Source organism: Nycticebus coucang, chromosome 18, assembly GCF_027406575.1.
Source record: "Nycticebus coucang isolate mNycCou1 chromosome 18, mNycCou1.pri, whole genome shotgun sequence".
Classification (NCBI taxonomy): Eukaryota; Metazoa; Chordata; class Mammalia; order Primates; family Lorisidae; genus Nycticebus; species Nycticebus coucang.
This window is the reverse complement of record NC_069797.1, coordinates 64,942,110-65,185,902: the sequence shown is the minus strand read 5'-3', so window position 1 is coordinate 65,185,902 and position 243,793 is coordinate 64,942,110. Positions and strand designations below refer to the sequence as shown.

Genomic DNA, 243,793 nt, shown 5'->3' with positions numbered 1-243,793 from the left:
ACCCCATGCCTGGCTAATTTTTCTCTTTTATAACAGACTGGATCTGGTTCTTGCTAAGGCTGTCTCCAACTCCTAACCACAAGCAATCCTCCCACCTTAGCCTCCCAGTGTTAGGATTACAAGCATGAGCCACCACACCCAAACCAATCAGCTCTTTTTTTTTTAATTGACTTAGTTGCAACATTTAAAAATCAAAAGATTTGACGTGAAATCCACATTTCCACCCTCTCTTAGAATTCTGAAGATCTGGCAATTTTAGCCATGCATTTCCATAGCTGCCCTCTTTAAACAAAACATGGGCACTTGGGTTTCCCAAAGTCCTTACCTTGTACACTGCATTTCATTACTTTTCTGGTCACTGTAGACATACACAAGTTTATATATGTAGACATATACAAGTTTGCCATCCTTGGTGCTCAACCAAATTGTATTGAATAAATCAATTGGGCAATTAGTGCTTGAATTTTCATTTTTATTTCACATGTTCTATTTCCCTAACAAGATTGTAATAAGTCATTTGGCAGACGGAATCCTGTTAGTTTCTCTTTAAATTACTTTTTGGTTGTCACATATTTCAATAAATGTTCATATATAGAGTCTGCCAAAAAAAAGCATACACACTTTAAGAAAGGAAAAAAGTGTATTAAAATTGTAATACTCCTGCAATTACAAGAGACACAAGATAACAAATGTTATCAGTATATGAGTATTACAATTCTAATACAGTTTTTACCTTTTTTGGGGCAGCCTTTGTATGTTTATAAAACCTTATCCACAGAGCTTGACTTGCCCACCCTGGGTTGAGCCCCTCTGATTTGGTTTGGGTGTGCCTGAAATTTCATCATCACGACTCGTTCCCTGGGTTGAGACCTGGTGATTTATCAGGTAAAGAAATTAAGATTATTTCCGGATAATAAAAACATATAGCACTATGAAGGAGGTTTTAGGCGGGATGCCATCTTTTCTACTGCAAAGGAGAGATAGGCAAATTCTTGCCGAGGTGGTCGAGTTCCCAGCTGGGACTTTGGGCAAGGTGATGGGAGATTAGAACGTAGGGTGGTTGCGTTCTGGAGTTATCCAAAGCTTTCTGGGTGGAGATTCTATGCAATAGGCCTCAGAATGACCCTCCCTCCGGGTTTGGCGGCCCAGGGCGTGGTTCCTGGCACAATCTTCCAGCAGTTGCATTCGGGTCAGTTTCAGGACTCCAGAACCAAGCTTCGGAGTTTCCTAATCCTGGGGGCTCATCTCCCGGCTCCCCCCAGTTAATTTCTGTCTGTAGCTGGCGCTGCCCAGTGCCCTCAGTCGCTGGGGTCGCCCCCGTGCGCGACACCTTTTCGGGCCCTTTCTGCCTCAGTTTCTCTAAAGGGGCAGGAGGAGGATCATATGGGGGGGGTCCCCTATCCTCCCAAAGCCGAAGCAGTGGAGACGCAGGGAGGAGGTCCGGCCGAGTTCGGGCTCCAGCCGAGGCTCCGCGGAGGCTCTAGTTTCCGGCCGCAGCTGACGCTGGGCACTTAGCGAACTGCGCGCCCCTCTGCCCGGAGCCCCCGGCACCCGCGATTCAGCCGCACAGAGCAGCGCTGAGCCCAGGCGCCCCCAGACTCGGCGCTCCCGCGCGCCCCCTAGCGGCCGCCGCGCCGCCTCGCTCTGTCCCAGGCTCGTCGGCGGCGCAGCTCACGTGACCGCGCTCCGGGCCTGCGGCCGCTGTCGGTTCCCCCAGTCACCGAGCGAGAGGGAAGAAACAAGATGGCGGCTGAAGGCGATCCGGAGTGGGGCCCCAGCAATTCGGATTGAGCCTTCTCCCTCCACCCGCTTCCGCCGGTCGGGCCCCTCCCGCCCGGCTCCGCCGGCCTCCCCACCCGGCCCCGGCGCCCCCCACCGCCCCCCTGCGCCCGTCCCTCCCTCCTTCGCCTTTCCTTCTCCCCCCGCCTCGTCTCCGACATGAGGGGCCGGCGGGGCAGGCCGCCCAAGCAGCCCGCAGCTCCCGCTGCGGAGCGCTGCGCCCCGGCCCCGCCGCCGCCGCCGCCGCCGCCGCCGCCGCCGCCCACGTCTGGACCCATCGGGGGGCTGCGCTCGCGGCACCGCGGCAGCAGCCGGGGCAGGTGGGCCGCCGCCCAGGCTGAGGTGGCGCCCAAGACGCGGCTGAGCTCACCCAGGGGGGGCAGCAGTAGCCGGAGGAAGCCGCCGCCGCCGCCGCCGCCGCCACCGGCCCCCCCCAGCACCAGCGCCCCGGGCCGGGGGGGGCGAGGAGGCGGGGGCGGCAGGACGGGGGGCGGGGGCGGCGGCGGCCACCTGGCCCGGACCACCCCGGCCCGCAGGGCAGTCAACAAAGTGGTGTACGATGACCACGAGAGCGAGGAGGAGGAGGAAGAGGAGGACATGGTCTCTGAGGAGGAGGAGGAGGACGACGGCGACGCTGAGGAGACCCAGGATTCTGAGGACGACGAGGAAGATGAGATGGAGGAGGACGACGATGATTCCGATTATCCGGAGGAGATGGAAGACGATGACGACGACGCCAGTTACTGCACGGAAAGCAGCTTCAGGAGCCATAGCACCTACAGCAGCACTCCAGGTACCCACCCAGCCCAGTTGCTGCAGACTCCTTCCCCACCTCCTCTGCCCTCCCCCCTTGCTCACTCCCTCTTGAGTGCTGTGCATCCTGCTCGGATCTCCCCCCATTCCGCCACCCCCTCCAAACAGAAGGGAAATGCGACGGCACTTCAAGTGGCAAAAAACTAGATTTACAAGAGGAAAGAGGCGCATTGTTCAAAATGGAGATTTCATTGTTGCAGTTCGCAGGCCATACACTCTCCCCCCCCCCCCCTTTTTTCTCTTCCAAATTTGTGCCAGTGCAGTGTCTCCATCGGGCAGGGTTGAAACTTTGGCACACACATATCCATTGCATTCATTTTTCTCCCCTTGTTTTGGTGTGGATTTTTGGAATGAAAGAAGCCCCTTGTTTTGCAAACCTCTTTTGCATTTCTAATGTGGTTTCTTTTGGATTTTTGTTATGTATCTCTTATTTAAAAGGGAATTAAAGATTTAGACAGACTGTGGCACACAAACACACCTAAAACATGCTTCTTTCTCTTCACCCTTCTAGCTGTGTGGTTTAAAAATTGTGTTAAGGAAATGGATCAGTTGAGTTAGTAGGGTAGCCTTATCAGGTCCTGTGTTTTTGTTTTTATCTTTACGTGCTAGTGGGCTTGTGCAACAGTTGCTGGTAAATGGCTGATTTAAAAGCAAAGCAGAAAACCAAACAAAACCAAATTTGGTAATTCATCCGATTCAAAATCATTTTGGTTAAATCCAAAATAAAAGTACAAAACCACAGGAACGTGCGTCTTAACTAATTTGATCCCTTTGCTTTGCTTTGGAACTGCAGTTTCATGTCACCTGTTGCAGAAGATGTGTAGTTGATTATCCATACGTAATTGTATGAAGATGAACTTCTGGACCAACTTCCAAGTCACACAGAAGTATCAGATTTGTTATAAAATGACTTTTTCTTTTCATTCTATTTCTGAGGAAAAAAGCCTCCCTGAATCTGTAATGAATTTCTCCATGGTAACTCCTCTCCTGTCTTCTCATAGAAAGTTTCTCTAGGCTGAGACAGAGATGCATTTTGTTAAAAACATACCCACAGTTGCTGCTTTGTATTAAATACGTAGTTGCGGTTTACTAAATTGTGAAAATAACGTAACTGTAGCAACAACCTATAAGACTTTTCCTTTATATTTTTATCTGGATTAGCTAAATTAGAATATGGTTTTGCCTGTGGCTCAGTGAGCAGGGCGCCGGCCCCATATACCTAGGGTGGCGGGTTCAAACCCAGCCCCGGCCAAACTGCAACAACAAAAAAAAATAGCCGGGCGTTGTAGCGGGCGCCTGTAGTCCCAGCTACTCGGGAGGCTGAGGCAGGAGAATCGCCTAAGCCCAGGAGCTGGAGGTTGCTGTGAGCTGTGTGACGCCACGGCACTCTACCGAGGGCAATAAAGTGAAACTCCGTCTCTACAAAAAATAAATAAATAAATAAATAAAAGCATTTACAAAGGAAAGTTTATGAGGAAATATTTATAAGGACATACTGTTTTTTTTTTCCTTAAAAAGTTAAGATGTCATGTCATTTTTTAGAGAGACTAGTAAAATTACTTGAATTTACAAGTTTCCATTTTTTTAGTAAATGGTTAAATATTTACTTGAATAGTGTAGGTATTAAGCCAGGGGGAAACCCATTTAGATCGTCCTAACATCAGGTGAAAAAAAGTGCTATCTTTTACCTGATGGTAAGATTAGTTGTCTGTCTTTTCTGGGGAAGGCTGTCAGGAGAATGAAGGGGTGAATCAAGTGTCAAGTGTTGTATTTTGTATGTAGAAGGGACCACACGTGAGTTCTTGCCAACTTAGTTTTAGGACATATTTTATAGTAACAGTTTTTACCATGGGATCACATGTTGGGCTTCTTTGTACCAAAAGCTGGGGATTGAAACATGGAGCCTGAATTATTTACACTGTTGGAGGAAGTTTTGTCTGATTAGACAGAGCTAAGACATTTTGGCATGATAGTTCAGCTAATTTTATGTTCCATTTAAAGGCCTAGCAAATAATATTTAGGATTGATGGCTGGTGCATGTGCTGAATTAAATTACAGTTTGTGGCTAGGTTTCTTTTTTTGAAAAACACCTTATTTTTGATATTTCAGTGACTTTTTTTTTTTCTTGATGGTCCTCGTGTCTATTTGACCTGGTCTTATGTGAATTTATTGACTCTGTAGGGATAGGTGTTGATCTTCCTCTCCCTGCAGCTCCTGCATAGCAGGTGCTCCTCAAAGAATGGCTGGATAAATTATTGTTAGTAGGTGAGAACTTGTAATAAATGAAGTTTTAGTAATTCTTACAGTGGGTGGCAAGTATTTTGGATTTAGGAAGATAAAAATTGGTCTGATTAGGTTTGAAAGGCAGTTTGACCAGTGAATGTTACTCTGTTTTGAGCTGCTATTTCATATTGCTTACCAGGCATGTTCCTTTCTTTAGTGGCTGTGGTGTTAACTTGGAGGTTATACCTTAAGGGTATAGCGAAATGGATGCGACATTTTGTGTTCTGAACTTTTAGAATATGTCCACTTGCCTGGAATGAGTAACAATGCATGACAGTGAGTTGCTCAGGCTGAGTATTAGTTTCATTAATTTTATAGTCTGTACTTCCTGCGAGGAAGGCTGTCAGGTGAATGTTGTATATGTGTATGCTTTGGAAGAAAAAAAGTTTTAGGACTTGGTTTAACATATCCCAAGAACACATAAAGAAATATGATTGGCGGCATTGAATCCTGTTGTACTGTCAAGGCAAAAAGAGGAATTCCCTTTATTGATAATTTAGAATAATTTGATTAATTTTTGTAGTTTAGAATGTTGTAAGTGTTGACATGATAAATTTATAGTGTAAGGAAAACACCCAGGCATCTATTCACATCTTGAGTACTTTGTAGGTAATATACCTGTTGATGCAAAGACATTGGTTGTGACATTGTGAAGTCATGGATTTTTACAAGTTTATTCATTGGAGATTAAGTGTTTTCCTTTTATGGAAAAAATTTTAAATGGGTACCTAAGGTAGTCACATGGTAAATACTACTGTAGGGATGGCAACTTATTAATACAATATTGAAATCATCTACTTTTGCTTAAGTTGGAAGCATTTGTCTAATGAAAACTTTCATGAATTTATTTTTATTTTTTAAATTTAGGATTATTTCAGCCTATAAGTTTTATGACACAGCCAATGCATTGAGAAAGATTGTATAGAAAATTCATTTTGAATTTGGCATTTGGTAAAGTTCTGACACACACTTAGAAATTAATCATTTGGTGGGCGGTGCCTGTGGCTCAGTCGGCCGGCCCCATATACCGAGGGTGGCGGGTTCAAACCCAGCCCCGGCCAAACTGCAACCAAAAAATAGCCGCGTTGTGGCGGGCGCCTGTAGTCCCAGCTGCTCGGGAGGCTGAGGCAAGAGAATCGCTTAAGCCCAGGAGTTGGAGGTTGCTGTGAGCTGTGTGAGGCCACGGCACTCTACCAAGGGCCATAAAGTGAGACTCTGTCTCTACAAAAAAAAAAAAAAGAAATTAATCATTTGGTAATTTCAATTATACCTAGTACTTGAAACAGAATGGCTCTTGTATTTCAGTCTTAGTCTTGTGTGAGACGTCTTGAGAATATTTACCTGGAATTTTGAATTTTGATTTTTGAAACCTATGATGATTTTAGGAAGTAAAAACCCTGGTGTTATCCTGGAGAGTTACTGATTTATGTACTCAAAGGATTACAACAGTGAAGATCAGTGGGAGAGATGCCATGAATAAACTATAGATTTACCTGAACCAGAATTTGTTACTGGTTTGACAATGTTTATTCCCACCAATGTCAACCAAATATCTATTCAGTATGCGTGTAATTCCTGATTGCTATAAGTGAGGTACAAAGTATAGTGGAGATTTAAAAGAAGGCAAGATTGGGGGGGTTGGTGTGGGCGTACGCTTCGCTTCCCGGATGGGCATGTGCAGAGTGAGGACAGACAGATTGAGGGAGGAGAGAGGAAGGGAGCAGCAGAGACTGATAGTAAAGCGTGGGCAGTCTCAACATGGTTTAGTAAGAGCCTGAGTACGTGAAGGAAATAAACTGAACTCCATTGTGTGCTGTGTTTGGCAGTACTTAAGAGAATCAGCTGATATTCCTTCCTCATCTATAGGATAAGGATTGGGCTAAGTTGGTGATCCTCAGGCATTTTTCGCTCCTCGAACATCCACAGGGAGATGCTGTATTCCCACCAGCACCATGCATAAGCATGAAACAAAATCAAATCAAGGAGATACTGTTAAGCCACTGGTGTAGTCCTTTCCCCCAAATTGAGCTAATTATGTTTGAGATGCTCTGAGGTGCTCTCTCTCTCTATCCAAGCTGTGTCAAATCGGTTTTTTTTGATATTAGAGATCAGTCAGAAGATCTGCAAAGACTGGGATATGATTCCAGTGGGATGCTAGGAATTTTTTTTTTTTTTTAGACAGAGTCTCACTTTGTCGACCTGGATAGAGTGCTGTAGCGTCATAGCTCACAGCAACCTTAAACTCTTTGGGCTCAAGTGATCCTCTTGCCTCAGCCTCCTGACTAGCTGAGACTACAGGCATTCACTAGGATGCCCAGCTAGTTTTTCTATTTTTAGTAGAGATGGGGTCTCCATCTTGCTGAGACTGGTCTCAAATTTCCAATATCAAGCAATCCACCTGCCTCAGCCTCCCAGAGAGCTGGGATTACAGGCATGTGCCACTTCGCCTGGCCTGGATGCTAGGAACTTTAGCAGAGCCTCTGTTCTGCAGGATGGATTGGAAGAAGATGAGGTAGCTGGTGAGATCCTATTGGGTTTTGTAGCCCTTGGATGGAAGATATATAGGAGGTACAGTTTTTGGCCAGGGCTGGGTTTGAACCCGTCACCTCCTGCATATGGGACTGGCGCCCTACTCCTTTGAGCCACAGGCACTGCCCAATTTTTTTTATTATTATTTGGAGTTCATTGAGGGTACAAAGAATTAGGTTACACTGATTGCATTTGTTAAAGTCCCTCTTACAGGGCGGTGCCCATAAGGAGTAGGGTGCTGGCCCCATATACGGAAGGTAGTGGGTTCAAACCCAACCCAGGCCAAAAAAAAGAAAAAAAGTCCCTCTTACACTTGTATCCTGCCCCCAAATTCCCCTTGTACTTGTCCCACTCCAAAAGGTGTGCCATACACCATGACCCTCCATAATTTTTGGATTGCCCTAGGTCAGCTTGGAGAATTTATTCCAGAAGGAATTTGCCAGATAAGGATCAGTGGAAGTGGAATTATCAAGTGATTTCCACACTGGCAGTAAAGACTATGGTAGGCATTGGGGGCACCTGTACACATGAGCTTGCTACAGTTAAGATACATGAGAATTTGAGGATTCTAGGGGAATCTTTTTATGATTGTCAGAGATCGAGAGAGGTGGCATGTTGCATAGAGATACAAAGAGGGAAGAATCTGGAATCAAACTTCGTGGGTTTGAATCTGAGCTTCTCAATGAAGAGCAGTGTGCTCAATTTTCTGTGCCATACTTACCCTATTTGGAAAATGGAGGTGATACAGTACTTAATTTTGGTTTCTGTAAGGGTTAAATAGGTTAATATGTGAAAAGCCTACAATGGTGTCTGGAACATGGTAAAGATTTAATACATGTTAGCTATTCTTTTCTTTCTTTTTGTGACAGAGTCTCACTTTGTCACCCTTTGTAGAGTGCTGTGGTGTCTGCTCACAGCAACCTCAAACTCTGAGGCTTGCCTCAGCCTCCTGAGTAGCTGGGACTACAGGTGCCCGCCACAACGCCCAGCTATTTTTTTGGTTGCAGTTGTTGTTTAGCAGGCCTGAGCTGTGCTCAAACCCGCCAGCCTCGGTCCAGTGCCCTACTCACTGAGCTACGGGTGCCGATCCAGCTATTCTTACCTATTGATTTTTTTTCCCCCTGAACTGAAGATGGTGACTCTGTGAAGATATGGAGACTTCACTTACTGTGTAGTTGGAATTTTTTTTCCCAGAGTCTCACTTTGTTGCCCTTGGTAGAATGCTGTGGCATCATAGCTCACAGCAATCTCAAACTCTTAGACTCAAGAGATCCTCTTGTCTCAGCCTCCTGAGTAGCTGGGACTATAGGCACCTGCCACAGTACCTAGCTAGTTTTTTATTTTATTTTTATTTTTTATTTTTTGTAGAGACAGAGTCTCACTTTATGGCCCTCACACAGCTCACAGCAACCTCCAACTCCTGGGCTTAAGCGATTCTCTTGCCTCAGCCTCCCGAGTAGCTGGGACTACAGGCGCCCGCCACAACGCCTGGCTATTGGCTAGTTTTTTAGAGATGAGGTCTCACTTTTGCTCAGACTGGTCTTGGGGTCTTGCTCTTGCTCAGGCTGATCTCGAACTCGTGAGCTAGAGCAATCCATCTGCCTCGGCCTCACAGAGTGCTGGGATTACAGCTGTGAGCCACTGGGCCTGGCTGTGTTGTGGGGTATTATTTTATTTTACCCAAAGCTGTCCATGGAGTCACAAGACATAAAAATATTTTAAAGGCTTGGTGCCTGTAGCTCAGCAGCTAGGGTGCCAGCCACATACACTAGAGCTGGTGGGTTCGAATCCAGCCTGGGCCTGCCAAACAGCAATGACAACTACAACCAAAAAATAGCTGGGCATCGTGTGGCAGGTGCCTTGTAGTCCCAGCTGAAGGCTGAAATAAGAGAATTGCTTAAGCCCGAGAGTTTGAGGTTGCTGTGAGTTGAGATTCCACGGCCTTCTATCGAGCACAACATAGTGAGACTGTCTCAAAAAAAAAGAAAAAAATTAAAGATTCTATTTAAGTAAAAATGTAGATTTAAGTAGTTTTATTTCTCCCCCCTTAGTAGAAACATTAAATGTTAATTTACCTATTTAAATAATTTAGTTCACCAAAAATTAGATTTATTCTTGAACTGTAAGTAATAGATTTACTTCAGGTATTTACAATGGCCAGTTTAAGTAGAGAAAGCATTCTTGGTATTTCTGGCTCTTTGGTAGTTCCACCATGAGCTCTTGCTCTGCCTTTTCCTTAAATACATTTTTTTGCAGGATTTCAAGCTAGCCTGTGGCCCTCTCACTATTCCCTTCTTCCCTTGAGGTCTTATTTATTCTCAAATTTTCAAAAATTGTAAGGAAATATTATAAAAATAGTGTACATTTACTCTTTTTGGAAGATATACATAGTACAAAAATGACAATGAAAATCATCTGTAATATGTGTGTATATATATTTCCATTTTCTATAACATGTTTTTATCTACCTTTTTTTTTTTTTTTTTTTTGTAGAGACAGAGTCTCACTTTATCACCCTCAGTAGAGTGCCATAGCATCACACAGCTCACAGCAACCTCCAACTCCTGGGCTTAGGTGATTCTCTTGCCTCAGCTTCCTAAGTAGCTGGGATTAAGGGCACCCGCCACAAAGCCCGGCTATTTTTTTGTTGCAGTTTGGCCGGGGCCGGGTTTGAACCCGCCACTCTCGGTATGGGGCCAGTGCCCTACCCACTCACTGAGCCACAGGCGCTGCCCCTAATCTACATATTTTTAAAAAGATGTAACTGGGAGCATATTAAACTGCTTGTTCTTACGTGATATACAGCAAAGTTTTCTCTGTATCCTTGTGTCTTTTCAAAGTAGTACATGATCATAGGTAAAATAAAACAGTATTAAAAGCTCAGAGTGAGGGGGCAACCCCTAGGCTCAAAGGAGTAGGGCACCGGCCCCATATGCCAAAGGTGGCAGGTTCAAACCCAGCTCCTGCCAAGCTCATAGTGAATAAAAGCATTTGCCTTCTGTATCTCTTCCCACCCCAAGATCTCTCCATAGACAGTGGCTTTTAACTCTCATAGCTTTTGTTTTGTTTTGTTTTGTTTACTACAGTATGTATTTTATTTCATTTTATTTATTTTTAGAGATAAGATCTTGGTCTTTTTTTTTTTTTGAGACAAAGTCTCACTTTGTTGCCCTTAATAGAGTGCTGTGGCATCACAGCTCACAGAACCTCAAACTCCTGGGCTCAAGTGATTCTCTTGCCTCAACCTCCCAAGTAACTGGGACTATAGTCGCCTGCTACAATGCCCGGCTATTTTTTAGAGACGAGGGTCTCACTCTTACTCAGGCTGGTCTCGAACTCATGAGCTCATCCATCCGCTTTGGCCTCCCAGAGTGCTAGGATTACAGATGAAGGTCTTGGTCTTTTGTCTAGGGTGGAGTGTAGCAGTGTGATCACATGGCTCACTTTAAACTCCTGGGCTCAAGTGATTATCCTGACTCAGCCTCCTGAGTAGCTGGGCTACATATGCCTTACACTACACCCAACTAGTTTTCAAATTTTTACTTTTGTAATGTTGCCCAGATTGTACTAGTGTTTTTAAAAAATAAGATGCTTATATTTGATTTATCAACTTTAGACATTTCTTGACTTTGTTGTGATAGATAAGGATTTAGCCCTATTATAATTCTGTTTACCCTCTCTGTCTCCTCCCATTATAGAGATAGCATACTTTTTAGATAAATTGTTAGGGATTGATTACACTGTTAGGACTGGAAATATCATTTACCATTAAGTATTGTCTTATGGTTATGGGATGGGGTTTTTTTTTTTTGTTTGTTATAATTTTCCTGGAGTTACTGTGTCATTTTTTCATTTGCTTTAGCCCAGATCACTATTTTGTCTGTAAAATATCTGTTATTTTCTAAACTCTAACAATTCTAAATTTCAACATTAATCTTCCTTCTACAGCCCCCAGCATTCCTGTTCTTGCCTGAACTGGTTGCTCTTTTTTTGAACATCGCCCTGGAACTTTTATTTGCTGTCTTTTTCATGTTGATCCCGTTTTTTGGGTCCTGTGTCTTTGGTTTACTTCTCTTTTTCTCACAACCTTTAATTACTTCCTAAAAACTGGGTGTGTGAAAAGTAAACTTTTTATCATCACTCACATTTGAAAATGCCTCTTCAACTTTAATATTGGATGGATGGTTTGGCTGGTATAGGATCCTAAATTAAATCAATTTTACTTGAAGGATTTGCTTTATTGTGTTCCAGCATTTAGTATTGCTGTTGAGAAATTTAGTGCTATTTACTTCCTTCATGTCTTACCTGTTTTTTCTCTACCTTTCTAAAGCTTTTAGGCTCTTCAAGGTAGTTTTGCAGTGATATATTCTGTAGTGTGGCTTTTTAATTTATTTTTTTATTTTTTTACCCTTAAGAAACAGGTTCTCTTGGCTGGGCATGGTGGCTCACAACTGTAATCCTTGCCCTCTGGAAGGTTGAGGTGGGTGGATCCCCTGAGCTCAGGATTTTGAGACCATCCTGAGCAAGAGTGAGACCTCTAAAAAATAGCTGGACATTGTGGTGCACACCTGTAATCCCAGCTACTGGGGAGACTGAGATAAGAGGATCACTACAGTCCAAGTTTGAGGTTGCTGTGAGCTATGACAAAAGTGAGATTCTGTCTCAAAAAAAAAAAAGAAAGAAAGAAAAAAAGAAACAGGTTCTCACTTCGTTGTTCAGGCTGACTCAAACTTCTGGGATCCAGAGATACTCCCTCCTCAGCCTCTTGAGTAGTGGTGGGTGCCATTGTGTCAGCTAGGTTTGTGGGTTTTTTTTTTTTTTTTTTTAGAGACAGAGTCTCACTTTGTCACCCTCGGTAGAGTGCCATGGCGTCACAGCTCACAGGAACCTCTAGTTCTAGGTCTTAGGCAATTCTCCTGCCTCAGCCCCCCGAGTAGCTAGGACTGCAGGCGCCCGCCACAACACCCAGCTATTTTTTTTTTGTTGCAGTTTGGCCGGGGCAGGGTTCAAACCTGCCACCCTTGGTATATGGGGCTGGTGCCCTACTCACTGAGCCACAGGCGCCGCCCTGTTTTTGTTTTTTTTTTTGAGACAGAGTCTCAAGCTGTCACCCTATGATGCCGCTGGTTAGAGTACTGTGGCATCATAACTCACAGGAACCTCCAACTCTTAGGCTCAAGTGATCCTCTTGCCTCGGTTTTTCTATTTTTAGTAGAGAACAGGGGTCTTGCTTTTGTTCAGGCTGGTCTGGAACTTGTGAGCTCAAACAGTCCACCCCACCTCCGCCTCCCAGAGTGCTAGGATTATAGGAGTGAGCCACTGAGCCAGGCTGTGTGGTTTGTTTTTTTTTTAAGAAGTCTCTCTGGCTATAGACTAGAGAATGAATTGGAGTGGGTTAAGAATGAAGGGAGTTAGATTGTTGAAGTAGACCAGATGACTGATCTTGTGCTAGGTTGCTATCAGTGGGAGTGGAGAAAAGTCATGCAGAAGTTAAAGTGAATCCTTACTGATAGATTGGTTAGGCTAGGGTGTGCTTAGGAGAAGAAAAGGGGGTCAAGGATGAACTGACTTCCTAATCTCCCTTATTTCTCTTCACCTTAAATTTGATCTTCTAGTAATAGTGAAGTTTTTGTAGTTCTCACCCACCTAATAGTTTTTCACCTGTGTGATGGCTAATCCCTAGTCATCCATCCGTCTCCAGCTTGCCTTCTCTGATATCATTCCATTTGCCGCCAGGTGGAGCAGAGTTCCTTTACACCAGTGGTTCTCAACCTTCCTAATGCCTCAAACCTTTAATACAGTTAAAAGGGGTTGCGACCCACAGGTTGAGAACTACTGCTTTACACCCTACCCCTTTAACCTCCAGGACCTTGTGCATTTATGTTTCAGTTTCCAAATATCTAGAGGTTTTCTAGGTATCTTTCTGTTACTGATTTCTAATTTAATTCCATTATGTTTAGAGTGCATAATGGAATTTGTTCATAAATTTATAATTCATACATAAATTTAATTTTGTACAACAGTTTTAGAGGTTTGTTTTGCACCCTGAAATATTGTCAAAGTGCATATTCTGTACGTATTTAGAAGGTGTATTCTTCTTTAGAATGTTCCATAAATAGCAATTAGGTCAAGTTGGCTGATAATGTTATTAAGACCTTCTATATCTTTTACAATGATTACTAAGTGGAGTGTTGAAGTCCATGACTATTGTTAAGGATTTATCTGTTTTTCCTTGGAGTTTTGTCAGTTTTCTTGTAGTTAAGACTGTGTTATCAAGTTCATAAACCTTTAGGAAGGATTGTTTTATCCTTGTGATTATTTGACCCCTTTATCTATCTTTGTTTCTTTCCTGTCTTTTCTTTCTTCACAGAGTCTCACTTGTCGCCTGCTGTAGAGTGCTGTGGCATCACAAACTCTTTGGCTCAAGCAATTCTCTTGTCTCAGTCTCCTGGTAGGTAGGAGTACAGGCGCCGGCCACAAGGCCTGGCTATTTTTAGAGACAGGTCTCGCTGTGCTCACCCACCTTGGCCTCTCAGAGTGCTAGGATTACAGGCGAGAGCCAGTGTGCCCGGCCTATTTATTTATGAGAGAGAGTCTTGCTCTGTTACCCAGACTGGAGTGAAGTGGCACCATCATAATTTCATTGAAACCTCAAACTTCTGAGGTCATAGGATTCTCCTGTCTCAGCCTCTGGAGTAGTTAGGACTACAGATGCCTGTCTAATTTTTTTATTTTAATTTTGTTTTATAGATGGGCTTCACTATGTTTCTTTGGCTGGTCTTGAACTCTTGGCCTTAAGGGATCCTTCTGTGTTAGCCTCCCAGAGTGCTGAGGTTAACAGGGTGATCCACCTCACAGGTGATCATTCTATTTTTTATTTTTTTGAGACAGAGTCTCACTTTTTTTTTTATTAAATCATAACTGTATACATTGATATGATCATGGGACATCATGCTTTTTTTTTTTTTTTTTTTTTCTGCAGTTTTGGGCCAGGGCCAGGCTCGAACCTGCCACCCCCGGTGTATGGGGCCAGTGCCCTACTCCTTGAATCACAGGTGCCGCCCAGAGTCTCACTTTTTCACCTTGGGTAGAGTGCTATTGGCATCATAGCTCACAGCAACCTTCAACTCTTGGGCTCAAGCAATCCTCTTGCTTCAGTTTTTCTATTTTAGTAGAGATAGGGTCTTGCTTTTTGCTCAGGCTGGTTTCTTGAGCTCAAGCAATCCAGTCCACCCACCTGCGCCTCCCAGAGGAGTGGAATTCTTTAGTTACTTAAGTGATGGTTAAATTGCAGCTGTGGAAGCTCCTGAGGTTTGCTAAGAAAGTGAATTCTTAGACCAGGGGTTCTCAAGGTGTGGCCTGTGGGCCACATGAGGTGGTGTGATTGTGTTTGTTCCTGTTTTGTTTTTTTACTTCAAAATAAGATACGTGCAGTGTGCATAGGAATTTGTTCATAGTTTTTTCTTTTAAACTATAGTCCAGCCCTCCACCGGTCTGAGGGACAGTGAATTGGCCCCCTGTTTAAGAAGTTTGAGGACGCCTGGCTTAGACTTTTCTTGATTTGTTCGGTAATTGACATAGTTGAGAGAGTGTGCAGCATTGTGTTCAGTAGGTGCAGTTTCTGTATTTTATTAGAAATATGGCTTCTTTCTTGTTTTTAGTATGTTTACATTGCCTCTTCTGAGGTCTCTGTATAGTAAATTCTATTTATGGAAGTTAAAAAATATTTCAGAAATGCATACATTAATCTGTGGAATTTGTCTTCATGTTCTGTTTCCTTTCTAATTCTTGTATAGCTACATCAAGACTTGTCTCGGGCAGGGCTGGTGGCTCATGTCTATAATTCTAGCACTCTGGGAGGTCGAGGTGGGCTGATTCAGGAGTTCAAGAACAGTCTGAGTAAGAATGAGACCTTGTGTTTACTAAAAATAGAAAACTAGGCCAGGTCCAGTGGCTCATACCTGTAATCCTAGCACTCTGAGGCTGAAGCAGGTAGATTGCCTGAACTCTAGAGTTCGAGACCAGCCTGTGCCAGAGGGAGACCTTATCTGTAAAAAAAAAATAGCTGGGTGCTGCGGCAGGTGCCTACAGTTCCAGCTACTGGGAGGCTGAGGCCAGTAAATTGCTTAAACCGGAGAGTTTGAGGCTTGCTGTGATCTGTGATGCTACAGCACTCTACTGAGGGTGACAAAGTGAGACTCTCTTAAAGAAACAAAATAGAAAACTAGCCAGCATTTGTGGTGGGCACCTGTAGACCCAGCTGCTGGGAGGCTGAGGCAAGAGGATTGCTTGAGCCTAAGAATTTGAGGTTGCTATAGCTATGACACCATGGCACTATAGCCTGGAGCAACAAAGTGAGCCTCTATTTCCTAAAGGGGGGGGGGAGACTTGCCTGAGGAAATAATCCAACATTTAATTTAAAATAGCTAATGAAATTATCAGTGCATTTTTCCCAGGTTTTGTAGACATCGAAATTATTTTATGTATTAGAAATCTTTTTTTTTTTTTTAGTTTAGACAGAGTCTTACTATGTCAACTTTGGTAGAGTGCTGTGGCATCACAGCTCACAGCAACCTTCAACTCCTGGGATTAAGCGATTCTCTGCCACAGCCTCCCAAGTAGCTGGGACTACAGGTACCTGCCACAACTCTTGGCTATTTTTTTGTTGTAGTTGTCATTGTTGTTTTTAGCAGGCCCAGGCTGAGTTTGAACCCGCCATCCCTGTGTATGTGGCCGGTTCCCTAATGACTGAGCTATAGATTTCAAACCCTGTACTTGAAATCTTATTCAGTAAATTATTTTTTTCTCCAATTTATGCTTTCAAAATATTAAAAATGTAAAAAGTGGTTTTACTGTAATTTCATACATATTTGAACTTTCGAGTCTAAATTAGCTAAGTGAGATGCCTTGGATTTCTGATTCTATGTAAACTTGGAAGATTGCCTTCTTGCTGTGTGTATTGTCCTTAATTGCCGTAATAGCTTGAGCTGTGAATCTTCTCAGTGTCTCAGAAAAAAATCTAACGGTGGAGGTTATTCTGGCAGAAGTCACAAACTCATATGCTCACAGGGTCCAAGCAGGATAGGTAAAGACAGGAACTGCTCCTTTTTTCTTTATTAATACATATGCTGTTAATATTTATTTGCTTATTGAGTTGTCAGGCCCTTTTTGCTTTGTGCTGTCCTAATGTGCTAGAGCTGTTAGCATTGGTCCCTGAATGCAGGTGTTTCCATAGGGTAACATAGGAACATAGGTTCCTAGGAGTGGGATTGGATCATTGGGTTGCAGTGTATGCCAATAGGCTGAACCAGTTTATACGTCCATCACCTGTTTGTTTTTTAACCTTCCCTGTTCTGTGCTTAGGTGGTTTTAAAAGTTTACGCAGACCTTTACCACGTGTTCTGGGGTAGCGATTAGGCCCAAAGTCCTCGCCTCATCAATTTATTGGCAAATACACTTAGTTTTAATGTGATGTGAGCACCTGAGTTTACTCTCCAAATGGGGGTGAGAGCTGCTTGGCTAAGAGGAAAGCACCAAGGAAATGGAGTTCTTATTTGCTGCTTAGCCAAAGTCTGGACTTCAGGGAAGTCATTCTTTTATGGACCTCAATTTACTCGCCAGTAAAGTATAGGCTGGACTAGATAATCTTTTTTTTTTTGTAGAGACAGAGTCTCACTTTATGGCCCTCGGTAGAGTGCCGTGGCCTCACACAGCTCACAGCAACCTTCAACTCCTGGGCTTACGCGATTCTCTTGCCTCAGCCTCCCGAGCAGCTGGGACTACAGGCGCCCGCCACAACGCCCGGCTATTTTTTTGTTGCAGTTCGGCCGGGGCCGGGTTTGAACTCGCCACCCTCGGTATATGGGGCTGGCACCTTACCGACTGAGCCACAGGCGCCGCCCCGCCCCCCTGTTTGAGTTTTTAAAAGTCAAATATGGCTATGTTGTCAAATGATGTCTTGGCATCTTTTTTTTTTTGGCCGGGGTCAAGTTTGAACCCGCCACCTCCAGTATATGGGGCTGGCGCCTTACTCCTTGAGCCACAGGTGCTGCCCAGTCTTAGCATCTTTTAAGATGATCACATAGTTTTTGTCTTACGTGCCACATTTAGTATAATATATGTATGTTAATAGAATTAATTAGACCTCAAAATATTGCCCCATTCTTAGATTCCTGCAGTGAACTTCTCTCATGATATATTTTTACATATACTGCTAGATTATTTATTTATTTATTTTTTTACTGCTTTTTAAGAGATATTTTAAGTTTTCTTTTTTTTTTTTTTTGTAGAGACAGAGTCTCACTGTACCGCCCTCGGTAGAGTGCCGTGGCGTCACACGGCTCACAGCAACCTCTAACTCTTGGGCTTACACGATTCTCTTGCCTCAGCCTCCCTAGCAGCTGGGACTATAGGCGCCCGCCACAACGCCCGACTATTTTTTTGTTGCAGTTTGGCTGGGGCCGGGTTTGAACCCGCCACCCTCGGCATATGGGGCCGGCGCCCTACTCACTGAGCCACAGGCGCCACCCTGATATTTTAAGTTTTCAATAGTTCATACATGCACAATGTGTAATGTATTTGAGATTAATTTATATTTTATCAGTAGTTTATTGCTGAGTAGCAATCATTATATGAATATACCACAGCTCCTTTCATTTTTCCATTCAAGAGTTGGGCATTTGTAATTTTTGGCAATTATGAATAAAGCTGCCATAAACATTTTCATAATGTTTTTTGTAGAAACACAAATTTTTGTAGCTTTTGGGTAAATACGTAGGGATATAATTTCTGGATTATAGTTTATAAAACTGCCAAAACTGGTTTTCAAAAAGTGGTTATGCCATTTTGCATTCTTAGCTGCAAATGTATGAGAGTTCTAGTTACCCCATATCCTCTCTACTACTTGACAGTATCAGTTTAAAAAAAAATTTTAGTTACCTTAATCGGTATGTATAGTGGTATCTCATTGTGGTTTTAATTTGCTTGACCCTAATGACTAATGGTGCTGAACATCTTTTTTTTTTTTTCTTTCTGACAAAGTCTCACTCTGTTGTCCCTGCTAGAGTGCCATGGAATCAGGCTAGCACACAGAAACCTTAAACTCTTAGGTTCAAGTGATCCTCTTACCTTAGCCTCCCAAGTAGCTGGGACTCAGGTGCCCACCACAGTGCCTGGCTAATTTTTCTATTTTAGTAAAGACGATGTCTTGCCCTTGCTCAGGCTGGTCTTGAACTCCTGAGCTCAAGCAGTCCACCTGCCTTGACCTCCCAGAGTGCCAATGTTACAGGCATGAGCCACTGCACCCAGCTGACCTTTTTTTTTTGGCCGGGGCTGGTTTTGAACCCGCCACCTCCGGCATATGGGACCGGCGCCCTACCAGCTGAGCCACAGGCGCCGCCCCAGCTGACCTTTTTATTGAGCATACTTTTTTCTCCTGGTGTCATATACCACTTTAGTTTGCAGATAATGAGAGTAAGCCAGAGCTGAGGAGGATGGGGGGACACAGTTAACAGGTTACCAAGCAATGCAAAATCATGGTTAATGTAACTTAATTGTACAAAAATGAATTTAATGTCAATTGATCTCATTAAAATTATTTCAAAAATTATGGCGGCGCCTGTGGCTCAGTGAGTAGGGCGCCGGCCCCATATGCCGAGGGTGGCGGGTTCAAACCCAGCCCCGGCCAAACCGCAACAAAAAAATAGCCGGGCGTTGTGGCGGGCGCCTGTAGTCCCAGCTACTCGGGAGGCTGAGGCAGGAGAATCGCGTAAGCCCGAGAGTTAGAGGTTGCTGTGACTCCACGGCACCTACCCGAGGGTGGTACAGTGAGACTCTGTCTCTAAAAAAAAAAAAAAAAAAAAAATTATTTCAAAAATTAGAAACATGTTTACCATTCTACAGATAACAATTGGAATGCGTAATAATAACAGTTTTTGGAAAAACTTGTTACTTTCAACAGGTGTTCTTATTTGTAAAGCAGAGTTCGTACTTCATAGATTTGTTCAAGGGATTAAATGACATATGTTTGCTCGTTACAAACTAAACTGTGAAATATTATATAGAGAGATATGTTATATACTTACATATGCTTGCTATATGTATGGTTGGACATCACATTTCATAGATTGGGAAATAGGCATCTAAAAGTTGCTTAACTATGAAGAAATGTAGGCTGTTGTCTTTTCCTAGGTGAGCCACTTTTTTTCCCTCCCAGTATTAGAGCTCCTCTTCTTTCTTCCTTTCACTGCTTTTCTTTGTCTTTACCCTAAACCTGTGCTTCACTATGGAACTCCTCAGGAAAAGTGGTCTGTCTACTCTGGCAACTTCCCTCTGGTTCTTGAGAGGCATTTCTGGTTAAGACAACCACCTCATGCTGGTTATCTTACATGTAGATGTTTTTTCTCATTATATTCTTGTCAGATCAGTCATGATTATCTATAAACCACTTAATCTGGGTAACTGAGAGCTGATTATAATTCACATTTCTTTATTTATGGTTTGGAATCTAAATGGGAAAACTTAACAGACTTCTCACTCTGTTGCCCTGGGTAGAGTGCTGTGGTGTCACAGATCACAGTAACCTCCAACTCTTGGGCTGAAGCAATTCTCTTGTCTCAGCCTTCCGAGTAGCTGGGACTATAGGCGCCCATCACAACACCCAGCTACTTTTTGGTTGCAGTTGTCATTGTTGTTTAGCAGGCCTGGGCCAGGCTTGAATCCACCAGCTTTGTGTATGTGTGTAAGTGGCTGGCATCCTACTCGCTGAGCCACAGGCAACAAGCCAACTTTTTTTTTTTTTTAAATAGGGAAGTGATTTAGTTTTTATAAAGTAAATTTATTTCAGGTTAAGTTGAGGGTACAACCAGGTCAAAAAATTTGATTTTGTTAGCTAAAGTCCTTCTTGTGGTTATGTCCCATACACAAAGGTGTGCCAAACACCCCCATCCATGCCCATTCAGTGAGAGAACCCCAATCCCCCCTACCCAATTTGAATTCAAATGATTTTTTCTCCTATGTGGGCATGCATCAGATCATGTATTGGCTTCATACTAGTTTTGAGTACATTGGATAATTGCTTTTTCATTTTTCTTTTTTTTTTTGGAGACAGAATATTACGTTTTTGCCCACCTCCATAGAGTACCATGGCGTCATAGCTCGTATCAACCTCAACTCTCAGGCCTAAGTGATCCTCTTTTCTCAGCCTCCTGAGTAGCTCGGACTACAGCTGCTCACCACAATGCAATACCCAGCTAAGCTTTTCCATTCTTGTGATAATGGGAAACTTTGAATTTAGATTTTTCTATAGACTTAATTTGACAATTATTTTTTTTGTTGTTGTTGTTTGTTTTGTTTTGTTTTGTTTTTTGCAGTTTTGGCTGGGGCTGGGCTTGAACCCACCACCCCTGGCTTATGGGGCCAGCACCCTACTCATTGAGCCACAGGCACTGCCCTAATTTGACAATTATTAAAGAAATTTGTGGCTGGGCGCCTGTGGCTCAAGCGGCTAAGGCGCCAGCCACATACACCTGAGCTGGCGGGTTCGAATCCAGCCTGGGCCCACCAAACAACAATGATGGCTGCAACCAAAAAATAGCTGGGCATCGTGGTGGGCACCTGTAGTCCCAGCTACTTGGGAGGCGGAGGCAGGAGAATTGCTTGAGCCCAGGAGTTGGAGGTTGCTGTGAGCTGTGATGCCACGGCATTCTACCTAGGGTGACAGCTTGAGGCTCTGTCTTAAAAAAAAAAAAAAAAAAGAAAAAGAAATTTGCTTCTTTGTTTATTGAGGTATGTGTTTAAATAGGAAAAGACCTGAGAACCCTTAGTTTGTAGAAATGATGTATGGATTTGTAATAATATTTCCTTTATTTATAGGTAGGCGAAAACCGAGAGTACATCGGCCTCGTTCTCCAATATTGGAAGAAAAAGACATCCCACCCCTTGAATTTCCCAAGTCCTCTGAGGATTTAATGGTGCCTAATGAGCATATAATGAATGTTATTGCCATTTATGAAGTACTGCGGAACTTTGGCACTGTTTTAAGATTGTCTCCTTTTCGCTTTGAGGACTTTTGTGCAGCTCTGGTGAGCCAAGAGCAGTGCACACTCATGGCAGAGATGCACGTTGTACTTTTGAAAGCAGTTCTACGTGAAGAAGACACTTCCAATACTACCTTTGGACCTGCTGATTTGAAAGATAGCGTTAACTCCACGCTGTATTTCATAGATGGGATGACGTGGCCAGAGGTGCTGCGGGTGTACTGTGAGAGTGATAAGGAGTACCATCACGTCCTTCCTTACCAAGAGGCAGAGGACTATCCGTATGGACCAGTAGAGAACAAGATCAAAGTGCTGCAGTTTTTAGTTGATCAGTTTCTTACAACAAATATTGCTCGGGAGGAATTGATGTCTGAAGGGGTGATACAATATGATGACCATTGTAGGGTTTGTCACAAACTTGGGGATTTGCTTTGCTGTGAGACTTGTTCAGCAGTATACCATTTGGAATGTGTGAAGCCGCCTCTTGAGGAGGTGCCAGAGGACGAATGGCAGTGTGAAGTCTGTGTAGCACACAAGGTGCCTGGTGTGACTGACTGTGTTGCTGAAATCCAAAAAAATAAACCTTATATTCGACATGAACCTATTGGATATGACAGAAGTCGGAGGAAATACTGGTTCTTAAACCGAAGACTCATAATGTAAGTACATCTGGTATTAATTTTTATATGAATTTAAAATTAAACCAGTAACCTTTATGATTGATACAGAGGAGCTGTGCTCCTGATGTGATATAAACCTTTGTCATTTAATAATGAGTGTTACAGGTAAATAATTTCTAACTTGAAGGAATATGTACATTAAGACAGTGTTTAAAATTGTAAAGAGTAGCCGGGCGTTGTGGCAGGCGCCTGTAGTCCCAGCTGCTCGGGAGGCTGAGGCAAGAGAATCGTGTAAGCCCAAGAGTTAGAGGTTGCTGTGAGCTGTGTGAGGCCACGGCACTCTACCCGAGGGCGGTACAGTGAGACTCTGTCTCTACAAAAAAAAAAAAAAAAAATTGTAAAGAGTGTATGAAAGAAGTAAAACATACACTATTTTGAGCCTAGGATAGGAAATAGAACGTTATAGGTAGAATGCTGCTATAGGCCCATCTTCGGTTATATTCCCCCAACCTGCCTCTAACTTTGCTGTTAGGATTTTTTTTCTCTTTTCCTTTTTAGTTTTATCATATCTGTATATAAAATGGAGTCACAGGACAACCTAGTTGTCAAAGGAAAGATCAGTTATGCTATTACTGGTTGTAGTCCCCCAGGAGGAAGATAGTCCCAGCAGACTCAAGGTCACAGTCTGGCTTCAGTGTTCCTGAGGGTTTTATTTTTGTTGTTGTTGTTTGTTTTTTTTGTCTCCTTGGGTAGAGTGCTGTTGTATGATAACTCATAGCAACCTCAAACTCTTGGCTCTAGGAATCCTCTTGCCTCAGCCTCCCATGTAGCTGGGACTACAGGCACTGCCATACCCCCCAGCTAGTGTTCCTGAGGGCTTTTGAGAATCTCTTTTGGGCAAGTCAGCAGGCTAGGTCATGAGGCAGTCTGGAAAACAAGGTTACCTCAGGGCATCAGGCAGGATTGTACTTTGGACTAAGTATTGGACATCTTATAGAAATATGGTCAAAGGGAGTGGGCTACTTTGTATTTTCAGTTTTTGAAGTCTTCAGAGCTTCTTCTAGTTCTCAGATTTAGGGTAAAATTAGAAAATCTGGTAAGTTGAAATGAATGTCAGAATAGGGCATGGAGGGGAGAGCAGAAACTTTTATCAGTGTACTGTCAGGAAATTCAATCCATTCTGATTCTTGGTTCTTTGTGTATGTCTGGTTTGGACTTAGCTGGAAGCTTACGGACAGCATTCTGCAGTTTTTTTTTTTTTTTTTTTTGTAGAGACAGAGTCTCACTTTATGGCCCTCGGTAGAGTGCCGTGGCCTCACACAGCTCACAGCAACCTCCAACTCCTGGGCTTAAGCGATTCTCTTGCCTCAGCCTCCCGAGTAGCTGGGACTACAGGCGCCCGCCACAACGCCCGGCTAAGCATTCTGCAGTTTTATAGTGATACCCCTTGTGTGGGTCTGTTTTCACCTATTGGTTATTTGGTGGGCACTTTCAATCTGGCAGTTGTGTTCTGGTAACAAGAACTTCTCTTGAAAACTTCCTCTTTTCCTTTCCCTGTTGGATTTATCTTGAGCTATTGCTTTATTGAATGTTGGACTTCCTAATTTGGTCTTCTGATTTTCTTATCTTTTCTCTCCAGTTTTCCTCTGTCTTTTTTCCTCTTTGAGCATGTAGCTCAAGTTTCCTTATCAGAGTTGTCCAACCCTACCATCTGGTTTTTCTTTTCTCTTAACCATATTTTTATTTTCTGAGAGCTCTTTTGTTTTTAAAATCTTCCTTTAAAAAAATCTTGTTTTTGTTTCATGCATATAGTATTTTATTTTCCCTTTCTGGGGATATTAGTGATAGGGTTTTTTTCCTCTCTGTGCGTAGTCTGTTTCTTCCAAGTTGCCTCTTCGAATTATTTGTTTTTGTTTTCCTCTTCCATCCTCAGATGCCTGTTAATCTTTAATTTTCAGCTCTTGATTGACACTGTAGAATTATGTAGCTAATTGGGAGCTCTGAACAAATGGGTAGGCCTTATTAATTTCAAGTTTAACTGTTGGTTTTTCATAGTCTCTCTCTTTTTTTTTTTGAGTCTCACTTTGTTGCCCTGGGTACAGTGCCGTGGTGTCACAGCTCACAGCAACCTCCAGCTCTTGGGCTTAAGCGATTCTCTTGCCTCAGCCTCCCAAGTAGTCTGGGACCACAGGCACCCACCACAATGCCCGTCTATTTTTTTTTTTGTTGTAGTTGTCATTGTTGTTTTAGCTGGCCTGGGCCAGGTTCAAACCCGCCAGCCTCAGTGTATGTGGCCGACGCCCTACCCACTGAGCTGTGGGCACCGCCTTACAGTCTGTTTTATTAGAGAATCCCTGATGTCCATATTTTTAGCTCTTTTCTCTACAGCTGGTTAGATGGCCCACAGAGGCCTTTTCTGGTCTTCCTTGGAGCATGAAAATCTAGCTGATGGTATTCTGGTAGCTGGGTGGTGAAAGCGGGCTGCAGGTAGTATGCATTCAGTATTTATTGTGTCTATGTTTTTTTGTTTGTTTTTTTGTTTTAGGGATAGTCTCAAGCTGTTGCCAACTCTTGGGCTCAAGCCATCCTCTTGCCTCAGTTTTTCTTTTTTCTTCTTTATTTTTTGAGACAGAGTCTCACTTTGTCGCCTTCGGTAGAGTGCTGTGTTGTCACAGCTCACAGCAACCTCCAGCTCTTGGGCATAGGCGATGTCACAGCTCACAGCAACTTCCAGCTCTTGGGCATAGGCGATTCTCTTACCTCAGCCTCCTGACTACCTGGGACTACAGGCGCCTGCCACAATGCCTGGCTATTTTTTTTCTTGCATTTTGGCCGGGGCCAGGTTTGAACCCGCTGCCCTTGGTATATGGGGCCAGTGCCCTACTCACTAAGCCACAGGCGCCGCCCAGCTGGGTTTTATTATATCTGTACTGGATACTTCTGAGATCTTTTAAAATTTGAAATAAAGGAATTTTTAGAAAATATGAAATCAAGTGGCATTTCAGAAAAATTCTACTTCCTGATATATCAGTATGTAAAACAACACTGTGCTACTTTGTAGTTAAATAAATGCAAACATTTGCAATTACTTGACTCAAAGGACTTTTTAAGCACCTGTGGGAGAGTTTTTTTCCTTTCCCCTGCCCCTTCCTCTTTCCTTTTTTTTTGAGACAGGTTCTCACTCTGTTCCTTGTCAGAGTGCAGTGTTGTCCTCATAGCTTGCCTCAGCCTCCTAGTAGCTGGGACTACAGGTGCATGCTTGGAAAATTTTTGTCTTTTTTTTTCTTTTGTAGAAGACAGAGGTCTCCTGTGTTGTGTAGGCTGACTTGAACTTCTGGTGTCAAGTAGCCCTTCCACCTCAGCCTCCCAAAGTACTAGGATTACAAGCATGGCCAGCATGTCTCACTGTGAATTTTTGATGCATTATTGATCAAGTCAAATATTCTACTTTTCTAAGTTGAATAGTAAAATTTGTTATGTTGAGAAATAAACTATTCATTTAAATGTATTTGCTTTAAAAGTGCTAGTTGTCCCTTAAATCGTCTTTTTTGATGCATAATACAAAGTACAGAGAATTTAATGATGACTTCAGGCAAATAGGATTTATTTTTTATGCTGTGATATTTTGAGTATTTTCTGTTTAAAACCAAATGGGAAACTTAGTGATAATTAAGTGTTCTGTGTCAACTATTTTAGTAAATTTAAAAGATTTTGTATCTTTAATGAAAATGAGATTAAAATAATTTTAATTTGTCCCCTTGTGGTAGATTATATGTAGAGTTTGGTGAAAGTTTTAAAGCCGTGTAATATTTTCTGGCAGTTTATAGTATGTAGAGGTTCAGTATATGCTTTCCCTGGAAGTAAAACCTTAAAATGATGAGTCTCAGTGTCCTCATTGTCCAAAGGTGGGAGGAAGGCCTGCCCAAAACAAAGTCTGTGTCAGCAGTTTTTCAATTATAATTTAACAGTTTATAGAAATTAACTTTTCCTATTTATTTTCTTTGTTTAATAAGTGCTTAAAATATTGTATAGGTTAGTGAAGTGTATAACATGCATAGTCACGTATACATGAATTTATAGACTACCTGAGGACTGCAGATAGACACTCAGCAAACAACTGAGAGGTCAGTTTTAATTCATTAAGTTAAGCAGGTTAATCCTTCTTAAATATTGCCTTTATCCTGTCCTTTGCTCTGAAATTAGACTTTTAGTAAAATAGAAATCGCCAGATTAGATTAGCACCTCTCCATCACTCCATGAATAAAATTACCTTGAAAGAAGAATTAAAAAAAAAAATTTTTTTTTTTTTTTAAGAGATAGAGTGTCACTTTTGTTGCCCTCAGTAGAGTGCTGTGGTGTCACAGCTCACAGCAACCTCCAGCTCTTGGGCTTAGGCGATTCTCTTGCCTCAGCCTCCCAAGTAGCTGGGACTACAGGTGCCCACCACAATGCCTGGCTATTTTTTTTTTGTTGTTGTTGCAGTTATATGGGGCTGGCGCCCTGCCCACTGAGCTACAGGTGCTGCCCCCCATTTTTTTTTTAATTGAAACAGGGCCCATTCTGTTATCTAGACCAGGTGCAAAAGTGTCATCAAAGCTCACTATAGCCCCAAATTCTTGGGTTCAAGCCTTAGCTTTTTGATTAGCTGGGACTATAGGTACATACCACTACACTTTGCTAAATTAAAAAAAAAATTATTTGTAGGGCCAGGCAAGGTGGCTCATGTCTATAATCCTAGCACTCTAGGAGGCCAAGGCAGGTAGATTGCCTGAGCTCACAGGTTCAAGACCAGCCTGAGCAAGAGCAAGACCTCATCTCTTAAAAATAACTGGGCTTTGGGGTGGGCGCCTTTAGTCCCAGCTATTCGGGAGGCTGAGACAAGAGAATCGCTTGAGCCCAAGAGTTTGAGGTTGCGGTGAGCTATGATGCCATGGTACTCTACCAAGTATGACAAGTGAGACTTTATCTCAAAAAAAAAAAAAAAAAATTTTTATTTTATTTTATTTTTTTTTTAAAAATTATGTTACCCAGGGTGGTCGTGAGCTCCTGGCCTCAAGTGATCCTCTGCCTCAACCTCCCTAAGTGCTGGGAATATAGGCATAAGCCATTACGCCTGGCTAAACAGCATTTAAAAACTGTGGCCAGTGCCTGTGGCTCAGTGGGTAGAGCGCTGGCCCCACTGAGTGGGTGGTGGTTTCAAACCTGGCCCTGGCCAAACTGCAGCAAAAAATAGCCAGGCATTGTGGTAGGCGCCTGTGATCCCAGCTACTCGGGAGGCTGAGGCAAGAGAATTGCCTAAGCCCAGGAGTTGGAGGTTGCTGTGAGGTGTGATGCCACGGCACTCTACCAAGGGCGACAGTGAGACTGTCTTTAAAAAAAAAAAAAACAAAACTCTGTTCATCAGCTGGGCTCTGTGGCTCACACCTTTAATCCTAGCACTCTGGGAGGCCGAGTTGAGTGGATTGTCTTGCCTGAGCTCACAGGTTGGAGACCAACCTGAGCAAGAGCAAGACTCTGTCTCTAAAAATAGCCGGCATTATGCCGGGGCTACGGGAGGCTGTAGTCCCACTACCTGGAAGGCTGAGGCAAGAGAATCACTTGAGCCCAAGAGTTTGAGGTTGCTGTGAGTTTTGATGCCATGGCACTCTACTGAGAGCAACAAACTGAGACTCTGTCTTATACTCAGATTTTTGGCTTTGCAGGTTTTCTTTTTTTTTTTTTTTTTTTTTTTTTGGCCGAGGCTGGGTTTGAACCCGCCACCTCTGGCATATGGGGTTGGTGCCCTACCCCCCTTGAGCCACAGGTGCCGCCCGAGACTCTGTCTTAAAAAACAAACAAACAAACTCCCTATTTTTTAATTTTTCAGATTAGTTAAATTATACTTTTAAACCTATACAACTTTCTATCCCTGCCTCCACATTGTAGCTGTAAGCTACCTATAATTTACTGACTTTAGTTGCCATTAGACCTGTGTCTGAATTCCTTCTGTCTACATCCAGTTCTGAATACCCAGCAGCTTCCTGGACATGTCCACATAGTGGACACCTCAAACATAACATATCTGAGACTGAAGTCATCATTTCCCCTGTTACCTACTCTTTCCTGTGTTCTCATCTTGGTAAGTGGGATTACTTTCCCAGTAGCTGCTCAAGGTAGATAGAAACTTGGGGATAAACTTTTTTTTTTTTTTTTAGAGACAGAGTCTCATTTTATTGCCCTTGGTAGATTGTGGTGGCGTCACAGCTCACAGCAACCTCCAACTCCTGGGCTTAAGAGAATTGAAAAAGGCTTAGATGATTCTCTTGCCTCAGCCTCCCAAGTAACTGGGATTACAGGCGTCCACTACAACTCCCGGCTATTGAGCCACACACGCCATCAGGGATAAACTTTTGTCCTTTATTGTTTGCTATTCATTCATTCGTTTGAGTCACAGTCTCTTACTCTGTTGCCCTGGGTAGAGTGCTATGGTGTCACAGCTCACAGAACCTCAAACTCTTTGATTAAAGTGCCAAAGCCTCCTGAGTAGTTGGGATTATAGCCTTCTGTCACAATGCCCAGCTAGTTTTTCTACTTTTTAGTAGAGATGGGGGTCTCACTTTTGCTCAGGATGGTCTTGAACTCCTGAGTTTGAGCAGTTCACCTGCCTCAGACTCTGAGAGTGCTCGATTATAGGCATGAGCCACCACGCCCAGCCTGTTATACCTTTAAAATACCTTTTAAATATTGAATCATTTTCTCTCCATTCTTACTTTTCCTACCTTAATACAAACCATTATCTTTTCTTTCTTTTTTTTTTTTTTTTGTAGAGACAGAGTCTCACTTTATTGCCCTCAGTAGAGTGCCACGGCGTCACACAGCTCACAGCAATCTCCAGCTCTTGGGCTTACATGATTCTCTTGCCTCAGCCTCCCGAGTAGTTGGGACTACAGGCACCCGCCACAACGCCCGGCTATTTTTTTGTTGCAGTTCGGCCGGGGCTGGGTTTGAACCCGCCACCCTCGGCATATGGGGCCAGCGCCCTACTCACTGAGCCACAGGCGCTGCCCCCATTATCTTTTCAATTAGACTAGTTTAGTGTCTTCAAAACTTGTCTATATGTAACCTCCCTGCCTCCAACCCTCCAATTCTGTTCTTTATTCCATAGCTGTATGTTTGTTTTTTTTTTTTTTTTGTAGAGACAGAGTCTCACTTTACTGCCCTCGGTAGAGTGCCATGGCGTCACACGGCTCACAGCAACCTCCAGCTTTTGGGCTTAGGCAATTCTCTTGCCTCAGCCTCCTGAGCAGCTGGGACTACAGGTGCCTGCCACAACGCCCGGCTATTTTTTTTTGTTGCAGTTTGGCCGGGGCTGGGTTTGAACCCACCACCCTCGGTATATGGGGCCGGCTCCCTACTCACTGAGCCACAGGCGCTGCCCGCTGCATGGTTTTTAAAACAGTTTTGATCAAATCTCCTTTCCGTCAAGTTGAAAAACCTTCTATTTTCTTTTTTTGTAGAAACAGAGTCCCACTTTATCATCCTTGGTAGAGTGCCGTGGCATCACGTAGCTCACAGCAACCTCCAACTCCTGGACTTAGGCGATTCTTTTGCCTCAGCCTCCCGAGTAGCTGGGACTACAGGTACCCACCACAATGCCCAGCTATGTTTTTGTTGCAGTTTGGCCGGGGCCGGGTTTGAACCCTCCACCCTCCACCACTGACTCACAGGCGCCGCCCAAAACCTTCTATTTTCATTTTTAAATTATTATTTTTTTCCACACATGGAGTCCTCGCTTCCCTGACTCAGAAACCTTCTACTTATATCTGTTTGCTCTTAACAGAAAATTCAAACTCTTTAGCACAGTTCCCTAAGTTTGTAAGTTTAATTCTCTTGCTTCTCACCACCTAAAACAAAATAAGCAAACTAAAACATCTAAAAGTCTCTTGACTAACTCATTCTTCCAAGTCTCAGCCTATTCATGCCATTTCCTAGGGCTTTCTTTCCCTGCACCCTTTCCCCTCTTGCATCTTGAAATGCTTCTGCTTTTTATTTTTTTATTTTCATTTTATTATCATTATTTTTTTTTGTAGAGACAGAGTCTTACTTTATCGCCCTCGGTAGAGTGCTGTGGTGTCACACAGCTCACAGCAACCTCCAACTCCTGGGCTTAGGTGATTCTCCTGCTTCAGCCTCCCGAGCAGCTGGGACCACAGGTGCCCGCCACAACGCCTGGCTATTTTTTTGTTGCAGTTTGGCCAGGGCTGGGTTCAAACCTGCCACCCTCAGTATATGGGGCTGGTGCCCTACCCACAGGTGCCACCCTATTTTTTAATTTTTTTAATGGCTTAATAATATTCCATAGTATACCTATACCACTGTTTAGCATTGAATATTTTATAATTTTTTTTTTTTTTAGAGACAGAGTCTCACTATGTCACCCTCAGTAGAGTGCTGTAATGTCACAGCTCACAGCAACCTCAAACTTCTGGGCTTAAGGGATTGTCTTGCCTCAATCTCCAAAGTAACTGGGAGGCACCCACCATAACACTTGGCTATTTTTTGGTTGCAGTTGTCATTGTTTTTAGCAGGCCCCAGCCAGCTTCTAACCCGCTAGCCTCGGTGTATGTGGCCGGTGCCCTAACCACTGAATACAGGCACCAAGCCAACTTCTAGTTTTTAAAACACCCATCCTACATATAACCATTTGTTTTGAGATAGATACCACATATTTAATAAGGTGAGGACAATAATAGTAACTTAGGTCATTAAATATGAGATGTCTAAGGGTGGCGCCTGTGGCTCAAAGGGGTAGGGCGCCGGCCCCATGTGCCGAAGGTGGCAGGTTCAAGCCCAGCCCCAGCCAAAAACCGTAAATATGAAATGTCTGATTTTGAACCACAAGGTTAGTTTAGTATATCTCAAACAAGAAGCAGTACAATTAACCAAAGTATGCACTTAAACTATTAACCCAGTTTTACCATCTTAATAGTAGCTTATGGACGCCAACAGCAAGGAAGCGTGGAGAGTGAGTGGTAATGAAATTGCAAAAGGACTTTTTCACAGCTTATTGAGAATTGAATGATGTATTTATTTATCTATCTATTTATTTAGTTTTTGAGACAGAGTCTCACTTTGTTGCTCTGGGTAGAGTGTCATGGCATCATAGCTCACAGCAAACTCAAACTCTTGGGCTCAAGTGATTGTCTTGCCTCAGCCTTCTGAGCCTCCTCTTGCCTGCACTTTCCAAGTATCTGGGACTACAGGTACCTGCCACAATATCCAGTGATTTTTGTTTGTTTCAGAAGCAGGGTCTTGCTGTTGCTCAGACTGATCTCAAACTCCTGACCTCAGGTGACCCCACCCCCACCTTGGCTAGGTTTACAGGTGTGAGTCACCATGCTCAGCCCTCATTTTTAAGATTAAAATCACCAAAACGAAATTTCTCAAGCGAGTGACGTAGTGTTCATTCATTAGCCACATCCCTCCCAACAAAGTGGCTAATGAATCCCAGCACTCTGGTAGGGCGCTGGCCTCATATACTGAGGGGGGCGGGTTCAAACCCGGTTCTGGCCAAACTGCAACAAAAAATAGTTGGGTATTGTGGCAGGCGCCTGTGGTCCCAGCTACTGGGGGGAGGCTGAGACAAGAAAATCGCCTAAGCCCAAGAGCTGGAGGTTGCTGTGAGCTGTGACACCAAGGCACTCTACCGAGGACAACAAAGTGAGACTGTGTCTCTAAAAAAAAAAAAAAAAACTGAAAGATAATCACAAGCCAAAATGTGTGTTTGAAAGAATGAGGATTTACCTTCACAATAAAGTAAAACATAAAATGTCCATGCGAAATGTCAAGATAACAACTGTCAAACTTAGTACCGAAGGAAATTAGACATTTCATACTTAATAACCTAATATATCACATCCATTTAGTGCTGGCATTATTGTAAGCACTGTATATATTTTCACTAATTGAATCTAACAGCATCTTGCTGTAAATTTTTTTTTTTTTTTGGTAGCGACAGAGGCTCACTTTATCGCCCCCTGTAAGGTGCTGTGGCGTCACAGCTCACCACAACCTCCAACTCCTGGGCTTCGGCGATTCTCTTGCCTCAGCCTCCTGAGTAACTGGTACTATAGGCACCCACCACAATGCCCGGCTATTTTTTTTGTTGCAGTTTGGCCAGGGCCAGGTTTGAACCCCCCACCCTCAGTATATGGGGCCGGCGCCCTACCCTCTGAGCCGCAGGTGCTGCCCCCTTGCTGTACGTTTTATCACCCATTTTTCAGATGGGGAAGTTGAAACATAGGTTAAGTAATTTATCCAGGATGAAACAGCTAGTAAGTTGGGGCATCAGGATCCAAACCCAGGTATCTAGCTCCAGAATGTGTGCTCCCACCCACTGCTTGGGGTGCTTGATCTTGCTGTTGTCTTTGATTGCTGAATTGCTAGTTGTGCTGTAGTTTCCTTGGGCTGTTGTGTCAAAGTACCACAAAACTAAGTGTCTTAAAATAGAAATTTAGTCTCTTAATAGTTCTGGAAACTTGAAGTCTGAACTCAAGGTGTCCTCAGGGCCATCCTCCCTCTGCAGGGTCTAGGAAAGAATCCTTTCTTGCCTTTTCCAGCTTCTAATGCCCCAAATATTCCCTGGTTTATTGGCAACATAGATCAAATCTGCTTACCTCTGCCCCTCGGAGACCAATCTAGCCTTTTTCTATCAAGTGCCTGAAAATTCTTCCAGCCTCTTCTCATTACTTAGTTCCAACGACATTTTTAGGTGTATGTTACAGCAGCCTTCCACTTCTTGGTACCAACAGTTGAGAGTTTCCTAATACTGCCATTACAAAGTACTATACATTGTCTGAGTGGTGGCTCACACCTGGTAATCTTAGCACTTTGGGAGGCCAAGGCAGGGAGCAGGCTGGAGCAGGCCGGGGCAGGCAGGGGTGGAGGGGTATCACCTGAGCTCAGGAGTTCAAGACCAGCCTTAGCAAAAGGGAGACTCCATCTCTTAAAAACAAACAAAAAAAACACTGGATGTTGTGGTGGGTGCCTGTAGCCCAAGCTATTTGGGAGGATGAAGCAAGAGGAGGAATCCTTTGAGCCCAGGAATTTGAGGTTGCTATGAGCTATGACACCACGGCACTACCCAGGGCTAGAGAAGGATTCATTGTTTCAAAAATAAATAAATAAATAAATAAAATAGAATGAGAAAAAAAGAAAACAAAGTACCACAAACTGAGTGTCTTAAAATAATAAAAACTTACTGTCTCTTAGTCCTGGGGGCCAGAAATCTAAATCACTAATCAGCAGGGTTGGTTCTTTTTGCAGGCTGTCAAGGAGAATCTGTCCCATGCCGTTTTTTGTCTTTTTTGGCTTGTAGAGAGACATACGACTCTAGTCTCTGCCTCCATCTTCACACTACCTTATTTCTTATGCATCACTGTGTGTCCTATCCTCTTATAAGGATATCAGTCAATAGGGCCTAGTGTGGCAGCTCAGCTCTGTAATCCCAGCACTTTGAGAAGCCAGGAGTTTGAGGCCACTCTGGGCAACATAGTAAGACCCTATAGTGCATGCCAGTAGTTCCAGCTACTTGGAAGGCAGAGGAGGAGGATAGCTTGAGCCTTAGAAGTTTGAGGCTGTAGTCAGCTGCGACCTCGGTGCTGCACTCCAGCCTGGGTGACAGAGTAAGACATCATCTCAAAAAAAAAAAAAAAAAAAGATGGCCAGTTACTGGATTTTAGAGATAACCTTACTCCAGAATGATTTTATCTCTAAATTTATAAGTAGTTATATTTGTAAAACCCAGTTTCCAAATAAGGCCATACTGTGAAGTTTCAGGTAAATCTGAATTTTGGGGGACACTTTGCTCTTTTCTCTTAATTTGTATGTATTTGTATATAAATGAAACTTGAAACACTGTTAGTCATTAACCTTCTGTTTGTCTAGCCTGGGTAAAAGCCAAAGAAGCTTTAAAATGTAGACATATAGAGTGGTACCTGTGGCTCAGGGAGTAGGGGGCCAGCCCCATATATCCAGGGTGGCTAGTTTGAATCTGGCCCCTGCCAAACTACAACAACAACAAAAAAAAAAAATAAACATTTTTAAAAATGTAGACATACATATGTTTGCTTTTAATTACACTTTGGGCAAATCTTTCCTTTCCAAACTGTCTTCTTCCTGCCACCCTTGTGAGTGCCTTGAGAAGGTGTGCTAATTAGTATCATTAGGAAAGCCTGACCAGTTTGGGTGAACCTAAGGTAGGCTTTGTAGAAACAGAGCTTCTGTGCAAACTCCAGAACCAAACATAAATACAAATCAATGTATTGATACAGGAAAGCTATTGTCACTTCTATTAAGACAAACAATTTTGATTGTATAAGCCAGCAGTTCTCAACATGTGGGTCACAACCCCTTTGGGGGTCAACAACCCTTTCACAGGGTTTGCCTAAGACCATCCTGCATATTAGATATTTATATTCCGATACATAACAGTGGCAAAATTACAGTTATGGGGGGAGGTTAGGGTGGAGGGAGGGTAATGGGTGGGGCCACACCTATGATGCATCTTAGAATGGGTACAGGCGAAACTTACTAAATGCAGAATACAAATGCCTACATACAGTAACTAAGAAAATGCCATGAAGGCTACGTTGAACAGTTTGATGAGAATATTTCAGATTGTATATGAAACCCGCACATTGTACCCCTTGATTGCACTAAGTACACAGCTATGATTTAACAATAAAAATAAATAAATTTAAAAAAATTACAGTTATGAAGTAGCAACGAAAATAATTTTATGGTTGGGGGTCACCACAACATGAGGAACTGTATTAAAGGGTTGCGGCATTAGGAAAGTTGAGAACCACTGGTATAAACTATGTAAGTAAGCCCAAGCGCTTATTTAAAAAACAACTTTCAGTCTGGACTTGGTGGCTCCTAACACTTTGGGAGGCCAAAGCAGGTTTGCCTGAGCTCAGGAATTTGCGACCAGGTTGAGCAAGAGTGAGACCTCATCTCTAAAAAAATAGCCAGGCGTTGTGGCAGGTGCCTGTAGTCCCGCCTACTCAGGAGGCTGAGTAAAGGGGATCACTTGAGCCTGAGAGTTTGAGGATGCTTTGATCTATGAAGCCATGGCACTCTGCCAAGGGCTACAGAGTGAGACTCTGTCTCAAAAAAAAAAAAAAACAACCTTTTCTTTGAAAGCAATGTTCACCTTTTTGCTACTTCCTGCTGATAACAAATTCATTCTTCTACAACTTCAAGAAGAAAAATACTGAACTTTACCCTTAGAGTGGAAAACAATGTAACCTAAAAATTTGAAGGAAAAAAACCCATTACCTATTAAATGTAAGAAAAAAGAAGAAGAGAAGTGTGAATACTGTATTATATTAGTGTGAATACTGTATTAGTTGATATTTTTCAGATTTTGGAATATTTGTGTTAAACTTACCAGTTGGGTATTCCTAATCCAAAATATCTGAACTCCAGTGATCATTTTCTTTTTTCTTTTTTTTTTTTTTTTGTAGAGGCAGAGTCTCACTTTATTGCCCTCAGTAGAGTACGTGGTGTCACACAGCTCACAGCAACCTCCAACTCCTGGGCTTAGGTGATTCTCTTGCCTCAGCCTCCCGAGTAGCTGGGACTACAGGCATCCGCCACAATACCCGGCTATTTTTTGTTGCAGTTTGGCCGGGGCTGGGCTTGAACCCATGACCCTCGGCATATGGGGCTAGCGCCCTACCCACTGAGCAACAGGCGCCACTTCAGTGATCATTTTCTTTGAGCATCATGTTGGTGCTCAAACATTTCAGATCTTGGAGCACTTTGGATTTCAGATGGTCAGATTAGGGATACAACCTGTATCTGTAGCTATGATTTAATATATCTTTTCTTTTTTTAGAATTACTGAATGATTGATTCTTGGATTTCTGCTAAATTTTTATTTACTGTTAATACTTTAGTAATAATATTCAGTATCAATTGTTAATGATGTACCCAGGCACTATGATAGATGCTTTATCATAAATCCTTTTTTTTAAAGATATTTTTATTTGACAGCTTTTTCTTTTTTGCAGTTTCAAAAGTGGCCCTGAGGCAGGTACTGCTATATCCCCGTTTTATAAGTGAGATAAAATAAGATGGCCCAGAGACTCAGCATGTCTTGCTCATATCTGCTTATCTCATAAGTAACCGAGCCCATTTTGAGCCAGATCTTTCCTAATGCCCAATGTCTCAGTTCCATCAGTTTGCCATTGATTAAATAAGAAAATCATACTCACTCTCGTGGGGTACCTTACATGTACTCCTGAGTTCCTTTTGAGTGGGAGAAGAAATACCATTACATATATTCCCCTAAGTCTTGTCCTAGATATTAACTTGGCATGGTTTTTAAAGTTCGTGACCACCTCTGTTGGTGTCTTCAACCCCATTAGAAGAGAATGGAACTTTAGGACAGTTTTAGGCAGGAAAGGAAACTATTCTTCTTTACTCCAGTTTGAGTTTTGATTGTCCATAAGAAAGGAAAAGGGATAAGACATTATTGCTCAGTTGAGATGACTCCTCCAAGGACCAGAACAGAGCAAAGCATTTATACCATTTTTTTTTGGACAGAGTCTCACTATGTTGCCCTTGGCAGAGTGCCTAGGTGCCACAGCTCACAGCAACCTCAAACTCTGGACTTAAGCAATTCTCTTGTCTCAGCCTCCCAAGTAGCTGGGACTACAGATGCCTACCACAACGCCTGGCTACTTTTTTTTTGTTGCTGCAGTTGTCATTGTTGTTTAGCTGGCCCGGGCCAGATTCAAACCCATCAGCCTGTATGTGGCTGGTGCCATAACCACTGTGCTATAAGCACTGAGCCAGCATTTATACCATTTTGATAGAAGTATTTTTAAGGGCAGCGCCTGTGGCTCAAAGGAGTAGGGCGCCAGCCCCATATGCCAAAGGTGGCGGGTTCAAACCCAGCCCTGGCCAAAAATTGCAAAAAAAAAAAAAGAAGTATTTTTAAATATATTATAATGTGAACCTACTCTCTACCTGTCATGTACTGAATATAGTTTAAACATTTCTGGTGGCTCAGGGGTTAAAATTCCGCTCATCATATTGTTACTTTCATGATCTTAAAGTTGATTAATAGATAACTGAAATTGGGCGGCACCTGTGGCTCAGTCGGTAAGGCACAGGCCCCATATACCGAGGGTGGCGGGTTCAAACCCAGCCCCGGCCAAACTGCAACCAAAAAATAGCCAGGCGTTGTGGCGAGCGCCTGTAGTCCCAGCTACTCGGGAGGCTGAGGCAAGAGAATCGCTTAAGCCCAGGAGTTGGAGGTTGCTGTGAGCTGTGTGAGGCCACGGCACTCTACCGAGGGCCATAAAGTGAGACTCTGTCTCTACAAAAAAAAAAAAAAAAAATAGATAACTGAAATTGCCCTCTACCAAGTCATCTTTCTGTGTGTCCTGTTTTTTGGATGTCTTTTTTTGCTGCTATACTGATGTATTTTTTTCTGCTACTATTCCCAAATTATTTTATTCTAAGCTTCTGTAAGCTAGGACATCAAAATAATTAGAGGTTGTACAAATGAAATAAGAGTAAATCAAGACTGAACATGCAGTGAGGGGATTGCTTGTGAGCAATATTTACATACTTTACTTTTCACTGTGTAGATGAAATTGTGCCATTATGTTTAACCTATAAAGTCTGTTTTCCTTTTTATAAACAGAGAAGAAGATACAGAAAATGAAAATGAAAAGAAAATTTGGTACTACAGCACAAAGGTTCAGCTTGCAGAATTAATTGACTGTCTAGACAAAGATTATTGGGAAGCAGAACTTTGTAAAACTCTAGAAGAAATGCGTGAAGAAATTCACCGACACATGGACATAACTGAAGACCTGACCAATAAGGCTCGGGGCAGTAACAAATCCTTTTTGGCGGCAGCTAATGGTGAGAGGGATATTTTTTGATTTTATTTTTGTTAAATCTGAGCTAAATGCTTTGTATGAAATCATTATAAAATTTGAAAATGTAGTAGAACCTCTGTAAGATAATCACTCAAGGGACTGTAACAAACTGGTCAACATGAGGACTTGAGACTAAAAGTAATATACTGATACATACATGTGCTGCATGTCTGATCTGTGAGATTAGGTCACCTACAGAAGAGGTCAGGGTAGGGAGGGAGGTGGTTAACTCGAGGTTCTACCATATATAAAAATTTCCAAGGATAGTCATACAGTGCTTAACGACAGGGATAAAATTAAGTGTAATTTTGTCATCGTAGAGTGTACTTACACAAACCTTTAATTTCAAGTATCTTACTAAATGTTTTTGGCAGTCCTGTTTTTAATTATAAGAAATAATATCGTTTTTAAACTTTCTGCTTTTTTTTTTTTTTTTGGAGACAGAGCCTCAAGCTGTTGCCCTAGGTAGAGTGTTGTGGCATCACAGCTCACAAAAACCTCCAACTCCTGGGCTTGAGTGATTCTCCTGCCTCCGCCTCCCAGGTAGCTGGGACCACAGGCACCCGCCGAAATGCCTGGCTATTTTTTGGTTGTAGTTGTCATTGTTGTTTGGTGGGCCCGGGCTGGATTCGAACCCACCAGCTCAGGTGTATGTGGCTGGCGCCTTAGCCGCTTGAGCCACAGGTGCCAAGCCTCTGCTTTCTTTTTTTAAAAATAAAACTTTTAATTTTAGAATAGCTTTAGATTTATATCGTGCTATTGGTTACCCCAACTAATGAACCAATATGGATACACTTTTTCAAGCTCTAGCCCATACTTTACTCAGATATCCTTAGTTTTTACCTAATGTCCTTTTTCTGTCTTATGGTTCCGTCCAGTCATTGTGTCTTCCTTTAGGCTGTTTCTCAGACTTGCCTTGTTTTGATGACCTTGACAGTTTGGAGGAGTACTGATCAAGTATCTTGTAGAATGTACTTGTTATGGGTTTTTCTCATAATCTTCTTGGGGTTAGCCTGGGTTGATAGATTTTATGGAGGAAGACTACAGAGGTGAAATGTAATTCCCATCATGATATCAAGGTTGTATGGTATCACCATACTTATCACTGATGATGTTAACCTTGATCACCTCGTTGAGGTAGCGTTTGTCAGGTTTTTCCACCATAAAGTTAGTCCCCCTTTAGTCCCCTCAATACTGTGTTTTTTGCAAGTAAGTCACTAGACATAGCCCACTTTTAGGGAGTGGGGAGTTAGGCTGTATTGCCTTGAAGGACGAATAGATACATAAATTATTTTGGAATTTTGTTGTTGTTGTTGTTAAGATGAATTTATTTTATTATTTTATTTTCTGCACAAGAGATATATCTATTCACCACTTATTTTTTCAGGCCACTTATTTTTTCAGGCATTTATTTCTATCAGTTATACTGATGAATATTTTATACTTAAACTTTGTTGCTTCATTCTCAGCGCAGCTGCTTTAAAAAAAAACTTAGTTGCTCACCTCTTTTTTTTTTCTAAGTAATAAATATGTATGCTATTTCCTAAAAGTTTAAATAATACAAAAGCATATATGGTGAGAGTCTTTTTCCTTCATAATTCTCAGTCGCACCTTCCTTTTTACAGAGGCAACCATAATTGCTATTGTTTTTTCATCCTGCCAGGTAGACTCTGTGCATGTTTAATAAATATCATTTATATCTATATCTATATATCTATATCTATATATATTTATTTAATTTATTTTTTTTGAGACAGAGCCTCACTATGTCACCCTTGGTAGAGTGCTGTGGCATCACAGCTCACAGCAACCTCAAACCCTTGGGCTTATGCAATTCTCTTCCCTCAGCCTCCCAAGTAGCTGGGACTATAGTTGCCCACCACAATACCTGGCTATTTTTTGTTGCACTTGTCATTGTTGTTTTAGCTGGCCTGGGCCAGGTTGGAGCCCACTAACCTCGGTGTATGTGGCTGGTGCCGTAACCACTGTGCTATGGGCGCCGAGCCGAGAATACTGTATTTTGTATTTTCATTACAAGGTTGGTTGAATCCATGGACACATAGGGCCAACTGTCGTGCCTTTTAATTTTAATTTACATATAAAAATGATTTAGGTAAGATTCTGCAAGTATAGTTTTTTATTTTTTGAGACAAAGTCTCAACTTTCCTACCCTTGGTAGAGTGCCATGTTGTCACATCTCACAGCAACCTCAAACTCTTGGGCTCCAGTGATCCTCTTGCCTCAGCCTCCCAAGTAGCTGGGACTATTGCCACTTGCCATAACAGCCTGGCTATTTTTTGAGATGGGGTTTTGCTCTGGCTCAGGCTGATCTCGAACTGCCGAGCTCAAGTGATCTACTGACCTTGGCCTTCCGGAGTGCAAGTATACTTTTAGTTGCCTGGTTCTGTTCTTCTGTTCTTCTGTGTACATTATCTGCCATACATATAATCCTCTTAATTGTTCCCTCTCTCATTTTCTTAAAAATAGAATGTGTATATTTAATAAATATATTTAGTTCAGCTATATCCAAACTTGTTTGCACATACTCTGCACCTGTGTTCTTTTGAACTCATGGACACACACACACACACATATTTTTGAGACAGAGTCTCATGTTTCCTCGGTAGAGTGCTCTGGCGTCACAGCTCACAGCAACCTCAAACTCTTGGGCTTAAGTGATTTTCTTGCCTCAGTCTCCCAAGTCCAAGTAGCTGGGACTTACGGCGCCCGCCACAATGCCCGGCTATTTTTTGTTGTTGTTGTTTTTTTGGTTGTAGTTTGGCCGGGGCTGGGTTTGAACCTGCCACCCTCAGTATATGGGGCCGGCACCCTGCCCACTGAGCCACAGGCGCTGCCCAGAAAACTAATATTTTTGAGTGCCTGTTGTACGCCAGTTGCTAAACAAGGTGTTTTGTTAAGTCTTTAATCCTCTCAACAACTTTGTAAGGAGTGCACTGGCAATTGAACATTTAGATAGAAGACTTCTCTGTTAAGATACCAGTCCATGACTGCTACTTTTATTTACTGTCTTTGGTAGCCAAAATCTTGGGTATAATAGTCAGTTTAGGACCACCCAGTCCCAATTAATACCCCAAATAATATTTAATGATGTTTTTGACTTTGAGATTTTATGAGATGAAAACAACAGAAACTACTTGGGTTTGGTAATAGCCCAGAATAATTTATAGCATGCTAACGGAATTTTGAGACTCATAGCCAGTTGTGATGACTTTAACTCAACGTTAACCTCTCAAATATATAAATCTTCTCAAATTTATAGCTCTCCGATTTTGATATACATGTATGTCTACTTTAGGAGAGTTTAATTCTATTTTTTGTAGTTAAGTTTTTATTTTCCCTTTCCCCCTGCAATATTTTATGAAAATCCAAATATACAGAAAGATTGAAAGAATTATGTGATGAACACCTAATAACCGTTGTCTAGATTTTATAATTTACTATGTATTTGTAACCTTAAGTACACAATTTACTAAGTTTGCCTTATTATATGCCTTTATGACAATTATGGTTTATAGTGCTTATTTGAAGGAAGTTTTTTGGAATAAATTTTCCTAAATAGAGATGGTTTTTAAAACTTTGTAGGTTAATTCTATCTATTTAGTTTTTTTTTTTTTTTTTTTGTAGAGACAGAGTCTCACTTTATGGCCCTCGGTAGAGTGCCGTGGCCTCACACAGCTCACAGCAACCTCCAACTCCTGGGCTTAAGTGATTCTCTTGCCTCAGCCTCCCGAGTAGCTGGGACTACAGGCGCCCGCCACAATGCCCGGCTACTATATATTTAGTTTTGAAATGTTCATGCAAATATAGAATACATATGTTTGAAGAATATGCATATTTATTACAGATACAATATCTGTTCATTATTTTTGCTTTCACTCTTTTTTTAACTTAATTTTTATTAAATTCTTTCACTCTTTGATGAATTTCTCGCCCCTTAACTTTTTTGGTGTTTTTGTTTTCTTTCTTTCTTTTTTTCTTTCTTTGAGACAGAGTCTAAAGCTATGTCACCCTTGGTAGAGCGCCATGGTGTCAAGCTCACAGCAACCTTAAACTTTTGGGCTTAAGCAGTTCTCTTGCCTCAGCCACCCAAGTAGCTGGGACTATAGGTGCCTGCCATAATGCCTGGTTATTTTTTGTTGCAGTTGTCATTATTGTCTAGCAGGCCCGGGCCAGATTCGAACCCGCCAGCCTCTGCATGTGGCCAGCACCATAACCACTGTGCTACAGGTGCCGAGCCCTCATGTCTTTTTTTTTTTAATGGCTATAATTGCCATAATTTTTTGGACATAGAACCAGCACAGATAAACTTATGTATACTTGATAAAGTGGGTAGCAAGATAGGACATTTGGAAATTAGAACATTCATAGAAAGGTGCTCTTCATCTAACTTACATGATGTAAACTTAGAAGGCTATTTTAAAATTGTTTTTGTTTGATTCTCATTAAATGGTGGTAGGAAAGTGGGGAGGATATACAATGGTTTGGTTTCTTAGAAAAGCTGACAATTGAAAATCAGGATGTAGCTGTTTTTGAAAGTGAGAAATCTGTGCCTGTAAGAAAAAGGTAATTGGTAACTAGGTTTTCTTTTCCCAAAATAAAAAGTTCATTGAAAAATAGTGATTAAGATACTCTCATTGATAGGGCGGCGCCTGTGGCTCAGTCGGTAAGGCGCTGGCCCCATATACCGAGGGTGGTGGGTTCAAACCCAGCCCCAGCTGAACTGCAACCAAAAAATAGCTGGGCGTTGTGGTGGGCACCTGTAGTCCCAGCTACTCGGGAGGCTGAGGCAAGAGAATCACTTAAGCCCAGGAGTTGGAGGTTGCTGTGAGCTGTGTGAGGCCACGGCACTCTACCGAGGGCCATAAAGTGAGACTCTGTCTCTACAAAAAAAAAATAATAATAAATAAAATAAATAAGATACTCTCATTGATAAAATTTAGTGTACTTATTCAAGCGTAAATGAAGCTAGGGTAAATCAGAATGTATAGATCAGTATAAGGGTGCTAGGAAATAGTTTACAAAGGGATGCTGGGAGTATTTGGATGGTAAAGAGAACAGAAAATATGCGAGTTGCAGTTCCAGTTGTTGTGTAGCTGTATTACATGTTCACATAATCATTGACACTGTATTCTTATAAGAATTGGGAATAGAGAAGGTGAGAGAGTGGGGAATTAAGTCCAACTTGTGCAGACATCATCACTTTACTATAAAGGTCATTATTTTCTGGTGATGACTTCACAAGGTTTTACTAATTCTGGGCAACAAAACAAAGAGAACATTTAAACAAAGGAAACATAAATAAAGAAATCCAAAAAGGAATACCACATGTGTGCCTCGTATAAACAATGTTTCTTCTTATTCACATTGTACTCTAATTGGTAAACTTCTCATTGGGGTATAGTTTAGCAATTCTGAAACTACTTTACCATGTGTACTAGGATTGAACAAATAACTAGATATACTGCAGATTGTGAACGCCAGGTTTCTGGCTTACAGGGAAAGAAGTTACAAATAAGCAAGGGAGTAACACTTGATGGAACCCACACTGACACACATGTATGTAACACAGACCCACATGGATACATACTCCCGCATACAGATGGATACAGAAATAACATAGATGTGTATATTTATGAGTTAGTTCTTCCGGCTAAGAGAGCAAAGATGCAGCAACCTCTCAGTGGTAGGAAGTACACCTAGAACCCAGATGAAGTCTTCTAAACACTATCCCAGCCCCCACCCCCAAAAGCAGGGCTCCTTGGAGAGATGGCAGCTTCTAGGTAGGGCTGGGGCATCTTGTAATGCTGGAATGGAGGGAAGTGCTGAGTGATGTATGAAATGAATAGAAGTATCAAAAGGACTTAGGAGTCTGAAAATATCCCAAAAGGCCAAAGCTGAACAATCTGTGCAATAAGATTTTAAATGATACTATTGGATTGTAACCCAAAGAATAGAATTAATATCCATGAGTTCATGCAGATTTACCTTGCGTTCTGTACCCTCTGGTTCTTTCTGTACCTGTGGCCTGAACCGTGCTCTAGTATCACACTGTCCAAGTTGAAAGAAGGTTAGCATCTTTAGGGACTTAGTGACTTTCAGAACAGTTGTGGGACTTCAGAGAGAAAAGTTGTTTTCACATGGGCCTCTATCTTCTGATTTTACAGTTGAGGAAATAGAGGCCTAGAGAAATTAGGTAGCTTGCCCAGGGTCACACAGCTATTTCAAATCAGATCTGCACTCTAGATTTTGATCATTCCACAGTGCTGCCTGGAATGTGAGTCTGCATCACTTTGCATTGTTTTTTTGTTTGCTTGTTTGTTTTGAGACAGAGTCTCGCTCTGTGTTGCCCCAGGGTAGAGTGCCTTGGGGTTCTAGCTCACAGCAACTTCAAAGTCTTGGGTTCAAGCCCATCCTTTCACTTCAGCCTCCTGAGTAGCTGGGACTGGCTCCCACCACAACATCCATCCACTTCTTCTATTTTTGGTAGAGGTGGAGTCTCTCTCTTGTTCAGGCTTGTCTTGAACTCCTAAGCTCAGGCGATCCACCCACTTCAGCCTCCCAGAGTGCTAGGATTATGAGTGTTAGGATTACAGGCATGAGCCACCTCGCCTGGCCCCAGTTTGCAGTTTTTGTCACGTGGAAAAGGATGTGACAGTAGTTAATCTCTATCAATTGTCAATGTCAAAGACTAATTGTACATTTTTTAAAACAAGTAGAGTCTGAATCAGCATGTGTTTTCTTTCTTTCTTTTTTTTTTTTTTTGAGACAGTGTCTTACCCAGTTTCCCCAGGCTTAGAGTGCTGTAGTGTCATAGCTCATAGCAACCTCAGACTCCTGAGGTTTTTTTTTTTTTTTTTGTAGAGACAGAGTTTCACTTTATTGCCCTCGGTGGAGTGCCGTGGCGTCACACAGCTCACAGCAACCTCCAACTCCTGGGCTTAGGCGATTCTCCTGCCTCAGCCTCCCGAGTAGCTGGGACTACAGGCGCCTGCCACAACGCCCGCCTATTTCAATTGATCCTCTTATCTCAGCTTCCCAAGTATCTGGACTACAGGCATCTGGCTAGTTTTTCTATTTTAGTAGAGGCAGCATCTTCCTCTTGCTCAGTCTGGTCTTAAACTCCTGAGCTCAAATAGTCCACCTGCCTCAGCTTCCCAGAGTGCTAGGATTACAGGTGTGAGCCGCACCCAGCTGCATGTGTTTTTTAGAAGTGAAGGTATCCCAAATTGGTTGAGTTCTCTAAAGAAAATGTTGTTAGTAATCTTGATTTTTATTTCATAATTCTAATGCTTTTAAAATATTTAGTTTTTTGCTTTAATAATTTATTTGGTGGCATTTGTGTACTTCTGTATTTGGTTATACACAGAAATAAACATTTTTATTTGTTTTCATTATAGAAGAAATTTTGGAATCCATAAGAGCCAAAAAGGGAGAAATTGATTCTGTTAAAAGCCCAGAAGAAATAGAAAAAGAAAAGAATGAGACTGAGAATGATGACTCAAAAGATGTGGAGAAAAGCAGAGAGGAGTTTGAAGACCAGTCCCTTGAAAAAGACAATGATGACAAAATACCAGATGATGATCCCGAGCAAGGAAAATCTGAGGGTAAAAAAATTACTTGGTTAAAAGTATTTTGTCAGTTGTTATTTATGAAATTTTACTTGCAAATGAAAATTGTATTTTTTTATTACAAACAAGTTTTTATATTTCTAAGGAGGTTAGGGTACCCTCCCCCTGTAATATGCATAAGAATTGTAATGAATTTTATATATTAGCGGATTTGCTATAATGTTCTATCTCTTTTTATACTTCCTAATAAGTTGCCATTTCCTTATGAGATTTGTTATGAAAACTTATTTTTATACCAGTATACTTCTGTATGTGATAAAATGTTCATTATTTTATAAATCACTTAAATATTTTTAATAAATTAAATATTCTTAAATGGATATTTCTGTAATCGTGGATAACTGATTACAGAAATATCCCAGAAACAAATTGCTTTAAAATGGTCATCCAACACAGAAGCGGGTTTTTTGGTGATTGATCATTTTTAGTAGTTGACTGAATGTGGCCATTTGACCGAAAGCAATTTTAAAGAATTATCTATAAAGTTTTGTTGTGCATTTTACTGTAGAGCCAACAGAAGTTGGGGATAAAGGTAACTCTGTATCAGCAAATCTTGGCGACAACACAACAATTGCTTCTTCAGAAGAGACTAGTCCCTCTGAAGGGAGGAGCCCTGTGGGGTATCTCTCAGAAACCCATGATAGCAGCAACATGGCAGAGAAGAAGGTGGCATCTGAGCTCCCCCAGGATGTGCCAGGTACAGAGGGCAGTGTATCAATGCCTCTGTAATGGGGGGAATCCTTCCATTTTATAGTAAAAGCAGAATGTCACCTAAACTTTAAAGTATGTGTTCATTCATGCTGCTTGCTTACAGTGCCATCCCTGATTGCTAAATTTTGTCACCTAACATTTGGAGTTTGATAAATGTCCTTGCAGTTAGTGCTTGAAACTCATCATAATTTTCATGCTTCCTAAATTTCATTTAGCCATTTTTGTTTAATAGATTTATTTGTACTTATCATCAGACCATAGTGGCAGATAACATTGGTTTTATTTACATACTAATGGCTCAATGTTGAATAATTTGACCCTTCCAGTTCTGTGTATACTAACAAATTAATTTTATGTTTGCATGTGCTCATGTAGATTTTACGTTTTTACAACGTTTCAAACCATAGTATTATAATATAAAATCATCATCACAAAATATTTGTGCAAGGTATACTTTGACATAAAAATGTAAGCTAACCAGTGATTCATATTTCATGTCTTTTTTTTTTTTTTTTTGAGACAGTCTTACTCTGTAGCCCAGGCTAGAGTGCCATGGCATGGCATTATCATAGCTCATAGCAACCTCAAACTCTTGGGCTTACGTGATCCTCCTGTCTCAGCTTCCCTAGTAGCTGGTACTACAGGCGCCTGCCATAACACCCAGCTAGTTTTTCTATTCTTATTAGAGATGAAGTCTCATTCTTCTTTAGGCTGGTCTTGAACTCCTGAGCTCAAGCCATCTTCCCATCTTGCCTCCCAGAGTGCTAGGATTACATGCATGAGCCACGACGCCTTGCCTCAGTTTTAAGCTTTTTTTTTGCAGTTTTTGGCCGAGACTGGGTTTGAACCCACCACCTCTGGCATATGGGGCTGACGCCCTACTCCTTTGAGCCACAGGTGCCGCCCTAGTTTTAAGCTTTTTTTTTTTTTTTTTTTTTTGTAGAGACAGAGTCTCACTTTATAGCCCTCGGTAGAGTGCCGTGGCATCACACAGCTCACAGCAACCTCCAACTCTTGGGCTTCAGCGATTCTCCTGCCTCAGCCTCTCAAGTAGCTGGTACTACAGGCACCTGCCACAACGCCCAGCTATTTTTTTTTGCAGTTCAGCCGGGGCCGGGTTTTAACCCACCACCCTCGGTATATGGGGCCGGCGCCTTTACCGACTGAGCCACAGGTGCCGCCCTAGTTTTAAGCTTTTTAAGATTAAAATTATACATAAAGTATAATACAGAATGTCATTATACTTTTCTTTTTGCTTTCTAAAAAAAGTAAGAGAATTTGAAAAATTGAAAGGAGCAAAATAAGTCAGTGAATATTGGCAATCCTACCCAAAACCAAGAATCATAGTTAATATCTTGATGGAACTCCTTAAAGATTTTTTTGTTTGTTTTGTTTTGAGACAGGATGTTGCTCTGTTGCCCAGGCTAAAGTCCAGGGGCATCATCGTAGTTCCCAGCAACCTCAAATTCCTGGGCTCAAGTAATCCTCTTGTCTCAGCCCCTGGGTAACTGGGAGTATGGGTGTGTGTCACCATGGCAGTCTAATTTTTGCAGTTTTAGAGAGACAAGGTCTTACTATGTTGCCTAGGCAATCCTCCCGCCTTGGCCTCCCAAAGTGCTGGGATCACAGACATGAGCTGCCGTGCCTGGCCTTAAAGATCCTTTCTCTGTATACCTGGGACACTACAAAAGACAGTGTTATGATCTTTTATTTCACCTTCAATAAACATAGTCGAAAGCATTCTTTCTTTCGTTTTGAGACAGAGTCTCAAGTTGTCACCCTCAGTAGAGTGCTATGATGTCACAGCTCACAGCAACCTCAAACTCTTGGGCTTAAGTGATCCTCTTACCTCAGCCTCTCAGGTAGCTGGGTCTACAGGCGCCCACCACAGCGCCTTTTTTTTTTTCCTTCGGTTATAGTTGTCATTGTTTGGCGGGCCCAGGCTGGATTCGAACCCGCCAGCTCCGGTACATGTGGCTGGCGCCCTAGTCACTTGAGCTATTGGCACTGAGCCAACAGCATTCTTTCTGATTCACCTCTGCAAGTTTCAACTTGCTTGGCTTATTGGTGTTGCTGGGAGGACTTCATTTGTTTCTTTCTTTGCAGATTATGCGTTTCTTGATTTTTGTGTATCTCAAAACTTTTGTAATGATCCATGTATAAGACTGTCGCCTATTTTCCAACTTCCATAACTTTCATTGCTGCGTATTGTACTGGGATGTGATTGTGATATATTGGGAAGAAGACAGCACTAGTATTTGAAAGACTTATATTGTAGGTTCTTTTCTGCCATTAAGTTGATGTCATTTGATCTTTTAAGACAGTGGTTCTCAACCTTCCTAATGCTGCGGCCCTTTGATACAGTTCCAGTGGGTCATGATCCACAGGTTGAGAGCTGCTGTTTTAAGACTTAGGAGGTAACAGCTACTGTTCTTGTGAGGACTACTTCCAGTTGAGTATTTGTCAACAGTGAATAAACAATGTTGATGGAAACACCAGTGTAACATTAGGTCACCTGTAGGGATACTAATGTTGTAAGCTTCAGAAGAATCACAGCAGTCAGTCCACTGTATTTTATACTGATGAAAGACTGGTTATTAGGATGGAAAAAAAGTCTCGAAACTGTCATCTGGTGAAAGGAATAAAGACACAATTTTTTTGGTCTAGGAAAGAATAGGCTTGGCATTGCGGGCTAGTGGTGGAAATAACGTAATTGTCCTCAAATACTTCAGGGGCTATTGGGGGAAAGGGGATATGATACTTGTTCTTCGAAGTCATATAGGATTATAGTAAAGAGTATTTTGATTAAATATTAACAACTTTCTTAGAATTAGAGCAGTTTAGAAAATAGAGATCATAAATTCCCTTTCACTAGTGGTATTCAATAAATGCATATCAGAGATGATTTTAGTAGGAGTACTTTATCTGAATAGAGTGGAGAAACTCAGATCTATGATTTGATTCTATAATTTTAGGGTTAGATTGTTAAGTCCTATCCAGTTTAAGAAATTGCATTATTCTAAGTTTCACATATTCAGAGTTAAAAGTTTGAAACTAAATTACTATCCCAAGATAATGTGGAGAAAATTTCATTTTTATTGGAATCATGATTATATTCTCTTTTTTTTTTTTTGTAGAGACAGAGTCTCACTGTACCGCCCTTGGGTAGAGTGCCGTGGAGTCACACGGCTCACAGCAACCTCTAACTCTTGGGCTTACGCGATTCTCTTGCCTCAGCCTCCCGAGCAGCTGGGAGTACAGGCGCGCGCCACAACGCCCGGCTATTTTTTTGTTGCAGTTTGGCCGGGGCTGGGTTTGAACCCACCACCCTCGGCATATGGGGCCGGCGCCCTACTCACTGAGCCACAGGTGCCGCCCGATTACATTCTTAGTAAATATTTTTTTAAGGTATTCTTTCTTTGTTCTTATAGATTGATCAATACTTAATCTAAATCTCAGTCTTACTAGTGGGTTTACATATGAATTTTAAACCAAACTCAATTTGAGGAACAACTATGCTTAGATTTTATCATTCACTTTGTAAGCTGTTTGTTGCCAGTTTATTCATTTCTCTGAAATATATATATTTTTGTTACTAGAATGGTTAAGGAGAAAATATTATTCTGGTATCTGACTTACATTTTTATTTTTATATTTTTTAGAGACAGAGTCTCACTTTGTCGCCCTTGGTAGAGTGCTGTGGCGTCACAGCTCACAGTAATCTTCAGCTCTTGGGCGTAGGCAATTCTCTTGCCTCAGCCTCCCAAGGAGCTGGGACTACAGGTGTCTGCTACAATGCCCAGCAATTTTTTTTGTGTGTGTGTGTGGTAGTTTGGCTGGGGCTGGGTTTGAACCCACGACCCTCGGTATATGGGGCCAGCGCCCTACTGGCTGAGCCACAGTCGCCGCCCTGACTTACATTTTTAAAGAATGCTAAATGAGTAATACATATAATACACTTAGGATTGTCCCTGACACATATTAACTGCTCTGTAAATGCTGGGTGTCACTATTACTGCCATATACAATCAACTCTTTTAAGGAATGAGGAGGAAACCTAGTGAGAAAAGAATAATAAAGTAAGTGAATTGAATGATACATTTACTGATTCAGTAATTATTAACATAATTCTTTTTTTTTTTGAGACCGAGTCTCATTGTCACCCTGGGTAGTGTGCCGTAGTGTCACAGCTCACAGCAACCTCAAATTCTTGGTCTTAAGTGATTCTCTTGCCTCAGCCTCCCAAGTAGCTGGGACTACAGGCGCCCGCCACAACACCCGGCTATTTTTTGGTTGTAGTTGTCATTGTTGTTTGGCAGGCCTGGGCTGAATTTGAACCTGCCATACACCTCTGGTGTATGTGGCTGACACCTTAGCCACTAAACTACTGGTGCTGAGCCAACATAACTTATGAGTGAAATCCTGTTACACTGTGCAGTTCAAGTAGTACTTCCATGTATAAGTCATGAGAAATGTATTTATATGAGAACTTAAACAAGAAATTTTAAAGAAACTAGAGTGAGAGCAAATGGCAATTATCAATAGCTGGCATCAGAGAGGATTTGGTGTCTTAGTAGGATGATAGTGCTATACAGCTGAAGGTGCTTTCCTACAACAGATTCAAAACCTGACCATGTAATAATTCCTTGCTCTCACGACTAGACTAAAAAAAGGTTTAGTAATTTTTCCGTAAAAAAACCTATAAAAAAAAAACCTGTAAAACTGACACTCTCATATTCCTAAAACATGAAAAACTTTTTTTTTTTTTTTTTGAGACAGAGTCTCACTGTGTCGCCCTTAGTAGAGTGCTATGGTGTCACAGGTCACAGCAACCTCAAACTCTTGGGCTTAAGAGATTCTCTTGCCTCAGCCTCCCAAGTAGCTGGGACTACAGGTGCCCACCACAACGCCCGGCTGTATTTTTATTGTGGTTGTCATTGTTGTTTAGTAGGCCCAGGCCAGGTTCGAATCTGCCGGCCTTGGTGTATGTAGCTGGCACCCTAGGCACTGAGCTGTGGGCGCCGAACCTGAGAAACATTTTTAAAAACTTATTAAATATATCGCACCAGATTTTAAAGAGAAATTTGGCACATTTATAAAGTAGATCAACATTTTAATAGGTCCCTGACTTAATATAGTGGGGAGGTATTGGGGACCAGAGTACATGAAGACTGGGCCCTTGACAACTTTCCAGAGGGTGGTTGACAGACCTATCAATAGAGTTCTGACTTCCAAAGAAGATTCTCTGCTTCCTTCTGTTTCTTTCACTCTCTACGCATTCTTTTTTTTTTTTTTCCAGCAATTACTAAGTGTCTACAATGTTCCTGGCAGTATTCTATGTACTTTGTTAAATTCCTGGACTGATGTCTATTACCACCGTTTACCATCCCATGGTCAGTGGATGAGTTACGTTAGAAGAATTGCGGTGGCAGAATTATATTAGTCAGATAAAAATAATAACTGATAGACATCTCATTTGGTTTCCTTTTCTGAACTTTCAGAGTATATTTAGACAACTATTTTAATGATTAAAACTTATCAATGAAAGATACTGTCAGATTCGAAAGCTTTTAGAAGAAAAAATATTTTTCGGTGAACTTTTTTATTGGCGTGTAATGTACAGTAAAGTGAACAGATTGTGGGTTTGCCTTTTTAAAAAAAAAGTAGAATCGTACATTATGTACTCTTTGATATCTTATTTTTTCACCTCAACAATATATTAATGAGCATAATCTAATTGTACAGCAGTTCATTCTTTTTTTCTTGCAGTGTGATATTGCATTATATAGATAGGTCATAATTAATTTTTCCGTGTTCTAGTTGATGGTTTTCAGTTTGGGACCATTACAAATATTGCTATCATGAACATTGTTTTACATGTTTTATGTGCACACACAAGTTATACGTATGTATTCCTAGGGATATAAACCTAGTTGCTGATTTCTGGGTCATTGAGTTTGTGAATGCTAATCTTTGATGGATACTGCTGAACAGTTCTGTAAAGTGGTTGTACAAGTTTACACTTCTCCAACAGTGTGTTTGAGTTCTGGCTTCTCTACATCCTTGCCAATACTTGGTATCTTCATAATCATTCATTCTCTAGCTCTCTCATTTTTTAAAATTTTTTATTTATTATTTTTTTGTTGTTGTTGGGGATACATTCTGGTGGGCATGTAGGGATGTGTTACTGTGTTTTGCACTTGCCAGCTCTCTGGTGACTAAAGATGTGAGCATGTGTGTGTATCTATATATAGGTCATTTGGATATCTTCTTTTGTAAAGAGCCTGTCAGTTCCTTTGTTCATTTTCTGTTAAATGGTCTGTTTTTTGTTTGTAGTTGTTTCATGGGGGTGGGTAAGGTCCTGCATTGATATTTGAGTATTAACCCAATGTCATGTTTCTGGAGTAAATGCAGCTTGGTTATGATGTGTTTTCCCTCTTTCACATTGTTGCATCCAGTTTGCTAATCTCGTGTTTAGGGTTTTTTGCATTTACTTTCATGAGTAAAATTGGCTTGCTTTTCTTTCTCTGATAATACTATGGCAGGTTTTGATACCAAGAATATTTTAGCCAGGCTGGTCTGGTGGGTCACGCCTGTAATCCTAGCACTCTGGGAGGCTAGGTAGGTGGATTGCTTAAGCTCGAGACCAGCCTGAGCAAAAAGCGAGACCCCCGTCTCCACCAAAAATAGAAAAACTGAGGCAAAAGGATTGATCGCTTGAGCCCGAGTTGGAGGTTGCTGTGAGCTGTGGCACTACGAGCTGTGGCACTACGGCACGCTACCCAGGGCGACAACTTGAGACTCTGTTTCCGGGGGTGGGGAGGAAGGAATATTTTTGCCTTATAAAATGAGTTGGAAAGAGTTTGCTTGGGGTTGGTGTTATTTATTCTGTAAATGTTTGCTGAAGCGATCTGGTTCTGGAGTTTTCACTATGGGAAGGTCATTAATTATAGATTTCATTTCTTCAGTAGATAGGGGGCTATTTGTATTTTTCTGTTGCTCTCTTATGTCAGTTTGGTAAGTTGCCTTTTCTTAGGAATCTGCCCATTTGACTTAATTTGAAAAATTTATTGATGTAACAGCCTATCTTTTAAATATCTGTAGGAAGAGGGGAGGTGGGTGGAGGGAAGGGGATTGGTGGGATTACACCAGCCATGCATTTACAAAGGTATATGTGAAACTTGGTAAACGGTCTGTGAAGTTAGTGAATGATGCCCCATGATTATATCAATGTACACAGCTATGATTTAATAAAAAAAAAGAAAAAAATAAATATCTGTAGGATCTGTACTGATGTTCTATTTTTTCAATACAGAAATGGATTATCTGTCCCCTCTTAATCATCTTGCATGGCTGTTAACAATTCTGGTTAGCTTTTTTCTTTTTGGTTAGAGAAACCTCTGGAAGGTTAGCTTTTTAAAAACAAAACTTTGTTGACCTCTATTTTATTTATTTTATTTTTATTTTTGAGACAGGGTCTCATTTTGCCCTCAGTAGAGTGCTGTGGAATCATAGCACACAGCAACCTCAAACTCTTGGGCTCAAGAGATTCTCTTGCTTCAGCCTCCCAAGTAGCAGGGACTACAAGTGCCCACCACAGTGCTGGACTATTTTTAGAGATGGGGTCTCACTCTTGCTCAGGCTAGTCTCAAACCCATGAGCTCAGGCAGTCTGCCCAGCTCAGCCTGCCAGAGGACTGGGATTACAGGTGTGAGCCACAGTGGCTGACCTCTCTGTTTTATTTTTTTCTAGCTTATTGGTTTCTGGTCTTAGTTATTTTCATTTATTTTCTTTACTCTTTTGTGGCTTTTCCCCTTTAGCTTCTGAGGAAGGATGGTTTGATGACTTTTACTCCCCCACCCAACCCCCTCCATGTCTACAGTCAAGGCTATCAGTTTCCCTCGCCTTGGTAGTGCTGTAGCTGTATCCCAAAAACTTTTATTATGTCATGTTGTCTTTATCATTCGGTTTAAAGTATTTTCTAATTTATGTTATGATGTGGGTATTTTTTTTTGAAGTATTGCTTATTTAGAAATACATTGTTTAATATTCAAACATTTGAAGATTTTCTAATTATTTTTTAAATTGATTTCTAATTCTGCCCTCTGTGGTCAGAGAGGAACATTCTCTGAATGATTTATGTTCTTTAAAATTTGTTGAGGCTTGTTTTATGGCCCAACATTTACTTAGTGTTGATAAATGTCTCATGCACACTTGAAGAATTTTCAGTTTGGGGGTTTAATTTAAGTTGGATCAAGGCTTTTTAATTGTATTCTAATCTATATCCTTGCTATGTTTTTGTTTTTCTCTCTACAACATATTTTTAAATTATTTCCAACTACTGTGAATTTGTCTTTTTTCTCTTTTTAGTTTTCGGATTTTATGTTATGCATTTTGAAGCTGTGTTATTAGTGTACCTAAGACTTACTTTTTTTATTATTAAATTAAGTCAGTCATTGTGAAACGTCTTTTATGTTCAATAATATTTCCAAGCTATATCAGCTTTCTTTGGTTAGTATTTGTACTGTATATATAATTTTCTGCAACAGAAGGTTTGTTTTTTGAGACAGAGTCTGACTCTATTGCTGGGGCTACAGTACCATGGCATCACCCTAGCTCACTGCAATGCATTCAGGTGATCCTCCTGCCTCAGCCTGCTAAGGAGCTGGGACTACAGGTGCCTGCCACAACAGCTGGCAATTTATTTACTTTTTATTTTTAGTAGAGATGGGGTCTCACTCTTGCTCAGGCTGGTCTCAAACTCCTGAGCTCAAAGAATCCTCCCACCTCAGCTTCCTAGAGGGCTAGGATTACAGGCATGAGTTACTACACCTGCTGCAATATAAAGATTTTTTTTAAAATCTGAGAATTTAAAATCTCTTTAGAAATACAGGCAGTCCCCAGGTTCTTTAGGTTTGTTCTTAAATTGAATGTGTATGTATAAGAAACAGGTACATTTACCTATTACTATAATAGCCTTCATTGGTAAGTGCAAGTTGTACATCAGATGTTTGAACTTGAGGACTGCCTATACATCTATTTCAGAATTTATTTAGATTTATTAATATACATATTTTATTTCAGGCTTTATTTTGAAATAGAGAGTACTATCATTTTCATGTAATTAGGTAATGTTATGCAAAGGGAAAATGATAAATTTATGGTCTAAAAATAACTAAAGAAGTGAGAATTTTAGAAGAATGGACAGACTTCATGATACCCATTATATTGGGCATGATCAGTGTTCAGAAACCTTTTATGTGTGTTGCTTAGAAAAAAGACTAAACTGAGAAATTGAGCAATATTTGGGGAAAGATTAATAAACATAATTTTAAAAAATCAATCTTTCAATACCTATTTCTTACATTCCTTCTACCCCCTGCGTCTGAGTCCCAAAATGTTTCTTTAGTTCATTTGAGTGGTAATGTTGCCCATATAGTGACCATGCTGTTCAGCATTCAATATACTTCTTGGCAGTTAACAAAAGGCTCAATTTCAGAGCTGTATTTTTTTCTGGATTTTTACATTAGAAACTTTTTGTATCAGTCTTTTTGTATCAAATTTATAAAAGGGGGAGGGGAATGTGTCTTTCTAGCATTTTGAACTCCATTATGTAACTTGAAATCTACTATGTAAATTTATATTGACATACAATGCAAAAAGGATTTGGTTTATTTATAAATTAGGCCTCTAAATTTAATGCCTGAGGTTAGGAAAGTATCGTTAGCAGATAAAATTGCTTCATTTCCATAACTCTTTGTACTTGCCCTGATAATATTTCCTTGAACATTTTCAAACTCTTAACTATAAAGTTGAACAACTGTAAGAACACAGTGATTTGCTCTATATTTTGTTGGGGTAATAGCATCTTGAATGCTAGTACATTGCTTTAGTTTTTTTTTTTTCTTTCTGAGACAGAGTCTCACTGTTTCGCCCTCCATAGAGTGCGATGGCATCATAGCTCACAGCAACCTCAAACTCTTGGGCTTAAGCAATTCTCTTGCCTCAGCCTCCCAAGTAGCTGGGACTACAGGCGCCCACTATAACACCCGGATATTTGTTGTTGTGTTGTTGTTGCAGTTGTCGTCGTTTAGCTGGCCTGGGCCGGTTTGAACCTGTTAATATCAGTGCATGTGGCTGGTGTGGTAACCACTGCTATGGGTGCCGAGCCATAGTTTTAAATTTTAGTACAAGGCAAACTCAGTGGATCTGATGATATTTTAAAAATATTGGATGATGAAGTGAAATACTACCCACAAACTTTTACCTCAGTGCGTTGATTATTAACTGGCTTTTAGAGGTGCTGTCGTTAAATGCTCTTTTGTTTTTTAAGTGTGTTCGTGTTTAGTTTCTATTTTTTTTAAATGTCTGCCCTCATTCCAGCAGATTGTGTTTAGTTTCTAAGTGTACAAATAAATACATTCTGGTTATTTTATTTCATTTTCTTCCTTTAAGAAATCTCCCTTTTATAAAATTCAGATATAAAAGTTACTTTATTCTCTTTGTAGATTTTTGCCTAAATTTTTGTTTTTTGATAGACACTTGGTGTTTTAGATAGAATAGACTTTGGTGTTTGTGTTCAGTAGTTAAAAGATCAAGGTCTATATGTAATTTTGGTTTCAGAGTTAGCTACAGAAATTTCTCTACTACAGGAAAGCTATAGTGTCTGTCATGTCCAGTGAAAACAATATTATAAATTCCAAAACCTATAATATTTGCTACACAGCTGGAATGCTCTGACTGTAAGGATTAAAATGTACATGTTAGTAGGTGTTACCTTCTTTATGATGTTTTAAAGCAAATGCTTGATGCTCAGCGCCCATAGTTCAGTGGTTAGGGCACCGACTACATACACCAGGGCTGGTGGGTTCATACCCAGCCTGGGCTTGCTAAACAAGGACAACTATGACAAAAATACAGCTGGGTGTTTTGGCAGGTGCTTATAGTCCCAGCTACTTGGGAGCTGAGGCAAGAGAATTGTTTAAGCCCAAGAGTTTGAGGTTGCTGTGAGTTGTGATGTCACAGCACTCTAATGAGGGTGACGTAGGGAAACTCTGTCTCAAAAAAAAAGGCAAATACTTGAGATTTCCTTAATCTATAGCCTAATGAAATGAAGAGGTGAAGACATCTAGAATGATCATTTTCAGTGGTTTACACCTGTAATCCTAGTACTTTGATAGGCTGAAGCAGGAGGATGATTTGAGGGCAGGAGACGGAGACAGTTGGGCAGAGTGGCACACACCTTTAGTCCTACCTAGGTACTCAGGAAACCAGCAGCAGGATCTCTTGAACCCAAGAGTTTTGAGGTTGCTGTGAGCTGTGATTATGCCAGAGCATGCCAGCCTATATGATGGGGTGAGACCCTGTCTCCAAAAAAAGGGGGAAAAGCAAATTAAATACTCTAAACAGAAATAGAATTTGCAGTAGCTCTTTAGTTCATTTTAACATCTTGAAAGTTTAAATGGATAGAATCTGGCCTCGGTTGTTTTCAGTAGATTTAACAGTTCTTTTAGATCAGAATATCTAGCAAAGGATTGCTTCTTCCTAATAGCATAGAGGACTTTATGCAACGTACATATTTTAAAATGTGTATGGTTAGAACTTTCTTTTCCTTTTTTTTTTTAAAACAGCATCTTACTATGTCATCCTTGGTAGAGTACCGTGGTGTCACAGCTCACAGCAACCTCCCACTCTTCGGCGTAAGTGATTCCCTTGCCTCAGCCACCCAAGTAGCTGGGACTACAGGCGCCTGCCACAACGCCCAGCTATTTTTGTTGTTGTTGTAGTTGTCATTGTTGTTTAGCTGGCCCAGGCAGGGTACGAACCCACCAGCCTCGGTGAATGTGGCTGGTGCCGTAACCACTGTGCTACAGGTGCTGAGCCTTTTTTTCCCTTTTTTGAGACAGAATTTCATTCTGTCACCCTGGATATGGTGTCATAGCTCACAGCAACCTCAAACTCTTGGGCTTAAGCAATTCTCTTGCCTTAGCCTCCCAAGTAGCTGAGACTACAAGTGGTTGCCACAATGCCCAGCTACTTTTTTTGTTGTTGTTGTTGTTGTCATTGTTGTTTAGCTGGCCTGGGCTGGGTTCGAACCCGCCAGCCTCGTTGCATGTAGTTGGTCCCATAACCACTGTGCTACTGGCACTGAGCCTGGTTTTACATTTTTGAGTCTCTTAAATCTACTTTACCCTTTCCAGACTTTTTTTTTTTTTTTTTTTTTGTCACATATTACCGACTTGTTGAAGAATCTAGTCTGCTTTCTTGTGGAATGTTCCACATTCAGAATTTGTCTATTTTCTTTCTTATGGTGTTGTTTACTTTGTTCTGAAGGCTTGATTAGATTCTGGGTTTCTTTGTGTTTGTTTTTTTGCAGTTTTTGGCTGCGGCTGGGTTTGAACCCGCCACCTCCTGAATATGGGGCCAGTGCCCTACTCCTTGAGCCACAGGTGCTACCTGATTAGATTCTGTTTTAACTGTTTTTGGTGAGAATACTTCATAAGCGATGTGCCGGGTAATTCATACCATATCACGTCCAAAAGTCCTATGACATCTGGTTGTACTACCTTAAGAAATGGTAGGATTGATCAGCGAGTTTAGGTGGTAAAATTGTAAGGTTCTCATTTAAACCTCTTGTTCATTAAAGATCTAAGGTATAATATGGAGATTCTGTCATTTTCTTCTGAATTGTTTCAACTGGAATTGTTCTGTAGCGAATTTTCCGTCATTAACTGAGGTGATTTGAATACCCTGAAAGTTAGAGCAGGAATGGTAGAAGAAATGCTTAATTATGTCTCTTAAATTACAATTCTCAGAATCAGTTGGTGGCCTAGTTGTCTTCTTTTTTTTTGGAGACAGAGCCTCAAGTTGTCACCCTGGGTAGAGTGCCGTGGCATCATAGCTCATAGAAACCTCCAACTCCTGGGCTTAAGCGATTCTCTTGCCTCAGCCTCCCAAGTAGCTGGGACTACAGGTGCCCGCCACAACACCCTGCTATTTTTTGGTTGCAGCCGCCACTGTTGTATGGTGGGCCAGGGCTGGATTCGAACCTGCCAGCTCAGGTATATGTGGCTGGCGCCTTAGCCGCTTGAGCCACAGGCACCGAGCCGTTGTCTTTTTTTTTTTTTTTTTTTTTTTTTTTCTGAAACAGAGTCTCACTTTGATGCCCTTGGTAGAGTGCCATAGCATCATAGCTCACAGCAACCTCAAACTCTTGGGCTTAAGCTGTCCTCTTGTCTCAGCCTCCCGAGTAGCTGGGACTACAGATGCCTGCCATAATGCCTTGGTATTTTTTTAGAGATGGGGTCTCACTCTTGGTCGCCCGGCTATTTTTTGGTTGCAGTTTGGCCGGGGCCGGGTTTGAACCCGCCACCCTCGGCATATGGGGCCGGCGCCTTACCGACTGAACCACAGGCACCGCCCTGGGGTCTCACTCTTGATCAGGCTGGTCTGGAACTCCTGAGCTCAGGCAGTCCACTCAACCTTGGCCTCCCAGAGCGCTAAGATTACAGGTGTGAGCCACCGAGCCCATCCATGGCCTTCTTGTCTTTAATGGTGATTCATGAGTTATGGACTTTTGGAGGAGAATGTGTCTCTCTTTTTTAAAGTATCAGATTGAACTTAGTGATTTATATGTTTAGTTTGTTTCAGTCAGTTGCAGTTATTTATTTTGTTTCTCTTCACCCATCAGAGCCCTTTCATGTTGGCCTTTGAGTCTTTGCCATGATTCCAGTAGTCTATCAAAGACTTCCTTGCTTTTTGTCATAGTAAGGTGCCTGAGGAGGCTCATTTTATACATTTCCTACCCCTAACTTAGAGTCATTCTTTCCTTTAGGAAATACTGGTTCAGGTTCAGCACCTGTAGTCCCAGCTACCGGGGAGGCTGAGGCAAGACAGTCGCTTAAACCCAAGAGTTTGAGGTTGCTGTGAGCTATGACTCCACAACACTCTACCGAGGGCGAAATAGTAAGACTGTCTCAAAAAAAAAAAAAAGAAAGAAAGAAAAGAAAAGGAATTCTCAGATTATTACAGGGAACCCAAAGCTACAGTAATGCATCGAAGAAAGTGTGAGATCTCCAGTCCAGAGACTTAAAAAGAGAACACTTGTCTTGGCGCCTGTAGCTCAGCGGCTAGGGCACTGGCCACATACACCAGGGCTGACTGGTTCTAACCAGCCTGGGCCTGCCAAACAATAGTGACAACTACAACAAGAAAATAGCCAGGCATTGTGGTGGGAGCCTGTAGTCCCAGCTACTGGGAGGCTGAGGCAAGAGAGTCATTTAAGCCCAAGAGTTTGAGGTTGCTGTGAGCTATGACTCCACGGTACTGTACTGAGGGCGACATAGTAAGACTCTGTCTCAAAAAAAAAAGGAAATACAGGTTTTATGCTGGGCTTGGTGTTTTGAGTCTGTAATACTAGCACTCTCACCTGTAATACTAGCACTCTTGGAGGCCAAAATGGGAGGATTTGAGCTTAGGAGTTTGAGACCAGCCTGAGCAAGAGCGAGATGAGACCCTGTCACTACTTAAAATAGAATAAAATAAGCTGGGCATTGTGGTGGGTGCCTGTAGTCTCAGCTACTCAGGAGGCTGAAGCAGGAGGATTGCTTGAGCCCAGGAGTTTGAGATTGCTGTCAGCTAGGCTGATGCCATGGCACTCTAGCCTGGGCTACAGAATCAGACTCTGAGTGTCTCAAAAAAAGAATAAAGGAGGGAAGGTAAGAAGGTAGGAAGGAAGAGAAAGAAAGAAATCCTGGTTCCTTTCAGTGGGGAATGATATTTAGAGATCACAGTCTGGGCTCAAGGGTATTATTTTTGTTCGGCTCTCACTACCTCTAGGCTTTTTTGGTGGGTAATGTTAAGAAATACACATTTTTAAAAAAAAAGGAGATCTGTTTTAATCACCATTTCAAATTCTGATAGTGGATTGCATACTTAGTTTTTTGTTTTTACACTTATATTTCTTTCCCCTTACACCGAAAGTCTTAGTTTCTAGCAACAGTAACTCTGTTACGTATTTGCTTTATATCTTCTTGATAGAGGATATTCATATCCTAATGTGCATTAATAATAAGTAATGGCTTTACATATTGTAATATTTTTATAATACTGTTGGCAGTAAGACTACCGAATAGCATTTAAGTTTTGTTGTTTTTCTTTTCTAGTTCTTTGTCCTAATATTTCTAGTAAGGATCTATAATCAAAATACTATATTTCATAATTCTTTACTGTCTATGATTATACATAATTTGATGCAGTTATTCATTTGTTTCCATTTTTAGGGATTGCATTTCTGACTTTAATGTTGTGAAAATTTAGACCATTTATTTTATTAGAAAACCAAAACTCTGTAAGAGATAGCCATGTCTTGCTCTTCCCTTATAGGCACTCATTTTTATTAGGTTTTGGTTATTCTTCTAGTGTTTTTGTGTGTTTGTTTTTTATAAATAAAAGCAAAATATGTCCATAAATTCGTATTTTCCTCCCCTCTGTCATAAAAGTTAGCACTATAAATACTGTTGTGAGCCTCTTGTTTTTAGTATTTGATCTTGGACGTCGTTTCGTATGTGAACATAGTGATTATCCTCAACCCTTGCTGTGGTGCATAACATTTCATTGTATGTACCACCTTTTATTCAACCAGTGCTTTATTGATGGAAATTTTGTTTCTGGTCTTTTATTATTATTAATAATGTTTGAATAAATAGCTCTGTAGATAAGTAATTCAGTATTTTGGGATGGATTTCTAGACTTGGGTTTTGTTATATTAAATAAATACATATGTGAGTTTCCTAGAGCCTGTCAATTCCTTTTTGTCTATCTTTTACTGTTTTGTATTCCCATGGCATTGTGTGCGACTGCCTGTTAACTCTCTGCCTCTCCACCTTGGCTTATTTGTGAGACTTGGATTTTTACCAATGTGATAGCTGAGTAGTAGTTTCTGGATATAGTTTTACTTTGCATTTTTCCTTAGTTTGAATTGAGCATATTTTTATTTCCATATGTTTAAACACCATTTTTATTTATTTGCAACTACTCACATATTTTCCCATATGTCTATGAGGTTGTTTTTGTTTTGTTTTTTTCTCAAACCCAATATTATACAATAGAAATAGTCATTGTGATAGGCTGGTAACCACTTTTTCTTTAGATGGTTTGAAGAGTATCTTATTAGTGGCAAAAATGAATGGAGAGGGAGATTAATTTCTGGACTACCATAAAAAGACTTAGACTTTTCTTTGATGGTAGTGTTAATTTCAGTATGCCTTTAGGAACTATACTCTTAGTGATACAATTACATTTTCCTTAAAAGTTAATGAGGACATTTGGACATAACCTTTGAGCATAGAATTCAGGCAGAAAACTTTAGATATAAGTAATCCTGTTTAATTTTATTTCTAATACTGTTTGAGTACTTCTGAAAAGTTAGAATATAAACTTTAGATTTTGAGATATTATCTTAGCAAAACCACTTATTCAATATCTGGTGCACCATAAGTTTTCTGAGATAGTTACATCACTTTGTTATTCTTCAGCTTTGGGGTATCTGAAAGATTGTCTGCCTTGTACTATAGGCTAAGATGATAACAGTCATTGAGTTAATAGACTGCGAGACTTGATAAATAACTTGTAGGGTGTTGCTTACCAATATTTTTTCATACATCGCGTTATCCATACATGAACAGCTTTTCTTTTTAAAATAGAGCTTTGTAATGAAATCCTAAATCAATTAAATGTCTTTTCTGACATTTATTTTTGATGTGATTTCCAATTTAAAAATCAGATAATTCTATTTTTCTAGAAGACCCTAACAAGACATGTGACAACAGTAACCCTAGTGCTACTACTACCTCTGTCCAGCCTAATCTGGAAAACAGTAACAGCAGCAGTGAGCTAAATTCTTCCCAGAGCGAATCTGCTAAGGCAGCGGATGATCCTGAAAATGGAGAAAGAGAATCCCATACACCTGTCTCTATTCAAGAAGAGATAGGTAAGAATACACTTCATCCATTAAAGGGAGCTTCATTTTTTTTGTTTTTGTTTTTGTTTTCTTTTTTATTTTTAGTTTTTAATTTTTTTAAATAAAAGTATGGTGGGGTGGGAAGATTCGGATTTTCTGTTTTTTGTTTTTGTTTTTGTTTTTTAAATACACAGGTAGCACTTGTTTTTACTGTTTTTGTTTAAAAAAATACAAACACGTTGGGGGGAATAGATCTTTTTCATACCCCTTCTTCAGAAGGTAACCACCAACAGTTTGGTGTGTTACATTTTAGAGCTTTCTCTCTGTAGTTAATCCATGTATGTACTGTTTATAAAGGTTGCAAAGATTTGTTTGTTTTTTTGTCTTTTTTTTTTTTTTTTTTACATAAATGGGATCATTCTGCATGTATTATTATCCATCTTGTTTTTTTTTCCACATAGTAATACATGTAGGGAAATCTTTTTATGTTATAAACTGAATTCATTCTTTTTAACTGCTGCATGGTACTTCACAATATGGATGAACCATAATTCATTTACTCTTTCTCTATTAATAGACATTTAGGCTGTTAACAGTTTTTTCATTATTACAAATAGTGTGTTTTTTTAACATTCTCAGCATGTATCTTTGTGTACTTGTACAAGTATTTCTGGCAGTATAGAAACACTAAGTGGAACTGCTGGTCAAATGGTAGGTACGTTTAAAAAGTAGTGTTTGCTCCTTACTTGTACATCAAAAGACATTTATACCGATAATTTACATACCTGTCTCCCCATTCTGTCACCTAAATTCAACATCATTGACCTATTACATTTTTGCCAATGGCAAAAAGTAAATATTTCATTTAAAAGTTTGCGTGTCCCTGCTAACTAATGTGGTTGACTTTCTTTTCATGTGTTTGGTAAACTTGCTGTGAAATTGGTTATTCATATGTTTTGTTCCCTTTTTCCTATTGAATTTTGATATTTTTTCTTTTTTTCTTTTTCGTGATTTTTGGCCGCGGCTGGGTTTGAACCCGCCACCTCTGACATATGGGACCGGCGCCCTACTCCTTGAGCCACAGGCACCGCCCTTGATATTTTTTCTTAATGAGTTTTAGGAATATTTTATTTATTATGGCTATTAATCTTTAATTTCACATATATATTTACATAGTATTGCTTGTTTTTAAGTCTCTCTTATACAGAAATTTTTATATTTTATGTAGTTTGTCGATGTTTTTCCTTACGGTTTCTCTGCATATTTGTTTCTTATTAAGAAAGACTATCCCTACCCCAAGAATATGCATGTATTTTATAGTAATTTCTCATAACATTCCTGTAACTTTGTTTTTACTCTAAGTATACGTTTTGTATGGTGTTAGGTGGAGATTGTTTTAATTAGAACCTTTTAATTTGCAAGTGACCAAACCAACTTAAACTAGCTTGTGTGAAGAGGGAATTTAATTAATTCATATAATTGACAAGCCTAGGCCTCATCAGACATGACCGTACCCCCAGGTATCAAAACTTTTTCTGTCTTCTTTTCTCTCTCCTTTTGAGATTTATATATGTTAACTTCATTCTCTTCTAACCCAGATAGGCTTTTTCCAAGTGGCTAGCAATATGGCACCAGGAATTTGTATTCCTGTCTTTCTAAGGTCTTTGACCCAAAGGCAAGGCCTCTAGTCCTGTTCCCAAACAAAAGTTCCTGAGGAAGGAATTTGGTCTATGTTGGATCATACGAGGTCAGATAGTTAAGTTCACAAACTCGTCCTAAAAAAGTGCCACATACCTTGTTGCTGAATATCACTGCAGTCACCTTTGAAATACTTTCCTTGGGAAGCTGTGCCTTGACACCAGTGTTTCACCCTTCAAAGCAATTTTAGAAATCTTTTCCTGGAGTGGCCATCAGCTCTATCATTATAGGCAGTCTGACAGTTAAGTTTATGAACTCATCCTAGAAGTAGTGCTTTGAAGGGTGGTCTAGGCACTGGCATTGGTACATAGCTTCCCGGGGGATTACTTTGAAGGTGACCATAGTGACATTCAGCAGTGAGGTACGTAGCACATCTTCTAGGATGGGTTTGCAAACTTAATTGTCTGACTTTATATTGTTCCTAACTCTGTAGCCACGGGAGGCAAGGTATTTTGATTGATGGCCCCAGCAAAAGTATATGATTAGAATGGGATAGGAATGCTTTCCCAAGGAAAGCGGAGTACTGAAAAGGTATGAACACAGTTAATATCCACAATTCCACCCTTTGGTACTCCAGCACGTGCATGTACTCTCACATTTTTTCCCATACATACAATTTAGAATTCCCTCTAACCTAATGCAAAGATCTCACCCACAAGTGAAAACTTTTTCAAAAACCCCTTTCCCACAATTACATCCAGTAATTTTAACTGTATCGAGACCCCAAATTTAGGATTTCTGGTGTGTTGTTCATTAATTTTGACAGGTCTGGATGTGGCTTATCTTGATGTCACAATTCTAGAGCCAAATTAACTACCTGTAAGTAAAACTCATCATTCTGGTAGTAGAGGGTGTTCTTTGATAAATCTAGATGCCATTGGTTTGCCATGAGGATTTTTGTGAGTAAAAGGTGAGAAGCATATGAGAAGACTCATCCATTAATTAATTAATGGATACAGAGTCTCATTTTGTTGCCCAGGCTACAGTGGCATTAGCTTCGCTGACAGCAACCTCAAACTCCTATGTTCAAGTAATGCACCTGCCTCACCCTGTGGAGTAGCTGGGACTACGGTGCTCACCACAATCTGGTGCTCACCACAGTCCAGCTAATTACATTCCCTTCCCTCCTCTCCCCTCCCCTCCCTTCCTCTTCCCCCTTCCCCCTCCCCTTCTCTTCCTCCCCTCCCCTTCCTTCTCTTTCCTTCTCTTCTCCCCTTCCCTCCCCTCTCCTTTCCTTCCTCCTCTCTCTCCTTTCCTTTCAAGATGGGGGTCTCTTGCTCAGGCTGGTCTCAAACTCCTGAGCTCAAGTAATCCACCTGCCCCGGCCTCCCAGATGCTGGGATTATAGGTGTGAGCTACTGTGCTTAGCCCTAGTTTTTCTATTTTTATTAAAGACAAGGTTTTGCTCTTGCTCAGACTGGGCTCAAACTCCAGAGCTCAAATGATCCACTTGCCTTGGCCTCCCAGAGTGCTAGGATTACAGATGTAAGCCGTGACACCTAGCTAAAGACTCCTCTGTTAGAGACCACTCTGTTTTAGCAGCCTCTGTCCTACTGGCTGTTACTGGTCATGAGTTGTTGGGGACTGCTATAGGATCATACACCCTAAATGGAAGGTTTGACTTTTTTTTTCTGATGGTCTAACCCCTTGCAGATTCCTAGGTACCCAGCTGGTACCTAATGCTCAGTAAATTGCATCAGGGTCCCTGAAATTGAACCCCTCTAGTTTCCCAGTTTGTCTGCTTAGTAGAACAAAAATAGCTCTAACCCTCAGGTGAAGAGTTTGTCTGCCTTGTGCCTCCTGTCATCATTAAACAATGACCTGCAAACGCAGGGTATCTATATATACTCTGCCACCAGGCTGCATCACAGGGATTCATCCTTTATGGGAAATATGGCCTTTAAGCAGAGAGTGTTTAGTAGGAACCTCTACTCTCAACCTAGTTCTCTTTCTCTGCTCCCTAAGGTCTTGCCTCTAGGGTTAAATTTTCTTTTCCTTTCCCTAATTTGCTCTGAAGTTACCAAGTGACCCAGAGAATTGATTCTGAGCAGTATTGGCTTGTTGGCTTTGAATGAGGGGCTTTTTTATAAAACACCTCTGTTATCTTTGTTTTTGGGAAATCCAACCTAGACCAAACAGTGTCTTGTAAAGTCTTTATTATAGAACTTCATAGATGGTCCTGAGACGTAGCCACCATAGTTTAGCGTCTTAGCATAAAACCTCATGAGCTGAGGCCCAAGAGAAAGTTGATGGTCTGAACAAAATATCCAATGCTACTGCTCTATCTTGATTTAGTCAGTGCCTTACCTTGGAGTCAAAATCTTAAAATACTCTGTTGGATTATTTAGAACGTACTAGTTTTGATAGAAATCCATCAAATTTGCTTAAAATAAAAAGGGAATTTTATTAACTCATACAATGAAGAAGTCCAGAATTGGTGACTGCCTCAAGGGCATAACTGGATCCAGGGAGTCAAATGAGCTTGTCAGGGTCTTCTCAGTTTTCCCCTTTCATATACATACACATATATTTTTTTGTTTTTGTTTTTGGTCTGTGATGGCCTGATTGTTTCCTGTTATTGATAGCTTTCTCTGTGTTACGGGAATAAAAGTAGCCAACCCCTAATTTATACCCTTCCTGCTCACTAATAAAAACTGATAAGAACAGATACTACACTTGATCTTAGCCAAAAGGCCAAGAAGCGATGCTCACTAATAAAAAAAAGTAAAGATCTTTTCTCTATTTCCAGATTCAGAAAACTGGAATAGGATGCTCAGAGGACTGGTCCACATAGCCAGTGCTGAGACCATCACTGTGGCCAGCTAATGGTGTGCTTTGTTTGTCCATGCTGAGTCCTGATGTTTACCCCAAAGGGGACAGGATACTTGATTTGCTGGGCCCTGGCAGAAACATATGATTGAGATGTTGGGGAAAAGCATCTCCCCAAAGGAAAGAAGAGCAGAATAGATAAAATTAACAAATGTCTACAAAACTGTTATAATTTTTCCCTGCAAAATGCATAGTCAGTTTTCCCAACTCTTTCCTCTGCTTACTTAAAATGCCATCATTACTATATGATAATATAGTAAATTGTCCTTTCATTTGCCAGTGCCACAGTATCTTAAATTTTTTAAAAGAGAAAACGCAGATCTCATTTTACTGTCTGGTCAGTGAAAATTGAACAGTGATACAGTCACTTTAGAATGTCTAGAAATTTCCAGCCAAAGTTAGATTTGGAATATAAAACAGAAATTGCTCCTGGGCAGTTCAGCCTGTCACTTTAAAAAAATTAAGTTGCTATTAAAATGTTGAGAGATCTTTATTATGTCAAACTAATTTATTGATTTTTACATTAATAAGCACACACCAATAATTATCTAGATTCCCTAGGGGAACATTCACTTGGCATTTATGTTTATAAACTCACAACTATTAGGGGTTTAAACAGAATTTCAGTGAAAATCTTTCTAAAATTAATGATGTCCTTTCTATACAGAAATCTATACTGAATATATAAAGTGACATTTTGTTAGTGTGCATTTTGAATTAATTATGCTTATTACTTGTAAATTTGTAGCAGCCCTTTTTCTTTTCTAGTAGATAAGCTTTGAAACAGATAATCTAGTGTGTATAAATTTTCTGTGAAATGATAGATGACTTGCAGTACCCTTCTGACATTTTCTTTTAAGTAAAAGACTTAAGAATTAAATGACATTTGCTTTGCTATTCAAGGACATTGTTTATTTTCACTTTCTCAGTTTTAGATACACACCAGAATGGTTTTAAAGAAATAAGATGTTGTTATTATAGTTGTTTACTTACTGTTATCAATTACTTTATGGCTTTTTCCTATTATAATAGGTGATTTCAAATCAGAGAAGTCTAATGGGGAGATGTGTGAGTCTCCTGGAGCTGGCAGAGGAGCTTCTGGTTCAACTCGCATTATCACCAGATTGCGGAATCCAGACAGCAAACTTAGTCAGCTTAAGAGCCAGCAGGTGGCAGCTGCAGCCCATGAAGCAAATAAATTATTTAAAGAGGGCAAAGAGGTGTGTTCCTTCTGTTGAAAACAAGAGTCTCTGGAATGTGAAATAATTTTAATTACTACACCTTAAAAATAAGGAGTAGAAGTTTGTAGACCTACTTTTGAATTTTATTTTCTCCATTTCTGAAACTGCATTGGATAATAAGAATAGAAATGTCAGGTTATATTAAGTATACGTATGGACTCAAATTTCATTCCGTGCATAGAATACTATACATGGATGATTTACTTTCTTACTACATGATCTGTCTTATCATCTATAATTTTAAAGAGATAAAACCTTCCACATAGGGGTGGCACCTGTGAATAGGGTGCCAGCTCCATATACTGAGGGTGGCGGGTTTAAACATGGCCCCAGCCAAACGGCAACAAAAAAATAGCCGGGCGTTGTGGCAGGCGCCTATAGTCCCAGCCACCCGGGAGTCTGAGGCAAGAGAATCGCCTAAACCCAGGAGTTGGAGGTTGCTGTGAGGGTGACAAAATGAAACTCTGTCTCTTAAAAAAACAAAACAAAACCTTTCTCATATATGGTAATGAGTAGGCTGCTATGAGCTTAATAAAGAGCTGTTGGTGATTTACTGCTGAGGTCTAGCTATGATCACTTCAGGCAGACCTGCAGCTAAAGGATGAGGCTTACCCCATGTTAACAGAGTTCAGTACAAAGGACAGCACAGCATTCCGGCTCTGATCATGAAAGAACCAGAGCTACAACATAGTATTTCTGCCACCCCCCCACCCGACCCCCCAGCTATGGTGATAGAAGGAGCACAACTATGTCTTCCACATTTGGGAATTATTTGCAGGGTAGATATGCAAGAAAATACCATGTTCCTAGCATCATAGTAGTTGCCTTTAATCAATGGCTTTCATTTTTTGTTTTGTTTTTTTGAGACAAAGCCTCACTCTGTCCCGTGGTTAGCATTGCAAAGGCATTATCACAGCTCACTGCAACCTCAAACTCAGATGGTCCTCCTCACTCAGGCTTCCAAGTATTTGGGACTACAAGTACTTGCTACAATGCTCAGCTGATTTTTCTATTTTTAGTAGAGGCAGGATCTCACTTTTGCTCAAGCTGGTCTTGAACTTATGACTTCAAGTAATCCACCCGCCTTAGCTTCCCAGAATTTTAGGTTTGCAGGCATGAGCTACCACAGCCAGCTCTCATACAGCCTTTTGACTCTCACCCTCATTCATACATACATTTTTTCATAGCAATCCAGTGCACACATTCAAAAGCTGCCTAAAACTGTCTATGTGGGAAGCATTCTGATATTTTTTCTTCTAATCTAGTCTGTTTTATTACATTTAATTTTTTTTAAAAGCTGAGTAAGACACTTCATAGTTCACTAAAGGCTTGGGATTAACTGTTTGAAAACACTGGTTTTTTGTTTTTTTTTTTTTTTGGAGACAGTTTCACTATGTCACCATTGGTAGAGTGCCGTGGCATCACAGCTCATAGCAACCTCAAGCTCTTGGGCGTAAGCGATTCTCTTGCCTCAGCCTCCTAAGTTTAGCTGGGACTACAGGCACCCACCTCAACGCCCAGCTATTTTTTGTTGTTGTTGTTGTAGTTGTGATTGTTGTTCAGCAGGCCCAGACTGAGTTTGAACCCACCATCCCCGGTGTATGTGGCTGGCGCCCTTGCCACTGAGCTATGGGCACCAAGCATGAAAACACTATCTCAACATATTCATGGACTTTTAAAGCTGGAATGGTAAAAGGAGCAGAAGAGAAGGTATTTTTAGGAATTTATTTTTGGAGGGTTAGTACACATGATGCCCTCCTTTGTCCCTGAAGTGTATGTTATAAACTTGAAATTATGATAAGTGAATGATTAATACATATAGTTTCATGTGCATATTTGAGATACATGAATGTAGTCAGTAGTATCTGACATATAGTAGGTAATTGTTAGTTTTCCTTTTACAGGTATATCTTGGTATCCTAATTGGAAACAATCAGATTTAGCTTTTACCTTAGCTTTTAAACTTTAAATGTTCCATCATAAAATGTATCAGTTTATTTGAAATGATTCGTTATAATTATTAGACAAAGTTAAGTCTTTGACATAAATAATGAAGTCTTTTTATTTTCTTGGTCAGGTACTAGTAGTTAACTCTCAAGGAGAAATTTCACGGTTGAGCACCAAAAAGGAAGTGGTCATGAAAGGAAATATCAACAATTATTTTAAATTAGGTCAAGAAGGGAAGTATCGCGTCTACCACAATCAATATTCCACTAATTCATTTGCTTTGAATAAGCACCAGCACAGAGAAGATCATGATAAGAGAAGGCATCTTGCACATAAGTTCTGTTTGACTCCAGCAGGAGAGTTCAAATGGAATGGTTCTGTCCATGGGTCCAAAGTTCTTACCATATCCACTCTGAGACTAACGATCACCCAGCTAGAAAACAACATCCCTTCATCCTTTCTGCATCCTAATTGGGCTTCACACAGGTAAAGGAAACTAAGGTTCATTTATTGCTGTGAATATAATATTTATAAAATGATTATTGTAGTTATACACTTTAAAACATCATTATCAATGAATTGAATGAAGTCAGTTTGATCAGCAGACAGTGAGGAAGTTAGAGGCATGAATGTGTTCTAAGTTACTGAACAAGCACTGCTATTTGAAAGATTTCTAGAAGCAGAGTCTTTTTTTTTTTCCTTTTTCAGAGACATGCAAGAAGCTGGGCGTGGTGGCTCACACCTGTAGTTTTAGCACTCTGGGAGACCGAAGTGGGCAGATTGCTTGAGCTCACAGGTTTAAGACCAGACTGAGCAACAGCAAGATCCCATCCCTAAAAAATTGCTGGGCTTTGTGGCAGACGCCTATAGTCCCAGCTATTTAGGAGGCTGAGGCAAAGGATTGCTTGAGCCCAAGAATTTGAGGTTGCTGTGAGCTATGATGTCACTGCACTCTACCAGGGGTGTCAAAATGAGACTTAGTCTCAAAAAATAAAATAAGATATGTACTGTGTCACTGGGGCTTTAGTTTTTCTAGAGATGGGGTTTCACTATGTTGGCCAGACTGACCTTGAACTCTTCTCAAACTCTTGGCTGCCAAGTGAGCCTCATAAAGTTCTAGGATTACATGTGTGAGCTATTGGGCCTAGTCAGAAATAAGTTGAGGCCAGACAAAGTTTGAGGAGTTGAAGGAATTCCTCAATCTCTGGAATTCCTTTGGTATTTAAAATCTGTGATTCTATGAGGTAGAAACTTACAGTAGTGGTATATTTGTACATGCTTAGCTTAGAAACATATGTGCTATAATGTGGCGTCAGCATAAACTGCAATAATGGTGCTTTTAAGATCAGTCAAGTGAAGTAATTTCTTTACTTTCCTCTGAAAAATAGGGCAAATTGGATCAAGGCAGTACAGATGTGTAGCAAACCCAGAGAATTTGCATTGGCTTTAGCTATTTTGGAGTGTGCAGTAAAACCAGTTGTGATGCTACCTATATGGCGGGAATCTTTAGGGCATACCAGGTAAGTGGACTCTGAGCTTTGTGAAGGATGAATATTAGTCTCCCTTTTGAAATGTTAGTCTATTAAGGATGAAAGCTAATGCATTTAAGAGGCCATATTAAAGACTTTACTTTTGCCCTTATTTTCTTCTTCTATAAGATGTACACATGAATGAACATTAATTTTTATTTTGATAGAGGGTTAAAGAAAGATAAAAAGATCAATTAAGAAATTTTAAACCTTTTCTAAAGTAAATAGCGTAGCATTTTTATTGAATAGAAAGAATACTTAAATTTTTTTGAGTATTTGTTCCAGGTACTATGCTAGGGATCTGAATTATATTCTTTCTTAGAGTTGGGTATCTGTCCAAAGATCAGGCAGCTCCCCAGAGTTCTGTGACTTGAACAGATAGTTAAATAAATTTTGTGATTTGAAACTACTTTTTAGTCTCGATGGTTTGCTTTTTAACTTTAATTAGGCTTAAATAAGTTATTGTTACAAAACTAATATAGCTTATGGTAAAAAATGCAAATATTATGCAGGAATATAAAGTAAAAAGTAAAAATCATTCTACCCTCCTCATACCCTTTTCTCCTAGAGGGCCTATACCAAAGGTATAACCTTATTATTTTAAAAATAAAAATATACTTTACATTTTTTACCACATTTATGTATTATTTTATAATAAATCGTTTTAAGAAAAGTGAAGTTATCCCTACTACACTTTTTCATCTGCTGAAACTTGTTCCCAGTTTTCTTTGGTCTTTCCCCTACGTAAGTCTTACCAATTCTTTTCTCCTTCCCATTTTGAATGTAATTGCTGCTACCAACAGAGGCTTCCTCAAATGGAGTGGACTTAATTCTTCCCACAACTGGAAAAAAAAAAAAAAAAAGCAGGGGGTTAAGCTGCTGTGAAACTGCATACCACTGGAGAGGAGAGGAGAGCTGACTAGGTGCACTCCTATATGCTGCTTCTCCTTGCTGTCTGATCAAGGTAGAGCAAGGACAGAGTCAGGGCAGCTGTGAGGGAGTATTCTGTATCTCTTTGTCCTTCTTGCATTTATCTCCAGACTTGCCCCAAACTGTCCCAACTTTATCCTATTTAAGGGATTATGCTGAAATGTGTGTTGATAGACCAAGCCACTATGCTTCTGGAGATAAAAATAAAGCTAAGCTAAATGTTGCTGAATAAAGCTCTTATAATTAATTAAATGTAACTTAAAATTACTACATCATGCCTTTTGTAGATCTGTTTTTAAGTATTAAACATTCTAGGCTTGACACCCATTGCTCAGTGGTAAGGGCGCCAGCCACATACACGAGGGCTGGCGTGTTTGAACCCGGCCCAAGCCAGCTAAATAGGAATGACAACTGTTACGCCTGTGGCTCAGTGAGTAGGGCGCCGGCCCCATATGCCGAGGGTGGCGGGTTCAAACCCAGCCCCGGCCAGAGTGCAACAAAAAAATAGCTGGGCGTTGTGGCGGGCGCCCGTAGTCCCAGCTACTCGGGAGGCTGAGGCAAGAGAATCGCGTAAGCCCAAGAGTTAGAGGTTGCTGTCAGCCGTGTAACACCACGGCACTCTACCGAGGGCGGTACAATGAGACTCTGTCTCTACAAAAAAATTAAAAAAAAAAATAGCTAGGTAGGTGGTGCCTGTGGCACAGTGGGTAGGGTGCTGGCCCCATATACCGAGGGTGGTGGGTTTGAACCCAGCCCCAGGCAAACTGCCACAAAAAATAGCTGGGCATTGTGGCAGGTGCCTGTAGTCATAGCTAGTCAGGAGGCTGAGGCAAGAGAATCACCTATGTTCAAGAATTGGAGGTTGCTGTGAACTGTGATGCCATGGCACTCTACTGCAGGTGACATAGTGAGACTCTCTGTCTTTAAAAAAAAAAAGTATTATTCTAATGGAAGATAGAATTCTAATTTTTTAAATCCAGGTATTTTTTTTTCTTCTTGATACATTCTTGTCACTAGTCTGCTAAATAGCTTTTTAATTTAATTAATCAATCAATCAAGTATTTTTTGAGATAGAGTTTCACTTTGTCACCCTTGGTAGAGTGCCATAGCATCATAGCTCACAGCAGCCTCAAACTCTTGGGATCAAGTGGTCCTCTTGCCTTAGGTTTTTATTTTTTAGTAGAAACGGGGTCTGACTCTTTCACAGGCTGGTCTTGAACCCATGAGTTCAAACAAACTGCCCGCCTTGGCCTCCCAGAGTGCTAGGATTACAGGCATGAGCCACTGCACCTGGCCCTGAATAGCTTTTATAGACTTATAAAATTATTTTATGAATTGTATCAGTATCACCCACTGGTAAGATATACAAAAGAACTCTTTTTTAATATGATGAAGAGATGCTATAAAATAGAACATTCTGAACTTTTAAAAAATTAGGGACCATGATTCAGAAAAATAAGAAATTAATAGCATTTTCGGTCTGGCAGTATCATGGTCAAATAGATAGGGAACAGACTTCTAATCTAGAAATTCAAACCAAAAAAAAATTTTTTTTTTTTGAGACAGAGTCTCACTATATTGCCCTTGGTAGAGTGCTGTGGCATCACAGCTTACAGTAACCTCAAACTCTTGAGCTTAAGCAGTTCTCTTGTCTCAGCCTCCCAAAGTAGCTGGGTCTACAGGCTCCTGTCACAACACCCAGCTATTATTATTTTTTTTTTTGGTTGCAGTTGTCTTTGTTGCTTAGCAGACCTGAGCTGGATTCGAACTTGCCACCCTAGGTGTATGTGGCTGGCACCCTTGCTGACTGAGCTATGGGCACCATCTACCAAAGTAGTGTATTTAATAAAAGGTGATGGGACAATTAGTTATCCCCACTGGTGGAAAATCGTATTCTCTTCTTTATATCAAACATACAAGTCAATTCCAGGTAATTGACTCTTCCTTCCTTCTTTTCCTCCCTTCCCTCCCTTCTCTCCCTCCTCTTCCTCCCCTCTGTCACTTCCGTCTCATCCTCCTTCTGTCCTTCCCCTCCCTCCCCTCCCCTCTCCTCCCTTCTCTTCCTCTCCTTCCTTCCTATGTATATGCATAATAACTATATTATGTGTAGTTGCTTTAATCATATACTTAGGAAACAAGAAAATTGACTGGAATACTATCAGAAATAACATGAAAAGTAAGGTGGGCAGCATACTGATCAGTAGCTTTCATGTATACAAACAGTAACCCTGTAGAAAATACAATCTGAGGTCTGAGTTAATCCAACAAATTAAGTAAATACATTTAATTTTGTTCCCTGCTGAATTCCACTAAAATTACGGTAAAGTGATTTGTTTAAAAAAGGTTATAGACCCACAGGGAGAGGGACAAAAGTTTTCTTTGAAAGGATACTTTGTGACTAGGATTTTTCTTCCTTTTTTTGTAGAGACAGAGTCTCACTTTACTGCCCTCAGTAGACTAGGATTTTTCATTCTGAAGGCAGAGAAGGCTTAACTAAGCTGATACTAAAATTTCAACTAGAAAAGTTAGTATGCAAGAATAGCCAAAACATGGCTCGACGCCTATAGCTCAGTGAGTAGGGCACCTGCCACATACACTGAGGCTGGCAGGTTCAAGCATGCCCTGGGCCTACTAAACAACATTAACAACTGCAACCAAAAAATTAGCTGGGTTTTGTGGCAGGCACCTGTAGTCCCAGCTACTTGGGAGGATGAGGTAAGAGAATTGCTTAAGCCCAAGAGTTTGAGGTTGCTGTGAGCTGCAACGACACAGCACTCTACCCAGAGAGACAGCTTGAGACTCTGTCTCAAAAAAAAAAAAAAGAATAGCCAAAAAGTGAAATAGGTATTAGGAAAAATGAGAACAGATTTTAGAGCATATTTTGAAGCTATAGTAATAAAAATAATTCGTCTTGCAGAAGAAGCAAAGCAGTGGGATAAAAGAGAGAATCCCAGAAGACCAAAAATCACATCATAACAAAGATATTTGTATCAGAATATTTATTGCAGCCCTATTCATAATTGCTAAGTCATGGAAAAAGCCCAAGTGCCCATCGATCCATGAATGGATTAATAAATTGTGGTATATGTACACCATGGAATATTATGCAGCCTTAAAGAAAGATGGAGACTTTACCTCTTTCATGTTTACATGGATGGAGCTGGAACATATTCTTCTTAGTAAAGTGTCTCAAGAATGGAAGAAAAAGTACCCAATGTACTCACCCTTATTATGAAACTAATGTAGGACCTTCACATGAAAGCTATAACCCAGTTACAACCTAAGAATAGGGAGAAGGGGGAAAGGGAGGGGAGGGAGGGGGGACATAGGAGGAGGGAGGGAGATTAATGGGATTACACCTGCGGTGCATCTTACAAGGGAATATGTGAATCCTAGTAAATGTGGAATGTAAAGGTCTTAGCAAAATAACTAAGAAAATGCCAGGAAAGCTATGTTAACTAGTGTGATGAAAATGTGTCAAACGGTCTATGAACCAAGTGTATGGTGCCCCACGATCATACTAATGTACACAGCTATGATTTAATAAAAAAAATAATAAAAGAAAATATCCAATTTAAAAAAGGGAAAAAGCTTTCATACACAGTTAAAAAAAAAAAAAAAAGAGAGAATCCAGAAGTAGAAGACACTCGCGGGAATTTAGCTGTGCAGGCATTGCACATCAGGAAGGAAAAGAGTGTATGTTTGGGGAAAATATCACTTAGTTCCCTGCTGTAATAAAAATAATCAATTGATAAAGATTTAAAAAGAAAAACTCCTTAAAAGAAAGAAAACTTCAGTAGGAAAGCATGAATTAATTCATGTTTTTGTTGTGATACTTTTTTTTTAAAACAAGTAAAAAACCTAGAAGCCATAGAGGGGGAAAAAGTGGCTACATGTATTTAATATTCTGAGTAGATAATGAAATTCAAAAGACAGATGACAAACTGAGGAAAAATCTTTATACCACACATGGATAATTTTCTTAATTGACTAAGACCTTTTATAATAAATGAAAAGGATTAATAAATAGCCCAGGAGAAAGAAGACAAAGGCTTTTATTTTATTTATTTATTTATTTATTTTGTAGAGACAGAGTTTCACTTTATTGCCCTCGGTAGAGTGTCATGGCATCACACAGCTCACAGCAACCTCCAACTCCTGGGCTTAGGCGATTCTCCTGCCTCAGCCTCCCGAGTAGCTGGGACTACAGGTGCCCGCCACGACGCCCGGCTATTTTTTTGTTGCAGTTTGGCCGGGGCTGGGTTTGAACCTGCCACCCTCGGCATATGGGGCTGGTGCCCTGCTCACTGAGCCACAGGCGCCGCCCCGACAAAGGCTTTTAAAACAGGTGTTTTATAGAAAAGTAAATACAAAAGGCCAATAGCCATAAAAAATGATTACATCTCTAATAAACATTGAGATAAGATTTTTTACCTCTCAGTGGAGCTAACCCCTTAGAATTTTGATATTAACTCAGCATTAGTGAAAGCATGGGGAAGCTGGTGGCTTTATAATTGATGGTAATGTGAAGTGCACAATTCCAAAGAATAGTTTAGCGCTGTATCTGCCAGCATTTTAAGTACAAGAACTTTTGGACTCAGCCATCCCACCACTGGGGAACAGAGAGAGATACTCCCCAGGTTTGCCAAGAAAGACGGTAAATGTTTTTTATTGTAGTGAGTGAAACAGCAAAACAAACAAAACAAACCCTCAAGGTACTTGTCCCAGCTATTTGGGAAGCTCACCTGCGTCCAGGAGTTCCAGCTTGCAGCGAGCTATGGATGGTGCTATTGTACTTCACCCTGGGCAACAGAGAGGCCCTGTCTCTTCACAACAACAACAAAAACAAACACAACCCTGAGCTGAGGGGTGGAGATCAGGAATGGAGTTGAAGCTCAGTCCATTCTTCTGGTTGAACTCTTAGTTGGCAGTAGGGACATGCACCCCCGAGGCTGTGAGATACCAGCCTGGTGGGGCTTCCTTTGTGAGGCCTCCAGGCTACCAGCAGTAGCAGAAGTTTCTTCCCAACAGACAGGACTGGACTCCTACTGAGCTTACCTTGTCACTGCCTGTCCCTTAAGGGATTGTCTTGGTGGTCGTTAGAACAACAGAAATTTACCCTAGGATTGCCAGCATTACAAATTAACCATAGTACCACCCATCTGATCTGGCATCTTCCACAAAGTGAAGCCTTTGTATTTGGTAATGAGAAAAGATCTGTTTGCCTTGTGAACATCAAGGGCATACACTGAGCACGCTGCCTAGCGATGGGCTCCCAGGCCAGCACTGTGCTAGACCTGGTCTTCAGAGGTATCGAAGCCACGCCCACAGAAACTCTTAGAAATGCTGCTTGGTCCTGGCACAGTCACTCCCTCATGGCTGTGGACTGAGACTGTCAGATCATCCAACATGCTCTGCCTACAGAGCTTGCCCACTGCCAGTTCCTAGAGTGATGGCTGATGGATGGAATTTGAGTCAACAAATCAGCTCCCAGTGAAAATCCACCCCCTTTCCCCTCAATTTACAAAAGACCATAAGAGCCTTACGAAGAACATTTGCTATGCTAGTTCTGTGCGATAGGCATGAGCTCTCAACCCGGGGAGGCTGTATTCTGGCGTCTTACAATCACTGGGACACAAAGCCTTCTAAAGTGGGGATGGGGGAAGGAAGGTGGGGAGAGAGAGCGAGAGAGGGATTTTTTGGTGGGGGGAATGGAGATAAAAAGAATTAAATCCCCTGGCCCCCACATCTTTCCACCACCCCTACCCCAAGTTGACAAAAGTTCTCTCTTCTTTCCACATAGCTGTGCATGAGAAATTGGCTGCATCTGGTTAGGATGTGATAAAAGCAGTTCTTCTGCCACTAGAGTTCTGAGACAGAGGAGTTTCTCACTTTGTAGGTTTTGCTTCATGCCTCTGTTTATGAGAAATATTCTTATTCATGAAAATCTAATCACCTAAATATAGCGCCTTACCACAGGCCTGCCCTTTACTGAGAATGAGTGTGGCCTGAGCTTTACATCTAACTATTGAAATCTTCTCACACAGCAATGGAGCCCTGTGTACCACTTTCTCTGTGGATGTAGGAAGCCTGTTTCTATGTTAGTGGATCCTGTGAAGTCTTTAAAATCTCCGGTGGTAGTTAGGCTGGGCAGGGTGGCTCATACCTATAATCCTAGCACTCTGGGAGGCTGAGGTGGTTGGATTGCTTGAGCTCAGGAGTTGGAGACCACCCTGAGCAAGAGTGATGCCCCGTCTCTACTTAAAAGAAAAAAAAAAAAAAAAACTGGGCGGCGCCTGTGGCTCAAAGGGGTAGGGCGCCGGTCCCATATGCCAGAGGTGGTGGGTTCAAACCCAGCCCTGGCCAAAAAAAAAAAAAACTGAGGCAAGATGATCACTTGAGCCTAAGAGTTTGAGGTTGCTATGAGCTATGATGCCACGGCACTCTACCAAGGGTGACAGAGTGAGACCTCGTCTCAAAAAATAGAACTTCAGTGCTAGTGAGAATCAGAAATGTTAGTTGATAAAACAAATGCTTTTGGATATTTTGAGGGGGTGGGGGGAGAGAAAAACTCTGGAAATAAATTATCCTTTAGTAGGGCACTGTTTCAGTCAATTATAGTACTTCCATGTGATGGTATACTTTTTAATTTTTTAAAAAGATCATAGTGGCACCCCTAGCTCAGTGGGTAGGGTGCTGGCCACATATACAGAGGCTGGCGGTTTGAACTTTGGACCAGCTAAAACAACAATGACAACTGCAACAACAACAACAACAAAAATAGCCAGGTGTTGTGGCAGGCGCCTATAGTCCCAGCTTCTTGGCAGGCTGAGGCAAGAGAATCACTTAAGCCCAATAGTTTGAGGTTGCTGTGAGCTGTGACAGTACGCTCTACCCAGGGTGACAGCTTGAGACTCTGTCTCAAAAAAAAAAAAAAGAAAAACAAGAAAAAGATCTGTACATCTTACATGGAAGGATCTTCTTGTGTAATTATCCAGTAATTTATTTTATTTTATTTTTTTTTTTGAGACAGAGTCTGAAGCTGTCACCCTGGGTAGAGTGCTGTGGCATCACAGCTCAACAGCCTCCAACTCCTGGGCTCAAGCGATTCTCCTGCCTCTGCCTCCCAAGTAGTTGGGATTACAGGCACCTGCCACAACGCCAGGCTAATTTTTTGGTTGCAGCCATCATTGTTGTTTGGCGGGGCCGGGCTGGATTCGAACCCGCCAGCTCAGGTGTATGTGGCTGGCGCCTTAACCACTTGAGCCACAGGCACCAAGCCTATCCAGTAATTTAAAACAGTACTTTTTGTGTGTGTGCTATCAATACAGTTTATGTAGCCAAGTAATGGACTATGTAAAGATAGACATAAATGTTGCTGTATTAATGAAATGCTTTAGGAATAATTCATGAGATTTTTTATGGAGAGGCATATGGAAAATGCAGCACTTTTTTGTTTTGCCTTTTTGCACTCTTGATTTTTCCTATTATGTAATCGTACCTCAATTTTTTTGTCAATTGGGCTGTCTGGATTACTGTGTAGGATTACAGTAATCTTTGATTTTGTCTCCCTGATTTTTAGTATTGCATTTTTATCTTTCTCATCTTTCAAACTTAAATGTAATTGTCTTCTGTTTTTGGTAACTGTCTGTGTATTCTTAGGTTACATAGGATGACATCAATTGAAAGAGAAGAAAAAGAGAAAGTGAAAAAAAAAGAGAAAAAACAGGAAGAAGAAGAAACAATGCAGCAAGCTACATGGGTAAAATACACATTTCCAGTTAAACATCAGGTAAGTTTTATCTTAAAATAATGTAGCCATTTCTGAAACTTGTATTCTGCAACTTTGAACATTTAATAATTTTGTTTTACTTTTGACATAATATTGTTGGGATGCAGTACATCTTTCTGGCAATTTGCATACCTTTATCTTAGTAGAATGTTTGAGGGTTATGAGAATAATCTGTTGAAATTGTGGTAAAACTGTAAATCGTGTTAAATTTTATATTACAAAAGACTTGTTTCATAAATCTTTGATTCGCAGTGAAAATTAAATTGACAAATTTAATTAACTTGGCTGACTCTTGATCCTGTTTGGTAAAAAAAAAAAAGTGTAAAACCATATCTGCTAAAAAATAAAACCCATATCTGCTTTATAAAGCATTGCCATTCTTATTGTTTATCAAAATGTTCTCCTTCATACCAGGTTTGGAAACAAAAAGGAGAGGAATACAGAGTGACAGGATATGGTGGTTGGAGCTGGATTAGTAAAACTCATGTTTATAGGTTTGTTCCTAAATTGCCAGGCAATACTAATGTGAATTACAGAAAGCCAGTAGAAGGAAGTAAGTATTTAAAGTTTCTTTCCCTATATAATTGTTTCTGTTTTGTATTTCTTATAAATTTGTATTATATTGACCATGTTTTAGATAAGAGCATTTTCCTGGAGTCTCACTATGACAGTCTCACTATGTCGCCCTGGGTAGAATGCCGTAGCGTCAACAGCTCACAGCAACCTCCAACTCTTGGGCTTTTGTGATTCTCTTGCCTCAGCCTCCCAAGTAGCTGGGACTTTAGGCGCCCACCACAACACCCGGCTATTATTATTTTGTTGTTGTTGTTGTTGTCATCATTGCATCGTTCTTTGGCAGGCTGGGGCTGGATCGAACCCACCAGCTCCGGTATATGTGGCTGGCACCCTAGCTGCTGAGCTATAGGCGCCAAGCCTTTCCTGAAATTTTTTTTTTTTTGTAGAGACAGAGTCTCACTTTATGGCCCTCGGTAGAGTGCCGTGGCCTCACATAGCTCACAGCCACCTCCGACTCCTGGGCTTAAGCGATTCTCTTGCCTCAGCCTCCCGAGTAGCTGGGACCACAGGCGCCCGCCACAACGCCCGGCTATGAAATTTTTAATAGCATATATAGAATTACCAGTATAGTTCAGTAATTATAAGTTTTGAAGTTTTAAAAATTACTTTCATTCATAGGATTTTGTTATCTGGGATAACAGAATAGAGCTTCTTTTTTTAAAAAGGTCTCAGCTACCTAATTATTGCTTTTTAAAATCTCACATTCAGTACTGTTTGATTCTTGCAGAGTCATGTTATCTGGTAACCTCAGCACTTTTGCACACAACAAAACCAGAAAGGAAATGATACAGGCTTCCATAATACTAACATAAATGGATTATTAATTCAGTTAATAATGAAACTACTGGCTAATAAACTTTAGTGTTTTTTTTGTTTTTGTTTTTGCTTTTTTGAGATACAGTCTCACTGTGTCCCTGTGGGTAAAGTGCTCTGGTGCCAAACTCTTGGGCTTAAGCAATCCTCTTGCTTCAGTGTCCTGAGTATCTAGGACTATAGGCACCCACCACTACACTTGGCTAATTTTTGTATTTTTAGTAGATTTGGGGTCTTGCTCTTGCTCAGGCTGGTCTCAAACTCCTGAGTTCAAGCAATCCACCCTGCCTTGGCCTCCCAGAGTGCTAGGATTACAGGCATGGGCCATTGCGCCCAGCCAAACTTTAATATTTAGAATCACAGAACTCCTTTTTGTTGATTATTTATTTATTTATTTGGAAACAGACTCTCACTCTGTCACCCTGGGAAGAGTGCCTCACATCTTAGCTCACAGCAACCTCAAACTCTTGGGCTTGAGCAATCCTCTTGCCTTACCCTCCTGAGTACCTGGGACTACAGGCATGCACCGCTACGACTGGCTTGTTTTTTTGTTTTTAGTAGAGACCGGGGTCTCACTCTTGCTCAGGTTGGTCTTGAACTCTTGAAGTTAAGCTTTCTATCCTCCTTGGCTTCCCAGAGTGCTAGGATTATAGGCATGAGCCACTATGCCCAGCCTAGAATCATGGAACTCTAGAGGTGAACTTTTTTTTTTTTTTGTAGAGACAGAGTCTCACTGTACCGCCCTGGGGTAGAGTGCCGTGGTGTCACACGGCTCACAGCAACTTCTAACTCTTGGGCTTACGCGATTCTCTTGCCTCAGCCTCCCGAGCAGCTGGGACTACAGGCACCCGCCACAACGCCCGGCTATTTTTTTGTTGCAGTTTGGCCGGGGCTGGGCTTGAACCCGCCACCCTTGGCATATGGGGCTGGCGCCCTACTCACTGAGCCACAGGTGAACTTTTTAAAGAAAGCACATATTATTAAACTTGTGTTAAATGAGCAAATTACTTCATGGCAGGGCTAAGTGACATATTGAAGTTAACACAGACGAGGAATGATAGAACTTGGCAGAACCCCTCTCTCCTGCCTTCCATTGCCCATTTTGCTGTCTACCTCAAGGTTTTCCTTTGTTATCTAAGCATTTCTCAAAAGCAGTTGTGTTAGCTCTGCAGTGTAGTTTGCTAATTGATACTTGTGATGTGTTTCCTCCTATGAGGCCCACATGAGATGAGTGCTTAGTGCTGCTCTTACCTAGCTACGTGATGTGGTATCTTGTGAATAGTTCTTGTCAAGCCTGAACTGGTAGATTTGTGAAACTTTTAACAGGAAAGTTATCATTGGTTTATTTATTATTATTATTATTTTTTTTTTTTTTTTATTGTTGGAGATTCATTGAGGGTTCAGTAAGCCAGGTTACACTGATTGCATTATTTATTTATTTTTTTTTTGGGGGAGACAGAGTTTCACTTTGTTGCCCTTGGTAGAGTGCCATGGCATCATAGCTCACAGCAACCTCAAAGTCTTGGGCTTAAGTGATTCTCTTGTCTCAGCCTTCCAAGTAGCTGGGACTACAGGCACCCATCAGTAATGCCCAGCTATATTTTTGTTGCAGTTGTCATTGTTGATCATCGTTTTAGCTGGCTCGGGCCGTGTTCAAACGTGCCAGCCTGGCTGTATGTGGCTGGCACCCTACCTACTAAGGTATAGGCAGCACTGTCATTGGTTTACCTTTTAAGAGGAAAATATGTTTTTTTTTTTTTTTGGTTTTGGTTTTGTTTTGTTTTGTTTTTGCAGTTTTTGGTGGTGGCCCGATTAGAACCCACCACCACCTCTGGTATATGGGGCCAGCGCCCTACTTTTTGAGCCACAAGTGCCCCCAGAAAATATGTTTTTTTATAAAGGCTCACTGGAAATTATTTTTCAGGGTCTAGGAGCATCTTGGACATAGTAGATACTCTAGAAATATTTACTAAATAGAAATATTATTTACTAATTAGAAATATTCTTGAGTCTATTATCTGATTATATTTACATTAAGTGTCATTATAATGATTTTCAAAAGATCAGTATAGTTTCTTATATGTTACCATTTTTTGCTCCAATTATCCGTGTAACACTTAGAATTCAAAAGAACTTTTTGTTTACTTGTATTTGGCCTGGCTGGTCCGTGTGATAAAGTCCAAATGATCAACATACAGAATTGTTTGGCTTTTCCAAACTTAACCTTATATCTACTTTGCTTAGCATAGGATTTTTCACTGTTCAATTCTGGACTTTTATCTGGTTGGGAATCAGATTGGCATTTCTTGAGCCTTTTCTCTCAGTTAGAAGCAGAAAAGAAAGCAGTAGGGCACAATGTCCAAGGCTCTGGGTTCCGCTTAATTACAGAATAGCAATTATAGCGAAGGCATCAGTGACCACCAATTAACAATGCAGAGCTATTTGGCACGTATAATAATGGCTGATCTAGTATGATCACGTGGTGGAGGCACAGATGTCTTGAAAAATAGAAATAATGTAGTTTAGGAACACTTGACTTGGTGTCCGAAGACCACACAGTATTAGACTTGGCTGCTGACTCTGTGAAGCTTTAGGACTATGCATTTGTGTTGCACATCAATTTTTAGGCTTACCTAAAGAATATGTATGGGATATTCTTTATGTCAAAAAGATCTTTAAAGGGGAGAAAAGCTCAAAACATTTTGTAGTTGGCTGTTTTAAATATCAGGTGCCTAATAGCTTGTGGGGAGGTTATTGATATAAAGCTCTTTTTGAGCAGCTTGAAAACTGAAGAAAGTATCACCCAATTGTTTTTAAATAATTAATACATTAAATTAGGAAATACCAGTTTAGTTCTTTATCCTTTTATTGCCCATGGAGTCCAGATATAGCTGGTTATCTTTTTTCATGACTCTTTTCTTCTTTTACTAGTACCCTGCTAGTACTGTTTTTTTAACCTGTCTTCCCTTCCCTCAGCCAGCCCTTTCTTCGAGAAATCATTTACATGAGAAAGATAGGTACATCTTGCTAACTCCTTGGGCTTTAGGTTCAAGGGAAGAAGGAAGTAAAACATGGAAAAAATGTCTCTTTTTATTTTTTATTTTTTCCCCTTTTGAGACAGAGTCTTACTATATCACCCTACTGTGCCGTGATATCACAGCTCACCGCAACCTCAAACTCTTGGGCTTCAGCGATTTCTCTTGCCTCAGCCTCCAAAGTAGCTGGAATTACGGACACCTGCCAAAACGCCTGGCTGTTTTCTTGTTGTAGTTGTCATTGTTGTTTGGCAAGCCTGGGCCAGGTTCAAATCTGCCAGCCCTGGTGTATGTGGCCAGCACTCTAGCCACTGAGCTAGCTACAGGTGCTGAACCGGAAGAAAGTCTCTTAAGACCCAAAGAGAATAGTGAACACTCATGTAGCCAATCATTTAGCTTCAACAGTAATCAAATTGTATCACTCTTGTTTCAGTTGTTGCTGCCTACATTTTTAATTCTGCAAATTTTAAAGCATATCCTAGAAATCATATTATCTCACCAAAAGAAGTTCAGTATGTATCCCTAAATAAAATGGGCATTTACCCCCAAAATCCATCATGCTATTATCACATTCACCATATTAACTATAATTAACAAATGATTCATCTCATTCTCAGTCCGTATTCCAATTGCCCTAATTGTCTTAGAGAGGCCTTTTTACTGTTGGGAATAGATCAGGTCCAAACAAGGTCACATATTGTATTCGATTACTTCTCTTAAATCTTTTATTCTATTATATAAACTTATGTTCTTAACCTAGAGTTCATTGGGTAAATAGACTTCACAGGGTCCAATCTACTGAGATAGATTACAAAAGTTTATACACACTTTTTTTCTGAATAGTGAATCAAGCGTTTTTTTTCTTTTTCCCCCAGTCAGCGAAAGGATAAACTTTATTGAGGCCCTTGGGCCATAGGGCTGGGATAGGAGGCTGCCCTATGGAGAAAGGAGGGGTCTTATTTGTCCTTCTTCCTGGGGTACAGATTGTTGATATGGCCACACTTCTTCTTGCAGCAGTTGACAGCACAGGGGTGTGGGCAAGCATGGCATTTGTGGCAGATCATCTTATTGCAGTTGTACTTCTGAGCAAGCTGCGGAGGGAAGGCTCAATGGTGCCACCTCTCAGACAAAGCACCAGGTGCGGTTGTAGACTCTTTCTGGATGTTGTAATCTGAAAGAGTGTGGCCATCCTCGAGCTGTTTGCCTGCAAATGTCAGATGCTGCTGATTGGGTGGAATGCTCTAGTTATCTTGGATTTTGGCTTTGACATTCTCGGTGGGGTTGCTGGGCTCAACCTCAAGGGTGATGGTCTTGTCCGTCAGAGTCTTCACAAAGATCTGCATCTCTGCGTCAGCCTGATTGCCTTGTTGAACGTTTGTCTAGTTCTGTGACACAAAGTAAATTAGGAACCACTGATGTACACTTTGTGGAATCATTGAACAGATTTATTGATTGATTGATTGATTGATTTATTTTTTTGAGACAGAGTCTCAAGCTGTCGCCCTGGGTAGAGTGCCATGGCATCACAGCTCACAGCAACCTACAATTCTTGGGCTTACGCGATTCTCTTGCCTCAGCCTCCCAAATAGCTGGGACTATAGGCGACTGCCACAACACCTGGTTATTTTTTGGTTGAAGTTGTCATTGTTGTTTTAGCTGGGTTTGAACTCGCCAGCCCGGTGCGTGTGGCCAGTGCCCTACCCACTGAGCTGCAGGTGCTGCCATTGAACAGATTTAGATAATTTTTCACACAAAAAGGTTTCTAAAACACGTCTAAAATTCAGTGATTAATTTTATGCTTTAGGTCAGCCAGACTTACAGGAAAATAAATGCTATCTTTAACTTTGTTCTTGTTTTGTTTTACAAAGTAGTGAACTAGAACTTGTTGGAAAAACCTATTTAATTACTATGTGCATGGTTCTTTCTAGCCAAAAATAATATGGATGAATCAGATAAAAGAAAAATTCCACAAAGTCCAAAAAAAATAAAAACAGAGCTCGATTCTGAGAAAGATGAGGTAAAAGATTCAGATGCTACCAAAGGGGCAGACCAAAATGAAATGGATATCTCAAAGATTACTGAGAAGAAGGATCCAGGTAAGGAGAGTGAGTGTGGAAGGCAGCCTGGGGGTGATAAGAATGCACTGGATCAGGTTCCTACAGCAGGAAAGGTACTGCATTTTATTTGATAACAGCCTTATTGAATCATAGTTCAGATATCATACAGTTCACCCAAAGAAAGTGGAAATTTAGTGGCTTTTAGTGTGTTCACAGAATTTAACCATTATCACAATTTTAGACCATTTTCATAATCCAAAACAAAAGTCTCATACCCAGGAGCAGTTACTTCTAATCCCTCCCTAAGTGGCCCCAGCCCATCAACTTATTCCTATCTCTGTTGATTTGCCTATTTTGGACAGTACATTTAAGTGGAATCAGACAGTGTGGTCCTTTGTGGCTGGCTTCTTTCATTTAGCATGTTTTCAAGGTTCATTCATGTTGTAGCATGTATCAGTTCTTTATTCCTTTTTGTTTTTGAATAATATTTCATTGTGTGGATATGTCACATTTTATTTATTTATTTATTTATTATTTTTATTTTTCTTTTGGTTTTTGGCCAGGCTGGGTTTGAACCCGCCACCTCTGGCATATGGGACCGGCGCCCTACTCCTTGAGCCACAGGCGCCGCCTGTCACATTTTATTTAATCATCAGTTAGTGGACATTGAGCTGTTTTCACTTTTTGGCTATTATGAATAATGCTGCTATGAACATTCATGGAAATGTTTTTTGTGGAGATGTTTTCACTTCTCTTGGAGATTTACCTAGGAGAGGCATTACTAGATCATATGGTAATTCTGTGTTTAACCTCTTGAAGAATTTACATTGTCTTGTGTGGGAGCTAGATAATGTATGTGCCAAAAGATATTTTGTAACTGTAAAAGACTATATATACATAATTGCCCATGAAGGTAAAGGAGTGTACAGTAGCCTGTTATGTACTAAGTAGTTTTTTTATTGTGGCATTCCATCATTTTTAGATAATAACCAGAATATTTAAATATTTGGAGTATGTGCATTTAACCTTTTATGTAAAATTTAGCCCTGTCCATTGACCAATTTTAATCAATTGTCAGGAACCTTGATATATGTAGATAATTATATTTAAGTTCTAGAGTGAAAATGAGAAAAGTAGTTACTTTTTGAAATAAAAATAGTCTCATGGATTCCTCATTTCAGAGTAAAAATTGCATTTTTATAAATGTATTTTTTTCACAGATGGAAAAGAACTTTTAGATTCTGACAATGATAAATCTTTCAAGGAAGAACCAATGGAAATAGATGATGATGTGAAATCAGAGTCACATAAAAATTGCCAGGAAAGTTCTCAAGTAGATGTGGTCAATGTCAGTGAGGGTTTTCACCTAAGGACTACTTACAAAAAGAAAACAAAATCATCCAAACTAGATGGACTTCTTGAAAGGAGAATTAAACAGTTTACACTGGAAGAAAAACAGCGCCTTGAAAAAATGAAGTTGGAAGGTGGAGTTACGGGCACAGGAAAAACTTCTACAGGTTCTTTGAAAAGTCTCTCTGAGTCAACAATAATAACAAAAGCAAAAGAAGGGTGTCAGAATGACTTGCTTAGAGAAGAACAGAGTCTTGATATAAATCGTGATAATTCTGGGGGCTCAGTTGAGGGATGTTCACAAAGTGATTCCTCAGTCCTTGGACTCAGTGGTCCGAGTCATGCTACGAACAAACATTACCCAAAAGACCAGGTGTTAGATGATGGCTCCATTCAGAGCTCTGAAACAAATTGTCAGAAACAAAATTCTGTTGAAAATGACGTAGAAGAGAATCTCTCGGACCCTGCCAGTAAAAGCCAGGAACCCAGTAAGATTAAAACAAAAGGAAATGATTTTTTCATGAATGACTCTAAACCATCCAGTACAGATAATATTGGTACTTTGATCTATAAGAACAAAAAACCACTCACACAGGAGGAAAATGACACCATTCTTTCTTCCAAGAGTACTTTACTTTCATCAGTTTCTAAAAGTATCAGTGACAGAGATGCCCCATCTCTTTCGAAAGCAATGGACTTCGAGGGAAAACTGGGATGTGACTCTGAATATAATAGCACTTTGGAAAATAGTTCTGATACTATGTCTGTCCAAGATAGCAGTGAGGAAGATATGATTGTTCAGAATAGCAATGAAAATATTTCTGAAAAATTCATAAGTCAAGAACAAAGTATTGAAGGTTTGGAGGCATTGAAATGTGAGTTTCTTTCTAAGTCCACTGGAAACTGTGATGGCAGGTTACAGGGTAAGGTAACTGAAGCAAATGGTAAAAAACCAAATCAGCAGCAGAAGTTAGAAGAGAGACCAATTAATAAATTTATTGATCAAATAAATCTGAAAAATAGCACAGACAAAAAGAATAATGAAAATCGAGAGTCTGAAAAGAAAGGACAGAAAACAAGTACATTTCAAATAAATGGAAAAGATAATAAACCTAAAGTATATTCGAAAGGTGAATGCTTGAAGGAAATCTCTGAGAGTAAAATAGTAAGTGGTCATGTTGAACCAAAGGTTAATAATATAAATAAAATAATCCCTGAAAATGATGTTAAATCATTAACTGTTAAAGAACCTGCTGCAAAGCCATTCATTAATGGAGACGTCATCATGGAAGATTTTAATGAAAAAAACAACTCAGAAACAAAATCATGTTTACTGCGTTCTTCAGATGCTGAAGGTGACTACCAAGACAGCCTTGAGACTGTGCCATCAACCAAAGAGTCTGACAGAACACGGACTACCACATCTCCACCGTCTTGTCCAGAAAGCAGTTTGGTCAATCAGGTAGAAGATATGGAAGTTGAAACCTCAGAAGTTAAGAAAGTTACTCCATCACCAATTACTTCTGGAGAGGAATCTAATCTCAGTAACGATTTTATTGATGAAAATGGTCTGCCCACCAACAAAGATGACAATGTCAGTGGAGAATCTAAAAGAAAAACAGTCATCACTGAAGTTACCACGATGACATCCACTGTGGCCACAGAATCAAAAACTGTGATCAAGGTAGAAAAAGGAGATAAGCAAACTGTAGTCTCCTCTACAGAAAACTGTGCCAAATCCACTGTCACCACCACCACCACAACGGTAACAAAGCTTTCCACACCCTCCATGGGCAACAGCGTAGACATCATCTCTGTAAAGGAGCAGAGCAAAACCGTGGTCACCACAACAGTGACAGACTCTCTGACCACCACAGGAGGCACACTGGTAACATCCATGACTGTGAGCAAAGAATATTCCACAAGGGACAAAGTGAAACTGATGAAATTTTCAAGACCAAAGAAGGCTCGTTCAGGTACAGCTTTGCCATCGTATAGAAAGTTTATTACCAAGAGCAGCAAGAAGAGCATATTTGTTTTGCCTAATGATGACTTAAAAAAGTTGGCCAGAAAAGGAGGAATCCGAGAAGTCCCGTATTTTAATTACAATGCAAAACCTGCTTTGGATATATGGCCATATCCTTCTCCTAGACCAACCTTTGGTATCACTTGGAGGTATGTACTTTAAAATGTATTTGGGGCAGGAAGTTTAAAAATAATTATCTCATGAAAGTACTCATTTTTTTAAAATGAGATAATAGAAGACAGGGAGGCATATATTTAATGGCCAAAGTTAACAGTGGAATTAAGATACAGGAAATTTAAAACTCAGCTACCTGGTAGGTACTAAAGTTTACTTAGGGAAAAGTGTTTAAAGACTTAAAATTTAAGGGAATCCTTTAAAATGAAATTCAGTGGTACTTTCACAAGACAAAAGGAACATGTTGGCCTGGGTTGGTGGCTCACACCTCTAATCCTAGCACTCTGGGAGCCTGAGGTGGGAGGATCACTTGAGGTCAGGAGTTTGAGACCAGCCTGAGCAAGAGCGAGACCTCCTATCTCTACTAAAAATACAAAAAGTAACCAGGTGTGGTAGCACGTGTCTATAGTCCCAGCTACTCAGGAGGCTGAGGCAGGAGGATCGCTAGAGCCCAGGAGTTTGAGGTTGTAGTGAGCTATGATGATGCCATTGGACTCTAGCCAGGGTGACAGAGTCTCTCTCTGTCTTCAAAGAAAAAAAAAAGGAATATGTCAAATGTGATTGTTTTTGTGGTCTAACTTTCCAAGTTACTGCCATATTTGCTCTGGAACAAGATAATCACAAATTGGAAAATCACCAGTGTTCTGGAATGTTTGTATTTTATTTCTGTTTGGGTAATTCAGTAAAACATAAGACGTAAGAAAATATACCTGTAAATTTCATGTAGCTCATCATAATGTGGAAACCTTCCTTATATAATTGATGATAACCATTTGGTTTGGAGTTCTCTGTTATTTATATATGAATGGGTAGTGTCTACATTCCTTAGGAATTTTTTAAAATCAGAAATAGTCCTAATTTAAAATTTTCTGGGCATTTTAGGCTGGGGGTAAGTCCTAAGTATATAGCATTGACAGTTATAAAATCATATGGTTTTATATTGCAAAGGGACCTTAGAAATTTGTAGATGTGTGATAATTTGCCTCTGGCTGCACAGTGACAGTTAGGAATAGTGCCCAGTTGTTATAAATCCCAGTGTGGTACTTTATCTGCTATATCACATTTCACATATTTGTCCTTGCTTTTTCCTTTTTCATGTTCCTGTCTTTATCTTTTCACCTTTATGATTGAGAAGGATGGGCCACAAACATTGAAAACACAGGAGTTCTGGGAACATCCTTAGGAGTCAGTATTGATTGTAGTTGCATTTAGATTTTGCTAAGATTCTGAAATTATTTCAGTGAGTTACTGAGCAAACCTCATTTCTTTTTAGGCTTCCATTTCTATGTGTTTTTTAATATGTTTCCGATTTTGTTGAGTTAAAAGTCAAGCTTTTTTGGTTTCCTTTATAATACCATCAGTATTAGATCAAAAAAGAATGTAGATAAGTGATCTCTATAAAAGAATTAATTTATTAATACAACCATAGCTTGTTTGACCAAGTTTTTTATAACTCATCTTTTGATTTGAAATAAAATAATCATCACTCCATTACACATTCAATAGAGACAGCTGAAAAGTACAATTTCTCTGCAGGGCCTGCAATGAAGGATTTGCAGAATCCTGCAGGGAATCAAGGAACTCTTCATTACAGTTCATGGATTTATAGGATTACTCTGCACTTTTCTGCTTTCTTCATTGAGAGTGGTCCCAAAATGTATCCTTGACTGTCCTGCAGGTAACTTCTTTCCCACTGGAAAAGTTACTGTGTACAAATACTTTAATTAAAATGACCTGGCAGTTGTGGAGGCCAACCTTTCTGCTTTTTTTATATTCTGAAATAGAGGGGTAGGCTTATTGGAAAGCACTCTCCTCTGAGCTCTCCAGGAGAATCAGGCCCTGGTCCTAATCAAGTGCTGCTCAGGGCCCTGTTCTGCACGGCTGGGTTTCAGGAGCCCTGAGTAATCGATCAAGTTTTAATGTGCACTGCGGCACAATTTGTATTATTTAATTTCTGATTTTTAATGGAAGGGAATACCTTCCTGTACATTTTAAACAAATACTGTCTTCAAATACATGCTAACATCTTAATTTGCTGAAACTAATTATAGAGAAGCATAATCTCATCTATCTAATGGAGGCATGGGTACATATATAAATTGTTCTTGACTTCAGAATGCGTTTTGAAAATCATATCACTACTAAAAAACATGCATGTGAAATATACTTTTGTACTAATACTTGAATAAAATATATCTGGTGATTAGAGGCTAAGAATGCCAGAGGCATGTGTATGATCTTTATTATCTAATCTTAAGGCTGAGGAATATTGAAAAACTTGTCTCACAAGCTCATTAGGGCCTCCTTCCCCCCACACTGTTCCCTGTTTCCCCAGGCCCTGATCCCATGCTTCATTATCACTTTGGACTGGCAGTTTTCCTCTGCATGGTACTGCCATAGGGGTCCTCCCAAAATGAGGATTGACCTCATAGTTTTATTCTGAAAACTAAGGGGCTTGCAGGGAGGGGAGTGGAGAGGAAGGGAAAGCACTTGTCACATATAGATGACATCTGTGAGAGGTACTTCCCTTTGCAACCTATCCAATACTGAGTACATCTCAGAGGCCTTAATATACATAGCCTTTAATGCTCTTCTTTAATCCTTCAGTTTAGTGCAGCATATTCTGGGTTCTGCCTTCCTCTGTCATGCCAGCTTCATCTCTTTCTGCACCTCCATGCCCCTTCCCTCCAGCTAACACACTGGATACAGTTTCCGAGAAGTGTGTGCTCTAACACACTTGCTCCTTAGCATATGTATGTATACCCCTTGCCTTTGGTCAGCCATCGTAAAACCCTTAATTTGTCCTGTAAGACTCCAGCAAAGTAGGAGGCTGAGGCGGGTGGATTGCTTAAGCTCACAAGTTCAAGATCAGCCTGAGCAAAAAGCAAGACCCCCGTCTGTACTAAAAATAGAAAATCTGAGGCAAGAGGATCGCTTGAGCCCAAGAGTTGGAGGTTGCTGAGCTATAACACCAAGGCACTCTACCCAGGACGATAGCCTGAGGCTTCCGCCCCACCCCAAAAAAAAGACTCCAGCAAAGCTCTGATCCCTTTTCCTGAGGAGAATCACATGCCCCTTCCTTATACTTTTTCTCTTACAGTTCCTTGAGAACAGAGAGACAGACCTAGTTCACTTGTGTGTCCTCAGCTCCTTTAACATAGTCTAACACATAGAAGATACTCAAGTAATTTTTGAATGAATGATTGAATGAGCAGGCCAACATAGATGAAGTGTGTCTCTTCACCCCCCGGCATGTTATTAAATATTTCCATTTTAAAAATAAGGATGATTTAAAGTTAGGATTTGACCACAGAGTGATTGGGGGCAGAAGAGAGAAAATGAGGATGAACTTTTCTTTCCAAATAAATGCTTATTTTCTTTCTCTCATGAAATACAAGTTCCATAGGGATTTCTACTGGTAGTCTAAAAGCACCAGACACTTTGCCTTCTCCAAACACCCCTCTAGTTTAGGAGTTCTGTCCAGGTCAGACAATTTATAGTGTAATAAGTAACACAACCAAAAAATGGTGTCATACAGAGAGAAGAGAAGCTGCAGCAGCTTTTTTGGCTAGAGCTTTCTCTTTTTCACATTGTCTGTTTTTCCAACTGACTGCTAATGACAAAGAATTGCCTTACAAATACAATGTGTTCTAAGGTTTACATTTTACTTCTGTTAAAGGAAGAAATTCTTTTCATTTTACATGCTTTTATCTACACTGTAATCAACAGTATATTCATTTAAGTAGTGTGAAAATGTCAACAAAGTATTTTAATTAACACAGACCCTAATGGAGAATTGACAGTCTATAGCTGCTTTAAAATGTCTTATAGTGAATTCAATTTTATGCCATGATATTCATTATAGTTGAATGAATTCGTTTTGAAATGTGTTCTTAGTGTTATTTTTTAAAAGAATATCAAAAATGTTCAATAATTTTACACATGATGCTTAGAAAAAATATGAACATGGATAGGCAATACAAAGACAAAACAAAACAACCTCCACCCCCAAAGCCGGAGAATTTTTCAGTATAGGATTCCGAACTACACTAATATTAAAGTTTTATTAGTATTAGCAATTTTCATCATTCAGTGGTTCATGTTTTGAAGCCTTCGCCATTTGGATGTATACAAAATTTTTTGTTCATCTGGAAAGTCTTAGATTTTCCAGGTGTTTTTTATTTGCTTTTTGAGAAAATTTAAATATTTCTACGTTTTCCATTTTAACAAAAATAAATCAGTCATAATTTTTCCTTTTTGAAAACTTTATCACATTTAATAGCAATTATTTCTCTGTGTTTGCGCTTCATAATTTTTATAACATTTTAGAATTAGGTTAAATTTATAAAATTTTCATAAATTATTACCGTATCAACCTTACTATGGAACATGGTCACTTTCTAAATTCATTTGGCATTTAAAGTAAATATAGATTATTTTTAAGTGTTAGATGTATGTTATGCCTATGAACAAAAAAGTTCTTTTTTAAGGGACATAATACCAGAATCTTACAAAATTATGTTGTAAATACTGAATTTGTAATAAGGATAAGAAACACAATCCTTTAGTAGAAAGTGTGTGTATATACATGTGTATATAAGTGTATATATGGATTTCTTGTGTTTTTTCTTTCAGGTATAGACTTCAGACCGTGAAGTCCTTGGCTGGAGTGAGCTTGATGTTACGGTTACTGTGGGCAAGTTTGAGATGGGATGACATGGCAGCCAAGGCTCCTCCAGGAGCAGGGACTACACGGACAGGTAATGGGGGGTACATTATAATTTAAGTTTAAGGATAAAAATCACTTGACCATTCACTGACTTTTAAGCACCTTTGTTACTTATTTTTAAAAATGCTCATATCTTAGAAATACAGCTTTGCTAAAGTCTGACAATGCTATGAAATCTGGGGATGGGGAAGTCAGTCACATTATAAGGTGAGTCACTTATTCATGAACCAGTATTCATTTTTATTTTTTTAAGATAGTTTATTATTGGAGAGTGTAAGTCGTAAACTAAGACTTCTAGTACCCTGTGCGTGCTGGTTTTATCCTAGGCTTTTTATTGTTTTGACTGAGTATTGCCACCAGGAGCTAAGATGCACCTAGCATCATTTTGTTCAGTTTAGAAATTTTCAGGGAAGAAGAAACTCAATATTGTTGCAGTCTAATAGTGATCCTTAGTCATTAATTGTTTCTAAAAGTGTTTTCCATGCATGTCTCTTTTAAAACACCAGACGTTGTGCCTTTTTAGTCTCTGAGTATTTAGGTGGTTACTAATACTTTTTGAATTAAATCACCATAGAAACATCTGAAACGGAAATCACAACAACTGAAATAATTAAGAGGAGAGATGTTGGTCCTTATGGCATTCGATCTGAATATTGTATCAGGAAAATCATTTGCCCCATTGGAGTTCCAGAAGCACCAAAAGGTAAGAAGTGGAAGGAATTCTATTCTTCCATTATTGAGCTGTTAGCCACATGAAATTTGATTATAATTACTTCCTTAACTCCATTCAATTTATGAAAAACATTTTTTCAGGCTGGGCTCATGCCTGTAATCCTAGCATTCTGGAAAGCCAAGGCGGGAGGATCACTTGAGCTCAGGAGTTTGAGACCAGCCTGAGCAAGAGCGAGACCAGGTCTCTAAAAATACCCAGGCATTGTGGTGGGCACTTACATAGTCTCAGCTACTTGGGGGATTGAGGCAGAAGGATCACTTGAGCCCAGAAATTTGAGGTTGCTGTAAGCTAGCTGATGCCATGGCATTCTACCCAGGGCAACAGAGACTATGTCTCAAAAAACAAAACCACAACATTTTCCCACAAGTTACTATTTTTAAAAAAAGTGATACTTAAGTAATACACTTACCAGGATTGAATTAAGCACATATTGATGCCTACAGGTATTGTGCCAAACCTGGACCATAATAATACCTTTTATAATTAAAATGTGAGGCATTGATTGATTTTGCAGTTAATTATGCATGTCTGTCTAGAAAATTTCATGAGAACCAAAGGTATTAACACTAAAAGGAACTCATTGTGGTCTCCAAACTGAAAAAATGTAAATAAACAAAAGTTAGTAATTTTATGTAAATAATAAAAATATTTAGGAAAAGTCTAATTAAGAAATAGATAGCAACTTGTTTCATGTTTACATGGATGGAGCTGGAACATAATTCTTCTTAGTAAAGTATCTCAAGAATGGAAGAAAAAGTATCCAATGTACTCAGCCCTACTATGAAACTAATTTATGGCTTTCACATGAAAGCTATAACCCAGTTATAACCTAAGAATAGGGGGAAGGGGGAAAGGGAGAGGAGGGAGGGGGGAAGGGGGCAGAGGAAGGGGATTTGGTGGGATTATACCTGTGGTGCATCTTACAAGGGTGTATGTGAAAATTAGTAAATGTAGAATGTAAATATATTAACACAATAACTAAGAAAATGCCAGGAAGGCTATGTTAACCAGTGTGATGAAAATGTGTCAAACGGTCTATAAAACCAGTGTATGGTGCCCCATGATCGCATTAATGTACAAAGCTATGATTTAATGAAAAAAAAAAAAGAAAGAAAGAAATATATAGCAACTTGAGAGGTTGAGGGAGGAAGATCACTCAAGTCTAGGCACAGGAAGCTATGATCACGTGTCTGCCCTCCAGCCTGGGTGACACAGTGAGACTCCATCTCTTAACAAAAAAAAAAAAAACTAAAAGGCAGAGTAGAGTAGTTGTAAGAGAAACCATTTGGCCTGCATAGTCTTCATACCATCTGAATCTTTAAGAAGAAAAAGTTTGCCAACTGCTGCTTTTCATGATAGAAGATGCCAGAAGTACCTAATTTTTGAAGCAATTTGGCTTTTAAAATACTCCAATTTCTTTTCCAAAGAAACACCTACACCTCAGAGGAAAGGTCTTCGATCAAGTGCATTGCGACCAAAGAGACCAGAAACACCCAAGCAAACTGGCCCTGTTATTATTGAAACCTGGGTAGCAGAAGAAGAGCTGGAATTATGGGAGATCAGGGCATTTGCTGAGAGGTAAGGAAATAGTTAACACTTGCCAGGTATTTGAAGATTTTATCTCTTCAGAACTAAATTATCATTTGAATGGTTTATTCATTACTCCTAATTTTATTCTACCTTTTGATTTTTAATGCTAGCTGTATATAGTTTATTAAGGTCCTACTTGTGATTTTTAATGTTTTATCCATTTGTGATTTGCTAATTAACTTAAATTTTTTTTTTCTTCAGACAGAGTCTTACTTTGTCGCCCTCGGTAGAGTGCTGTGGCATCACAGCTCACAGCAACCTCCAGCTCTTGGGCTTAGGTGATTCTTTTGCCTTAGCCTCCCAAATAACTGGGATTACAGGTGCCTGCCACAACACCCGGCTATTTTTTTTTTTTGTTGTTGTTGTTGCAGTGTGGCCGGGGCCGGGTTTGAACCTGCCTCCCTCAGTATATAGGGCCGTCACCATACTCACTGAGCCACAGGTGCTGCCCTTTTTTCTTTCTTTTTTTTTTTTGCAGTTTTTATCTGGGGCTAGGTCTGAACCCGCCACCTCCGGTATATGGAGCTGGCACCCTACTCCTTTAGGCCGTAGGTGCCACCCAACTTAAATATTTTATTTATTTATTTATTTATTTGCAGTTTTTGGCCGGGGCCAGGTTTGAACCCACCACCTCCAATATATGGGGCCGGTGCCCTATTCTTTTGAGCCACAGGTGCCGCCCAACTTAAATATTTTTATTTTTATTTATTTATTTATTTATTATTTATTTTTTTTTTTTTTTTGAGACAGAACCTCAAGCTGTTGCCCTGGGTAGAGTGCTGTGGCATCACAGCTCACAAAAACCTCCAACTTCTGGGCTTAAGCGATTCTCTTACCTCAGCCTCCCAAGTAGCTGGGACCACAGGCGCCCGCCACAGTGCCTGCCCATTTTTGGTTGTAGTTATCATTGTTGTTTGGCAGGCCCAGGCTGGATTCGAACCCGCCAGCTCTAGTGTATGTGGCTGGTGCCTTAGCCGCTTGAGCTACAGACACCGAGCCTTTTAAATATTTTTAAATTGAAATAATTTCATACCTTTTTTCTATGGTGTGAAAGTCAACCAGATTCCATTTACATTAGATGCCAGATGCTTAACAGGGTAGTTTCTGATAAGTTCCTCCTTTTGTTCCTACAGAGTGGAGAAAGAAAAGGCACAAGCAGTTGAGCAACAGACTAAGGTTAGTAAATAAAAATGAGGGGGGGGGCTTCAAAGCCCAAGTGAGGGGTCCCCTAAAACAGCAGCAATTGGCTATCCAGCAGGTGGGGGAATTGGTACTGGTCCAACCTGACAAATTTACATTGTTAGCCTAATTTCTGCACACCAAGACCACAGTAATTATATATTCATGTGGTGGTTTTTTTTTGTTTGTTTGTTTTGAGATAGAATCTTACTGTGTCGCTCTCAGTAGAGAGCTATGGCATCACAGCTCACAGCAACCTTAAATTCTTTTGCCTCAGCCTCCCAAGTAGCTGGGACTCCAGCCACAATTCTGAGCTATTTTTTGTTGTTATTGCAGTTCTCGTTGTTTAGCTGGCCCAGGGCAGGTTCGAACCCGCCAGTTCCGGTATATGTGGCCGGCACCCTAGCCACTAAGCTACAGGAGCCGAGCCTCATGTGGTTTTTTAAAAATGTTATCTCACATACACCTGATTTATTTATTTATTTATTTATTTTCTTTTTTGAGACAAAGTCTCACTATGTTCCCCTTAGTAGAGTGCCATGGCGTCACAGCTCACAGCAACCTCCAACTCTTGAGCTTAAGCGATTCTCTTGCCTCGGCCTCCCAACTAGCTGGGACTACAGGCACCCACTACAATGCCTGGCTATTTTTCTGTTGTAGTCGTCATTTTTGCTTAGCTGGCCCGGACTGGGTTCGAACCTGCTAGCCTCCATGTATGTGGCAGGCGAGGTAACCACTGTGCTACAGGCGCCCAGCCGTGATTATTATTAATTGAAAATAGCTTTTGTGGATACACCAAACTGTGGTTTTACAAAAAGTAAACCTATTTGGAGGACATTTGAAATAAGATTTCTATTGTTTATTGTCTTTATGATTTCATGGGTAATTCCTGGAAATAATTTTTCCTTATAAAATTTCAATGTAGAAAATCTCTAGTCAATGAAAAAGCAGATTGTACTAAAACTCTGTGAGTTTGTTAATCATAAAGCTGCTGCTGATTTCTTAGCATTTTCATCCTGCATATACTATACCATATGAGCCTGCCTATTTGAGACCCAAATAGAACATCCTTACTCCTGTTTCTAGTGAGAAGCTACCTATAAAACCTTTTAGCCAACTTGAATATATAAACTTCAAATATGTAGGTGAAATAGATTATTTTAAAAATCACATGTAAACCAAATTATTTGTCTCAAACTACTTTTTTTCTTTAGCATTTTATAAAACGTTTTCCCAAATTTTTATGGATAGGCCCTTATCTTCACTTATTATCAAAATTGAAGATAGCGGCACTTTTGGATTCTACGTATGATGCTGTCACTGGAAATTTATCCCCAGGCACACATATTTATTCATGTAATAGCTGGTTAGGTTTTTTCCTTTTTTTTTTTTTTTTTTACTTTTTACTTTTGTCATTTCTACAATACAAATGTTACTTCTTAAAATTTCTTTAAAATGCTTATTTGTGAGGATACCCAGCACTTCAATTTTAAAGGCTTATTTCATCCCCCAATAAATACTAAATATGTGTTTAATTTCTTTACCTCTTTTTTAGCTAGTTTACTCAATGGTATCTCTAAGTATTCAAAACTAAATTTCTTTCCTTCTAGAAATGAGAAATTATGTAAAACTATTCCACACCATATTCATGTATGTCAGGTGTATACAAAAGTAGTACTAAAAATAATTAATGGGTGTGATATCGTAGGTAAGCAGTTTGCCATGACAGGAGATAATAAGCATCGGAAATTGATCTTAGTAATCGTCCCAGCTCCGCCATTAACTAACTAGCTCTATGACTTTGAGCCAGTTATATAACGTCTCTGAGCCTCAGTTTCCTCATTTTATGAGATAATGAAAGTAAAGCACCTGCCACCAGGTTTGCAATAAATCTCACTTGTTTTTCCAGGTCTGTATCATCAGACTACTGTTGATAAGCTGGCAGGAAATTTTAGGAGTCTACAATAAAAGATAATACAGATTATTTTTAATAAGCTATAGCTTAAGGATCAATATTATACCAGTTAATACCACCCTGTATAAAATAGTAAAGTATTTTTCTGTAAAAACGTTTGAATGAATAATATAAGAAGTCTAGAAAATTGTTCTATTATTTTCAACTTTCTTGATCATGGGTTTGCCAACCTTAATAGTGGTATTTACTATTGACGTGCTCTTTCTGATTCGAATTAACCAGCGTTACTAGTAAATAGAAGCATTTTACAGCTCTCTTCAGTTGTTCTGTGCTTTGAAGCTCATCACTGAGCAGCATGGTATTCCTGTCTTCTATTAGATTACCTACATCTATTTTCTTTTCTTTTTTTTTTGCAGTTTTTGGCTGGGGCCAGGTTTGAACCTGCCACTTCTGGTATATGGGGCTTGCGCCCTACTTCCTGAGCCATAGGCGCTGCCCATCTATTTTCTTTTTACCTTTTTTTTGCAGTTTTGGCTGGGGCGGGGCTAGAACCCACCACCCCCGAGATATGGGGTTGGCGCCCTACTCCTTGAGCCACAGGCACCACCCATCTATTTTATTTTCATTCAGAGAGCTTGGATATTTACACAGGCCAGAAAAACTTGATTATTTTAAATTTTCTATTATGAACAACTTAGTACTTTTAATGAAGTATATGTGGTATAGGTACATGAAAACATTGTCCTTGTCAAGAAATTATATTTAGGGGTAAATTATATGGGCACATTTTCTTTTCAGAAGTAAAGTATCTTAAATTTAGTTCAGTTTCTTAGGGTGAGAGAAATTGTGCCTAGACTTCTTACAGAATGGTATTGTTTTTATCTGGAACTATTTTAGTTCATGTTTTCTCTTGATGACTTTTTTAGAAACGATTGGAGCAGCAAAAGCCTACAGTGATTGCAACTTCTACTACTTCCCCAACAAATAGTACAACCACTACCATCTCTCCAGCACAGAAAGTTATGGTGGCCCCGATAAGTGGCTCAGTTACAACTGGAACCAAAATGGTACTAACTACTAAAGTTGGATCTCCAGCTACAGTAACATTCCAGCAAAATAAGAACTTCCATCAAACTTTTGCCACATGGGTTAAGCAAGGCCAGTCAAATTCAGGTACACAACTGATTAAATAGAAGATCAGTTTCATTCAAGAAAAAGAATTTTCAATCCTTTACCTACTGAAATGAAACATCTCTGTAGAAAATTGTTTTTCTTTTGCAGCTGATTGAGCAAACAAGCTGTAACAGTTGGTTCATAATATTACATTAGCAAACTCCTCTCTTACATTATTTCACTTTCAACATTTACATAGTTCACTTTGTATGGAGAGGAATGTTCTTTATTAAATATACAAGATGAACCACATTTCATGCATTGATGCCCTTCCTAGAAGTCACTACGTTGCTGGTTATTTTAAATCTAAAGCTTATTAAATGTCTTATACCCCATTAGCCACCAGCACAGCTGCCACATCTGCTACAACCATTGCCAGCACAGGTCAGACGTTCCAAATTACAGGCAATCCAGTCACTATGGCAGGAAAAGTAATTACCAAACTGCCACTTCCTGCAAACAGCAAGATTGTCGCTGTAAATGTGCCAGCAACACAAGGAGGTAAGGGAAATGTGAAGAGTTTTAATTCACATTTGCCAGATCATACTGTTGCCATTATTTTTCATTTCCTTTTCACTGGTTTCAGTCCTCAGATCTCACATTCTATGTAGTCCACTATAAAACCCTGCCACACGTAGTATCTCCTCAGAAACCAAGCAACACATAATGCTATTCATTAAAGGAATCGTTGTTAATCATTTCTTCATCTTTTTTTAAGGTGTTGTTCAAGTACAGCAGAAAGTCTTGGGCATCATTCCATCAAGTACAGGTACAAGTCAACAGACCTTTACTTCATTCCAGCCCAGGACAGCAACAGTTACAATTAGGCCCAACACCTCAGCCTCTGGAGGAACCACAAGCACTTCACAAGTAAGAATTCTTTCAGACTTACTTTGTTTTGAAGCATTGAGCATATCAAGTTAAAGTTTTTAGCATGGTCTCTTCTGAGATTAATCTAGCTAATTTTGCTTAGTCTGTGACAAGCACAGACTAAGTTTCTTCGGATTTGGAAGAAACTTGTTATGTAAATAAATCCATTTCTTATCAAAGTAAACATGATACATGAAGTATGAATTTTTACCATTATTTAATACTGCAGTAGTACAGTTTGTAAGTAATAACAATTTTTAGGATTTTTTGTTTGTTTTGTTTTGTTTTTTTTTTTTTTGGAGACAGAGCCTCAAGCTGTCACCCTGGGTAGAGTGCTATGGCATCTCAGCTCACAGCAACCTCCAACTCCTGGGCTTAAGTGATTCTCTTGCCTCAGCCTTCCAAGTAGCTGGGACTACAGGCTGAAGTTGGTGTCCTACGACAGGCGCCCGCCACAACACCTGGCCATTTTTTTTTTGTGGGGGGGTGGGGGAGGAGGTGTGTTGCAGTTGTCATTGTTGTTTGGCAGGCCCGGGCTGGATTCAAACCTGTCAGCTCTGGTGTATGTGGCTGGCGCCTTAGCCCCTTGAGCCACAGGCACCGAGCCTGCTTTTTAGGGTTTTATAAACAAAATTCCTTTACATAAAAGAATGGAGAACACTCGACCACTCAAGGAAGCTTGCTGTGCCAGCTTAGTTAAGAAATAGAATAAAAAATATAATCTACAGCACTATACCTAGTTTTTCATTAGCTGATATGTGTACCATCATTTCTTTGGTACTAATATTATGGAAAAGGTTTAAAGTTTATAAACTTGAAAATGTTATGAACCTAACTATAAAACTGAAAATAACATACTCTCTAGTCTCCCCCTTAAAACTATGACAGAACATTTGGTTTCTGATCTGTTATATTCTCTAGGTTATAGGTATAAATTGGAGCTTACAGAAAGTAGAACTCTATTTTTTGTGACAACTTAGTTAAAGAGCAGAGTCTCACTGGGTCTTACTTGTTTCTTTTAGGCTGTAAGCTGTTCTTCATATCGATGACAGAGGATTTTATATGATAGCATTTGAATTAAATTTCTCTCCTCAAAATTCCAGCTTTATTCTGATGCTTAATATAATTTAAATTGTAATATCCAAGAGCCTCTGTCATTTCTGTTGACATTTCTGCCAATATAGAATGTTTAAAGATCTTTGTTCTAAGTCCATAATGCTTTAGTCTTTTAAAAACATTTTAATTCATTGTCCTTTGTGTCATTTGTAGGTAATCACAGGGCCTCAGATCCGCCCTGGTATGACGGTGATTAGAACACCACTCCAACAGTCAACACTAGGAAAGGCAATTATTCGAACACCTGTGATGGTACAGCCAGGTATTCATCCATCCAGCATTATCATTTTAATTAAACAGCCAGTCTAGGGAATCTGTAATACTCTGTGTTTGGCATTCTACATACTATAAAACAGCAATTTGAAATCAGACTAAACTTTTAACCTATTGTGAAATGCATCCAGATACATTCATTTTCAGCATTGCCAATAAGATAAAAAAAGGTTTAAATATGCTTATGAAAAATCTAAAAGAAGTAACTAATAAATGGTATGTGTAGGTTTAAATAATTAAAGTAAAGAAAGTGAGCAAAGAAAGCAGTCTGTATGGCAAAAGATGGAGAGAAAATGAAGGAAATAGCAAATAAACATAATTTTTGCAAAAACAATGCCAGACCTTCTTTTATCACAATTAATAAGAGTAAGTTAAAACTACTATGTTAAAAATTGAAAGCCGAAAAGATTGAAGGGGGAAAACTCTATACATGTATGAGAAACATATCTAAAATCGAATTACTACAAAAGTTGAAAGAAAAAATAAAAAGATGAGCAAAGATACGTGAAATAAAGAAGAAAAGATGAAGATAGTCCTGCTAATACAGGACAGAGTAGAGTTCAGTATTTTATGTATTTATTTATTTGCCAGGAATACTGTGTTAAGAAAGAATTCAGTATTTTTAAAAAGCAGAAAATAATTATGACAATGAGTTTCATTTTATATGGGTTTAAAGACAAAGATTGAATGAAGACATAATCCTGAATCTTTATAAATTAAATAAGATGTCATTAAAGTATATAAAGCAAAACTATTTGAAACCAAGGAATCACGAGGAGCATAGTAAACTTCAATTAAACTGTGTATCAACTTTTGTAATTTCAGAAATACACATTCATTTTAAATATTTATGGGCTATCTGATGAAAAAACGATCCTTGAGGCCTAGATAAAACCTTCATAAATTCTAAGAAGGAGAATGTATATGACATTAAGATATTACATTGATAATCTTCACTTGCTTGGGAAATTTTTTAAATGTAGTTTCTAAGAAACTTTTGATACCTTTTAGGTTAAAGAAACATCCAATATGTAATTACAGACAAATTATCCAATAGCAATGTTAAGTCCTGATGCCATAGCTGAACTCAGAGGCAGATTCAATTCATTCAACAGATCCTAGAGCATCTACTCTCAACAATTTGAAATACATTAGTGAATAAAATAACCTAAGAAACCAATATTCTTAAATCTTAATCAGAAATTAGAAAAAAAAATAAAAACAAGGAGCAGTGCCTGTGGCTCAAAGGTGTAGGGCATCAGCCCCATACACTGGAGATGGTGGGTTCAAACCTGGCCCTGGCCAAAAACTGCCAAAAAAAAAAAAAAAAAGTCTTAAAAAAGGAGGAGGAAATACAAGTATAAGTAGTAATAATAATAATTCCAAAACAGAAAAGGCAAAAATAATGTAAAGAACTATTGTTTTGTAAGTCTATTCTAGAGAACAGGTTGGAAAATGCCAGTTCACATAATTAGGAATGAGAACGTACAATAAAAATAGAATGAGCTTTTTTTAAATCAAAAGATAGTTTTGGGCGGCTCCTGTGGCTCAGCGAGTAGGGCGCCGGCCCCATATACTGAGGGTGGTGGGTTCAAACCTGGCCCCAGCCTAACTGCAACAAAAAAATAGCCAGGCATTGTGGCAGGTGCCTGTAGTGCCAGCTGCTCAGGTGGCTGAGGCAAGAGAATCACCTAAGCCTAAGAGCTGGAGGTTGCTGTGAGCTGTGATGTCACAGCACTCTACTGAGGGTGACAAAGTGAAACTGTCTCTAAAAAAAAAAAGATAGTTTTGTATAGGTGTCCTTGTAGTGAGACTTTGAGAGTTTTTACTATGCATACTTGGGAACTAATCTATTTGACTGTCAAGGCATAATTAAATACTGTGTTTATAAATTGAAAGTCTCAATAGCTCATATCAAAGTAAGAAATTTCAAAAGTTGTTATTCATAAGGCTACCTACAAAAAGAAGTTCTGGATCTTGTGAATTTATGGGTAAAAAAAATTATTTCAGATAGTTGGAAACAAATAATTTCCTTATGGACCATAGTTCCAGATTATGGGGGAAGGATAGATAAAATCCTATCGCAATTATAATAGGAAACATAGCAAAGTCTTTTTCTCTTTAAAGGCAGTCTTCTGTGCCTAAGCACCGTTCAATCCAGAAAAAAAAGGAAGATTGATTATTTCAGTTAATGCTGCAGGTAGTTGATAAAATTCAGTATCTGTTCCTGTTTAAAACTTAACAGCTGTCAGGCAAGTAACTAAAGGGAAAGATATAAATAATGTATAGGAGAAAATTTGTAGATGATAAATGGGTAGTATACCTAAAAAAATTGAAAAGTTTGGTAAATTGCCAGATAAACTATAAGTATTGATAGTACCGTAGTTTAGAGAGACTTGGTTGAGAAATGCCTTATGTAGCTGTAATTATATGTATGTCTATCCATATGTAAATCTATATAGCTTCCAAAGCAATAGGGTTTTGCCACTTCTCTTCCCTAAAGTCTTGAATAACCCAGTAAAAATAGGGCTTGTATAATGAAGTGCCCAACTCTGCCACCTGGCTGTGCAGTGCTTATTTGATGTAATTTATCCAAAGTCTGCCGGCAGTTGGAATGTATTGATTATTTACTCTGTGCCAGGGTATATGCACTTCATACATTGCTTTCATGGGGTCTTCATATAAAGTATCTACAAATAATATCCCCATTTTACAGATGAAGATTTTGGTTTTGTTAGGTTTTGGTTTTTTTGTTTTGTTTTGTTTTTGCTAATTGAAACTCAGAATGTTGAGTTTTTCTCATGCTGTATTATTACTCTGGGTCTCAAACTAGATTTGTCTGATTCTCAAATCTAGATATTTATTTATTCATTCAGTAGATACTCAGTACTACGTATGTACCAGACATTGTTCCAGGCCCAGATGACTGTAGTTTTGAACTAATCAGACAAAATAACTTCCCTCATGAATCTTATAGTCTGGTGGAAAAGATAGACAATGACCAGATGAATTAAGAGTGTGTGTGTATTTCTTTAAATATATTATTACACATAATAGTATGTGAATTTTACATATATATATTATGTTAAATAATGATAACTGCTTAGAAAAACAGGGGAAGGGGATAAAAATGTTGAAGAATTAAGAGTTTGAGAACGATTTTCAGGGCGGGTTGAAAGTTTAGAAATCATGGCCAGAGAAGGACTCCCTAAGAAGGTGAAATTCTTAAAAGACCTGAAGGAAATGAAAGAGCTGTGTAGATACCTGGGGAAAGAGTTTTCATGAAGAGGGAACAGCAAATACAAAGGCCCTGAGGTGGGAGTGGGCCTGGTATATTGAAGGAAAAGGAAGGTAACCAGTGGGTGGGGTGATTAGAGAAGTTATGATCAGACAGTGAGTTAGGTGTCGGGTGTTTCCACGTGTATACAGATCAGACTGGAACTAAACCTTCTTCCTGCCACCGCACTAGCCTTTTGTTTTTTTTTTTTTTAGAGACAGTCTCTCACTCCGTCACCCTCAGTAGAGTGCCATGGCGCACAGCTCACGGCAACCTCCAGCTCTTGGGCTTAGGCAATTCTCTTGCCTCAGCCTCCCAGGTAGCTGGGACAACAGGCGCCCGCCACAACGCCTGGCTGTTATTTGTTTCAGTTTGGCCAGAGCCAGGTTTGAACCTGCAACCCTCCATATATGAAGCCGGCATCCTACTCACTGAGCCACAGGCACTGCCCACACTAGCCTTTCTTAAGATGTACTTCACACACCTGAGAATGTAATCAGAAATTATTAAATTTTTGAATTTGCATTTTGACCTAAACATAAATTAACATATGGATATTGGGGATCTTCTCGGTGACTACCAGAAAATCAGTTCTTTTCTCTGTGTTTATGATGCAGTGTATCAGAGTGTTTGTCATGTTTTATTTCTCAAATGCAGTGCAAGGACCTAGTGTTGCGGTACAGTATTCTCAAATTAAAGCACTTGATCACACTGTGCTGTATTGTCTGTCAGTTAATCTTGAATAAATAGATGAGAGTAACCAAGAAAAGTTTCAAAGGAGGAGCAATAATGGAAAAGAGGCACTTCCGAGTGCTTATAATATGTTAAAGCATGTTACAAAGCCACCAAAATTAAGAGCATGATACCAAAGGAAGAAACACAGGTGCAATTAAAGAGGCATTATATATGAGAATTAGCTGTATGCCAGAGGCCTCATTTTGAATCAGTAAATTATACAAGAATAATTGGTTTATAGTGGGGGGGTCAATTAGACTTCTGACTTACAACATATACCATGACTTAGAACATACCTGGGAGGATATATCTAATGAGAGAATGCAAGAGACCTTTCTAAGCAGTAATCAGAGCCTTCCCTCCTCAAAAAAAAGATTGGTTTATTTGACCCTATCATACTTCAGTGGTGATACCTGGGTTGGCAGAGTTCAATGAGATGAGCGTGCATGGTGGGAGTGTGATTTGGTGTAACCTTTCTATTTTAGAGTTCAGTTCAGTACTGTTTTCCTACTGTGAACCCAGTAACATTTGGAGGAGTTTATTTTAAAGAAATCATCAGAAGCGGGTGGCGCCTGTGGCTCAACAGAGTAAGGCGCTGGCCCCATATGCCAGAGGTGGTGGGTTCAAACCCAGCCCCGGCCAAAAACTGCAAAAAGAAAAAGAAAAAAAGAAATCATCAGAAGCATATTAAAGCATATAAGTAAGGATTTCACTGTGGTGGTGTTTTACAAAAAGGAGAACTATTTTGAATGTCAAAATGCGTTCAATTTTATACATATACAGTAATAGAAAACATCAGTCATAGAGAGAAACAGAGAAAGGTTTATGTGCAGAAAGAGGCAGGAAGTAAATATAAAAACCTGAGGAATTTAATGTTATTCATTGTTTTTTATTTGTATTTATTTACTTATTTTTGAGATAGTATCTCAGTCTGTTGCCCGTGCTGGAATGAGGTGGCCTCTTCATAGCTTACTGCAACCTTAAACTCCTGGGCTCAGCTGATCCTCCTGCCTCAGCCTCCCAAGTAACTGGGACTATAGAGACCTGCTACCATAACCAGCTCATTTTTTTAACTGTTTATAAAGAGAGGGGTCTCACTGGGTTGCTCAGGCTGATCTCAAACTCCTGGCCTCAAGGGATCCTCCGGGTTCAGCCTCCCAAAGTGCCCAGGATTACAGGAATAATGCGGATGGGGGTATTAATAATTAATAATTAGTAATGAGTCTGTAAATGTCAAATTAGTTATCAAATAATTACTCTCAGCAACTATTGCACAAGGGATTTCTACTTGCTTTTTGTCTAGTTTCAGGAAAAACTGAAGTTTTTGGAAGACTAAAGCCATTCAAGTTTAACTTCATTTATTCAGTAGATATCTGTTGAACAATTACTGTGAAAGCATTTTTTGAACACTTTGCCCTAGTTTTAAGGATACAGTAGTTCTTGCCCTCATAGTTCTCCTGAACAGTCTATCAAATAGCTGTAAAAGAATTATATTTATAAATGCACCTGGTCCAGATACTCCAGATTCTTTATTTTATTTAAAATTCTTTATTTATTTAAAATTCATATGAATTTGAGGGAGGATTGAATGAGTTTTAAGAGTTTGAGACCAGCCTGAGCAAGAGCAAGAGTTCGAGACCAGCCTATCTCTACTAAAAATAGAAAAAATTAGCCAGGCATTGTGGTGGGGGCCTGTAGTCTCAGCTACTCAGGAGACTGAGGCAGGCAGATCCCTTGAACCCAGGAGTTACAGGCTGTTGTTAGCTAGGCTAGAGCTAGCACTTTACCCTAGGCAACAGAGTGAGACTCAAATTCCATTAAAAAAAGTTTTTTCATATGTATTATATACTAAATTATCTTATTTTCAATATTCCTAACAAAGGGCAACCTTGTAAATGACATTCTACACATTCTTTTTTGTCTTTCTGATTATCATGTTGGCTTTTATAGGAAGAGTATTGATTGCTTTTTCATTCTACTACAGAAAGCAAAGGGCTGAATAATGGTTTTCAGTGAGCTGAATGAAAATAGGCTCACTGCCTACCAGGCTGGTCTTTGGGTGTGACCATATGTCTGAATGTATCCTTGAGCTATTGGCATCCTAGTGTCTTTTTGAAAATTGAAAAGAATACATTCATCTGAAGCACTGAATAATTGTGATTCAAAATAATGCTAAGGATAAGACTTCATAATGTTTTGCTATTTGTATAGGTACTCCTCAGCAAGTGGTAACTCAGATCATCAGAGGGCAGCCAGTTTCCACTGCAATCTCTGCCCCTAACACAGTTTCCTCAACACCTGTGCAGAAAAGCTTACCTCCAGCAACATCCACTGCAAATCTACAGTCCTCAACGTCACAGGCCCCTCGCCCTCAACAAGGACAGGTGAAGCTTACCATGGCTCAACTCACTCAATTAACTCAGGGCCACGTAAGTAATGTAGCCTTATTTTAATGTCATAATTATGTAATGTATTTTAATGTAATTAAAAGGCAGTCTTTTTTATTCTTGCTATAAGTTTAAAAACACACTTATTTTGGTGAGTTCATAAAAAATACTGATTTTAAGAAATGACTGTTTCCTGGACTCGAACAAAAATACTTCTTACAGGCAGGATTTAATAAACCCTAAGTATTTAACATTCTTAGCAAGCTAGAGCAACAAGATGGATAATGCTTTTATCCACTAAAATTTTATTAACTGGCCAATTTCCAAGGGAAAATTTAAATTTAACATTAACCTGCTTCCTTACAAGAATAAATACTGTTATCAGTCTTTTTAATACTGAGCAATACATTGAATGCCGTTCTCAGCAAAATTCCAAAAAATTTTTTGTGTGTGGAACTATATAAGCTGACTTTTACAACTTACATGGAAGTTCAAAGGATCAAGAATATCTGTGATACTCTTGAAGAGTGGGAGGATTTTCTGTGTATGATAACCTGATATCAAAACTATTTTTTTTTTTTTTTATTGTTGGGGATTCATTGAGGGTACAATAAGCCAGGTTACACTGATTGCAATTGTTAGGTAAAGTCCCTCTTGCAATCATGTCTTGCCCCCATAAAGGGTGACACACACCAAGGCCCCACCCCCCTCCCTCCAGATATCAAAACTATTGTACTGGACTTGCTGGTGGCCACTGCACAGATTGGATCCTGCCTGCTCTCATGCCTCTGCTGCTTCTGCAGCCATGCCTGACAAACCCGATGTGGCAGTTGATTGATAAATTTGATAAGTCAAAATTGAAAAAGACAGAAATGCAAGAGAAAAATCTATCGCCTTCCAAGGAAATGATCAAATAGGAGAGGCAAGCATATGAGTCTTAATGAGGCGAGCACTGCGAGTATGCGCTGTGCATTCCAGAAGCATCACCTTCGTGTTTCACTTGTTTGGCTGTTCGTAAGATGCAGTGAGGTTAGACCAAGTTTAAATGACTGCGCTGCCCTTTTCACATCACAGTATGAGGAACTTGACAACAAAGGCTGCACTTGCCTCTTCCTTTATGGCTGGCAGGAAGGAAAAGAACTTGCATTTTGGTGAAGGGAGAAGCAGAGCGGGACCACAGTGAAATCTAGAGTAACCAGGCTTTCCTGCAGGCTATAAAATGCAGTTTAATCAGAGCGCCATTTTCTTGTTTAAATGATTTTAATTATGGGAATGCACAATTTTTATTTAAAAACAGTTTTAAAATTATTGTAATTCTTGCTTCCGTATACTGATGTACAGATGCAAAAATAGGCTGGTAAACCAACAGAAGAGAATATAAAACATGACCCCTGCATATGTAGAAACTTGCTGTAATTCAAAGGTGACATTGTAGATCATTGAGGAAGAGTCAGACTTTCAGTAAATCATGCTGGGACAACTAAATATATGTGGCTAACTGAATTAGACCCCTGCCTCACTTTGTACATAAACTCAACTGTAACACACAAATACACACCATAGGTAATATGTGCATACTGGGGAAAAAAATGGGTTCCTCATTTTATTTTACCTTTAACTTAGGTAAGAGATTTGTTAGACCTTTCTTCTTTTTTTTTTAAGAGACAAGAGTCTCACTTTGTTGCCCTCGGTAGAGTAAGGTGGCATTACAGCTCACAGCAACCTCCAGCTCTTGGGCTTAGGCAGTTCTCTTGCCTCAACCTCTTGTGTAGCTGGGACTACAGGCACTCGCCACAATGCCTGGCTATTTTTTTGTTGCAGTTTGGCTGGGGCCAGGCTTGAACCTGCCACCCTCAGTATATGGGGCCGGCACCCTACCCACTGAGCCATAGGCACCACCCTTTTTTTTTTTTTTACATGTTGTTGTTGCAGTTTGGCTGGAGCCAAGTTCGAACCTGCCACCATCCGTATATGGGGCTGGCGCCCTACTCACTGAGCAACAGGCGCCACCCTTGTTTGACCTTTCTAAACTGAGTTTCTTACTTGGGAATAAGATAATAGTAATATTTCCTCTACCTGCTCCATGAAGTCACAAATGTGTTATAAGAATCAAATGAGATAATACGTGAAGATGCTTTGAAATTTGAAATATGAATATATAATGGTTTAAAATCCGAATTTTGTGAGACCATTGTTATTCAGTTCACTGCCCTTATACTATAGATTGAGAAACTGGAGGAATGACGTTGTTGATAGATGCCTAGCTGACCATTTGGGAGAACTTGAACTAGAACTCAGGATTGTTGATGTTTTTCCCACTAAGCAATATAAATATTACAGCTTATCTAAATACCTGCTGGTTCCATTACATAGATAATTTAAATACACATTTTCATTATATTAAAGGATTTTTTTTTTTAATATTAAAGGATCTTTGAAGCGTAAAAATGACTTAATAAAAATGCTATACAAGGTGGGTATGGTTGCACACACCTTTTTTTTTTTTTAATGGAGACAGAGTCTCAAACTGTCACCCTAGGTAAAGTGCCATGGTGTCATAGCTCACAGTAACCTCCAACTTCTGGGCTTAAGCAATCTTCTTGCCTCAGTTTTTCTATTTTTAGTAGAGATGGGGGAGGTAGTCTCAGTATTTTTTTTTTGCTCAGTCTGGTCTCGAACTCGTGAGCTCAAGTAATCTATCTGCCTCGGCCTCCTAGAGTGCTAGGGTTACAGCTGTGACCACCACACTCGACTTTTTTTTTTTCTTTCTTCCTTTCTTTCTTTCTTTTTTTTAAGCACATACCTTTAGTTCTAGCTGCTCTGGAGGCAGAAGCAAAAGGATCGCTTGAAGCCAGACATCTGAGGCTTCAAAGCACTATTACTACACCTGTGAATGGCCCCTGCACTCCACCTTGAACAGCAGAACAAGACCGTCTCTAAAAAAATGAAAATGCTATACATACAGGCTGATATTTTGTATCATATAACTGTTTGCATATTGTGTTTTTTTTCCACAGGGTGGCAATCAGGGTTTGACAGTAGTAATTCAAGGACAAGGTCAAACTACTGGACAGTTGCAGTTGATACCTCAAGGGGTGACTATACTCCCAGGCCCAGGACAGCAGCTGATGCAAGCTGCAATGCCAAACGGTACCGTTCAGCGATTCCTCTTTACTCCATTGGCAACAACAGCCACAACATCCAGTACCACCACTACCACCACTGTCTCCACTCCGGCAGCAGGTAGAGCTGTGGGTTTGCCGGAAATGCTGGGTGTTACTACTGCACGTTGTTGGGCTAATGGGTTAAATGAACCAATACTTCCAGGCTGAGCAATAGTGAGACCCCGTCTCTACAAAAACAGAAAAATTAGCAGGCATGGAGGTGCACACCTGTTGTTCCAGCTACTCAGGAGGTTGAGGCAGGAGGATCTCTTGAGCCTGGGAGTTTGAGGTTGCAGTGAGCTATGATGATGCCACTGCACTTTAACCTGGGCAACAGAGCAAGATCCTGACTCAAAAGAAAAAGAAGGAAACAAAGGAAAGAAGAACTAAAGCTTATCTTTGGGAGGATCTGCCTCAAGCCAGTGAGCTTAATGGTTGACACAGTCAGCCTCATGACATTTTGGTGCTTTCATTCCTTTTTCTTAGAGACTCCCTATTACCATCATTCTTCTACCTACCCCCATTCAGAAAAGATATAGAAAGGGGGCAAAATAATGGATATCATGGTGACTGAGTCATGGAGGTGGTCTCAGGGAGGGCACATACGTCTAGCTCATAACCTACGATGGAGAGCTGCAGGTCCAGAGCCACTTTGTTAGCCTCCTACTATAAGGCCTGTCACTAACTGCCACGTTGCCCTAAGGAAAGTGAGGCTTGGCAATTACTCTGAGCCAGAAGACCTGGCTGGCTTCCAGAGGCTACACCTTGTTTTGGAAGCCAGCCCTCTGGAGAGTTAGCAAACTGAATGGAGAACAGCCAAGAAACAGGGACCAGGCTCTGCAATTTAGGAGAGTCCTAACCAGAACATGCTATATGGAGCATTTTGAAGGCATAAATCTTCTATACTGAAATAAAGAATTCTCGACTCTAGAACATCCCCTTCAAATTCTTCTTTAACCACCAACTTATGTTCTAGAGTAATAGAAATCATTTGTCTTTCCTTTTCACAGGTACGGGTGAACAAAAACAGAGTAAATTATCACCCCAGACACAGGTGCAACCAGCCAAAACGCTGCCACCCACTCAGTCATCAAGTGTGAGTCCTCCAGAAGCCCAGTCACAAACCATTCAGCCTCCAGCTCAGCCCCAGCCCCAAACCCAGCCCCAATCCCCAACTCAACCTGAAGTTCAGACTCAACCTGAAGTTCAGACCCAAACAACTGTTTCATCCCCTGTCCTATGTGAAGCACAACCCACCCAAGCACAGTCATCCAAACCCCAAGTTGCAGCACAGAGTCAGCCTCAAAGTAATATCCAAGGACAGTCTCCTGTTCGTGTCCAAAGTCCACCACAGACTCGAATACGTCCATCAACTCCATCCCAAGTGTCTACTGGACAGCAATCCCAGGTTCAGACTACAACCTCACAACCGATTCCAATTCAACCACATACATCTCTTCAGATACCTTCCCAGGGCCAGCCACAATCACAACCCCAGGTACAGTCTTCAACTCAAACTCTTTCATCAGGACAAACGTTAAATGAAGTTACTGTTTCATCCCCATCCTGTCCTCAGCTACAAATACAGCAGCCACAGCCCCAAGTCATTGCTGTGCCTCAGCTGCAACAACAAGTCCAGGTTCTCTCTCAGATCCAGTCACAGGTTGTGGCTCAGATACAGGCTCAGCAAGGTGGTGTGCCCCAGCAAATCAAACTTCAGTTACCTATTCAAATTCAGCAAAGCAGTGCTGTACAGACTCACCAGATTCAGAATGTGGTTACAGTGCAGGCAGCCAGTGTGCAAGAGCAGTTGCAAAGGGTTCAGCAACTCAGGGATCAGCAGCAAAAGAAGAAACAGCAACAGATAGAAATTAAGCGTGAACACACCCTCCAAGCTTCTAATCAAAGTGAAATCATTCAGAAACAGGTAAAGTTATTAAGTAAAAGCAGCATGTTCAGTAGCTTGAATTATTGTGCTGTGCATTAGACTTAGTGTTTGGTTGAAAGTCATTGATGGTTACATTAGAAGAAGCACTGGATTGAACCAGAAAGTATTGAATGACTACTATGGTATGGAACTCTTCGTTGGACACATATACATAGTCAGCGCTTATTAGAAACTACCTGTATTTTGGAAGGACTAAGACGGGAAGCTTAGAGTTATAAGTTTTAAGCATCATCAATGTAGAACTTGAAGGTGTACATTTTAAGCCACCTCAGGCATCATAGCCATTTGTTTGAAGTTATTTATAGTTGTCATTTCTTAGTTTGCATGTAGACTACGCAAATTGTAGACAGACTCATTTGCATTTCTAGTGACACCTTTGTAAAAAAAGGTTTTCAATACGTATTATTCCATAGCCTAACTAAAAAGTGGCATCATGCAATGACATTTTGTCTTTACATTTTGGAGAAGAAATAAAGCAGTTTAAATGAGTTTTAATTATTTAACTAAAATCAAGTTGTGTATATAATACCTGTAGCATTACTGCAGAAAGCTTTCTTTTTATTTACGGTGTGCTCCCCTCAGCACTAGGCAGGAGTTTGAGTGTGGATTTCCGTGTCATGAGACCTTCATTCACTTCCTACGTCTTCCATTCACAGTCCATGAAACTCACTTATCTCCCCTGAGCTATATCCTCATTAAAACCCCTCTCTTTCCAGCTATACAAGATTATTGTAATATTTAAATTAGGTCATATATGTAGAAGTATTTTTTAAACAGCAAAGTGATTTTAAAGATGTAAAGGTAATATTCATGTAAAAATTGGTGTCATATGTGGTGTGTTCAAATGCACTGTTACCCAGCTTTCAGTACTGTGTGCTCACTCTATCAACTGAGAATTATTACAGTATCCATCTATCCCCTAATCTTTTTTGTAAGGGGGATGAGTGGCAGCTCTTTAAAATTAATGCCTGGGAGCAAAACATAATGTTAAAAACACGACCTTTGGAGATGGACAGCCAGGTGAAAATTTCAGCATATTACTTACTATTTAATCTAAAACAAGTCAGTTAATTTTTGTGTGTGTGTCAGTATCTCATTTATAGAATCATCTCTGTGATTCAGTGTTATGAGGAATAAATGAGGTATTGTCAGATAGTTAGCTTAGCACGGTACCCAGTTCATGGTAAGCACACAGGCCATCTTGTAGCTGCTCGTTGTATTTGTATTATGTTATAAAATTCTTACAGGTTCTTTGACAAATTTATGTGCTCAGGTTTCTACTGTTGTTATCTATATACTTACTTCTGATCATTATAAAATAAATGTTTTGGGCTTTGTTCTGTCCTGAAGGTGGTGATGAAGCATAATGCTGTAATTGAACATTTAAAACAGAAAAAGAGCATGACTCCAGCTGAAAGAGAAGAAAATCAAAGGTAGGGAAGACACAGGGTCTTGTCTATTCCTCTCTTCTCTTTAGCGTGCATGTGCACAGATTTCTGACTTTGTACTTTTTTTTTACCTTGATTGAAGTGCATTAAATGGGAACACTTAGTCCTCATAGTTGCTCATAAATGATTTGAATCACTCTTGGAAGCTTTCCTGTCACAGAGTTTGTGTTTCATCAGTAGAGGTATAGAAGAATCATGTTTTAAACCTTTCAGAATGAAATACCAGCATTACATAGGTTGTGTATCTTTCTCTAGAATGATTGTCTGTAACCAGGTGATGAAGTATATTTTGGATAAGATAGATAAAGAAGAAAAACAGGCAGCTAAAAAAAGGAAGCGCGAAGAGAGTGTGGAACAGAAACGCAGCAAACAGAATGCCACCAAGCTCTCAGCTCTGCTCTTCAAGCACAAAGAGCAACTCAGAGCTGAGATCCTGAAGAAGAGGGCCCTCCTAGACAAGGATCTGCAAATTGAGGTGCAGGTAAGAGGGCATTTCCTGTCCTTTTGTGCCGTGTCCAACACATAAGGTTCTTCTTTTTCCCCTTGAATTTTTGGTTAAACTTAAAATTTCAATTTGTTTTTTAGAATTTACATTTGTATAGATAGGGTACATAAGATAAAGAGCAAACATGTCATGAAACAAGACAAAGCTTTATTATCTAAATGTATAATTGTAGGCTGAACGCTTTTGCTCACGCCTGTAATTCTAACGCTCTGGGAGGCTGAGGCAGGGGGATTGCTTGAGCTTAGGATTTTGAGACTAGCCTGAGCAAGAGCGAGGACCTCCTCTGTACTAAAAATAGAAAAACTATCCGGGCATTGTGGTGCACGCCTGTAGTCCCAGCTACTCAGTAGGCTGAGGTAGGGGAATTGCTTGAGCCCAAGAATTTCAGGTTGCTGTGAGCTATGATGACACCACAGCACTCTAGCCTGGGGCAACAGAGTGAGACTCTGTCTCAAAAAAAAAAAAAGAAAGAAAAAAGGTAGGGCCAGGAGCAGTAGCCCACATCTATAATCACAGCATTCTGGGAGGCCAAGGTAGGTGGATTACCTGAGCTCAGGAGTTCGTGACTAGCCTGAGCTACAGTGAAACCACCCCCCCCCCTCTAAAAATAGCCAGGTTTTGGGGTAGGCACCTGTAGTCCCAGCTACTCAGGAAGTTGAGGCAAGAGGATTGCTTGAGCTCTGGAGTTGGAGGTTGCTATGAGCTGTGATGCCACAGCACTGTACCAGGACAACAAAGAGAGAGACTGTCTTAAAAAAAGAAAAAGTATGATTTTAATATATTCTCTCAGCTAGCCACTCTGAGAGGTATTGATTAAACTATTGTAGAACTCTGTTAGACATGGCATAGTCTTGCCAAAAGTTGTCAAGAGCCAAGTTTTATGAGAAAGAGAGACTTTGAAATAATGTTGAAAGAATGAAAAAGCATGCCCTTTAAATAAGACTTTCTTCCTTGGCTTGTAACTGTTCTATAGGCATTACTAATCTACTTTATTGGGGAATTTATTGAAAAGCAAAAAGACAATAGATTCATCCATATTTGCACAGCTTTTTTTTTTTTATTGTTGGGGATTCATTGAGGGTACAATAAGCCAGGTTACACTGATTGCAATTGTTAGGTAAAGTCCCTCTTGCAATCATGTCTTGCCCCCATAAAGTGTGACACACACCAAGGCCCCACCCACCTCCCTCCTTCATATTTGCACAGCTTTTTATAAGAGAAGTCATCTAAAACATCCAATAAAGTGTATTAAAGCATTTAAGAAGGTGGGAAATATTAAGAAAATGTTAATGAGACTAATATTCAACTGTAGATAACTCTGAAGCATTAGAGGGCTTCCTATTAAAGTCAGAAATCAGACAACAATGCCAAAAATCACTTTGTTATTTAGTATCTCCTGAAATTCTAGCTAATGTGTTAACGCCAAGAAAAAAGGAATAAGAGATAAAAATTAGAGGAAAGAAAACAGAATTGTTATGTGTTATATGATTATTAGATAAGAATCCCAAGAGAAAGGCTGTGCCTGTGGCTCAGTGAGTAGGGCGCCGGCCCCATATACCTAGGGTGGCGGGTTCAAACCTGGCTTTGCCCAAACTGCAGCTGAGCGTGGTGGCAGGCAGCTATAGTCCCAGCTACTCGGGAGACTGAGGCAAGAGAATCACCTAAGCCCAAGAGTTGGAGGTTGCTGTGAGCTGTGACGCCATGGCACTCTATTGAGGGCGGAAAAAGTGAGACTCTGTCTCAAAAAAAAAAAAAAAAAAAAGAATCCCAGGAGAAAAATTATTAAAATTTATGAGAGAATTAAATGAGGTAATTTACCATATAAACATTAAGACTACAACCATTATCAAGGTATAAAGAGAGTCAATTCGCAGGAAATACATAAAATATTGCCTTCTACCTTAAATTAAGGTACAGCTCTGTAGATTAATGTAGAAATTAATCTACATTTCAGATAGATTAAAATTTTTAATATTAAAAAAGATGGCTCAGCGCCTGTGGCACTAGCCACATACACCTGAGCTGGCAGGTTCAAATCCAGCCCGGGCCCACCAAACAGCAATGACAGCTACAACCAAAAAATAGCCAGGCGTTATGGCGGATGCCTGTGATCCCAGCTACTTGGGAGGCGGAGGCAAGAGAATCGCTTGAGCCCAGGAGTTGGAGGTTGCTGTAAGCTGTAATGCCACAGCACTCTATCCAGGGCAACAGCTTGAGGCTCTGTCTCAAAAAAAAAGAAAGAAAGAAACCACACCAATACTAAAAAAAACTTCATTGTCATTTTTATAATCTTGGAGTGGAGAAAACTATTCCTAAGCATTACAGAATTCAGGTGTCACCAAGGAAAAAGGTAGATTTGATGGCAAAAAAAAAGAAAATGTATAAGAAAAAGAATACCATAAATACACTTGATGCCCATAACCCAGTAATTAGTGCACCAGCCACATGCACCAGGGCTGGCAGGTTTGAACCCAGCCCGGGTCTGCTAAACAACAATGACAATAACAACAACAAAAAATAGCCAGGCATTATGGCAGGTGCCTGTTGTCCCAGCTACTCAGGAGACTGAGGCAAGAGAATCTCTGCCTCAGAGCTGTGAAGCCACGGCACTCTACCAGGGGTGATATAGTGAGACTCTGTCTCCAAAAAAAAAAAAATACCATAAATAATACTAGAACACAGATAGCAAACAAAAAAAAAATTGTGACATTTATAGCAGAATTAGTAATCCTAAAATTCAAAGAGTTCTTAAGTAAGAAAAAGATGAATACTCTAGTGGGAAAACATGTAAGATACATAAACAAGCAGTTTTCACATTTAAAAATGTCAGTTCCCAGTGGATATGTATATCAACTACTTCTAATGAAAGAAGTGGAAATACCATTTTTTTAAGAGCTAATACTTTTTCTCCAGAAACTACCTTTTATTTTCCCTCGAACATTTGATCAATATGTGTAGAGTATAAAATGTGGATGCTGTTTGTTCTTAATTTCACCTGTAGAAATTCATCTAAAACTATTAGGCAAGATGAGTCAGGGTCTCACTCTTGCTCAGACAAGTCTCAAACTTCTGAGCTCAAGCAATCCTCCTGCCTCAACCTCCCACAGTGCTGGCATTACAGGGCAAAAGGGCATATACTAGGGTGTTAATAACAGAAATTTGGAATCAGCCCGAAGTCTTCCATGTAGGAAAAGCCAAACTGAGTTTCTCCTATATGTACTCTGACATGTTGTGTGCGATTTTTCCCACTGTCTACCTGGAGACAGCGTCAGAACCCCCAGGTTCAGGGCTTAGTCACAGAAGATTGCCTCCCCCTACTTCAGGCACCAGTTGCAAGCCCCAGGTGGTTTTACCTGTGCTTCTGACCAGCTGGCTACAAGTCAGGGTTCATTTGACTCCCTCTTTGTAGTTTAACTAATTTGCTAGAGCAGCTCACAACTCAGCAAAATACTAACTCACTTAATATTTACTGCCTTATTACAAAGGTTACCAACGGCAGATGGAAGAGGTGCATAGGGCAGTGTATATAGGAAGAGGTACAGGGCTTCCACTAACTTCCACGTGTTCAGCTATGTCCAGAAGCTGTCTGTATTCTGTCCTTTCAGGGTTTCGTGGAAGCTTTATTACATAGGCATGATTAATTTCATTTGGGGTGAATTCAGTTCAGTTATTGTGTTGGTTGTCTTTACATTACATGTTTTCATTTTTTGGCATTTGAGTTTTGCAAGCTTATTTCGAGTGGGAGGAGTGTGTTTTTGTTTGTTCTCTTGATGCCCAGTGTAGCTTAGTCAACCCTTAACTTCAAGCAGGAAGCGTGCTGTTGTCACACAAAGCATTTTTAGTCCCCTGTACCCTACAGAAACTGTTACTGTTGTTTGGCTACCACTTCTTAGTTCTGAATCTGGAGTCCGGCAGGCCTGTAGTTTTAGCCCTGTTCACAGTTCTGTGTCTCCATTCTATTGAGACACATCTTAGTCGAGCATGACTATTATGTCTTTTTTTTTTTTTTTTTTTTTTTTGTAGAGACAGAGTCTCACTGTACCTACCGCCCTCGGGTAGAGTGCTGTGGCGTCACACGGCTCACAGCAACCTCTAACTCTTGGGCTTACGCGATTCTCTTGCCTCAGCCTCCCGAGCAGCTGGGACTACAGGCGCGCACCACAACGCCCGGATATTTTTCTGTTGCAGTTTGGCTGGGGCTAGGTCCGAACCACCACCCTCGGCATATGGGGCCGGTGCCCTACTCACTGAGCCACAGGTGCCGCCCTATTATGTCTTTTTAATTTTCTCTTTTTTTATGAATTATCATTGGTTCTTGACAGGGAGGATCAAAGTGTGTACCCACTGCACCCTCTTGCCCATCTTGGATTTCCTAAAATCCTCATGGTGTTATAAACACATCCTCTAAATAAGGAAAATGAAACTCAAGATTTACTTTTTTTCCTAGAAAGTAGTCTCTTCTTTTTTTAATAGAGACGAGCTATTGAATGATTAGTCACACTGCTTATATCTTAGAGACCATCTAGATTCTAAACAGAGAAAATAAACACGTTAAATCAGGCCATTCAGGTTTATTTGGTAAAATTTTTGTGATGTGATGTTTAAAGGCCTGGTGGCTCACACCTGTAATCCTAGCACTCTGGCAGGTTGAGGCGGGCGGGTTGCCTGAGCTCACAGGTTCGAGACCAGCCCGAGCAAGAGCAAGGCTCCCATCTCTCAAAAACTAGCTGGGTGTTGTGGCAGGTGCCTATTGTCCCAGCTACTCGGGAGGCTGAGGCAGAGAATGGCTTGAGCCCAAGAGTTGGAGGTTGCTATGAGCTATGATACCATAGCACTCTACTGAGGGGTGACAAAGTGAGACTCTGTCTCAAAAAAAAAAAAGACTGTAAAGGCTTCCTTAGTTACTAATGTAATGTAATGATTATTATATTGTATCATTGGTGCAGGGGGCAAGGGTGTGCTACACAGAGGGTGCAGGGCAAACTGTTTGCCAGATACAAATGAACCTTATCTTTAGGCAAATCCTTAACATTGTTTTGGGAGTGGGTGGTGCCTGTGGCTCTGTGAGTAGGGTGCCAGCCCCATATACTGAGGGTGGTGGGTTCAAACGCAGCCCCAGCCAAACTGCAACATCAACAAAAAAAATAGCTGGGCGTTGTGGCGGGTGCCTGTAGTCCCAGCTACTCGGGAGGCTGAGGCAAGAGAATCGCCTAAGCCCAAAAAGCTGGAGGTTGCTGTGAGCTGTGCGACACCACGGCACTCTACCAAGGGCAATAAAGTGAGACTCTGTCTCTAAAAAAAAAAAAACAAAAAGCAACATTGTTTTGGGAGTTTTCTGGGGGTTTTTCCTCCTCTTTTTTGTAGGCATCTACATCAAATCTCTGTTTTAGAATCTGTAAAACTCCTGTAGGTCCAAGAATTCATTTAAATTACCATTTATAGCAGCTACTGTCAGTGTCTACTAGGAAGCTACTCTGTGTCTCTGTATCTATTTCTGTGTCTAAATTTAAGTGAAACCCCTTAATAGCAAAAATGGGGTCAGAGGAATGAGTAGTGAAAAGCATATGGCTCCTTTTTAAGAATTGGTGCTTTTGGCTCAGTACCTCAACCACATGGAGCTAGCAGGTTCAAATCCAGCCCTTGCCTGCCAAACAGCAATAACAACTACAACCAAAAAATAGCTGGGCATTGTATCGGGTGCCTGTAGACCCAGCTACTTGGGAAGCTGAGCCAAGACAATCGCTTAAACCCAAGAGCTGGAGGTTGCTGTGAGCTGTGACATCATGAACTCTACAGAGAATAACACAGTCAGACTTTGTCTCAAAAAAAAAAAAAGGATCCGTGCTTTATTTTCTGCTTTTGTCTACTGTTCTGTTATATGATTAAGAAACTCAAGAGTCTGGGCGGCACCTGTGACTCAGTCAGTAAGGCGCCGGCCCCATATACCAAGGGTGGCGGGTTCAAACCCAGCCCCTACCAAACTGCAACCAAAAAATAGCCGGGCGTTGTGGCGAGCGCCTGTAGTCCCAGCTACTCGGGAGGCTGAGGCAAGAGAATCACTTAAGCCCAGGAGTTGGAGGTTGCTGTGAGCTGTGTGAGGCCATGGCACTCAACCAAGGGCTATAAAGTGAGACTCTGTCTCTACAAAAAAAAAAAAAAAGAAACTCAAGAGTCAGCCTCCCACCCCCACCCCTGGCAACCTTTAATACCTGGAAGGCCTTCAGATGTTTAACAATTTTTAATAGAATGAGTCCAACTCTAAATATAGCTCTAAGATTGATGGGATAAATTTCATTTTTTTTAAAAAGGGAAGCAAAAAAATCAATTCAGACCACCATAAAAAACCCTTACAGCGGCTCAGCGCCTGTGGCTCTAGCAGCTAAGGCGCCAGCCACATACACCTGAGCTGGCAGGTTCGAATCCAGCTCAGGCCTGCCAAACAACAATGACGGCTGCAACCAAAAAATAGCTGGGCGTTGTGGCAGGTGCCTGTAGTCCCAGCTACTTGGAAAGCAGAGGCAGGAGAATCGCTTGAACCCAGGAATTAGAAGTTGCTGTGACCTGTGATGCCATGGCACTCTACCCCGGGTGACAGCTTGAGGCTCTGTCTGGAAAAAAAAAAAAAAGAAAAAGAAAGAAAGAAAACCATTAAAGCAGTGGTTCTCAACCTTCCCTCATGCTGCAATGTATTTTCTTTCTTTCTTTTTTTTTTTTTTTTTACTGTTGGGGATTCATTGAGGGTACAATAAGCCAGGACCGCAGTGTATTTTCATTGTTAAAAAGGGGTCACGACTTGAGACTCTGTCTCTACAAAAAAAAAATTTGTAAATTTATGCCGGAGGTGGTGGGTTCAAACCCAGCCCCGGCCAAAAACCACAAAAAAAAAAAAAAAGGGGTCACGACCCACAGGTTGAGAACCGCTGCCTTAAAGGAAATGTGGGCTATCTATTATTGTGAGAATCTATATTGCCCTGAGTAGAGTGCCGTAGCATCATAGCTCACAGCAACCTCAAACTCTTGGGCTTGAGACATCCTTTTGCTTCAGTCTCCTGAATACTAGAAGACTACAGGTGTGGGGCAGTGCCTGTGGCTCAGTGAGTAGGGCACCGGCGCCATATAAGGAGGGTGGCGGGTTCGAACCCCACCCCAGCCAAACTGCAAAAAATAGCTGGGCATTGTGACGGACGCCTGTAGTCCTAACTACTTGGGAGGCTGAGGAAAGAGAATCGCCTAACCCCAGGAGTTGGAGGTTGCCGTGAGCTGTGTGACGCCATGGCACTCTACCGAGGGCAATAAAGTGAAACTCTGTGTTTTGAAAAAATAAATAAAGTTAATGAGAAAAAAAATAGTTAAAAAAAAAGAAAGAAAGAAAGACTACAGGTGCCCACAATACCCAGCTAGTTTTTCTATTTTAGTAGTGACGGGTTCTTGCTCTTACTTAGGCTGGTCTCTAACTCTTGAGCTCAAGCAATCCGCCAGCTTCAGCCTCCCAAGAAAGGAAAAGAATTATTGTGAAGAAAATGGTTTTGTTTTTGTTTTTTTGTTTGTTTTTTTCCAGTTTTTGGCGGGGGCAGGGTTTGAACCCGCCACCTCCAGTATATGGGGCCAGCGCCCTACTCACTGAACCACAGGTGCCGCCCTGAAAATGGTTTTGGTTTTTTGGAGACAGGTTTCACTCTATTGCCCAGACTAGAGTGCAGTGGCATCATCATAGCTCAATGCAACCTCAAACTCCCAGGTTCAAGTGATCTTTTTGCCTCAGCCTCCCAAGTAGCTGGGACTACAGGTGCATACTGTCATACCCAACTAATTTTTCTGGGTTTTGTTTTTTTTTTAGGGGGGGGGAGGAGGAGACAGTCTCACTTTATTGCCCTCAGTATAGTGCTATGGTGTCACACAACTTACACCAACCTTCAACTCCTGGGCTTAGGCAATTCTCCTGCCTCAGACTCCTGAGCAGCTGGGACCACAGGCGTCTGCCACAAAGCCCGGCTATTTTTTTGTTGCAGTTTGGCCAGGGCCGGGTTTGAACCTGCCACCCTTTGTATATGGGGCCGGTGCCCTACACACTTTGCCACAGGCACCACCCTAATTTTTCTGTTTTTAATAGAGGTGGAATCTCTTGCTCAGGTTGGTCTCGACCTCCCTCCTGACTGCAAGTGATCTTCCCTCTTTGGCTTCCCAGAATGCTAGGATTATAGGTGTGAGGTACCACACCTGGCCTGGTATTTTAAATTATTGTAAAAATTTATAAATGTCCCAGATTTTAAGAAATATTATTGGTCATAGCTATGATTTGTTTACACCAAGTTTGTTCATGGATGTCAATTACAGTGGTTTTTCCCAAGAGTTATACACTTTGCTTTGATCATCATTTCCAAGAGTAAGTTGTAATCCTGGATAGCGGAAGTGTATCTAAAAAGTATTTTCCCATGAAATACATGTAGGAATTTTATATATTGAGAAAATGGTATGTGATGTTGCTAGATCTCCCTGCATTCTTAAATTCTAGACATAAGAGCAGGAGGCAAATCTGTCTCTCCTTCTGTTTTGTGCTGGTCAGACCACATTTTGAATCTCATGTTCAGTTCAAGTTCAGTCTCGTTGTATGGACTCAGAACAAGAGAAGCTAGAAGAAAGCAGCCAGTGACACTTGAAATCACCTCCTGAGCAACTACTGAAAGAACCAGGACAGGTCGGGGCAAGCCAGGAGGGGCGCTCTTTTCAGACACTTGTTTATCTTGTCAGGTCTCCTTTAAAGATAAGTAGCAGTTTTCTGTAGTTGTTCTGTATCTTTATTTCTCTATTTCTAATTGTTTTAATTGGGTTTAAGATAAAGTGAGAAAACTCTTGTTCAGAATTACTAAAACTCTTTCACATTAGGGAGGGTAATGTAATGTCCTGTGGCTAAATCAGTGATAGTCTTATATTGTCTTTAATTGACAACAGGAAGAGCTGAAGAGAGACCTGAAAATTAAGAAAGAAAAAGACCTGATGCAGGCAGCACAGGCCACAGCAGCAGCTGCACCCTCCCCCCCAGTGTCAGCAGCGCCTCCAGCCCCTCCACCCTCACCTCCCCCTCCACCTGCTATGCAACACACAGGCCTCCTGTCCTCGTCCGCTTTACCTGTGGCTTCCCAGAAGAGGAAGCGTGAGGAGGAAAAAGACTCAAGCTCGAAGTCCAAGAAGAAGAAAATGATCTCTACTACCTCAAAGGAAACTAAGAAGGACACAAAGCTTTACTGTATCTGTAAAACGCCTTACGATGAATCTAAGTGAGTAGATCTTTCTGAGCTCTAGTTGGCTTTCTTAAAAGTTTAGCTAAGTTGACAGTTTTGAAGAAAATGAGTATGTTGGTAGTGATATAAATGAAAATAGTTAAATGTAAGAGTAATCTTTCATCTATGGTCTCGCATCTGATATTCTTAACCTTGACACTGCTAAAGTAAAATTTGCTATTTCAAATGTTTGTGGTTCTTGTTTGTCCTCTGTTATATCCTTTTCTGTCAAAAACAAGCTTTCTGTTGCTCCTTTGCTTTCTCTTCTCTCTGAATTAATTCCAAATCAATCAGTAATGCTGTCTGGAGAAGGAGGTATATTATTATTGCTCCAAATTGAGACCATCCTTTAGGGATCTATTCAAAGTCCTGTGATTATTATCAAATCCTGGTAACCGTCTAAATAAATCACATAAGTGCAAAAGGCTTCAAATTTGAGCAGTTTCAGTTTTTTTATTGTTTTACTTTAAGGAGCTCTGGGTTTTGTATTGAAATATTTTAACATTTTTGTCAAAGTCCTCTTATCATGGATAAAATCCAGAAAAATATACGAAGTATTCCTTTCACCCATTTGTCATGCACGACGCTCAAAAAATTTGGCACATGGAAGCTGTTTTTGACAGTTGTGACTTGTATTTGGTGATATAAACAAGATTTTAGAGACATTAAACCATAAGTGTAGTTTCATTTTTTTGGTCATTATTATCACTGAGGTACTTAGCTTCTATTTTGAACATTAAAATATAGGTAGCTTTTTTAAGCCACAACTAATCATATTTTTTTACAGTAGCAAAATATTCGTTTGTGCATAAAAATATCATTTAGAATTAGGAATACTTAATGCCTACCTTAAGTGGATATCTAGTCAATTCATGAAATAAAATTGTAGTTTCTTTCATGATGTTCAAGTTGCAACATTGACACTTCTCTGATGGTGCTGTCTAAATTATAATCTATTTGCAAATGTTGGATGATCTAATTGTATATTCAGCTAAACACAGATCACTTAAGGCATCTTCACTTTTCGTTGTCTTACCTCATTAGAATTAGGCATAATGTAAAAAGTTGAACCTTATTAATTGGTCTTTCCCTTAGTTTAATACAAGTGTGCCTCACTTTAAGCAAAATACACTAAATGATTTTTGAAATAAAGCCATATGAGTTTGCTTCTTTTCCAATTAAAAAGATCGTTTTATGGAATTTCTCTAAATAACAAGGATTCTTGACCTATTCACAGTATTCAGATCATAGAAATTCATTTCACACAAAACTTTTTTTGGAATATCTGAGTTGCCTAAAATGAGGTACATATGTACATGTGCTCATTCTATTGAGATTGCTTCATTATTTTGTGGGTATTTCATATTTTTCAGTTTGTCGTTATTAACATTTCAGTATACCAGGTTCATTCATTCTTCCTTGTTTTAGTTGGGATAAGTTAGTGTTTTTTACAAGTATTTTGTATTCCCTCATCCCAAACTGTGCCTGTTTGGGAATTTAGTGAGAATAACTAAAAATTGAAATTCAAGTCCTGAACTTACTTCCAAAACACAAAGCTTACCACCCTGGGGAGGCCACATACAAAAATACGTTGGAAGACTCCCACGTATGGCAACAAAAGTCATGTGAGAGTCATAGTTTAAAAAAAAAAAACTTAGTGGTAATAGGATAAACCACATGCCATGTATGTGAAGGAATACATTCTTGAAGTAGGTCACTTTGAAGCTTGTGGTGAATCTACCACGAAATGCCTTGATATAGAACTAAGGGTACCAATGGTATCAGCAAGGCCAGCCTGGTCTCTGATTCCTGCCAATTCTCACTATAACTTCGGCATGGTACTCCTACTCAGCACCTGTCAAGACTCTCAGATATACTTTATTAGTGTTTGTTATGGAGTTACCTTTTATTTTGTCATTAGGGGTCTTACCTTACAAAGACCTTGAGGGTTAACTGTATGTAGTTAGCCACAATTACACTCATGCAACCCCATCTTGCCACATACTGTGGCCCTAACGTGGTTTTGGATACCTTTCGTTATATCATTCTCTGTGCCCTGTGTCCCTGGTTTTGAATCAAAGCAGCTCCTCCCAAGTTCCTTACCAGTTAATTAACCAGGCCCCTCTCCACATTGTCACAAACACTGTATTAAGTAAGAAACTGGCCCATGTCATAATCTTAAGGGGGGTGATTTTTAATTAGAGTAAATTCCAAGGTTTATTTGGAAAACTTGGTAGTACGTGGATTGCTACATATACCTTTCTTAGTTTTCTTCTTCATACCATCTTTTGCCCATTTACCTTCTACACCTGGCTGACCTGCATGTTCCTTGTAGTGTAACTTCTACTTGGTGTTTGCGCTTTGCTTTGTTTTCAAATTTAAATTGTGAGATACATTTTCAAACCTATATCAAATAGCCCTGATATTGAAATGGCTTCTGTGGAATAGGTTTGACAGATGTAAGTCTTTGATTCTTTGGCTTTAGTTTTTGTGCCTGTTACAGTTTTACGCACATTCATTAAGAGGAAGACATTACCATCAGTGTGTTGTTTATTTTTTCAAATTCCAGTATGTTTTTTAAAGTCCCATATTTCACTAAACGGTGTGTTTGTTGAAATTGATGTGAGTGACTTTATGTTCCACATTTGATACAGTGTCAGATACTGTAGTTTGCCATCGGTAGAAAGGTTGGATTCAGGATGTTTAGCTGACTCATTGCAGAAAGTTATCCTGTAAGAAAGTGAATCAAGTCAGGGAAGACAGAATTAAGTACCATGCAGCTCAAAATGACAATTACATTGTCATTTTCATTGTGAATACTTTTAGGTTCTATATTGGCTGTGATCTTTGTACTAACTGGTATCATGGAGAATGTGTTGGCATCACAGAAAAGGAGGCTAAGAAAATGGATGTGTACATCTGTAATGATTGTAAACGGGCACAAGAGGGCAGCAGTGAGGAATTGTACTGTATCTGCAGAACACCTTATGATGAGTCACAGTGAGTTCTGATAAGAGCATCATATTTAATAATTTAGGAAGCCAAATTGCTCTGACTGGTTACTTATTTATTTTAAAATAAAAAGCAAGATTTTTTTCTACATTTATTATACACTTACATTACAAATTCCTTTTCAATTTTTTTCTCTTTTTCCCTCTTTACTTCCCCTTCAAAATTTATGTTGCTCCGTACTGAATGTTTGAGACACACTGGGGAAAATGTGGTTTAATGGTAGATTTGATCCTTTGATACATAACATAGAAATTAATGAGATTAAAATAGCCTGACTTGTTTGGACTTTATCAGTGTTCGAAATGGTGCTTTATTGTAGGTTAGAAAAACACTAATTTGGGTACAAGCTTTGAGGCTCTCTTGCTAGCTTATACTACCTAGAAGTTTGAACTCCCATTTGAATTGGTACTAGTTGAAATATTTTGGGCTTTATTTTTGTTTACAGCTTTAAAATTGATTAAATGTTTTACATTTATCTTCAAATTGGTTGTCCCAATATTACACAGTATTCTTAATAAACTTTTACTGCTTGTTCTTAACATCAAAAATACTAAATTAACACATTGGAATGTCAATCCTAAAGAAATTAAAACAGCCATAATACTAAAATTGTCTTATATCCCAGGGTTTAGCAAATTTTCAGGTGCATGCTTTATTATTTTTAAAAGTAAATTAGTAACATTATACTACCCATTTGAATTCACATTTCCGTTTCGGATCTTGCAGATTTTATATTGGCTGTGATCGGTGTCAGAATTGGTACCATGGGCGCTGCGTTGGCATCTTGCAGAGTGAGGCAGAGCTCATTGACGAGTATGTCTGTCCACAGTGCCAGTCGACAGAGGATGCCATGACAGTGCTCACACCACTCACAGAGAAGGATTATGAGGGGTTGAAGAGGGTGCTGCGTTCCTTGCAGGTGAGAGACCATTGTGCAGAGTGTTTGACAATAGTCAGCCAGCATGGCTTTGGAAATATTTCTAGGGTTTGAAGTTTCAATCTTCCTTTTTTCTTTTTAAGATAGTGTCTCACTTTATCACCCTTGGTAGAATGCCATGGCATCACAGCTCACAGCAACCTCAAACTCTAAGGCTTAAGCAATTTTCTTGCCTTAGCCTCCAAAGTAGCTTGGACTGCAGGCACCCACCATAGTGCCCAGCTGCATTATTGTTATTGTTGTAGTTGTTTAGCAGGCCCGGGTTGAGTTCGAACCCCCCAGCCCTAGTGTATGTGGCCAGCGCCCTAACCACTGACCCTCTCAACTTAAATTTTATTTTCAAAGAAAACTTTATCTCACCCCCAGAGATTGAAAAACAATTTGATTATACTCAAGCTATTCAGTTCTTTTGAAAATTAACAAGAGATAGGGAGCTGGGCATGGTGGCACACATCTGTGATCCAGGCACTTTGGGAGACTGAGGCAGGATAATTGCTAGAGATCAGCCCACACAAAAGAGTGAGACTCCCATCTCCACAAAAAATTTACAAATAAAGCATGCCTGGTGGGGCATGCTGTAGTTAGAAATACAAGAGGGTCACTTGAGCTCTGGCATTTGAGGTTATAGTAAGCTATGATTATAACACTATACTCCAACCTGGGCAAACAGAGTGAGACCATGTCTCAAAAAGGAGAGGGGACAGGGATGATTTACAAGATTTGAGAGGGAGGGAGAGAGGGATGGATGGATTGATTTAAGAGGTAGAATGCTCAATTGAACCTTTCTCCTATTGTAATCATAGTCACAAGCATGGAAAGAACTGAAAAGAGAATCATGGTCTCAGTATGTGGTTGAGTGTTATTTAACTTCACACCTCTGCCACCTCATTAACCAGCACTGGTAACCATACCACACTTCAAACCTATTCTACCCCAGTTTTACACATGTGATTGCAATGCTAGCATTACTCATTTGGCAGGTCATCATGTGGGGACCAGAATACAGATGACATGGCTCCTAAGCCAGTGCTTCCTCCCAGACCAAGGTCCTCAGACCAGCTTTTGAGGGCTATTGTTATTACAGTATGTTCACCTTACGTAATTTTTCACTAGAGCAGAGATCATCTAGTAGTTGGCTCAGCACCTGTATCTCAGTGGCTAGGGCGCCAGCCACACACACCAGAGCTGGCAGGTTTGAACCCAGCCCGCGCCTGCCAAACAACAATGACAACTGCAACCAAAAAAAAAAACCAGCCAGGCGTTGTGGCGGGTGCCTGTAGTCCCAGCTGCTTGGGAGGCTAAGGCATGAGAATTGCTTGAGTCCAAGAGTTTGAGGTTGCTGAGAGTGCCGTGGCCCTCTACCAAGGGCGACATAATGAGACCTTTTGTCTCCAAAAAGAGAGAAAGAGGGCGGCGCCTGTGGCTCAGTCGGTAAGGCGCCGGCCCCATATACCGAGGGTGGCGGGTTCAAACCCAGCCCCGGCAAAACTGCAACCAAAAAATAGCCGGGCGTTGTGGCGGGCGCCTTTGAGTGCACAGGCCTTCCCAGCTGCTCGGGAGGCTGAGGCAAGAGAATCGCTTAAGCCCAGGAGTTGGAGGTTGCTGTGAGCTGTGTGAGGCTACTGCACTCTACCAAGGCTCTGTCTCTACAAAAAAAAAAAAAAAGAGAGAGAAAGAAAGAAATCATCTAGTATAAATAATTTCATCACATTGAAAACTGACTTTTGGAATTTAACAGTTAATTGAAGTAGTGACTCAACTGGGTAACTTAAATGAAATTGGTGTTTTCCAGCTGACAGTAATGATGCCTTTTTTTTTTTTCATTACAGGCACATAAGATGGCCTGGCCTTTCCTTGAACCAGTAGATCCTAATGATGCACCAGATTATTATGGTGTTATTAAGGAACCCATGGGTAAGTGCTTGAGTTAAATATTAAGTTGTTTCAGAAGTTGCAGCATATCCATAAAATTGATGCATCAGGAGACCATCTGGAGCAAGGTTGGTGGTCTTGAGTATAAATTATATGGTCTTTTTGGAGGGTAAATTGGGAGTATCTGTTAAAATTTAAATGTGCATTTCTTTTTTTTTTTTTTTGTAGCAAGTTTCACGTATTATCCTTAAATAGGCCTTTTGAGTGCACATGTATTTTTCTGGGGTTTTTTTGTTTGTTTGTTGTTTGTTTTTTGCAGTTTTTGGCCGGGTCTGGGTTTGAACCCGCCACCTCCAACATATGGGGCCGGCGCCCTACTCCTTTGAGCCGCAGGCACCGCCTTTTTTTTTTTTTTTTTGAGACAGAATCTCACTATGTCACCCTTGATACAATGCTGTGGTATCACAGCTCACAGCAACCTCAAACTCTTGGGCTTAAGCGATTCTCTTGTCTCAGCCTCCCAAGTAGCTGGGACCACAAGTGCCCACCACATCGCCTGGGTATTTTTTGTTGCAGCTGTCATTACTGTCTAGCTGGCCCAGGATGGGTTCAAACCCGCCACCCTCGGTGTATGTGGCTGGTGCCATAACCACTGTGCTATGAGCACGGAGCCAGACGTGCATTTCCTTGAACCCAGCAACTTCATTTCATTTATTAGGATTTACATGTGTTTAAGTTGTTCATTGCAGCAGTGTTTATAATTACAAAAAATATTGCAAATGAAATAAATACCCATTAACAGAGTAATAGCTATATCAAATGGTATATGAGTGGAGTGTCATGCAGCTTTATAAAAGAAAGAATGAAACCAGTGAATGAGTTGGGGCTGGTCCAGTCCCTTCCTTCCCTGTTACTTCTCCCTCTTTTATTGAAAAGGAAAATTTGATGGATTCACAGAGATCGAAGAGAATATAAATATGGCCTTATTTCCCAGAATAAAATGGTAATAACATCCACAGGTAATTGTATTAAGATGAACAGCTATAAGTGGTCGTATTAAAAAATAATTTATCTGCAAAATAAATTATAAAAATTAAAACACAGGTAAAAGTTGCAAAACATCACCTCTACCTGATGAAAGAATTGTGTTCCTAAAGCCAGCTCAGGGTAGAGTGGTGTTTGATGGCAGAGGAGGAAACATGAAGAGGAAATAAATGAGAACTTAGTTAAAACTGAAAAAGAAACAAGCAACTGTAGCAGGAGTGCATATTTCAGATTTGTGTAATCTCTTTTAAGAAAGTACATGGATTTATTAAAATAAATCAATAAATTCTGCTGATAAAAATAACAGCCTAATTATAGAAAATTTAGGAACAAAAAGAGTTCCTTTCGTATCTTCCCCACTGAACCAATAGGCCATCCATAGCCTATTGGGAATAGCCATCACTTTGGTGTGTTCTTCTATGCTGTGTGTGTTAAAACTGAGATTGTGTAGTAAATGCAGACATCTTCTAAAAGTATATAATTGTTTTTAGAAATGCATAGAAAATACCTGGAATGATAGAGACCAGACTTAATTGAAAATAGTATTAAAATAGCAGTTTCCTTTGAGGACATGAGGGAACCAACAAGATCAGTTTTTCTTTTCTTTTTTTTTTTTTTTTGTAGAGACAGAGTCTCACTTTATGGCCCTCGGTAGAGTGCCGTGGCATCACACAGCTCACAGCAACCTCCAGCTCCTGGGCTTAAGCGATTCTCTTCCCTCAGCCTCCCGAGTAGCTGGGACTACAGGTGCCCGCCACAACGCCCAGCTATTTTTTGGTTGCAGTTCAGCCGGGGCCGGGTTTGAACCCGCCACCCTCAGTATATAGGGCCGGCGCTTTACCGACTGAGCCACAGGCGCCGCCCCAGTTTTTATTTTCTTAAACAGAAATAGGTTTATATGAATTAATGTTTTAAAATACAAAGTTAACAGGTTGTAAATAATAGTACCTTTTTCACATCAGCTGTGTTAATGACCTGCATCATTCTTAATTCTATGAAATTAAAATTATTTAATCATCTCCATTAATGGATTTTTCAGTTGTATATAATTTAGGGTATTTTGATTTGGTTTGGTTTTCAAGAAACAGTCTTGCTCTGTTGCCCAGGCTAGAGTATAGCAAAATCCTATCTCATAGCAACCTCAAACTCGTAGGCTAAAGTAGTCCACCTGCCTCAGCCTCCCATTTAGGAACTAGGGCTAGTTACTCCCATATAGTAACTAGGACTATATGCCATGACGCCAGCCAATTTTTCTATTTGTTTGGGACAGATTCTCACTCTATTGCCCAGGCTAGAGTCCCGTGGCATCAGACTAGCCCCCAGCAACCTCAAAGTCCTGGGTTCAGACAATCCACTTGCCTCAGAATCCCAAGTAGATGGGACTACTGGCACCCACCACAACTCTGGGCTCATGTTTTATATTTTTAGTGGAGATAGGCTCTCGTTCTTGCTTAGACTGATCTTGATCTCCTGATCTCAAACACTATTCTACCTGGGCCTCCCAGAGTGGTTTACAGGATTACAGGCATGAAGCCATGGCAGCCAGACAGTGTTTCTATGTTTTGTGGAGATGGGATCTCACTGTGTCACTCTCTCGGAATGCACAGTTTTGCTAGTGGAATAGCCTGTCAGTGAACATCTTTGTGCATTTGTCTGCCTGCATTTGTTTGTTTTCATAGAAAAATTCCTAGAATTAGAATTTTTGGTTTAAATGTTATGTGTACTTTTTAGGCTTTAAAACAGAGAATTCGAAATTATACTCCAGCAAATTGAACCAGTTTCCACTAATAGTGTATATCTGAAGCCTTCTCTCTGCACTCTTGAAGAACACTGTGTTTCACTGTGTGTTATCTCTCTTGAGGGGTATTTTTTTTTTGGGGGGGGGGATGGGGTCTCTGTCACCCTAGGTAGAGTGTTGTGGCATCATACCTCACAGCAGCCTCACATTCCTGGGCTTAAGAGGTCCTCTTGGCTCAGTCTCCCGAGTAGCTGGTTACAGGTACTTCTACAAGGCCAGGCTAGTTTTTTTATTTTTAGAGGAGATGGGGTCTTGCTCTGGCTCAGGCTAGTCTTGAACTCCTGAGCCCAAGCAATCCACCCGCCTGGGCCACTCAGAGTGCTAGGATTCCAGGCGTGAGCCACCACACCTGGTCAAGGGGATATTTTTTATCTTTGAAAATACTTATTTCAAAACCAGTGTGTTCTGTACAAATGCAGATGTTACAGACATGGAGAGTAAAATTTCACCACCACTTCCATACTGTCCCATAGAGGTAACCTCCTTTAATAGGCTGATGTTACCACCTATAATTTTTAATTTTTGCTTATGTGGACAAAGAAAGTGGGTTTTTTTGTTTGTTTGTTTTGTAGTTAACACCGCCTTTATTTATTTATTTATTTATTTTATTTTTTTAATAAATTTTTTTGGGGGGCAGTGCCTGTGGCTCAGTCGGTAAGGTGCCAGCCCCATATACCGAGGGTGGCGGGTTCAAACCCGGCCCTGGCTGAACTGCAACAAAAAAATAGCCGGGCGTTGTGGCGGGTGTCTGTAGTCCCAGCTACTCAGGAGGCTGAGGCAGGAGAATCGCTTAAGCCCAGGAGTTGGAGGTTGCTGTGAGCTGTGTGATGCCATGGCACTCTACCCAGGGCCATAAAGTGAAACTGTCTCTACAAAAAAAAAAAAATAATAATAATAATAATAATTTTTTTTTGAAAGTGTTTCTTTGACTTTGCATGTCTTCAATAATTAGTTTGAAATTTTTCTAGGCAATTTTCCTATTCATTTATTTTACCCATTTTTACCTCAGGATATTCAAATTATTGTCAGTATTATTTATGAGCTCTTTATGTACTAAGGACATATAGAAGTTTCATAGTGAATTTTTTAGCAACTGTCATTTTAAACTTCTTTTATTTTTTGTAGGGCATAGCCTTCATGACCTAATTTTTTTTTTTAGAAACAGGGTCTTTATCGCCGTTGGTAGAGTGCTGTGGCGTCACAGCTCACAGCAGCCTCCAGCTCTTGGGCTTAAGTGATTCTCTTGCCTCAGCCTCCCAAGTAGCTGGGACTACAGGCACCCGCTACAACACCTGGCTATTTTTTTGTTGCAGTTTGGCCAGGCCGGGTTCGAACCCCCTACCCTCAGTATATGAGGCTGGCACCCTACTCACTGAGCCACAGGCACCACTCATGACCTAAGTTTTTTAGCATTTTTAAGATTCAGCTCTCTCAGGGCGGCGCCTGTGGCTCAAGGAGTAGGGCGCTGGTCCCATATGCCAGAGGTGGCGGGTTCAAACTCAGCCCCGGCCAAAAAAAAAAAGATTCAGCTCTCTCTCTTTTTTCTTTTTCTTTTCTTTTCTTTTCTTTTTTGTTTTTTTTAATTGAGACAGAGTCTCAGTATATCACCCTTGGTAGAGTGCTGTGGCATCACAGCTCACAGCAACCTCAAACTCTTGGGCTTAAACTGTTCTCTTGCCTGAGCCTCCCAAGTAGCTGGGACTACAGATGCCCGCCACAGTGCCCAGCTATTTTTTTGTTGTAGTTGTCATTGTTTGGCAAGCCCGGGCCAAGTTCGAACGCACCAGCCATGGTGTATGTATGCGGCTGGCGCTCTACATGCTGAGCTATAGGTGCTGAGCCTAGATTCAGCTCTCTTAATCATTATAAATCCAGCCTTTGGTATCATATTTAAGTCTTTTTCCCTACTCCAAGACATAAATAATCAACTGTTTGTTCTCATAGTAATTTTTTTTTAAAGAGATAATCATTTAATTAAGTTGGAACTTGTAAAATGTCCAAGTGCTACTCACATACTTCATTGAAATTAGTCAAGCAGGTTCAGTGCCTGTAGCACAGTGGTTATGGCGCCAGCCGCATCCACCAAGGCTGGTGGGTTCAAGCCCGGCCCGGGCCAGCTAAACAACAATTGACAACTGCAACAACAACAACAAAAAAATAGCCGGACATTGTGGTGGGCACCTGTAGTCCCAACTATTTGGGAAGGCTAAGGCAAGAGAATCACTTAAGCCCGAGATTTGGAGGTTGCTGAGCTGTGATGCCACAGCACTCTACCAAAGGCTACATAATGAAACTCTGTCTCAAAAAAAAAAAAAAATTAGTCAAGCAGCCAAGTACCCAGAACTTAAGTCTGAAACAATAGGGCCCTGCTGGGATATGTTAAGCAGTCATGCTTTCCTGTAGTGCTGTACAGGAAGGCATCAAGAATCTACACAGAATAGATGTGCCCAAGTCTTGCTTGTAATTTCATCAAGCACTTTGTAGTTCTTATCATTGATACAGTTTTTTTTCTATATATACATAAACTGGAGCTATCAAAGACGTGTGTGTGTGTTAAAATATATGAGGGCTATTCAGAAAGTATCCAGCTATGTATTATGAAAAAGCCATGCATGGCTTGATACTTTTTGGACAACCATCATATAGGACTGTGTGCACTGGCTCATGCCTGTAATCCTAGCACTGTGAGAAGCTGAGGTGGTAGGATCACTAGAGGCCAGGAGTTGGAGATCTGCCTGAGCAACATAATAAGACCATGTCTCTACAAAAAATTAAAAACTTAGGCAGGCCAGGCACAGTGGCTCACACCTATAATCCCAGCACTTTGGGAGGCTAAGGCGGGTGGATTGTCTGAGCTCAGGAGTTCAAGACCAGCCTGAGCTAGAGTGAGACTTCGCCTCTAAAAATAGCCAGGCATTGTGGTGGGTACCTATAGTCCCAGCTACTTGGGAGGCTGAGGCAAGAGAATTGCTTGAGCCCAGGAGTCTGACATTGCTGTGAGCTATGAGAACAAAGTGAAACTGTCTCAAAAAAAAAAAAAAATTAGGCAGGCATAGTAGCATGTGCCTATTGTCCCAGCTTCTCAGGAGCCTGAGGCAAGAGGATGACTTGAGCCTGGGAGTTTGAGGTTGCAGTGAATTATGACAGTGCCTGGGCTTGACAACTACAACCAAAAAAACAAAAAATAGCCAGGCATTGTGGCAGGCGCCTGTAGTCCCAGCTACTTGGGAGGCTGAGGCAAGAGAATCACTTAAGCCCAGGAGTTGGAGGTTGCCGTGAGCTGTGATGCCACAGCACTCTACCCAGGGCAACAGCTCGAGGCTCTGTCTCAAAAAAATAAAAATAATAATAGAATTATGGCAATGCCACTGTACTCTAGCCCAGGCAACAGAGCAAGTCTCTGTCTCAAAAAATTACATAGGCCGGCATGGTGGCTCACGCCTGTAGTCCCAGCGCTGCGGGAGGCCGAGGCGGGTGGATTGCCTGAGCTCAGAGGTTTGAGACCAGTATGAGCAGCAGTGAGCCAGAGTAAGACCCCGTCTCTACTAAGATCAAAAACAGCCAGACATTGTGGTGGGCGCCTGTAATCCCAGTTACTGGGGAGGCAACGGGACAGAGCATTGCCAGAGGAGGTATTTTTTTTTATTTTTTATTATTATTTTTTTTTTTTTTTTTTTTTTTTTGTAGAGACAGAGTCTCACTGTACCGCCCTCGGGTAGAGTGCCGTGGCATCACACGGCTCACAGCAACCTCTAACTCTTGGGCTTACACGATTCTCTTGCCTCAGCCTCCCGAGCAGCTGGGACTACAGGCGCCCGCCACAACGCCCGGCTATTTTTTTGTTGCAGTTTGGCCGGGGCTGGGTTTGAACCCGCCACCCTCGGCATATGGGGCCAGCGCCCTACTCACTGAGCCACAGGCGCCGCCCGCCAGAGGAGGTATTGAAAAAAAGAAGAAAGAAAATGAACAACAACAAAAAAAAAGTACTTCAAACGAAGAAGAATGACATATATAGGCTCAGCACCTGTGGCTCAAGCGGCTGAGGTGCCAGCCACATACACCTGAGCTGGCGGGTTCAAATCCAGCCCGGCCCGCCAAACAACAATGATGGCTGCAACAAAAAAATAGCCGAGCATTGTGGCAGGCGCCTGTAGTCCCAGCTACTTGGGAGGCAGAGGCAGGAGAATCGCTTGAGCCCAGGAGTTGGAGATTGCTGTGAGCTATGATGCCACAGCACTCTACCTAGGGCGACAGCTTGAGGCTCTTGTCTCAAAAAAAAAAAAAAAAAATTACATATACAGTAGAATCTCTGTAAGTTGACCACCCAAGGTACTATAACAAACTGGTCAACATACAGAGGTAGTCAACATAAGGAACTTATATTGAGTACATGTGGTACATGTCTGATCTATGAAAATTAGGTCAACTTAAGGAGGTGGTCAACTGTAGAGTTTCTACTATATATACATGAGATTATAAAACAAGGTTGGCTGTGTTGACTCATGCCTATAATCCTAGCATTTTGAGAAGCCAAGGTGGGAGGTTTACTTGAGGCCAGGAGTTCAGGACAAGCCTCAACACCATAGCCAGATCTTGTCTCTACCAAAAACATATAAATTAGCCAGGTATAGTGGCACACCCCTGTAGTCTAAAGATCACTTAGCTCAGGAGTTTGAGGTTGCAATCAACTGTGGTGATCCCACTGCACTCTAGCCTGGGTAACAAAGCGAATGCCTATCTCTAAAGAAATAAAAATAGAAAAATAAAGGCGGTGCCTGTGGCTCAAGTAGGGCACCGGTCCCATATGCCTGAGATGGCGGGTTCAAACCCAGCCCCGGCCAAAAAAAAAAACAGGGCGGCGCCTGTGGCTCAGTGAGTAGGGCGCCGGCCCCATATTTTGAGGGTGGCGGGTTCAAACCCAGCCCCAGCCAAACTGCAACAAAAAAATAGCCGGGCATTGTGGCGGGCGCCTGTAGTCCCAGCTGCTCGGGAGGCTGAGGCAAGAGAATCGCGTAAGCCCAGGAGTTAGAGGTTGCTGTGAGCCGTGTGACGCCACGGCACTCTACCCCAGGGCGGTACAGTGAGACTCTGTCTCTACAAAAAAAAAAAAAAAAATGAATAAGGGTATGCTCGGTGCCTGTAGCTCAAGTGGCTACATTTAACCCAGGCCTGCTAAACAACAATGACAACTACAACCAAATAACAGCTGAGCATTGCAGCAGGCGCCTGTAGTCCCAGTTACTTGGGAGACTGAGGCAAGATAATCACTAAACCCAGGAGTTGGAGGTTGCTGTGAGCTGTGATGCCAACAGCACTCTACCCAGGGTGACAGCTTGAGGCTGTCTCAAAAAAAAAAAAAAAGGAAAAGAAAAATGAATAAGGATACCAAAATGATGCTATTAGTCTAACACAAGAATCATCAAATGACTAGTACAAAGATTTTGTTGTTGAATCTGGATTTTTACCTTTTCTTTGACATACACTAACACTAAATTGTTTACATGTGAAAATTTATTATACTTAGATATGCATAAATCTCGTTGGTGAGTGAAGAGCTAGCTATTCAGTGCAATTAAATGAAAGTAATAGAACCTTAACAGCAACCAGGATTTGATTCGGAACCTCAATCAAAAACAAAATTGGAAAGCTCTCCTATGGTCTTTACAAATTATAAAATAGTTTGCAGTGGTAGATCAGCGTGGTTTCAGGACTGTGGGGCCAGTAGACCTATGTCCTTATTAATCACAACTTTGGGAAACATTGACTTTGGAAGAACTTTAATGTTTTGTAAATGTTTTATATTTTGTTTTTAAGACCTTGCCACCATGGAAGAAAGAGTACAAAGACGATACTATGAAAAGCTGACAGAATTTGTGGCAGATATGACCAAAATATTTGATAACTGTCGTTACTACAATCCAAGTGACTCCCCTTTTTACCAGTGTGCGGAAGTTCTTGAATCATTCTTTGTACAGAAGTTGAAAGGATTCAAAGCTAGCAGGTGAGCCTGTGAATTCAGTGTCCTGAATCAGTTCAGCTCTTCAGACTCTTTATACTGTCCTAAGGAATTAGCCAATGCAGTTTATGGTAAATTTGAACCTTAAAATCAAAAATCTTAAAAGTTAAGATTCCAACATTATACTGTATTGCCAAGGACAAATGGATAGACAAGATAATAGGAAATTGCTGGGGGGTTGATATACTTAAAATTAGTCTTTTTTTTTTTTTTTTTTTAAGTTAAAAACACATTTATCTTGGCCAGGCGAGGTGGCTCACACCTGCAATCCTAGCACTGTGGGAGACTAAGGTGGGTCGATTGCTTGAGCTCAGGAGTTTGAGACTGTCCTGAGCGAGAGCAAGACCCTATCTCTAAAATGAATAGCCAGACATTGTGGCGGGTGCCTATAGTCCCAACTAGTTGGGAGGCTGAGGCAAAAGGATCACTTGAGCCTAGGAGTTTCGGGCATTCTACTGAAGGCAACAAAGAGAGACTCTGTCCCCCACCCCCCTCCCCACAAAAGGCATTTATCAGATGCTTATAGATTGCAAAATGCTATCTTAAAAAGCCACAGGGTATGTATAAAGGAAATAAGAGCTCTTGGTCTCATTGAACTATAGGGAAATAGAAAGATGAAAATAACTGTTCTATGAAGCAAAGGTTAGACAGTAAAACAGGATATTTAAATACTTTCCCCTTGATTTATATTTGCTATATGTTTAAAATCATAAATTGTTACATTTTTCTAGATATTTTATTCTCTGAGCAAAGTTGGCCTTTAAGTTCATAGGCCATTTCTCTGAACCTCTAGTAACATAAAAGCATTGACCAACTTTGCAGGACATTCAGTTACTGTGACCTTCATGCGCTCTGCTTCTGAACTTCAACCCATCCTCAGGCCTGATTTTCTTCTTTTCAACAGAGGCCTGATTTCCTTTCCCATGGTGACTGCCACCATTCCACATCCCTTGAGATTCATTACTCATCATCCCCCTTCCAGTGGCCCATAAGGTTGATCATCCCTAGATACTGAGGTTGAGTAGACCTGGGCTGGGTCAGGGACTGGGCATCCATGTGTTAGCTAATGGACTCCGAAAGGACCTCCATTCCAAAGTGTGAAAATTAGCACTCTACCTAGTAATTTCCCTCTCAGGAAAATACAGACGGTGTTTTGTCTCTTCTTCTCCTGTAGCAAGGTAAATGGTTACCAGCAACTATTTTAGAGCCAGTTCACATAAACTAAATGAAGGACAAACCTACCTACAGTACCTTCTCAGCAAAGGAATCAGATACTATAGTCAAGGAAGGGAGAGAGGCAGGCAGACCAAGAAACTTTACAAAATCTCTAAAATGTAGCCATTTTTTTCATTATCCTCTGTCTCTTAACTCATTACCTATAAAACTTGAGGAAGAAAACTTAATGTGACAAAGTGGTCTCGAAAATAATAACATAATAATAAAGGAATAAGAAGATATAAGTTCATAGTACTGAAGAGAATGTAATAGAAACTAGTTAGCTAATAAGATTCAGCAATCTCCCAAATAAATTCTGGAATATTGGGCTGGACCCAGTGGTTCACACCCTGTAATCCTAGCACTCTGGGAGGCCAACGCGGGTAGATGGCCTAAGCTCATGAGTTTGAGGCCAGCTTGAGCAAGAGCGAGACCTTGTCTCTAAAAATAGCTGGGTGTTGTTGGGCAGTGCCTTTGGCTCCAAGGAGTAGGGCGCCAGCCCCATATACCAGAGGTGGTGGGTTCAAACCTGCCTCAACCAAAAACTGCAAAAAAAAAAATAGTTGGGCGTTGGCTCAGCGCATGTAGCTCAGCGGCTAAGGCCCCAGCCACGTACATCAGAGCTGGCGGGTTCGAATTCAGCATAGGCCTGCCAAACAACAATGACAACTACAACCAAAAAATAGCCAGGCATTGTGGCGAGTGCCTGCAGTCCCAGCTACTTGGGAGGCTGAGGCAAGAGAATTGTTTGAGCCCAAGAGTTTGAGGTTGCTGTGAGACAAAGTAAGACTCTGTCTCAAAAATAAAAAAGCTCCTAAAGAAGATAAAACAGACTGCATATAAAATAAGAAGAATTTGACTGGTATTGGGATTTTCTACTACAACATTTAATGCTAGATTATGGAGGTATAAATCCAAAAGTTTAATGAAAAATTAGAATTCTGCATCCAGCCAAACAATTAAGTGTAGAGGCAGAATAAATACATTTTCAGGCAGTCATGTAAGCCCCCAGAAAGTGTGTCCTTTCTTAGCAGTATGTGTGCTAGCAAAAATACGGAAGCTAATAACAAGATCTTAGGTTCAGGAAATAAAAGGTTCACAAAAGCAATGAGAATTACTCTGACTCCCAGTGACATTTGTACAGCAGGCCTGCATAGCAGGCAGTCCAAATGGCAGGAGAGAGTGGACCACTCCCAAAAGGGAAATGTCTAGAGAAAGGAAACAATTCACACATTAGATCATTTGCTTAAGACAGAAAAATATAAGGCTGTGATGTAAGGGATAAAAATGCAAGGCAATTAGAAACTCTGTACAAAAACAGGAAGTTGTATAAGAATACCAACTTAACAAAATACTAAGTGATGCCAATAAAAATATTTATATGGTCATAGTAGTATAAATACTACTTTGATTTTAGAAGTGATCTATAGACAAAACAGAACATTATAGAATTTTTTTTTTTTTTTTTTTTTGAGACAGAGTCTTACTTCTTGGTAGAGTGCCTTCGCGTCACAGCTCATAGCAACCGCAAATTCTTGGGCTCAAGCAATTCTCTTGCCTCAGCCTCCGAAGTAGCTGGGTCTACAGGGACCTGCCACAACATCTGGCTATTTTTAGAGACAGGGTCTCACTCTGGCTCAGGCTGGTCTCCAACCTGTGAGCTCAGGCAATCTACCCACCTCAGCCTCCCAAGTGCTGGGATTACAGGCATGAGCCACAGTGCCCAGCCCAGAACATTATAGATTTTCATTAAAGGGAAATAAAACTCAAAGGGGGAGAAAGATGGTTAAGTGAGTGTAGTTCTCATTTCTCATAGCAGGGTTTAAACAAAATTAAGTTGGCCAGGCACAAAGGCTCACGCCTATAATCCCAACATTCTAGAAGGCCAAAATGGGTGGATTGCTTGAGCTCAGGAATTCAAGACCAGCCTGAATAAGACCGAGACCCTGTTTCTATTAAAACTAAAATAACTAGCCGGGTGTAGTGGGGGACACAATAGTCCCAGCGACTCAGGAGGCTGAGGCAAGAGGATTGCTCAAGCCCAAGAGTTTGAGGTTGCTGTGAGCTGTGACACCACAGTACTCTACCCAGGGCAACAGAGTGAGACTCGAGACTGTCTCAAAAAAAAAAAAAACTATAATGTTCTGTTTTGTGTTTGAAATCTTAACTACCCAAAGAACTGAAAAGTCAAAGTGATTGGTCCTAAGGAGCCTGGACTTGAGGTTGAGTAATGGTGGGACAGAGGAGCACAACTCTCATTATGGCCCCTCTGTGCCTTTTGATTTGTATGTCCTGCAATAATTTCTATAATTGCTTTTTAAAATTGGGAAGGCCTTTGGCAGTAACTTCAGGTAGAAGCCAGGCTGCCAGGCTTGCAGGCAGAAGCTGGAGCATGAGTGGTAGCAGCTGCTGGTGGAGGCGAGGAAAAGGCCTGGTGGAGCCTGTGGCAGAACAAAGGAACTTGGGGGAAGGAAAGGAGGAGGCATAGGTTGGGTCTGGGCAGCAAAGGGGCCACTTAGGCTATCTTGTCACCTGGTTATTTATGTAGTTTTTTATATGCTCAAGTTTACATAATTTTCATTAAGGAACATGGGAGCTAAATTGAGAAGTTTCTCAGTTCTGCTTAAATAAATAGTTGGCAGTGTCAAGAGTTGTGTGATGGCACATCACTGTTGTCTTCGTAGGGAATTTGTCTTGATTTCTGTATTTAAGGCTTAATGAAACATGTAAGTCACCAGCCATGGAACTTGGTTTATTTATGGATTTCCAGTGTTTCTTTTGCCATATTTCCCCATTTTTAATTTATGATCTTCAGCATTGTCTGCTCATTATTTTCATTACTGTACTTTGTTATAATTCATCATTTATACCATCCATATTCTTTCTTTTCTTACAGATTGTGATATCTTTAGTCTGAATTTTTTACTGGAATCAGAACTGGATGTTGGGGTCACTCTTTGTTTTATTGTACCACGTGATTACCTAATTCAAAATTGCCCCCAAAAAGTTCAGATTAGTTAATATAATTTTTTAATGTTAAAAAAAGATGTATAGTGGTAAACCATTTATTCTAGCAGCCATGTTGAACAATGTATTTAAAAATTGTAAACTCTTGGAATACTGTATTTATCTGCTATTGCAATATAAAGTATTTTTACTTAGTCCTGGTAACTGTAATTTGGTTTACTAACAGAAATTGTGAATAAAACTGTGAAACTAGAAGGGAGACTTTCTGGACTTTAATAGAAAAATGTGATTTTAATATTGCTACTTCTCCTCTTTTAACATAATTTTTTCCCTTCATATTCCCCAGATCATTGTAAATAAACATGTGCGCGCGCACACACACGCACATACCCCTTTTACCACAATGGTAATGCTTCTGTAAATGTCTCTATTTGTCCTGTTGGCTGAAAATGTTGTAATCTTTATTAGACAAATATATATATTTTTTTAAATATTGGCTTTTTCCAGTGAGTTATCATGTGTAGTGTACAGTAAAACGTTTTAATATTATAGGTTAAAAATTTCTTAATTGTTTCCTTATATTTGCTTGCCAAGGGTGAATGAAAGAACATGGCTGCTTCTCCCAGACTGACTGGCCTTGGCATCCACATAAAGCATCATTGTTTTCAAAAAGGAAGGGTGCTTAATTGTTCCCTTTTCTCTATATTCTGTAGGTCTCATAACAACAAACTGCAGTCTACAGCTTCTTAAAGTTCAGCGTGTTACCCTAACATAAAACACAGCAAGAATCTGGTTGTCTGAACTATTTTAAATTAAGAAGCCAGATGTTTTTAGTCAGGCTATCCTGACAAGACCTAAACTTCGTTTTTATTGGTCATAACAGTCCAATTATATTCTTGGCCAATTTTGTCCAACGGACAAGAGAAAAGCAAAGTCAACGACACCATTATCTTGTCAAGATCAAATGGTTTTATTATTGTGGCAGAAGCGGGAAAACTTTGTTTATTGAAAAAAAAAAAAGAAAAAGAAAGCAAGAAAAAAAGATACTATGGGGTCAAGTGTAACTCCATGGAAATGCCACGTCTGCTCTTCAGTGAAGAAGCTGGTTTAGAGTCTCACAGAAAACTTTGACTGTATTTATTTATTGTTGCAAAAAAGACGCTTTTTTATTGCTGCCCTCATTTGTCAGCTAATTATTTTTTCTTATAAAATCCAGCCCCGGTTACACGTAATCCATCCTGTATCTTATCATGATTCCTGTAGGTAAAAGTACAAGACGACCTCTAGATGTCTTTTCTTTCTATGAAAGGAGCTGCTATGTACACATGTGCACACACACAACTGGGAATCAACAATGAGTTTATTGTTCATGGTAGATAAAAATTAAGCTTGCATAAAGGTTGGGCTAAGTGGTCCTGGACTACAGACTCTGTTGCCTTGAATATAACAAGTACAATTTGTCAATTACTCTGCACCAGGCTAAAACGAGTAAAATCTATTTGAAGGTATCTTGTTTGTAAACATTTGTCAGATTCTAATTTTTCCTTTTTGTATTAAAATTCAACTATGGATGTATATGAAACAAAATAAATGGAGATAATTTTTTCTCCCACAGATGGAGGTGTCTTTGTGCGCTGATGATTATCTGTTAGCTTTTCTGGGGGAGGGGGGCCGCAGGGCTGCAGAGGAATCTAAGGGTACCTGGGTTTCTCCAGGACAGCAGAGACCCTCAGTTTTATAATTCCCAGTCATTCCCATAATTCATTGTCGTCACACCAGAGAAAAATCTTCAGGGGTGCTAATCCTGTTGCATCAGTTGATCGTACTAAGGAAAAAGATAGTGACAAAATCACATTGCTCTCACCTGCACCTACACGTGTGTGACCAGGCAAATCACCAGTTACAGACAACTACTATTATTTTATGAAGGGCATTTTTTAGATGACCTCATCCTCTTTGTATTTTTTTGTTTGTTGGTTGGGTTTGTTTGTTCCGTCCATATAAGGCAAAGTAGTTTAAACAAGTAGGGAAAAAATGGAAATAACAGGGAAACTGTATTTTGCATGTTTTTCCTTTCAGTGTTCTTACACATTGTATTACTGCATTGTAATAATAGCTTCTATAAAATCTGCCGTAGTTCAATTACGCAGCTTTGCAAAAATTTTACTAGATTTTGCACTAATTCGTATCAGCTTTGTCCTACCAAGTTCTGGAATTTATCTGATTATTTGTTTTTTAAGTTTCCTTCTGTTCAGTGTCGCCCTGCTATGCAAAACCTTTCCCAGACCTTAGTTTCTTAAAAGAAAGATGTTGCTACAGTTCCTGATTCTTTCTTATTACAGGCTCAGGTGTACAGGTTATTCTGGGCTGATTTTATCTGAGGAAGCCCACTCATTTTTGTACATAAAGATGGCACTTAAACCTATGCTTACAAACTAAAGAGACTAATTCCTCAACATGAAAACATAGAAACAAAGTTTTTGCTTAAAATACTAAGATGGAAGTAGTTAAATATAGGCTATTTTGTCCTTTTAAAAAAATGTTACATATTGTATGCACTGTGCCGATGCAAGAATTTTACATTTTAATGAATTATAACATTCTGCATCTCATCATATCACAGTATTTCTGTACTACTTATTCATATATATAAAAGTATATATGGGCTTAATCATTTAAAACTTGTTGCAGCAAGAACTTTCCTATCTGTAGGCAATAGATTGCTATGTTTTTAACAAATTGTGGCAAATTCTAAACAGCACTTCTTTTGTACGTAATAGGACATTTCATCCTAGAAAAATAAAGTAATGTTTTTGACATTGGATTTGGTGCAGTTTCTAATGAAACAATGGTTGGTTGGTTGATTGATACATTTTCTGTAACTGTTGGCATTGCCAAATTGTCCCCCCAAAATGGTAAACTTTATGGATATCCTGAGACCAGGAAGATGTTAATTTCATATGTGTATTTAATGGTATAAAGGATTTCACAGTTTCTATCACCATATAAATACATAGACATTTTATAAGTTTTATCAACTACAGAGCTTTAGTCTTTCAGAAGTAATTTTTGAAAAACATACATTCTTGTAAATCATAATAAGTTCCCAAAGCTGCTTTTCTATGAGTATTTTGACAAGCCGCTGCTAGTCAGTGAGATATACATAGGACAACTGTTTTGCTTTCAATAATCTAAGGAGTATAGTGCACATTTGTGGTACTGTTAGGATGTTTCTGCCCCAACTCTTTGGACCTGTAAATATATTTAACTCACATCAGTCCATTTCCTTGGCTAACAGTATTTTCAGAGCTTGTTAGACTTCATCTGCCTAGTTCACAATCCTTGAAACCATTTCAGAAAAAGTATTTTCGTAATATTGGTAAAACTTTCTTCTCCTATCCAAATTCTGCAAGATTTGTATTTAGTTAATACCTTGCAGTAGGTTTTTAAAAATTGTGAATTTTCATAGGCATTTTCTGAAGCAAAGCACTTAATTATACCTTTTATATTTCAAGTGGCCTAGAATGTTATTCAGTGAGACTGAGATTTGCTGCTGTTTGTAATCTGCCTTCGTAGACTCTGTGAATAAAAGTTCTTTCCTTTTTCTGTTCATTTCTATTAGGCCAACTCCCTGCTGCTCTGTGTTTTTGGTGGCTTTTCACATCTCTGCACGCTGACAGAGTGACATGGTTATTATAGCATTCACTCTTTTCTTAATCACAATTGAGACTGTTACCATAAGTCTCCAATTTCTTGTCCGGAAAATGAGAATGATGCCATCTTGTGGATTGAGCAGTGGCTTAGAAATAGTTGGGAGGTGGGCATAGGCAGCTGAAAAGTAGTTTGGATAATTTCAAAACATGCTGAGGTATGTCTGAGGTACCAAAAATTCTCTTCGTAGAAGATCATACTGCTTTATCCATTCGGACCAAATTTGACTAAAGAAATAAGCTACATTTTAAAAATGATCAAGTCCTGCTCTCATTGTGTTTTTGCTTACTCAAATACATCCTAATGTTGAGATATGCCTGTAGGCAGCAGGTCACTTTTTAAATGTTTGCATCCATATGTGCCTCTTCAACCTTAAAAATGATTTCAAGAGAAATATAAACAATGCCAAATGATGTTTAAAAGGCAGTTGTAAAAAGCTAGTACCACCCCCCCCCAAAAAAATTTAAAGACCTTTCCCTACCAAAAGAAAAAATACTTTTTCCCCTTGAATTCTACAGTAACAGCTTAATTGGAAGGAGGGATGCTATGGAAAGGCAGTATTTTATTGATGAGGGAGTATGAATGTGTGCACATGCGCATAAAGGGCCCTTAGGCTCTGGCACACAAACCCATTCGCTAAGAAAAATCTGTTAATAGGACAAAGGGATTAGAAACTTATGTAATGAATTTGCTCATTGATTTTTCTTTTTCCCTGAAGCTGAGAGTTGCAACAGGATCAGTAAAATTTTCTGTAAAATTAAGATTGTATCCACATAGGGAGAACATGACAAATAAAGATAAATTGTATTGTGAAAAAAAAAAAAAAAAGATGGGCGGCGCCTGTGGCTCAAGGAGTAGGGCGCCGGTCCCATATGCCAGAGGTGGTGGGTTCAAACCTAGCCCTGGCCAAAAAATAAAAAAAAAAAAAAAGATTGTATCCACAGTACCGACTGGATATTGAAAGGTGTTTTTTCTTGACCTTGTTCATCTAACCTGGCATTATTACCATTACTGCCTGCCTTCTCGGCACATCACTATACCCACAGCTGTTTGAGCCCCACTAGTCTTTCCTTACAGAAAGGAAGGTCTTGAAAGAAAACCTTAACTTTGATCCAGGAAGTTTCTAAGAAACCAGCTTGCATGTGTTTGCCAGGGTGTACATATTAACCATGTGACACCCCACCCCCACCCCAGTATCACACATATCACAAGGCTCTGGCATTTTTTGTGTTTCTAGACATCCCAGAAACAGTATTTCACATCAATCTAAGTCCAACCCTAACCTTTGGGTGTATGTAAAAGTGATTTTTTTATTTTTTTTTGAGACAGTCTGTGTCACCCTCGGTAGAGTGCTGTGACATCACAGCTCACAGCAACCTCAAACTCTTAGGCTGAAGCCAGCGGTTCTCAACCTGCGGGTCGCGACCCCTTTGTAACAATGAAAATACATCCTGCATATCAGGTATTTATATTATGATTCATAACAGTAGCAAAATTACAGTTATGAAGTAGCAACGAAAATAATTTTTCGTTGGGGGTCACCACAACAGGAGGAACTGTATGAAAAGGTCACGGCATTAGGAAGGTTGAGAACCATTGACGTAAGCGATTCTCTTGCCTCAGCCTCCCAAGTAGCTGGAACTACAGGTGCCCACCCCAACACCCAGCTATAAAAGTGACTTCTTTCTCTCTTAAGCCGTAGCTATTTATAACTTTAACTTCTGACCATCCAACCTATGATTTATCTGGCCATTTTGTGATTTTTCCCATCATGTCACTCAATATTGCTGCTTAGCCTTTTGACATTTAAAAATTTGGCTTTGGTTTTGTGACCGGCACTATTTTATGCCTGAGTTCTCATTTTTTTGCCAGAGATAATTTTATCTGAAAACTAACTCAAAAGCTCTTCATTAGCTGTATGCTCTGTTGCCAGTAGTTCATGTAGTAATGCAGTTGACTCCCAAAAAAGCAAGTCTAGTAAAATTGTTAGTAAGTTTGGACAAGACTCATTTTTGGAAAATTCCCTAAAAATCCCACAGTAATACTGAATAGTCAAAACCTCTTAACTTTATTTTACTTCTGTTTCCCATGTTTAGAACAAATAACGTAATAGTATCAGACCTTATAATGTCTTGTGCTCCTTCTTTGCCATGAATTCCTTGGTGTCCCATCTTGGATGTCTTGTAGGTGTTTATTGCTACTGTGCGCCATTACAGAATAAAGCTCATCACCTGGAGGCAGGCTATTTTACTCTTTCTAGTGCGATTCCTTTTTTTCTTTCTTTAGGCAATAGTCTCCATCCATGCCTTATGGGTGTCTCTATTCACTGTGGCCGAATTGAGGTACAGCCTGATCTGGGGGCGGGGCACTGATGTCTTTCAGGACTCAAGTATAAAATCAATATTAAATTCAGCTAGTGATTAAACCTTTGGCTAACAACTTGGAAACGTTTAAAAATCACTTGTAAGCTGTCATTGATGAATATTGGTTTCAGGGTATTTGGAGTAAGTTTGAGAACGGCATTTTCTCAAACCTTTGAGGCTCATTTAGGCTAAAACAAAAACAAAACAGGTGCATCCAAGATCTGATTTCAAGGCAAGATTTACTGCTTTACAAACACAAACATGACACAGGATACTTGGTCTCAATAGAAAAATGACATCAGATACATCCAGAATCCGTAGAGCACTGGGATAGTTGCCAGTTCGGCACAAAACAAGTTACTAGGAGCAGGGAAGCATGAGAATAATTATTGCTTTATCGTACGTTTTGGTACATCAGTAACACTTTTGCTTGAATTAGCTCTTTAGTATTCTTTAAATGTAAAATTTTAATACTTGTCCTGGGCGCTGACCCTAGTGTTGGATCTAAATGACATTTCTTACATGAATGTCTTTTGACTAGTGCACTTACTGTTCTGTACAGAATTTAAAATGTGATGGTTTGAGTATAAAATTTGGTTTGATACATTATATAAACTATTCAGAGTTGTATATTTAAACTTGAGAAAATGGTTTTTTGTGAACTATTTCTACTACGGAATGTATTAAATTAAAATAATTTAAAACCTTAATATGAAGCAGTGATCTGTTAACCGGACAGGTCAATTGTCTGAGCTGTGTGAATCACTGGCACTACAGTTGCATAACCTTGCCACTGAGCTCAGAATACCATCAAGAAGCATTTTGTAAGTAAGATAGTGACACCTCCAAGATTAGAGTTGGAACTATGCAGGTCACCCATAAAGTAGCTATGGGCCCTCTTCTAAAGGAAGACCCCCTTACGTGAAGATAGATCTTTCACGTTCCCATTGCTGAATTCCAAGTCTCTTGAGATCCAGAAATGCCAGGTGGAGTGTTTCAGATACACTGGGTGTGAATCGCACCTTGAACTTGCCCTTCCCTTTTCCGGTTAAACCTTTTCACGTAGCTGCTGCTCCTGAGCAGTCCATCCCCTGGACGGAGGCGCCCTCTCAGGACCTGGAGCAGAGCTGCAGGGAGCTGCCGTCTCTTATGGTAGATGTGGCCCATGACGATATACCTGCTGCCTGAACAGAATAACCAAAATAGAAATTAATAATGTCTTGTAAATGCCATGAAACAGTAAGAAATTGTAAGGCCTTTAAGAAGTATCTAAGCGCAAATCTATTGCTCCACCTATTGAAACTCAAGACATTTAAACAGGGGGTGGGGGCGCCTATAGCACAGTGGTCACGCACCGGTCACATACACCGAGGCTGGCTGTTTTGAACCCAGCCCAGGCCAGCTAAACAACGGTGACAACTGCAACAAAAAAATAGCCGGGAGTCTGAGGCAAAAGAATCGCTTAAGCCTAAGAGTTTGAGGTTGCCGTCAGCTGTAACGCCACTGCACTCTACCAAGGGCGACATAGTGAGATTCTGTCTCAAAAAATTAAGAAACTACAGGCAACAGGTGGAAACAGTATAGTGACTTCAGAAGATAACCACATTATCAACCTGTAAGGGGCCAACATTACAGAACAAAGGTCCTACGCACAGTATCAGCGGGATTTTCCAGAGCAGTCTACAAAAGGGTGGGGGTGGGTATTTACTCCCTGCCACCTCTCCCAAAAGAGAAGCATTTCTAAACGCAGTTCTGTGTGGAGCACTTTATTCGTCCCTTCTGGCAAGGGTATTTCTCATTCACTCCATTTGTCAACACAGATTTATCGCAAGCCTCTTTTCGCTAATCGGTGCTGTTCCCAGCTTTGTGTGGTGGAGGGGGACTGATGGGGCCTAAATCTAGGGTGGCCGGAATAACACCTGCCGTCTAAATTCTATTCATGTTTCAATACCACCTCCCTCCCAAAAGAGAACGGGCTATAGCATCCACGTTACAAATGGTGGCATAAAGTACAAAGGAAGCTGTCGTTTGGGTCAGTTTCTATACCAGGTTTAAGTTCTGGACATGGCTTATTGCAACTGGAGGAGTCTAGGGCTAATATGTGGACTCGGAAGAAAAACCCGTCCGGCGTGATGTACAGACGGTTCATCTTGTACAGCCCGTCCCGGTCCACCAGCAGAGTCACCAGCCGGATCCCTGCGCCGAGCACATCCACGTCGTGCACGATTCCGTTCACTGCTGCTTTCAAAAAACAGAGTTTGGAGACAAGCATTACACTGACTTCCTCTCTCTCTCCCGGTGCGTTCGTTTCTAGGATCGCACGCGTGGGTGTCTCTAGGGTGTGGCGCGATCGGCTGGGAAAGGCCCGCCTGGCTCACCGAATTCGCTCGCGCAGTACGACTCGCGCTCGTCCAGGTCGGTCCTGCAGACGCGCGCGCACGGCTGGGCGCCGGCCTCCGCGTCTCTCAGCGGCGAGCCTAGGCGCGGCGGCGGCGCGGGCGCGGGCCCCGGGGGCGACGCGGCGGCGCGCGGCCGGTTGGGGTGGGCGGGGCCGGCGGGGGCCTCGACGGCGCGCGCGGGCGGCCGGGCGGCGGGAAAGCGCGCGGCCCGGGCGGGCGCGCGCCTCGGGGCGTCCTCCGGCGCGGTGACGCGGCGCGGCGACGCGCGGTTCTCGGTCTGCGCGAGGCGCGGGCCCGGCGGCCCGGCGGGCGCGCGCGCGGCCTCCCGGAAGCCGGCCCGGTTCTCGGCGGGCGGCGCGGGCTTCCGGCGGCGCGGGTCCGGCCAGGCGCGGGCGGCGGGGGCCGCCTCAGGGACCGGCTGCGCCCGGGGCCCCGGTGTCTCCTCCGCGCTCGGGCCCCCGCTGGGGTCGGGTTTTCTGTGGTGCGGCGGCGAGGCTGTGGAGAGAGGCGGGGAGGCGGTCAGGGGAGGAGAGGCCGTGACGGGGAGGCTGGGGAGCGAGGAGAGGGGAGAGGAGGCCAGGAGGGGAGGAGGCTGGAGAGGCCGCGGAGGAGGAAGAAGCCGAAGAAAGGGCCTGGGAAGAGAGAGGGGACAGGCGAGACTTGGCGAGCACCTGCGGGGGCGGCTGGGAGACTTGGACGGGAAGGAGAAGAGCGGGCAGCCCCGAGCCTGAAGCCCCAAAGGAAACGGGAGCTGAGGGTCCCGCCCTCAGAGAATGGGGGCAACTAGGACAATTTTGTGCCCTACATAAGGAATCAGAGGCCTGAAGACAACATTTTATTTTGTTCGGGAATCTTCAAATCTTTTAAAGTTGCCACCTCCAATTTATTCTAAGACTAAACATTTCTGACAGCATGGGTTCAATAACACATTTTTCGTCCTTCCTTTAACATATATATGTATGTATATATAAACATCCGCCTTTTTGCTATTTACAGTTTGTTGAGAAAGTACCAAGAGCAACCCCCAGGGGAAAGGTCTCACATTACAGGTTCTCCTAATTGTTTAAGCGCCCCTGACAACAGAGCTATTTGGTTTTCCCATCCGTGTTTACACTGTCATCTTGGTCTCAGCAGAACCTAGTATTTGTAAGTGGATTTTTATCTGGCTTCTTGGACACCACTTACTGGTAAACTACAACTAAGTAAGGTTTTTAAAGCTTGGCTGGGAGGCACAGGCCCCTGGTGAAGTATAAAAGCATACATCGCTTACATATTTTCTCCTGTTAGATGGTGGAGAAAAAACTCCTGAACGGCATGGCATGACAACAAATTTTTGAAATTATTAATGATTTTCCCCTAGCTCTGCAGACAGGTTGGTGAGCAAACTTCAGCCAGCTTTGAAGCTGGGCAACTTTCCATGCCCAGTTACACAATATCACCTCGCTGCCTGCCTGGGTCCCACTGCCCTCCAAACAGGCTCAAGAGCTGGGGAATTTGTCTTCATTTTCCCCTCCCCTGCATTAAAGAGCTCCGTCTGCCCATCTGCAGCTCTGGGAACACTTCATTTAAAGTAACTTGTCTTGCCAAATTGGTAATCTCCTTTAAAATCAGCTTTCCTCCAGCAGTAATAGCTGGTTAGAGTTCATGTTTTTGCAGAGAGGTTGATTCTGACTCATTATGTTAAGCGGTTGTGCCATACACAGCTGAATAAAGTCCTGGTGGACATCCAATTCCTGGCTGTCAACTGTTGACCTCACAACTGCTTCCCCATTGATATCACCATCTGTTGTCATGGGAAAGATTGTCTGATATTTGGGTTAAATGCCACTGAAGTCATTCAATTTCCATGTGGAAAAATAACCCAAAGTAAATTGCCCGGCGAGGTGCGGAAGCTATTTTTCCCAGAGATAGTAAAGCGACCAGAACATCCACATAAAAGGAAAACAAAAACACCATCCCTCAGAGAACCCCTTATTTCTCCACTCCTTTTGTAACCTCATTTCATTCCATGCATGAGATCTATGTTTGTTTTAAGGACAGAGCCTGGTTCAGGTGTCCCCAGGCTGTGCGCTGGGGCTGCAGGACTTGGGCTGTCCTCCCCCAGCCCCGCCCGGGGCGCCCCCGCGCAGCCACCGAGCGGGGCGGACCCCGCGGCGAAAGGCGCGCCACGACCCCTTTTGACACTTTCCCTCCTCCGTGATGGAGTAACTACTTAACATGCAAAGTTTTCTCCAGCCTGCCCGGCTCGCTCGGGATCATTTCAGTAGCTGAACTGGCGTCTTTCCGAAAAGGCTGCTAAGAGACGCAAAATCTTGGGGACACAGTTTGCTCCTTTCTAACACGACCACAGACCCGGAGTGTCCTCTCTTGCAGGCTCTGACCCCCTTCCTCGTCCCGCCCTTCATCGCGCCCTCTCCCCAGGTTCCCCCCATCCCAGCTCTTCTTCCAGGGCTCTGCACTGCATCGATCTTACCTTTTCTCTCCGCCTCTGAGGCTTCGGGGGACGAGCCCACGATCAGACAGAGAAGCCAGAAGGCTCTAGCTGTCATTTTCGTGGACAGGGTTCCCAGGCTCTAAAACGGAGCCTGAGCTTTTGCCTGCTGTCTCTCCCCCCACCCCTTCTCCACACCCCCACCCCCGTTCATGCTAATGAGGGGCAGCCTTTGGGGAAACGGGAATCACTCACTGAACAGACCATTGGGACAAAAACCGAGCTGCAGGGATTTTCCCCCTTCCTAAGAGGCACTAGCACATGGCCTCTCAAACTTGTCCCCAGGAATGTCTGTCCTGTGATCTGTGGACAAGGACAGCATCACAGCCTAAACTTTAAACCTGTGTGCCTCGGCAGGCTGGGGCTTGGGGAGTCGAGAGGGAGGGGGCTGAGGGGCTGAGAGACGGGGTGGGGTGAACAGGGATGGGGACTTTTTTTCTAAATGAAGTGGATGGCATATAGGAAAATTAGTGCTTAAGGCAGCTTGGGCTTGTGGAAGGAAGGAGACTCCAGATGACAGAAAATGTGCCCAGAGTGTGTCAGGCAGTCCCTAGAGAAACCGACTCAATACCTCCCAGGTTTGGTAAAACTGTTTCACTATATATACAACACATTTCTATTCTACAACTGGAAGGGGGACAAACAGATCTCCAGGAAATAGTTTTTCTTCTCCCTTCCTTTCTCTCTCCTTCTCTCTTTCTCTTCCTCTCTTTTTTTGTATGTCTTACTTGGAATCGGCATGAGTCTATACTGAGTACCTTTTACCTACTAGGCCCTGGAGGGCAGAGATGAGTAAAACACTTTCCCAACTCTCTAGTGATGGCTCATATCTTTAAGAAAAGTAGAACTTTTTTTTCCTAAGAAAAAAAATTCATTCATCACTTAGATCTGAATTCTTGAGACAACCCTGGATATTGGTTCTGAGCTAAGGATCCTTCTTCTTAGGATTGAACAGAAGCAGCATTCGCCAAAGGGAGAAATCAATTGGCCAGAGTAAACCCACAAACCTAATGGTGCATATCTCATTTCAACAGCTTCCAACCCAAGAGGAAGGGGAAAAGGATTTAGCTGAAGGAGTTTTATCTGCGGCACTCCAGCCGACAGAGTGATGCAACCTCTAAAATAAACTTTTGCTAACTTAATGTCTCAAAAATAACAGGGCTTGTGGAATAACCAGATTTGGGGGTGCGGTCATGTTTTCAAAAAAGGCACCGGACAGCTAGAAAGGAGGACAGTAAGGTGGGGAGAAGGCTGGGCTCTACCAGGTTCAAGTTCTTCTGGAGGAAATGAGAGGTCAAGTAAGCAGTCAAAGCATTTCTTCTGCATTGTGAAAGTATCTGTAGGTGGGACCTATGAAGGGTCTAGTTTAATTTCAACTTAAGAAAGAATATTTTTACAAACAAAATCTCCAAGAAAGCAGATGACTTTGAGGGATTGCAGCAATGATGCCCACTGGGGACATCCAAAGAGGAGAACATTGTGAAATTGTAGAGCAGTTTCCTAAATTGGGATGTGCAATGAGGTTATACAAAGAGGTAAATATGTTCATATAGACCAGCGGTTCTCAACCTGTGGGGGTTGAACGATAATAATATCAGACATTTATATTACAATTCATAACAGTAGCAAAATTACGGTTGTGAAGCAGCAATGAAAATAATTTTATGGTTGGGGGGGTCACCACAACATGAGGAACTATATGAAAGGGTCGCAGCATTAGGAAGGTTGAGAACCACTGAGACAGAGGCTGCTGGCTCTGGCGTAAGTTGTAGGGTGACACTTTGTTTGGAAGTCTGGTCCTCAAATTTCTGTAGCCCAAAACTTTATTTTGTCAATGAATCAGATTCATGGGATCAAACTCATTAAAAAAAAAAATGGCTAGGGAGGTACAGTGGCTCACACCTATAATACTAGTAGTACTCTGGGAGGCCGAGGCAGGAGGATTCCTTGTGTTCAGGAGTTCAAGACCAGCCTGAGCAAGAACAAGACCCCCATCTCTACTAAAATAGAAAAAAAAAAAAATAGCCAGGCGTTGTGCACATGCCTGTAGTCCCAGCTACTCAGGAGGCTAAGGCAGGAGCATCACTTTGACCTAGGAGTTTGAGGTTACTGTAAGCTAGGTTGAGGCCATAGCCCTCTAGCCTGGGGCAACAGAGTGAAACCCTGTCTCAAAAACAAAACAAAACAGAAAAACAGCTGTAGAAACCAGAATCCATATTATTTTTAAGTTTACAGTGGGGAGGATCCAGTAAAGGTGATGCAGAGGACTAACTATTACTTCAAAAGTTTTCTGCAGGGTGGCGCCTGTAGCTCAAGGAGTAGGGCACCGGCCCCCTATACTGAAGGCGCTGGGTTCAAAACTGGCCCCGGCCAAAAAAACTGCAAAAAAAAAAAAAAAAAAAAGAAAGTTTTCTGCACATCAAATTGCAGCTGAAAAAGTATAATCTCCCTTTCAGGTATTAGAAGAGCAAATTCCCTATTTCCTCCAAAAAAGTAAACCTCACCAGTCACTGCAAGGCCTGTGTGCAGTGACTGCAGACTCTGGACTGGACCACATGGACACTGTGAAGTCCATGTCCTTGTTTATAGATGTCCTCAGATCCCTTCTTCCACATGCTCTTTCTTCAAGTCAAGTGGAATAAAATTAATTAGACTTAAGCTTCCTCAGTTACAACCACATCTCAGACATACCTACTTGAGATTACATTCAAGTCACCCAGATCCAATTTGGGGTGTTCCCGAAACTCTTCTGTTGCAGGAATGTTGTGAATGCCCTGAAACCCACACCCTGATATATAGAGGCAGGGAGCAGGCTGGATGGCTCCCAAGGGATCTTAGAGGCTCCTGGGGTGGCACCCTTCGGAAGAACTTGCCAGGGTGCTGGCAGAGTCTTGAGTTGCAGGCTTAGAAACCACACTAATGGTGTAAAGTACAAAGAGTTCAAGGAGATGGATCTCTGTAGCCAGAATGCCAGTTTATTAATTTACAATGAGAAATTGACTCAGGCAGACATGCATGCTCATGTCAGCCTGGCTAGAATTCTTTTTCTATAAACAAGGCGCTTGATAAACCAAATTATCATCAGGGCACTTGGTAATATAAACCAGAGCAGGGAGAGTTTGTCATATGATTGGAATGTTTAACAGTATTGGTTTCTTATGGCCTAATATGTCTGTGTTCACAATAGGTGTGTATATCTGTCAGGTGGAAAAATCCAAGAGAATAATTGGCATGCTCTCCCCTGACAATTTCTGGTATTTTGAGTGTATCTTTCTGCTTAGCAAATATTTATTGAGCATCTACAATGTGTTGTATAATAAAGAATCTGTGTGCCTAGTGCTGAGCTTCTAAAACCCTTGGAATTTCCCAAGTGATAGAAATGCCTTTTTGGTTTTTTGTTTTGTTTTTTTTTGAGACAGAGTCTCACTTTGTCGCCCTCAGTAGAGTGCAATGGCGTCATAGCTCACAGCAACCTCAAACTCTTGGGCTCCAGTGATTCTCTTGTCTCAGCCTCCTGACTATAGGCACCCAAGACAACACCCAGCTACTCTTAGAGACAAGGTCTTGCTCTGGCTCTTGCTCTGGCTCAGGCTGGACTCGAACCTCTGAGCTCGGGCAATCCACCCACTTCAGCCTCTCAAGAGTGCTAGGATTACAGGTGTGAGCCACCGTGCCTAGCCCAAAAAGCCTTTATAATTCATGCCTTTGTTATCCAGTTTCCTGGATCACATTTGAGTTTATGCTAAAGAAGTGAATCTTGGAGGTCCTTTGATGGCTTCAGGGTGAGGACTGGTCATCAGAAAGTTCCATCATATAATCAGAGGGTTGGGACTTTGAGCCAGCCCAGCAACCTCTCAGGAGTAGAGGGAAGCTGGAGCCTAAGTTCAATCACATATGAGACCCCAATAAAAACTGTGGACACTTGTAGCAGCCCATATAGCCTATGGCTAGGAGGAGTGAGAGTTATAAGAAATACCTGTATAGCTCAGTAAGGGAACACCTTGGTGGAAAAGGCATGGAGAGGGACTTAGCTCTCCTAACAAGCATGAGAGCTCGCGAGATGAGAAGCAGTGGTGAATTGGCAGTCTCTACACCTGTGGTGTTGAGCGGCACGAGATCAGCCTTGTATTAGGCTGGAGGAGAAGGCAGTCGGGAGCATGCACGTTCCAGCACGGACTCGCTTACTCTGACTCTGTCTCCTCATCTGCTTGCAGAACGCCAGCACGGCGTCTCTACTGAAGATTACCAAGCTCTGCTGAAGACTAAGATCTATCTTTCTAAGAAGACTGCTTTACTCTCTCTAAGACTCTCTCTCTCCAGCTAAGGCCCTCAGGCACCTAACAGACCTGAGCAAGGTAACTTAGCAGTCCGCGTCTGGAACCTATTTAAGCCGGGCCCGAGACCTGGCAAGTCCCGGGCCCTGGCAAGTGAGGTGTGACAGACACTGAAGATCAGTGGACAGTGGGTGTGTCAGGAGGGTGATGTGCCCTAACCCATGGATAGAAGACACAAAAGCTGTGCATTAGGGACCTTATCAGATCTTACTCTTTGTGTCTTCCTGCAGCTGGTTGATTTTATTACCTTTATAATTAAACTCTAATTGTAGGGATAGCGCTATCTTGAATTCTGTGAGTCATTCTGGAGACTTATCAAACCTGAGCAGGATCATAAGAACCTCCCAGATTTATAGCTGGTTGGTCTCAAATGAGGGCAGTCTTGCTATGGTAGATGTCCTTTAACTAGTAGGGTCTGTGCTAACTCTGGGTGGTTGGTGCAATAACTGAATTGCAGTATACCAGTTGGTAACGGAATAGTATGTGCTCGGCACTGTTCTAGAAGTTAGAAATACCAGTCATAATTATTCTTCAAGAAAATTACAATATAATTGCTTTTGTTTCCAGTGGGTGAGTTACAATTACATTCTGGTTCTTTCATTTCAGGACACTCTTGATTAGGGCCAGGGTATCCCCAAGTTTGTCAGATGTTAACAGATCCTGAGTTTACTCCCATATGTACTGGGCTAGGTCCTGTGATACATATCAGGACAGAAATCTTTTTTTTTTTTTGGTAGAGACAGAGTCTCACTTTATGGCCCTCAATAGAGTGCCATGGCATCACACAGCTCACAGCAACCTCCAACTCCCGGGCTTAAGCGATTCTCTTGCCTCAGCCTCCCGAGTAGCTGGGACTACAGGTGCCTGCCACAACGCCCAGCTATTTTTTGGTTGCAGTTCAGCCGGGGCCGGGTTTGAACCCGCCACCCTCGGTATATGGGGCCGGCGCCCTACCAACTGAGCCACAGGCGCCCCCCAGGACAGAAATCTTGCCCCAAAGGGGCTCACAGACTATTATGGGAAATAACATTCAATACATTGAATTCAATAAGTGCTCCATTGATAAGTTGTACCTGCTAGAGAGAAAGGAGTGGTTAACGGGAGCCAGAGGCCAAGTAATAGTTGCTAGAAGATGTCATCCATAGTCTGGTTTGAAGTTGATCAGGTAGACCAACACAGAACACTTTAGGCTGAGGCAACAGCAGTGGGAGGTACGAGAGAGTGTGTGCGTCTGTCCAAACCAAGGCATTGGAGAGCCTTAATGCTCTGTAGATCTGGACTTTATTCCAGGCAATGGTGAACCCATGAGAGGTTGTGAGTAGATGTTTTTAAATTCTTTATTTTAGGCCGGGTGCAGTGGCTTATGCCTGTAATCCCAGCACTCTGGGAGTCCAAGGCAGGTGGATTGCCTGAGCTCACTGGTTTGAGGCCAACCTGAGCAAGAGCAAGACCCCACCTCTAAAAAGAGCTGGGAGTTTTGATGGGAGCCTGTAGTCCCAGCTACGCAGGAGGCTGAGGCAAAAGAATCGCTAGAGCCCAAGAGTTTGAGGTTGCTGTGAGCTATGACACCATAGCACTCTACCAAGTGAAACTCTGTTTCAAAAAAAAAATTTCTTCATTTTATTTTCCTATCATAAAATAGGAAATGCAAAATTTTCCTATCATAATGCAAAATTTGAAAAATAAAACAGAGCCACAGAAACTACAAAACGTAGACCTTATCTAAATACTTCCGCCTCCACCCCCAATGATAACTGCAACTTTCCAAAGTATTTATTTCCTTCAGGCTCTTTCTTAGATGTCATTTTTTACACAGATGTGATCAGAGTGCCTGTATTATTTTGGATCCTGTGTTATCCACAGGATCACAGAACACAATGACATAAACCCTCCCCTCCCCTCCCCTATGTTTCGTGTATACAGTTTTGTACCCAGCTTTTTTCAATTAAAATTATTAAAATACGATTACAAACTCTTTACTCTTTTTTTTTTTTTGAGACAGAGCCTCAAGCTGCCACCCTGGGTAGAGTGCTGTGGCATCACAGCTCACAGCAACCTCCAACTCCGCTAAAGCGATTCTCTTGCCTTGGCCTTCGAAGTGGCTGGGAATACAGGCGCCTGCCACAACACCCGGCTATTTTTTGGTTGTAGTTGTCATTGTTGTTTGGTGGGCCTGGGCTGGATTTGAACCCACTAGCTCTGGTGTATGTGGCTGGCGCCTTAGCTGCTTGAGCTACAGGCGCCGAGCCAAACTCTTTATTCTTTGTAAACATGAAATTGCAATTGCATAATATTGATATGTTCTCATTTAGATAAACCATAATTTGATGAACATTTTAATCTATTTTCTTTTTTTCCAGAGATGGGGTCTGGCGATGTTGTCCAGGCTGAACTTGAACTCATGGGCTCAAGGGATCCTCTGGCTTAGCCACCAGAGTAGCTGGGACCACAAGTGTGAACACCTGGCTCTAGTCTATTTTGAATGTTTGCTGCTGTACAACCTTCTCTGTGCCCATCGACAGAAGAATGGATATATCAGATATATCATGACATATTGCAATACTGTAGGGCAGTTTCTCAACTGTGGCACTATTAACATTTGGGTGAGATAATTCTTTGTTGTGCATTGTAGGATGTTGCCTAGAATCCCCACTAGATACTAGAATCCATCCCTAGCCCCATTTGGAACAAGCAAAACTGTGGCCAGAAATTGCCAAATGTGTCCTGGGGGCAACAACACCCAGCTATTTTTAGAGCCAAGCTCTTGTTCTGGCTCAGGCTGAGGCTGGTCTTGAACCTGTGAACTCAGGGAATCCACCCACCTCGGCCTCCCAAGTTGTATTTCTTCTTTTGTTAATTTCCTCTTTATATGGTTTGTCTATATATGTTACAACTATTTCTCCAGAATTTTTTTTTTTTTTTTAGCAATTTTCTGGCCATAGAGCTTTTAAGTTTGTTTGTTTTTTGAGACAGAGTCTCACTTTGTTGCCCTCAGTAGAGTGTCATGGCGTCATAGCTCACAGCAACTTCACACTCTTGGGCTTAAGCAATCCCCTAGCCTCAGCCTCCCAAGCAGCTGGGAACACAAGCACTAGCCACAGTGCCTGGCTATATTTTGAGATGGGGTCTCCCTCTTCCTCAGGCTGGTCTTGAACTCCTGAGCTTAAGCAATCCACCCACCTTGGCCTCCCAAGTGCTGGGATTACAGGCGTGATCCATGGAGCTTTTACATTTTATATAGTAAAATCTATGAATCTTTTGTTTAACAATATCCCTTGTATCTTGCTTAGAAAAACTTTCTTTAGCCAGCGCAGTGGCTCACACCTATAATCCCAGCACTTTAGGAGGCCGAGGCAGGTGGATTGCCTGAGCTCATGAGTTCCAGATCAGCCTAAGCTACAGGGAGCCCGTCTCTAAAAATAGCCAGGTGGTGTTGTGGGCTCCTTTAGTCCCAGCTACTTGGGAGGCTGAGACAAGAGAATCCTTGAGCCTAGGAGTTACAGGTTGCTGTGAGCTATGACTCTAGGGCTCTACCAGTGGCAACAAACTGAGACTCTGTCTCAAAAAAAAAAAAAAAAATGACTTTCGGGCGGCGCCTGTGGCTCAGTTGGTAAGGCGCCGCCCCCATATACCGAGGGTGGCAGGTTCAAACCCGGCCCCAGCCAAACTGCAACCAAAAAATAGCCGGGCGTTGTGGCGGGTGCCTGTAGTCCCAGCTACTCGGGAGGCTGAGGCAAGAGAATCGCTTAAGCCCAGGAGTTGGAGGTTGCTGTGAGCTGTGTAAGGCCATGGCACTCTACCAAGGGCCATAAAGTGAGACTCTGTCTCTACAAAAAAAAAAAAAAAAAAAAATGACTTTTGATGCCGGTAGCACAGTTATGGCACCAGCCACATGCACCAAGGGTGGCAGGTTCAAACCCGCCCCAGCCAGCTAGACAACAATGACAACTACAACAGAAAAATAGCCGGGCATTGTGGTGGGCACCTGTAGTCCCAGCTACTTGGACTTTGGAGGCTGAGGCAAGAGAATCGCTTAAGCCCAAGAGTTTGAGATTGCTGTGACTGTGACGCCACAGCACTCTACCAAGTATGACATAGTAAGATTCTGTCTCCAAAAAAAAAAAAAAAAGGCATCCAAAGTTATATATACATATAAAATCTCCCTTTATTTTTGTAATACTTAATTTTAATTACAGGTGGAATTTTTTTATTTTGGTATATAGTACGAGGTAAGAATCTAATTTTATTTTTTTCTCGCGTAATTAGAAAATTGTCTAATCCAATTGATAAATAACTATCCTTTTCTACTTTCCAAAATAGTAGTAACTTCTACTAAGTATAAATCTGTTTTTATTTATTTTATTTCGCAGTTTTGGCCAGGGCTGGGCTTGAACTCACCACCCCAGGTATATGGGCCTGGCGCTCTATTCCTTGAGCCACAGGTACTACCCATATAAATCTGTTTCTAGACTTTCTACTTTGCCCTGATGCAGTTTATTCTCATGCCTATATGTCCACAGCAAGGCACTGTTATAATTCCTATGGTGTTACAGCTTTCTTTTCAAAAATTGCTTTAGCTATTTTAGTGTTTATTTTACCAAGTAAACTTTAGAAACATTCTGGTAGATTTTTTTGTTTGTTTGTTTTTGGAGACAGTCTCACTATGTTGCCCTGGGTAGAGGGCTGTGGTGTCACAGCTCACAGCAACCTCAAACTCCTGGGCTTAAGTGATTCTCTTGCCTCCGCCTCCCGAGTAGCTGGGACTACAGGCGCCCACCACAACGCCTGGCTATTTTTTTTTGTTGTTGTTGTTTTAGTTGTCATTATTTGGCAGGCCCCAGGCGGGGTTCGAACCCACCAGCCAGGGTGTATGTGCCCCGTGCCCTAGCCACTGAGCTACAGGCACCACCTTGGTAAATTTTTTAAATGTTGAAATTCATCAACTTTGCATTAAATGCACACCTTAATTTGTAAAGGGATCACACAAAACTAAGAAAATGCCGTGAAGGCTATGTTAACCTGTTTGATGAAAATATTTCAAATTGGCTCGGTGCTTGTGGCTCAAGCGGCTAAGGCACCAGCCACATACACCTGAGCTGGCGGGTTTGAATCCAGCCCGGGCCCACCAAACAACAATGACGGCTGCAACCAAAAAAAAGCCAGGCGTTGTGGCGGGCGCCTGTGGTCCCAGCTACTTGGGAGGCTGAGGCAAGAGAATCGCTTAAGCCCAGGAGTTGGAGGTTGCTGTGAGCTGTGATGCCACAGCCCTCTACCCAGGGCGACAGCTTGAGGCTCTGTCTCCAAAAAAAAGAAAATATTTCAAATTGTATTTAAAACCAGCACATTGTACCCCACGATTGCATTAATGTACACAGCTATGATTTCCCCCCAAATTTGTAAAGGGATCAACAATTTTCCTCTATTGTTGTTCTATCTATGAAAATGGGATATCTCTATTTCTTTGAGTTTTCTTTTCCTTCTTTCAGAGTATTATATTTTCTTCATCTAAACTTTAACCATTTCTTGTTAAGTTTATTTCCAGGAGCCTGGCCAATACAGTGAGACCCTGTCTCAACAGAAAAGCTTTTGTTTGTTTGTTTGTTTGTTTTCAGTTTTTGGCTGGGGCTGGGTTTGAACCCGCCACCTCCAGCATATGGGGCTGGTGCACTACCCCTTTGAGCCACAGGTACCGCCCTACATACAAGTTTTTAATGGTGGCACCTGTGGCTCAAAGGAGTAGGGCACCAGCCCCAAATGCTGGAGATGGCGGGTTCAAACCCAGCCCTGGCCAAAAACTGCACAAAAAAGAAAAAAAAGTTTTTTGTTTTTTTTTGTAGAGACAGAGTCTCACTTTATGGCCCTCGGTAGAGTGCCGTGGCCTCACACAGCTCACAGCAACCTCCAACTCCTGGGCTGAAGCAATTCTCTTGCCTCAGCCTTCCGAGTAGCTGAGACTACAGGCGCCCGCCAGAGCTATTTTTTGGTTTGCAGTTCAGCCGGGGCCGGGTTTGAACCCGCCACCCTCCGTATATGGGGCCGGCGCCTTACCGACTGAGCCACAGGCGCCGCCCAAAAAAAAAAGTTTTTAAAAAATTAGCTAGGTATGGTAGCTTGCACCTGTAGTCCTTGCTACTTGGGAGACTGAGGCAGGAGGATTGCTTGAGCCCGGAAGTTTGAAGTTTCAGTCAACTATGGTTGCACCACTGCGCTCCAGCCTGGATGATACATCAAGACAATGTCTCTTTAAAAAAAAAAATTATTTCCAGGGTATATTTTAAAATTTATTTTATTTATTTCAATTGTATTTATTTTACTATTTTATTTTATCTCTTGACACAGAGAGTCTCACCTTGTTTCCCCAGGCTAGAGTAGCATGGTGTCATCATAGTTCACTTCAACCGCAAACTCTGGTTTCAAGTAATCCTTCTGCCTCAGTCTACCAAGTAGTTAGGACTACACTCACCTCCACAACGCCCAGCTAGTCTTCTGAAGTTAGTAGTTAAGACAGGGTATTGCTCAGGCTGGTCTTGAACTCATGAGCTCAAGTGATTACCCCCCAACCTTGTCCTCCCGGAGTGCTAGGATTAGAGGTGTGAGCCACTACACCAGCCAGAAAGTGTGATTTATAATATGTTTACTATTAGCTGGGCATGGTGACTCATGCCTGTAATCCTAGCACTCTGGGAGGCTGAGGCAAGTGAATTGCCTCAGGAGTTTGGAACCAGCCTGAGCAAGAGCCAGACTCCATTTCTAAAAAATAGCTGGGTGGTGTGGCAGGCACCTGTAGTCCTAGCTGCTTGGGAGTCAAGAGTATTACTTGAGCCCAAGAGTTTGAGGTTGTTGTGACCTATGACACAACTGGCACTCTACCAAAGGTGACAAAATGAGACTCTGTTTCAAAAAAAAAAGTTCTCTGTTTTAAGCTGCTAAATGTTGGGGGGTAATTTGTTATGCAGCAATAGATAACTAATACACAGTGGAAGGCCTCTAGGCCTCTTTCTAATCCAATTAATTTTTCCCCTCCCAAAGGTAATCATTATGATGAAATTGGAATTTCTACCATTCTCTTATGCTCTTTCTATTATGACTATGCAAACTACTTTTTTTGTTTGTTTTGTTTTGGGTTTTGGGTTTTGTTTTGTTTTGAGACAGAGTCTCACTATGATACCAGAATTTCAGGTTCTTGGTCTTGGTGATTTGAAGAATAAATCCACGGACCACAGGATCAGTGCTAAGTCAGGATTTATTTACAGAAACAAAACTTACAACAACTACAAAAACCAAACCTCCTGGCAGAGAGAACTCAGGAGGGGAACAAGCTCTCCAGTTCCCTCTTCGATGTCTGACTTTGGGCTCTCTGCTCAGGGGTTTATAATGGCAGGGGGTTGTCCTGCTAGGGCGTGAGTCTTGTCAGTTACAGCCAGTTGTCCAATGAACTAACTCACAGGCCTTGGAAACTGACAGGAAATTTACCAGTCAGAAGTGCCTGTGGAGGAGACAGCAGGGCGCCAGCATCTCCCCTGCAGGTGTCCGCCCTTCCAGCAAGCTGGTTCCTCCATCCGCAGGACCATCAACACCTCCAGGGCTAAGGCAGCAGGTCGTGGTGCTGCCTTGTCCTGCATCAACTATGTCGTCCTGGGTAGAGTGCAGTAGCATCACAGCTCACAGCAACCTCAAACTCCTGGGCGTAAGCGATTCTCTTGTCTCAGCCTTTCAAGTAGCTGGGATTACAGGTACCCCCCATGATGCCCAGCGAGCACGCTTGCGCGCACTCTCTCTCTATATATATATTTTTTGTGTGTGTATGTGTGTGCACGTGTGTGTGTGTGGCAGTTGTCATTTTTTTTTAGCTGTCCCAGGCCAGGTTCAAACCCACCAGCCTGGGTGGATGTGGCTGGTGTCCTACCCACTGAGCTATGGGCGCCTCCTGCAAACTACTTTTATAGCAAACACCTTATAAATAAATTCTGAAGGTTTTAAAAAATTCTGATTTTAGGCTCAGCGCCTGTAGCTCAGCAGTTAGGGTGCCAGCCACATACACTGGGGCTGGCGGATTGGAGCCCAGCCCGGGCCTGCCAAACAACAATAACAACTACAACAAAAAAATAGCCAGGTGTTGCGGCAGGAACCTGTAGTCCCAGCTACTTCGGAGGCAGGGGCAGGAGACTTGAGCTCAAGATTTTAAGGTTGCTGTGAGCTGTGATGTCACCTTACTCTACTGAGTACAACATAGACTGTCTCAAAAAAAAAAAAATTCTGATTTTAAATTTTGGAACATTCAATACAAATATGTACTTATAGTTCAACAAATAATTTTTTGAGACACAGTCTCACTTTGTTGACCTCAGTAGAGTTCCGTGGTGTAATATCTCACAGCAACTTCAAATTCTTGGGCTCAAGCTATCCTCTTGCTTCAGCCTCCCAAGTACCTAGGACTACAGGTGCCCACACAACGCCCAGCTAATTTTAGAGACAGGTGGGGGGGGGTGGGTCTCACTTTTACTCAGGTGGGTCTCGAACCCCTGAGGTCAGGAAATTCACCCACCTCAGCCTCCCAGAATGCTAGGATTACAGGCATGAGCCACCACACCTTATATACTGGCTTATATAGCTAATAATTAAGTAATACCAAAATAATTAGGTTCTGCAGGTGCTTTTTATATGAGATAAAAGAAAAAAGAAAGGAAAGAAGCAATTAACATAAAACACTGTTAAAGGACCTCTTCTACAAATGGTAATGAAGTCTAAAGTTGATAATCTTTTTTTTTTTTTTTTTGAGACAGTCTCACTTTGTCACCCTGGGTAGAGTTCTCTGACGTCACAGCTCACAGCAACCTCAAACTCTCGGGCTCAAGCGATTCTCTTGCCTCAGCCTCCAGAGTAGCTGGACCACAGGTGCCTCCCACAACCCCTGGCTATTTTTAGAGATAGTGTCTTGCCCTTGCTCAGGCTGGTCTCAAACTCCTGAGCTCAAGCCATCCAGTTCCCACGGCCTCCCAGAGTGCTAGGGTTACAGGCATGAGCCACTGCCCCCGGCCTTAAAGTTGATAATCATAACGGCCTTCCTCTACCCGTTCTGCCACGTTGCGCTTCCCCTCACCTGATCAGAGTTCTGTGCCTGGTAGAGTCACCCAAAACTTTATTCCCATAAGACTTGAGTTCTTGGTGGTCCTCTTTTTTACTGGGTTGCTGTACTTTGCTATTAACCGGGTCTTTGGAGCAAGGGTGTACTGAGATGTGCCCACGGTGACTCCTGACCTTCCAGACAGAGCCTCCTTCTCCGGAGTAGCCCAGCCGCTTCCTCCTGGGTTCCTGGCCCCGCGCGTTCTGGCATCGTCTAAGCCCAGAATGGCAGCGCTAGCAGAAGCCCTGAAGTAAAGGAAGGCAAATTCAGACCCGGAATACGCGGCTGTCCAAGTGAGGTTGAGACGCTGTGCACACACCCTATTCTCGTCGCTACAAAAATGGGTCCTGGGTGGCCTCGCAGGGTGCGACCTTCACCTCGGAGACGCGCCCTCTGCTGGCCCTTCCTCAGACCTGCGGCCACAGGCGTCCCCTCCCGCAGCCCTCCCTGCCTCTGGGGGCTGGTCGCTGCGCTGCTAGCCCTTTCCCGCCTTTATTTGAAGAGTTTCTGGAATCCCTCAGTTTCACTGAAGGAGATGTTGGTTTAGGGGAATTTTTAAGAAGAGTGGGGGAAAATGGCATCTTCTCTGTCATTTTAATGCTTGAACATGGTAAACTTATTAAAATATGACAATTCTAAATACTGTATTGTATTAATATTATTGTGTTTTACCATGATGTTTTATCTATTTTCTGACATTCTTAAATGAGTTTTGAGTATTTGGATGAATACAATGCTAATAAATATTTGTATTTCTCCACTCTTAAAAATTAAAATTCCAGGGCGGTGCCTTTGGCTCAAGGAGTAGGGCCCAAGCCCCATGTACCAGAAGTGGCGGGTTCAAACCCAACCCTGGCCAAAAACTGAAAAAAATAAAATTCCAGGCCATGGTCAGGCTAACAATTATTATTATTATTATCATTATTATTGAGATAGAGTCTCACTGTGTCACCCTCAGTAGAGTGCTGTGGTGTCACAGCTCACAGCAACCTCAAACTCTTGGGCTTAAGTGATTCTCATGCCTCAGCCTCCCAAGTACCTGTGAGTACAGGTGCCCACCACAATGCCCACTATTTTTGTTGTTGTTGTAATTGTCATTGTTGTTTGGCAGGCCCAGGCTGGGTTCAAACCGGCCAACTCTGGTGTATGTGGCTGGCGCCTTAGTCTCTGAGCTACAGGTGCCAAGCCTAACAATTATTTTTTTAAACTGAAAAGTAGAAGAACCTATAAATAAGAATAGCTGGCCAGGCATGGCTGCTCATACCTGTAATCCCAACACTCTGGGAGGCCAAGGCAGGTGGATTGCCTGAACTCACAGGTTTGAGACCAGCCTGAGCCAGAGCAAGACCTCATCTCTAAAAAAAGTAGCCATGTATTGTGGTGGGCACCTGTAGTCCCAGCTACTTGGGAGGATGAGGCAAGAGAATTGCTTGAGCCCAAGAGTTGAAGGTTGCTGTTATCTATGACATCATGCCACTGTAAGGGGTGGGAGGAGAAGAATAGCCGAGCACAGTGGCTCACGCCTGTAATTCTAGCACTTAGGGAGGCCAACGCAGGAGGATCACTTGAGATCAGGAGTTCCAGACCACCTTAAGCAACAGAGTGGTTGCTACAAAAAAAAAAAAAGGCTGCGCCCATAGCTCAGTCGGCAGGGTGCCAGTGACATACACCAAGGGTAGCAGGTTCGAACTCAGCCCAGGCCAGCTAAAACAACAATGACAACTGCAACAATAAAAAAAAAAGCCAGGCATTGTGGCAGGCACCTGTAATCCCAGCTACTTGGGAGGCTGAGGCAAGAGAATTGCTTAAGCCAGGGAGTTGGGGGTTGTTGTGAGCTGTGACACCATGGCACTCTACCCAGGGCGACAGCTTGAGACTCTGTTTCCAAAAAAAAAAAAAACCTTAAAAATTACCCAATGTGAGTACAAATGCTTATAGTCCTAGCAACTTGGGAGTCTGAAGCGGGAGGATCTCTTGAGCCCAGAATTCAAGGTTGAAGTGAGCTATGAATGTGCCACTGCACTCCAGCCTGAATGACAGAGCAAGACCTTGTCTCTACAAAATAAGTTGAAAATAAAAAAAAAAAATAGATGGCGGCGCCTATGGCTCAAAGGAGTAGGGCGCCAACCCCATATAACAGTGGTAGCAGGTTCAAACTCAGCCCCAGCCAAAAAAACATAAATAAATAAAATAATAGATGGTGACCCTAGTAAACACCTGATACTGTGTTTATGTGGCTCAATTAAATTGAAAAGGATAATTTTATGCAAAAGCTTCAAATAACTGAATTTTACCATATTCCATTTTTTTTTTTAGACAGTCTCACGTTATGCCACTTGTAGAGTGCAGTGGCGTCATGGCTCACAGCAACCTCGAACTCTTGGGCTCAAGTGATTCTCTTGCCTCAACCTCCCAAGTAGCTGGGAGATAAGCACCCACCACAACACCCAGCTATTTTTAGAGATGGGGTCTTGCTTTTGCTCCAGCTGGTCTCAAACTTGCAAGCCTAGATGATCTACCCACCTCAGCCTTCCAGAGTGCTAGGATTACAAGGCATGAGCCACCGTGCCCGGCCGTATTATTGCATTTACTAAGGATTCTAGCTGTGATTCTAGGTATAATATACGTTCCCTGTGGGGAAATCAATTTCTCCAAATAATTGGATCCATTGTCACACAATGCTGGAGGGGACAATCACCCCAGCTTGAATACTACAAAATAAATTCCAATATATTTGGGCTCTGCCATTGTTTGTCTTCTCCCATGTCAGCCTGCCTCCCTTAAGCGATGCTAGCTTCTAGAATCAGGCTCCAGACTCACCGGGACCTGAATGAGAACACTGTAAACTTAGCTCACCTGAGTGTCCCTGACATTTGTTTGGAAGCAGCTTTGACCTACTACCCTCTTTGCCTCTGAGACTGCATGGGAACAAAGACGAAGTCACAAGACCAGGGATAATTAGACAAGAGAATTGCTTAAGCCCAAGACTTTGAGATTGCTGTGAGCTATGACACCCCGCCACTCTACTGAGGGTGTCAAAGTGAGACTCTGTCTCAAAAAAAGGATAATTTATCTGGCCCTAAAACATTTTAATGTAGTTTATCAATAACATAGTTGTATCAGTCTATTTGCCAAGCCTCAAAGACAGTTTCTTCGATTTGGCAATGTGGACATTTTGGGCAGGATCACTTTTTGTTGTGGGGGACTGTCCGTGTGTCCCATTATATGCCAATAGCACCCCTCCTCCCAATATCTCCAGATATTGCCAAATGTCCCCATGGAAACACAACTGGCCTAGTTGAGAACCACTGGTCTAATGTGAGCAAAGTAATCCCAGCAGTTGGGGAGGCTGAGGCAGATGGATTGCTTGATCTCAGGAGTTCAAGACCAGCCTGAGCAAGGGTGGAGACCCATCTTTACTAAAAGTAGAAAAAATTAGCTGGTGTCATGGTGGGTGCCTGTAGTTCCAGCTACTTAGGAGGCTGAGGCAGGAGGATCACTTGAGCCCAAGAGTTTGAGGTTGCTATGAGCTATGATGCCACAGACATGAGTATGATGCCATGTCTACTCCGAGGGACAGAGACTATGTCTCGAAAACTAGATATATAGATAAATTGGTTGGTAGAATGAGCAAAGCTATCAGGATGAAATATTCTGCCATAGTAGAACGTTGTTTAAATTTCCAGATGATTGTAAACCAAATTTCAAAAATGTTATATAATATGTCTTAGTAATTTTATCTTTCTTCCCAGCTTCAATAGAATACATCTGATACACATACCCTAAGTTAAAAGCTGTTAACTTTATTCCAAAATCCAATGCCCTTGTCTATTAATAACATGAAAGGATACACTTTATATTCCAAATTATAATGGAAAGTCTGGGAATCTTTAAACGTTCACAGTCTGCATCACCTAAAATCAACAGTGGAGACAGAAAAATTACAAGGAATACTAAAAATAAAATGTACAAACGTTGTAGGGGAAAGGTGCTGGTGTTTAGCATGGCAAGCATCCATGTCTCTTCTTGAAAGGACTTGAATTTCCTTTTAAGGAATTAGCTCTTCCCTTTTGCAGGGAGAATTGGTAGGAGGGCCATTCCTCTGTGACCCCATAAATCAACAGAAGAAAGGCCCATCCGGGCATGGTTCTATGTACCTATAGTCCCAACTACTCTGGAGGCTGAGGCAGGAGGATCCCTTGAGTCAGGGAGTTGGAGATCAGCCTGAGCAATATAGTAAGACACCCCCACTTCTACCCCAGTCCCCTGCTGCTGGGTGGAGGGGGGAACGAAAAGGAAAGTCCATGGCTCGAGCTGGACCAACTGTAAGCTTTTCCCTGGAAACTTGATTCTGGACAAGTGACTCTTGCATGAAAAACCATCAGAAGTGGCCATCTGTTGTTTTTTTTTGTTGTTGTTGTTTGTTTGTTTTTGCAGTTTTGGCGGGGGCTGGGTTTGAACCCTCCGGAATATGGGGACAGCGCCCTACTCCTTTGAGCCACAAACACCGCCCAGAGGTGGCCATCTGATTCTCAGAGTCTCAGTGCTTTTATCTTCTTTCTTTTTCAGGCCCTCTGAGATGTCATTTGTTGTTTAGTTTTCTGGCTTTTGTTTTTCTTCTTTTGGGTGTTTTCTTTTTTTTTTTTAGACAGAGTCTCACTGTGTTGTCCCGGGTAGAGTACTGTGATGTTGTAGCTCACAGCAACCTTAAACTCCTGGGGTCAGGAGATCTTCTTGCCTCAGCCTCCTGAGTAGCTGGGACTACAGGTGCCTGCCATAATGCCTGGCTAGTTTTTTCTATTTTTAGTAGAGATAGGGGTCTCTCTCTCTCTTTCTGGCTGGCTCAAACGCTGGAACTCAAGCAATCCACCTGCCTCTGCCTCCCAGAGTGGTAGGATTGCGAGCCTCCATACCTGGCCTGATTTGATTCTTCCTGGTTCCAAAACCTGGTCCCATCTTTCCAGTGAATTATAATTTGCTTTAAGTTGGGCTGGTTTGTTAGCATTGTTGGCAATAAGAGGGAACTGAGCAAGGAATCTGAGGAGTTGTTTAGAGTCCCAAGAAAAAAGATTTCCTGGAAGCCTGCAAAAAGAGTGTTTCGAGAAGGAAGGACTGGTCAAGAATTTCAGACTTAGGCTGGGCGAGATGGCTCACGCCTATAATCCTAGCATTCTGGGAGGCCGATGTGGGTGGTTTGCGTGAGCTCACTGGTTGTAGACCAACCTGGGCAAGAGCAGACCCCGTCTCTAAAAATAGCCTAGTATTGTGGCAGGCGCCTGTAGTCCCAGCTGCTCAGGAGGCTGAAGCAAGAGAATCACTTAAGTCCAAGAGTTTGAGGTTGCTGTGAGCTGTGACAGCATGGTACTCTACCAAGGGCAACAAAGTAAGACTCTGAAAAAAAAAAAATATATATATATATATTATATATATATATTTCAGACTGTAGAGCCAAGTCAAGACAAGAACTGACAGATGGGCCAAGTGCGGTGGCTCATGCCTGTAATCCTAGCACTCTGGCAGGCACAGGCAGGTAGATTGCTTGAGCAAAAGCAAGACCCCTGTCACTACTAAAAATAGAAAAATTGAGGCAAGAGGATCACTTGAGCCCAAGAGTTGGAGGTTGCTGTGAGCTATGAAGCCATAGTACTCTACCCAGAGCTACAGCTTGAAACTCTGTCTCAAAAAAAAAAAAAAAAAAACCAGAACTGACGAATGTTTCTGTATTTTTTTGTAGAGACAGAGTCTCACTTTTTCACCCTCAGTAGAGTGCAGTGGCCTCACACAGCTCACAGCAACCTCCAACTCCTGGGCTTAGGCGATTCTCTTGCCTCAGCCTCCCAAGTAGCTGGGACTACAGGTGCCCGCCACAAGGCCCGGCTTTTTTTTGTTGTTGTTGCAGTTTGGCCGGGCCAGGTTTGAACCCGACATTCTCGGTATATGGGGCCGGCACCCTACCCATTGAGCCACAGGTGCTGCCCTGACAAGTGTTTCTTTTCTTTTTCTTTTTTTACTTTTCTTTCTTTCTTTTTTTTTTTTTAAGACAGAGTCTCACTATGTCACCCTCAGTAGAGTGCAGTGACATCACAGCTCACAGCAACCTCCAACTCTTGGGCTTAAGTGATTCTCTTGCCTCAGCCTCCCAAGTAACTGGAGCTACAGGCTTCCTCCACAATGCCTGGCTGTTTTTTGGTTGTAGTTGTCATTGCTATTTGGCAGGCCCGGGCTGGGTTCGCTCCAGTATATGTGGCTTGCGCACCAGCCACTGAGCTCCAGGCACCGAGCCTTACAGGTGTTTCTTAAATTTGCCAATTAAGAGGCCACTGTTGGGGAGGAATGTGTCAAGTGGCAGGGGACGACGGTGGCAGGTGGAGACACTGCACATGGAGAACTCTGCCTTTGCAGCAGCTTGCGTGCCTGGAGAGAGGGCAACCAAGACTTAAGAAAAGAGCAGAGGACCAGGGCTGAGCGTGAGAGGAACAGTGAACCCGTAGGACATTTCTGGGCATAGAGGAAAAAACTAGCCCGGGGGCGGTGCCTGTGGCTCAGTCGGTAGGGCGCCGGCCCCATATACCGAGGGTGGCGGGTTCAAACCCGGCCCCGGCTGAACTGCAACCAAAAAATAGCCGGGTGTTGTGGCGGGCGCCTGTAGTCCCAGCTGCTCGGGAGGCTGAGGCAAGAGAATCGCGTAAGCCCAGGAGTTGGAGGTTGCTGTGAGCTGTGTGATGTTACGGCACTCTACTGAGGGCGATAAGGTGAGACTCTGTCTCTACAAAAAAAAAAAAAAAAAAAAAGAAAAAACTAGCCCGGAGGTAAGCGAAGACACAGAAAGAAAACTAATGCGCTCACCCCTTCAGAGTGTTTACTAGGCACCAGGAAATTTTCCTGAGGAGCAGGGGGCTGGGTTCAGAACAAAGGCGGACCGAGGAGCTGGCCTGGGACTGGGAGAGGGACAGGAGAGAGAAGGGATGGGGTGGCTGTCAGAGGTGGGAGGAAGAGGAAAATGCGGATGGAATTTGCAGTATTTCAGAGGCCCTTAATGTTTGTTGACTTCAGCTGAGTGAACTATGGGGTGTGAGCCAAGAAACATCTGCTAGGAAGAACTGGGCTCAGAAGGAAGCAGAAGGGGAGGCATGAGGTGGGAGAATTAGGTGAGCACGGTGGAGGATTAAGCAGTCCAGTCGGAAGCCTACAGGATGAATTTGTGGTACTTAGGCCTTGGGGCTATGTATGCCAATATCTGAGAGGAATCTTGCATTTTGGGGGCCAGGGATATATTGTCATTGTCTGTTTTTTCCAGATGCCTACAGGTGGAAGATACGAGACAATGCAGTTCAGATTTTTTTGAGCACCTACTGTGTGCAAGGAGTTAATGTGGAAACCACCTTCCAACTCTGAAACACCTAGACTAGAGGTGGAAATTCTACCCTGGTCTTCATTTGTTAATGCTTCCTGGTTTAAAAATTCAGCACTAATGAGTGGCACCTGTGGCTCAAAGGAGTAGGGCGCTAGCCTTATATGTTGAAGGTGGTGGGTTCAAACCCAGCCCCTGCAAAAGAAAAAAGAAAAAATCAGCACTAATTGCTAATCTTAAAAAAATGGATAAAGGTATCAGTTAAAATTCTCCACTGATGGTTTAGTAGTTGAATTTCTCTTAAACATACTTTTTATTTTGTAATAATTTTAGATTTACAGAAAAGTAGCCACGATAGCTCAGAGAGTTCCACTATTCCCCTCACTCAGTTTCCCCTAAAGGTAACATCTTACCTTATCTCACATCTTACCTTATCTCACATTTCTCAAAACTAAGCTGTTGTTTAGCTGCCCCCGGCCGGGTTCAAACCCGCCACCTTCAGTGTATGTGGCTGGCACCCTAACCACTGTGCTATGGGCACCAAGCCACATTCCTCAAAACTAAGAAGTCAACATTGGTACATTAACAGTAACTTAACTCCACACTGTATTTTGATTCCGTTCGTTTTTTACATTAATGTCCTTTTTCTGTTTCAGACTCATATTTAGCGCCTCTATTAGTGCTTAGTTGTTTCCAAAGAATTGGAACTAACTCAATGATGTTCCTCTTACATAAGTTAACAAGAAGTGCTTAAGCTTTTCTGGGCAGGCATGGTGGCTCAGTCCTGTAATCCTAATACTTTGAGAGTAAATGAGTAAAGCAAGAGTAAAGGATCTTTCCCAAATGCATACAATTTTTACTGTCAATTACACCTCAATAAAGCTAGGGGAAAAAAATGTAAGTAAATGTTCCTGGTGGGGTGTAGTGGCTCACACCTGTAAGTAATCCCAGCACTTTCGGAGGCAGAGGTGGGAGGCTCACTTGAGTTCAAGTGTTGGAGACCAGACTAAGTAAGAGCAAGACTTGGTTTCTAAAAATAGCCAGGTGTTGGGTGGCGCCTATGGCTCAAGGAGTAGGGCGCCAGTCCCCATATGCCGGAGGTGGTGGGTTCAAACCCAGCCCCGGCCAAAAACCAAAAAAAAAGAAATACTAAAAATAGCCAGGTGTTAATGGTGGACGCCTGTAGTCCCAGTGACTCTGGAAGCTGAGGCAAGAGAATTCCTTGAGCCCAGGAGTTTGAGATTGCTGTGAGCTATGACGCCACAGTACTCTACTGAGGACAATAACATCAGACACTGTCTAAAAAAATATGTATATATATAATATATACATATATATGTGTGTGTATATATGTACGTATGTATGTCTACACATTAGGCTCATCTGGAGAACTTAATTTATTTATTTTGGAGACAGAGTCTCAGTTTGTTGTCCTCGGTAGAGTGCTGTGGCGTCACAGCTCACAGCAACCTCCAGCTCTAGGGCTTAGAAGTGAGTCTCTTGCCTCAGCCTCCCTAGTAGCTGGGACTACAGGCACCCACCACAACACCTGGCTATAGTTTTTGTTGCAGTTTGGCCGGGGGCCAGGTTCAAACCTGCCACTCTTGGTATATGGGGCCAGTGCCCTACTCACTGAGCCACAGGTGCCGCCTAATCCAGAGAACTTTAAAAAATATAAATATTGAGACAGCATCTTACTTTGTCATCCTTTATAGAGGGACTACAGGTACATGCGACTATATATAATTATAATTGCTTTTCTTCAATTGATATTAAACATATGTTTCTTTTAATATTACCGGTTTGAAATCAATATATTATATATATTATGTATAATATATATGTAAAATATAATTAATAGCATGTGCCTGTAGTGCCTGTTACTCTGGAGGCTGAGGCAGGAGGATCCCTTGAGCCCAGAGGTTTGAGGTTACAGTGAGCTATGATGACACCACTACACTTCAGCCTGAGCAGCAGACAGAGACTCTGTCTTAATAAAAAGAAAAGAAAAGTAAATGTTCCTCTTTAGGGAGCAGAGTTAGTATTCACTTGCAAACTCTCAGTGTTTTGTTTTTAAATTTTTTAAATTGATACATGATTGTTCATGTTTGCGGGTACATGTGACATATAGATACATGCATACAATGTGTAATGATAAAATCAGGGTAACTGGGATATCCATTACCACCTACATTTACCATTTCTTTGTGTTGGGTACATTTCAAATCTTTTCTTCCAGCTATTTTGAAATATACAATAAATTACTGTTAACTACAGTAACCCCGCCATGCTACCACCAAAGAACATATCTTTTCTAACTGTATTTTGTATCTATTCAATTACAACGTTTTTAAAACGCACAGATACGCCCAATTATAATACAGTCGGCCTCGGCCCTGTAGAGAAGCGAAATAACCATCATCTCATAATTTGCTTTACTGTCCATGATCGCCTTTGTCTCTGCCAAAACTAATCTGCGTGCGACCCAGATGGGACTCGAACCCACAATCCCCAGCTCCGGAGGCTGATGCCTTATCCATTAGGCCACTGGGTCACCACAGGATCCGGGTTCTCACGCCGTCCCCTTACGGGATGCCATCATAGTATCCCCGCCCCCCCGCGCCTTGAGGACTCGCGCTGAGAGGTGTGTGATTTGGTAGCCGCCGCAGCGCGCTTGCGCCCTTTTGGACTGACGTTCCGACTTGCTGCCTGACCCCCTAGTGCGCCTGCGCCGTCGGCAAAGCTCAGCGGCGCTTGGCCTCGCGCGCCTGCGCATGACGCTCCGTGCCCCGCTGCCCCTGTCCTGAGTGGCTGCCTAGTGGGCGGCGTCTGTGTAGTGTCTTACCTTGCGGGTTCTTCTCGGACGTTCTTACCGGTATCTGCACGTTAAGCTCATCCGGAGAACTTTAAATTCCAAGGTCTGCTCCCCCTTATTATAATTCAGTTGACCTGGGCGGACCCAGGCGCCTGCATTTAACAAATTTTCCTGGGGACTTCACCGAGGGTCCTTCCTCAGAGCAGCGGCGTTAGGAACTGCTCGCAAATCGTGGGATCCTCACACGTCAATCCCCGTGTTCTTTCATACATTTCTTTTTTTACAGCCCTCTTTCCTTTGCTTCCCGCTTTTAACCAACCGTCATCAATTGGATTACCTGTTATGTGCTGGGGGCTGTTGGAGGATCTCGGCGTGAACAGGCTTTTCCATCCCTAGAAATCTTCAAAATTGGCTCTCTTCCCTCGGTCATTCACCTACATCGGTTTTCTCCCCGCCTGCTCTTTCCCTCCAGATTAAAGGGAAACTAGACAAAGTAAGGTCCCTAAATACAAAATAATACAAGGTCCTTTTTCATCCTAAAGTTACGTGTTAAAGATTTAGAGACTTTCTGGTTCCACCAATGATATCTCTCTGCTTGTTGTATGTAAAGGTGCTGGATTTGTGGTTTTAAAGCATATACAATTTCATTTTACTAGAAATGTAACAAGCCAAACAGAAAATTAGAATTGAAAGAACTTATATCATTCAGAATTAACTATTACAAAATTAACATTTAGACGTATATCTTTCAGGTTTTTTGTTTGTTTGGGAGATGGAATCTCACTGTGTTGCCCAGGCTGTACTCCAGCTCTTGGGCTCAAACCATCTCTCACCTCAGTATTTTCAAAATCTCATCTGTGTGTGATCTGTCACTATCTATTTTATTACCGGTGGCCAGCCTGTGAACTCTGAGGCATCCAGAAGAACTTTTTCATGAAAACGGAGATAGTGGCTGGGCTGGGTGTCTCACACCTGTAATTCTAGCACTCTGGGAGGCTGAAGTGAGTGGATCGCTTGAGCTCAGGAGTTCAACCTGACCAAGAGGAACCCATCTCTACTAAAAATGAAAAAACTGATGCAAGAGGATCACTTCAGCCCAAGAGTTTGAGGTTGCTGTGAGGTATGACACCAGGGCACTCTAACGGGGGTGACAAAGTGAGACTCTGTGTCAAAAAAAAAGAAAAGAAAAGAAAACACAAAGTGAACATGTCACTTGAAGAAAAATAATTTTTGCTATTTGTAGCTAATGAAACAACTTAAATTTTCAAGGGAGAATTTAATAGCTGAAACCTTGTATCCACCACTGTTTATGTTTGCTAGCTTTTGGATACCTAAAGACTTTTCTGCTATAATGAGTGTTATGTTCTGATGTTGCCCAATGCAACATATCAACACTTGGTAGATCTGCATAACTCATAGTCCAGTAAGTTCTGAATGATCAATGCATAATGTTGGAAAATCATGTGTGCGTAAAAGATCCATCCAAGTGGAATTCACACTCATGGATTTTAATGTAAAACAATATAAAAATTTGCTGACATTGTTTAAGTTTTCACATCACCACATTTTGTTAATTAAAACGGGTTTTTATGGGGTGGCACCTGTGGCTCAGTGAGTAGGGCTACGGCCCCATATGCTCAGGGTAGCAGGTTCAAACCCGGCCCCGGCCAAACTGCAACAAAAAAATAGCCGGGCATCATGGCAGGCGCCTGTAGTCCCAACTACGCAGGAGGCTGAGGCTAGAGATTGCCTAAGCCCAAGAGCTGGAGGTTGCTGGTAGCTGTGACATCACAGCACTCTACTGAGGGCAACAAAGTGAGACTCTGTCTGTAAAACAAAAACAAACAAAAAAAAACGGGGTTTCTATTAAGCACTTTTAGGTTTTCAGAAAAATCATGTGGAAAGTACAGAGGCTTTCCCTATACCCCTTCACCTTCCCTCCCCAATTTTCCCTATTATCTTTTTTCTCTTTTTGTAGGGAGTCTCAGGCTTGCTCAGGCTGGTCTACAATTCCTGTCCTTAAGAGATCCTCCTTCGTGGCCTCCCAAAGTGCTTGGATTACAGGTGTGAGCCACTGTGCTGGGACTTTTCTTTTCCTTTCTTTTTTTTTTTTAGAGACACTGTCTCACTTTATTGCACTCGGTTGGTTGAGTGCTGTAGCATCACAGCTCACAGCAACCTCCAGCTCTCAGGCTTAGGCGATTCTCTTGCCTCCAAGTAGGTGGGACTACAGGTGCCTGCCACAACCCCCACACACGCCCGGCTATTTTTTGTTGCAGTTTGGCGGGGCTGGGTTTGAACCTGCCACCCTCGGTATATGGGGCCGGCGCCCTACTCACTGAGTCACAAGTCAGCCTACTCACTGCCTGACTTTCCTATTGTTAACAGCTTGCATTAGTGTGGTACATTTATTATAACTGATAAACTAATATTGATATATTATTATTATTAACTGAAGTCCATGGTTTACATTACACTCTTTGTGTTGTACATTGAGTTTTGACAAATGTATAATATAATGAATGTATCCACCATTAGAATAATTTCACTGCCTTAAAAATGCCCAGTGTACCAGTCTGAGCAAAAGCGAGACCCCATGTGTACTAAAAATAGAAAAAGCTGAGGCAAGAGGATCTCTTGAGCCCAAGATGTGGAGGTTGCTGTGAGCTATTACGCTACAGCACTCTACCCAGGGGGACAGCTTGAGACTTTGTCTCAAAAAAATAAATAAAATAAAATAAAGGCACACTGTGTGTTTAATTAAAAAGGAAAAAGCCCAGTGTTTCTTTACCTATTAATTCTTCTCTCCTTTCCCTGAAACCTCTTGCAACCACTAATCTTTTCACTCTTTTTTGCCTTTTCTTTCTTTTTTTTTTGTAGAGACAGAGTTTCACTTTATTGCCCTCGGTAGAGTGCCGTGGTGTCACACAGCTCACAGCAACCTCCAACTCCTGGGCTTAGGCGATTCTCCTGCCTCAGCCTCCCGAGTAGCTGGGACTACAGGCGCCCGCCACAATGCCCAGCTATTTTGCCTTTTCTTTTTTTTTTTTTTTTGAGACAGAGCCTCAAGCCTCACAGCTCACAGCAACCTCCAAATCCTGAGCTCAAGTGATTCTTCTGCCTCAGCCTCCCAAGTAGCTGAGACTATAGGCACCCGCCACAACACATGGGTATTTTTTGGTTGCAGCCATCATTGTTGTTTGGCAGGCCCGGGCTGGATTCGAACCTACTAGCTGAGGTGTATGTGGCTGGTGCTTTAGCTGTTGAGCCACAGGCACTAAGCCGTTTATTTTTTTAGTTTCGCTTTCAATTTCAGCTGGCATTCACTCTTCTTAGTTTGAAGGGGGTTATTTGTTTGTTTTTGTTTTTAATTTTCTTTTTTTTTTTTCTGTTCTTCCTTTAGCGATTCTCTTTACCCTTTGCCTCGCAAGTAGCTGGGATTACAGGAGCCTGCCACAATGCCCTGCCTTTTTTTTTTTTTTTTGGTAGAAACGGTGTTTCACTCTGGCTCACTCCTGCTCATGCTGGTCTAGAACCTCTGAGCTTAGGAAATCCACCGGCTTCGGCGTCCCACAGCGCTGGGACTACAGGCGTGAGCCACCACTCCCTGTCTTCTTTTTTGCAATTTCTGGCCGGGGCTGGGCTTGAACTAGCCACCTCTGGCATAGAGGCTGGTGCCCAGTCCCTTGAGCCACAGGTGCCAGCCCCTTTCTTTTTTATTTGAGACAGTGTCTACCTAGCTCACAGCATCTGCCTAGTTCACAGCATCCTTTTATTTATTTATTTGTTTTTGCAGTTTTTGGTCGGGGCTGGGTTTGAACCCACCACCTCCAGCATTATGGGCCCGGTGCCCTACTCTGTTGAGCCACAAGCGCTGCCCTCACAGCATCCTTAAACTCCTGGGCTCAAGCCATTCACCCGCCTCAGCCTCCTTAGTAGCTGAGCCTAAAGGCGCCTGCCACAACAACTAGCTAATGTTTCTATTTTTATTTTTATTTATTTATTTTATTTTATTTATTTATTTATTTTATAGTTTTGGCCAAGGCTGGTTTTGAACCCACCACCTCTGGCATATGGGGCCAGCGCCCTACTCCTTTGAGCCACAGGCGCTGCCCTTTATTTTTATTTTTTAAGAGACAGAGTCTCACTTTGTTGCCCTTGGTAGAGTGCTTTAGCATCATAACTCACAGCAACCTCAAATTCTTGGGTTCAAGAGATCCTCTTGCCTCAGCTCCTGAGTAGCTGGGACTACAGGCACCTGCCACAGCCCCAGTCTAGTTTTTAGAGAAGGGATCTCGCTCTGGCTCAGGCTAGTCTTGAACTCCTGAGCTCAAGCGATCCACCCTCTTCGGCCTCCCAGAGTGCTGGAATTACAGGCATGAGCCACCACACTCGGCCACAAGATTTTAGATATACATTCCTGTAATCAACAGTAAGGCAGTACAATTTTAAAATATAGTATTTACATTCAATGTACTTCGAAATATACGTAACTTATATTACTATTATGGTAATATACTGGGGGAATATAGGAAAGAAAAGTATACCAAATGTATTGTTCAAGGTCATACCCATTAGTGAGTTTTACTATTCTACTCTCTTTCAGGGCTACTTCCACAGAAGCCCACCAATCTGGAGCAATCTGCTTCAGCTCATGCTGACAAATTATGCAGAGTTCCTGGCCTTTCTTTTACCTGATGAGCTGATCATCAGATGCCCCATGAAGCCTCAGATGTAGATCGAGTGTAAGAAGTCAGCTGGAAATGTTGAGTACTACCCCACAGAGTTATGAAGATGAAATGTATTAATAATATATGTTAAACGCTTATTAGAACACTTCTGGGTACACAGTACTCAATATTTTCAAAAACGAAAATACAATTTGGCAATATAAAGAAAACATAACAGATGACATAACTGCAAACCTTCAGAAGTATAGTAGACTGCTGATCAGAGCTCTCAAGGTTTCTCTACAATTTTCTTATTCAAATTTCTAGTACTTAACACCCCTTTCAGAAGAACAGAGCCTGCTTTCCTACCTCTAACCATTAAACAAAAGGCCCCGGCTTTCCAATTTCATGAATTTAGGTCCTGTGTCTGCCCCTGAACATTCACAGTAGCTAAAAGAATGCCCTGCTGTGATTGGTTTAGAGGCAAATTCCTTCCACATTCTTGCATTTAGGGGGTTGGGATTATGCTGATTAAGAATAGGTGCACACCCCCGCCCCAACTCAGTGACGGCTACACAATGAGTCAGTCTCTGTTAATGCCTGCGAGAATGGACAAAGTCCTGCATTTGAATGTATCTATAATAAAAATAAATATATAAACCAATACAACTTATTTCCATAATATTCCATTTTAAACACTGAAAAATGGCAGAAACAAAATACCTCAATCCTGATGCTCTGATAACCGTCTTTGGTTTTTTTTAAGCATATGGCATAAAACGCAAACTTTTTATTCAGAAATGTATAAAATATAACATAGAACGTTACCCGAACGATTGACAAAGCTTGAACACGGAACTTTGTATTAAATGACAGCATAAAAATTCAATTTTTCTGAGTTTCATGATTGCAGAGTGGCTATATAAGAGAATGTTTTTTTCTTAGAAGATACACCCTTAAATATTTAGAAGTAAAGGGACATAATTCTGAAACTTAACTCGCAAATGGTTCAAAAAGTATGTGTATGTACATAAAGAGAGAAATAGCAAATGTGGCAAAATGTAAAGATTTGCTATTCTTCTGCATTTAAAATTTAAAAATGAAAAGTTTAGGACAGTGGAGAAACAGGCATAATAAATCTTTTGTTACCATATTTACAGCTTCTATAGTCTTTTGTGACAATTTTTTTTAAGAAAGGAAAGTGAAACAAAAAATACCCTTCTCTCCCAGAAACCTCTGCCAAATTCCTGCTATGACCATACCAGAAAAAAAAGCAAAGCAGTATGTTTTTATATAAAGATATTAACTTTGAGAATCATTTTGTGTTACTTGCTTAAGGCAGCCACCAAGGAAAACGACCAGGGACCACCATATACACTTTAACCCTGTAGAAACAGAGCCTCCCACGGCTGAGCTACGCGAGGCTGGGAGCCACCCCTTCGCGCTGCCTGTCGGGATCTGGAGTCTTCCGGCTCCGTGGTCCCCAGGCACTCCGGGATCTCCCGGCAGCTCGTCTCGCGATGTTATCCTCCCCTTTCTGCAGGTCCTGTGACCCCCCCCAACGTGTTTTTCAAATCCACCAATGGGCACACAGCTTAGGCTCGAACCAGCCAATCGGAATGCGCAGTCACCGGGAAATTTAAATCGCCCCGGCCGGCAGCACGAGCCACACCGTGTTCTGCCTGAGCTGCAGTGGACGTTTCCAGGGCAGCGGAGCCAGATCTTCTGAGTGCTGCACCACCTCCTGTGGAAGCCTGAGCTAGCTGTGCAGGTACGAGCTCAGCTGGCAGCCAGCCCAGGTGGTAACGGCTGGCCCGCGGGCCGCGCTCAGTTTCTCGTTGGCGGGAGTAAGGCCCCGGGTATACGCTGGGCCTGGCTTTGGCCTCCCTCGTTGCCTAGGCCTCGGGGGCGTTGTTCGTTGAGGAGGTGGCTTAATTGAGCAACGCGCGGGCTGGAGCTTTAGGGCTTAAACAGGGCTTGCTGCGAACGGCCGCGAAAGTCTTAGCGCGTCGTGGCCCGGAGAATCAGAGACAGGCTGAGGGCGAATGTCCTGGGAGGGCCCTGGTGGCTCTAGCCTCCACTGTTCTTGTTGCATCTTCTCGGGGATGGGGGTGGGGGTTAGAGTTGGAGGTGACAGTTGGAAGAGTTAACTATCTTTAACACTTAAGCCCTGGGTTGGCTGTGTCACAAAGCTGTAGGTGAGCTTAATGGAATTAAGGTTAGCGTGCTGTAAGAAGGGCTTTGACTTTCTCCCCTTTTGAAGATCAATCTTAAGTATCTGAGTCTGAGCGACGCGCAGCTGATGTCATTCTAAGTGCGGTCGCTCCAGGTCCCTGGAAATGAAAATGTAAGATGCAGCACTACCTTTTCAGTGTTGACAAAAAAACGTTATGGAGGGCTCCTTGATGTAATGATGAACCGCATTTGTATTTAACTTTCAAGTGTGGCGAATGGACTCATTTTGGCCATTTAAAGGAAGGAGAACATCCAGAGATTTTCGTTTATTGCCCTGGGACGTAGGTTTTAACTTGTACTGTAGCTCGGTTCCCCTACTTTTTTGTCTTCAGTTGACTGTTATGGAGTCTAGAGCTTAGAAACTGTCCAAAACGGTGGACATATGTGGCTGCTGAGCACTTAAAGAGTGGTTAGTTGTAATTGAAACTATGCTGTAAGATTTCAAAGGCATAATATGAAAAAAGAATGTAAAACAGCTCAATTTTTTTATATTGATAACATTGAAATGATAATTTTGCATGTGTTGAGTTTATTAGGACTAGTTTTACTTTTTGTCTTTTTTAAAGAATGTGGCTACCAGGAAATTTAAATTTGTATGGTTTGTATTGTATTTCTGATGGACAGTGCTGCTCCAGGAGGTCTCAGCCCTTCTGAGGGGAGGAGACAATTATCTTTAGATTAAAACTACCTCATCATGCCCTCCTCTAGTCTAGAAGTGTAGATTCAATATATGCTGCAGTATTCTTATTTGTTGTTTTTATTGACAAATGAAAATGATACAAGGGCTATTTTGTCTCTTCCCCCATTTTCTAGCTATCTCCCTTTGTCTCATAACCATGTCCACCAATGAGAATGCTAATTCACCAGCTGCCCGACTTAACAGGTTCAAGAACAAGGGAAAAGACAGTACAGTGAGTAACTTCTATTGCTTTCTTGGGAAGGGATGAACACTTGGAGAGATTTTTTTTAAAAATGTGCTCACTTGGCAACAACTTGAGGGATTTTTTTTTTTTTAAATGTCCTCACTTGGCAACAAGTTATGTGATAGGCGAAATGGTATGTTATCTTTTCTCGAGGAAATGAGGCGACGCCGAATAGAAGTTAATGTGGAGTTGAGGAAAGCTAAGAAAGATGACCAGATGCTGAAAAGGAGAAATGTAAGCTCTTTTCCTGATGATGCTACTTCTCCACTGCAGGAAAACCGAAACAACCAGGTAAATATGTTTTAGTTTATGAATTATGGTAAACCCAGCAAACCAATAGGGGCTTTTCTTAGAAAGTTAAATAACATTCCTAGTCTTATGGTTTTAATTGTCTGTAAAAATCACTTTCTCTGCTTCCAATCAGTAATTCTGTCTTCTTTCATGCTTTTCCTCCATAATTCACTTAAGCAGATACTAAGGTCTTCCTTTTTTTTTTTCCTTTTGACACAGAGTCTGACTGTGTCACCTTTGGTAGAGTGTCGTGGCGTCACAGCTCACAGCAATCTCAAACTCTTGAGGCTTAAGCAATTTTCTTACCTCATCCTCCCAAGTATCTGGGACTACAGGTGCCCACCACAACATCCGGCTATTTTTTGGTTGCAGTTGTCATTGTTTAGCTGCCCAGGGTGGGGTTCAAACGCTCCAGCCTTGGTGTATGTGGCTGACACCCTACCTGCTGATTCTCAGGTGCCACCTTAGGTCTTCCTTTTGCTCTGACGTTCTCTTCAGTTTCCCTGCATTTCTGGCTACTGGCTAGGTTCCTTGATCTGATGATTGCAATATTAAATGAAAATATGTCTAGAATTAACCACTTTTAGCATTCTCCATTTTTTAATATTTATTATCAGTTCAGGTCTTTTTCCTCTTGAAATATTTATATATAGTAACCACCTGATTTATCTTTCCCTTCATTCTGTACCTGTACTATTTTCTTAAATTATTATTTTTGAAACTGAGTCTTACTCTGTTATGCTGGGTATAGAGTACAGTGGTATCATCAGCTCACTGCAACCTTGAACTCCTGGGCTCAAATGATACTCCGGCCTCAGCCTTTTGAGTAGCTGGGACTATAGGGGTGTGCTATCACACCTGGCTAATATTTTCTGTTTTGGGTAAAGATGAGATCTTGCTCAGGCTGTTCTCTGAACTCAAGCAATCCTCCCACCACAGCCTCCCAGAATGCTAGAGTTATAGGCATGAGCCACCACACCTGGCCAGGCTAGAATGACATGGTGTTAGCCTAGCTCATAACAACCTCAAATTCCGGGCTCAAGTGATGGTCCTACCTCAGCCTTCTAAGTAGCTGCAGGCACCTGCCACAATGCCTGGCTAAGTTTTCTGTTTTTTTTTGTTGTTTTTTTTTCGTAGAGATAGAGTCTCACTTTATCACCTTCGGTAGAGTGCTGTGGCATCACACAGCTCACAGCAACCTCCAATTCCCGGGCTTAGGCGATTCTCTTGCCTCAGCCTCCCAAGTAGCTGGGACTACAGGCACCTGCTACAACGCCCAGCAGTTCGGTTGGGGCCAGGTTTGAACCCACCATCCTCAGTATATGGGGCCGGCGCCCCACTCACTGAGCCCTGTTTTAGGGTCTAAAAACAGAGGACCCTAATTTTTCTTTCTTTTTTTTTTTTTTTATTGTTGGGGATTCATTGAGGGTACAATAAGCCAGGTTACACTGATTGCAATTGTTAGGTAAAGTCCCTCTTGCAATCATGTCTTGCCCCCATAAAGTGTGACACACACCAAGTCCCCCTAATTTTTCTGTTTTTAATAGAGATGGGATTTCACTCTTATTTAGGCTGGTCTTGAACTTCTGACCTCAAGGGATCCTCTTGCCTTAGGCTCCCAGAGTGCTAGGATTACAGGCATGAGCCACAATGCCCAGTCACACATTTTAGGATACTAATAAATACTCAAATACTATCTTTAGCACTCCTTGGTCAGTTTAGTAGAAAAGACATTCCTTTCTTAGGATTCTGTAGTTCTGGTTCCCTGGCACCAAAAATGGGGAGTAAATGTTGTGTAACACAACATACATTTGCCACTTGATTTGTGGTATTTGTCTGTCACATTTTTCTGTCAGGTTGTAAAACCTAGAGAGAAAGGGACATTCTTTTTGAGTGATAAGTAGCATTGGTTCTCAAATCTTTCATCTGTGATTCACACAACATACTTTATATTTGCAACACTCTATGGTGGATATACATAGATTATAAGCTTTAGTCTTAAAAATGATAATTTGCAATATTTCACTTTTTTTTTAGGGTACTGTAAATTGGTCTGTGGATGACATTGTCAAAGGTATAAACAGCACCAATATGGAAAACCAGCTCCAAGCTACTCAGGCTGCCAGGTAAGTCCTGTTGCTAAAGAATGGGTAAACTAAGAAATTAATCTTTTTAGATTTCTTGGCAGGAAGAGACTGTGAGTAAAGAAATGTTAAGCCAGCCATAGGCCAATAGAGTTTATCAAAATGACATTTCAAGGCATTGGCAGGAAAAGGAGGAAATAGTAAGTAGGATTGATAACAGCCATTTAGGTGATAGGTTTGTTTGTTTGTTTTAGAAATGAGGTCCCACTGTAGCCCAGGCTGGTCTTGAACTCCCACCTTAGTCTCCCAAATTGTTGAGATTATAGGTGTCAGCCACTGCACCTAGTGATATGAATCATTTATTCTTTTTTTTTTTTTGAGACAGTCTCACTATGTCTCACTATAGAATCTCAATAGTTGCCAGGCTATTTTTGTTGTGGCAGTTGTTTAGTTGCCCTGGGTTGGGTTTAAACCCACCAGCCTCAGTGCATGTGGCTGGTGCCGTAACCACTGTGCTATGGGTGCTGAGCCCGTTAGATCTTTTAGAAAATAAACACAGGGCTCTGCGTGGTGGCTCATTCATGCCTGTAATCCTAGCCTGAGCAAAAGGGAGACCCTGACTCTAAAAAATAGCCAGGCATTGTGGCGGCCACCTGTAGTCCCAGCTACTGGGAAGGCTGCTGCAAGAGAATCTGTTTCAGCCCAAGAGTTTGAAGTTGCTGTGAGCTGTGATGCTACGGCACTCTACCGAGGATGACATAATAAGACTCTGACTCAAAAAAAAAAAAAAAGAAGAAGAAAAGAAATAAAGGATGGACATAAAGTTCATGTGCAATTTAAATAGTGAACTACTTTTGGGGTGGGGGGCAGTTTTGGACTGGGTCGGGCTTGAATGGTATATAACCCCTGGTATATGGGGCCGGTGCCCTACTCTTTTTGAGCCACAGGTGTCGCCCTAGTGAACTACTTTAAATGGTACATGGATTTTATGTCCACTCTGTATCTTTAGACCCTTATCTCCCAGCATACAGGTATTTGTGTCATTCGTAATAGAAATGATAAATAATGTCTGTAGCTTGGCAGTGTGCAGAAGAACAGATCCAAATGACAAATGATCATGGAAAAGATGTTTAACCCCATAGCAGTCAGGGAAGCCCAAGTTAACAATGAGTATAACACTGTTGGATTGTCAAAGTTAGAAAAAGTGACAAGATCCACAATGCAGAGAGATGGTAATCTACATTACTGATAATACTTTGATTTTTGGAAAACTGGCAGTTACCTATACCATATGTGTAGCACCAGGAGACTGATCTGTTTGGCTTCTTTTGATTGCCGATATGTCTTAGCATTTATTTAGTGCTTTATTTAAAAGGTTGTTGAAAGTTCTCACCTTTCAAATTGCATTTTAAATTGGTTTTCACACAAACTTCTTTTTTTAATCACTTTCAACTTAAGTTTTTGTTTTTGTTCCCCCTTAGGAAACTACTTTCTAGAGAAAAACAGCCTCCCATCGACAATATAATCCGAGCTGGTTTGATCCCAAAATTTGTGTCCTTCTTGGGTAGAACTGATTGTAGTCCCATTCAGTTTGAATCTGCATGGGCACTAACTAACATTGCTTCTGGGACATCAGAACAGACTAAGGCTGTGGTAGATGGAGGTGCTATTCCAGCATTCATTTCTCTGTTGGCATCTCCCCATGCTCATATCAGTGAACAAGCTGTGTGGGCTCTAGGAAACATTGCAGGTACTTGGTCTTAAAATTATTTTGACTGTGTCTAATAATAATGAGATTGAGAAAAAGGACTTGTTACAAATAATAGTAACCTTTATGTCAAGTTTGGAGCTTGCTTTGGGTCCTTTGGGATGAAAGTATTATCTTAAAAAAGACTTGGGAGAGGGATCTAAGTTTGAGAATATTTACTGGTTCCTTCAGTCACGGAACATTGATGTTGATAAGAAGATATGATTAATCTTGCCTTTTTTTACAGGTGATGGTTCAGTTTTCCGAGATTTGGTTATTAAGTATGGTGCAGTTGACCCACTGTTGGCTCTTCTAGCTATTCCTGATATGTCATCTTTATCAGTAAGTTATTAACATAAGTATAGTTACTTCTGGCCAGGCACGATGGCTCCTGCCTGTAATCCTAGCACTCTGGGAAGCCGAGGCAGGTGGATTGCCTGAGCTCACAGGTTCAAAAACAGCCTGAGTAAGCAAGAGCAAGACCCCCGTCTCTAAAAATACCTGGGCATTGTGGTAGGCGCCTGTAGTCTCAGCTATTTGGGAGGCTAAGTCAAGATAATCACTTAAGCCCAAGAGTTTGAGTTTGCTGTGAACTGTGATGCCGTGGCACTCTACTGAGGGTGACATAGTGAGACTGTCTCAAAAAAAAAAAAAAATGTGGTTAACTTATGGATTCTAATTTTCCTCTTGTCTTCCTTAAAGTCAGGACTGCTCATTGCTTATTTCTTTTCTTTCCCCCAGTGTGGTTACTTACGTAATCTTACCTGGACACTTTCAAACCTTTGTCGCAACAAGAATCCTGCACCCCCATTAGATGCTGTGGAACAGATTCTTCCTACTTTAGTGCGTCTCCTGCATCATGATGATCCAGAGGTATTAGCAGATACTTGCTGGGCTATTTCTTACCTTACTGATGGTCCAAACGAACGGATTGAAATGGTTGTGAAAACAGGAGTTGTGCCCCAACTTGTGAAGCTTTTGGGAGCTACTGAATTGCCAATTGTGGTAAGTTTTTAATTTATACCTGAGGATATAAAGTACGAGAAGCATAATGAGTTGATATTAATATCCATGATGAGCTTCTTGTCAAAACTTTCAGGGTTCAGAATTTTTGAACAGTGCTGGGAAGCATCAACTTTTTATCCTTCCTTTTCAGACTCCTGCACTAAGAGCCATAGGGAATATTGTCACTGGGACAGATGAACAGACTCAGGTTGTAATTGATGCAGGAGCACTTACTGTCTTTCCCAGCCTGCTGACCAACCCCAAAACTAACATCCAAAAGGAAGCTACATGGACAATGTCAAACATCACAGCTGGCCGTCAGGACCAGATACAGCAAGTTGTGAATCATGGACTAGTCCCATTACTTGTTGGGGTTCTCTCTAAGGTAATGGATTTAATCAGACTATTTTTAGTGTTTAGTATTTAAACACGCTCTCTGCTTGGTAAGATTCTTAATGCATGTGGTTGAGTTCTACTTGGAATCCTTTGCTAAATAATATCCAGTAACCCTTTTACATAAAGTTGGGTAGAACCAATTGGTATTTTTCGTAATTGTAGGTTTTTTTATTGAAACAGTACTTTTAGGATCTTATTTGTATGATTGTTCTGAAGATCATTTCCTTATGTTTATTAGGCAGACTTTAAGACACAGAAGGAAGCTGTATGGGCTGTGACCAACTATACAAGTGGTGGAACAGTTGAACAGATTGTATACCTTGTTCATTGTGGCATAATAGAACCATTGATGAACCTCTTAACTGCAAAAGATACCAAAATTATTCTGGTTATTCTGGATGCCATTTCAAATATCTTTCAGGTAAGCCCTGAAATGGTGGCTTTGTTTGAATTGGGGCTTGATAATAATTGGTTTACTATTTAGACTCGGAGGAGGGCAACTAAGTTTACTCATTTCATTATTAGTAGGCCACAGAATCAGAAAGCTTGTTTATGTGGACTACACTCAATTAAAAAATAGGACAGGGGGTGGCGCCTATGGCTCAAGGAGTAGGGCGCCTGCCCCATATACCGGAGGTGGCAGGTTTGTAGCAGCCCCTGGTCAAAAGTTGAAAAAAAAAAAAAATACAGGACAGGGATTATAAGATATAAAAGAGATGACAACTGTGTGGTGTAACCTGAACTGAAGTCAAGTTCTTAGGTTGAGATTATTCATACCTATTTATTTTGTTAATTATCTTCATTTCTGAATTTCATACAGAATTTTGGGGAAATTAAATATTTTTTGTTTTGTTTTGTTTTGAGACAGTCTCACTATGTCATCCTCAGAGTACCGTGGTGTCACAGCTCACAGCAACCTCAAACTCTTGGGCTTAAGAGATTCTCTTGTCTCAGCCTCCCAAGTAGCTGAGACTATAGGCACCTGCCACAATGCCTGGCTATTTTTGTTGTTGTTGTAGTTATTATTTGGCAGGCCTGGGCTTGAACCCACCAGCTCCCCTGTATATGGTTGGCCCTAGCCACTAAGCTACAGGTGCTGAGCCATGAAATTAAATTTGAATGACAGTCTTTTTCTTGTGGTTTCATCACTAATGGACCCAAGCATGCTAGCATATGGTCATAGTGATGGTAAGCCCTACTCATAAATTTTTAGATTCTGGAAATTTTTACTTCTAGAAGTTGAGTCTACAATAATAAATGCTGCATTTCCATCTCTGTCAGTAAATAATTTGTTTATATGGGGCCAATTTTTCTATTAACCCTTATCTGAGCCTCTTAAATCATTACTATTATTTTTTTGTTGTTGTTGAGACAGCAGAGTGCTGTGGTGTCACAGCTCAAGCAACCTCAAACTCCTGGGCCTAAGTGGTTCTCTTGCCTCAGCCTCCCAAGTAGTGGGGACTATAGGCGCCTGCCACAATACCCAGCTATTTTTTGTTGTAGTTGTCATTGTTGTTTTTAGCTGGCCCGGGCCAGGTTCAAACCCTCCACCCTTGGTGTATGTGGCTTGTGCCGGAACCACTGTGCTATGGGTGCCGAGCCTCGTAAATTATTTTGTAGCAAATTTATTATTTCATCTATAGATATTTATCTCTTAAAAGTTGAGGACTTTAAAAAAATTAACTTCTTTGTGTCTATACCATTCATTATACCCAATAAGTTCTTATTTATTTACTTATTTGTTTTTGAGACAGAGTCTCACTTTGTTGCCCCTGGTAGAGTGCTGTGGCATCACAACTCACAGCAACCTCAAACTCTTGGCCTTAAGCAATTCTCTTGTCTCAGCCTCGCAAGTAGCTGGGACGACAGGCACCTGCCACAACACCCAGCTGTTTTTAGAGATGTGGTCTTGTTCTGGCTCAGGCTGTGAGCTCAGGCAATCTACCCACCTCTGCCTCCCAGAGTAGGAGGATTACAGGCATGAGCTATCACTCCCACCCAGCCTCTAATAAGTATTTTTTTTTTTTTTTTTTTTTTTGTGAGCCAGAGCCTCAAGCTGTCACCCTAAGTAGAGTGCTATGGCATCACAACTCACAGCAACCTCCCAACTCCTGGGCTCAAGCGATTCTCCTGCCTCCGGCTCCCAAGTAGCTGGGACTACAGGCACCTGCCACAATGCCCGGCTATTTTTTGGTTGCAGCTGTCATTGTTGTTTGGCGGGCCTGGGCTGGATTCAAACCCGTCAGCTCAGGTGCATATGGCTGGCGCCTTAGCTGCTTGAGCTACAAGCGCCAGGCCCTCCAATAAGTTCTTAATAACATCAACAAATAGTCTGGGAAATTTGTTTTCAGTCAGCATAGGCCATCTTTGCTCTTATAAACACTTTGACTATACTTTGGGATTACATAGTGTGCTTTTACAAAATAATGCCCTGTTCCTCTGGCAGACCAATTGAACTTCAATGGTAGTGGTTTTTTTTTGTTTGTTTTGGTAGAGTCTCACTCTTGCCCCCAGCAGGCTAGAGCCCTGTAGTGTCAGCCTAGCTCACACCAACCTCAAACTCCTGGGTTCAAGCTATCCTGCCTCAGCCTACTAGTTAGTAGCTGGGATTATAGGCACCCACCATAGCACCTGGCTACTTTTTCTATTTTTGGTAGAGACAGAATCTCACTTTTACCCAGACTGGTTTTGAAACTTTGTTTTGAAACTTCTGAGCTCAAGAGATCCTCCTAGAATGCTAGGATTAGAGGCATAAGCCACCATGCCCAGCCAGTATAGTGTTTTAAAAGTTGCACAGGTGATTTTGATACACAGAAAATCTAGATCTCTGGCTGAAAGCTGCATTTGAGAACCAGCTGCTAAGAGCAGGTATTTGATAAGGTTGGGTTTCAAAAAATGTAAACCGAACATCAAAGTATCAAAGGGCTGTTGAAGTAACTGCCTTTTTCTGTCTGGCATATATCAATATTCAGGGTATGGATTTTTTTTTTTTTCCCCGTTTAAATAGAACATTCAGAGTATAAGCCAGTAAACTTGGAATATTTTTTTAGGCTGCTGAAAAACTAGGTGAAACTGAGAAACTTAGTATAATGATTGAAGAATGTGGAGGTTTGGACAAAATTGAAGCTCTACAAAACCATGAAAATGAGTCTGTGTACAAGGCTTCATTAAACTTGATTGAGAAGTATTTCTCTGTAGAGGTGAGTAATGGGTGGTGATACTAACTTGGGAAAGTACACATGTAAGGTCAAGCCCATAAGATATTTTTCCCCTCAAGCTTTTCTTTTTTTCTCTCTCTGTTGCAGTGGCATCATCATAGCTCACTGCATCCTCAGACTCTTTGGCTCAAGCAGTTTTCCTGGCTCAACCTCCTGAGTAGCCGGAGGTGCATGCTACCACACCCAGCTAATTTTTCTTTTCTTTTTTTTTTGAGACAGCGTCTCACTGTGTCGTCCTGGGTAGAGTGCAGAGGCATCACAGCTCACAACAACCTCAGACTCTTGGGGCTTGAGCACTCCTATGGTATCAGCCTCCTGAGTAGCTGGGACTTAGAAGCGTGCATTATCTGCAGCTAGTTTTTTCTATTTTTAATAGAGGTCAGGGTCTCACTCTTGTTCAGACTGGTCCTGAACTCTTGAAACGGTGGCGTCACAGCTCACAGCAACCTCCAACTCCTGTACTCAAGCAGTTCTCTTGCCTCCGCCTCCTGAGTACCTGGGACTACAGGTGCCTGCCAGAACACTGGGCTATTTTTAGAGTCAGGGTGTCACTCTTTCTCAGGCTGGTCTCAAACCTGTGAGCTCAGGGCAATCCACCTGCCTCCAACTCCCAGAGTGGTAGGATTACAGGTGTGAGCCACCTTGTCCAGCCTTGGTCTTGAACACTTAAGCTCAAGGAATCTGCCCACCTACCTCATCCTCCAAGAGTGTTGGGATTACAGGTGTGAACCACTGTGCTCAGTCTAATTTTTCTACTTTTTATAAAGTTGAGGTCTCCCTATTTTGCTCAGGCTGGTCTTGAACTCCTGGCCTCAACTGATTCCTGCCTTGGCCTCCCAAAGTGCTAGGATTATAAGCATGAGCCTCCTAGCCTGGTCTTGACTTAGTTTTCTTTCTTTTTTTTTTTTTTTTGACTTAGTTTTCTGGTACTATAGTTGCATGCCTTAACCATTCAGACCCTCCCGCTCCCGGGCACTCATTATTTTGGCAAAGTTTCAGCATCCCTCTTTCCCCTTTGTCAAATATTAGAATGTGGTACAGGGTTAAAGGTGAAATATGGAGATGAAGACCTTAAGAATAAATACAGACTTCTAGGCAGCCTGCTGCTTAGAGATGTGCCATAATTATGGGATTACATTATTGTTTTTTGTTTATTTCCAGGAAGAGGAGGATCAAAATGTAGTACCAGAAACTACCTCTGAAGGCTATACGTTCCAAGTTCAGGATGGGACTCCTGGGACTTTTAACTTTTAGATTGTATAGCTGAGGCACAAAGTTGTCGTGTACTGCGTTTGGTATAAGTTTGTCTTAACTATTTCTCTACTACGAACTCTTTTTAAACGTGGTTTGTTATTGTAGCACTTTTTACAACAAAACTATACTTGAACAGTTCCAAACTGTACATACATACTGTCTGGAGCCTATCCTCTGAAAGGGTTTCTTATTTCTATGTGGAATTTCATATCTTGCAGTGTCCTGTAAATAAAGATTAAAGTCTACCCTTTTCTTTACTTAACCATTCCTATACATTGCTTTCTAATTGGGGGCTTTTAATGTTGCAAGTGAAGGGTAACCAAACCACCCTGATGTAACCAGAGGGAATCTTGGTTGCATTCATGTGATGTGAAATTTGTGTGATCATCAAGGATGCGGAGGTGATGACTTTTCCTGCCTGATTCCCAGTCCTCGCTTTTGGTCTGTGCGGTGTTCCCTCTTGGTAATAATGGCTGTTGGCACATCCAGACGTTACGTCCTCTTCAGTCAGAAAAAATTTCAATTTTCACAGAATAAAGAATAAGATTTCTCAGAAGCCCCCACCCAGTGTCTCCTTAAGTCTTCACTGGCCAAGGAGATGGGCTAAAAATCTTAGTCTTAAATCCTGGGACTGTAAGTGGAATTCACTCCTCCCAAACTTCATTGCTGAAGAGGTTCCAAGTAAATCGGCTGCACATTGGCATTGCCTGGGAAATTTTACCCAGAAGTTCTGTCTCGTTCATGAGGGACAAGGGTCCACATATTCGGTCTTTTTTTTTAATTCCTAAGTGCTCCTGTGCAGTGTGGATTGATAGCCACTAAGAAATACCCATGTAGGGGCGGTGCCTGTGGCTCAGTGAGTAGGGCGCCGGCCCCATATGCCGAGGGTGGCGGGTTCAAACCCAGCCCCGGCCAAACTGCAACAAAAAAAAAATAGCCGCGCGTTGTGGTGGGCGCCTGTAGTCCCAGCTGCTCGGGAGGCTGAGGCAGGAGAATCGCGTAAGCCCAAGAGTTAGAGGTTGCTGTGAGCCGTGTGACACCACGGCACTCTACCGAGGGCCATAAAGTGAGACCGTCTCTACAAAAAAAAAAAAGAAATACCCATGTAATCAACAGAGAATGGATTCTGAGTAGCAGCTATAGTGTCAACTACAGTACTTCATAGTCTTAGGAAAAATGAAATGCATCCTTAAACTACAGTGCTATCATTTCTGTTCATTTAATTAGTGGAAAAGTAAGGAGCCAAGCCGCTGCTGAAATTTGACAGCTTTTATCTTCCCATGAAGATAAAAAGGTACTGATGGAAGTGGGAGTGTGGGGGTAAAGTGATTGAAGACCTTAAAGGGCTACTGTAGTCAGTAAAATAAGATTTTTTTTTTTCAAGTCAGTAGTAATATAATTCAACAAAATTCCATTTACCTTCTTGGCTATAAGGATTTTCTTCCCCAGTTCAACATGCACATAAATTGCCTTTTGCAGCTAACAGTTGGGTTTTTAATTTCTGTACATGAAAACTATGAAAAAATGTTTAATGCTTGTTCAGGTGCAAAACTAAAGAACACTGGCAAATAATATTTATTTGAAACCCTTCTACAGCCAGGTTTCTAAAGTAGAACAGTAACATGTTACATGTGGTCCTTATAAGCATAGACCATTTTGTTAGGAACCCTGGATCGCTTTCTCAGCTTTTCATGTACAAAGGCTCCCATAAAGGAGAAGGGGAAGAGAAACAGAACTATGGCTCTACAGATTCCCCTTCCTGAGTAAAAATGTTTAGAAGTAAACCTCTACATTCTGGGTTTTTTGCTTTAAGCTAGGGGGAACTTGATGGCTTCAGAGGGACTCTAGTGTGAAAGATAATGTTGATAAAAAGTGTAAGGTTTGGAATTGTTAAAGGAATGACTCAATAGTGAGGTAATGGATGGACGATAGCTGATTTCCAATTTTTTTTTTCATATTTTAGATAAAATTCTTAATATGACAAGTTTCCTTGGAGATGTTAGAATCAATAGAGACATTTGGATGTTTTTATTTAACTTATCTATGGGTAAAACTTTATCTTTGAGAAGGACTTTTCATAACCAGCTTGACTTTTAAAAGTCATGATAAAAATACTATGTAGCCACCAACTTCTCCCTCTTTCCCAGTGTTGATGTCTAAATTGTGATTTATTAATGCACCAAAATTTTTAGCTTCCAAGCAGTTTTAAATCTCATTTAAAACTCACTTCAGACCTCAATAAATTCAGTAAGGAAATCATTGCCTGTAAGTCTATCACTTTTTTTTTTTTTTTTTGAGACAGAGTCTCAAGCTGTCGCCCTGGGTAGAGCACTGTAGCATCACAGCTCACAGCAACCTCCAACTCCTGGGCTCAAGCGATTCTCCTGCCTCCGCCTCCCAAGTAGCTGAGATTACAGGGACCTGCCACGATGCCTGGCTATTTTTTTTTTTTTTTTTTTTTGGTTGCAGCCATCGTTGTTTGGCGGGCCCGGGCTAGATTCCAACCTGCCAGCTCAGGTGTATGTGGCTGATGCCTTAGCCACTTGAGCCGCAGGCACGGAGCCAAGTCTATCACTTGTTGTAGGTTAGTGAGGGTGGGAAGGCAACACTTCTAATTTTATGCAAAGTAAAAACTGCTAATGCTTTTTTTTGTTTGTTGCAACAACCATTAAAGAGTAACAGTATTAAAAGATGGAGTATCAGTGTTAAAACATCTTAACACTGTCTTGTTTTACTGTATTGATTCTTCAATTGCATTATATCTTGAGCCTTTAGTATCAAGCTACTTGACTTTTTTTTTTTGCAGTTTTTGGCTGGGGTTAGATTTGAACCTGCCATCTCTGGCATATGGGGCCAATGCCCTACTCCGTTGAGCCACAGGCGCCGCCCATACTTGACTATTTTTTGAACAAAGTAGGAAATAAACATTCAATGCAATTCTTATCAGAATTCCCATGTTATTTTTCACAGAATTAGAAAAAAAAATCCTAAAATTCAGATAGAACCAAAAAATTCTGAATACCCAAAGAAGCAATCCTAGTCAAAAGGAACAGAGTGGAGGCATCACGTTACCTGCCTTCAAATCATAGTACAAAACTACAGTAACAAAAACAGCATGGTACTGGTGTAAAAATAGATAAATAAGTGGAACAAAATAGAGAACCCCCAAAAGCCACATAACTCCAGCCAACTGATCTTTGACAACGTTGACAAAGACATACATTAAAGGACATTCTAGGGCGGCACCTGTGGCTCAGTGAGTAAGGTGCCGGCCCCATATGCCGAGGGTGGCGGGTTCAAACCCAGCCCCAGCCAAATGGCAACAAAAAAATAGCCGGGCGTTGTGGCGGGCGCCTGTAGTCCCAGCTTCAGGAGGCTGAGGCAGGAGAATCTCCTAAGCCCAGGAGTTGGAGGTTGCTGTGAGCCGTGTGATGCCACGGCACTCTACCGAGGTCAATAAAGTGAAACTCTGTCTCTACAAAAAAAAAAAAAAAAAAAGGACATTCTATTCGGACAGCACCTGTGGCTCAGGGAGTAGGGTGCTGGCCTCATACCAAGAGTGGCGGGTTTGAACGCACCCCGGCCAAACTGCAACAAAAAAATAGCCAGGTGTTGTGGTGGGTGCCTTGTAGTCCTGGCTACTGAAGAGGCTGAGGCAAGAGAATCGCCTAAGCCCAAGAGCTGGAGGTTGCTGTGAGCTGTGACACTATAGTACTCTACAGAGGGCAACAAAGTGAGACTGTCTCTTTAAAAAAAAAAAAGACATTTGGGCGGCGCTTGTGGCTCAGTCGGTAAGGCGTAGGCCCCATATACCGAGGGTGGCGGGTTCAAACCCAGCCCCGGCCAAACTGCAACAAAAAAAAATAGCCGGGCGTTGTGGCGGGCGCCTATGGTCCCAGCTACTCGGGAGGCTGAGGCAAGAGAATCGCTTAAGCCCAGGAGTTGGAGGTTGCTGTGAGCTGTGTGATGCCACGGCACTCTACCGAGGGCCATAAAGTGAGACTCTGTCTCTACAAAAAAAAAAAAAAGACATTCAATAAACGTTGCTGGGAAAATTGAGTAGCCATGTGCAGAAGAATGAATCTGGACCTTACGATATACAAAAATCAAGATGCATTAAAGTCATAAACGTATGACATCTATAAACATTCTAGAAGAAAACCTAGGAAAAACTCTTGTGGATGTTGGCCTAGGCAAAGAATTCATGGCTGAGACCTCAAGCAAATGCAGCAAAAACAGAAATAGACAAATGGGACTTAATTAAACTAAAAAACAGAAATAGATGAATGGGACTTAAACTAAAAAGCTGCTGCACCCCAAAAGAATCAGCAGAATGAACAACTAACTTACAGAATGGGAATATTTGCAAATCTTGCATCCAACGAAGGACTAATAACCGGACTGTAAGGAGCTCAAACAATAACAACAACAAAACATTAAAAAGTGGGCAAAGGACAAAAACATTTTTCAAAAGAAGACATGCAAATAGCCAACGGGTATATGAAAAAGAATGTTCAATGTCCTTAACCACAGAAATGCAAGTTAAAACCACCACTCTGGCCCGCAAGGTGGCTCATGCCTATTATCCTAGTGCTCTGGGAGGCCAAGGCAGTGGAGCTCCTGAACTCAGGAGTTCAAAACCAGCCTCAGCAAAAGTGAAACCCTGTTTCTACTAAAAATAGAAAAACTGACGGAGTGTTGTGGTGGGCACCTATAGTCCCAGCTACTCAGGAGGTTGAGATAAGAGGATCACTTCAGCCCAGGAGTTTGAGGTTGCTGTGAACTATGATACTACCAGCACTCGATCCCAAGGTGACTAAGAAAGACTGTGTCCAAAAATAAATAAAATCACCATGCTACTGAGTATAGTGGCTCAAGTCTATAATCCAGCACTTTGGGAGACCAAGGTGGGAAGATTGCTTGGGGCACAGGAGACTAGCCTGAGCAACACGGAGAGACTGCGTTTCTAGAAAAAAATTTTTTAAAATATTAGCCAAGCAATGTGGCACGCACCTCTAGCCCAGCTACTCAGAAAACTGAGATGGGACTGTCACTTGAGCCCACGAGTTTGAAGACTGCAGTGAGCTATGATGATGACATTGCACTCCAGTCTGGGTCACAGAGCAAGACCCTATCTCTGAAAAAAAAAAAAAAAGCAAATGTGTACCATGGAATACTACTCAGCAATAAGAAAGAATGAAACCATGTCTTCTGCAGCAACGTAGATGGAACTGGAGGACATTATCATCAGTGACCAACTCAGAAACGGAAAGTTAAAAACCACGTGTTCTCACTTACAAATGGCAGCTAAAGAATGTGTCCATACAGAGTGGACTAATAGACATCAGAGACTCAGAGGGTGAAAAAGTGGAAGGGTGGGAGGTGGGTATGGGATGAAAAATTACTTCCTGGTACAGTGGACACTCTGGATGATGGTTACACTAGAAATCCAGACTCCACCACTACACAATATATCCGTGGAATGAAACTGCAATTGTGCCCCCTAAATCTATAAAAATTTAAAAATGTATTTAAAAATTAAATAAACATTCTATTTTCTAAGGTTGTTTGATTTTTTTTCCCCCCTCATCCTCAACCTTTCTGTGTCTGCACAATCACTAAGAAGATAAAAAAAACTCAGGCCCAGTGAGTGGCTCATGCCTGTAATCCTAGCACTCTGGGAGGCCGAGGCAGGTGGATTGCTTGAGCTCAGGAGCTGGAGACCAGCCTGAGCAAGAGCAAGAGCAAGACCCTGTCTTTAAAAAAAACAGCCAGATGTTGTGTGGGCGCCTGTGGTCCCAGCTACTTGGGAGGCTGAGGCAAGAGGATCACTTGAGCCCAAGAGTATGAGGTTGCTGTGAGCTGTGACCGCACGGCATTCTACTGAGGGCGACAAAGTGAGATTCTGTCTCAAAACAAAAACAAAAACAGAAAAAAAACTCAGGATAATTTCTTATTATTGTAAATCCTCATCAGATTTTTGTTCTAGCATTTGACCTTTTTGTTTGTTTTTTGAGCTTCCCAGCGAGTAACACCAAAGCATCCTTTTCATCCCACCAATGGCAGTAAGTGCAAAATCATTCTTGTTTGTACAGGCAGTTGGAAACCTTGTGAGATACAAACCCAAGTTCAGAGGGCCATTAAGGGAAGCGTAACTGGCTACTCCTTACCTCCATCTGCCCTTGGTGAAGCTTGCCAAAGCCCGGCTGACTGATTTTGAAAAGTCCTTGAAACGTGTCATTAATGGTGCTTTCTTTTGGAATTGGGCTGTTGATCTAATTTGTGATGAACAAAACCTGACCAAATCATGCAGCAACCCCCACCCAGCCCCCCAAGGGAAAGTGTTATTGAAAAGTGTTTCAGCAACATCATCCATTTAAGTTTCATAACCCCAGCTAATAAAGATGATAAAAAACACCCAAGCTATCAAGTGGGGTTTTTGGAGGGCAAAAGTACAATTTACTTTTGAGCATTTGTATGTAAAATGACAAGTTGTTGGCATAGTTTTAAAGCATAATTCCTTTGTCTCTAAACACCCAGTTCCTCCTAAATATTTGGGGCAGTTTCACAACACTGTGTAGGAGTTGTATGCACCAAACCCTTTTAAACTGATCGGCTCATGCTTCCTCCTGGGCTTTTCACAATCATGAACAGCTTTTCCCAGCCTAGTTGTGGGAAGTGGTGTGGCGTAGAGGAATGAACTAGTATTTAGGAGGCACATCTATCTGAGTTCAAATTCTGTCTCTTCATCGTTTGGAGTGATTAAAAGCAGTGCAATTGGGCCAGGTGAGGCGGCTCACTCCCAGCACTCCGGGAGGCCGAGGCTGGTGGATTGCCTGGGCTCAGAGTTTGAGACCAGTCTGAGCAAGAGCAAGACCTCCATCTCTAAAAATGGCCAGGCCTTGTGGCAAGGTGCCTGTAGTTCCAGCTACTGGGGAGGCTAAGGCAAGAGGATTGCTTGAGCCCAAGATTTTGAGGTTGCTGTGAGCTGTGACACCAGGGTAGGGGCAAGAAAATGAGACTCTGTCTCAAAAAAAAAAAAAAAAAGATACTAATTAAGTTTTACAGCTATTCCCAACCTTTTATTTTTTTTCCCCCAACCTTTTTTTTTCAATTAAATCATAGCTGTGTACATTAATGCAATCATGGGGCACCATGGTTTTATATATCATTTGACATATTTTCATCACACTGGTTAACATAGCCTTCCTGGCATTTTCTTAGTTATTGTGTTAAGACAGTTATATTCTACATTTACTAAGTTTCACATTTATCCTTGTAAGATGCAAAAATTTTAGTTCTTACATAGATCCCTGTATCAATGTAAGAACTAAAAGACTATTTTACATTCTATGCTGTTTATTATTAGTCTTCCTTCCCCCCCAGGTATTAATCATGGACAAAAATCAACATGAGGTCATCACACCAGGTTATTTCTATGGTCAATGATAGGATTCTCCCTGAAAATTGGGTGTTTCGTCAGCCTTCAGGCCTTTTAGGGGCGTGATATAACTTTCCGAACATTGGAACTGGCCCCAGGAGGACCCACCATGACTACATTCCTAGACCAGCTCTTAGCCTTTGCCGTGTCCTAAGCTCTCGTCTCTGGTTCCCTTTCTCTTAATCGTATTGGACAGAATAATTAGAGCAACTGCTCATCTAACTTCTTATTGCCCATGAGAGCAGGACTGAGCCCACAAAGCCCAGCTTGGTGCTGGTTTGATTGGAAGCTTGTCAGCATAAACAACTGATATGCCCCTACATACTAATGCTATGACGTTCCTTGACTGAGCAAACACTTGACTGTTGAGACAGTAACAACAAAGCCATATTTTCTACCGTGAAGAAACTTTTACTGTTTGGAACTTGAGCAATTTAGGCAGAAATATTGGAAGATTATTTTCAAAAACAAGAGAAGATGATGAGGAAAGATTAAATAAGAAAACTTAAAATTAATTTGAAATTAATGAAAAGTCAAGGGATGAGGACCTGGTGTAGGGGCTCACACCTGTAATCCTAGCATTCTGGAAGGCTGAGAAGGGTGAATCCTCTGAGCACAGGAGTTTGAGATCAACTTGAGCAAAAGCAAGACCCTGTCTCTACTAAAAATGGAAAAACTAGCCGGTATTGTGGTGGGCTCCTGTAGTCCCAGCTTCTCTGGAGGTGAAGGTAAGAGGTTCCTTCACTGAAGAGAGTGAGGTTGCTGTGAACTACAATGTTATCACACTCTACCCAGAGCAGCAGAGTCAGACTGTCTCAAAAAAAAAGGTCAAGATATAAAGACACCATCTCCTAACTATGTCTGCAAAAAGTATGTATTTCTTGGCTGGCTATGGTAGCTCACCCCTATAATCCCAGGAATATTGGGTGGGCCGAAGTGGGAGGATCACTTGGGGCCAGGAGTTCGATACCAGCCTGGTATAGCACGATCCCATCTCTCCAAAATACAAAAAAGTTAGCTGGAGTGTGTGTGTGCATGTGTGACTAGAGTCCAAGCTACTCAGGAGGCTGAGGCAGGAGAATTGTTTGAGCCCAGAAGTTGGAGCTGGCCCTGATCTGTGGTGACGTCCTGCACTCTAGCATGGGCAACAGTGAGACCCTGTCTCCAAAAATAGAAAGAAGAAAAAATTGTGAGGAAAAACAAAAAGGAAAGACTTGATCTTACCTGTGTATTTTCCAATTTAATATTACCATCCATTACTCACCTCTATAGAAAAATACTTCTCAATCAAGAAATAAAATTTGATGAAGCCTTGTATGCAGACTCATTTTCGTGGTTTTGTAGAGCTTCAATTTTGTTCAAGCCTCCACACTCTTCAATCATTATACTGTTTCTCGTTTTCACCTGGTTTCTCAGCATCCTAAAAAAAAATTCCAATTTTACTGGCCTGTACTCTGCATGTTCTATTTACTGAAAACAATCCATAACTTGAATATTGATAATGTCAGACAGAAAGTAGTTCCTTCAAATAAAAAAAATTTAAAAATTAGCCAGGCTTGGTGATACGTGCCTATAAAAACAGGTCTGACCTGACGCAGTGGCTCACACCTGTCATTCTAGTACTCTGGGAGGTGAAGTAGGAGGATTGCTTGAGCTCAGGAGTGCCAGACCAGCAGGAGCAATATCGAGATCCCTGTCTCCACTAAAAACAGAAAAATGAAGGCAAGACGATCACTTGAGTCCAAAAGCTTGAGGTTGCTGTGAACTATTATGCCATAGCACTCTACTCAGGGTGCTGGAGTGAGACTCGGTCTTAAAAAAAAAAAAAGGAAATGTAACCTGTAGCTCAGCGGTTAGGGCACTGGCCACATACACGGGGGCTGGTGAGTTTGAAACTGGCCCGGGCCTGCCAAACAACAACAATAATACCCGGGCATTTTGGCAGGCACCTGTCTTCCCGCTACTTGGGAGGCTGAGGCCACAGGATCACTTGAGCCCAAGAGTTTGAGGTTGCTGTGAGCTGTGACATTACAGCACTGCACCTAGGGTGACAAAGTGAGACTCTGTCTCAAAAAAAAGAAAGTTCTCATTTGTATTTTTCTTCAGTTCTCCTATATGTCAACAGTTTTGCTTTAAAAAAACAAAAGAAGAAGTGTATTTGTGTTTTTACAGTCAAAGTTTTGCTCTGTCACCCAGGCTGGAGCACAGTGGTGTCATAGTTCACTGCAACCTCAACTCCTAGGTTCAGGCCACCCTCCTCTGCCTCAGCCTCTGCGTAGCAGGGACTACAGGTGTGGGTCACTACGCACAGCTCACTTTTCTATCTTTTTGTATAGAACGGGGTGGAGGAGGACATCTCACTCAGGCTGCTTTTGAACTTTGGGGTTTAAGCAATCCTCCAGCTTTGCTCCCAAAGTGCTAGGATTACGGCATGAGTCACCACATCCAGCAAGATCTTCTTTAACCCTTTGGCTTAGAACAGGGTTTTCAATGACCAATGACTTTTGCCCCACTCTACTCTTCTCCATTTTCTCAACCAATCTCTCAGTCACTCTGATCAAACATTAACTTAGTGAACACAAAGCTTCTTTCTTTTTTTCCTTCCTTCCTTTTTTTCTTTTCCTGGTGACTCTTTGAAACAATCTTTCTAGTTATAGAAGTAAGACTAATTTTAGAAAATTTGAAAAGCACAGAACACGCCAAAGATTAAAATAATAACCTAAAATCTCGCCATTGGATTGTACAACTTGGCATACATAGGAATTTTTTTTTAACTTTATTTAAATTAATATGAGGGTACAATGCTTTCTCACTTCCAGGGCAAAGTTCCATTTGTAGAAGAGCCCCTCACTCAGGGAGCGTGCTACACACCCACACAACATGCACATTAGGTGAGATCCCACCTCCTGCCCTCCCTCCTTCTGCCACAATCCTCCCCCTCCCCTCCTGCTTCCCTCTACCCCCCCCAACTGGACAATAATAGTGGTTTTTTTTTGTTTTTTTTTTAAGTTGTTATTGGTGTTGGCAGGCCCAGGCTGGGTTCGAACCTGCCAGCTCCGGTGTATGTGGCTGGCTCCCTAGCCACTGAGCTACAGGTGCTGAGCCTAGATAGAAATTCTTAACCTGAGATCCTGGATAAGTTTGGGGGCCCCCAAGACTCTCAAACTGAAATCTAAGTTTACGGTTAAATATGTGGGCTCGTAGCCTGATGAAAATTAGGTTCTTAAAGGTGGAGCTATCTTCAAAACACTAGAAAGGTCACAGGTATATGTCCTTTTGGTTTATTTTCTATGTATTTTTTTTTTTTTGTAGAGACAGAGTCTCACTTTTATGGCCCTCGGGTAGAGTGTCGTGGCCTCACACAGCTCACAGCAACCTCCAACTCCTGGGCTTAAGCGATTCTCTTGCCTCAGCCTCCCGAGTAGCTGGGACTACGTATTTTTTTTTTTTTAATGTCGCTGTGTGAGTTTGCTTCATGCAGTAGTTTAAGAGTTACTAATTCAGGGCGGTGCCTGTGGCTCAAGGAGTAGAGTGCTGGTCCCATATGCTGGAGGTGGTGGGTTCAAACTCAGCCCTGGCCAAAAAAAAAAAAAAAAAAATCATAAAAAAAAAAAGTTATTAATTCAGACCTAATTTAGCTAAAATTTGACTAAAGAACTCCTCCTGAACAGGAGTTTTAGCCACTGTCCCTAAAAGATGGCATTTGGTTGATATTCTTTCCCCCAAACACAGTGAAACATGCTAAAAGTCTGTGGTGCCTTAGTCTCCGGAAGGAGAAGACAGCAGGGGTTTGTATTTCCCCTCTGGCCTGGAGCTCTCTTTCCCTGCAAGCCCCGGAGGGTGGGCAGTCACCATGGTACCCACAATGGTACAATGGTTTGGCTCTTTGTCCTTTTGCAGACAGCCAGGACCCAGGGAGGCAACCGCACATTTCCCACGTACTGGCTCTGAGCTCCGCCGCCGGGAGAGAATGGCTGGTAAGTGTGGTCAGGAAGCTTGCCTGGCCTTCGCCAGCGTAATCAGACCTGTCATTCTCCTTAGGAACTGGTGCCTCTCTAGGCCTTGTTCTTTGCTCTGGAGGTAACGCTTGCCATTTTTCTCTGGCATTTCTGCTGTGGTAATCACACTTGCCCTTCTCATAGCAGACCAGAGGAATTTGCCAACCAAAGTCACAGCTGGCTCCCAGATGGCTCCAGTTCCATGTGCCCACAAACATCCCCACCCTGATTTGCCTGAGAGGTTCAAACTTGGCTTGCTGGGGCACGATGCTTCCGGACCCCCACCCTGGTAAATTTGTAGGCAGGCCTCGGAGAGCACAAATCTCTAGATGTAGGATGGAGCCAAGCAGTTTCCTTCTGTTGCGTTCTAGAATTCTGCCTTAAACAGAAGATGTTGACCTCATTCTTACCCCACCCGAAGACCGAGTGAGAATAACTAAATAACTGGCAAGCTGGTATTGACATTGCTAAATTACCTGGCAAAGACAGTTCTTAATTCTTTCTTAATTCTGCGTATAGAAGAGAATTCTTCACATACATATGTACATGTGTAAGAATTCCCTTCCTGGGTGTGTTCTTGCTAAAGGATGCTGAGTTTGCCCTGAAGATGATCTAAGAAGATTGTATTTCCAGTTCCCAGACGGAGTGTATTCATCCCGTTCAGGTAGACAGGAGCAGTAGAGCTCAAACAGTTTCTCATTGCAAAGAAATTCCTTGGCGTCCATTTCCTGGAGATAATGCAGAGAATGCTAGCAGGCTTCTAACACACTTCAGCTGTTCAGGAAATACTTTAAATAATTTCCTGCTCTAGAGAATAGGAGGAGGGCCAGAGAGTTGGAAAGTATTATTCTCCTTCTTTACGCTTCCAAATGCAGTTCACAAGGAACCTTCTCTATTCTCACACACACACACACACACACACACACACACACACACAGCTCCTAGGAGCTTTTTCTCTGGCTCCATCAGCCTTTTAATGCAGGAATGTTCTTTTTAAGAGTGTGGCGAGAATCCTAGTCACTTGGACTTCCCATAGCATCCTGGCCTGAGCTTCCTAAGGAACTTTACAAACATGAGCTAATTAAGCTTGGAAAGCCCCATGAAAGTCCTCCTGGCCGTTATTGAAACACAGCCAACTCTGAGGTGGACCAGCCGCTGTTTTTGCCCTTCACGGCAACCACTCAAACAGAGCGGAGGGAGGGAAGCCAGGCGGCTGCAATTGAAACTGTAAGAAGAGGCGAGTTAGGCAGTGTGTAATTAATTGCCTCCTTGGTTTGTCTCAGTCTAACAGTGGGGCTCAGATATGGGCATTGTAACTGGGTCATTGGGGCCTTTGTGTAAGATTTCAGGTAATGCAAAAAAAAAAAAAAACCTTTGACAATTTTAAGATTTTATACTTTTATCCAAAGCAGTTCTCAATAGAAGGAGATATTGCCCCCTCCCCCTCCAAAATGACATTTGACAAAATCTGGAGGCATATTTAGTTGTCACATCTGGGGGAGGGGGATGCTACTGTCATCTAGTGGGTGGAGATTTGTGGAGTTTGGGGTTGCTGCTAAGCATCCCATAATACACAGAACAGCCCCCCAAATGGAATCATCTGATCCGAAATGTCAATGATGTGAAAGGTGAAAAACCCTGGTTTAAAAGTTTAAAAGTATGGCTAGGTGCCATGGCTCACACCTATAATCCCAACACTCTGGGAGGCCAAGGCAGGGGGATTGCTTGAGCTCAGGAGTTTGAGTCCAGCCTAAGCAAAAGTGACACCCCTTCTCTAAAAATAGCTAGGTATTGTCACGGGAGCCTGTAGTCCCAGCTACACAGGAGGCTGAGGCAAAAGAATTACTTGAGCCCAAGAGTTTGAGTGTGCTGTGAGCTGTGATGCCACAGTGCTCTACCAAGGGCAACACTGTATCTCAAAATAAATATATAAATAAAAATAAAAGTTCAAAAGTGATTTAGGGTTAGCCTGTATCCTCTCTCTTAGCCCCCAGTTTTATATGGGTGACTTTTTAGTCCATTGAGATCTAGGATCTACGTCAGGGGTGGGGAATCTGCAGCCTTGGGGCCAACTGTGGCCTGGATCCTTCGCTGTGACCTTTTGACTGAATCCAAATTTTACAGAACAAATCCTTTTAATAAAGGATTAATTGCCTCCTTGGTTTGCTTCAGCATAACAGTGGAGCTCAGATATTGGCATTTTAACAGGGTCATTTAGGCCCTTGTGCAAGAATCTAGGATGATCTTAGATTCTAAGCTCATGGCAGCACCCTGAGCCTCTCACGTGTTTCTGGGCTCAGCCTTACTATAGATGCCTCCATGGGTGATCACAGTTTCCTAACCCTGGGGTACTGTAGCCAACACTGCCCCATATGTTCCTGGGAATCAGATGCCTTGCTCATCTCGTGAGTGGCCTTTCTGGAAAAGGAACTACTTGCATAGTTCCTGGTTGGGCCCCAGAGTTTTGAGATCCTGTTTTTTCTGCAGTGAATGGAGTGAGGCATTCACATTTCTCTGACAGAGCCTATTCAGAGAGCGGCTACTTATTTCCTCCCTCCTCAAGGCCCAGCTGCCAGGGAGATGGAGCAGCCACAGGGAAATTCAGCCAATTAAAAGATATCACAGAATTTAATTGAACCTTTCCTCTTGCGAACTTAAAAAACTGTTCTCTTGGGAGGGGGGTGGGGCCTTGGTGTGTGTCACACTTTATGGGGGCAAGACATGATTGCAAGAGGGACTTTACCTAACAATTGCAATCAGTGTAACCTGGCTTATTGTACCCTCAATGAATCCCCAACAATAAAAAAAGAAAAACTGTCCTCTTAGCCTAGCGTGGTGGCTCATGTGTGTAATCCTAGCACTTTGAGAGGCCAAGATGTGAGGATCGTTTGAGGCCAGGAGTTCAAGACAAGCTGAGCAAGAGCAAGATCCCATCCCTACTAAAAACAGAAAAAAAAAAAAAAAAATTGGTGGTATATGTCTGTAAGTCATAGCTACATGGGAGGCTGAGTCAGGAGGATTGCTAGAGCCCAGGAGTTGGAGGCTGCAGTGAGCTATGATGATGCCACTGTACTCTAGCCTGGGCAACGGAGCAAAACCCTGTCTCAACAAAACAAAACAAAACACCATCCTTTCTTGAGAAAACCTGGCAAACCTTCACCTCACCCAGGAAGCCGCCTAGACACCCCTAGGCAGCCTCTCCCTCCTCACTCACTGGGGGGAAGTATCTGCTGACTGTGGGCAGTGTGAGGGCAGCATCTGTGTCTTGGTGCCTCATCCAGATGCCCTGTGGGTGTTTGAAGGGAAACAGCCACCGAGATCTCACCTGATTAGTGTTATAAATGCCTGAGACCTTGCTCACCTGGTTAGTGTTATAAATGCAGGTAACCAGTGGTCCCTGGGAGAAGGCGCTCTTTCCCTGGGTGGCTGACCTGCAGCAGCAGGGCCAGTGGTAAGTCACAGTTTACTTGCTAATTAAATCAGAAGGCCGGGGTAGACTCCAGTGACAGGACAAGCATATTTGCATCCTGCCTCCTGGGGCTGCTGTAACAAAGTTGCTCAAAGTGGGCAGATTCGACAACAAAAATATTTTGTCTTAGTTCTGGAAACCGTGAGCCTGAGATGGACCAGGATGCTGAAAGTAGAGACAGTGACTCTGAGCTGGTTTGGGAGAAAGAAGAATGTGAAACCAATTTATTTTTAAAAGACAAAAGTGGCCAGGGGAGGTGGCTCACTCCTGTAAACCTGGCACTCTGGGAAGCCGAGGCAGGTGGATCACTTGAGCTCAGGAGTTCGAGACCAGCCTGAGCAAGAGTGAGACCCTGTCTCTGAAAACCTAGCTGGGTGTTTTGGTAGACACCTGTAGTCCCAGCTACTCGGGAGGCTGAGGCAAGACAATCTCTTAAACCCAAGAGTTTGAGGTTGCTGTGAGCTGTGACACCATGGTACTCTACCGAGGGCGACAAAATGAGACTGTCTCCAAAAACAAACAAACAAAAAAGGCAAAAGTGAAGCTGGTGTTAATAAAAAGCATGTCTCCTCTGCTGCTTCTCCCTCTCTGCTTAATAAATAATAAACTTGGACAGCATGCAGCACTTTCGACGCTGGCCTGCCTGCTCTTCCTCTCCTGGCCCCCTCTTGTCATCTCAGCAACCCCAGGTCTGTTTTGTTTAGTTTTTTTGAGATGGAGTCTCACTTTGTTGCCTTTGGTAGCGTGCCATGGGGTCAGAGCTCACAGCAACTTCAAACTCTTGGGTTCAAGTGCTCTTCTTGCCTCACCCTCCCAAGTAGCTAGGATTACAGGTGCCCGCCACAATGCCCAGTTATTTTTACAGGCAGGAGTCTCGGTCTGGCTCAGGCTGGTCTCGAACCTGTGAGCTCAGGCAATCCATCTGCCTCAGCTTCCCAGACTGCTAGGATTACAGGTGTGAGCCACCGCGCCCAGCCATTCAGCCCCTTTCCTAATCATTCTCTCTCTCCCTTTTTTTTTGTAGAGACAGAGTCTCATTTTATCGCCCTTGGTAGAGTGCAGTGGTGTCACACAGCTCACAGCAACCTCCAACTCCTGGGCTTAGGCAATTCTCTTGCCTCAGCCTCCTGAGTAGCTGGGACTACAGGCGCCCGCCACAATGCCCAGTTATTTTTTTGTTGCAGTTTGGCCGGGGCCAGGTTTGAACCCACCACCCTCGGTATATGAGGCTGGCGCCCTACCCACTGAGCCACAGGTACCGCCCTCACTCTATCTCTTTACTTTAATTTTGCGGTGAATTTACTTGTTTTCTTATTTAAAAAAGCCTTGTTTATAGACCAAACAGCCCTGAAATCTCAATCTTTTGCCCAAAAAGAGTTTGTTCTTGCCCATATCACATTCCAGCACAGGCTGGGTTGGGGGCTCCTCCAGGGACTCAGGCTTCTTCCATCCAGTGGTGCCACTGTCCTCTAGGGTCTCTGTGTCTGGCCAAGTACACAGGGAAGGGAGAGAGAACCGATGATCACAGGTAGGTTCTTATGGGCCAGGCCTGGAGGTCGCATGTATCACTTCCGCCTGCATTTGACTGGCTAGAGCTTGGTTACGTGGCACCATCTAACTTCCCAGGAGGCCGGGAAATGTAGCACAGTGGTATGTCCGGGGAGAAGAGGATATCTGCATGTCCAGGCTTTGGCTTGACTGTTTGTATTCACCACAATACTTAGACCACTGCCAGGCACGTGGTGTGCATAAAGAGCCATTCACAAGCTGATCACCGACCCCCTCCATACACACACACACTTACTGTCCCAGCAGAAGGGCACCGATCACCTTCACGATGATGCCCATGAAAATGTGGGACAATTTTGTCAGTTCAAGGCATATGTTAGTCATGGAGTCAGAGCTGGAAGGAATATCAGTGATCATTTAATTTTGCACCTTCCTTCTAAAACAGGTAAACTGAGGCATAGAGAAGGGAAAGGATACGTCCAGCGTTCCACAGCTAACTGGAGGCACACTGGCACTGAGCCTTGATTTTCAGTCTACCTTCTTAGTCCATGAAGGAGAAATTCCCAACAGTGACATCTCCGGGGGTGTCTGATGTAGGAGCTATCAACTTGGGCTCCAGTTTGGCCACTCAGTTGCTGGGATATTGGGTAAGTCTCACTTTGTCACCCCTGGTAGAGTACCGTGGTGTCATAGCTCACAGCAACCTGTAACTCGTGGGTTCAAGTGATTCTCTTTATTTATTTATTTTTTTTGCAGTTTGGCCGGGGCTGGGTTTGAACCTGCCACCCTTGGCATATGGGGCCGGCGCCCTACTCACTGAGCCACAGGCGCCGCCCTCAAGTGATTCTCTTGCCTCAGCTTCCCAAGTAGCTGGGACTACAGGTGCCGGCCACAACACGTGGCTATTTTTAGAGATGAGGGTCTCGCTCTGGCTCAGGCTCGTCTCGAACTCATGAGCTCAGGCAATCCACCCACCTTGGCCTCCCAAAGTGCTAGGATTATAGGCGTGAGCCACTGTGCCCAGCCAATTTAACCTTTTTTTACCTCAGTTTCCACATCTGTAAATGTGGAAAATATTCCTGACCTCACGGAGTCACTATGAGGGTCCCATTGTTTCAGGTACAATGATTAGAACCAGGCCCAGCAAGGAGGAAGTGCTCAGTCAAAATCAGCCAAATGCTGTTGGCAGTGGTCTTCACCTCCCAGGACGTGCACAAGTTCTCAGCCAAGTTCATGCTGAAAGCCTTGACTCAGAGACAGAGACTTCTGGAAAAGCTAAAGGAAATACAGTACGCCTGTCCTTTTAATGTTTTTATTTTATTTATTCGTAAGTATATGTCTTATCCTAACACCTACTCTGGGCCTCAGGATCCCATCCATGGGTCATCAATCCTACCATCTTCTTTGCCTTTGGGGGGACCATTTTCATCACCCTGTACATTACCTAGTAACTAGTAAGGAACCAGATGCCCAATCAAACTTTAATTCAATCCATTCCACCTAGACTCAGCCAGCTTGGTTCTAATCTAATTAAAAGGGCCCCATTTGCTCTTAATCCCATTAGATCAAACTCAAACCTACCCCATCCCCTGGAGTCCTCCTCCCCTGTCCACTCAGCTGCCTGTGGTGACACTGGCCACCACACGCCTCACCCAATAAACAACAAACCAATGACAGGCCAAAAACTTTTGCTTTAAACTTTGCAAATTTTAATAGGAGAAAAAAATTAATGCGTCCTCTCTACCTAAAAAACATTGACATGAAGAACATGTTTCTAAATCTTCAGAGATATAACCCACTCTAGCTAGGTGTTAAAACAAATTCCCCCTACACTGGGCCAAAAGCATTATCAAATTTCCTGCATTAGACTCAACCCCAGGGCTCCTTACATGACTTCCAACATGTACTGTGAGTGGACAGTGAGTGAATTCTTTTGGCTTTATATGAGAAGGTGAGAGAGAATGTTTTCCTTACAATGGTCTAGAATGAGAGAAAGTGGAAGTCATTGGTAACACACACACAGACACACAAACCCAATAAAACATTTGTTTTTCATACTGGGTTAATATTTTATGCATGTTGAACACGGGGAACGGGCTTTGCTATGAGACATGACACGGAGGCTACTAAGTGCTGTGTGTTCCCGGTGGGGTCGGCTGGGCTTTCTGAAAGCTGGTGAAAGTTCCCTGGCCGCTATAAAAACCGCCACAGGGAGGCAGTAGAGCTCAGAACTTAACAAGCATGGACTCTGGAATTAGATTCCAGTTTCAGTACAGACTCTTGACTCCTAAGGGCTGTGTGACCTCCAGCAAGTCGGTAGACTGCTCTGTGCTTCATTTGCCAACTCAGCCAAATGGGGATGAAACTAGTACCTAACTCCTAGGGATGCTTTAAAGGTGAGTGGGCTCCCTGGCTCAGCAAGTAAGCTCTTAATTAGTGTTAACCCAAAAAGTAGGAGTTGAAGGGCGCAACAGATTTTATCAGATAGATAGATTGATAGGTGATAGATTTTTTTTTTGAGAGCCCAGTGTTTTTCAGGCTGTGCGAAATAATTTAACCCTCCAAAGTCTGTAAACAGTTGCTTAACAAGTCTTTTCCCAACCTTCACCTGTAGTCACATCTCATTCTGGTCATAAAGCAGCTGCTTCAGAGGAAACACGACCCTCCTGAGGGCTATCCTTCTAGCTTCTTCTGATCATGCAAAGGATGAGCAAGTTTCTCCATTTCACTCTTGATTGTAACAAGTTTTCTCTTAGCCTTTAGGTGATAGATAGATAGATAAAGAAAAAAATATATATGGAAATTTGCAATACCTAATACCTAAATAAAGGTGATATATATAGTCATTATATTATATAATATGTTATAATATGTTATCATTATCTATACAATTTATTTTGGGTTTTCACTTACAATTTCACAGAGATTGAGAGGTCTGTTTTTATTTTTTTGGTTTGTTTTATTTTTTTTACAGTTTTTGGCTGGGGCCAGGTTTGAACCTGCCACATCCGATATGTGGGGCCAGTGCCCTACTCCTTGAGCCACAGGCGCCACCCAAGAGGTCTGCTTTTTTCAGCTCTTTTTCTTGTTCCAGTTTTCAAAGAGAGAGCCTAAGCTGAAAGCTTACCATTTTGTGTGTTGATCACAGTAAATGCCCAAGTTTGGGTGAGGGGAAGTGTTAGCTCCTGGCTGGAGGTTGAAGGGGTGAATGGAGGTGTTTAGGGGATTGATACAATTTCTGGAGGAGAAGGGTTAATTGTATGCACTGGGATCCTGATGATCAGATGGGAGGAATTTAGATTTAATCGCCTGATTGGATTACGGTTCTACGCTTGGGATTGGCTGGCTGGGTTATAGAAGTGGATTAGATGTTGATGGAATTTCAGACTGCTCTTTTATGAAAGGAGGTGAAAGAGACCAAGTAAGAGATTGTCTCTATGATCCAATGGCCCTAGGAAATCAGAGTTGGCAATTTCTGAACTGCTCAGCGGGGATTATTTAGGGCTGAGAGATTCTAATTGACAGTGGACAATATGATAGTGAGCATTTACTGAGCACTTACTGTACACCAGGCACTATGCTAAGTATGCACCTTCCATACACAAACCTCTCTGAAAATCCTCATCACAAGTCTATAAAAGGAGGAGTATCGATAAGCTCCTTTTATTTATTTATTTATTTTGAGACAGAGTCTCACTATATCACCCTCAGTAGAGTGCTGTGGCATCACAGCTCACAGCAACTTCAAACTCTTGGGCTTAAGCGATTATCTTGCCTCAGCCTCCCAAGTACCTGGGACTACAGGTGCCCACCACAACTCCTGGCTATATATATATATTTTTGTTTTGTTTTGTTTTTTTTCCTGGCTATATTTTTGTTGCAGTTGTCATTGTTTAGCTGGCCTGGGCCGGGTTCCAACCCACCACCCTCAGTGCACGTGCCCAGCGCCATAGTCACTGTCCTACAGGTGCTGCACCGTTAAGCTCCTTTAACAGATGAGAAAACCGAGACATCATTAGGTCAAATGATTTTCCAAGGTATAACCAGCTTTTGTAATTTCACCTTCTCCAAAGGGAGGTAGCATCCCAGAGTCTCGCTTTGCAAGAGGTCCTGGCCAAGGGCCTTTGGCTGTGGACAAGTGCACCCAGAGAAGCAGGTTGCCCAGGAACTCCCTGGAGGGCACTGGAGGAGGACAAGCTGGCTGTATCTGACAAAGGGGCAGCGTCCTTTCTTTAAGTTTGAGGACAGCAAGAGGTGAGATCAGGGTATAAAGCTGGGGCCTCTACAGGGCACTGGCCAGGACACAGGGCCTCAGGGCTTTCTCCAGGATGGATCAGTTCTCTTCTGGCTGCTGCTGACTTATGGAAGATAAAAGAACTAATGCTGGACAGAGGAAGGGCCAAAATCAGATGGTTTTAAGAGAGACTTTGCTGATGAACTTTTTCAACCCACCAACTATTCTTTGCACTTTTAATAAGAGTCTAGGAATAAAAATTGTATTTCCTCTAAACCATGCCATCCTCCAAGGTATGTTACTCCTCTCAATTCTCACGAACACTTGAGAGGCAAGGGCAAAGATTTGACCTTTACAGAAGCAGCAGCTGAGGCTCAGAGAGGTTGAGGAGACTTCCCAGAGTCACACAGCCACTGAATAGCAGATGTGGAAAGTGAGCTACAGTCTCTTTGCTCCTGCCTCGTACTGACAGGGATGCAACCATATTCATTGCTGGAAGCAAAATTCTTTTTCCTTTCAATAATTTCAGAAGAAATAAGACTGAAATATCCAAATGACTGTTAGGAATGGTGGATATGGACGGAGAGTTTTTGGACACTTATACTTACACACTCTGATAGGCCAACTGTGTCTCCAGAAGAAGGAGCCATTGTTTTCCATTCTGCAACTGGGGAAATCAGGGCTCAGAGAAGTTAAGAAAGTTGCTCAAGATTCCGCAGCCAGCAGTTGTCCCTTCCCAGCCCAGGGAGGCACTGCAGGAGGCACACACAAGCCCGCTGGGTGGACATGGTCATATGTGGCGTGCGTGCAGCCTCAGCCTCCTTTAGGGCCTAAAAATGAGTCATCTGAAAGGCAAAGAACCAGCCTCTCCGGACACATGATGAGGCTGGTTTGCACATTAGATGGAGCTGGGCCCAGATAATGTGGCTCTAAGCAGAGAAGATGGCCCCACTCCAACTGCATACCCTCTGCAAGCCCTTGGGAGCTGGCCAGGCCCAATGACCCATGGAGGAGGTGGTGTTATACCCTAGTGTCCGAGCAGCACGGCTTGGCCAAGTCAGCTGGACTTCTTCCAGCTCAGAAACCCATTTATTTTTACCCTTCGATGTGAACCAGATGTGGGCACCTCACCATCCAGGAAGCTCCTCTATCCCTGTACCCCCAGCCCCTCCGTGCCTGGCAAGGGGGTTCATCGGGAAAAGCAGCTGGTGGGCCAGACTCCACCTTGCTGCTCCCTTCCTCACCTCCACTCCCATTTCTCATTTGCACCCCCTGCATCTCCCTTCCCCCCAGCACGATTTGAAGCAGGAAATGACACTGGACAGCTCTCAAAAGTCCATATGTCCTGGACAGTCTCTCTAGGAATTTCCTGGGCCTCTAGCTTGCTCTGTGTGTCATGTCCTTCCCACTCACAGTCTGTGAAAAAAAAAAATTGAAAAGTGCACAAGGAAAATGAGAATGAGCATCTTTTGTTCCCAGTTTTCGTGATCTTGGGCAAGTAATTTTTCATGCCTGCCTGAACTTATGCCTTATAAACCATAATGTAATAATGGTAATAATGAATGTTAATTCATATTTAGTGTAATAATGTTAATAATGAAATTATTCCAAATTTGGCCAGTGGAAGGCCATTTAAGCTAGTTGCTGTGCCCTTTGGCCATGACCCATCATTCTTCAAGCTTATTGGTACAGGCTGTTCCAGGCTCATCTGCACTTTTCTTGTCCCAGGTCTAGAATCAGCCAGTTCTCCAAGAACCCTGGTTCCTTTCTTGGAAAATGGTATTTAGAAGTCAAGATGTGGATACTAACACAGTGCTGGAAGTTGTAGCCAATGCAATCAGGCAAGAGAAGGAAGTAAAGGGCATCCAAATGGGAGCAGAGGAGGTCACACTCTCGCTCTTTGCCAAAGATATGATCTTATACTTAGAGAACCTCAAAGACTCAACTACAAGACTACTGGAAGTGATCAAAAAATACAGCAATGGGGCGGCACCTGTGGCTCAAGGAGTAGGCGCCGGTCCCATATGCTGGAGGTGGCGGGTTCAAACCCAGCCCCGGCCAAAAAAAAAAAAAATACAGCAATGTCTCAGGATATAAAGTCAGTGTCCACAAATCAGTAGTCTTTGTATACGCCAATAACAGCCAAGATGAGAAGCTAATCGAGGACACAATTCCCTTCACAGTAGCTTTAAAAACATGAAATACCTAGGAATATACATAACGAAAGAGGTGAAGGACCTCTACAAAGAACATTATGAAACTCTAAGAAAAGAAATAGCAGAAGATATTAACAAATGGAAGAGTATACCATGCTCATGGCCAGGAAGAATCAACATTGTGAAAATGTCTATACTACCCAAAGCAATCTACTGATTCAATGCAATCCTCATTAAAATACCATCATCATACTTTCTTTTTATTTTTTTTTTTTTTTTTGAGACAGAGCCTCAAGCTGTCACTCTGGTTAGAGTGCAGTGGCATCACAGCTCATAGCAACTTCCAACTCCTGGGCTCAAGTGATTCGCCTGCCTCCGCCTCCCAAATAGCTGGGATTACAGGCACCCGCCACAACGCCCGGCTATTTTTTGGTTGCAGCTGTCATTGTTGTTTGGCGGGCCTGGCTGGTGTATGTGGCTGATGCCTTAGCCACTTGAGCCACAGGTGCCGAGCCCATCATCATACTTTCAAGATTTGGAAAAAATAATTCTTCATTTTGCATGGAATCAGAAGAAACCCTGGATAGCCAAGGCAATTCTTAGTAATAAAAATGAAACTGGCGGTATCACCCTACCAGACTTTCAGCTATACCACAAGGCCATAGTGATCAAAACAGCATGGTATTGGCACAAAAATAGGGACATTGATATTTGTAAATGGATAGAAAACTATGAGATGAAACTAACCTCTTATAGCCACCTGATCTTTGATAAACCGAAGAAGAAGTTACACTGGAGAAGAGAATCCCTATTCAATAAATGGTGCTGGGAGAACTGGATATCCGCATGTAAAAGACTAAAACTGGAATTTCACCTTTCTCCACTCACAAAAATTGATTCAAGATGGATAAAAGACTTAAATCTAAGGCACAAAACAATAAAAATCCTCAAAGAAAGCATGGGAAAAACACTTGAAGATATTTTCGGCCTGGGGAAAGATTTTATGAAGAAGACTTCCGTGGCAATCGCAACAACAACAAAAATAAACAAATGGGACTTAATTAAACTGAAAAGCTTCTGTACAGCTAAGGAAACAAAGCAAACAACCTACAGAATGGGAAAATATATTTGCATATTATGAATTGCACAAAAGCTTAATAACCAGGATCTATAGAGAACTCAAATTAATCAACAAAACACCCAACAATTCCATATGTCAGTGGGCAAGAGAGGTGAATGGAACTTTCTCTAAAGAAGACTATAGCTAACAAACATACGAAAAAATGTTCATTGTCCCTAATCGTCAGAGAAATACAAATCAAAACTACCCTGAGATGTTACCTAACCCTAGTGAGAATGACCCAATCACAAAATCTCAAAGCTGTAGATGGTGGCGTGGATGTGGAGAGAAGAGAACACTTTTACACTCCTGGTGGGACTGCAAACTAGTACAACCTTTTTAGAAGGAAGTATGGAGAATCCTCAAGGAACTCAAATTAGGCCTCCCATTTGATCCTGCAATCCCATTCCTAGGCATCGTTTCTTATAGGGACATTTTTACTAGTCTGTTTATTGCAGCTCAATTTACAATTGCTAAAATATGGAGACAGCCTAAATGCCCACCAACCCAGGAATGGATTCACAAGCTGTGGTATATGTATACCATGGAATACCATCCAACCATTAAAAAAGATGGAGACTTTACATTTTTTTTTTTTTTTTTTTTTGTAGAGACAGAGTCTCACTGTACCGCCCTCGGGTAGAGTGCTGTGGCGTCACACGGCTCACAGCAACCTCTTAACTCTTGGGCTTACGCGATTCTCTTGCCTCAGCCTCCCGAGTAGCTGGGACTACAGGCGCCCGCCACAACGCCCAGTTTATTTTTTGGTTGCAGTTTGGCCGGGGCTGGGTTTGAACCCGCCACCCTCGGCATATGGGGCCGGCGCCCTACTCACTGAGCCACAGGCGCTGCCCGACACTTTACATTTTTTTGTATTAACCTGGATGGAGGGGATGGAGGTGGAACACATTCTTCTTAGTAAAGCATCACAAAATGGGGAAGCAAGAGTCCCATGTACTCTATTCTAATACGAAGGCAGCAGATGAGCTAATACAAGGAGGGGTGGTGGTAGGGGAATGAGGGATGGGGGAGAAGGGAGGAGTGAAGGGAATTGGGGGTCACAGCATATGGCACACCTCTTGGGGGCAGGTCACAATCATAAGAAGGACTTTACATAACAGATGCAATCAGTCTAACCTAAGTCTTTGTACCCTCAATGAATCCTAAACATTAAAAAAAAAAAAAAGATCTGGCTGCTGAGTGTGCTCTTTGCCACTAGGGCGAGGTGGACAGAGCTGGGGAATGTAAGTGTGCACACATACACGAATTCACACCATCAGTCACATCTGTATTGATTTATTTAGTATTTTTATTAATTAGTAATTTGCGGTAAAATAATTAAACATCTTAAACATTGTTAAGTGTACAGTTCTGTGGGATTATGTACATTCACATTGTTATGCAACCATCATCACCCTCCATCCACACAGTTCTTTTTGTCTTGCAAAATCACAACTCTGTACCTATTAAGCAGTGTTAATAATTTCTCTATGTATTTCTGATATATAGAAAACCATGAGTTCACACTAATATATCCAATTCCTATCCAGCACCACAGGGTTCATCTAACTTTGCGCTTTCCATCATTGGCCTTCCACGCCCTGTCCAGGCTCCGGCTTCTTGCAGCAGATACCCCCTCCCCCTATATGGGTTCCTAGTTAGGGACACATGGCTCCCCACTTCCTTCCACTGTGGACACTGGCCTTGGCCCATCCACTGAAGTTTAGGAAAGGACAAGGATGGTGAAGATGATGTAAAAAAGAGGAGCTACTGGGCGGCGCCTGTGGCTCAGTGAGTAGGGCACCTCATATGCCGAGGGTGGCGGGTTCAAACCCAGCCCCGGCCAAACTGCAACAAAAAAATAGCCGGGTGCTGTGGCGGGCACCTGTAGTCCCAGCTACTCGGGAGGCTGAGGCAAGAGAATCGCTTAAGCCCAGGAGCTGGAGGTTGCTGTGAGCTGTGTGATGCCACGGCACTCTACCAAGGGCCATAAAGTGAGACTCTGTCTCTAAAAAAAAAAAAAAAAAAAAAGAGGAGCTACTAGTGCCACAATTTTATTTTATTTATTTATTTTATTATTTTTTATTTTTTGAGACAGAGTCTCACTCAGTCACCCTGAGGTTGAGTGCCATTGCATCATAGCTCAGAGCAATCTCAAACTCTTGGGCTCAAGCAATTCTCTTGGACCAGCCTCCTAAGTAGCTGGGACTACAGGCACCTGCCATAACACCTGGCTGTTTTTTTTTTTAAAGATGGGGGTCTCACTCTTGCTCAGGCTGGTCTCGAACTCTTTCTTATTTTCCTTAGACAGAGTCTCAAGTCATCACCCTGGATGGAGTGCCATGGCGTCATAGCTCACAGCAACCTCTAACTCTGGGCTCAAGAGATCCTCTTGCCTCAGTTTTTTTATTTTTAGAGATGGGGTCTCGATCTTGCTCAGGCTGGTCTTGAACTCATGAGCTCAGGCAATCCACCTGCTTTGGCCTCCCAGAGTGCTAGGATTACAAACATGAGTCATGGCGCCCAGATTTTTAAATCTGTACTTTTAAAGCAGTACTGTGATTTTAAAACTCCAGACTTTATTCTGATCTCAGAAGTTGTTCCTGCCTTTTTCGATTCCAGGGTCTCACAATTACTTTGAGTTGTCTCCTCTTTTGTGACAGTTTCTTGGTCTTTCCTGCTGTCTTCTGATTAGACTAGGGAGGTAGCATTTTAAGAAGAATACCAAAGAGATGAAGTGCCCTTCTCATCATATCATATACAGGACTGTGTGATATCAACAAACGTTAGTCACATTTTAAAGATGGAGAAATGGGGCTTCCAAAGCTGTCATCTACCTAAAGTTGCATGACCAGCAAGTGATAGAAGGGGGATTCGAACATGGGCCATTGTGAAACTTGTGCCATTTCCTTAGTCTGAGAAGAAGAACCAGGTGGAGAGGAAAATGATAAAAGGCCCCTGATGTTGAAATGAAGGGTGAGGAGGCCTTGAACCCAGTCAGCCAGGGCCGCTTGGCCACCTGCAGCTTCTTCTCTGGGGGCCTGTCCGGCCCTGTTTTAACTTTTCTCTGTCTGGTGCAAGTGGCAATGCAGGCTTCTCTTTGAATAGACCTAGCAAGACTGTCTTTTGTCTATGCAGTGGGATTGTCTGGTTTTTGCTCCTCTAGCACTGGGGTGAAAATAATGTGATAATTCAAAAAAGATGAATTATTTTTAGAGACAGAATCTCACTTTGTTACTCTCAGTAGAGTGCTGTGGCGTCACAGCTCACAGCAACCTCCAGCTCTTGGGCTTAGGCAATTCTCTTGCCTCAGCCTCCTGAGTAGCTGGGACTACAGGCGCCCACCACAACACCCGGCTATTTTTTGTTGCAGTTTGACCGGACCAGGTTTAAACCACCACCCTCGGTATATGGGGCCTGCGCCCTAGTCACTGAGCCACAGGCACCGCCCAAAAGATGCATTTTTTTTATGACAGTATGAATTATACATGAATCCTATAACCAGAGCAGCCAGTGGTTATAGGCCATTCCCCGATCTCCAGCCACCGTCAGAGCTCCTGCCTGTTCTTTGCACCTCTCCCAGGGAGATACCCACAGAGGTGGCCTGCTGGTGACACTGGCATTCCTTTGCCTGCTATGGGCCTCTTTGCCTCGCTGTTATGGGCAAAGTCACTGTCACTGCATTGGAAACTCTAGAGCAGCCTGAAGTTTCAAATAAAACTTTCATGTCCTTCGGGCAGTATTTAATCAGCATATGTGTTTCGTTTGACCCTCACTTAATTAAAAATGTTTAAAATTAGTCACAACATGAAAAAAATCAGGAGCTCATCATAAAAGTCTGGATTTTGGCTTCTCTTGAAAAATCAGATGAGGCAACAAGCCAACCCCGTTCCCACCTGGCAGCACGTGCCTGAGCCGAGTGGTGGCAGCCCCTGTAGCCATGGCACATGTCCTCATTCCACCCTTGTCCTCACCGCTCCCTCTAGTACTCACCAGTGTCTGCCTGGCCTCAGAGGCCATTTGGGTCCATGGCCCTTGAGTTCAATTCATGCTGCTCATTTATTCACTCAACTAATGCTACTGAGCTGCCCAGGCCAAGTTCTGTGCTCAGCTCTCAGATGAACAACTTATAAACTGATGAGTCTACACAGTGTCTCAAAAGTCAACTCTCAAATCACTACCTGTGGGAAAAATGGGAAATTGCAGCTAAACATACCTTTATTTACAAAATATGCATGACAAAATCTTACAAAGAGGTGACCAACATGTAGAAAATATTTTGTAAAATTTTGTCATGCGTATTTTGTAAATGCAATTTAGCTACAATTTCCCATTTTCCCTCCATATGGTGCCTTTATGGGTGGTTTTGGGACACCCTATAGAACTATATGTTAAATCCCCAGTAAAGGCAAACCCTGCTATGGTGGGAGCACGGAAGAGAGGTCCCAAGCTTGGCCTGGAGGGAGTCAGGGAGGCATCCTAGAGAAAAACTTTTGAAAAGGTGATTGACATCTAAATTCAAGAGGTTCAGGGGGTCCCTGACCTTGGCCTTAGCCATCTTCCTATCTGGGCTTGTCTTTGTAGCTTGCTCATCAATGCCTCATTTCTCTGCTAGTTCCTTTTTTTTTTTTTTTTGAGACAGAGTCTCACTCTGTTGCCCAGGCTAGAGTGCTGTGGCATCATCATAGCTCACTATAACCTCAAATTCCTGGGCTCAAGCCATCTTCCTGCCTCAGCCTCCCGAGTAGCTGAAACTCCAGGTGTCTGCCACCACATCCTGCCAATATTTTTCTATTTTTAGTAGCCACAGGTCTCATTCTTGCTCAGGCCGATCTCAAATTCCTGAGCTCAAGGGATCCTCCCATCTCAGCCTCCCAGCGTGCTAGGATTACAGGCATGAGGCACCACCCCCAGCCTTCTCTGCTAATTCTTACAGCCTCTTCACACAGCAGGACTTTCCGTGTTTATCCCAGGGCCCCTGCACAACTGTGAGGAGGTCTGGGAATGTGAAAAGCACCAGTGCAGGACCCTAAGCTGTGGTGACATCAGGGCTCAATGATCTATTGTGGGGACAATGGAGGCACCATTCTTTGGAGTTCATGTCTATATTAGGAGGCCATGTGAGAAAGAGTAAAAGTCTTAGAGTCAGACAGATTTGGCTGAAAGTCTTGGTTTTGTCAATTACCAGCTGTGTGATTATGTGTGGTTATTACAATCTCTTGATTATAAAATGGGGATAATAGTGTTTATTCCTAAGATTATTGTCAATATTTTGTGTAATATGTATAAAGTGCCAAGGGCAATGCTGGGAACATAACATCAATTTTGTGTTTGTGTGTGTATTCTATGAAATTTTATCACAGGCATAGATTCAAGTAACCATGCCCACAATCAGGATACAGAAGTGTTCCAGAAACTCCTGGCAGTGGCTCACACCTGGAATCCTAGCACTTTCGGAGGCCAAGGTGGGAAGATTGCTTGAGCTCAGGAGTTCAAGACCAGCTGAGCAAGAGCAAGACCCTGATCTTTACTAAAAATTGGCCGTGTGGCAGTGCACACCTGTAGTCCCAGCTACTTAGGAAGTTGAGCCAGTGAATTGCTTGAGCCCAGGAGTTGGAGGTTGCATTGAGCTAGGTGACACCACTGCACTCTAGCTGGGGTGACAGGGCAAGACTCTGTCTCAAACAAAACAAAAAAACCCAATTCCTTCATTTGACCCCTTAGCCATGCCCTTCCCTTAACCCCAACCTGAGCAAACACCACTGATGTATTTTCTATCACTCTAATTTTGTCATTTCAAGAATGTTATGTAAATGGAATGATAGAGTATGTAACCTTTTGAGATCAGCTTTTTTTCCCACTCAGGATAAAGGCCTGAGACCCATACAAATTATTGCATGTGTCAAGAGCTATTCCCTTTCATTGCTGAGTGGTATTCCATTGAATGGATGTATCACAATTTGTTTATCTGTTCACCTGTTGAAAGTTATCTGGATTGTTTCTAATTTTTGGCATGTGACAGTTCATTTTATGTGTTAACTTGACCGGGTCCTGGGGTTCCCTCATAGTTGGTCAAACATTATTCTGGGTGTTTCCATGAGGGTACTTTCAGATGTCTTTAAAATTTAAGTCAATATCTTTCCTCAGCAGGGTGTGCAAGAAAATAAACAATAAAATAACAGACTGAGTAAAGCAGGCTGCCCTCCCTAACGTGGCCCCATCCAATCAGTGGAAGGCCTGCAGGTCTAAACAGAACAAAAAGGCTTCCTCCCCGAATAAGAGAGAATTTCTCCTGCTTGTCTGCCTTTCTGCTGAGACTTCAGTTTTTTTCCTGCCTTTGTACTTGAATCGAAACATCTGCTCTTCCTCCATATCCAGCCTGCTGGCCTTTGGGCTGGAACTTACACTGTCCATTCTCCTGGGTCTCTAACTTGCCAAGGACAGATCTTGGGACTTGTCAGCCTGCATAATCATGTGAGCCAATTCTTTATAAAAAATCCTATATATTTAATATATATATCTACCTATCTCCTGCTGGTTCTATTTCTTTGGAGAACCCCAATTAATACATGGCTATTACAAATAAGTTTGTTAGAACCATTCGTGTACCAGATTTTGTATGCACACAAGTGTTATTTCTCTGGGATAAATGCCCAGGAGTGCAATGGCTGGGTGTTATGGTGAGTATATGTTTAACTTAATGAGAAATTGCCACACCGTTCTCTTGAATGGCAGTACCATTTTACATTCCTACCACTCATCATTTTAATTATTTTATAATATGAGTTAAATTACTGAACTTCAGAATGGGCTGATATTTGAAAGGCTAGTCATGCAGGGATCTTTGCCCACTTGTGTTACAATCACAGCTGTGACACACATCCTTGTTTTAGCTTTTCACATATATAAGCCAAGCCAGAGGTCTGCAGGTTTAGAGATTTGAAATAACAAACCTGGCTGCCTCAGATTTTCTTGGCTGGCACCAGGTCTTGCCAAGCCTTTGAATCAGCTGGGTGCAGGGAAGGGTCACCAGGAAACTCAGGCTGCCTGGACCCGACAGGAAGCGTGGGACGAAGCTTACTCTGGGTCTGGCTCGTGGTCAGCCCGGCTGGGGCCTGAGGCTTCCAGGGCCGGCTCAGTGTACACCATCAGGAAACGGCCGGGCTCTCTAAATCAACTCCACCCCTAAAAAATGAATTCATAAACAAGGAAGCTCCAATCTCCTTTCTTTGAGAAAAAGCATCTTATAGCCTGGGATGAAATTGATTTACAGACCTGTTATGATCGTGTGTTGCTTGCGCTCCACATGCCCCTGTGTCAGTGGCAAGTGGCCCTGGGTTTTCTTTTCCTGGAGAAGACTTCTGTGGAGTCGTTTACTGGTGCTTAATAACCAGGGCCTTCTCTTTTCCAACTTCCCTGCACCCTTCCCCCCAAGTTAACATGGGCAATTTATTTTTTCTTTTTGAGATATAGTCTCACTCTGTCACCCTGGGTAGAGTGTGGTGGCATCATAGCTCACAGCAACCTCAAACTCTCGGGCTCAAGTGATTCTCTTGCCTCAGCCTCCCAAGTAGGGACTACAGGCACCTACCACAACACCCGGCTATTTTTAGAGACTCGCCCTCCCAGAGTGCTAGGATTACAGGCTTGAAGCATCACACCTAGCCAACATGTAAACATTTTTTAAAAATTTTGTCTATTGGCTGGGCCCAGTGGCTCATGCCTGTAATCCCAGCTCTTAGGAGGCTGAGGCAGGTGGATTACCTGAGCTCACAGGTTCCAGACCATCCTAAGCCAGAGTGAGACCTCACCTCTAAACAAACAAACAAAATAGCCAGGCATTGTGGCAGGTGCCTATAGTCCCAGCTTAAAAAAAATCTTGTCAATGTTACTTTTCCCTTAACACTATAATTTTTTTTTTTTTTTTTGAGACGGAATCTCTATTGCCCAGGCTAGAGTGCAGTGGTGTCATCATAGCTCACTGCAACCTTAAATTCCTGAGGTTCAACCTATCCTCCTGCCTCAGCCTCCCAAGTAGCTGGAATTACAGGTGCTGTTATGCTCTGCTAATTTTTCTATTTTTGGAAAGACAGGGTCTTGCTCTTGCTCTGGCTGTTCTCAAACTCCTGGCCTCAAGAAATCTTCCCATTTTGGACCCTCAAAATTCTAGGATTACAGGTGTAAGCCACCTTGCTCAGCCAAAATTTTTAACATTATTATATGTGGCATTGTATTGTTAAATAGTTTTTGGGGGGGTTGCTTTTTTTTTTTTTTCCAGACAGAGTCTCACTCTGGCATCCTGAGTAGAGTGCCATAATGTCGTAGCTCACAGCAACCTCAAACTTGTAGGCTCAAGTGATCATTTTGCCTCAGTTTTTCTATTTTTAGTAGAGACAGGGTCTCACTATTGGTCAGGTTGGTCTCAAATTCCTGAGCTCAGGCAATCCACCTGCCGCGGCCTCCCAGAGTGCTAGGATTACAGGTGTGAGCCACCGTGCCTGGAAAGAATTTCCTTCCCTGTAAGGCTGTATTCCATTATCCATGTATCCTGCAATGTGTGTATCCATTCATCTGTTGATGGGCATTTAGATTGTTTCCACCCTTTGACTATTGTGAATAATGGTGCCATGTACACTGTTGCACAAACATCTATTTGAGTCCCTGCTTCCAGTCCTTTTGAGTGTATATTTCACAGTGGAACTGCCGGATCATATGGTAATTCCGGGGTTGACTTTCTGAGGAACTGCCGTACCATTGTCTGCAGTGGCTGTAACATTTTAGATCCCACCAGAAATGCACAAGGGTTCCTAATGAGTGGTTATCTTTGAAAACATCGTTATTCTCAGTTCCAAATCAACGTATATGCAATATAACAAAGCCAAACTGTACAGAAGAACATAAGGCTGAAAGTTAATTTGCGGGAATGCCACTGAGAGTTGGCTACTTAGCCATCTGAACTTTTTCTGTGCTGGCATGTGGTCGGTGTGTCTCCCTGCCTCCACGCCCCCCCCCCCCCCCCCCGTTGTAGTCTATCCCCTGCACAGAGTCATGGTGGGTCTCTTAATACAAAGCATAACATAGCACTCTTCTGCCTGGAGCCTTCCTGGATCTCCCAACTCACCTTGAATGAGCACAGAGTCCAGACAGTAGGTGTGGTTGTCACTAGCCTCCTCTCCAGCTGCACGTCCTCTGCCCCACCCCCTTGCGCTCTCTGTTCCAGCCATGCAGCCTTCTTTGCCACTGTTTGGACCAACCAATCTTGCCCCCATCTTTGGGTGTTTGTGCTTGTCTGGCATATTCACATCTCTGCCCCTGTGACATCTCGCAGGGGAGGCTGCCTGGATGTCCTATTTGCATCTGACTACCCTGCTTTCTTTGTCAATGCATCTTTTTATTATCACCTGCCCTCATTTGATATATCTTTATTTTTGGTCTCCCTGACTCTCCATTGGAGTAAGGAGTTATTTTTTTTTCTTTTTATTTATTTATTTATTTATTTTTTGTAGAGACAGAGTCTCACTTTATAGCCCTCAGTAGAGTGCCGTGACCTCACACAGCTCACAGCAACCTCCAACTCCTGGGCTTAGGCGATTCTCTTGCCTCAGCCTCCCGGGCAGCTGGGACCACAGGCACCCTGCCACAACATCTGGCTATTTTTTTGTTGCAGTTTGGCCGGGTCTGGGTTTGAACCCGCCACCCTCGGCATATGGGGCCGGCGCCCTACTCACTGAGCCACAGGCACCGCCCTTTTTTTTTCTTTTTTGACAGAGCTTCCCTCTGTCACCTTGGGTAGAGTGTCGTGGCATTATAGCTCACAGCCACTTCAAACTCTTGGGCTCAAGAGATTCTCTTGCCTCAGTTTTTCTATTTTTAGTGGACACAAAGGTCTCACTTTGTGCAGGCTGGTCTCGAACTCATGGGCTCAAGAAATCCACCTGCCTCGGTCTCCCAGAGTGCTAGGATTATAGGTGTGAGCTGAATTTCTGACGCTGGGCTCCAGCTGGCTCTCCTTAGGGCTCAGCTTCCAAGGCACGTGCTGCTTGTGCTGCCTTGAACCTGCTCCTGGAGCCAACGGTGGGATGAAGCGTGGAGACAGGCAGAGCAGACCACCAACACCGACACGGGACCCTGTGGGTGTGTGAATGTGTTTAATGAGTTGTAATCGATGTACTCTAAAATTTACTCTCACAGAGTGTACGATTCAGTACTTTCAGTCAATTCGCCGAGTTATGCAACCATCACCACTATCTAATTTCAGAACATTTCGTCCCCCCCCCCCCAAATACTCTGCATCCACCAGCAGTCACTCCCCCTCGGCCCCTCCAGCCCGAGGCAACAGGTCATCCACTTTCGGAGTCTATGGATTTGCTGATTCTGCACATTTGCTGTAGATGGAATCACACAGTCTGTGGTCCTTGGTGTCTGGCTTATTTCTCTGAGCCTGTTTTCAAGGTCTCTCCATGCCGTAGCATGTATTCGTACTTGATTTCTTTGTGTTGCCAAGTGATATTCCATTCGATAAAGACATCGCATTTTATTTGTCTGTTAGTTGATGGAAGTTGATTTATAGCCATTTTTTAGTTATTATGAATAAGGCTGCTATGAACATTTGAGTACAAATTTTTGTGTAAACATGTCTCCACTTCTCTCGGATGTAGAGGTAGAAGTAAAATTGCTGGGTCATAGGGCAACATAGGGCAACTCAATGTAAAAGAGTTGTTAACTCTTTAACGTTGCAACAGAGCAACTCCTTGTTAATGATTTTGAGGAAGTGTCAACTACTGATATTTTCCAATATTTGTGACTATTGATAGCTACAGTAATTTATATTCTTGCCAGTTATCCATGTGGATTTCAGTTTTTCCATATCTTTACCAACACTTCTTACTATCCATCTTTTTGATTATAGCCGTCCTAGTGGTGTGAAGTAGTATCTCATTGTGGTTTCGATTCTAATGACTATTGATTAGTTGTTTTTTGCTCCTTGGATCGATGACTACTGATGTTGACCTTCTTTTCACATGCTTGTTTATTAGCCATTTCTATAACTTTTTTAGGAAAATGTCTATTCAGATCCTTTAACCACTTTATTTTTATTTTTATTTTTTTGCAGTTTCTGGCCAGGGCTGGGTTTGAACCCGCCACCTCTGGCATATGGGGCTGGTGTCCTACTCCTTTGAGCCACAGGCACCGCCCTAACCACTTTTTAAATTGGATTGTCATTTTTATTGTTGGGTTATAAGAGTTCTTTATATATTCTGGATACTAGGCCCTTTTCAGACATATGATTTGCAAATATTTTTTCCTATTCTGTGAGTTGTTTCATTTTCTTGATAGTGTCCTTTGAAACATGAAAGATTTAAATTATGATAAAGTCCAATTTATCCATATTTTCCTTTGTTGCTTGTGCTTTTGGTGTCACATCTGAGAAATCCTTGTCTAATCCAAATTCACGAAGACTTTTGTCTTTTCTGGTAGATGTGTTATAGTTTTAACTCTTCTTTAGGTTTTTGATACATTTTGGAGTTAATTTTTTTAATATGGTATGAGATAGGGTTCAACTTCACTCTTTTGCATGTGGGTATTTAGCTGTCTCAACAGTATTGAAAAGATTAATCTTTAATCCTTTCAATTAATCATTAAACTGCCTTATTGCCCCTGTCTAAAATAAATTGAACTTGAACTCTCAATTCTATTCCATTGATCTATTTGTCTGTCTTTATGCCAGTGGTATGCTGTCTTGATTACTATAGTTTTGTAGTAAGTTTTAAAATCAGTAACTGTGGGCGGTGCCTGTGGCTCAAAGGGGTAGGGCGCAGGCCCCATATGCCGGAGGTGGCTGGTTCAAACCCAGCCCCGGCCAAAAACCGCAAAAAACAACAACAACAACAAAATAAAATAAAATCAGTAACTGTGAGTTCTCCAACTTCATTCTCTTCTTAAAAGATTATTTTGGCTATTCTGGGTCCCTTGCATTTCTTTTTTTTTTTTTTTTTTTTGTAGAGACAGGGTCTCACTTTATGGCCCTCGGTAGAGTGCGGTGGCCTCACACAGCTCACAGCAACCTCCAGCTCCTGGGCTTAAGCTATTCTCTTGCCTCAGCCTCCCGAGTAGCTGGGACTACAGGCGCCCGCCACAACGCCTGGCTAGTCCCTTGCATTTCTATATGAATCTTAAGATCATCTTGTCGGCTGGGCATGGTGGCTCATGCCTGTAATCCTAGCACTCTAGAGGCCGAGGCAGGTGAATTGCTTGAGTTCAGGAGTTTTAGACCAGCCTGAGTAAGAGTGAGACCCTGTCTCTACTAAAAATAGAAAAAAAAAAAAAATAGCTGAGTGTCCTGGTGGGTGCCTGTAATCCCAGCTATTTGGGAGGCTGAGGCAAAAGTTTGAGGTTGCTATGGGCTATGATGCTACAGCACTCTATTAAGGGTGACAAAGTAAGACTCTGTCTCAAAAAAAAAAAAGATTATCCCATCAATATCTGCAAAAAAGGGTTACATTTCTTAAGATTGTAAAGTAGTTCAAACAAAAGTTCAGAATTTAATTTTATAACATGTATAGTATCCACAAATAACGTGTAGAATTTTGGGGGCTACTTATTAACTCCTTTTATTACATCATGTATATATTATACTTCCGCATGCTTTCAAATTTATGTTTTTAAAACTTATTCATGATGGGCTCAGTACCAGTAGCTCAGTGGTGAGGGCGCCAGCCACATACATTGAGGTAGGTGGGTTCGAACCCGACCCAGGCCTGCCAAACAACGACAACTGCAACAAGAAAATAGCTGGGGGGCGGCGCCTGTGGCTCAGTCGGTAAGGCGCCGGCCCCATATACCAAGGGTGGCGGGTTCAAACCCGGCCCCGGCCAAACTGCAACCAAAAAACAGCTGGGCGTTGTGGCGGGCACCTGTAGTCCCAGCTACTCGGGAGGCTGAGGCAAGAGAATCACTTAAGCCCAGGAGTTGGAGGTTGCTGTGAGCTGTGTGAGGCCACGGCACTCTACTGAGGGCCATAAAGTGAGACTCTGTCTCTACAAAAAAAAAAAAAAAAGAAAATAGCTGGGCATTGTGGCGGGCTCCTGTAGTCTCAGCTACTTGGGAGGCTGAGGCAAGAGAATCACTTAAGCCCAAGAATGTGAGGTTGCTGTGAGCTATGACAGCACGGCACTCTACCAAAGGCAACATAGTGAGATTCTGCCTCAAAAACAAAACAAAACAAAAAACAAAAACAAACTTATTTCTGGTGATCTATGTAGCTCTCGCTTTTTTTAAAAACTCCTGCATGATATGGTACTCCACTGTACAGCTCTATGTAATTGATTTCTTTAGTCTTTTGTTGATGGATATCTGAGTTGTTTATGGTTTTTCAGAGAGAATTGCAATGGGCATTGTTGTTTATTCCATTGCAGAAAGTGTGTGAGAGCTTGCTTATGGTGTATACCCAGAAGCGGAATCAGCAGATTGAAAGATTTGTGCACCACTGATTTTACTACCTATGGCCAAATTGTTCTTCAGAGTAGTTGTACTAATTTACACCCTTACCAGTGGTGTGTGTGAGTTCCCATTTCTGCACGTCCTGGCCAACACTTGACATTGTCAGTTCTTTCAATTCTTGCCAACTAGAAGGATGTAGAGTGGTCTTTCAGCGTCCTTTTCATTTTCCTTTCCCTGCTAATGAGTTTGGAGGCTCTTTTCACGTGCCCTTGACCATTCTGTGAGTTTCCTTTAATATCCTTTGCCCATTTTCCACTTGGGTTGTTAGTCATTTTCTCCTTGATTTTATAGGAGTTCTTTATATTTTCTGAAAACTAATCTTAAAATCTGTGCTTTTATTTCACTGTGGTTTATGGTTTTTTACTTTCTTTCTCCTTCCTTCCTTTCCCCTCCCTTTCTTTCATTCTTTTCAGAAGTTTTAAAAAATTTTTATAGAATATCCTTTTTGTATCTCATTTGAGAAATCTTTTTCTACTCAATGCTATAAGGAAAATCTCCTAGATATTTTTCTAAATATTTTAAAGGATTTTTTTTGTTATTGCAGTTTTTGGCCAGGGTCAGGTTCAATCCCACCACCTCCAGTATATGGAGCTGGCGCCCTACTCCTTGAGCCGCAGGCACCGCCCAATATTTTAAAGTTTAATTTCTACAGTGAGGTCTTTTATTCACCTAGAATTTATTTTTGTGTGTGCTGTGATGTTTTCTCCCATTTGGGTAACTAATTGGGCCAGCACCACCCTGTGAACAGTCCAGCCCTCTTCTTTTCACTGGTTTGTAATGTCTTCTCTGCCCTGTGCTGTTCTTAGTCTTTATTGGATACAACAGGTTTTCATTGACCAATGCTCCCGAGAACACCACAGTGAACCTCCTGGGTCTCAGACGTAGCCCTTCTTTTCCTCCGCTATGTAGCAGAAACCCAGTTTCCCCTGGAATCAGTATTGACCACCCAGCAGAGGGAACCTTCTCTGCCTGCTCCATTGATGGCATGAGTCTCCCCCCACGGCCAAGGGGAAGCCGAAGTTTCCACTTCATCAAAACGTTCTGACTGTGGTAGAACGATTCCCTGGTGGGACTAGAACATTCGAGGCCCCCAAACTCAAAGTCACAGGGACAGAGAGCAAGAATTATCCAAGTGTGTTTTTAGGTGGAAGAGTGAGAGAGGCCACACTGTTTCCTAGATGAATATTTTCTAGTTTTGAAGAACTCCAAATAGTTTTGGAGTAGAACTCCACTCTAGTTTGCCAACTCCAAATACTGGCAACTTTTTAAAGCCATTAACAGCTGGAGGCCAGCACCGCCCACAGGGTGCTGTCTCCTTGCTCAGCCTGTAACTGAGCCTATCCAAGCTGCTTCCTCCCGCCTCCCAGGTGGCTGCTTCTGGGTGGTGGGACTTGGGCAGCATGTTGCCTTCAGGACGGGCAGAGCAAGTTGTGAGTATTCGTCTCTCACTTTAGAGAGGATGTTCTAATGTGCCCCAGACGGCCGGACCCTATGCATTTCACAACATAGGAGGCTTTGAAAGTCTGTGGGGCTCACCTCCCACCTTCTAAAACACTTACTAAGACAGTTAAGGTTATGACTACTCGTGTCTCATCAATGTAAAGGCCCAGCCTGGTGTTCTGTGGATCACTGTGATGATGAAAGCCTTCTGGACTCAATTATGATGGGAGGAAGGAACGTTCACTTCTTGATCCCCAAGGCAAAACAGCAAAGATAGTTTGTATTGGCACCCACTTCTGATTTCCTTTAATGATGCGCCTGGGGCACAAATCATTTTTCTGGTGAGTAGCCAATGTTAACACCTAGAATTGCAGCTTTGATTAGCACATGACACTTGGTGAAGGCTGGAGCAATCTCCTGACATTCTCTGTGGCTACCTGGGGCTTATATCATTCAAATGGAGGTGTTATGTGGACGAGGGGTGGGAACGGCTGTCCCTGCATCTGTCAGGAACACAAATTGCTACAATTTCTCCAAGGGTTTGGTGCAGATTTGGGTTTGCTATCTCAGTGGCCTGGGGGATGAGGGGAGAACCATGGCTTCTACTTGGCCATCACCATCATCACGTCCTCACCCCATGGGTCAGAGAACCACTGGGGGGATTCTGTTCTTTACTAAGTAAGCTGCTGTTAACATACCATATGAGGATTGGAACAACACATATGTTAATGAGGTCTGAAATCAGAAAAGGGTCTCACTGAGCTGAAATCGAGCTGTGAACAGAGTTGAATTCCTTTCTGGAGGCTCTAGGGGAGAATACATCTTCTTGCCTTTTCCAGCTGCAAGGGGCTGCTCATATTCCTTGGCTTGTGGCCCCTTCCATCTTCAAAGCTAGCAGCTGCTGATAGAGTCTTTCTCACATCACAGACTCTTTTGCCTCTCCTATATTTAAGGGCATTTGTGATTCCATTGGAAACACATTATCCAGAATAATCTCCCTGTTTTATTTGTTTTTATTTTATTTTATTTTATTTTTTGAGATAGAGTCTCACTATGTTGCCCTCAGTAGAGTGCTATGGCATCACAGCTCACAACAACCTCAAACTCTTGGGCTTCAGCGATTCTCTTGCCTCAGCTTCCCAAGTAGCTGGGACTACAGGCGCCTGCCACAATGCCTGGCTGTTTTTTGTTTGTAGTTGTCATTGTTGTTTGGGGCTGGTTTGGACTCGCCAGCTCCAGTGCATGTGGCCGATGCCCTAGCTGGTGAGCTACAGGCGCCGAGCCACTCTCCCTGTTTTAAATTAATCTGATTAGCCAGCTGAATTCCACCTGTGACCCATGAAACATAATGTAGTCATAGGCTCTGGGGGTGGGAATGTAGTCATCTTTGGGCGGGACCATGACTCTGTCTGCCACACTGAGTGCGTGTCTTCCTATTGTGTACTCAGGGACTTGGGAAATAACCTCAGAGACTCGGCTTGTGTCAGGATTCCGTTTGCACCTGGTTTCCATACATTCTTATTCTGAACAGTAGACTACAGTGATGTTTTGGGTCTCCAGAAATGTAGATTCAGGGCAGTACCTGTGGCTCCAGGAGTAGGGCGCCAGTCCCATATGCCGGAGGTGGCGGGTTCAAACCTAGCCCTGGCCAAAAACCAAAAAAAAATGTAGATTCAGAACTAATATCTAACAACCCCTAGAAGGTCTGGGTGTTTCTTTTTCCCCAGTGGACAGCCCTTCAGGTCTGACTCCCTCTGTAGATGGCTCAGAAGTGTTTTTGCAGTGTGTATGACAGATTTGGTCCAGCTCTAACTAGCAAAGGCCTTGCCCCAGGTCCTCCTTCCCTTTGTACTTCCTGTGTGTGAGTTGTATGTAGTGGTATTTAACTGTGTGCAAAATTTAAACTCTGAAAGTCTTGTAATGAAGGGACAAAATTCCTCATTCTGTTTGGTTGGGAATGATGGACCATCATCTGCTTAGGGAGGTTCGCAGGACATACCTATGACTCTACTACAGATTCCCCGTCAGTCAGTGGCACCTGGGTCTGTGAACAGGTGAGTCTGGGAACTCCATAGGCAGCTGGGAATCCCCATTATGGTTAACTTAAGCTAGATTTCTGCCCATCAGACCTGAAATTTCCCTACTTACACGTCCAGTCGCATCCTAGTAGGCCGCTTATCTACTCAATTCCCAGGACCCCTGTGGTCAATTGGCCAACACCACAGATCTCCAGAAGTCAAGTAAGTCTGACCACCACTCCTCTCTGTTGTTTATTGAATAATTGTGACACATGGCATCTGACAAGCACCCACCTGGCCTCGACCCTTCTGGAGAGTTTAAATGTTCTCATTGAGATCAAAGACTCCAGTTTCTCTGCAGCATCCCTGAGGTCATCTTCAGCCCATAATGACAGTCCCCACAGAGCTCCCCTAGGATACTGGTGGCCTCATTACAAATGCACTTCTTACAGTCTTGGCAAAGGGACTACGAGGCCTTTGGGTAGAGGAAGGGAGATGTGATTAGGGGTGGCCGAGAGGTCACAGTATAATTGATTCATTTAAACATTCCTTTTTCTTTGAGCTTTCAGACTCCTTCCCAGCACTTAGCGTGCCAGGGAATTTTTGGCATCTCAACATCATTAGCTCACTATTACTATTAAATCTACTCTGAATTAGCTGTTGTAAGGAGGCTATTCATGCCAGCTCCAATGCCCAAACCTGGATTGAGTCTATCAGTGAGTTTAGCCCACTCAAACCTTATATTTACCATCCCTGTGATAGGATGCTTAGAATCCATCCCCACACGTGCTCCCACGTGTCCTACAGATTTGAATTGGCAAGGTCCTACCACTTGGTACGTAGGCCGTCTCCTTTTGCAGCAGGGTTGGACTTCCCATCTGGGCTACGTTGGGAACTAACTCTCCTTTTGCTCCTGGAAGAATGGGGAGCAGACTTGGCTTTCCTTTTGTGAAGCAACTGTCTGAGGTGCAGTCCCAGAAGGCCCCTCTGGCAAAGATAAATTAGTTCCTTGTCCAGGGGGATACTGCCTAACCTGTCAAGGGAGCTTGGAAGGATTTGAGAGTTTAAAGTCCAAAATTCAAAGCCTTGTCATTCAGGTACTCCCGTTCTAAGTCTTGGGATCTTACTATATTCCCACTGTGCCCTCTTAAGAGGTTTTTTGTTGTTGTTGTCTGTTTAAATGTCAATTCCTGGGTGGCGTCTGTGGCTCAAAGGGGTAGGGCGCCAGCCCCATATGCTGGAGGTGGTGGGTTCAAGCCCAGCCCCGGCCAAACACTGCAAAAAAAAAAAAAAATTAAATGTCAATTCCTACCTTGGGAACGGTAGCTCATGCCTGTAATCCTAGCACTCTGGGAAGTGGAGGCAGGTGGGTTGCCTGAGCTCAGGAGTTTGAGACTAGCCTGAGCAAGAGCGAGACCCCGTCTCTACTAAAGAAATAGAAAAATTAGCCAGGTGTGGTGGCAGGAACCTGTACTCCAGCTACTCGGGAGCCTGATGCAGGAGGATTGCTTGAGCCCAGGAGTTGAGATTGCTGTGAGTTAGGACGCCATGGCACTCTACCCAGGGTGACAGAGTGAGACTGTCTCAAAAAACAAAAAAAGTTTCTTCAAGAACCTGATATTCTAGTTACAAATATTGAAGCTCCTTTAAAAAAAAATCAATAGCCTGGCATTGTGGTATGTGTCTGCAGTCCCAACTACTTGGGAAGCTGAGGCAAGAGAATCACTTGAGCCCACTAAAGTGCTGTGAGCTATGCTGCCACAGCACTCTACGGAGGGCAACAAAGTAAAACTCTTGTCTCAAAAAATAAAGAAAGAAAAGAAGGAAGGAAGGAAGAAAGAAAGATCAACTTTATCATAATCAACTTATTTAATGTGGAGCTAAAAGGTTTTGTTACAATGGCTCAGAACTGTTTCTCTAATGTGTCTGACAGATTCAGTCCAGCTCTAACTAGCGAAGGCCTTGCCCACGTCCTCCTTCCCTTTGTACTTACTGTGTGCGAATTGTATGTAGTGGGATTTAATCGTGTATAAAATTTAAACTCTGAAAGTCTTGTAATGAAGGGACAAAATTCCTCATTCTGTTTGGTTGGGAATGATGGACCATCATCTGCCACTGGTAAACTCTTATCATGTAGACAAAAGTTCAGGCCCAGCGTCACCATTACCACCCATTGCACTGCGGTGTCAAGTGTAGACTTGTCTAGCCAGGACTGATGAATCTGTCCAAGACTTGTGAAAAACCTATATGCTATGAGGGTTTCCCATGGACAGAATCTCTACCACTGTCCCTTGCCTAAGTGCTTAATTGGAGCTCCTACTTGTGCAATGAGGCCCTGGGACTCAGTCTTCAGGCATATCTGCCCTGCACGTACAGGAGATGAGGGCTCCTTCAAAGGTGCCACCAAGGCCAGATGCAGTGGCTTGCCTTTGTAATCCCAGTGCTTTAGGAGACCAAGGTGGGAGGATCGCTTGAGGCCAGGAGTTAGATACCAGCCTGAGCAGCACAGCAAGACCCTGTCACTACGAAAAAGAAAAAAATAGCAGCCCTGGGTCGAATGTAGACCTGAGGCAGGCAGCCTGCCACTCTGATAAAGTAGAGTCGAATAAAAAGCTTAGGAGTCAGACAGCCCTGGGTTCAAATCCCGATTGAGCTGTGGTATTAGAGTAAAGAATCTGAACTCATGGACCTCTGTTTCCTTATCTGTAAAATCTGTGAGGATGTAAGAAATAAGGAAATCTTTTAGCAGTGTTTAGCAGCCCAGAGCAGAGTTTTAACAAACAGGAGCTGGCATGCCACTGTCCTCCGTGCCCTGGAGGACTGCCTTATGACCGTCCCCCTGCCTGGATTTCTGCCCCCTCTGTCTCCCAATCTCCTTCCTGTTCTTCACTTTCGTTTTCTGGCTTGCTTCAGCCTGAGCCGGAGGCCCATACCTAGCCACAGGTTCCTTATACCCGTGTGTTTGCCTCTGGGAGGTCATCAGGGCTCTCTGGCCACCCTGTTATTTATTCCTCCACCTTCTACAAAGACGTTCCTTTGGCCCATCAAGACATCTTCTCTTCTTTCCTCTGCTCTGGGGCTACTGGCTGCAGAGAAATCCTGCATTGTGACTATGGCTTGGTGGCAGCCATCCTCCCTTTTTTCTCCCTCCTGGAGAGGCTGATACAGGGGGCTGGCACCTTGGGCCACTGAGCCAGTGGTGAGTCACTGCCCCTAGCTAGAGAGTGATGGGTCAGGATCGTCCCAGACTTTTTTTTCCCCCTTGAGATAGGGTATCGCTCTGTCACCTAGGCTGGAGTGCAGTGGTGTCATCATAGCTCACAGCTTCCAACTCCTAGGCTCAAGTGATCCCCTTGCCTCAGCCTTCTGAGTAGCTCTGTTTAATTTGTCTTTTCTTTTCTTTCTTTGTTTATTTTTTTGAGACAGAGTCTTATCATGTCACCCTCAGTAGAGCTGTGGTGTCACAGCTCATAGCAACCTCAAACTCCTGGGCATAAGCAATTCTCCTGCCTCAGCCTCCCAAGTAGCTGTGACCACAGGCACCCATCACAGTGCCTGGCCATTTTTTTGTTGCAGTTGTCATTGTTGCTTAGCTAGCCCAGGCTGGGTTCAAACCTGCCAGCCTTGGTGCAGGTGGCTGGTGCCACAACCACTGTGCTATGGGCCCCGAGCCTCTTTTCTTTTGTTTTTGTAGAGACAGGGCAGAGGGGAGTGGGGTGGGGGTGGGGGTGTCTTGTTCTTGCTCAGGCCTTTCTTGAACTCCTGACCTCAAGCAATCCTCCCACCTCAGCCTCCTAAAGGGCTAGGATTATATGTGTAAGGCACTGTGCCTGGCCCCAGACCTTTGCTAAACCAGGTCTTTGGAAGGAGGCTACCCACTATTCTCTGTGTGTCTCGGCGGGCTTCCTCCTGAGATTTGCAGGACAATTTTAATACTTCCTTAGAGAATCCATGGAAGGAAAAAAAAAAAAAAGGGGACAGAAACAGGAACCAAAATG

The 243,793-nt window shown here is 41.9% G+C and overlaps 3 protein-coding genes, 1 non-coding gene and 2 pseudogenes across 9 annotated transcripts; 2 read left to right on the top strand and 4 right to left on the bottom strand.

The window, feature by feature from the left end:
* Positions 1-1,733: 1,733 nt before the first annotated feature.
* BPTF (bromodomain PHD finger transcription factor) lies at positions 1,734-149,321 on the top strand. 6 transcript variants are annotated; one of them, XM_053570802.1, is made up of 32 exons: positions 1,734-2,572; positions 21,277-22,099; positions 37,761-37,984; positions 45,420-45,626; positions 46,159-46,347; positions 63,163-63,351; positions 68,881-69,068; positions 71,167-71,522; positions 72,425-72,556; positions 81,158-81,287; positions 81,702-81,840; positions 87,640-87,807; positions 88,989-91,293; positions 95,954-96,078; positions 96,622-96,750; positions 98,208-98,358; positions 99,504-99,546; positions 102,391-102,637; positions 102,977-103,138; positions 103,356-103,507; positions 104,777-104,885; positions 111,120-111,337; positions 114,313-114,538; positions 115,470-116,386; positions 117,758-117,840; positions 118,111-118,336; positions 127,310-127,635; positions 130,465-130,638; positions 131,377-131,569; positions 133,417-133,501; positions 142,116-142,302; positions 147,213-149,321. In XM_053570802.1, the coding sequence occupies exons 1-32, from the start codon at positions 1,939-1,941 to the stop codon at positions 147,247-147,249; spliced, it is 9,474 nt and encodes a 3,157-aa protein (XP_053426777.1). In that variant the 5' UTR covers positions 1,734-1,938; the 3' UTR covers positions 147,250-149,321. The 6 variants fall into 6 exon arrangements, with proteins under 6 accessions (XP_053426777.1, XP_053426780.1, XP_053426778.1 ...); XM_053570805.1 differs by lacking the exon at positions 102,977-103,138 and having other exon boundaries at positions 115,470-115,957; XM_053570803.1 differs by lacking the exon at positions 102,977-103,138.
* Positions 67,583-67,725, bottom strand: LOC128571526 (uncharacterized; annotated as a pseudogene).
* Positions 86,668-87,054, bottom strand: LOC128571171 (ubiquitin-60S ribosomal protein L40-like; annotated as a pseudogene).
* A 3,472-nt stretch (positions 149,322-152,793) lies between the features above and the next one.
* Positions 152,794-157,750, bottom strand: C18H17orf58 (chromosome 18 C17orf58 homolog). The gene is made up of 4 exons (XM_053570824.1): positions 157,446-157,750; positions 154,952-155,467; positions 154,620-154,811; positions 152,794-153,757 (listed from the first exon to the last, which is right to left on the bottom strand). Exons 1-4 carry the CDS (start codon positions 157,519-157,521, stop codon positions 153,570-153,572), a joined length of 972 nt encoding a protein of 323 aa, XP_053426799.1. The 5' UTR covers positions 157,522-157,750; the 3' UTR covers positions 152,794-153,569.
* A 23,003-nt stretch (positions 157,751-180,753) lies between these two features.
* TRNAR-CCG (transfer RNA arginine (anticodon CCG)) lies at positions 180,754-180,826 on the bottom strand. The gene has a single exon. It is a non-coding gene; the product is annotated as a tRNA-Arg (tRNA).
* A 243-nt stretch (positions 180,827-181,069) lies between these two features.
* On the top strand, positions 181,070-199,715 carry KPNA2 (karyopherin subunit alpha 2). Its single transcript, XM_053570822.1, has 15 exons — positions 181,070-181,190; positions 181,374-181,580; positions 181,986-182,207; positions 183,066-183,151; positions 185,694-185,852; positions 187,301-187,528; positions 188,806-188,903; positions 189,069-189,206; positions 191,244-191,332; positions 192,772-193,040; positions 193,285-193,379; positions 193,779-194,042; positions 194,194-194,427; positions 194,677-194,859; positions 197,489-199,715. The coding sequence occupies exons 7-15, from the start codon at positions 188,829-188,831 to the stop codon at positions 197,654-197,656; spliced, it is 1,515 nt and encodes a 504-aa protein (XP_053426797.1). The 5' UTR covers positions 181,070-181,190; positions 181,374-181,580; positions 181,986-182,207; positions 183,066-183,151; positions 185,694-185,852; positions 187,301-187,528; positions 188,806-188,828; the 3' UTR covers positions 197,657-199,715.
* Positions 199,716-243,793: the final 44,078 nt, after the last annotated feature.

Excerpts from the sequence above, each read along its gene's own strand:
- BPTF (XM_053570802.1), top strand. The coding sequence starts at position 1,939 with ATGAGGGGCCGGCGGGGCAGGCCGCCCAAGCAGCCCGCAGCTCCCGCT. Across the intron at positions 96,751-98,207 it reads AGTTCCAGAAGCACCAAAAG|AAACACCTACACCTCAGAGG; the intron begins GTAAGAAGTGGA and ends TCTTTTCCAAAG. Across the intron at positions 103,508-104,776 it reads GAACCACAAGCACTTCACAA|GTAATCACAGGGCCTCAGAT; the intron begins GTAAGAATTCTT and ends TGTCATTTGTAG.
- C18H17orf58 (XM_053570824.1), bottom strand. The coding sequence starts at position 157,521 with ATGACAGCTAGAGCCTTCTGGCTTCTCTGTCTGATCGTGGGCTCGTCC. Across the intron at positions 155,468-157,445 it reads CTCAGAGGCGGAGAGAAAAG|CCTCGCCGCCGCACCACAGA; the intron begins GTAAGATCGATG and ends CTCTCTCCACAG. Across the intron at positions 154,812-154,951 it reads GTACTGCGCGAGCGAATTCG|CAGTGAACGGAATCGTGCAC; the intron begins GTGAGCCAGGCG and ends TTTTGAAAGCAG.
- KPNA2 (XM_053570822.1), top strand. The coding sequence starts at position 188,829 with ATGTCCACCAATGAGAATGCTAATTCACCAGCTGCCCGACTTAACAGG. Across the intron at positions 193,380-193,778 it reads CTGATATGTCATCTTTATCA|TGTGGTTACTTACGTAATCT; the intron begins GTAAGTTATTAA and ends TCTTTCCCCCAG. Across the intron at positions 194,043-194,193 it reads CTACTGAATTGCCAATTGTG|ACTCCTGCACTAAGAGCCAT; the intron begins GTAAGTTTTTAA and ends CTTCCTTTTCAG.